At 41.2% G+C, this 288358-nt stretch overlaps 4 protein-coding genes across 14 annotated transcripts; 2 read left to right on the top strand and 2 right to left on the bottom strand.

Moving 5' to 3' along the window:
- Positions 1–49198: 49198 nt before the first annotated feature.
- On the bottom strand, positions 49199–66634 carry COPZ1 (COPI coat complex subunit zeta 1). Its single transcript, XM_032211038.1, has 9 exons — positions 66499–66634; positions 54950–55018; positions 53908–53989; positions 52365–52456; positions 51875–51930; positions 51104–51181; positions 50573–50624; positions 50189–50227; positions 49199–49579 (listed from the first exon to the last, which is right to left on the bottom strand). Exons 1-9 carry the CDS (start codon positions 66577–66579, stop codon positions 49532–49534), a joined length of 597 nt encoding a protein of 198 aa, XP_032066929.1. The 5' UTR covers positions 66580–66634; the 3' UTR covers positions 49199–49531.
- Positions 66635–87189: 20555 nt separating this feature from the next.
- NFE2 (nuclear factor, erythroid 2) lies at positions 87190–109163 on the top strand. Of its 2 annotated transcripts, XM_032211686.1 has the most exons (4): positions 87190–87425; positions 99118–99199; positions 101018–101230; positions 104516–109163. In XM_032211686.1, exons 2-4 carry the CDS (start codon positions 99149–99151, stop codon positions 105521–105523), a joined length of 1272 nt encoding a protein of 423 aa, XP_032067577.1. In that variant the 5' UTR covers positions 87190–87425; positions 99118–99148; the 3' UTR covers positions 105524–109163. The 2 variants fall into 2 exon arrangements, with proteins under 2 accessions (XP_032067577.1, XP_032067578.1); XM_032211687.1 differs by lacking the exon at positions 99118–99199 and having other exon boundaries at positions 87191–87425.
- A 656-nt stretch (positions 109164–109819) lies between these two features.
- On the bottom strand, positions 109820–119043 carry HNRNPA1 (heterogeneous nuclear ribonucleoprotein A1). Of its 6 annotated transcripts, XR_004254749.1 has the most exons (13): positions 118933–119043; positions 118804–118842; positions 116896–117012; positions 116469–116615; positions 115689–115899; positions 115496–115588; positions 115324–115416; positions 114954–115055; positions 114659–114769; positions 113826–113954; positions 113564–113626; positions 110560–113334; positions 109822–109939 (listed from the first exon to the last, which is right to left on the bottom strand). XR_004254749.1 is itself a non-coding variant. In XM_032210635.1 (11 exons), exons 1-11 carry the CDS (start codon positions 118945–118947, stop codon positions 110641–110643), a joined length of 1077 nt encoding a protein of 358 aa, XP_032066526.1. In that variant the 5' UTR covers positions 118948–119043; the 3' UTR covers positions 110537–110640. The 6 variants fall into 6 exon arrangements, 2 of the variants coding, with proteins under 2 accessions (XP_032066526.1, XP_032066525.1); XR_004254752.1 differs by lacking the exon at positions 113564–113626 and having other exon boundaries at positions 109820–109939; XR_004254750.1 differs by lacking the exon at positions 113564–113626 and having other exon boundaries at positions 109820–109939; positions 110560–110660.
- Positions 119044–119265: 222 nt separating this feature from the next.
- CBX5 (chromobox 5) lies at positions 119266–165369 on the top strand. Of its 5 annotated transcripts, none has more exons than XM_032210638.1 (5): positions 119266–119328; positions 139884–140061; positions 144808–144991; positions 160766–160863; positions 164307–165369. In XM_032210638.1, the coding sequence occupies exons 2-5, from the start codon at positions 139925–139927 to the stop codon at positions 164455–164457; spliced, it is 570 nt and encodes a 189-aa protein (XP_032066529.1). In that variant the 5' UTR covers positions 119266–119328; positions 139884–139924; the 3' UTR covers positions 164458–165369. The 5 variants fall into 5 exon arrangements, with proteins under 5 accessions (XP_032066529.1, XP_032066528.1, XP_032066531.1 ...); XM_032210637.1 differs by lacking the exon at positions 119266–119328 and adding an exon at positions 119395–119482; XM_032210640.1 differs by lacking the exon at positions 119266–119328 and adding an exon at positions 119421–119442.
- Positions 165370–288358: the final 122989 nt, after the last annotated feature.

The following is a 288358-nucleotide window of genomic DNA, read 5'->3' as shown; positions in this document are numbered from 1 at the left end:
ACTTAGCAGGAATGCCCCCTTCCCTTTGATAATTGGCCATTGCTCTCTATTGCCATTTTTTTAGCATTTCAGCAAGTAAAAAGATGGGGGGGGTTGTCTTATTAATAAGTTCACTGATGGGACAGTGAAATGGTCGGCCGGTCTCCCCCCCCAACTTTTCAAGTTCCTTCTCTATTGATCAAAAGTAGAAAGTCAGACCTTTTTTAAGCCAAATGAAATTGATAAGAGTTCTGCCACTTTTTTTTCTAGCCCAAGTGACTGGAAAAAATAATAAGGGGACTTTTCTTTCTTTTCTTGCTTGCCTGTTTGCAGATTTTCAGAAGGAAAAAAGAAACAGCAGAATCTGCCAATCAAGGGATTTCTTAATCAAGCTCTATTTCCAGCCAGTTTATGTATTGGGGAAGCTTAAAGCTGCAGAGCAAAAAACAAAAACAAAAAAAAAGCCCCTAGAATCTCCATCTAAAAGATTGTAATTTAGGCTGGAACATTTTTGTATTTTCTGGGAAGTCCAGATGAAACTTCAGCATAATGGTGTAATATTTTCTGTACGTATATAATTAAAAATAAGTTTCATTCTGCTCAGGAGCTTCTTCCTAGGCAATTGGGCATTCGTACATACCACAGATTGCAACTTAAGAAAAATACAAGTTTATCATCATTTTACTTATAAAAAGTAGTTGCCAGTGGCCCAGTTTCCCTGCTTCTCCCATAAAGCTATGAAGACAATTGTTCTTTTCTCACATACTTCTGGAAAACACGCAACTGTCTGAACATTTCCAGTATTTCCAATTTAACCTTTAAGCATAGAAGCACATGTGCAGTTTGGTGCCAAGTCAAAGGTAACTTTGACATACACATTCATCACCAATTGTCAAATTAGTTCATTAATTTGTGGAAGAAAAATAGTGCTTCCATTTTTTTAAAAAGAGAAAAACCTCTTTTGAGAGTTTAAAAATTGCCTATCGTGCTCAGCTGACATTTTGGGAGAAGTTTTGCAATTTGATAAGCATGAATTTAGCCTCAATTCAGATTTTTTAATTGTAACTTTTTTTTCAGGGCAATTAAACATCCCGTTGTAGCCTTGTGCAGTCTGTCTTGTAATTGCAGGCTAAGCTTTCAAACTTTCCTATGTGTCCAACAGCATCGATTGAATTGATTGACTGAAAGGAAGGCTATCTTAAAGGCGAATCTTTATGCCACTATAAATCGGATTATCAAACCCACATCGGATAATAGCAACAATGTCGCTGGGTTTTGCAGAAAAAAAAGGAAACGTTCTAGCCACCAAGAGACCCCTCTGTGCAAAAGTAGGTTTGTGTGGGCTCACATATCGGTGGTGAAACGAGCACCGCCAATATGTGGGGTTTGAAGTCCCAGCCCGAACCGAATCCACTTCACTTTTCCTAAATCTGGAGTACAGAAACTGAAGGACGACAGGGCAGCCTACACGAAGCAGGAACGCATCCCGAAGCCTCAGCCCTCTGGGAGACATTCCACACTGCAGCTGCAGCCCAACGCCACCCTCGCCAAGCCCCGGGGTCGTAAATTATTTCCCCCTCCTTTCCGCAAAACGTCCAGACCGGCCAATCGCGCAGCACCCATCAATAACTCTGTCAAAAGCAGCCAATCCGGGGCTCCCCTAAATCAAAGCTGTCAAGCCAATCAGCCAATCGCAAGGGCGAGCCGTAAATCTGCTAAAAAGAAGGGAAAAGGATGGTTGCGAAGAATCGATACGTGCAGAGGCGGCCGGGTGGGGGGGAGCGCACGCCAGCATGTGAGGCAGAAAGTGTTTGAAGGAAAAATACGGGGAAATAAGGGGAAATGGGTGCCAGGCACCTACACAGACGTATCCACTGGGTTACATGGTCTGGGCTGCAAATACCTACTGTACTAACTAATGGCCGGATTTTTTCATCTGTCGTGGTTTTTAGTCCAGAACCTAGGAGTCCTCTAGTAAATCTTTTAATTTTGAGTTGTTTCATTCCTGTTTAAGGGGCACGCTCCCTCCAACTTCATCTTTCTATTTAATTTATTGGGTGTTGTGTGTGGCATCATTATGAAAAAGATTTTCTGTGGCTTTCTTTTGGAAGTTTTTTTCAACTTCCCAATCTAGTTTACAGCCTATGGGATTTCCTCGTGGTCTCCCACCCAAATAATAATCGAGTCTGATGCTCCTTAAGTTTTTAAGATCTGCTGAGCTACCATCTGTCCCACAGCTGGGCATGGTAGGCGTATAAATCTAGCCATTTATCTTTCACAGCCCAGTACCAAACATTTCCCATGTGTTGCCTTCCTTTCTTAGCAAATCCCGCCATATACCAGAATAAATAGCTACAGGACTATAACTGAATGAGCATATTTGTTAATCTCCAAATGTTTCTCAGACACTGATCAACACTAATATAGGTGACTTCTCATATTCTCCACTATGCCATGGTTTATTTGGTGCTGCTTGAGCATGGTATGGGCAAAAGTATGTTGTCAGCATTCCTCCAAAGTAGTTACCATGGCAAGTACGGCAAATCAAAAAATGCCCACATTCTTAGGTATGCCATATTTGGGCTGGACAACCGCGACAGCTGGCATGTCTATGGGCTGCATGTAATATGGCCCACAAGTTAATAAATATATTTTTAAAGTTTGTTATCTATATACATTAACTTTATTAAAAATTTTATATGCAGGCTAAGATAATTCCACTTCACTCAATGTGGCCCAGGCAAGGCAAAAGGCTGGACATACTTATATTAGTGTATGGCAAAGAGACTTTGAGACCACTTAGTATTTGTCCAGATTTTTTTTCAGTCCAAATATTATTTATTAAATTTGTATGCTGTCAATCTTCCTGATAAGGCAACTCTGTATATAATAGTCCTGCATGTACCAGAAGACAAATGCTGCATTGAACTACAGCCACTCACCATTTAATTTTCTCAAAATATTTCTGGCATCTGTGTCTGACAAGAGACCTTCAACCATGAATACAGGGTTATGCTTAATTCCAGTGGTTTTTGTGCTATGAAAGTATTCTAGTTTCCCCTTCATTTTTCTAACCAAAGAATTTAAAAAATAAAATAAAGTGTGTAGGACAGGGAGTTTTTGAAGGCACTAAAGAACATGCTAACAAGTCCAATGTCACCACTGAGTACTTCACTCTGGATCTAGATATGGTGTGTTGTAGCAGAGATAGTGTATTCTGTTCAGTAATTAATGATTAAGCAAATCATAAAATTAGGTGTGCACTAGGTCAGTGTGTGTATGTGTGTGTGTCCTTGAAGAAGGAGCCCATTTTCAAAGGTAAGTGTGGATTAACATGGATCCCACATGATTTTCAAAAAAACGTTTCACTAAATTTTCCATGATCCAGCTACTGTAAAGAGAATCAATATGATCCAATACCATATTTTTCATCGTCCCAACTTTTAAGATGTGAATTACTGAGAGTGGGAAACATGGTGTAAATAGTTAAAGTGGCAGATTTAATTTAAAATACACACTTAGCTAAGGACTTTTGATATCTCTCAGTATAATGGGATAAAATGAGAAAAGATCCTTACTTAACCTTTTTGTGTTCTTGAAAAGAAGGAAGGATATACATAGGAAGGAAGGAAGGAAGGAAGGAAGGAAGGAAGATGTAGATTGTAATCTACATTCCTAAAATCATATTGAGCTCATTAGGATGTATTAGAGTTGTGCAAAGCATCGAATTCATACTTCATCTAGAAACAATACAAAATGGTTTAGTCCAGAATTCATCTAGACAAAATAAGAGCCTCATCAATCTGCAAGCTATACCTGGTCTTTGAAAACCTAACCACAGGATCACCAGTAGGCTATAGCCTTAATTTTTTACAATTTCCATAGGATTATTGGTTTGGTTTAGATTTGCTGTGAAATAAGAAGAGCTAGCCTATTATAAATTCAAGGGATTCTCAGATCAATAATTTTAAGTGCAACTGAAAATCTGGACTCCCTTTAGCTTTGATATTTAGGAAGGAATCCAGATTAATAGCTACAAGCAGAAAAACTCAGCCCAAGAAATGCCCAACTGAATTCATCGCTCTCCCAACCCAAACCAAACCCAGTTGGCTTACAAAAACCTAAAATAGCGACATATTTTTAAATGGCCACAAAAGTACTATAATTAATTAAAACAAGAAACAAAAGACAGCAGCAGCTCTCTAAATCCCCCAAAGGCAGCAATGCAGAACACCCTTTCCCGATTTGAATGTACTCTTTGGAGCAACAGATGTTTTCCAAAGGAAAGCTGGACACATTGTTTTGGAGAACATCTGTACTTTTATCAGAAATCAAGGGAGAGATAAGATTCTCCTCAACATGCAAGCATCTGATTTCCATTCTTCTTTCATTTAGGCCCACCAGGCAGGTCCTGATCAGATCCAGGTTTGGTTTGGCTGCAGTGAAATAGCTAACATCGAAGTTAAGAGGTTACAGATTGTCAAGTGCCCGATCCATTGTATAGGTTGCATCTGTGTGCCTTTGAATCAGTCTTGACTTGCTTGATAAATGGGAAAGTGGTCAGATGCACACACAAAATGCTATACCCTTCTGACTCCATCTCTTCTACATGAGTATCAGAGGTTGGAGCAAAATGGGTTCCTGTCGCTGTAAGAGACCTGGGAGTATGTCAAGAATAAGTCTCCCCCTCCTTTTCATCTTCCCTACACAATTGGAGTTTCTCCTCTTGCTCATATTAAATAGCAATGTTAATTTGTTGCAGGAGTAAAAAAAAAGCTGCAAAACCTTTGGGGTATGTAGCAGGAAGCAAATGTTATCTCTTTCCCGGTAGTTTCTTCTTACTGCGTTTCTGTACTACAGGTAGTCCTCAACTTACAACCACAATTGAGCCCAAAATTTCTGTTGTTAAGTGAGACATTTGTTCAGAGAATTTTGCTTCATTTTATGACCTTTTCTGCCACAGTTGTTAAGTGAATCACTTAACAGTTGTTAAGTTAGTAACAAGGTTGTTCAGTGAATTTGGTTTCCCCGTTGACTTTGCTCCACAGAAGGTCAGAAAAGGGGATCACATGATCCGGGGACATTGCAACTGTCATAAGTATGAGTCAGTTGTCAAGCGTCTGGATTTTGATGACGTGATGCTGCATTGGTCGTGTGAAAAAGTGTCATAACTCACTTTTTTCAGTGATGTTAAAACTTTGAACGGTCACTAAATGAACTGTTGTAAGTTGAGAACTATCTCTACTTATAAGTGGATTTACTCCGATCAAGGAATAGCATGAGGGAGTCTGCCTGAAGATGGTTTCAGAGATGCACCATTTGTCTGTCTGTCTGTCTGTCTGTCTGTCTGTCTGTCTGTCTGTCTGTCTGTCTGTCTGTCTATCTATCTATCTATCTATCTATCTATCTATCTATCTATCCATCTATCTATCTATATCTTCTTGATGTGTTGTTGTCTTTATCCCAGAACAGTTTGTTCTTGTTTTTAACCCAGTTTTTTCCAAGCAATGCAAAAACCTGTGTATGGAAGAGGAGGACCATGCTTGTGATAGGAAGCCATTGCTCTTTCCAAATGTTTTCTACTTTTTGCATTGCAAAGCAAAGGCCTCAAAAAAAAATGTAACACTCTGGTCCCTCTCAGTTTAAGCATGCTGGAGGGTTTCATCCATCCATCTTTCTCAGTTTGATTTCCCATTAAAATGCGGGTAATTATCTTACAGGGAATTCTGTCATTCTATTATTTAAACCACCAGCTTTAGGGCATGATAGCCAACCCTGGAATTTTAAAGCCAACTTGGCATATTGTATGGAAAATTGTTTTGTAGAATCTACAGAAAACATCCAAATTCTCCTCCAAACTTGATCGCTATTTACCAATATGGCTTACTTAGTCACAGAACTGTTCCAGCAGGAGGAGGGGGGGGGGAATGCTATTCGAGCTTTTCAATTCTATAGGCAACCCCCCCCCCCCACTTGCATTTGTCCCATTCCCAGATTAACTCCATGCCTACATGATCCGAGTCGCTGATTCTGTTGGGCAGCTGTGATTTATTTATGTGAACATTCTATAGAATGCAGATTTAAGGACAGAGGTGTCTTCAGGGTGTGGTCCGAAAAAAATCAACCCTGAATTGCCTGGTTCCCAAAAATGTTGCTTTATTTCACTGTGGATGTCCTTACATCATGTCTCCTTCTGCTGAGTATTACTAATCCATCTGTGGGTCCAGGGGTGGGTTTCTCGCCCTGTTCCAACCGGTTCAGTTGGAACGGGGCTGGCGGCGTCCTCATGCACGCACGCGGCACACGCATGTGTACTAGCGTCTGTGCGATGCTCCAGCTGCTCCTGGAGGATCGCACAGGGGCTGTATGCGTCCTGCGCATGCGTGGAAGCGCAGAACTCGTCAAAACCGGGTAAGGAGTGTGGGCGGGCGTGTGCGCCCTTCGCCGTTCCCGGAAGTTACTTACTTCCGGGTTCGCCGACCAACCGGTTTGCAGGGACCGCACGAACCGGTTGAAACCCACCCCTGTGTGGGTCCCTGAAATTGGTGCATTCGAACATTACAGGTAGTCCTTGACTTACAACCATTCACTTAGTGACCGCTTGAAGTTACAACAGCACAGAAAATGACTTATGACCATAAGTCCGGCAGGCCTGGGGCTGTTGACCTCTTGACCGAGGTCCAGCCCCGCTTAGCATGGGTGCATGATGTGTTTTTTATTTGCTCTCTTTTGTCTGTCTTTTTAACCTTTTTCTTAAAATTTATTTCTGTAAGCTGCCCGGAGTCCTTCAGGATTGGGCAGCCTATAAATTTAATAAATAGAAATAGAAATAGAATGTTTCACACAACCATTGCAGATCTCCATGCTCGTGTGATCAAAATTTGGTTGCTAGGCAATTCCTTAATATTTATGATGGTTGCAGTGTCCTGGGGTCACCTTTTGCAACCTTCTGACAAGCAACTCAATCAATCAATCAGAAAAGAGCTGGAAGGGATCTTAGAGGTCTTTCAAATCCAACCCCCTGTTTAAGCAGGAGAACCTATACGATTTCAGACAAATGGCTGTCCAATCTCTTATTTAAAACCTCCAGTGATGGAGCACCCACATTTTCTGGAGGCAAGCTGTTCCACTGTTTAATTGTCCCTCACTGTTAGGAAGTTTCTCCTTAATTCCAGGTTGCTTCTCTCCTTGATTAGTTTCCATCCATTGTTTCTTGTCTTGCCTTCTGCTGCTTTGGAAAATAAATTGTCCCTCTCTCCTTTGTGGCAGCTCCTTAAATACTGGAATACTGCTATCATGTCACCCCGTCACCCCCCCCCTTTTTTTTTAAGGAAAGCCAGCTTCACTTAACAATCATGTTCACTTATTTAACTGCAATGATTCACTTAACAACTGTGTCAAGAAAGATTGTAAAATGGGGAAAAAACCATAACTGTCTCGCTTAGTAACATAAATTCTGGGCTCAATTGTGGTGGTAAATCGAGTATTATCTGCAGTGACGTTGAAACCAGAGGCACTGGTAGCTATGTTTGAGTTTTATAGTAACCAATACTCTGTGGCATTTAAAGCCAACATTGCCTAGTCCTAGTCCACTTCTTCCAATGAATAGAATCTGATGGAGTAGGGAATTACCTGTGAAGTTTAGGTTGCCCCCAAAAAATGTATTTGTCTTTCAGATGTCATGGGATGCTTTGCTGCATTTCATGACAGAGAAATTCACAAGGGAAGATCTATAATTCAGTGGTGTCAGCTTGCTTGCTGAGAATTTACAGACTGGATTAGTCAAATGATCCTGCTTGAAATCCTAGGAGCCTTAAGCAGACAGAGTTAACCTGGGAAAGAAGCCCACAAAACATCTCTGACAAAATACCGGCACCAACTAGATTCAGAAACAATTGGACCATAAGCCAATCTTTGGTGAACCGTAGGTCTCTAATTCTGCTGTAAGCTTCTTGAAATCAGGCATATTATTGTTCTGATTCGACGTAAGGCAGCTTTTAGCTTTCCTTACTCACAGCTACCTCTAAGGCAGGGTTATCAAACTCGATTTCATTGAGTTTGTGTTTGACCTTGGGGGGGCAAGGGGGGCATGGCCATCTCGATGACATTCGTGTCAGGGGCATTCCTGTGGTGGCCCAAGCGCTCTGCCAGTGAAAACAGGCTTCCAAGCTCCGTTTCCAGCTTCGCCGATGGGATTCCCAATCTTCCAGTTCTATGAGAGAAAGCTTTGCCTGCGCGGACAGCACTCAAAGACCACCCTTTGTGTCAGCGCTGGTGAGCTCAGCTGTTTTTTAGCTCAGCTGATGCGCGGCAATCTGCTCTGCCACGCAAATCAGCTGAGCTAAAAAACATGGGGATATAGGACAGAGAACAACGGTTCTTTGAAATACTCATAATTTCCGCTACTGTTTCGGCTGAATACCACTTTTGAAGGCTACCTGTCACATTTCTGATGAATTACTGCTCTGGTTGGCTCTTCTGCTGTCAGAACTTAGGCTCTGATTAGTGAATCCATTCTTGTCCATTCCAAAACCAAGATGAACAATCTGCAGCCCTTCGGATGTGGCTGCAATGCACTTCCCCTTATTAGCTAGAATGGATGGGGATGCCTCTAACACACCATATCCGAAGGTGGGTGAAACAGGTGGTCTGATCTCCGATCAGTCCCAGTTAACTCATTCAGTGGATCCTTCTCACAAACTTTGTTCTGACCTGAGTTAATGAATTTTTTTTTCAGTTGCACCTGAACACCAGAGACAAAGGTGGGCAAACTTTGGTGACCCAAGGGTGCATTTGGAGGAATGTTGGACAAACCGGCAGGAAAATGATCGATAACATATATGCCAGTGCAGTGTTTCTATACTTTGGCAGCTATCAGGTATGTGGACTTCAACTCCCAGAATTCCTCTGCCAGCCATCTAAAAATTGCCAAGGTTGAGAAACGCTGCACTAGTCCGGACTGGGCCTGTGGCACACTATTGCATGTTTAACAGTGGTGGGTTGCTCTTACCTTCGCAACCGGTAAGCTGCTCACACTCCACCGTGCCTGCGACACCCAGCTGCTCATCGAAGGTCGCACAGGCGCCGCAAGCTGTGCGTCTGCGCAATTGGCCTGGTTGCCTTAAAACAGGTATGGAACGCGGGCGAGTGAGTGGGCCAAACGAGCCACCGTACCAGTATGATGGCTGCTGCTCCTGACTACTACTGGTACGGCTGTACTGGGCCGTACTGGCCAGAACCCACCACTGATGTTTAAGAAGTTTTTTTTTTAATATTATTAAAACAGGGGGAAAAAGCTCTGCAGCTTTTTAATGACACTTTTCCACTGAAAATAGAAACAAGACTCCACTTCCCAGTAATTTGCAGCCCAAACTTAGCACAAAAACGGTGAAGATGACATTTAATGCCCACAAACTTGCTCCTTCTGAGATGCCTTTTATCTTATCTCCACCAATTTTGTTGCTTTAATTCTAAAAATAAAGGAGCAGGAGGAGGAGGAAGGGCAGCACCAGCAACAAGTATAATAACAGTAGCAGCTGGAAGTCATCATGAAAAATGAGAGGATATACAGGTAGTCCTTGACTTACAACAGTTCCTTTAGTGACTGTTCAAAGTTACAACAGCATTGACAAAAGGGACCGCTTTTCACATTTACGACCATTGCAGCGTCCCCAGGGTCACGTGATTAAAATTCAGACATCTGTCAATTGACTCATGTTTATGACAGTTGCGGTATCCCAGGGTCATGTGATCTGCTTTTGTGACTTCTGATGAGCAAAATCAATGGGGAATCCAAATTCACTTAACTACTCAGTTACTAGCAGAGGTGGTATTCAGCCAGTTTGGACCAGTTCACCCAAACCAGTAGTGGAAATCATGGGTGGGCCTGCCCACCCTCGCCGGCTCTATGCCATCCTATTTAGGCACATGAGCAAAGTGCATGCATGGAAGGCCGTGGAAGTGGCAAAGTGAGCGGGTATGCACATGGCAAACCGGTGCTTACAAAATGTGTAACCCACCACTGGTTACTAGCTTTAAAAAAATGCAATGATTCACGTAACAACTGTGGCAAAAAAAGTCGTAAGATGGGACAAAACTCACTTAACAAATGTTTCACTTAGCTACATAAATATGGGGCTCAATTGTGGTCGCAGATCAAGGACTACCTAGATAGCATGGAAGATTCCAACCAATTTTTGCCTTTGGAGAAACTGCTCAGTGGTAGGCGGACAACCAGAAGGCAAGTTTTATGGGTAGGCCTCAATTTATGACAACTGGAACAAAAATTTCCATTGCTAAGCAAGGTGGTTGTTAAGTGAGTTATGCCCCACTTTACCATTTGTTTTGCAATGGATGTTAAGTGAATTGTTGCAATTATTAAGTGAATCACATGGTTGTTAAGCAAATCCAATTTCCCCCATTGATTTTGCTTCTTGGACGCTGGCTGGGAAGGTTGCAAAAAGTGATTGCGTCACACACACACACCAAATGCTGCAACTGACATAAATATATGTTGATTGTCAAGCACCTGAATTTTGATCTATGGGAATGCTGCAATAGTCATAAGTCTGAGAACTGATCATAAGTTACTTTTTTCATGCTGTTGTAACTTTGAATGGTTGCTCCATGAATGTTTGTAAGTCAAGGACAACATTTGTTCATCGCAGCTTAAGGAGTCCCAAAGTTGCTTTTTTCAGGAGGCAACTGGACTTTGTTGTTTTTTTTTCTCTGAAGATGTTTCGCTTCTCATCCAAGAAGCTTCTTCAACTCTGACTGGATGGGGGGAATGGAAAGATTTATGCTCCTTGCAGACAAGCTGGTCATTTGCATTCTTTCAGAGAGTCATTGAGGCCACTTGGAGGTTTATCTGTATCCTCAGGGTCAGTTGAGTAGTGCAAATGGGTGTGGAGCCTTCTTGGCTGCAGGATGTTTTCTGGCCTGTGCCCCTTCACTCTTGAAGACAGGCACAGCCTGTCGGGGACGAGTCAGGGCTGAAGAAGCCTCTTGGATGAGAAGCGAAACATCTTCAAAGAAAAAACAACAAAATCCAGTTGCCTTCTGAAAAAAAGCATCCTTGGGATAATCATGACCTGGATGACTGAGCATCTCCATAGAATCTCAGGTTAGGGGAAAACATACTTTATCTGATGAACTTCTGTCAATACTGGAGTAGCTGCCCAGAGGTGGTTATTCAGCAGGTTCTGACCAGTTCTGGAGAACCAGTAGCAGAAATTTTGAGTAGTTTGGAGAACCGTAAATACCACCTCTGACTGGCCCCACCTCCATTTATTCTCTGCCTCCTGAGTCTCAGCTGATTCGGGAGGAAATGGGGATTTTGCAGTAACCTTCCCTTGGAGTGGGGTTCCACGCCCACCAAGCCAGGCCATGCCTACCAAGCCACGCCCACAGAACCAGTAATAAAAAAAAATTAAATCCCACTACTGTAGCTGGCGTTTCCCCCACCCCCACCCCAGTCAGATTCCTTTTTACATGTTCTTCTTTGTGATTTGTACTGCAGAGATTTTTATGATAGTTTTATTGCACTCTTTTAATTTGTAAAACTGCCCTAAGTGGGCTTCTAAAAGGACAGCATAAAATCTTCAATAAATAATAAATCCATCAAAGCAAACTGTAATGGCATTTAGTCTCTGCAAGATCTTCCAGCCACTCTTTTCCCATTACAATAAGGCGCTGTCCCAGTTCGTCTAAAGATACAGAGCAGAGAGATTGTTCTGACTGAGCACTGGCTCACCCACCCACCCCCTTGTTATATTTAAATTTATTAATTTTTTTCTTCTCCAAAGCAGGAACAGGACTGGCCATTTTTCAGCTTGTCAGCTTCATATGCGGGAACTTACTAGGCAAGTTTTTAACAGCAAGGAGATAAACTTTATCAGCAGCAATTAGCCAATGCAAATGCATTTATGCAACAACCTTGTGGAAAAGCTGTAGAAAGGAATAGGATGCAGAGCTTTGGAATGCTAATGTAAGTGAAGATGAAATAATTTTAAAAGTTTTGAAAAATAGCCTGGGGGTATTTTGGATAGGGGCAGCATCCTACAGGTTCAACCCATGATTAGAAACAGCAATTGCACGATGCTTTTTTTTTTCTTTTAGCATCAGATTTTCCCAATCTGGGACTCTTTTAAGGTGTTACCCCTAAAATTTCCAAGGATTCCAAGTTGGACAAAGCTCCTCTAGCCAAAACACCATGAATGGGGAAAGGGGGACACAGCTTCCAGCTCCTTTCTCTCCCCTGCTATAAATTAATAAATAAAACATTGAATGGGCTTGAACCAGGCTGGATATTGGTGTTTGTTTTTGGTCTATGGTGCAAAACGGCAGGATACTATTTTTGAGCCTTCATTTAAATTTCCCACAATGTCCCAGAGTACTTGGGCATTCAGATGCATTGTGGGAAATTAAAGATAACAGAATGGTCCATAATCATAGTTGGGGCTTTTTTGGACCAGCCCATAAATATATTCAACAACCCATCCCAAAATATACTGGAGCAATCCCCTATGAAAAAAATCTGAGATTTTCCTTTGTAGCATACAGCTTGACTCACTCACATGAGTCACCTGAGTTGAGAAAGCAGCTCTGAGTGCTTGAGGATGTCATGAGTGATATAATAAGAAAAATGACTAACCTGGAGGATAGGAGGAAGAACCATAACCAAGACAATGGTCAAATAAAAGTAATCTGAGTCCTGGGCAGAAATGTAATCTGAGTAAGCTTCTCAGACCGACCCTCCCCAATTCTTGGGTAGATAAAGGTGGAAAACAAGAGAGGAACTTTGACTTAAACTATTATGTTACTATAAGGTTACAATAAAAGTAGAATTATAGCTATACGTCCTTGATTTATGCACCTGATGTTATGACCTTTTTGCAGTATACATTAAGCAAACACTGTGGACTTTAAGCGAGCCTTTTTCTTCAATTTATTTTCCCCAGAAACCTGAAGTACACGCTGGAAACTGGCAAAAAATGCTGAAAATTGTGATCAGCTGACCACAAGACCCTGCAGATGGCCATAAATGTGTTTACAAGAGTACATGTGCAACCATTGTAAATTCAAAATGGGTTATAGGTAGCTTTGGGGAGGTCTGCCATAAATTTGAATGGTTACTAAGCAAGCAGTTGTTAAGTGAGGACTACCCGCATTGGCGTATCTAACTTGGGTTTCTTAACCTGGTTTACCTTGAATGCCTAACACTAGTGGTGGCCACGTGCAATATGTGTTTGATGCTTGTTGTCTCCGTGTAGAACAGCAGAAATGTTTTCCCCCTTTGGGGGAAAAGGGCGGCATATAAATTTAATAAATTGAAATTGAATTGAATACATTCTCCGACATTCAGTGGGGGAATCTCTGGGTTGGGCTGTTGTGGAGGGAATTCCTCCACCTCTCTGTCCCTGGGAAGTCCTCAAACTGCGATCCTTAAACTCCCTCCCAGCAATTCCTCACAATGACTGGGTTCTTTTGTAACTCACCACAAAAATAAGCACCACCAAGTGAGGCTGAGGAGAAGGTGTTGAGAGTGTTGCTGGGTTTAGTTCTCCCTTGCAGGTCAGCTGCTAAAGCACCTGCTACCTCATGAGGAGGAGCACTCAGCATTGTCAGGGTGTTGTGATGATGCTATTCAAAGTGCAGGGCAAACATGTTTCTGGGACTTTGGGTGTGTGTGAAAACAGTTGTTTGAAACAGAGTTGATTAGCGATCTCAGAATGACCCCTGTTTATCCAGCAGCACACTGCCCCCTGCTGCTTGATGTTTGAAAATGCAAAAGGATTCTCCTTGGGGAGAATGGCTACATTGTCGTCGTCGTCGTCATCTTCATCATCATGGTTGGTCCCCGATGTCAGCCAGATGTTTAGACTGGCTTTGGCATTTATGTCCACCCATCGAGTCCTTCCCAAGTGGTGTTCGAGTGGTGCTCCAGATGTTTTGGGATTTCACAGAGGTGCTTATTATTGTTAGTCCTATGTTTTCTTTTGCCACAGTCGTTTAGCCAACCCTATTTATATATAAATCAAGGTAACAAACTTACTTAATAGTCCTGTCTCTTATTTCCCAACAACAACCTTGTAAGATGATTGGCTGGAGAAGGCGTGGGCCCAAAGTCACTCAGGTGGCTTTCAGTGCCAAGCAGGACTAGAACTCACCATCTCTTGATTTCTCGGCCATACCTGAACTACTAACCCAATTAGGGTCTATTCATTCCTGCACAACTGGCCAACAAGAATTAAATATTTTACTCCCAGGCCACATAGTGTCTTCATCCCCATTGCCCAAGAATAATCTAAATGCAGAACCAGAGCATGGAAAATAAAAGCAGATGTTAGAAAAAAGGAGCATCTCGGAGCCCTGGTGGTACAGTGATTAAAGTACAGTGTTGCAGGCTAACTCTGCCCACAGCCTGGAGTTCGATCCTGACAGGGCTCAAGGTTGACTCAGCCTTCCATACTTCTGAGGTCAGTAAAATGAGTCAGATTGTTGGGAGTGAATATACAAATAATGCATCTATGTTGTAAATCACCCAGAGAATACTGCAAAGCACAATGGGCAGTATATGTCTAAATTACTATTGCTATCCTATAGCACATTCATTAAATAAATGGGACTTTGAATTTAGATTTTAGAATATTTATAATCTTTATTATAAATTATTATGTTTATATTTTATTTTATCTTGTGCAGTTTTATATTCATAGTTATTCCTGATAAACAATCATTTATTATATAACCTTTTAAAATAGAAATAGGGATGGCTTTATTTTAGCTTCCTGTGCAGATTATAGCTTGGCTGGCTGGCTGAAATCACGTAGAGCTATTCAGTCACTGGCCCATAAAAAAGAATTTTGCTACCACAAAGACCAAATCAGCAGAAGATAAATCATGATGACCTGGTTAGTTCCTTGCCAGGGCCCTGGCAAGAGTTCTGAGTTCCAATAGTTTAGCAATCGCAATAACAGAAGATCTTTTCTCCTCCAGAAATGGCTGAAGTTATGAAGAAAGCTTGGAGGAAAACAGGAGGAGGTTTGTGCGCAAAAGGAATCTGTGTCCAACTTCAGATCTGATACGCAGAGTAATTTCTGCATTCAGCCTGTGCTCCGGAAATGCTGTCCGTAGTTTTGCATTGCCTGAGGAAGCCTCTGTTTTGTATCAGGCTCTAGGGAGGGGGGGGGAAATCATTTTCATAGACTTAACGCTAGTCTGATTCATTATTAAGATAGCTTCTCTCTTTCAGTGAGAATTAGCAAGAAAAGGTACAGCATTTTCCATTCCTGACACGTGATTTATTGTTTGTGTTTCAAGATGTCATCCCAGGAGGCTTGAAAGATATTTTGCAGGACTTGGAATTAATATCTTCTCCTGTTTTTATTATACTCTTCCTTCAAAGAATTTGGTACATATTGTTTTTCCATGCTTCCCCATTTTGTCCCCCCCAAACAACCCATGGTTTCGGCTAAGCTCACTAACTGCACCAGCTATGTTGTAAATAAAGAGATCTGTCCGGTTTAAACAGGGTGGGCATAAACTAGAGATATTTATTTTTACCTATCAACTGCGTGCATTTCTGAAGCAGCTATTGAAAATTGTAAGAGATCTTTTTTTATTATTATGCATTGATATTTTATACTAAAATAAACTGACTTTGCAAAATGCTTACGCTCCTTTTATGCTAACATATAAGGCAGCATCTGAAGCAGGGCTCAGGGTTTTATTTACTGCAAGTATTTGCAATTCCAACCAATGACAAACCTTGGCCAGGCTGAAGGAAGAGCGAAGAAATGGGCAAGAAATATTCAGTCACAGTTTCTTTGTACCCTGGTGAACCCACCCTCTGCTGGTAGAAAGTGGCACTGCATGTGCTAACCAAACCAACGACAAACGCATGGATTTTATTATGGAAGATAGATCTATCACCAGCCATTAGCTGGGACAGTTTTATTTATTTATTAGATTTATATCCCACCTTTAATTCAGGGAGCTCATTAAGGCTTCCTCCACACATCTGGAAGGCATTGGGTTGGAGAAGGCTGTTTAATTAGATATTCCCATGTCTCACACTTATTATTTTTTAATCCAACTCAAAAGAGTTTTTTTTAAAGCAAGGACTCATTAGTGTACCTCTGTAACCCAGGCACAATTAACCATTTTAACACTGGCACCTCTTATGCAGGATCTTCATACACATTATAAGTTTAGCATTTTGTCCTGTTCTTTAATCCTTTAACATGGATTCAACGTTCTTTTGAAAGAACAACCAATGTGTGTTTAAAATGCACAATTTTGCATACTCTTACTATTTTACACACTCCATGGGCTACCTCTGGATGCTGCCTTCTACAGCCTGTTAGAACCAGGATCACCTTCTTTTGTAGTGTTAGTCAAGGATGCAGCTGCTTGCTCATAAATCTTTTTATTCCTGTTTCCTCCTGTGCCATTTTTCTGTGCCTGTTAATCCAACTGATAGAGTACAGGAAGGGTGCAGGATAAACCAGGATCCAGGATGCTTCTCACAAGCACTCTGCACCTGTGACCTGTTAGTTTGGCTATTCTCACCAAAGCTCTAACTCTTTTCAGAAGAACACTAACCCATGTGCAGAAGTAGTCCAACAGACACGTTGTCCATGCAAAAGGCTTCTGTGCCTGAATCAGGTCACTCAGGCACTCAAAAAGGGCTATTTTCTCCTTCCTAAACACTTGCCACTTCTGTCACTTCCTTTTCCTGTTGAGAAGGGGGAGGTTGACATTAACAACTTTCCTTAAAATGTTATAATAAAAGTAAGAAAAGCACTACTGTGTTTCATTCCCAAAGCTTAGCAGTTGAAGCAGCCCAATTTACGCTAGTAATGTTTCTCTCAACTCAAGAAAACAGCAAACAATAACAGTTGGAAGGGATCTTGGAGGTCATCTAGTCCAACCCCCTGCTCACGCAGGAGACTTGTACTAGGATTCGAACCACCAAACTGCCGACTTTTCTGATTGACATGCTCAGTGTCTTAGCCACTGAGCCACCTAATCAGGAAGAATTGAAGGCCACTACTTAATACAATTATCTCACTGTACCCCCAAAATCATTCACACCCTTCCCTTAAACCTCTGCATTATCTTTCTGTTCCTAAATCCTGGATACGTTCATTGTCCCCTATCCTCAAAATGCTCCTATGAGGAGATCTGCATGGAAATGATCTAACAATTTGGGTAAATTTGCAAGGCTTTTTGTATGAATAACAGCCTGTAAGTAAGCTGTATGCCTTTGAATATACTAAGGTGCTACAGATAGGTCCTTGAGTTACGGTAATGGAGCTACTGTCATTAAGTGAGCACAGAGCTTGTAAGAGTGAATTCTGAGGTTGTTAAAGGAACCCACTGTTCACCCTGGCGTGGTTGGTGATAAACTGGAAGTAAGGAAAACACAGTCGCGTGAAGTGGGATGCTGCAAACAGCCAGAAACATGATGTCCAAGTGCTGTCATGTGACCATGGTGACCATCCAAACTTTGGATCCAGGTGATAAGTCCCCTTTTTCATGTAGCCACAACGGTCACTAAGAGACCAGTTGTAAGTCAAGGACTACGTGTACTCACTGGTGTTGTGGCCTGCCAGTAGCCAGCAGCAGGTTTGGACAGTGAGGAGGTTGGGGAGGAACATGGGCCAGTATTGGAGCCTGGGGAAGGCTCTGATGAGGGCGCTTTGTCGGAGGCAGAGAGGGGGCCAGAGCCGTATGCCAGTTATCAGCTGCCTTCAGAGTCAGACATCAGTCAGGCACACAAACAGCTGGAGCCTGTTCCCAGTGTACACATGCTCAGAGTTGCCAGACGAAGGAACAGCTAAAGGACAAGGGTCGACTTGGGAGTAAGGCCACAGGTGGAGGATGAATGAGCCCTCCCAGAGGAAATAAAAGAGGAGCAAAAGGGGAGTTTGCAGGAGACAATTAGTTCGCTTAATTGATTCGTGACTCTCCGAGACTCCTTGCCACGTTTTGCAGATATCGACCTGGCAGCTCTCCAAGCCAGACGACGTCTGTGACTGTAATCCTCCCTTGAAAGATTTTGCTGTATGTGAATGAGCAGAATTCACAGTAAATTAATAAAAGGAGCTTTGTTGGGACAAAGAGTTTGCTTCACGCTCTTGGAAGGCTAGGTGGCATGGCAACTGGCATGGTCAAGGACATCTTGAAATGCTCATTCGTCTTATAGAATATGACGTGTTATGATAGGCTCACCATGGCCACCATTTTATGAGAGTAAGTTTCCCATGGCAGGATGTTAAGAGGATGCTCATGAAAGGCTCTCAAAATTACCCCCGACCCCAAAAGGTTCTCTCTGCCCCTACCATAAGGAGCCTGTAAAGACGTTGGGTTGAAATATCTATTCTTGGGCTGAAATCAATTCCTTCACTGTGTAGATCAGTGTTTCTCAACCTTGGTAACTGAAGATGTCTGGACTTCAACTCCCAGAATTCCCCAGCCAGCAAATGCTGGCTGGGGAATTCTGGGAATTGAAGTCCGGACATCTTCAAGTTGCCAAGGTTGAGAAACACTGGTGTAGATCTTTTGCCTCCATATGTATCACTTTGGGTACATATGCAACTGGCCAAGAAACATGCATGGGAACATTTGGGATAGGAATAGGATTCCTGCTCATCTAATCAGTTTGGAAAATTATCCTAGCCACGGCCTATGTTGATGTTGGGCTAGATGTCAAGATGATAAACTTCTCAGGGCAAAGAGACCTGTTTTCTTGATCTGTATAAAGTTACACACATAATGATGATACAGAGTTGATATTATTGGTGAGTAATACACTCCAAACTAAAAAAAAAGCCAACCAATTCCTTGAAAACACGTAGCCTTTCCATCAATGTTAAACCATGTTGGCAACACAGCGCATCAGGCCTAGTGGGTGGTCTGAGCAATGGCGGACAGACTCAAGAGCTTCTGCCAATAGCTTGTTCAGCTCAGACCTCTCCATATTATCCTGCATTCCAACAACCCTCTTTTAAATTATGGATCCTGGCTAGGATAGTTGCTATTCCAGTCTAAAGCAATTAGAGTTAAGTGAATGGCTCTCACACCTGAAGATGAATTTGTTCCCCAAGCTGGGGTCACATAATCTTTTATTTGGCAGCTGATGTTTTAATACAGAATTGGCTGGGTGAATTTTATGTAGCAGATTTATATAATCAAGTCTAGTGTTTAATAAACCACATAAGTAGAATAAGATTTGCAAATGGAGGCAGAGTGATTGAGAAGTCCTAAGCATTTTTCACATACTGTATATATATATATACAGTACAGTGTGTGTGTGTGTGTGTGTGTGTGTGTGTGTGTGTGTGTGTGTTGTTGTTGTATTTGTGCTGATAAATAAATAAAGGTAGACTAGTATAGATCTATTTCAAGCTATTTAGCTCTCATCAGCTAGCCATACCCTTACTGGGATTTGAACCTATATATATATAGGTTTATGTAGCATAAAGTTCGTGCTAAATATCAATAATATGTGATAGTCATTGGAGCTGAAGTGATAGGACTTAGGAGCTTAGTTCTTCCAGCCCCTTGCTCAGGTTTCCTTTCATTCAATGATGGTTACACCTGACACCAAATGGAATGAGTGAATGAAGGAGTGAGTGACAGCCATTACTTTTGAGGATAAGTTATAGAACTATTCAAAGGGACGCGGTAGCTCAGTGGTCAGCAATTCAGCGGTTCGAATCCCTAGTGCCGCGTAACAGAGTGAGCTCCTGTTACTTGTCACAGCTTCTGCCAACCTAGCAATTCCAAAGCACGTAAAAATGCAAGTAGAAAAAATAGGGACCACCTTTGGTAGGAAGGTAACAGCGTTCCATGCGCCTTTGACATTTAGTCATGTGGCCATGTGATCATAGAGACATCTTCAGACAGCGCTGGCTCTTCAGCTTTCAAACAGAGATGAGCACCACCCACTAGACTTGGGAACAACTAGCAGATATGTGCAAGGGGAAACTTTACCTATAGTACAATGGAATGCTTCCCAAATATGTATATTTTGGGAATTGATTATTTAATGCTGAGAGACGGAGGTCCTGGGTATCTTGGACTGCAGTTCTCATCAGCCCTAGTAAATGCCAAGGAAATGGAAGCTGCTGTAGAAAACATCTGGAAGACAGCAGCAGCCGCTGACTGCTTCTGATATATCCAGTGCAAGCTAATGTAAAACACTAATAACTGAATTGCCAATACTAAGAACCGAGCATAAATAAGTCATAAATTAGGCAATCGTTTCAGAGTTTAGAAATGAGAACTAAAGATCAATTCCCATTCTGATAAGGACACTATTGCAAAGGCAGTAAGTGAGTCAGTGGTGGGTTCCTACTAGTTCGGACCGGTTCGCCCAACTGGTTGTAGTTTGGTAGCCTGGTCACTGGAACTGGCACCGACCCAGGCCGGCCACGCCCCCAAACTGGTTCTCCAGGTGGCACCGTAGGCACCGCCATCTTGTTTTTTGCTTCTGCACATGCGCAGAGCAATTTTTATTGCTCTGTGCACCAAGCACGCCCGGATACGCCCATGAGTGAACCGGCAGTAGTGACTGCCAGAACCCACCCCTGAAGTGAGTGCCACCTCAGTGCATGTGGAAAAAGTCTTCTGCTCAACAAAGTGAGTCCAGCTGCGAATTTCAATCAAAAGATAGAGGGAAAACTCCAGCCTAGAAGGCAAAAGGGACCGTAAGAGCAATGGCAAAGCCTCTACTTTCCAAGCAGATATTCAAGGTTCGATCCCCAATACTTCCAAGTTAAGTTGGAAAAATTCACCACAAGACTGGACCTTCTTATGCTCAAATACTGGACCAGGCTGATTCTGGAACATCTTAGTCTGGTCTGGATTGGATCTACTTGTACTTCCAGGCTGGCTCGAATTGTTTGCTGGTATGAATATGGAAAATGAGAGGCTGGCAACGGGCAGTGTGTTTCTTGCCTGTTTTCCATGGTTCCCGCAGTCAACATGATAGGCCCAATACATCCTTCTCCTGGCAATGAAGCTGGTACATAACGAGGCCAGATAATCCGCCAGCCAGGTGTGGGCATCTTCCCAAGCTTCAGCATCTTACGGCTTTGTGGAATTGCAGACTAGCTCAAAACCTACTGCCAGGAACCCATCGGGCACTTGCCAACCTCACAGGTAAGATGCAGCTGCAAGTGTGGCTGTTTGCATATGCCGCTGGCATCTCTCTCTTCCCAGATGAAGTGGGGCAGATCTGCGTAAGGGAAGAAAGACGTCTGGCCCGGCAGAACAAAGAAATGCCACGTTGTTGGAACCATCTTGCAGCCTTCAGATTGTCTGGAAAAGAGCAGGAATGCAGTGATCCTCTCCCAGTTCCCAACCATCTAAGGCCTCTACTCCCTTTCTCAAGTCATTCAACTGTCTGGCAGAGGAGCGAACATGCACTGCCAAATAAATGCTTCATTTTATTTACTAGACAAGATCATATATTCGCCAGCAAAGGGATTTTTCACCACCACCCCAGCACAGGGATACAAAATAATGAAGAAAAGATGTGTTATCGAAATCCCAAAAGAATAACACTTTTACGGGCCAAATCGAAGGTCAAAAAGAAGATATAGACTTTTGGAGAATACATCAGCAGGTATAGTACGTTTAACAGGTGGGGTGGTGGAAACCAGGTATAAATAAAACAATAATGATAGAAAAGAAGCGAAAGTTGATGGGGATAGTTTGATCAAAACATGGTTTGCTTAATTGGATTTTGTTTAAACAAGCCAGAATTGACTTGAGTTTATACAACATGTATGGTATAATTGTGGCTTGGCATGATAGGTAAATCAGATCCCTGAATCATTTATCAAACCAAACAGTTTCCTGAATGGTGATTTAGAGTGTGATCCAGTCACCCCCATAGCAATATAATGCCTGTCTTCATTACTGCGAAACTGACACAAAAATAGTTGTGTGGCGCTAGAGGATGATACAAATCACTTGTGAGGAAATAGCCCTGAGCCAGTTCCCACATCACACGGTAAGGGATGTGTTCATTAAGAAAGTTTGGTTGCATAAACTGTTTGTTTATTTGTTGGTAAATGTATAGCCTGCCATCTCATACATATGTGACTCTGAGCAACAGGCAAGTTAAAAACACAAAAACAATACAACAAAATAACCATGAACATAACAACAAAGATCATTGTAAAAATCTGTGAGAGAATCTGTTCAATTCCCTTAGCAATGCATCCACTTGTTAACAGTTCCCCAGATCAGAGGGCAAAGCCATGTTTTAAGGTATTTCCAGAAAGAGAAGCTGTCCTCCTGGGGCCTATATGTATTAGATGACAATACTTTGCGTATGGGACCTGCAACATACCTTCCCTGCAGATCTGATGGAGGGAAAGGCTAGATGTGATTGGAGAGAGGTTGTCCTTCAAATGACCTGGCTATTAGAATAACAGAATAAGACAGAAGGGACCTTGGAGGTTTTCTAGTCCAACCCCCTGCTTAAGCAGGAGACCCTATATATGATTCTGGACAAATGGCTGTCCAACCGCTTTTTAAAACCTTCAGTGTTAGAGCACCCACAATTTCTGAAGACAAGCTGTTCCACTGTTTAATTGTTCTCACTGATAGGAAATTTCTCCTTACTTCTAGGTTGGATCTCTTTTTGATAAGCTTCCATCCGTTATTTCTCATCCTGCCCTCGGGTGCTTTGGAGAATAGGATGACCCCCATGTCTCTATGTGACACCCTCAAATATTGGAGAACTGCTATCCTATCACTCCTCGTCTGTCACATACCCAGTTCCTGCAACCATTCATCATATGTTTAGCTTCCAGCCCCCTCATTCTCTTTATTGCTTTTCTCTGCACTCTTCCTATGTCTCAATATCTTTTTTTGTATCGTGGTGACTAAAACTGAACTCAGTATTTCAAGTCTGGCAGTATAAAGGGATACTAACATCTCACATGGCCTTGATATCACCCCTCTGTTGATGCAGCCTAGGATTGCATCGGTTGTTTTGGCAGCTGCAGCATACTGTGACCCAAAGTGTCTAATGGGTACACATATTAAGTTATGTTATGCTCCGAATAAACACACACGCTCCAGTGGTGGGATTCAGCCAGTTTGCACCAATTCGGGAGAACCAGCTATTAACTTTCTAAGCAGTTCAGAGAACCGATCGTTGGAAGAAATCTCCTTTTGTTTTTTCCCCACTTCACAGGGCTAATCCTGTAAGGAAGGCAGGAAGGAAACATTCTGGTGTTGTTTCTAGCCTAATCTTTATTGCCCTGCTTACAGAAACTGCCTCTCCGGTTAACCCTTCTTACATTGTAACAGCTAAGGCGAAGCGCCCATCAATATGAGTGACATTGAGTTGGCCACGCCACCCAGTCACATGACCACTGAACCACACCTACCCAGCTGGTCATTAGGGCAGAGAACTGGTTGTTAACCTATTTCAATCCCACCACTGACTATTACACCTTGACTTAGCTCAGTGTGTTGATCCTGCATACTTGGCTAAGGATATCAAGGTGGCATTGACCAGAGGTGGGTTTCTGCTAGTTTGCCCTGGATCAGGCAAACCAGTAGTTGGTAGTGGTGGCCGGGCAGTGAGTGGGCGGAGCCTCCAGACGAGCACAAGCGAACCTGTAGGAAAAATACGTTGAAACCCACCACTGGCATAGACATTCAGTGTAGGTTATATATGAGTGATGTAATGATTTCCGATTACATTAAGGTGGCCCGTGACCCGTCAAAACCGCGTTCCACAAAAGCGCGGTCGACGAAATCATGTATGTGACGTCATCACAACGCAATGAAAAAGATCAAAAAATTGAAATAAAAATTAAATTACAGCAAGCCGATTCACATAAAGGTAACGTTAGGTTAAGGGTTAGGGTTAGGGTTAGGTTAAGGGTTAGGGTTAGGTTTAGAGCGTTAGCATTACGTTTAGCGTTAGGTTAAGGGTTAGCGTTAGGTTTTTCCTTAGGTTAAGGGTTAGGTTTAGGGTTAGGTTAGGGTTAGGTTAAGGTTAGGTTTAAGGTTAGGGTTAGGGTTAGGGTTAGGTTTGGGGGGGTTAGGGTAAGGTTTTCGCTTTATTTTTACATTTTTCGATCTTTTTCGTCGCGCTGTGATGACGTCACATACGCGCTTTCGTCGACCGCGATTTTGTCGTCCGCGGTTTTGTGGTGGAACCAAGGTGGCCAACTGAAGAATAACAATGATTGGTCCCCAGTCTTAAAATATAAAATCCGTTTTCTACTTTATTTTTTTTAAATGGGTCAGTCTGAAACAGTCCGGTCTAATTTATAATGTCTGAGATGACCTAAATAATGCACTGTACTACAATAATTATAATTGGTGATCCAATGAACAGAAATCTGTTCCTCATACGTAAATGTTGCAGTCCTGCACTGGGGAATCTGCCTACTACAGTGATGGCTAACCTTTTCCCCATCGCATGCCAAAAGCGGGGGGAGCGCAGGGCAGTGTGTGTGAGCATGCCCACACCCATATTATGTGCGCAACCCCCCCCCTTTTTTTGGCACGTGATGGACCTGTTTTTCACCCTCCTCAGGCTCCAGAGGCTTTCTAGGAGCACGAAAAATGGCCCTATAAGCAAACCGGAAGTCCGTTCCTAAATTTCCAGTTTGCCCGTAGGGCCAGTTTTTCGCGCTCCGGAGGCTTCAAGGAAGCCTCCGGAGGGTGAAAAACAGCCTTAAAAGAAGGCCAAAGTCAGCTGGCCAGCATCACCTGCAGCACGCGTGCCATAGGTTCGCCATCATGGGCCTACTAGAATTCAAAAATGATGACGTTAAAGTCTCCATGAAAAAAAAAGTCTCAGGAACCATTATAGAGAGAAGCCGCAAAAAAAGTTTAACATACTTTTCGTCCATTTGATTCAGCACCAAATTTATATGCATTTTCTGGGTTTTTCATCTTCTCTATTGTGAATTATTGTGTGATTATCTTGGTTAACAATATATAGTTTCTTTTTATCTTGTTTTACTTATTCTGCAGTGCAACAAGCCAGACAGAAAAAGATGGTTTCCGCCCTCTGCTGATGAAAACTAGTACTACACCTACATTTGGATGACATTCCAAAACCTCTTAAACGTTGATATGCTATAAGGATGAGATTTGGATCATCCTCGTAGCATATAATTTTGGGAGTCCTGTGCAAGATTTATAACACAAAGTCCAAAACCGAGAGGGCAGGCTGGAAACAGACTTGTCTTTCCTGTTTAACGAAGCAATGACAATCATTACCAACTTTGACAGGGGAGGGCGCCCTCTTCTGGTAAGAGTTATTGTACCCATAAAATAAGGGCCACTCTTATTTCAATTTGGAGAGATGTGTACAGTATGAAACTTTACTCAGAAATAAATCTATAATAGCATTTAATAGTGGGCACAGAACTGAAGCTTAGATAATCAGTGTTGTGAACCTAACTAACCATTTAATTCAGCTGCTTTTATTTTGCAATAAATGTAGAAGGCTAGGCATAAAGACCACTCAATAGATGGGTCAGGTTATGTGAAACAATAGAGAAGCTGACATGGAAAGTTTTCTCTTCTCTTCTGTTGGAAGGAAAGTTTCCTCAGAAATTATAAACATGTCAGTCGACTATTAACCCAGAGCACAAGTGCTTTTTTAAAAAATTGCAAATTTAATTTAATTTACAGTTTCAGAGTCCCCAGAGTTGTAGTAACAACTAAGGGGCCTCCTGCTTGAGCAGGGGGCTGGACTAGAAGACCTCCAAGGTCCCTTCCAGCTCTATTCTGATTGATTGATTACACTGAAGAGGACAACCTCTGAATATGTAGACCAATGCATTCTAGATAAAGAACTCAGCAACATGTTTACAAATAAGATTGTAGCTATTTTCCTCCAAGAAATTTGAAGCATCACTTGCTTTAATTTCATAGTAATCTACACTCTTCAATTTTCTTTTATCTGGTGGGAAGGCCCAGATTTAGTCCAAAAGCACCCCAAAACCCTCCTTTCAATGTTTTGACATATTCATCCCAATAAAGAAATTTTAAATGAAGAAAGAAACAGAATCTGTGGTTCTCAAGTGGGATGTCCTAGCCTCAAAATATTTAAATGTTTCTGTGGACCTGATCTAGCCATCTCCAAAAGAGGCTGCCTACTGCCTCTCTAAGGGAGTTATTGTTATTGTTCTGGCCAGGTGTCCTTCCAATGTGGAACCAGATCTTTCTGCTGTGTCTCTACATCCGATATAGGTCTAGTATAAAGGTAAAGGTTCCTCTCGCACATATGTTCCTGACTCTAGGGGGCGGTGTTTAACTCAATTTCAAAGCTGAAGAGCCAGCGTTGACTGAAGACAAGACATCTCCGTGGTCATGTGGCCGGCATGACTCAACGCCAAAGGCGCACGGAATGCTGTTGCCTTCCCACCAAAGTGGATCCTATTTTTCTACTTGCATTTTTACGTGCTTTCGAACTGCTAGGTTGGCAGAAGCGCGGACAAGTAACAGGAGCTCACTCCATTTCGCGGCACTAGGGATTCGAACTGCCTAACTGCTGACCTTTCTGATCGAGAAGCTCAGCGTCTGAGGCACCGCGTCTTTTGGTCTAGTATAGCCATTCCTTAATTGGCAGAATGGTTCTCTCTTAGAAAAGTCACAAAAAGCTAGGCAGCAAACAAATTTAATAAATAAGAATCAAATAAGATTTTATGGAGATACAGAGTAGACTCCTGGACCAAAATATGAATTAACTCAGATACATTTTTTGAAAGAGCTACCCAAGAGAAGTCTTGGACTGTGTAACTATTTGTTTATTAGATTTTTATCCTATCTTTGATATAATTGAATAATGAATAATTCAAGATAACGAACCTACCTAATACTCCTTCCTCCTCCTATTTTCCCCCACGACAACAATCCTGTCAGGTGGGTTGGGCTGAAAGAGAATGACTGGCCCAGGGTCACCCAGCCAGCTTTCACACCTGAGGCCAGATTAGAACTCACAAACTCCTGGTTTCTAGGCCAATAGCTTCACCACAACACCAAACTGTCTCTCTATTAGTAGCCTTTCACGTATAGAAATGCTTATTTGGCAAGCATGCAAGTTGGGCTTGCATACAGAGCTCCTTTCCCTTGAACCAGCATAAAAAAATTTGCAAAAATTTCCCAGAAGGGACTTTTCCCTGACCATTAAACCAGTCTGTACTCCTGTCTCTCTTGATTTGATTGATTTGATTTATTGCATTTCTATGCCGCCCTATTCCCAGAGGGACTCAGGGCGGCTCACAAACCAAAGTAAGGGGGGGGGATACAAACAGGAGGAAAAAACAATGGACAAACAACTATAACAATTTAAAAACAATCAACAACCACACAATTCGAGCGGGGACGGGAACTCGTCATCCCCAGGCCTGTCGGAACAGCCAGGTTTTAAGGGCTTTGCGGAAAGCCTGAAGGGTGGTGAGGGTCTGGATCTCCACGGGGAGCTCGTTCCAGAGGGCCGGAGCAGCCACAGAGAAGGCCCTCCTCCGGGTGGTAGCCAATCAGCATTGGCCGGTAGATGGAATTCGGAGGAGGCCTACTCTGTGGGATCTAATAGGTCTGTTGGAGGTAATTGGCAGCAGGCGGTCTCTCAAGTACCCAGGTCCAATACCATGAAGGGCTTTATAAGTGACGACTAGCACCTTGAAGCGTATCCGAAGACCAATAGGCAGCCAGTGCAGCTCGCGGAGGATAGGTGTAACGTGGGTGTACCGGGGTGCACCCACAATCGCTTGTGCAGCTGCATTCTGGACAAGCTGAAGTCTCCGAATGCTCTTCAGGGGCTGCCCCATGTAGAGCGCATTGCAGTAGTCCAGTCTTGAGGTCACGAGGGCACGAGTGACTGTTGCGAGGGCCTCCCGGTTCAGGTAGGGATGCAATTAGTGCCTGCTTGTTTCTTAGGCAGCATTTTTTAATTTATTTATTTATTTATTTACTTATTTATTTATGTGTTTATTTGCTGCCCATCTCACAGCAAGGTTTCTATACCTAAGCAGGACAAGGACTCCGTGTTTCCTGGCCTCTAGCCTGGTATCTTAACCACTGCATCAGACTGGGTCTCATCACCTTGGTAGTTAGCCTGCAATTAACATTTTAATTACCGAAACTGCCTGGAAAAAGCCTGTATAAAGACATTTTAAATTTAAAAAGCATAACGTGTTCCACATTCAGGTATGCCATAACTTGAGTGGAAGAGAATGATCATTATCAGAATACCTGCTTATAACTCAAGAAGCCTTAGTCTTTATTCTTAAATATACGTACCATTCAGCAGAGGGACAAAGCTGATCTGTTGATTTATCCCCAACTTTCTAACTGTCCCAACTTGTTCCTTCCACATCTGATCTTCTAGCCACTTTCTTCCCTTCCAGATGACCCTTCTGCTTGTTCTGGCAGCCTTTAAATAGTGGGAAAATAGGGGCATACTAGTAATCCTCTAATTTTGTGCCAATGCTCCTTGTCAGAGTCTTAGCACACATGCATAAAACCTCTTAAATAATGTTGCCCACCCAGCACTGCCATATTTGCACAATCTGTCTCTCCCGTAATTTTGTTTTTCTGGTAAAGCTAAACTAGGAAACCACAATCCAATAAGTGGAGGCTTGTAGGGTTGTGAGGAAGCTTGCCAGAACAATAAGGCATTTTATTCCCTGTTTTGACACATGCCTTGAGAGAGAAATGGGGAACGTGGGCACCTGCAAGACTCTGAAGAATGAACATGACTAAAAGCTTTACACTAACCACATGTTCTCAAAGGGAGAAATGAGGACAGCGACTGGATTATAAAATTTGAGTAGCTGAAATTAGGGATCATGCTGAAATTGTAGGGAAAATTCAAGAATCGAAAGAAAGAAAGAAAGAAAGAAAGAAAGAAAGAAAGAAAGAAAGAAAGAAAGAAAGAAAGAAAGAAAGAAAGACCCAGAAACCACACTGATTTATTAGAAATGGTCCTGAAATCTGCAGTCAATTTTCTCCTAGAAATAAACTGCAGCTTAGTGGATAGGATGTGCTTAGCATATTTAATCATGGTTTGACTAAGCCACAAATGTCTGGATTCATACATCCAGTACTATGTAAGCTAAGAGCAAACCTACGGGTTAGTGCAATGGGGAAAAAACCATCTCTGGGGCTCTTCCCACCCTTGACTTGAAGTACCTTGAGTCAGAGAAATATGTCATACTAGCTGGATACCCATGCATCGCTATGCAACTATGTGATCGGACTTGATCAATTGACACTTAAAGCAGGGTAGGGCTCAAAGGGAGGGAGCTGGACTTTCCCTCCCCTTTGGTGAGGTACATTTTGTACTGTAAGGAGCCCCAGACTGCTCCAGAGTGAAGGAGTGGAACGTCTGCCAGTTTGAACTGAGTAACAGAATGTAAGGCAACTGGCAGATGGAACAGAGTTCTTTTTAGGTGGGGAGGGGGAGTAGAATCTCTAAACTCCCCGCCCGCAGGCCAGATGAGTCACGCACTGGCCACGCCCATGCATGGTTTAGCGAAGGGCTAGCATCAAAGCGTGTTTCTATAAGGCAACTGGCAGTTATAAGAAATACTGATGATGTGCTGGTCATTTTGAAAAATCCTTTCTTAGCGAGCACCTAGAAGCCAAGAGGAACATACGTGCCAAATTTCAGGTTTGTAGTCTTTGCAGTTCTGGATATTTTGTGATGAGTGAGTGGTATTTGGCTTTTATATATATAGATAGATGAGACATTTGGCTGATCCATATCCTCTCTTAATAAGTCACATTGACCTTCGTTCAGGATAACGGGGAAAGACCTAATTAATTACCTCACTTTGAGGCTGGTCTTAGGTGATGTGCAGCAAAAAGGAAAACACTCCTACAATTATATAGGACTGTTATGGCCTAGAGGTGGAGCTGTTGCCTCACAATCAGGAGGTTGTGAGTTTGGTCCTAGGTAGAGGCAGATGTAGGGTCTCCCGCTTGGGCAGGGGGTTGGACTAGATAACCTGCAAGGTCCCTTCTAATTCTGCTAATCTGTTAAAATTATTATGGACAACCTAGAGCTGAAAAGAAAGCAAAGTCACAGGAGCACATATTACCAAGGTTTGTTTGTTCTCCAGTTAGATGCAGGTGGAGATGAGATGGTTTTCTGTGTGAAAGAATGATAGTGGACCACCGGAATGGTTGGTGCTCCAGGTTAAAAAGCTGGATGCTTCGTTAGACCAAGATTGGCCATTGGCGAAACAGTGAAGGTATTGGACAAAGAGAGCCAAATGCAGATTCAGGCAAAGTAAAATTCAGTTCAGGCACACCTTCTCTCAGCCTAGCCTAACACTCACAATTGCTTCTTCAAGGAACTTTCCAGGGATTGAAATATTGCCTTGAGTTCCCAGATGAAAAGAATAGAAATTAATGAATAACATCCGATTTTGACTTAACAGCAGCTCTCCAAGGTTTCAAGCAAGAGACGGTTTGGGTGTTCCTGGGACTGATCCTGTTATGTTCTACACACAATGCATATATTGTACCATGAAGTTGTGATCCTTTTCTATAAGCTGGGCGGAGATGGAGAAGTTGGCATGCCTTACCGTCACAAGGACCACACAGCTGCCTCATTTTTCCCCCCACTGCTTGGCAATGGACAGATTCGACATAAAGTATTGCAGCGTCGAGTGCAGTGGCCTTTTGCAGCATCCAAAAAAGCATTTCCCCCAGTAACGAAAGGCCAGCGTGCTGCAAGCTGTACCCCTTTCCATCTGCATGTAACATCAAATTGCAATTTGCAAAGGGGCAGGGCCTGTGTCACTATGACGCAGTATTGCTTTCCTCTCTCCTGATAGACAGCTGGGGTAGAGAGTGCCTCTTCGCAGTTCCAGCCAATCAACCTTGCCATTTCCCATGATGCTCTGCTCCCACAGGTGGCCCTCAGCCTTCACCCCACCCCACCCCACCCCCTTCAACCTTTTACTCCTTAAAAAACGGGTTGTTCTTTTAGTAAGCCTTTGACTGAAGGTAATGACAACTCTTCTGAACGTAAGAAATGGAAGGAAATTGTATGCTACTGTATACACACCTCTCCTAGGAAAATGAGATATTTAGGAAATATTAAAAGGGAGGCAGAAACTCAGCCCCCCACCCCATCTTTGTCAATGAGCCATTAAGGCCTGAGCCAGTCTGTTCTACATAACAAAGATCTACTTCCTTCAGGAAGAGCCATAGTAGGAATTGCCCAAAGCCCTTTCATTACATCATCACCCAGCAAGAGCTAACCAAGCCTGGGACACAGACAACCTACAAAGTTACCCCTGAATGGCCCCATGGGAGTCTGACGACCAATCAGAATACAAGCTCAAATTCAAAAGCCCAGAGAGGGCATAAAACCCGGGCACTCTCAGCATCTCTTCCCTTTTTCCCCCAGCATCTCAAACCATGTGGGCCTGCCCACCACCATTAAACCATCTTTTCAAGCAGTCTCCATGTTTCCAATGTCTTTCTTCCCACTTGGAACTGAACCCAGATGGACATTCCAACTTCCAACACTACTACCTCTGGAGTAGACTTTCCCAGAATTATGCCCAATATCTTTACCTAGCTGGTTAGTTACATCAGGGTCCCCCAAACTCTTGTGCTCATTGACTTTTTCATGTTTTTCAAATTGTTCATCAATCTCCACAAACATTTATTATATGAAAATAATGGAAAAATATGACTTCGCGAGAACTACAAATAACAATGCTGTCCTCTTCGATAGTCCCTCCCCTCTACCCTCGGGAGTCAATATTCACCACTTTGAATGAACCTGTTCTACACAGCTAATGGGGTGTAGTAGTTACAATGCTGGACTAGGAACCAGGAGACACACAGTCTGCCTCCAGCTATGGAATCTCATAACGGGCTTCAGCCCAGCCACTGGTTTCTCAGCCAAATGTACCACAAGGTGATTAAAAATAATAATTGTTTTCAGCTCCTGAAGAGAGGGGTAGGGTGCAAATCATACACATATGTACATTTTTATATGCAATTATCAGAAAGCTATTACTGGGGAAAACATTTCTCCTGCATAGCAAAAGTAATAAATAGTAGCTAGGCATTTAATGCATTTAAAAGGCCATTGAAAAAAAACATTGAAATCAAGTTTGTACTAAGAACGTGGCACTTCATTATTTCAGAGAGCAGGAAGCCATTTTCTCTTCCACCTTCGAGGATTGCTGCTTAAAAGAACAAAGCAAAGGCTATTTCTTACCATTTAAAATACCCGGGCTTTCAATCTGTCCTCCTGAAGTGGTGGGAAAAGAAATAAAGAGGAAGAAAATCCTGCATACGCTATGATTTTAATCCTCAAGAATATTTGTATAAGGACTTGGATGCGGCTTGCAGTTATTATAGCAAACAGAAGGTGGTACTGTTGCTCCACCAATGCGGGCACCAAATCCCGTGGGCTTAGAAATAGCCAGCGGGAAAGAGAAGGATGCAGAATTCTTAATTTTATTGCTATGTATTTGTTGTTTCGTGACAGCAAGCGGAGCCATCCAGTAAATGCTTAAATTCAGCTTGTATGGCTAAGCAGTTGGGCAGAAAGCATCTCCTTTCACATTTTCTATGCATGAACTGCAGGTATTAATCTTCCCTGCCTCAATTTTACCCCACTGCAGCTTTAACCCATGCTGTCTGAAGAACAGGAATTGTAACCCAATCCATTTGGAGTGAATGTGGCTGACATGAGTCATAGGATTTTGGCAGTCCATGTCTGGTACCCTTATGGCTAACTACCTGATCTCTCAGCAATAGTCCTGTTGGACAGCAGCAGTGAAAACCAAATTGGATAATTAAAAAGTGAGGTTTTTTTTCTGTAAGCACAGAGCGAAAGATCAATTTATATTTGCTGCAAAGAATATTGGAACACTTTTCTTTTTATTTCTTTTATCCTTTCTTCATTTTTGTTTCTTTTTTCTTTTCTCCTTTTCTCTTTCTTTTCTTTATTTTGTATTAGTTTTTATGTTCCCCTTTGATTTTTTTAAATACAATTTATATTTTTTTAAAAGGACAGCAGCAGTGAGAACGATAGTCGTGTGATGCCTCTAAAGACAAGCACTATTACTGTGGAAAGATTATGCTAAACTAAATTAGCTTCATTTGTCCCTGTTGTCCTTGTTACTGCTGACTGCAGATTCATGCTAAAGGCCAAGAGTTAGTGTTCCTGAGTGTATAAAAAGTTAACCTTGGGTGCAGCTCTGTATTCAAATCAAGAAAAAATCATGCTGTGTGTGGTGCTTTTTCTTTTTCCCTTTAAAAATTGCATTCAGCCCATTTTTTGGAATTCATTATGCTTTTTGCAACTCCCTTGAAACCATGCAAGTGACTTTTGGCAGCCCTCTTTGGATGGAACTCCAAGGATGTTATGGAAGAGATTCAGGAGTCACCTGTAACTCAGTGTTGGGATTGATTTTTTTTTTACTACCAGTTCTGTGGGTGTGGCTTTGGTGGGTGTGGTGTGGCTTGGTGGGCATGGCAGGGGGAGGATACTATAGAATTTCCATGCCCACCCCACTCCAGGGGAAGGTTACTGAAAAATCCCCATTTGCGCCTGATCAGCTGGGACTCGGGAGGCAGAGAAAGATGGGGGCGGGGCCAGTCAGGGGTGGTATTTACTGGTTCTCCAAACTACTCAAAATTTTCACTACCGGTTCTCCAGAACTGGTTAGAACCTGCTGAATACCACCTCTGATGTAACTCAGGTCTCTATTTGTCCATTTGTTTCCCATACTTCCTTAAGAAAAAAATAGCACCTGCTCTCAAGAAGCATCTATGTTTAGGACCCAACATCTGGAGGGTAAACACTGAAATGACCACTAGGTAACAGCAAAGAGATACCAAAAATATATTTTTTGTTGTCATCTAGTGGTTGTCCACAAAACTGCAGTTCAGAGCTAATAGCAATAATAGACCAAAGGGAGATGAAAGGAGAAGGTTGTGAGGAATTGGTACTGTCAATAATGGAGTTCTATTCAAAGTAGGCTATGTCAAAAAAAACAGATACTGCCAGGATTCTAGGAATTCTTCTTTATTGTTACAGGGTGTCAAAACAGAATAGCAATAGCACTTAGATTTATATACTGTTTTACAGTGCTTTACAGATCTCTCTAAGCGGTTTACAGTGGTAAGCACATTGCCCCCAACAATCCTCATTTTACCCACCTGGGAAGGTTGGAAGGCTGAGTCAACCTTGAGCCTGGTAGGATTTGAGCTGCTAAATTGCAGTTAGCAGAAGTAGCCTGCAGTACTGCACTCTAACCACTGCGCCACCGAGGCTCTTGGAAATCTGTCCCAGATTATTATATCCACTCTTGGTACTAGACAAAAATAAAAAATGGGTTTCTTTCTCATGTTTCTTTTGATCTCTGGACTGCCACATCTCATCCAAATTTCTCTTTAATGGCTGCTCATGCCTAATTTCCTTATCATGAGTCCCAAAACAGGCCATTCTCAACTTACAACCACAATTGAGCCCAGGTTTCTGTTGTTAAGTGAGACATTTGTTAAGTCAGTTTTGCTATGACTTGCCACAGTTGTTAAGTGAATCACTGCAGTTGGTAGGTTAGCCAGATTCAATTAACTGTTTGTTAAGTGAATCTGGTTTCCCCCATTGACTTTGCTTGTCAGAAGGTTACAGAAGCAGATCACATGACACAAGGCATTACACCAGTCATAAATATGATTCAATTGCCAAGTGTCTGAATTTTGAACACCTGGCCACAGGAATGCTGCAACGGTTGTTAAGTGTGAAAAAAACAGTCATAATTCATTTTTTCAGGGCAGTTGCAACTTTGAGCGGTCACTAAATGAACTGTTGTAAGTCGAAGATTACCTGTCAGGGGTGAAATGCTACTCGTGCCAGCGGTTCACTCAAACCAGTAGTAAAAAAAATGCTTTTTTTGGTTTTTCCGATGATCAGCTGTGGCACAGTGGATTCCTCCTCCCCACCCACCCCAGCCATTCGTTTACCCGAACTCGGTAGCAGGCTCCGCCTACCCACTCTGATGTCATTTTGACACACTGCGCATGCATGGAAAGTCCTGCGCATGCGTCCACGCGCTCACATTGCTACAGAACCGGTAGCAAAGGTAAGTGGATTTCACCTCTAATACCTGTACACTATTCCACATACTTCAGCATTACAGGCATTATAATTCTGGATCAGTTATGAGGGTTTGACCCAATACATTCAGGGAAAGTCGCATAGGACATGGAATCTAGAAGCCATGAAATAAGTAGAGCATACAGAAAACTGAAAACAAAAGAAGGAACCAACTTGAATCTAATTTTCCAGCCTGTGATTGCAGTGCTGATAAGTACGGTTTAAAGAGCTGGATAAGACATTCAGTAGACAAGAATGAGAGATGAGAAATGTGATAAGTAGAAAAAAAACAGCTCCCAAAAACTGTGAGAAGGGCATAATTTGTGAATGGAGATGTGTGCATAAAGTTATAACTTTCCAGGTGGGTAGTTTTCCAATATTTGGTTTAGGAAAATTCTCCTTCTAGTAAAGTAGAAATATATTCTGAAGCAGTAGGCTGGGTTATGGGACCATCCCAGTTAATTCATGGGGCACTTTTGCCCTAGAGACCATATGCAAACTTGTCTGGGTGAGCCATCAGTTGGAGAACATAGGAATTTCTGGAAAATATATTGCAACGGATTGTGGTGCAAATGGGAATCAAGGATGTATATACGGGAAGAAGAGGCTCCTTTCACCCTATCAAAGTTGGTAGAGGATGATGTTTTACTTGGAGGATTTCCTGCTCGAAAGCCATTTTATTAATCTTATGCCCCAGCATTCTATAAATCAAGGTACAAACACAGATTTTACGATGTACTACAAATTTTCTTAAAAGTCTTGCTAGGAAATCTACTCTACTAAATATGTAATTATGATTATGTGATTATTAAGTGCACTATTGGCCAGCAATCAGTGGTGGGGTTCAAACATTTTTACTGCCTGTTCTGTAGGCATAGTGTGGCTTGGTGGCATGGCTTGGTGGGTATGGCAGGGCAAGGATACTGTAAAATCTCCATTCTCACCCCACTCCAGGAGAAGGATATTGTAAAATCTCCCTTTCCATCCCACTCTAGGGGAAGGATTCTGCAAAATCTCCCTTTCCACCCCACTCCAGGACAAGGATATGGTAAAATCTCTATTCCCACCCCACTCTAGGGAAGGATATTGTAAAATCTCCCTTTCCATCCCACTCTAGGGGAAGGATTCTGCAAAATCTCCCTTTCCACCCCACTCCAGGGCAAGGATATGGTAAAATCTCTATTCCCACCCCACTCTAGGGAAGGATATTGTAAAAATCTCCCTTTCCACCCCACTCCAGGGGAAGGTTACTGCAAAATCCCCATTCCCTCCCCACCCCACTAACCTGCTTTCCAACTCTGTTCTCCTGTGCAGGGCAACAGAAGAAGACCCAGCCAATCAGCTGGGAGGCAGCTAATCGATGGGGATGGAGTCAGCCAGAGGTGAGATTTGCTGGTTCTCCAAACTACTCAAAATTTCCGCTACTGGTTCGCTAGAACCGGTCAGAACTGGCTAAATGCCACGTCTGGTCAGCATCAAAACTGGGTAGTGTTAGGCTGACTCCAGGGACCCACTTTGAAGTCCCGTCACTAATAGTTGCTGTCTGTGCAATTTCTCACCTTATCTCAGCATAACCGTCTGCCCAGAGCTGTTATTGAAATATAAGAGTCGTGGTGGTGCAGTGGTTAGAATGCAGTACTGCAGGCCAATTCTGCTGACTGCCGGCTGCCAGTAGTTTGGCCGTTCAATTGTGACCGGCTCAAGCTTGACTCAGCCTTCCATCCTTCTGAGGTGGGTAAAATGAGAACCCAGATTGTTGGGGGCAATAGGCTGACTCTGTAAACCGCTTAGAGAAGGCTGTAAAGCACTGTGAAGTGGTATATAAGTCTAAGTGCTAGTGCTATTGTGAGAATAAAATGAGAACTTACACCTACTTAGAGAAAAGCCGTAATATACATGTAAGAAATTGTGGATGAATACATTAAATTCGGATACTCTGGGAATCAGAAAAATTAAATAAACTGGAGTGGGATACTGCCTCCAAGGAATGTCATATCATCAACTTTGGAAAAGTCTATAGAAAAAACGTGGAGTATTCATCAATATTAAGGAAAGAATACTGAAGATGCAACCCTAAAAATGAAAAGATGATTTCAACTTGAATCTAAGGAATCGTTTCAGTATTACAGACAGTCATTGACTTATGAACGGAATTAATACTGGAATTTCTGTGGCTAATTGTTCATTAACTCAGTTGTGTCACTTGTACGACTCTTTTTTCCCATGGTTGTTAAGAGAGTTGAGCAGTCACTAAAAGAATCCAGCTCCCCCCCCCCCTTGACTTTGTTGGAAGCCACGGGGAAGGTCACAAATGACAATCCCATGACTCCAGAATGCTTCAACAGTCGTAAATATATTCTGCTTGCCACACGCCCAAATTTTGATCATATGACTATTCTTCCTCTTGTGCCATATCCGTCATCAGATGTTGGCGATCATGTTGGCAATCCTATTTTTGTCAACAGCCGTATGAAAAAGTGGTGCTGTGTTTTGCCCAAACCAGTCCCTTAGGTTTTGAAGCCATGATGTCCTTCTTCTGCCTGGATCTCCTTTGCCTTCAATCTTTCCCTGGAGGATTAAGTGGAGGATGCCGTATTTTTCTGGGTGTCTCATCACATGACCAAAATATTCTAACGTTCGCTTTTTAATGGCTTTGATGATTTCCCTTGGCTTTCCCAGGTGGCTTTTCACCTCCTCATTTGTGATTTTGTCAACCCAGTTTATACGTCGCAGCCGTCTGTAAATCCACATTTCAAAGGCTTCTAGTTTCTTCATCTAGTTTTTTTGTCAAGAGACCAACTTTCTACTCCTTAGAGCAGGATAGAAAAGATGTAACATCCGAGAAGCCTGATTTTCAATCTTAGGCTTATGTCGTGACTGCAGAAGACTTTTCTTCATTTTGGAGAATGTGACCATTGGGACACTGCAATTGTCATAAGTGAAAGGACTGTCATAAGTCACTTTTTTTGGTGCCATCATAACTCTGAACAGTCGTTAAACAAATGACCATCAGTCAAGGACTATGTGTTTAATGATCCAGCTATCTGCCAAGTCCAAACACAGAGGTAGAGGAAGCTAATATTCAACAGTTGTCACCTAATTAGCAACACCTTGTTGATAGAGAACAAAAAATGACAGTGTAGTTATCAAAGTCTCCCCTATGGCTTTGTGCCTACAGCAGATCTAGAAGTCCATTTCTCAGAGTTCTAGCCTGATGCCTTAATCATACAGACTGTCCTTGTTTAGCGACTGCCTCATTTAGTGACCATTTGCAATTACAGTAGTGATGAAAGAGTATCTTTATTGCCAGTCATACATTTGCAACTTTCATAGATCTGTAAAGCAAAAGAAGACTGAAATAAGATTGCAAGCATGATTGTGGTTTCACTTAGCAACTGCTTCACTTAACACCTAAGTTGCCAGTCCCAATTATGGTCACCAAATGAGGACTGCCTGTGCACCAAACTGGGTCTTTTCCATATACAGTACAAATAAATAAGTGATTTGGTAGAGTGGTATTCCTGAAGAACTCTGAACCCTAAATATATGTTATCATTATGTAGGAAGTTAAAATCCACCCTTCTCCTAGAAAATGAAATATTTTAGGAAATATTAAAAAGGCAGAATATTTCCCCTAAAAAGAGAAGTAGAAACTCAGAGAGGCAGAAACTCTACCCCCCCCTCACCTTTGTCAATGGGCCATTAAGGCCTGGGCCAGAGAAACGTGTTTTTAGGCAGGAAACAGAGACTCACTCTTAATAGCTCCCCCCCACCTTTGTCAATGGGCAATTAAGGCCTGAGCCAGCCTATGCTACATAAACAAGATCTACTCCATCTGATTGCCCTTCATTGCACCACCCACCAAGTTTCAACCAAACTTAGCACACAATTTACAAAGCTACCTAAGTCACACACACACACAACTGCCCCTGGGAGTCTGACAACCAATCAGAATACATTTGTTACATAGGAACAGGAAACAGAGAGGTAGCTCCCCAGAGAGGGCATAAAACCCAGGGACTCTCAGGTTCTCTCCCCTTTTCTGCTCAGGAACTCAAGTCATGTGATCCTGTCTACCAGAGGTATGTTGCTATTTTTTTTTACTTCCGGTTTGGGCGCGCTTCCATGCGTGATGCTTCTGTGAATGCACAGAAGTGTCCAGGCTGGTGTGGGGAGCCTCCTGGTGCCCATACTACCGGTTCGCCCAATCCGGGCCAAAGCAGCAGCAACCCACCTCTGCTGTCCACCATTAAACCATCTTTCCAAGCAGCCTCCATGTTTCGTGTCTTTTTCCCCACTTGGAACTGAACCCAGATGGACATTTCTTCCAACGATTACGAACGAAGCAAATAAAAACATTCTGTTTTGTGAAAAGCAAGCGAAGATAAAATTGCTGATAACATGGAATGTGGCTAAGGAAGTGTGAAAAGCAAAAGCTTCAGCACAGCCCAAATTGGAGATACATCTTAGCCTTGCTTATTTGGAGACAACAATCAAATGTGAAGGACAAGACATTTACTGAAGAAAATTAAAGAAATGAAGGGAAACTTGTATAAAAGATGAACATAGTAAAAGTCAAAGAAGACAAAGCTCTAATGAAAAAGAAGATTATAAAAAGAGTTGGCTTGAATACGGAGGAGAGCTCTACACAAAAGCCCACAAAACAATCACTGCACAATGTGTACAAAGACAGACCACCAAGGCCTACTCAAAAGTGAAGTTTAATGGGCCCTAGAAAACATCACTAATCACAAAGCCTCCGGAGTTGAATTGTTTAAATCCTTGCCAGTTGATGTGGTTTACAGCAGCTTGCCCTTTATAAATGTTTGATGCCTGGGCCCTGAGCCTTATTATGCTGAGTCAGGGGACTATATGTATTAATTAAATGATAAATAAAAATATGAGCAGATATAGAAAATGCACCCGTGGAGAAAAGAGCAAAAGGCAGTGCTAAAGAATGCTCAACCCCTCCTCTCCCCACAATTATTGAACTTATTTCACATGCTGAACATTTTGCAATCCAGATTTCAACCATTCATGGAATGAGAGTTGCTCAGTGTGTAAAGAGACAAAGGCACCCAAGATCACATTGTTAATACCTGTCAAGTCATGTCACCCCAGTCCTTCTTTTCTCTAGACTGGCCATACCCAGTTCCTGCAACAGTTCTTCCTATGTTTTAGTCTCCAGGCCTTTAATCATCCTAGTTGCTTTTGTACTATTTTAAAATAATATGCAGTGTTCAGAAGCTTCTGCAGCAATTAGCAAACCTTGCTAAGGCAGCAAAATGAAGCCGTTTGCCTGGAGGCTGCCATTTTGTCGCCATCCATGCCCATACTGTTATGTATTTTGAAATATCTTTTTACAATAATAATCATGTTTCCAAGGAGCACAGAATGAAGCAGCTTGAAAATCTTACAAGTATTGTTTGCAAATGTATTTACTGTATATAAAAGTGGAAAATGTTTTTTGCTTACTTGGAAGTAAACTCCCTAGCTTATGGATCAATGTTCTTAGCAATGAACCATAGTATTCTCAATAGATGGAGATAGCATTCACTTATGGGTTAACCCTGTCCGTTCTCTGATTGGACTGAGTCTGATTACTAATTAATTAGCCACCTATATAACCTGTCCCTGTGAGTGACTCCACCCAGCTTTCCACTCAGTCTACGCTGGACAGTCTGTTATCCAACGTTTCCAGTATTTGAGCGAATCTCTCTTTATTGACTCTCAATTAGGCAGTGAGTAATTGCAGAAAAGAAGAGTGGGCTGGTGCCATCCTAAGTGACCAGCAGGAGCCTTGGGGCTCTCAGACAGAGGCTCACTGAGGCAATTCTACCCAGCCTCGAGCTGCAGGTGCGGGCGGGGGGGGGGGGGGGGAGTCAAGCACTGACAAGCCAGCCCTAAATCTTCATACCGTGTGCTGCTATCTCCGGGACAGTATCCCCCACCTGCTGTGTGGTACAGGGAAGCATATTACTAACTTTCTATGACACAATTGTGTGCATGCATAACATACTTGTGGTTTCTTTTTTCATTAAAAGATATCCTTGTCTCCAAGAACACACAGAGCAAGGGCAAACCTTCCAGCCCTTGAGTCATGGAAGATTAAAAAGAAAAAAAAAAAGAAACTTATACATTTTTTTCATCCCACTGGCAATGATTTCTTCTGCAACACTAGGTTTGGTTTGGTTTGGTTTGGTTTATTAGATGTATATGCCACCCTTCTCCCAAGGACTCAGGGCAGCGTACAACATTAAAAAAAACACATATTACAAAAGTTAAAAAGAATTAAATAGACTATCCCAAACAAACCCAATTAGAATTAACAATAACATTTTTAAAAAATCAATTAAAATTAACAATGATCAATAATTTATTTTGTTTTGTTCAGGCCAGGCCGGCTTGCTGGAAAAGCCAACTTTTTAGGGCGCGTCAGAAGGACCAGAGGTCGGGGATTATACGAAGCTCCGGGGGCAGCTCATTCCAGAGGGAAGGTGCTCCCCACAGAGAAGGCTCTCCCCCTGGGGGTTGCTAGCCGACACTGTCTGGCCGACGGCACCCTGAGGAGGCCAACTCTGTGGGATCGCACTGGACGGTGGGAGACTACCAGTGGCAGTAGGTGGTCTCGCAGGTATCCTGGGCCTAAGCCATGGAGCGCTTTAAAGGTCATAATTAGTACCTTGAATCGCACCCGGAAGACAACCGGCAACCAGTGCAGACCGCCTAAAAGGGTGTAACATGGGAGTACCTAGGTGCCCCCATGATAACCCGCGCAACCGCATTCTGGACCAGATGAAGCCTCCGAGTGCTCTTCAAGGGCAGCCCCATGTAGAAAGCGTTACAATAGTCCAGGCAAGAAAGGACGAGGGCATGAGTGACTGTGCACAGAGCATCCCGATCCAGGAAGGGGTGCAACTGATGTACCAGGCGAACCTGGTAAAAGGCCCCCCTGGTCACGGCCATCAGGTGTTCTTCTGTATCCAGGAGGACGCCCAGATTGCGGGCCTCTCTGAGGGGGCTAAAATTTCTCCCTCTATCATCAAAGATGGAATAAGATGCACAAATCGGGATCATGGAAACCACAGCCACTCAGTCTTGGAGGGATTGAGCTTGAGCCTGTTCCTCCCCAACCAGATCCACACAGTCTCCAGGCATCGGGACATCACATCGAGGGCATCGTTTGGGTGGTTTGGGGTAGAGATGAAAAGTTGGGTATCATCAGCATATTGATGATACCGTGCCCCAAAACCACAGATGATCTCACCCAGTGGTTTCATATATATGTTGAACAGGAGGGGTGAAAGAACCAACCCCTGGGGCACCTCACAAGTGACACACCTTGGGGTCGATCCCTGCCCTCCAGTCAACACAAACTGTGATCCATCCGACAGGTAGGAGGAGAACCACCGTAAAACGGTGCCCCCCACTCCCAACCCCCTGAGTTGGAGACCGGACAATAGTTAGCTAAAGAAGCTGGGTCCAGGGAAGGCTTCTTAAGGAGGGGCCTCACCACCGCCTCCTTCAAGGCGGTGGGAAATAACTCCTCTCTCAACGAAGCATTGGTAATCGCCTGGAGCCAGCCTCGTGTCACCTCCCGGGAAGCCGAGACTAACCAAGAGGGACACGGGTCCAGCACACAAGTGGCAGCCCTGAGTCTCCCCATAATCCTGTCCAGGCCCTTGGGGGTCACAGGGTCAAACTCATCCCAGATGGTCTCCACAAGATTCATCCCTGTCGACTCGCTCGAATTTACCCAGTTAGAGTCCAAGCCTGTCCGGATCTGAGCGATTTTATCCTGCAGATACTGAACAAATTCTTCAGCCCTACCCTGCAAGGGGTCTTTCCCAGTTCCTTGGTTAAGTAAGGAGCGGGTCACCCTAAACAGGGCGGCTGAGCAGTTACCTGCGGACGCAACAAGACTGGAAAAATGTTGCCGTTTTGCCTCTTTTATCGCCACTAAGTAGGATTTAATATGAATTCTTACTAGTGTTCGATCAGATTCAGACCGGCTGGCCCTCCAACCACTCTCTAGATGTCTTTTCCGGCATTTCATCTCCCGGAGCTCCACGGTAAACCAGGGAGCTACCTGGGATCGACAGCGGATGAGAGGCCACAAAGGCACAATACGATCCAAAGCCCCAGTGGCCGCCCTATCCCAGGCTTCCACTAGGGCTTCGGTCGAGTTGTGAGCAAGGGATTCAGGAAAAGTCCCAAGCTCCATCAGAAACCTTTCAGGGTCCATCAGGCGCCTGGGGCGGAACCATCTAGTCAGTTCCGCCTCCCTGCAGTGAGGGGTAGCAGTATGGAAGTCAAGCCTGATGAGGAAATGATCCGACCATGACAAGGGTTGGATAGAAATATCCCCTAAATCTAGATCATTCATCCACTGCCCAGAGACAAAAATTAACTGAGTTAACTGAGTTAGGTCCATAGCCATCATGGAAGCCATGAACTCCTGAACTGACTCGGATGTTTCGCCAATGGAAGGCAGATTGAAATCCCCCAAGATCATAAGCCTGGGGAAATCAATCCCCAATCCAGCTAATACATCCAACAGCTCCGGCAGGGCCAATGAAACGTAGCAGGAAGACAGGTACGTAACAAAAAGGCCCACCTGAACTCCAAGGCCCCATTTCACAAAAAGGGACTCATACCCATCTATCTGAGGCACAGTGACCTCCTGAGGTCTGAGACTTTCCCTAATAACCACTGCTACCCCCCCCCCCACCTGCCCTGGGCTCTCAGCTGGTGAAACTAGGATCAGAGGTGGTATTCAGCTGGTTCAGACCAGTTCGGGCAACCTGCGGGTGGGCCTGCTTTATGCCGTCCTATTTAGCCACATTTTTGAAGCCGCGTACATGCATGCAAGCGTGCAAGCATGCAAGCTGTGTGCATGAGAAAAGCGCATGCATGGAAGGCCACACACATGTGTGGAAGGTGCCAGCGCAGCAAACCAGTAGTAAACTTGTGTGAAAGCCACCTCTGATTAGGATCCAATAGAAGATAATATTTGTAGCTCAGGATTGAACTGAGCATCCTTGGTACTCTCTGAGCTTGCAGACTATCACATGTTTGTCACACAAGTTTCAAGATCTACTGCCCAGGTGGAAGGCAACCTTTTCTGCAGCATCCCCCTCCCCTCTTTGGATCTCTTTGCAAATGCAGCAGCCCCAGAATGTTCCCTTGCCCTCCCGCAGCACTGCAACCGCCGCTCCTCTTAGCCCCAGCGCAGTGTCTGCATTTCCACCAAGGGCCACTCACCCAACCACTGGCTGGGCCGGGCTGGATACCGACCTCAGAAGGCAAGCAGGCATGGGGGACTGCCAGTAAGGCCGCATAGAAGGCAAGCATGGCAGGGCTTCTTCCCTGCCGCAGCCCTGCCATGGTTCCCTGCCTTCCACGCCGCCTTCCGCTTGCCTGCCTTCATAAGCTGGCCACAAGGACGTTGGGAAGGCCGCGTGGAGGCAGGGAAGCATGACAGGGCTGTGGGGAAGGAGGCAGGGGCAGCTAGCTAAGCCGCGACTCACAGGCTTACCTGGCAGACAGATCAGGGGTGCAGTGCTTCAGGCAGGCAAGCTGCAGAACAGAGACTGGGCAGGGCAGGGCAAGCGGCAAGTGGGGGACTGGTTTGGGGGCATGGCCAGCAAGCGGTCAGTACTGGTTCTGCGACCCAGGCCTGCATACCACTACCAGTTTGGCCGAACCGGTAAGAACCCACTTCTGATATAGAGGGATGGGGCTTCAGTCATTTTGACAAATTCCCCATTGATGATATTTCATGCCACTATTTATCAAATGTGAACTGCAAATTTCAACTACTTGCTCCCTCATTCCTGCTGAAACTTCCATGTATGCTACTTTTTATTCTCCTTCAGATTTTTTTGAATGTTTGTTTATCTTTACTGCTGAACATATCAGAGCTTCTGATATACAAAAGAAATCTGGGTGAATAAATAACGCCAACATTTGGTCCTTCCTTTATTTCTTTAACAAAATCATCCAAAATACTCTTGTGAAAAAGTAATCACACAAGCCCTCCTCAGCAGGAGTGGTCTTCAAAAATTTTAGCAAGCAATTCTCTGCCCGGTTGCTGGGTGGCCATGGCCTAGTCGGCCTCCTGCACCATGGCGGGGGGGAGAGGGGGGACATTTTTGGCCTCCCGGGGCTCCAGAGACTTTCCTTGAGTCTCCGGATGAAAATGGCCTCCCCAGGCTCAGAGGCCCTCTGGAGGCCAGAAACGGGCCTATTTCCAGCCTTCCCGAACTTCCGGTAGACCCATTTTTCACCCTCCCTGAGCCTCCATGCACGCCTTGCACTTATCTGCATCCAAAATGAGCCACATGGGGACTCCTGGAAGGGGCGGGGCAGGATAGGTCGGGCCAGCCAGGAGTGGGATTTGGGGGTTCTCCAAACTGCACAGAATCTTAGCTAGAGGTTCTCCTGAACCCCTACAAACCCACCACCCACCCCTGCTCTCCCATTCTTTCACCAGCTTTTGCTGTAATAATTGGTACCAAAATGCTTCTTGTAAATGGCAATTAGCCTCATATCATTATGTAGTAATTTTGGGCAAATTCTCTTGACTCAAGTTATATTTGGGGCAGTTCTAGCATTTCAAGTTCTGCCGCATTTTTGTATGGTGACTCTAGCCATTCCAACACACTAAATTAATTCTTTTTCAGTTTTCTTGTAGACTTGCCAGGACTATGAACTTGCTGCACAACCTGGTTAGCTTCAGTTCCTCTTCTGCAGAATTCCAAGATGCATAGCAGAATTCATGTTTCCTTCAATGATGGGGAATCTTCCTGAAGTAGCAAAACAAAACTCATGACACCACCACCTTTGTGCTTGAAGTTCTTATTGTGGAGAGCAGGTTTTGGTTTTCACCAACTAATGCGATTATGTGGCCTAGAAATCTGAGATAAGCGATGTTTTTATTAAGCAATGGTTTCTGTTGCTACATTTCCATGAATCCAATTTTTATGCAGATGGTGAAGTCATGAATAATGACTAACTAAAGTTAAGACACATCTGCAAATAAATCTCTGGATTATTTATTGCAGAATAGGGATTATTTATGGTGCAGTCTTGGGAGTGATTTTTGTCAAGATAGGCACTTTTAGTAAGGTTTATTATTGATCCAAATCTTTTTCAAAACTATGTCTTTTACCAGGGAAGCCCGGAGTTTTAAAAATATTATTCATAAATTTCTTTTGAGGGGGAGATGATGTGCCTCTATAATCTTAGGTGGTGAGAATTTCATTGTGATGATAGCAAAACTGTGTGACACTTATAAACTTGTTTAAATTCTCAGATAACTAGCCCTGCTGAACTTGGAAAGAGCGGATTGCTTTTTCACATTGATAAATCATGCTTTGTGTCTGAAATAAATGAAAAAAGCAGCAATCTTTGGTACTCTTCACTCGGTTTGTCTTTATATATCAACAGGATCCACATGAAGCTCTGATAACATTTGCTAGCCAAGATATGCAAAACTTAAGAAAATTCAAGGATGAATACATTTTTACAGAACTATTTATGGTTAATATTATTCACATTTTGTAGATGGGGAGCTTGAGCAAGTAGGACTTAAGCAGGTTATTCCATGCAGAGTTAATATTAAAATCAGATAACTTTTTATATTAATTTATTAACCGTCATTCCACCAACTTTGTAGGGGAAACATACCAGGTTTCATTTTAAGCAGGATAACCCTTGTGGATTAATTTTAGTGTTGGCCCATGCTCTGTCATGAATCAGGCATAGTGCTTTAGGTTTTCTTGCAACTCATATAGTGCTGTTCTTCTTTGGCCTTCTGAGCCATCATTCTGCATGCTGAATGATGATCTTTTTCTACTAAAAAGAAGTAGAATCCCACCCGTCTTGATTTGATAGGTGAATCTATTATGTAGTACTTACTACATAATGTCTTAGGAATTTGAATGCTTAAGTTCATTTCATGCTTTGCTCATGTTTGTGTAGGACACACAACTCTGCTTGGAAGCCTTTATATCCGGATTCTATCGAAGAGATCGTAACACTACACTTTGCATGGTCCAGTTGCCAAAGGTTAACTGGATTAAAAATGGGGCAAGGGTGCGAAGAGGGGAAAGTTAGGGTTATATTTATCCAGGGGCGAAATTTGGCAGGTAACTGGTTCTGGAAAACCGGTAGCGCAAATTTTTAGTAGTTCGGAGAACCTGCAAATACCACCTCTGGCTGGCCCCCGAGTGGGGTGGGAATTGGGATTTTGCATTATTCTTCCCCAGCCACACCCACCAAGCCACGCCTATAGAACCGGTAGAAAAATTTGAATTTCACCACTGTATTTATCAGTATGAAATTGGTGCCTGGAATGGTTCCACCACAAAAGCGCGTAGGACAAAATCGCGCTCGACAAAAGCGCGCTGTGACGTCATCACAGCGCGACGAAAAAGTTCGAAAAATGTAAAAATAAAGCGAAAACCTTACCCTAAGCCCCCCAAACCTAACCCTAAACCTAACCCTAACCCTTAACCTAACCCTAAACCTAACCCTAAACCTAACCGTTAAAGTAACGAAAAATGTAACGCTAACCCTTACCCTAACGCTAATGCTAACGCTCTAAAGCTAACCCTAACCCTTAACCTAACCCTAACCCTAAACCTAACCCTTACCTTTATGTGAATCGGCTTGCTTTAATTTAATTTTTATTAATTTTTATTTGAATTTTTCGATCTTTTCGTCGCGCTGTGATGACGTCAAAGGCGCGATTTTGTCGATCGCGCTTTTGTCGTCCGCGCTTTTGACGGGTCACGCCTGGAATTTCCTGCTTCTATTGCAGTTAATAATACAGCAGGCCACATGACTACGCATGATGACATTGAATACCATAATTTCTGCATGATAGTGGAAGCAAGGATGGGAAAAATATGAAGTCAATGTTGTTGAGTTAGATGGATTTTTTTTCTTTTATTTTCCATACTATCTCTCTCCTTTTTTTCTGTACTTTGTAGAACCCTGCTTACCTAAAAATGAAATAGTGGGATGGGCATGTATAATATGTAGTAGAAGTATTGCTTCCAAGTCATAGGCTTTATTCTGCCCTGGCCAACTGAAGCTGAAAGAGTATCCAGAAGCTTTAGCTGGTACAGAATGTGGTGGCGCAGGCAGTTATGTGCACTTTTGGGGCAGTCTATGTTATACCAGAAGTTGTGAATCCTCCAACACTAGAAATTTTTAAGGAGATGTTGGATATACATTTGTCTGAAGTGGTGTATGGTTTCCTGCCTAAGCAGGAGGTTGGACTAGAAGACCTCTAAGGTCCCTTCCAACTCTGTTATTCTATTCTATTTTATTCTATTCTATTCCATTCCATTCTCTCTACTCTTCAATGTGCTGTTTTCCTGCAGCTTCAATTCAGTGCTGTTTTTATCCTTTAAAGCAGTGGTTCTCAACCTGTGGGTTGGGATCCTTTCACAGGGGTCGCCTAAGACCATAGGAAAACACATATTTTGGAAAAAATACAGAAAACAAATAGTTTTATGGTTGGGGGTCACCACAACATGAGGAACTGTATTAAAGGGTTGCAGCATTAGGAAGGTTGAGACTCACTGTTTTAAAACCTTTCTAGGCATCGGAATGGGCTGTGTAAGGAACCATCTCTCCTTGGTTACAACAGCATGCCTTGTTACATCTTGCACAGAACACACGTTTGGTTGGGGCGGGGAGACATTGTTGGCTAAGGATTTACATTTGATGGATTCTGGGAGATCTATCTTCTCTGCTGTTGTGCCTACCTTATTGAACATCCTTCTGCCTGGAATTAGATTAGTGCCATCTCTTTCGCCGTCTCCCAGAGAATCCAAGATCTGTTCTGATGACTCCATTGTTGGAGGGGGGGGGATTTTTATCCTCTCTTCATCCAAAGTATATTTGTTTTTATGTTTATTTATTACTGTGGCTTTTGGATTTTTAAAATCTGTTTTATATTGGATGTTTTATTTAATGTTGTGCACCAACCAGAGTCCTTTTGAGGGAGATGGGCAGCTATATAAATGTGATTAATAAATAAATTTAAACATTTGTTAGTATGCTTTTCTTCTATCCTAGTGGTAATACTGGGAAGAAACTGGACAAAATTTATTATAAATAACTGTATTTCTGGATTACAGAGGAAAAAGGAGGGCGGCTAACATCTAAAATGAACTGAGTTGGCTGTTCTTGACATATCATGTATCTGTGCAATAACCCTGATAAGTGTTCTGCCGTACAATAGCACTAATAATCAATAGGAGAGCAATGAAACTTGCAAATAGCTAGAAATCTGTCAAAAATGGTGGTCATGTTATAATTTGGTCAGTGCAAGACAAACACACAGGAGGTTCAGTTGAAGATAGCAGATCAATGGAGCAGATCCCACATGGTTCTTCATCGCAGAAGGGACCACTTAATCTGTTCCTTTGCTGACTGCAGTACCTGCAAAAAAAGGGAAGGTAAACATTGGTGGTGGCATGAATTTTTTACACAACTGTCCACCCACATAACTCTTTTACAGAAAAGTATCTCAGAAGAGGGGTTCATAACTAAAGAGACATAAACTAAAGTTGAGAAGGGCAAATCTAGTAATCTATGCACATTCAGTGCAAATGCAAATCCTAAGTCCTAATCAAATAAAATGGGAGTCTACTTTGTCAAAACCACAACTGCCTGATGAAAATCTTTTGTGGGGTTTCAAATTCTGTAATCATATTTCCAAGTTACAACAACTTCGCTCATCCCACAGTGGAGCAGCATCAGATGGAAGAGGGCTATTCAACAAGTCTAAAAATTCAAAGTTTGGGTCATTGAAATGAAAGCAAAGACTAGATGCGCATTTAGTTCTGCATCATGCTTCAAAGCTCACATTTGTGTGATGCAACAGCCCTCATGTCCCTAGGACGCTAGAGGCACACTATCTATCAATGTCTCCAAGAGTAAATTCAAGAAAGGTTCACTGGAAGGAAGAGTCAAGGGCAGCCAGGTACATGGAAAGAGGATATCACGCAAAATGTAAAATACTACAGAAAATCTGACCAGAAGACGTACCTGTGAGACTGTCTGTTCTGTGAGAGGGACATCCTCCCCCTAAAATAGGAAGAAGGAACTCTGTTTGGTGGGATGCAAAATATCTCATTGACTTTTCTAAAAAATAGATCTGATGGACTCCTACTTTTCTGTTCCCAAATCAGAGACTACAACTTGCCACTTAGGCCAATTGCTTATCAAGAGTGCATCCTTTCTTTTCCCCTGCCTCTACAACATTACGTCCCACTTACACACAATCACAGATTGTGGAATTGTGACATCCTTTCATCTGTTGCAAATACAAGCAAGTAACTGTTGCCTCTGCCTGTCAGCCAATTCGGTCAGAAAGCTCCTGCCTACTGGACAGGCTGTCAAGAAAAAAAAGATCAGATAAGGCTCACTTACACGTACGGCAACCCTATGTAGTACTTGCTGGGGATCACTTTCCAAAATCACCCTATAAGAGAGAAAGAAAGAAATGTTCACCAAATTAGCAATAGCAATAGCACTTAGACTTATATACCGCTTCACAGTGTTTTACAGCCCTCTCTAAGCAGTTTACAGAGTCAGCATATTGTCCCCAACAATCTGGATCTTCATTTTACCCACCTCGAAAGGATGGATGCGTCAACCTTGAGCCTGGTGAGAATTGAACTGCCAAACTGCAGGCAGCCAGCAGGCAGCAAAAGTAGCCCACAGTACTGCACTCTAACCCCTGCGCCATCGCAGCTCTTCAACTACAAATTGAACTACATTCTCTGATAGCTCTTGGAAGGGGAGGGGTAGCAAGAGTAACAAAGACTGATATTTCCTGAAACAACCCAAGGCATTTCTTACCATTGAGAATACATATTTCGTCCAGAAGTATGCACAAGATCCGTATACAGGTAAACCCAAATTTGAGCATGAACAGATTTCTCAAGACATTGGACTCACCCCCCATCCACAATTTCATCCGCTGCCAGGAAAAGGCCTTCCATGTTCTCTAGGAGAGCTCGCTTCTCCACATTCTTTCTGCAAGAGATGCCGAACACTAATGAGCTTGGAACTAGGGCACTGGGTACCACTTCAGCCTCTTAAAAGTTTCTAAGGATCAGGACTGGGTTCAAAACTCCTCCTTTATTTAACATGGTGTTTCTCAGCCAGCGATATGGTACCATCAGAAGCAAAAAATTATCTAGATGGAATGAAACTCCTCCCACCCCAGAATGTAAAAAAAGCTTATACGAGAGAGGAAAAGCAGAGTGGGAGGGCAGAACCGCCAGGGTCCAGCTGAGAATGCTGAGACAAATGGAACTAAGTGGCTCTAGGTGAAGCCACCAGTAGCATGAAGCCCCTGCTTTCCCGCCCCCTGAAAACCCTACAACACGGGTGTCGAACTCGATTGCATCATGTGACGTATCGTGACTTTTTTGCCTTTGTGGAGCAAGGATGGGCATGGCCTGCACGTGATGCATTTGGCCCATGGGCCGCCAGTTTAACACCCCTGACCCACATGATGGACCTACCAATTCTCAAACATGCAAATCCACAGATGTGACTCCAGATTATTAATGCAAGTAGCAAGAATACATCCTGAGAGGGTTATCTAATCAAAATCTGGTTATTTCTGAGAAAGAAAATGAGTCGTCTCTAATGAGTTCCCAGTAGACATCTTGCACCTCAGTTCCCATACACCTCAGCTATAGGCAATAAAGAGCTTCTTACCGCAACATCTGACTGAGAGAGTCAAAGAGGCAGTTGAGCACAGCCATTAGCATCAGCTGCAAAGTAAAAGCACATCCATATGATCAACATAAATGCATACACAATGACCCAAAGGCTACATTCATTCTGGAATGTTTGGAGGTTTTTCCCTAGAAAAGATTGGTGTTTTGCTACAAGTCACTAGGGACCAAAGTAGGCCATGGTGTGCCAGAATTGTGCATCTATGTTATGTGCCATTAGTCCTTTCTCTTAAATATATATGAGGTTCTCCGTTTAAAATGGAATAAGAAAGGATAATGATTCAATCTTGCCAAAAGTTCTGTCCAAGGTCAACAGTGTCAGTATTTTGCAGTCTGCAGTCAGTTTTCACACAACCTAAGTTGCCATCATATAACAATGATGGCAACAACATTTTCTTCATGTGGAAGTCAGCAGGGTTGAAATTAGTGGTTCTACTGCAAACAGCTGCTTTGCTCCTAGAACAACATACCTCATTTTCATAGGAGCTGCCAATAACATAAAAATACAGGTCAATGCTGCTCTTATAAACAACAGTCAGGCCTTCTAAGAGGGCAATCTCACCTGGAACAAGAGAGGGTGGGAGAGAGATAATACAACTAAGTTATATTTCCAATCCTGAGTAATGATAATATTCTGATCAGGGGTAAAATCCACTTATGTTTGCTACTGGTTCAGTAGCAATGTGAGTGTGTGTATGCACAGAGCGCGTACCTCTCACGCATGCACAGTGTCAAAAAGGTAAGGTAAGCGAACAGCAGGGGGGGGAGTCAGCTGTGCTGTGTGATTTATATTAGCTAGAAAGCAGGAAATCCTGCTTTCTAGCTAATATACATTGTGTATCACAGCTGCTCGTCGGAAAAATCGGTTTCATTTCTTTAACTACCGGTTCGGGCAAACCAGCAGCATTTTTACTACTGGTTTGGGCAAACTGGTCCGAACCAGTAGCATTTCACCCGATTCTGATACAGTACAGCCACCCTTAACTTTCAAAAGCTGCTTAAAATGTTGCCCCAGAGTTAATGCAGGCTTTTGGGAGAATCTACACTACTATAGTAACAATTGGCTCTTGCTTTAAAAAATTTTTTTAAACTGGACTGCTGTAATAACCTATCAATACTTATATTCATACCAATTTGCAATTAGTGTTATATAAAGAAATTATGTGTTACAGGGTGCAGCATGAATCCACATTCCTGCATCAGCTCACATGCACAAACATGTAGGATGCTTCTCAGGAAACAAGAAATTTGAAAAGAATATCTTATTACAGTCGTGTAATATGTGCTTTTGATTTTATGTAATTGGAGGGAGCAACAAAAAGAAATTTTGTTTCAAAACTGAACCTTGAACAAAATCCAGAGGGGGCTTTAGGGGATAGGTAGGACAATAGTGGTGGACTTCACTTCTCTCAAAGAATTTTCTTTTTCAAAGCAAACTTTAGACTCATGGAATTTAAAGGAGACATTTAAGCCTGAGTCCTAAATGCTCTATGCATGGACTATTATCCAACTGACTGTATCCAATAAAAAAGAACCCAACATCACTTTGAATAGGGTGGTTCTACTGTAAATCTGTTTTTACTCTATTTTCCTGACATTCAACCCAAATGTGCTTTCTGTAACAAGACCACTATTTTGTGTCTTGCACTCTAAGACAATGAAAAGCACATCTTCATTTTCTTCTAGGTCATCCACTTTCCAGAATTTAAAGAACACTGGAATCTTTTCCCTCATACTCAATTTTTCACAGCCAAACATTCCCAGTCTACTCAATCTCTTCTCATAAGAGAGCTACATGGATTGCTTACCCTTGATATAACAAATTTCTCCTAAAAATGAAGTGTAAATTAAAAATAACCTGGGAACTTTTAAAAATCAGCATTCTTAAAAATGTCCTTAAAACTTTATTGTACACATTAATTCTAGTTTTTCCCACTGGTATAGATCTGGCCTTTGGAAATATTAACATTTATTGAAAAATAATTGGTAAATCATGATCCATGGAAAACCTACTATCTGTCCGATGGGTCTTGCTGAAAATATTCTTCTCAAAAGCCTTCTGCTCCTTGACGGTGGGATATGTGTCATCATAATACTAGTACAGGAAAAGAAAGGCTGATTAGCTGAGAGGCAATGAAAGAAAACAAGTGGCCAGATTCAAATGAGACATACAATCATGCTAAAGGCAACTTCATATACTAAAATCAGGAGCAGGGGATCCTGTAAGTTATGGCCGGACCACCATCTCTAGGAAACATGGCAGTTGGGAGTTAATGTAAATTATGAACTCAAGAATATTGAGCGGGCCAATGGTTCCTCATATCTCATTTAACTGCACAGTCTGCCACATCTATTAGCTGTGGAAGGGTATTCTGTTTCTTTAGCATCATAATAAACCTGATAGGCACCTCCCTGTTTTCTACAAATGGGGAACTGAGGCAGATATAAGCAGTGGTGGGATTCAAATAATTTAACAACTATTCTCTGCCCTAATGACCAGCTGGGTAGGCAGGGCTCAGTGGTCATGTGACTGGGTGGGCGTGGCCAACTCAACGTCACTCACATCGATGGGCGCTTCTCCTTAGCTGTTACAATGTAAGAAGGGTTAACCGGAGAGGCAGTTTCTGTAAGCAGGGCAATAAAGATTAGGCTAGAAACAATACCAGAATGTTTCCTTCCTGCCTTCCTTACAGGATTAGCCCTGTGAAGTGGGGAAAAAAACAAAAGGAGATTTCTTCCAACAACCGATTCTCCCAAATAGGTGCGAACTGACTGAATCCCACCACTGGATATAAGGCATTTGAATCTGGGTAGGAGGAAATTGTGCCAAGATCTCATAAATTATCCACCCAAATCAAATGTAGCTGCAGAAACACATTTCCTTCACCCTTCAAGATAGTACACTAGGGCATAAAAAGACATGCTAGCTTCATTAAAAAAGAAAAAAGAAACTATTCTAAACCAGAAAATTTTTAATAGATATAGATTTGGGGAGCTACAGTTTGAGTTCTTAAAACTTTGAATTTTTTCACTCTTTACGGGCCCCATGACTTACCTTAGCAAAAAGTCGGTCTCCATCATTGTCTAAAATCAGAATGGCTTTCACTGTGTAGAGAGATGGTTCCTGGGGGGTGGGAAAAAGTACACATTCACTGTTCCATTCAATTCATGCCAAGTGCAACTCATTTTTTTAACCAGAGTGTGGTGTAGAGATGCACAGAATCACCATCGTAACTTGTTACACTGAACAAAACTACAGTATGTAGATGCTGAGGTGAAATGAAATCCATATTGTGTTGCAAATTTTATTCAGCTATTGTGATAGTAATGAGTTAAGCAAATTAAAACCATAGTAAGGGACCCTGAAACTTCCACACTAACCACTATGGGTCTGATTCCAACGTTTATAGTTCTATATATGTGTTTTCCAACTTCACATAGCGCCTCACAAGGACTAGAAACTTCATTTCTTTTTCTCTAAGATGATGAATTGTTGGAGATCAAATGACATTTTTGTCTGCTACCATTTTATAATGTGAAAAACACATACAGATCTACTGATGAAATAAATCTGTCAGAATATGTCACTCCAGGTCTGCATAACTTACAGTCATTTCAGTCTAATCCAGTCACTTGGTAAGTTATGGTAGCCCATTCAGTAAGTAAGAGTTGCTGGGAATTGGGCAAGTATAAATATAAATGCTGCTACAGTACTACTACTGCTGCTACTACTGCTACTACTGCTGCTGCTGCTGCTACTACTACCACTAATAAAATAGCTGCTGCAAGGAGATCCCAGAGTCTTATTACAAAAAACAAAGGCAAAACAAAATAGCAATAATGGTACATTGAAATATTTACAAGAAATACCATTTGCCAACACATAAGAACTGGTGGGATTATAAAATAGACAAATAGTAGAAAATGAAGATGTTAAAGTGCTCTGGGACTTTAGAATTCAGACAGACAAACACCTGCCATTCAACACCCTTAACAATTGTTGATAAGAAAGACAAAAAACCTCTGGACAGTGGATGCTGCAGTACCTGGAGATAGCAGAAGAGAAACAACTGGAGAAAAATCACAAAATATAAAGACCTGCAAATAGCACAACTGTGACAAAAGAAAGCAAAGGTAGTAGTCATAGGTGCCTTGGGTGTAATCTGAAAACATGAGCGCCCTTGGAATTGACAAAATCGCCATCAGTCAACTGCAAAAGGCAACTACGTTTGAAAGCACTTACATACATCCTGTGATGATACCTTTAACACTATCAAACAATAACATCTGCCTATGACAGGTCCTTGGGGAAAGGTTCAATAGGTGGGTAAAAACACCCTCCAGTCTCAATCTCTGGTTGTCTGTGTGACCAACCATAATGTAATAATTAGGGGACATGGAATGTTTCAACCGCACCAGACAGTTGAAGAAGAGAAAAGGGCACTGGAAGACTCTCTGAAGGACTGCGAAGAAGATGCACTGAAGTTAGTACATCATTAGAGCTTACTGAATATCAAAGAGGCCAAACAGGCCTGTAGGAAACTCCAAATGAAGAACAAAATAGAGACATGCATGGCAAGTATTACATAGTCAATGTACTCCTCCAGAATACAGACTGGTCTTACCTTAATGTACTATATTATGTATATGTCCTTCCCAGATCAACTTTTGGGGATTTTTGCTCACTAACCATCTATCTTGAACTGGAGATAGAAATACTGTCCCTCCCTCCTTTCTCTCTATTTCTCTCAAGCAGACAATCACCTAATAATTGCGAAGAAGAGAGGATTTCCGTTGTACCTGCAAAAATTTCACCTTTAAGAAGTTCTTGGAGCCTCTGCCTTTTTATGAGAGAAGTAGTAAGATAAGACCATAAATTTTGCAGATTGCTCCTTGACTAAAAACAAGCGAAGGTGCCGTTCTCAACTCAATAGCAGAACTAAATGTGGTTTAGTCGAATATCAGCTTGTCAGAGCTATGACCAGTTATAGCTTCCATCGTAAGTCAATATGCAACATAAAACTTTCCAGCTCAATCCTGACATACAGAGTCAAACATATGGGAAACATGGACCGCTTTCTTGCCATGTTTAGAGCTTAATGACACATCCTAACAGGATTCAGACAAGAGAGGCTGTAGCTGCATGGTGGATCACATCCTCTGCCTAAAGAAGAACTCAAGACAAAATTCCTGGTGAGCTTCAAGATAGGCTTAATAAAAATCCTATCAAACATCAACAGTTGGGCTTGGCATAAATCAGCTCCCCAAATTCCATTTTTCCCCCTGATGGATGCTAAAAAGCTCTCGAGACAAAGTTCTGTGATGCACTGACTTCCATGTAGCCACAGTCAAAGTGTATAACAGAACTTCACCTCAAGCGCTACAACAGGTCCTCTCTGGGGGCAGAAGACCATCTGTGGAACAGACCTGCATACACCAAGCTAAAGCCTGATTCCCCATTCTGAGCCACTGTGCTACTGATATGGTTAAAGGCCAAGAAAGCAGGGAGAATGCTTCTTCCTAAGTTTTATGAAACAAGGATTCCTGATGACTATAGAAGTGGGCAACACTATTCTTCTTAAGATTGAGCCTGAAGCCATCACAAAACAAAGTCTAGAATTTAAAACAAGTGAATTTAAAACAAATGATGGTCTTTTGCAGAGCAACCTACCAGCATTTCATGGTATTCGATAACAAGCTGAATATTATCTCTAGTCCTACAGTGTCCAGCAATTCTGCTTGTACAGGACCCATATTTGTTACTAGGCAACCCAAAGAACTAGAACTTAGAAATTGTTACAATACTCAACACTTCTCAATGCAGAGGCTTTTTATTTATCTAGGGAATTCTATGAATTGTGCAATTACTGAGAGGTCTTAGATCAGAAAACCAATAGATCAGCCATGTTGGATGACTTATTGCTATCATATCATATTGTTCCAAACTATATTTTCAAGTCACGCAAAGCAAGGTTGAGAACAAACCTGACAGGCTAACTTCTTTGTCGATTGAACACATACTCTCATACAAGATTTGCAAGAATAATTTGCTATAAACAAATGGGATGCAAGGACTGGGAATGCAAAGGTTTTCCATTTGAAGAGGGAAACATGAAAAAACTGCCAGTTTCCATAGGAAGGTAGAGAATTTTTCCCCCCAGGATTCCTCTTTGGCTGGCTCATCCATTCTCAGAGAGAAATGATCATCAACAGAGAAAATTCAAATATTTTTTTAATTCTCTTCATTCCTACTCACACATGCACAAATTCATCTCACAAACATAGGAGGCAGAAATGTTGTAGGAATTTTCCTCCCTTTCTATAATATTTCACTTTATGTGCACAGATCTCAATGTGAGAGATCTCTGTTTTGCAGCAAGATGGGGTATCTGAATTCTGCACTGAAGCTCTTAGAAACTGCAAGTACAACAGTACAAATACCTAAAGCTATGCAACCAATGACCAATGTAAATATATCAGAACTATTGAGTTACCTGATCTAATCCAGATTGAATGCTGCCACAAATATGGTCTGGAACTCACATTAGTTTTATTTCCAGGAAGAGAAAAACAGATGCTCACCATATATTATTAAAGTAGAATTTATACATCTCTTTAGCAAAGAGACTGGTTTATATTGGAGAGAAAACAATTAAACAAAGTTTAAATCTATAATGAGCATTAACTGGAAGGTCAGAAGTGGTGTATTTTTTTCACTGAAGCCTTCCTGTTCAAGCCAAAGGCTGCCTTGAGCAATCAACCATTTGAACAAGACATTAAGAGTTACTGCATAGTTTATTCTGATCATTTAATTCTGAAGTTTCAATAAATTAAAGTCCAGTCAATTAAACTAGGTGTGCAGTGGCCCAGATGGTCAGCACGATAGCAGCAGTACTGCCATAAAGATTTTACAGCTGCCAAGATCCCCGAGGAAGGAGTGTGTTTGGAAAGGGAGAGAAGGTAGGAAGAATTATATATGTGTTTGTTTTATTTGCAAAAGACATTTGGAAAGCTGCAGGGAGGAGGCAGAGCCATTTCCACTGAAGTTTACAGAAAGGCAATATAGCCCACATGCAAGGTAATGAAAAAATGAGAAAAGATATTGTTAGAATCAAATGGGCCCAACTCAGACCTTTTCCAAGTTAGGTAATCAATGTGAAGAAAGTGACACTTTTTCAAAAGAAAAATAAACTTACTTGCATTCTTTTCCTCAACACTATCAATGCTGCCATTCATAAGAGACAAAAGTTAAATCTCTTCTGCTATAGATGATGATGGTTGGGCATTTTTTTCTATCTAAACTATAGTTAGTTAGATTCAAGAAAAAACTAATCTTGTTCTGTAATCCCCACTGATATTCATAGCCCTAAAGCCATTCGGAGCCATTATAGAATCCATCAGATTAGGGAAAGTTGTTTTATAAACTTGAGAATGTGAACAATCTACTCTGATAAGCATTATGAAGGATTTTTGGAGTGGGTGTGGTTATGCAATATGCTTTATAATCCAACCTCATGTGACTGACACTCACAAATAACTCCTGCTGAGATCCATCTCAAATGCGTGGAATGTAGGTTTATAGCTTTATTATCTTTTGATAGCATACAATTGTTGCTTTGTGTGCTTCATATTTTGTCTTGCAAAACACCCTCATCTGTATTATTAGAAATGGAGAGTGGGGAGAAATGGCAACTTTTATTTTATTGATAAAATATATAGTCTATGTTCCTATTAGCAATATTGCTCAAGGCAGCTTACAATATGAAAATGGATGGTAAAATATAAAGAGTAACACATAAAAGTCAATCAGACACATATATTCTTTAAAAATGCAGCATGCATCCATTAATCCCTCTGTGAATAGCTTAAAAGCCCACTGCATGTCTCAATAAAAATCTACTTGCTTATCAAAATAGACAAGTGATTTAGTTAAACTGCCTTGTCTTGGCCAAGGGATTCAGATCTGTCACCCAGAAAGCCCCCTCTCACATTCGTAGTAAACATAGATCAGATGATGATGTAATGCAAAAAAGGACCGCTTCTGAATACATTAATACCCAGACATCCTCTCAAAGGCAAGAAGATGGTCTTCCAGCTACTCTGATCCCAAGGCATACTGAGTTTTATCGTTTATTTTAAAAAAACCACTGAACTGTGCCCTCAATGGTTGATGGAGCTTATTAAAAGCACCATAGTCAACAGTCCAGCACTGTGAACCACCTGAGGTTCCTGATCACTTTTTAAGTAGAAAATGTCAGAGCTCCCGAACAGGGATGCAAAACACTTGTGTCACCATGGCTAGTATGGATCTTGCCAAAAATGTATGTACGGTAGTTGATATATTATCTTTAGATGTGCCAACCAATTCTAGCCACCAAACTGCAAACCATATCTTCAGGAAGCAATATTATTTTATCCAAGAAAGTTGTTCTAACATGGTTAATGTAGTGATTCTCAAAAACTGTCCCCCTCAGTACATGTTAGAACAGTTCAGTCAGGATGTAATTGAAGAACATTTATCGATTTTATCTTCATGCACATAGCACAAAGATGTCTGAAAATAGCCTAAGAGATCTCTGAGGTGGCCATACCGTGGCCCCATTTTTATTCAGAAATTCAATCAGTTTCTAGGCTGTGACTTTGCATCTCAAGATATTTTTTTATAAGCAGCAGTTTCTTTTTCATCATAGTCTCAAGTAGATTATACCATCTCCAGACAGAGTATTAGCTTCCCACAGTTCCAAAATGAAGGATAAGAATCATCTGCTTTTTACAACCTAAATAAAACAAAATGGTATTTGAACATGAATATTTTATTTATTAGTTTTATTAAGTTTGCTTGTTGTCCACCTCGCTGCAAGGTGACTTACAATTTAATTTTTTTCTTTTGAAAAATTAAAAATCAACTCAATTCTGGATTATTTATGTAATTTTCTAAAGTGATATTAAACCATAGGTAATTAAATATAAAATGAGAATAACAAAACAACCTCCTGACAGATTTACTGTAATATTGGATGGACTAAGGTTTTCAGCATGTAATGGCTCTATATAAAACCACTGCTCACATGAATGTCAGTTACCATCATAATACAGTAGAAAAAGGCAGGTTCAAAATGGTCTACCCACAGGCAACTTCATTTTCTCTGTGCATAATTAAGAATGTTGGAACATTTTTTTCACCAAGAAGCATTGTTGACTATTTAAAACATATTTCCTATTTTAACCTCATAGCATTCCATGCGGTCAGATTATCTTGAAATGACAGGTTTAAGATCCCTGATACGGCATCATGTGCATCAGAAACAAATTAAAAAGTAAAAAATCCTCATGCTACTTAGATTTTGTTTTCAACCCTTTTGCAGCCTGCCAAGAGAAAAGGAGGACATACATTTAATAAAATGAGTCATTTAGTGAGCTACATAACTAAAAGGATTATACCCAATGGTGGGATTCAATTTTTTTTACTACCAGTTCTCTGGGCATGGCTTTTAGAGGGGAAGGATACTGCAAAATCCCCATTCCCTCCCCACTCTCAAAATTTCTGCTACCGGTTCTCCAGAAACTGTCAGAACTGGCTGATTACCACCTCTGATTATACCTCTCTAAACCATTCAGTTTAAACTGAATTAAACCGTTCAGGACTGTTTAGAACTAAATTGAAGCATAAATCTAGAATACTATTCAGTTAAACAAGCAGGAAAACTAAGTAGCTGAGCCATTTAGCCTTACCAAGTCTTGAAGTCACTGAAGTAATGCACATTAACATATATGCAGTGGATCCCAACTTTTTCTTGGATATATTACAAAAAGGAATAGATGGGGCTATACCAGAAACTTTCATTTCATTTATATTTAATTGAAATTAATTATACTTACCATGATTACTTTCTAATTATGTATTTAATCACTTATCCTACCACATTAAAAGTTATAATGTGATAGCAAGTTTGGGAATTTTCTGCAGGCACAAGTAACTCTGAGCCTCAGGCAGTACATCTCTAATTTAAAAGATGTGGGTATAACACCAGCAAGTCCAGAGTTTAAGATTACAGAAGGTAATGAAACCAAAATGGCTTATGTCCTTTATAAGTCAATAAATGAAGCTAGTTTATAAGAGACTGACCTCATGCATCCTTTTAATGCAGGTTCTCGAAACATTGCTGTGTAAAGTTTACAACCAAATCAGCCCACTTTCCCCCCCCCCAAAGAAAAGCTAGCATTATTGGGTACCAGCAAAATCGAAAACATTAATTTTCTGTCTCAAACACTAATCTTCCTTGCCATTATCTCCCAGGATAACCCAGGTGAGGAGTAAGAGAATCAGAGTTAGAAGGGGCCCGTTAAACCATCAAGTTGGATCTCCTGCTTGGTTCAGGAATTTAAATTACCGCATCCCAGACATGCAGCATGAACACAGTAAGGAGACCCCACCAGTTTCCTGGGTAACTGTTGTCAGTATCAACTATTCTTACTCACTGGAAGTTTTTTCTATCTTTCAAGTGAAATCTGACTTTCTCCATCTTAAAATTATTACTCCACTTTCGGTACTGTGGAATAAAAAATAAAAGTTCTTGTGCTGCTTCTATACATCAGCCTTTCAAGCTATTTCAGGAATGCTGTCATGCCCCTTATCACTTTTCAACATCTTTCAGTCTTTTCCCATAGCGGCCTATACTTTTTCATCCCCTGATTATGCCTTTCTCTGATCCTGTTGAATTTTTTTCCCTGGATCCTTTTTAAAGCATAGTACTTAGAATTAAGCATAATAGTTGAGGTGAGGTCGGACCAATGGAGATTAGAGTACAACAATTATTTATGTGATTTGCAAAGTGGGCTTCAGTTCACAGAGCTTTTAAAAAAGCATTTCCTTGGTTTGCAGACACAGCACTCATTTTAAGTTTGCAATCGACATTTTAAAACCATGCAACTTCTAAATGCACTCACTTCTTTTAAATTGCATCAGTATTTTCAGCTCCATTTCTTTGGCCTCTTGTGACTGTTTTGAATATTATTTCTATTTTCCAGGTCAGCCTAGATTCTCAACTAATTTTTTGCTCATGGAACCCTTCTGAACCACATTTACCACTGTGATCTCTCACAGTCAATTTGCTATCTGCGCCGTTTATTAATCTGTATCGTATACTGTACTACAAACTATAGCGATTTTCATTGATTATACTGCTGAAATTAGCAGAGATACTGAAATGTGAGGATCATGACAAATACTTTGCTGTTACATTTAAATAGTTCTCTCAGAAATTTTACGTGGCTCCCTAGAAATATGGCGTGACTTCATCAGGGACCATAGGGCTCATGTTGAGAATCACTGCTACAGAGTAGTATTATTTAACCTTTTTGCTCTCAGGACCCCATCCCATATTATGGACGACCCCAAACAGCTTTTGTTTATAAACTGACGCATTCACAGAACATTTATCGAGTCATGTAAAAATAACAGTATTAAATCCATCAGATTATTAATATAAATGTTTCAGGAAAAATATTATTTAGAAATAAAAATAGCGAGAAGCGTGACATTATCTTTCATTTTTCTTCAAATACCTTTCAATATAATATCTGGCAAATAATTGTTATTTTAGCTATGGCATTCAATTTTATGTTACAATATCCCACTAATGCTTCAATAGTTTGCTAGCTAGAATAGGTGCTCATAAGAAACACTAATTTCTGCACCTCATCCTATCTGTTTCTCAGAAAAAATCTCAATTGGACCCAAGTGCAAAGTTAAATGTTTGGCAATAATAAAGAGGAAAAGAATGTGAGATCATTAAAAACATCTTGGTTTCTCAAACAACTCAAATCATCCCTACCCAAAAGAACTCCACCAGGAAGTGTGGTTTTTTGCAAAACAATTTTTTTATTGATACTAGTTGTCATTGTTATTACTGTGTATTACTGTTCTCTTAAGCCAGAGCAAGGTAACCCACTATTTTAAAATTCTGCTAAGAGATCTGAAGTAGAATTTCTGACTCCCTGCTGTTCAACAAGAGCAGGTAGAGGCATCTGCCTACTTTTGGTTATTAAGGAGGATCAGGCTTGGCTGGTTCCTTGATGTGAGACCATTAGAGGAAATTGCATGCTATAATAGGAAGTCAGAAAAGTCTACCTCCACCTCAAAAATTATTTCCACCCCATTGCCAAGAATATTATATGGTCATATCCATGAAATCAACAGAAATCAAGCTTGACTTGAGGCATTTTACCTACACTTAAATGTATTGCCAAGACTTGCCAATCATGATCTCCAAGACAAATTCCTAGTCCTATCATTCTTTAATTCTATGTCCTTTGTATTACTTTGAGACATTATCTGATAGATACTTAGATTTTCATTATTATCTCACATATCTAACATCTACTAACCCTGCTTTATAAAACTGTAATTGTTGCCCCCTAAAAAACAGACCTTCCCAGCATTAATGTTATTAGGCCATGGGGATAAATTCTGGTATTTTTCATTTCACTATAAGCGTAGTAAATATTAAGAAAAAGAAGTTGGGATGTACAAGAGTCAACATTTGAAAATCATAAATAAAATTTAATGAGGTAGTTGGTCATATTAGAAGCAGATTCAAAATGTCTTCAAATGCTACAAATTATAAATTATTCCATCTATTATTACAACTGTATGCCATAATATTTTTCCCTTCAAACATGAAAATACATTCCAGCACCTACAAAATATCAAGCACCTTAAAAGAGCATCTTGTTGATTTTGTATTTGTATTAATGGCATGTTATGTATTTGAAATGTGGCTGACTGACAAAGAGGTGAATACATACTGGTTCTCCACTGTTCAGAATAAGGCCAACGCCACAGGGTTGGGGAACTTATTGAGCACCCCAAGATTTCGACCCAAGCCTGCAAAACAATTTATAAAGCATAGAGATTCCAACTGAAAGTTACTCTCAGCAGGATGTATTTTCAGAAGCTGTCAAGATTTCAACTAAGATTGTGCTCAACAGGATTCCAAAATTTCAAATGCAAACGTATGAGATGCATGTGATTTCATAATAACCCATGTTGTAGTACAATTGTAGATACTTAGTCAGCAGTCAGTTCCACATTTTACATGATATGTTATGCATACTCATGGAAAATCAAATTTCACTCCAACCCTTCTGAAAAGAACAAGAACGATACTGTTTTCAAATGAAACTTCACAAAGTATGTTGTTGTCAGGTTTCTCATTACCAATCTATCAATAAATGGTAGCAGAAGGTGGAACTCTTTGTAAAATTTGTGGTGTATCATAGGAATATGATTGATCATGATAATAAATAATTTGCTGGACTGGATTTGACTGGATTGAGCAAGGCTGCTATTTCTTATCTGTGAAAGATTAGATCACCATTTTCTAGTAGGTTCCAGTGTAGATGTATTATGGGAAGTTTAGCAGGAAATTTTTCCCATTGTTCATTTGTATTTTTATCTGTCCTGGAGCTGTTAGGTAGCTGACCTCTGCGAAGTGAGAGTTGGATATTTTACTTTGAATTGGAGACTTCAATTGTCTTCCTGTGATATCAAGATATTGTACTCACCAGATGCTCTCAAATGTTTGGGGCAGAGATACACATCCTTTCATGGGATAAAGAGTTGTTGGCTTTTGAAAGGGGCACACGCTCCATAATGGAAACTGGGTCAGATGAATAAAATACTGTGAAAATGCTTTGTACCTTATAAATTAAAAATTACAGTGTCTCCTTGATTGCAGTGTGTATAAATCAAAAAAAGTAAATTAATATAGCAGCGCTTTTTGAAAATGCTTTTGAGGGCTGGTTTAGAGTCTTGATTGTTTTCCATATGGAATGAACATAAACTTTTTTTTTGTATCGGGACAAACCTGCATAAAAGTTTTCTTTCAGTTTAATTTTACAAATACCGCAAAGACACTGACGAATCCTGTAAGACCTATTGTGGCCTTGTAGCAACACTGCAGATCATATTCAGAGCCAGCTGTTTTGCGGCTCATCTCAAAGAAGTTCCTTGGAAATATTATTTTCACAACCTTCCTGGTTTAAGAAGTAATTCTGTAATCAAATATATTTCTGTGAAAAGAAATGCTCCTTAAAGCCAGGTCAGCAGCAAACAGTTAAGAAATAGGAGTACAAGAGTGCTTTTCTTCAGTAGAAGTCCTACTTTATCCATCTGGAAATGGAAACGAAAGCTTTAACTCGGCTTTTTGTCCTTTCCTTGATTAAATTCATAGATGGAACAGCAACCACTGCATTTTTTTTCTATAAAAGAGAGAGCTGATTTGTCCCACGTTTCTGCGGCGTGGCCAGAGAAGACTAGACAGGGACTTTCCTTGCTCTGTCCCATCCTGACTGGTGTGTCAACCAGCACCTGGAGTTTCTCTCAGCCTGCCGTGCCCTCTCCGCCATATGGACCGGCCCAGCCTCCCTGCGTCTTCTCGGGTGGCCGGGCCCGGACTCCCTCCAGAGGAGCTCAAGCCCAGGCCCAAAAGCACCCCAGCAGCAACCGACTAGCTCCGCCCCGCCCACCTGCCCATCTCCATGGTAACAGGCGCGCACCCCAGCAATTCTCCCTCTCCCCTCTCTTGCCCCTCTGGCTCCTACCAGGATCAGCGCCTCCATCTTGGTCGCCCCGATGCCGACGTGGAGCACAAGCCGCGGCTGCCCAGCATTGGCTGGCTCCATGCCAATCTGTTCATTAGACCACGCCTCCACCTTTCTAAGTGACCGCTCATTGGCTAAGTCGCTTCTTCCTCGTCTAACCTGCGCATCCCATTTTCCTACCTCCTTTTTTAGCCAAGGCTACCTTTTGCGAATTTCTAACATGGGGCGTGACGCACCTTGAAGACCCTCCCACATCTGTGATTCGAAGATAAAGCTGCCGCTCACCTTGCCACGGATCGATGCCGAGGAAGGCGGGCACCGGAAGTGTGACTGTTTCCATGGTGAAGGAGAAAGCTGTTAGGCCGTAATTATTGGCCAGATGCGATCACATGATCGGAGAAAGATCTTCTTTTCTTGCAAATGGGGAAATAGAGTTTTATTCGTTTTCAAGGAAGGATTTCATTTCTTTTAACGCGGAGGTTGTATGAAGGGTTGTCACGGAAATTCAATGGAAGCCTTTGGCACGATCCCGTTATTAGGATTTCAACTATATTGGGAGTTTGGGGAAGAAGTCGCACGGACGAGCAAGCAAAGTGCAACTAGAGAAAATAGTGTTCGTCGGTGGTAACGAAAGCAGCGAAGAGACTTGTGGCATTTTAAAGGCGAAAGCATTTGTTATGACATCGGTTTTCATCAGCCAAAGCTTGCTCTTAAAATCCACGAAGTACCATCAGGATATTCCTTCTATCCTATTGATTTAAAGTTTACCAAACTTCAAGAAATGTATGAAAACAGTATATACTTTAATATTACTTAATACTTAATCAGTATACTTTAAGGAGGAGACTACAAAGCAGGGGTGAAATTCAGCAGGTTCTGGGGAACCGGTAGCGGAAATTTTGAGTAATTCGAGTAATTCGGAGAACCGGCAAATACCACCTCCAGCTGGCCCCAGAGTGGGGTGGAATGGAGATTTTGCAGTATCCTTCCCCTGCCACACCCACAGAACTGGTAGAAAAAAAATTGAATTTCACCACTGCTAGAAAGTCAAAGATACTCATGTTACATTTATCTCATATCCCGAATTATATATTATTGGCTTTTGCCCTATCTGCAAATATTGCAAATGTCCATGTTTCATTCTGATTTTTCTGACAAAACTAATGAAATGTAACCTCTGCCTGCAAGCTTGGTTGAAAGGCATTTCTCAGACCATGCCTGGACAGATCAAAACATTTCACCTGGGCTTTCATGTTCACACTTTTGTAACATTTTCTGTTCAAATTCTAAGAGAGATATATCAGATTTATTTGTGTTAGATTTCTGCCCTGCCTAGTCATAGGATTTCAATTCCTGCTCCCCATGACACTGAGCGGTAGTTTGTACTGGGAGAAAATGACTGACCCAAAGTCACTCTGTAATATTCTATGGCTCATGTGTAATTGCAACTGTGACCTCTTGGTTCATTTTAACCTCTATGCTTCATTGGCTCTCTTGCCTTCTATCAGTAACAGCAAAGCTTTGGCAGATGGCTGGCAGATGATTTCAAGGAGACATGTGAGAGCTCTATGGTAGAAATAACCACCAGAGGGCCAATTTTAATTTCAGAGGAAAGTCCCTCAGAAGCATGTCTTCTGTTAGACAATTATCTATTTATCATTGCTATAATTAATATGAAGGGGGGATAGTTCTATCTCAGCAATGTGATGAATTTCAGCTATCTGGTTTTTCCCCCTCTTTTATAAAAGAGTTTTTACTTTTCTTGGCTATGTATGCTAAGGGAATGAGAAAGCACAACACATTGACAAAAAATTGAACTGTTTTACTGTGACGGAATTGCCATTGAAAAAATCCCATAGAGATAAAAGGAGGTTGCTGAAGTAGACTAGGCTAAACAAGGTTTTGCCTATACACTGAAAATGGCAAACTTTCCTTTTGCTACCCTGCCAGGACAAGAATGGTAAACTGTCCGTTTTACTTTTTTCCTCTCTTAAAATTAAAAGCTTAGAATATTTTTGCTTCCAAGAACCCTACAGCAAAAGATTCTTCTAAAAATGCTGATAGTAGATCATGAGAGAAGTGAGGTTGTATATAATTAAATACCCAATTAGACACATTCTAAATGATATCTAGAGAAATAGATACAATAAATAGGCAATTGCATATTAAATAAAGCAAGACCCTTTAAAGATACCTATTGCATTAATTCTCATCTTTTTTGTGGTACAGTTGTTAAGGGATTCAAAATGGCTACAATTAGCATTAAAACAGAAGATACAAGAATGCACAAAGCCTGTTGAGGAAACAAAGTGTGATGGAATTAAAGCTGTGAGATCTGAGCTGAGCCCCAACAGTAGCAACGAGATGGAAACAACAATAACTCTTTGCAGCCATCTTATAGTCATTGGTAGTAGAAGTATTGTATTCATAATTCAACCATGAATTATTATTTAGAGTGCTATATGACCCTGATCAATTGTGGCTCACTTAATAGACCATACCATAACATGAGCTATAAAATTGTGTTTCAATGCTTGAAGTACTTGAGGAATTGACATTTTTCTACTGAATAGGGATGTTGCAAGAAAGGGAGGAGTTGGTGGGCAAATGCAAATAGCTTATGTTTTTACCAACTACCGTATATTGTATATTCCAGATTGCAAAATGCAAGAAGTTCAGAGAATTGAATTACACAAGATATTTTAAAAAGAGTGTTTGTCCTACTTTAAACAACTATGATTTTGTTGACGGTATTTCCCGTGCTTTCTACAGAAGGGAAAAACCAAGTGTTTGACATAACATCTCACTAAAATATTGATCTAGCCAAGGCTTCAAATGCATAGTCCTAACTGAAAATTCAGTTGTCTGCAAAATGTTAACTTTAACTAGCTATTAGAAGGCAGAGAGTGTTCTGGTGCTATTTGAGCATATTTTCAGAATGCATGTGAAGAGGGTACCATATAAAGAAGAACAGTGATGTCTCATTATTGGCAGCTGATGCAAACCAAAACTGGGCTAGTAAAAAAATCTCACTTCATAAGGTTTTTGCATGTCATAAAACAGTATTTAAAACTGAATATTAAAATAATATCAATTATTTTTTATGACCATGAAGAGAGTTTGCTGAATTTTCTGCTACTGGTACAAAATAACTTGGTTTGATTATGTTCAAATAATCAGGCCTTTGTTTCTGCTTTTCAGCTGGCTTCAAGAAACACCTGGCTGAGGAAATGGTGTTGAAAAATAACTGTGTTCAACTAGTGTTGAAAAAGTAATAGTAGCAATCTCACAACAGCTTCTTATGCATTGTTTTATAGGAAAGCCACTCCTATAGATTACCTCGAACTTATCTTTCCCACCATTTCTTCTGCCATTTTATTTACCAAGAAAAGAAGGCTACATCATGCCACTTGACCAATTATGCTAAGAACGCCCCATCGGGATGCAGAGAGACAAGACATAAGCTGCAGGTCAAGACACTCAGAGGAGATACACTGAGAATGCCTCCCTTTAACATCCTCAGGCCTCTCACTTTGGGAAGCATTTGTAATCACAATCATTTCACGATCTGAATTGGGATCTTTGCAGCACTCTTATCAAACAAATGTACTTAAGTTTTGCATTTTTCGGCTTACATGCAAGACAAAGCATTGGTTTATTAAAAACAATTAAAATCTTGTAATACAATAAAGATATAAATAAAAAATAAGATAGGAAATAAGAAAAAAGAAAAGTAACAAAAACACATTTTGACTTTGGTCATCTTTCTATTGAGTAATTGCTATTTTGCTGTTTCCCCCCTTTCTTTAATCCTTTTTAATCCCTAGTTATATAAATCATCAACTGTCCTTTCTTTTGCTGAGTCCATATAAAGTTTTTCATTTTTAAAAAAGTTCTTATTGTATTTTCCTGACCAGACTAGTCAGCTTCACCCTTTCTGCAAGTTCCATCAATTTTATAATCCAGTCCTTTACTGTGGGTATTTCGTTTTTTTTCCCAATTCATCTTTATGCATACAATAGCCTGGTAACATCATCAGTGCTAGTACGGTGAGATCTTAAGGGTTCTTAGTTGGGCTCTTTACTCTTAGCCTGTTTGACACTTCCTTGATTGAAATTAAAGGCAAAAAAACCACCAAGGTTACTCCCACCAACATTGTCAGGGCAAGCCATTATAATATAAATTGAGAGCGAACCCCACTCTTCACCAGCACTGCTGATGTTACCCACTGGGTAATGAAATGTCTGGAAGAAAACAATCAAGCTCAGGGAGCACCAGGGAGCCGTTATTTCAACCCTGAGCTACAAATATTCCCCTCTATTGATAGAATCATAATCTTGTTATTACCATATACAGTATTATTTTCCCACATGTTTTCCTAGCTCAGCATCCATAAAACCCAATCAAAAAGCACTGCCTATTTAATATATGTTTATTGGGATAGCGGGGATGGAGGTTTCCCCCTCTTTAAGAGTAGCTTCTCTGAGTGATATGCTGCCCTTGTTTCCATTCCAGTCAGGACCAGTTCAGATTCTGTGGTGGATAGGAAAGTATTAAAAACAACAGAATTCTTTCTTTTACTCTGCCCGTCCTTTTCTTTCCCTCCTTCTTCTATGAACTCTACAGGAGTAACTATAATTTACTTACTGTAAATCTGAAATGATCTTTTTAACATAAGCCTACCTTGCTATCTTGTGGAACTGGAGAAAAAACATGCTTTTGCAGTACTGCTGCCAAAATCTGAGTCCTTCAGAGGATTTGTAAACAGCATAGACATATTGTAAAGGAACCTATTTTCTCCGCAAAAGAGAAGATATGCACACATTCATAATATGTGCAGTACTCTGTATTCTGTACTGTACAATATTATGCATTTGTAGTACACAATATTATCTATTCCCCTTCTTAAGTACTCTATACACATTCATAATCTGTAAAATCTGTTTTACGCAACACATTTCAGAAGCAACCAACAAAAATGAAATTCAGATTGCTTTGATGAATCAGTCCAAGCGATGTTCATATAGTTTATGTACAGTACGTTGCATTTATATTACATAAAGTACAGGTAATTTATATATAAAATATGCAATTTTCATAAAATGTACGTTGTATAAATTCATTATCAGAGATTTGGCTTCAACAAATACACTCAATTAGTCCATAAAATCTAATTTCCACGGTATGTAGATGTCTATAATCCTATAATCCTACTATCCTTTGGAGTAAGGAGCTTTTTTGTAGCGCAAAGGAGTAAAAATTGCTCAAAAAAATTAAAGACATGGGATAAGAAAATATAGCTAAAATAGTTTATCAACCCCAAAACTTCTTCATACCTTTGCAGATGCATCTTATTCCAAACTGTTTATCACCATCTATTGGAACATAGCATGTCAGCAACCTATGGATTCATAGTCACCCACAGATGACATTAATCCATATTTTCAGCCACATATTTTAGATTTTTCCTTCATAAATGAAACTGTTAAAACTGCTGTACACCTTTAGTTTCTTTTATGAATTCTATGAATTTATCCATTCCACTCTACAAGAACAGATTATCTTTATTCAGAGGTATTACATTCTTAATCACACATACAACTTTTTTTTTTAATTCCGTTCATTAATTTGAATTTCTTTGCTGCATATTGTTTTTCTTAAATCCAATTCTTCATATTCCAAAGCGAATAGCAGATTGGTCCATATATATATTGACTTCCACCACCTATTATGGCTATAGACAATCAAGGTTTTCATTATATGTAAAATAAGGTGTAGCCTAGGTTACCAATTTTAGATGGGTCATGGTGCATGCAGTGTTCCCTATTAATGATAAGAATGGTGTCAATTCGTTTTAGCATATTTTGGGGTGAGTATGCCATAAGAACAGCCAAAGCCCAAGCATATGAGCCATGATGGTGCAGTACTGCAGACTACTTCTGCTGGCTGCCCGCTGACTGCAATTTTGCAGTTCAAATCTCACCAAGCTCCAGGCTGACTCAGCCTTCCATCCTTCCAACGTGGGTAAAATGAGAAACAAAATTGTTGGGGGCAATAGGCTGACTCTGTAAACCACATAGAGAGGGCTGTAAAGCACTGTAAAGTGGTATATAAGTCTAAATGCTATTGCTACCTTCACACTAATCTGTGCAAATTAAGATCCCCATAAAGGGACTATTTGCATGCTAAGTTATTGGGAGCTATATGGAATAGCCTGCTTTAGAGGGGGGGGGGATTCCAAATTTTTACAATATTTTTTGCCAAATCTATGAGTCAGGAATCTGTGAGTACAATGAAATCAATTTTAAAATGACCAGTTGTTTCTTGTTAAAGACTGCTTACTTAAAACCAAGAGCTTTGGCATGGTCTATATTAGAAAGAGCAGCTTAAAGAATATGAATCATAGTATGTATCATAGTTCCCTGTTGTGGCCCAGCAGGAGCCGTTGGAGCTGCCACCAGACTCCGACAGCGAGGGGTCCTATGAGTCGGCTCTGGAAGATGTGGAGGACCCTGGACCCTGTTCCGACTCCAAGCAGGGCGCAGAGAGGCTGGTTGGCCACCAGGAGGCGCCTGAGGCCTGGAGCAGCGGTGAGAGCCAAAGGGAGCATGCTCCCGAAGTCAAGCCTTGGAGCAGTGGGGAGGAGACAAGGGAGTGTGATCCTGACGTCATGCATTGGAGCAGTGGGGAGGAGACAAGGGAGTTGGTTCTAGATGCCCGGCAACGGAGAGCTAATAGGCGTAAAGAACAGTTACACAGTTACAGGAGATAATTGAACTCAGCTGGGTGGTAATTAGGCTCTTCTCAAGACTATAAAAGGAATGGCTTTCCACAAGCTTGTCGCAGGAATCAATGTATTTACTAGAGCTGGAGAAGCTATCGTGGCTATCTTGGCAAGCTGGATTGCTGCCAAGGTCTAGTCTGTGTATTAATAAATTATTGAAGTATCTTTGTCTCGGCGTGCTTTGGTGTATGAAGAGGGGGGTCAGAACAGTTCCCTTATCTGTTCTTCCACTGAGCAAGAAGTTATTATAGTTTGGTTTAACTATCAGTCAAACTTAAATTGTCTACTGTTGACCTCACCCCATTCCAGTGGTGGGTTTCCAATTTTTTTACTACCGATTCGCTCACACGTTCACGCGCAGAAGTGTCTGGGTGGGTGGGCGGAGCCTCCCACCACCCCACCACTACTACCGGTTCAGCCGATCCGGGCCGAACCAGGAACAACCCACCTCTGCCCCATTCCTAAGAGGTCAGTAGGGGCGTGATACATGCACCAGTGTGCCTAATGTCCCTATCCTACTGTCCCCATTTATTTGTACCCATTTCTTGTATTCTTATTCATGTTTATTCTTATTCCTGTTATCTTGTACATGATTGACAAACTAAATAAATAAAAATAAAACTTGTCCTTCTTTTATGCATTAACGACATCCGACATTGATTTACTGTAGAAACCAATTAACTTCTTGAATTTCAGTGGAAAACAGAGTAAGAAACAGAGAGGGAAAATCTCTTGATGTCATCAGATCAGTTTTATTACCAGTCAAAAGGTATAACCAAAATTTCCCAGCACATTAAAAAGCATGGGAGATTTAAAAAAAAAAACCCGAAGAATGGTTGAATTCAATTGCCATATTGTTGAATATGGTAAGTCTTTCAGAGCACTGTTTCAAGCTACTTTTCAAGAAGATATAGAAAGGATATATATCCTCCTTCCCTAGCTCTTGGAAAGTTATTTGTTATCATTCCCTTTCCATTCAAGGTACCATAGAATTGTACATTTTCTTGCTTTTATTTTTTTTTAAAAAAACAGGAAGTCCTAATTTAAGGACCACTTATCTATGCACAAGGGACATGGTGGCTCAGTGGCTAAGACACTGAGCTTATTGATCAGAAAGGTCAGCAGTTTGGCTGTTCGAATCCCTAGTGCTGCATAACGGAGTGAGCTCCCATTACTTGTCCCAGCTTCTGCCAACCTAGCAGTTCGAAAGTATGTAAAAATGCAAGTAGAAAAAATAGGAACCACTTTTGGTGGGAAGGTGATAGCATGCCATGTGCCTTCGGTGTTTAGTCATGCCGGCCACACTCTGCCCTCGCCCCCTTGGGCAAGTATTAATATTCTGTTGAATTTGGAATACCTTGCCCTTTAGATAGATAGATAGATAGATAGATAGATAGATAGATAGATAGATAGATAGATAGATAGATAGATAGATAGATGATAGATAGATAGATAGATAGATAGATAGATAGATAGATAATATGTATGTGTATATATACATATATGTGTGTCTGTGTGTGTGTATGTATGTATGTGTGTGTGTATAATCTATATACAATACAATATAATAGCAGAGTTGGAAGGGAACTTGGAGGTCTTCTAGTGCAACCCGCTGTCTAGGCAGGAAACCTTATACCATTTCATACAAATGGCTATCCAACATCTTAAAGACTTCCAGTGTTGGGGCATTCACAACTTCTGGAGGCAAGCTGTTCCACTGATTAATTGTTCTAACTGTCAGGAAATTTCACCTCAGTTCTAAGTTGCTTCTCTCCTTGATTAGTTTCCACCCATTGCTTCTTGTTCTGCCCTTAGGTGCTTTGGAGAATAGTTTGACTCCCTCTTCTTTGTGGCAACCCCTGAGATATTGGAACACTGCTATCATGTCTCCCCTAGTCCTTCTTTTCATTAAACTAGAAATACCCAGTTCCTGCAACTATTCCTCATATGTTTTAGCCTCCAGTCCCTTAATCATCTTTGTTGCTCTTCTCTGCACTCTTTCTAGAGTCACCACATCTTTTCTACATAGTGGCGACCAAAACTGAATGCAGTATTCCAAGTGTGGTCTTACCAAGGCATTATAAAGCGGTATTAACACTTCACATGATCTTGATTCTATCCCTCTGTTTAGGCAGCCTAGAACTGTGTTGGCTTTTATGGCAGCTGCTGTACACTGCTGGCTCATATTTAAATGGTTGTCCACTAGGACTCCAAGATCCCTCTCACAGTTACTACTATTGAGGAAGGTACTACCTATACTGTACCTGTGCATTTTGTTTTTCTTGCCTAAATGTAGAGCCTTACTTTTTTCACCATTGAATTTCATTTTATTAGATAGTGCCCAATGTTCAAGTTTGTTAAGATCTTTCTGTATCTTAAGCCTATCTTCTGTAGTGTTGGCTATTCCTGCCAGCTTGGTGTCATCTGCAAATTTGATGAGTTCCCCATTTATTCCCTCATCCAGATCATTGATGAAGATGTTGAAGAGTACTGGGCCTAAAACAGAGCCTTGAGGTACTCCACTGCATACTTCCCTCCATGTAGATGCAGTTCCATTGAGGACTACACGCTGAGTGCAGTTGGTCAGCCAGTTATGAATCCATCTAGTGATGATGCTGTCTAACCCACATTTTTCTACTTTGTCTATTAATAGGTTAGGGTGTACTTTGTATATATACCTACACACACACACACACACACACACACACACACACACACACGTGTATATATTTATATCAGTGGAGGGTTGTTTACTACCAGTTTGCTCGTATATATGCGTGCGCTCGTGCAACACTTTTGAACATGCACAGAAGTGTCTGGGCGGGTGGGCCAAGTCTCCCACCGCCACCACTACTTGTTTGGCCAAACTAGGCCGAACTGGCAGTGACCCACCGCTAATTTATATGTATGTATGTATGTATGTATGTATGTATGTATGTATGTATGTATGTATGTATGTTGGAGCATTGTAAAGATAAATGTATGGCCCCATTTACTCAATGAATTGAAGTTCTGATTGCACTTGACACTTAGGAGCAGATTGCCTATAGACGTAGACTTTGTGTGGACAAATATAATGAGATAGAATGATATTTATATAAGGGTACTAGAAATAAATATATATGTACTGTTTTGTTGCTTTTCTTTTTCTGTTAAAAGCAATAAAAGACATTTTAAAACAAGACATGGGCAAGTATGCTGTATGCCAAATGATTGTACATTCAAATCCCTGTATTATACAGTTCACAACTATTTATTTGGTGAGGTTATTTTTAATGTTTTGATTTAATTTTCTTGCAATCATTTTTTATCTGCCAAAGCTTGGAAAATCACTAGGAGGCAGCAGAGATGGGGTGGGGGGAGAGTTTGTTTGCTACCATCTGGTGGTAGTCCTATTTAGGGCAGAGCCCCTTAGCAGAACGTTGTACTGCATCACAGAGTCAAGACAAAATAAAATGTACACAAAGAAATTTTTAAGCTCTAAACTTGTAAAATTTGGATAGTCGGTTATTATTCCACTTATGAATTAAAGTGGAAAAACCATGACACTAGGAGGAGCCGTCTATCTGAAAACATGGTTGTTGTCTTCCTTAAAGGGAGAGGGGAAAACCTTTCCACTCTCAACATTTATTATGGCATAATAAATATATTAGAGTTTTAAATATGTCATAAAACTTGTTTCCATGCGAAAATAAACTTATTTGCTGCTTTCCTGGAATACTGTGGTATCCTGTGTTAGGGAGGGATCAGTTTCACCTTTCAGCCATTAAGGAAGGGATGGGAAACAGTCTGCAATCTGCATTCTGCAGTGGACACAGGTCATGGCTTGTGCCACATATGTACATACTGTACATACACCCATTTACACATATACTGCTTTCCCAGTTCAACATGGAGCTAGTTTCTGAGAGGTCTTTCTGCCTCCCCTTGCTAAGCAGAGGCATAGTGGTGAACATTTTAAATGTTTAAGCTGCCTCCAAAAGTCACCACCAGGTCATTGATTTTTCCAAAAAGAATTGTGGCCGTGATGATAATGAGGGCACCAGCAGCAGCATGGAGGAGGGAAAGGGCTAGCGGCCTTAAGGCAGAGCAAATGCAAGGCCTCCAAGGTTAAATGTTTGCTCAGATCTGCAATAAGGAACTGTTCAAATTTCAGCACATGAGGGACTTGGGAGTACTTCCCACACCACACCCAATCCACATAAAAAGGAGCAGGGCTTTGATTGTGTGGGGGCAACCAGAGCCTTGACTTATTTTATTCCTCCCACCTCACGGAGATGAGGGTTCTTGTGGTCTCTGAGCTTGGCTATTTGTTTATTTTCTTGAGGGCGTTTCATTATCCAAACTAGGTGGCATCATCAGTAATAGTTTGGGTAATGAAACATGAAGAAAATAGCCAAACTCAGAGACTACCAAGGGCCTCTCATTTCAACCCTGAGCTACAAACGTTGTCCTTTATCAACACCATGTATATGCCAGGGGTGGGTTCCGGCAGGCACTATTGCCAGTTTGCTGATGGGCGTGCTTTGGCCGTGTGCTTGATGTGTGCTGTGGGCACAAGCACAGTACAATAAAAATCGTTCTGCGCATGTGCAGAAGCAAAAAAACAAGATGGCAGCGTCTATGGCACTGCCCGGAGAACTGGTTCAGGGGCATGGCAGGCCTGGGTCATAGCTGGTTCCAGTTACCCAGGCCGCCAAACCACTATCGGTTCAGCTGAACTGGTAGGAATTCACCACTGGTATATGCCCTGATCTTACTGATAGCTTTACTTTGCTTTCTCTACTCTGCCTCCAGTTCACCTACTGCTATTGGTGCACTGAAGTGGTGGGTTTCAAATTTTTTTAGAACCTCTTCTGTAGGAGTGGCCTGCTTTGTGGGAGTGGCTTGCCGGCCATGTGACTGGGTAGGAGTGGCTTTCCAGCCATGTGACTGGGTGGGAGTGGCTTGCCAGCCACATGACCTGATGGGAGTGGCTTGGCAGTCATGTGACTGGGTGGGAGTGGCCAACTTGTAAAATGTGGTGAAACTCACTTCACAACACTCTTGCTTAGCAACCAAAATGTTGGCTCAGAAACTCTGGCATTGAAGTGTGCAAGTCTTAAATCTGTCAAGTTACAAGACCCTTGCACCCCTAACCCTTTAGAAAAAAAACCCAGGGGTCTTCAAACTTGACAGCTTTAAGACTTGTGAACTTCAACTCCCAGAATTCCTCCTCTCGCTCTTCATCTTGATGATGTGCAGATGGGAACCGGTTCTATAGAAGAGGTTAGAACTGGCAGGAACCCACCCCTGGTGCACTGTCTACTACAGGTAAGTCTCGAGTTAAAAACCACAACTGAGCCCAAAATTTATGTTGCTAAGTGAAACATTTGTTGAGAGTTTCCCCCATTTTACGACCTTTCTTGCCACTATTGTTAAGTGAATGATTGCATTTGTGTAAATTAGTAAGGTTGCCAAAGTTGATCCCATGACCCAGGATACTGCAACCGTCATAAATATGAGCCAGTTACCAAGCATCTCAATTTTGATCAAATGGCCATGGGGATGCTGCAATGGTCAAAGGTGTGGAAAACGGTCACAAGTCGCTTTTTTCCAGAGATGATGTAACTTTGAAAGGTCACTAAATGAACTGTTCTAACTTGGGGACTACCAGTATTATATTTCTCTTCAACTAATTAAGAGCTCTCCTCTTTTCTCCTTCTGTAGGTAGGGTTGATCTGAGCCCCATTACTCTGACCACATGTCAGGGGTGCTGAGGGAACTTTGCAGACAGGTGCAATGGTCTCCTGAACTCAGCCTTCCATGGATTGCCACAGGCACCAAAAGACAATGCCCATGAGCCCCCAGGCTTTTGGAAATTTCAGGTGTGGCCTTCCATGTTAACCCGCTTTAAATACAATGTCTTGTGAGGGTCCAGACTTCATTGCAAAGGTGGCGCAGTGGTTAGAGTGCAGTACTGCAGGCTACTTCTGCTGACTGCCAGCTGCCTTCAGTTTGGCAGTTCAAATCTCACCAGGCTCAAGGCTGACTCAGCCTTCCATCCTTCCGAGGTGGGTAAAATGAGGACCCAGATTATTGGAGACAATAGGCCGGCTCTGTAAACCGCTTAGAGAGGGCTGTAAAAGCACTGTGAAGCGGTATATAAGTCTAAGTGCTATTGTTATTGCCTTCCCTTTGTAACTACCTATACCTCTGATGGCAAACTTATGGCACACGTGCCCAAAGTGGCACATGGAGTCATGTAGCATGGCACACATGGCATCACCCATTCTTCTTGCAGGTTTCTGGCGCACATTCACACAACACCAATCAGCTGGCCATTGTGCACGCAGCAGTGGTGGAAATTGCAAGAGCTGGTCTTCCATTTTCCGGCAGGAGGAGGCACACTGGCCAGCTGATTGCATGCGCACTAGAAACCGGAAGTCTAGCTTGCCAGTGTGCATGTGTGCACCAGAAACCAGAAGTTCATTTTCCGGCACACACATGCCCACTGGGCAGCTCCCCTTCCAGGTTGCGGGCCAGATGAGCCCGCATGCACGCACCCTTTTAAGCACTCTGTGCCGAAAAGGTTCGCCATCACAGACCTGTACTGTCTCACCTCTTCTGTGGTTTTTCTTTATGCAGAAAAGTCATTAAGAAAGATGGGACACCTATAATAATAATTCCTTTGATTGGCAGGGCTAGACGCCATCTGTTTGAAAGCATCCTTTGTTTCTATCTTACCACTAGGGCTAAGTGGGGTTGCTGCTTATGAGGGCTGGAGAGCATCATGCAAGGGATTTTATTGAAGAACCTTCTTCTGTTTCCCTAGACAGAACACAGTACAGATACAGTACAGTACAGTACAGAATGGTCATTTAGTGACCATTCGAAGTTACAATGGCACTTTAAAAATTGACCTATTATCTGTTTTCACACTTAAGTGGTGTTGTTTCTATGTAACTATGTTACTATGTTACTACTACTATATTAGTTCCATATATATATTGATAAAATCAAGTATATATATAAAATATGTATGGCAGTTAGTCCTTGACTTATTACTATAGTTGGGACTGGAACTTCCATTGCTAAGCGAGGCAGTTGTTAAGTGAGTTGCATCCAATTTTATGCCTTTTTTTGCCATGTTCATTCAGTGAATCCAGCTTGCCACATTGACTTTGCTTGTTGGAAACCGGTTGAGAAGATTACAAATAGTGATCACATGATACTACATCCATTGTAAATACATGCCAAATACCCAAATTTTGATCATGTGATCTCAGGATGCTGTAACAGTCATAAGTGCAAGCACTGGTCGTAAGTCACTTTCGGCTGCAGTGTAACTTTGGTGGTTGCTAAGTAAATAGTCATGAATCGAGGACCACCTGTAATGTGTTAGGGCAGTCTACTTCAGTTTTGGTATTCTGCGGGCGGTGTGGACTTCAGCTTCCAGAATTTTCTTACCAGCATAGCCATTGTTAACAATTCTTCACATTGTAGTCCACATGTATGAAATGGGATAGGTTCAGGGGTGGGTTTCAGCTAGCATTACCGCTGCGTGCTCATGCGCAGTTCAATGGAAATTGTTCTGCGCATGGGCAGAACTAAAAAAAAAAATGATGGCAACAGCAGCAATCGGGGAACTGGTTTGGGGGTGTGGCCAGCCTGGGATGCTGCCGGTTCTGCAACCTAGGCCGGCATTCCACTACTGGTTCAGCGGAACCGGGCCAAACCAGTAGGAATCCACCTCTGGATAGGTTTTATAAGAGGATGAGGTGACAGAAATGGAGTCTGAATTGTTGTAGTACTCAAGAAGCTTAGGGCAAACACAATGCTCTGCCACAGAATTAGGCACAGGAAAAAGAATCTGGAAAGGGAAAATGGAAGAAATGCAAATTTTCCCTTACTAAAATAACCTTTGCTTTGGCAGGCTAGAAACATTGATGGCTCTGATGCTGAGGTGGCCATTCTTATCTTCTCTTTGCCTAGTGTTTGTATATTACTTTTCATAATATTTATTTTTAATATGGATTTTGGTATTTTTATAGCAATAGCAATAAATATAAATGTATATTTATATCTGATTGTTTTATATTTTCTGTTTTATTGATTGTTGTACATCGCCCAGAATTGCTTTTTGTGGGGGGAAAAAGGGGGGGTTTATAAATTATATAAATAAATGAATGGTCTAGGATTTTTTCTCCCCTCCTTATACTGTATGCATCATCTGCTTTTTGATCTGTACTTCTGTTTCTAAACATGACATTAAGCTAGGGGAGCTGACATTTAGATGTTGGAGTTTTAGACCATGATTTATATATTTTAGTTTTAGAAATATGTTGAAATTAAATTTCAACTTGTTTTAATTAGGTTTATTGGCCTTGTTTTATATTGTTATGTAGTGTTTAGTGTTATATTGTACATTGCTGTAATTTATTTTACTACTATTATTAGACAACTTGGGGGAAAGGCAGAGTATTCTAATAAAAGAAACCCAAACTAGAATAACTAGGAGTTTAGATTGGACAGTTTGAACATCCTTCTAGGGTCTTCCTTTGCCAGCAAAATCTTATCTTGAATATCTAACTACCAGCTAGCTCCATTTCTTCCTTTTTGGGTTTGCTTCCTTTTTCTTCCAAAAAAATCTGGAGGTGAAAGAAGACCAGCTTGCTCTTATTCGGACAAATGAAAAATATAGCAGAGTTACCCTTCTTTAATGATCATTTAAGGAAAGTATTTCAGCAATGAATCAGGTCAAGTTATATCTGCACTACATTTTAGAGTTTTCCAATAAGCTAGCCTGTTTTTTGTGCTTTTTAAATAGCAACTTAATCTGCAAAAATCAACAAACCACTTTTTTGTGACATGTACACAAAAACAGAATTGCTATTAAAGCACACAGGAACCAAATCTGTTGCTTGTATGTGTCGTGGCGAATCTCCCTAGAGTGACACTTTACCTTCTCAAGGCCTACAGAGGACAAGGCAATGAAGCCAAGTGGTTTTTAAAAATTAAGGTACCAACTATAAATAGATTTGAGATCCGTGCTGCCAAACTCCAGCCAACCACTAGATGGCAGCAAAACTTCCCACATTTTGCTCCCATCTGCTGGGTATTTGATTTTTTGCAGCACATCCATTAATCCTATCCTGCATTTTTCATTCCAAGGAAATATTCATGGATGTGCAAACTACCATGACCACCTTTTTTTCTTACTTAAAGGGCATAAGATCCAAGAGTTCTCCGTAGGATCTAGATAGTGAATGCTGGGTTTTGCCATCTACCCTTCTTTACATCAACTCAAAAGTATAGCAATCTAGATTTATGAACACGCTCCCTGGTAAATATGAAGAGGGGGGAATAAGATGCCGCAAGCTCATACAGAAACCCATGTGCCCGTTTCTGCCACATAGCATATGTTACTGGACGGTCGGGGTCCCTCCCCTGAACTCTGCAGGACGGTCTTGTGAGGCTCTTCAGATGAGTCTCTGGGGGACCTGACTGTTGGAGTGGAGGGAAGCGCCTGGGTTAGGAATAACTGCCACCCAAGCCTGTCAGCTTGTTGTACAGGAAGTTAGGAAGGCGGATGCATTGTGAGGAGCTGATAACTCAATACAACGCTCCTTCCTGGCCTTGCCAGCTGCCTCCCCTCCCCTCCTCCTTCGCTGGTTTCATAATATCCCACAGGCCCAGGGGAGGGCCTGGAGGGGAGAGGGTTCAACGGGGCCTCTTCCAGGCATCATTTTGGCTTGGCGTGTTTCTTGTACCGCAAAGTTCAGTTCTTCCAGTGAAAACAATAGTGTAACTTTCATGAATAAGACTGCCTCGGGGCAAGCTGACCATCTTTCTCCTTTTTCCACCAAATCACCAAGTACCCCTTGAAGGGAAGGAAGCCTGGATGCTCTCATTCTAGAAGACCGATTGTCTACCAGGCAGCAGCAATGGATGGAGCCACTGAGGAATAAGGAGAGCAACTACACTCGAATGGCAATAACCTTCTAAATGCCCATCCCTCCCCACTTCTGCAAATTTTAGAGTTATTTGTTGTCAGGGTGATTCTACCTGTTGCATTTCTCTTTGGCCTGCTCCAAAAGTGTCCTTGAGAGCCCTACAGTTCCCCTTCCTGAGCCCTTTTCATTTTCTGGATAACATAGGGCAGAATTCCTTTCTTTTATGCTCACAGGGCCTTCAGGGAATATCCAGAAATAGGCCTCACCCTTGAGGGTTTTGAGGGGTCCATATGGCAGAAGGAGACAGGAGGCACCACAAAAACCACAGTAACTGCCTTCCTGTGGTGGGCAGTCTTGAAAGATGCAACCGTGAGGCAGAGCAAGGTAGGAAAAGGATGGGGACTTAGAAAGGGAGAAACATAGACACAGCAATGTGCCCTCCCGGCTGATGAGATTGTTATATAGTTTGTAAAAGGGACTGTGTGTGTCACTCCATATTCTGTCCTGGACTATTAAGAGCTACAAATCTTTTTCTTTGACTCAGTTGCATGAGCCTAATAAATAGTCGAACAGTGATCAATTAACGCTAGCTTCAGTCCACAGTCTGGTGTATTCTTCTCTGTGAAAAAGCTCGTTGTAATTTGTGTGGTATATTTCAGAAAATAATTACAGTGGATTGAATTCTGAGGCTGAATTGGTATCTGATATTCTTCTGCATGCATAACAACTATGCATGATATAAGGTTTCTGCCTTCGCTTTTCAATTATGCTACATGGAGTTTTCATTTTCAGTCTTTTTTTCCTTATAATTCCAACCCCAGTTTTGGTTTTGTCATAACTGCAGCCACATTGACCCAACATTTCTATTGGGGGGGATTTTTTCCTCTGTGATTTCATAAGTAACCATAGTGTGTGCAAAATTTCAGATGTGCCCTTTGAATATTATTTTGCACCTTCTTTAGCCCAGTTGTTAAATAACACTAGTTTCCATGAGAACATTTGGAAATCCCACTGCTCATTTATTTATAAGTACAGTAAGTACATCATTACGTAAGAATATTTTTTTCCCTGGACTTCCTGTTTTAACTTGCAACTTAGAGTAGAGTAGAATAACAGAGTTGGAAGGGACCTTGGAGGTCTTCTAGTCCAACCCCCTGCTCAGGCAAGAAAACTCTACCATTTCAGACAAATGGTTGTTCAATCGCTTCTTTAAAACTTCCAGTGTTGGAGAATTCACAACTTCTGGAGGGAAGTTGTTCCACTGGTTAATTGTTCTAACTGCCAGGAAATTTCTCCTTTGTTCTAAGTTGCTTCTCTCCTTGATTAGTTTCCACCCATTGCTTCTTGTCCAGCCCTCAGGTACTTTGGAGAATAGCTTGACCCCCTCTTCTTTGTGGCAACCTCTGAGATATTGGAACATTGCTATCATGTCTCCCTAGTCCTTCTGTTCATTAAACTAGACATACTCAATTCCAGCAATCATTCTTTATATGTTTTAGCCTCCAGTTCCCTAATCAACTTTGTTGCTCTTCTTTGCACTCTTTCTAGAATCTAAACATCTTTTTTACATTGTAGTGATTTTGTGATTTGTTTTTTCAAAAACACATTTAACAGTACTAATATATGTTAAATTGTGTACGTCTACTTTTTCTTGCTACTCAAAATTTGCTGAAATGTTGGTTACTTTTTCATTAGAGAGACTTATTTTGCTACATGTCTCGCAATGCAAAGTTTAAGTACACTTTATCCTATTGGCATATTTTGACAGATCTATAGATTTTGGATTTTCTCTCTCTTTAAATTTGCTTTTGAAATTGCTATTCTTAAATCAGAGAACAGGTTTGGTTGTTGTTGTGATTGTTGGAAAGCAAAGCACAACTGAATGTTGCCTAATCTATTTTTAAAATTGGAGTATTCTCCATTGCAGGTTTCATTTGTGCATATAGGAAGGGGCTGGAGGGATATAGGAAGCAAAAAGTACTCTTTTCCTCAATTAGACATTACTCAAATTATATTTAGTTTGTAAACTTCTTTTTAATAAATGCAAATTAAACCAACTTTCTTAGCTTATTGGATGAATGCATTTCCACTGCCATCTTATTGTTATAGTAAGTCACAGTATTAATGCTGGGGATGGAGGCTGAGTAATAAATCCTTCTAATGTATAACATCTAGCATATATAGCATAGCTTATGAAAAACATTTCTTCATGTTAAACAAGCCTAAAAGGTTGTCATTTTTCTGAACTTTTCTGGTGAAATTCTAATGATTATCTCATGTCTTATACTTCTAATGTCTAACCCATATTAGTCTACTCTCCAATGATTACTTTACCTTATTGGAACAGTAACATGCCTCAAACAATACTGATTCCTAGTAATTCTTACTAGTAACTCTCTGCTCCTTAATTACTTTGGTTAATTACAATGTACATAGAACGTGGGTAATAGTTGAAGGGAGGATAATGAAAGTTGAAGCAAGCAGTCTGATATCCAAGCATCTCCCCCGCCACTTTTTTCCCCACCTGCTACAGAAGGCCATCCTTCCCAAAGAGGCCATGCCTCTCAAGGAAGAAAACAAAGACCTCTTTATCACTCCAACCCCTCCCCCCCTACACATTTGGGAAATTTGCAAGCACAAGAACCTGTCTTAAAGGCACAGGTAGGTTCTCTGTCCATTCCTGGGCTATATTGAAAAGAAGCTTCAACACAATAAACTCTATTCTAGAATTAGGAACTACAGTACATATATTTAAAGGGTCATAGTTCGTTCATTGTCCCCCATCTATATAGATCAGACATCTAAAATTCAACAATATTAGCTATCAGGAAAAAAAAAACATACCTGAACTAAGCTTCAAATATGAAACTTGAGAGCAGATTTATAAACTTCCTTTTTATAAATAAGATATCCAAGTATTCTACGTTAAGCAGAATTTCTATACAGATATATACTTTCCCAATGGTGCAAGCTAGTAGACAGGAAAAGTGTTTTTATTAAATATTAAAGGATAATGATTAAGTTTGTTCACTTACCATCAGATTGAGAAGATGACTTTCAGTATCATAAAATATAAAAACCAATGAAAACACAAAATTACTATAGTGGTGACATGGACACCTAGGTCTTAAGTGAAAAGAAATTACAAATTAAGAAATCAGGTATCACGCTAGTACTACCCAGCAGGTTTTAAAGAACTCAAGTGTGAAGTCACTAATCATTTGACATAAACAACTATTGACAAAACCTTGTATAACTGCTACAGCTTATCTCAGGCAACTTGACAATTGGATTCTAATGTGACAATTACCGGCAAGTGTTTTAAGGATTTTGAAAATGTCCCAAAGTCATAATTCCAAAAAGTCTTTGAGATATGCCTTGCAAGCAGTCAATCAATCCTGTTTTTAAATATTGGGTTTGACAAATGGGTACAATTTTTTGTTTCTTTCATTTGGGAGAAGGAATGGGCATTTCATTTTAAAGATAAATTATGTATGCCAAACATCTCTTTAGTCCAGTCATTACAGGATTCTCTTTGCTGTGTACCTCTGCAAACAATATAAAACAATGCATAGTGTCTTTCTTGAATGCCTTTCTGGATGCCGACACACCGTGGGTGTATCCCATTCATGCCTGTGTTGTAATTAAGTGTGGTCTTGATTTTTCTTCCTTGTTCTTACTATATAGCCAGTTCTCTGGTTTGGTTGACTGTGTGGTAACCTCAGAGTAGCTTAGATCATTTCTGTAGTTTTCTTCCTTTTGCTACATGTGTGCATTACTGTATTGTAGTGATCTGCTTATTTTCTTTTCCTGAGCACTGAAAATGTAGATAGGAAGCTATTCTGTGGAGCGTGTTTCTTGGAAAGAATGCAATACAGGGTTTCTTGGGAGGGAAAAGTACAGTTCTAGGGCCATCTCCACTGTGGTTTCCCTGCCCCTTGCACAGGGGCGGCTCCTGTTATGTAATATCAGCAGCCCCCAGCGAGGCGAGGCGGGGCTCGCACTGTACAGCTCTGGCCACCTGGAGTCTGGAACAGCAGCAGCGATGGTGGCACCCTGAAACCCCATAGCAACTGGGCCTGGAGAAGTGGAAGGCGCTTACATGTGGGGAAAATTGGGGGTCCTTTCTGCTGCACATCCTGGAGGAAAGCCTTTTCTTCCCCACCCCCAAGCTGCACACCTGGCTAGACGGCTAGGAATTTCAGCAGGTAAGGGACCATATCACAGCCTCAAAGGATATCATTGTTTCCACTCCGGTTAGGGAAGGAGGGAGGGTGGATGCTATTTCTGTACTGAATGCCTAACCAGGCAAACTTTTTTTTGGGGGGGGGGCAAGTAATGGGACCTCTAACCAAATGTGTGTTTGAAACTCCAAGACCAGTCAGTTCCTTAACCCATGGAGCTATGCATCACCTTCAAAAGGTTCCCCAGGGAGCAAATTCTGCTGGACTGTAGTTCCTGTCTCCAGGCATTAGGATTTTGCTTGATTTTAAATCCTTCATCAGTGGAAATGAATGTTATAAGTTCTGTAGAACATGACCCAAGGGATTAGCTGGGAAATATGTGAGAATGGAGAATGGGAAGCGAATGAAGGGTTTTTTTGGCTCACCCATCCATTCTGATGTGGAAATTGCAGGTGTGTCAATGTGATATTTTGTTCAGGAACTTTGAGATAATACCCATTGAGTTACTCTTTTTAGGCAACATAGCTTTGGCTGGAAAAAATATAACTTTCTAGTGAGGTCTGAACTTCTAGGGGAGCAGGAGATCAATGCAAATGTAAATGAAGGTGAAGCACACAAAACTGTACATAAGCAATGATCTCCTGCAGGCATAGAGGAACATATAACTGTAAAAAAGAAAGTTGTGATCTCTGCATGCCTAACAAATTCATTATGGCATAAACTTTCCTGGACTACTGAGGAACATATAACTGTAAAAATAAAAAAAGAAATTTGTGGTCTCTGCATGCCTAACAAATTTATTATGGCATACACTTTCCTGGACTACAATCCTCTTACTCAGATGTTGATAAATTTCCTGTAATAAATTTGTTGGCTTGTAAGACGCCACAAGACTGTCTGTTGAACATGATTATAACCACTAGAAAGTATAACTGTAGAGGTTCACTTACAAACAGTGCAGCATGCAGTCAATTGAGTGCACAAATGCCACTCCATGATACAAAGATGCACGGAAATAATTTTATATATCATCAGGCCTTTTGAATGTTCTTGTAAGCTCATACCAGGAAAACATAAACAAAACTCTACACAGATCACGAGTAAACACTGTCTGCCTTATCCATTTCATAGTATTGTTGTTATGGGATTCAAATTAGGTAACTCTCATTATCTATTAGATCTCTAGCTAAATGTAGTAAGCAAATAAAATATGAAGCATTCATTGGAAATATCAGATAGATCAAATACTTGGGTATTGGCAGCCATCTCCTAAGTTGGATTAATAATATTTTTTACAGTATACATGCTTGGGCAATTTGCTTCCATAATATGAGAGTTATGCTTATGTAGTCTAATATAAAATGTGATGTAAAAATAAAATATTTTTTCAGGTTCCATAATATTCAATAATGGAAGTTGTTAGCACTGAATAGAACTGGGAAATTTTGTCTAGTGAAAAGCACCCAGTTTAATTTGTTTCATAACTTAAAGCTAGGAACAAGGTTTGGATGTTATGGCTGGTGTAGTAATATGTGAAGCATGTGAACCAGTGTAGTGCAATGGGGATAAGCTCAAATTCTCATTTAGCTCTTTCATTAACTTGGACCTAATCATTCTGCATAAAATGCCAATAGGTAAGCCGAGAGCTGTACATGCAGCCACAGGATTTGATAATCATCAGAGGCTAAAGCGAAGTTATTGGTTGTAAATATTCTTGGATGTTTTGCAGAATACTAAAAGTGGCCAAGAACTTTTAATGTTTGTAGTGCATATACTCTCATTGCATTTATAGCCTCCAGTAAAGAGGAGGTTTTTTGGGTTGTGGTATTATTTCAGATACCTGAAAAACTATTTGACAGGGGATGAATATCTACTAGCTAGCTAGCATATCTACCAGAAAAACTGAAAAGACTACCGTATTTGAGCTGGAGAACAATTGTATCTTATTGATTTATCCTCTATGCTTTGTGGTACATTAATTGTAGATTGCATTTCTTGTACAATCTTAATGAAGAGGTTACTATGTAGCAAGAATCAGAAACCCAGTTCATATATATGCTTAGCCATTATGTGAGTGTTTGGTTCTGGCTTAGCAAGTTGTATATACTATGATATGAAGAAGATGGTAAGATGGAAGTTTTGACTATGTCTGGTTTATTTTCCCCTCTACTGAATTGAACAGTTCTCTCTACTCTTTGAGTATTCTATAGATTCTTTCACTAATGCTATTTCCTGCTATATGATATGCAGTATACAAGAACTATTGATCCAACCTATGTTGTCTATGATTTATAAGGATGCAATTGCAAACTCACATTTTAAATTCACTGTAATATGGGATGTTGTGAGCATGTAGAACTATGTGTTCTGTATGTACTGATATATATTTAATTATCTACATGCGTGTACATACATGTGCATATGTTTTCAGTCTACTGCCCTCTTCTGGGTGTATATAGGTGACACTGCTTTATTTTTTTCTTAAGTGGAATCAAGAGAGGAGTCTGGAAAAAACTTCAGATGCTGTTCTAGGGATAGAAGCAGAGATCTTCTACCAAACGTACTATGGGTCAATATACATGAATGGGTATGCTCCACTATACATGGATAAGGGATTCAAAACTCACATACTTGCACGTCCTCATTCCTGTGTCGCATTTAGGGAGCATGTCAATAAATGTTATATGTGGGAATATAACAGTGCAGACATAAACGGATTATGGGCTGAGAAGCAAAACTGTGATTACTTTATAGGCCCCTCTGTGCATGTGCTTTTTGCAGTAACACAATCAAAGAAGCACATCTTCTTCAATGGCCATATTTGATTATGAATATATGCATTTTTGCCAAGTGAATTTCAAGGTCATTTCGAGCACAATTGAATGGGAGGATGAGAAGCAAGCAACTGCTTGGTAGACCAACTGCAAAGACTCAGGATAGGAAGTTACTTTCCTTCAGGTCTGTCTAGCTCAGGATTACTGATTTTAACTGACAAGAACAACTGCTTTCCAAATTTTGACTAGAGGTCTTCCCTATCACCAGTTAATGATAGTTCAAACTAGAGATGTCTATCATATATATATATGCTTTATCATCAGACTGTGGTTTTAAGGGTGTGGGATGAATTGATTATTGTCCATTCAGAAGAAGTATGAGACATTATTTGGGTCTGTGTGTAAATGCCACATTCTAGCCAGATTGATTACCTACTTATTTATTGCCTAGCGAAAAATGCCCCCCTACCCCCATAGTACATGCATACAATATTCTCCTCTTGCTTACCACAACCCTTTCTTTGAACATGGAGATTATATTTAGTAGACCATGGGTGTCAAACTCAATTTCATTGAGGGCCAAATCAGGGTTGTGTTTGACCTTGGGAGGGCGGGGGGGATAACCAGCTCAACATCACTCATGTCAGGGGTGCCTGTGGTGGCCGCTCTTCCAGCCAAAACGGGCTCCCAAGCTCCATTTTCAGCTGCCACAGCTTCCTGCAACCCTCTGCCAGCGAAAATGTGCATGGCCCTCTTGAGCTCTGTTTTCATTGGCATCGGCACCGTGGGCCAGTCCTTCGCTGTTTCCAGGTTGGCCCCGCGGGCCAGATCTAAGCACCTCGCAGGCGGTATCAGGCGCGGGCCTTGTGTTTGACACCCCTGTAGTAGACACTGGCCATCTGTAAACCATGTTTTCAGATCATGAATCTGATGAAATAACTTCTGTCAGTTGCTGGATATTATTCAACTACAGTTCCCATCTCTTCGAATTAATGTGATTAATGAGCAGAAATAACGGGAGTCACAGTTCAACAAGCTTAGAAAAAGATGAACAATGCCTTATTCTATATTTATCCCCACTCCGCTACAATCCTCTAGGCCCACTTTCCAAATTCCCTCTCAAGTGGCTTAACTTTCGGGGGGGGGGGGGACTGTTGATAGACTTATTTTCATTCATCTAAAACTCTTACGTCATTTACCTGATTATTGCTTTTGAGGGTGGGAGAAATGAGCATGAGAATGTAGCATTTTGGAGCTCTGCTAAAGCCTTCATGCATTTTCTTCCCCTGTCCCTGGAGCTCTGACAGATGTTCTCTCTTGTGCAACATCCCAACAGAGAGGCTGAGGAAATTGCAGGACCGGTCTCTGTTGAAATATACACAAGAAAAGCAAAGAGTGAGTGGCGATAACGGACCACAAAGAGAATGGAGGAAGAAGATCATGGAACAATTACTTTCAGATATTTAGTGCTTTCCACAGTAACTCCCTCCCCTCCCTCACAACTAAGCAGCATGCCTCATCTTCGCCCTAAGCTATGGTAGTTAAGGGTGATGGCATTCAAAGTTATGGTAGCTAAGGGTGAGGGCATGAGAACTTATTTATCCATCCTTGAGAATCAAACAAGAAACATCTCACAGTTATACCAGAAACCTGTGCCAATAATATTTCAAAAGAGATGTGTTGAATCGGAAGTGTAAAGTAATCAATATAATTCACCCAGCTATCCAAATATTATCTGCTCTGGCAATTAGGGATTTTTGCAAGTTCTCCAACAGAGAGAAGACTTTCTGTCACTGATATACGATTCTCCTTTCTCACAATTGGAGATGGCAGTGACTGAAAGCAAAGAAGGCGTATGAGGAATATGACCTGAGTGCTACTATTGAGCTTTTGTCTATCGATAACTCCTTTTTCTTGTAGCTTCTCAGCACAGGTCTAATTTAATCATTGCTATTTTCCCTTAGCACTTTGGCAATTCTGTTTATATGAGGAGGTTTTAGCAATTTCTTAAGAGGAAACTCTATAGCTCTCAAGGTTCTTTGGGAAGCCATGCTTGCTTGAACAAGAAAGAGCCATCTGAAAATTGTAAGAGATTTATTGTACTTTAACAAGGGGTGGCTGAAGAAGAGTTGGACTCAATTCCTTGTCCTGAAGCAAGTGAATTTGTAGCTGAATTTTATCTCAGTTGCATTGATGACATTAGCTATTTTAAAGAAGTGGAGAAACAGCCTTGTGGCATACTGTTAGTTTTTTTTTTTCAACAGAAAGAAATGATCAGAAGGTTTACAAATAATGGCAGGAAGATGGCGGACTGCTCCAGATCCCAAAAACTGCCACCTGCAGCTGTGGTGATGCAGTAGTTAGAACACAGTACTGTAGGCTATTTCTGTTGAGTGCCAGCTGCCTGCAATTTGGCAGTTCAGTTCTTACCAGCTCAAGGTTGACTCAGCCTTCCATCCTTCCAAGGTCGGTAAAATTAGAACCCAGATTGTTGGGGGCAATAGACTGACTCTATAAACCACTTAGGGCTATAAAGCACTGTGCAGCATTATATAAATCTAAATGCTATTTCTAGTCTTTCCTCATTCTTGCCAACAGCAACAGATCATCCTAAGAAGGGCCAGGAGTCCAGAATCTTTAACAGCAACTAACAAAGCGGACTTTGGCCAAGATAATTTTTATACCTTGCTCTAGTTGAAATATTTAAGATCTTCTCTATATACTCTTTGGTAGATTTGTTTCCATAAATTAATTTGGCTACTACTTGTCTGGAATTTGTCATGAATATTAAACTGACATAAGGGGTATGAGAGAAAACAGAAAATGCATAGGATAAATGAATCTGGATCTGTGCAGACCTAAAGTAATAATATTTTTCAAATGCCTAAGTAATTGCAGTAGGACGTCTAGCTGTTTGATCTTCTGAGATTTTAAACAGTTCTCCTCTGTGCATAGTTGTGTAATTGCTTCAAGCAATTTACTAAAAGTTATCATTTCTCCCTCGCATTCCATTACTCTGATGCAGTCCTTTGCAGTTTGTTCCATCCTGCCAGCCAGTTAAATAGTGTCCAATGTTTTCCTCAATTCAGATACCTCAGTCAGTAGCAGAAGTGAGCAAAAAGGTGAGGTTTAGAGGACATTTCTGCCATTGGTGTTGCAGATAGATAGTTTTAGACTTTAATTGTGTAATATGAGTGAGGTAGGTATCTTTTTAGATGATAATGTTTTATTGCAACAACCCATTTCTATTACCATCAGCTGAATGATGGCTTAGGCTTCTGTCCACAATGTTCCATGATGTTACGTTTCCATGCTTCTGCCATGTATGTCACGAGGAAATTTGGAATCCTTAGAAGAGCAGGAACTTCCAGAGGTAGCAGGAATTACCCATTATATTTTTAATTCTCTTGGCATATACTTCCCCTATCAGCCACAAATGACATAAAATATATATTTTAACCCACTTCACTCTACATGGGTCTGGAATAAGTAATAAATAATGCTTTGAAACAATAAGAACAATCTAAGAGGAAGAAAGTCAACAGATATTAGTAGTGACTAAAGCACACAACTCAAATACTTTGGCCACCTAATGAGAAGGAAGGACTCACTGGAGAAGAGCCTAATGCTGGGAAAGATTGAGGGCGAAAGAAGAAGGGGACGACAGAGAATGAGGTGGCTGGATGGAGTCCCAAAGCAGTAGGCGGGAGCTTAAATGGACTCCAGAGGATAGTAAAGGACAGGAAGCCCTGGAGGAATGTTGTCCATGGGATCGCGATGGTCGGACATGACTTCGCAACTAACAACAAAAAGCACAAAAAAATACTTCACAACTGCACTAGATCACACATCAGATATATTTTAATTGCATTGTGTGTTTCAGATAAAACGTGTTACGTGTTTCAGGTAAATATTTGTGAAAACACTTCTGAAAGTGAGACTTTCTTAATCACCAACAGACAGGTTTGTGACTTTAAAAGGATTTGTACACCGGTCTAATACATTTGTGTAGTACTAGATATTTCCAAATAGCTGAGGTTCTTAGTTCTGAGATACTGAGAAATATCCGCTTTTCACAGAACTTGACTAAAGAGAGAACAGGAATGGAAAAATTATTTGGCCTGTGATTGTCGTCACAAAAGTCTGTTCTATTTCTGAGCATTCCCCCCCCCCCTCAAAAAAACCCTCCTCCCTTCCAAAATTTTGGGATGTCATTAAATTTGGGCAATCTTGCTCCCTTTTTTTGCAAGTTCTGTATAAGAACACTGAAAACAGGTAATCTGGAAATTTGGTGAGATTGTGGATTATTTTATGAATTTGTTTTGTAATTATTTTTAGATGAAGCTTGGGGTCAGATTGGATACCATGATATTCATGGGTAAATTTTTTGGCTGTCATAATAGATTTTTTTTTAAAATGTAAACATTTTATACCTGACCTTTTTGATAAATTCTCATAGTTTGCAACACATTGCAATAATATATGCAAGGAAGTAAAAATATCAGGTAAGAGGCAGGTGAAACACATCATTCTGCTTCTTTGTAGGAGTTGGTTGCATGGATCAACAAAAAAGGCTACATAAACTAAATGAATCAAAATTAAATTGTGAAATAAGAGATCACGGAAAGAATCCTTATAATCCCTCAAATTAGAGGCTCCTGGATATAGCAGAACAGTTAGAGATCATTGTGTGGATCTTTTGACAGTAAAAAACAAGTATCAATAAGAGGCAATTTAGAATTCATAAACCAGCCAGACACAATCAGACACCTACAGTGCAGCCATCCTCAGTACGTACAGTTTATAATTGCCTTGATTAATCATACATTGTAGGCAAGTTTTCTGCTAATCTCCACTATCAACTTAATTCAATCATTAATTGAAATGTAACTGTATTAATGAAACTGTATGTCTGTCAGTTGAAAAATAGTAAAAATATTGAAACAGATACCCTAATAATGAACATACCTTGATGGAAAACACAAATGAATCTCTGTATAACATATTGTTTTGAATGGTGTAGAAAGGACATTATTCCTCTTGCCCGCCATATTTTTATCTGACCATAATGATAATTTGCAGGGTTGCTGACTTTTACAAGTTAGAGTTTTTTTAAATGGTTCCATAAAAATGAAATGATTTCACTAGTTTCAGATCCCTAGTTTAGATGTGCCTACTGTACTCTGGAGTACTCCTGTTTTGTCCTTGAGCTGAGCTTCTCCACTGCTGCCCACTTCTTGGTACATGAGCATCATTGTTTGTTCAAGAGTTAAGAATATTGGTGAGCTTGCTGCTCCCGGCATAGAGGAGACATTTTTGAAGTCTAGCCAATGAAAGGAATAAAGAATGCTTAAAATACATGTGCATCTAGAAGCCTTCTCTCTGTCAGTGCATCATCAGCCCAAGATATTTTATTGCCTGGAATGGAACTAGGACCAGCATATTACATTTTTTTCCAGTTCAGACACCAGTTCCTGTATTCAGTGCCATATTTTGCCCTCCCTCCATGCTGCCATTGAAAGTCAGTTACTCATCTTGCTGTGAGGAACAGGATTGGCTCTATAAATTGAGAGATAAACAAGGGCTGTAAGTCATCCCCAGCAGACCAAGCCTCTGTATATTTATTTATTGATATCCCACTTTTATTATTTTTATAAATTACTCAAGGCAGTGAACATAATTAAGACTCCTGCCTTCTCATATTTTCCCAATGACAACCCTATGAGGTGAGTTAGGCTGCAAGAGAGATGACTAACCCAAAATCACCCAGTTACCTTTCATGCCTAAGGCAGAACTAGAACTCAGAATCTCCTGCTTTTTAGCCTGGTGCCTTAACCACTAGACCAAGCTGATTCTAGATTCACGTTTTTAGGATAAACAGCAAGATATCAAGAGAAAGGTAAACATGTACTACTATTCTGTACCTAAAGGAGGATAGGCATAGGACTGTGATAGCAAATCTATGGCATGTGTGCCACAGGCTGGTACTCCATCTCGGCTCCATCGAGCATGCACACATGCCTCCCGCCAGCCAGCTGATTTTCGGGTCTTTGTCACGCATGCAGGAGATATGCACACATGTGCGGGGTGGTGTCGTGCGTGCATGCATGGGGGTGGGGGGAGTGGGGGATGTAGCATACCCCCCATGACCCGCTTTTGCTCGCAGGAGGCTTCTGCTAGGCCCAAAATGGGGTCCAGGGGGTTGTGCATACATGCGCAGGGTGGATGGGCAGGGAGAGTAGAACATGCATGCGCAGGGAGTGGGGTGGGGGTGCATGCATAGGGGGGCATTGCATTATGGGTGTGGGCCTGCACTGTCGCGCGCATGCATGTGCTTTCAGTACACAAGGACAAAAAGGTTAGCTATCACTGGCATAGGATATCAAGCTAGGTATGTCAATTCTCTTCTTCCTCTCACTTGTCACTCACAACTTGTGATTAAGCCTGTGTTTCCTATTTACTGTGTGTAAACTGTCCAAGCTTTCCCTCTGCAAGCACATTGTAGCTGCGATTGTGGATTAAAGTATCAGAATACGCTTTTGTGTTTTAATATCAGAGCAGGGTTATGTGTTCATACACAAACACACACCCATTTAAACAAAAGTGCACGGTTTCTCTCCTGTTGCATAATTTATTCTGGTTTTGGTAATAAGGGGAGTAATTTGTTCTCCACCCTTAACCACAGGAAATCTTATTCAACAACTCTTCTGCCTTCTGAAATTTCTCCAAGCTTTCCCCATCTAATTAAACCTTAAGTGCTAATAATTTGCTGTTCCAAGAGTTGTAAACTAAGATTCTTAAACAGCTATATTCTGCTACCATCACTGTTTTCTGAGACTTTTCTTCTTCTGTTATAGAATGTTGAGAAACAATAATCAAGAATAGGCTTTAGCTTAGAAACCTTGGTTCATTTTCTCTTCTCTCTTGAAAGTATTCTTCAAGACCTTCTTGCTGGCTCTTCTTGGGCATTGGAATTTCCTGGAATATCCTCCTCTACATTTAAAATAAAATAATCTGATTTCAAAAATGTTCAACTGGTTTTCCTAGTAAGTTCGCCTTCCTATAACTCTGTTGCGGTTCTTTTTTTTTTTTTTTTAAAGCACTACAATAACTTGTGCTGGCTCCAAAATTTATAGTTGGGCAATACATTTGTTCAAGTCAACTATAGTGTCACAAAATGTTTCTCTTAAAGGTCCATATAGATACGAGCAACAAAAAGATATATCTTTTCCCTTCAGAGTTAGCTATTTGAACCATCTTCTTCTTTTTCTTTAACTAAGGTTAAAAATAGAATTGGAGGAGAATTAAAGCATAGAAAGTTGATAAGAAGCATTCGGCTGAAGCCCTCCACTTAGAAGAACATTCTTGTTCAGTTGAGCAGAATTCAAGTAATCATACCAACTCCAGCATTCCTCTTAAGAAAAAGTTTTTTGCACATATACGTATCTTTTCTAACAAAATGACATAAAACTTATTTGTTTGCTCAAAGCAAGCAAACAAGTAAGCAGCTAGGCAGTAGAAATCAAAAAGAAGAGGAATAGTTAGCAACTATGACCATGAGGGAGTAGGCTCAGTGAATGAGGAAAAAAACCAGAGAACTGTTTTTCTTAGTGAATTAAAATGTTAATCAGTTAATAATCCATTAATTAAGAGCACTTAAGACTTATATAATACTTCATAGTGCTTTATAGTCCTCTCTAAGCGGTTTACAGAGTCAGCTTAATGCCCCAACAATCTGGGTCCTCATTCTACCCATCTCGGAAGGATGGAAGGCTGAGTCAACCTTGAGCCAGTCAGGATCGAACCCCTGGCATTCAGCAGAATTAGCCTGCAATGGTGCATTCTAACCACTGTGCCACCAGGGCTCTTCTAATATCTTCTAGTGAAGACCCCTTGCCCAAACATCTCCCAAAACATGGAACTCATTCTCATTATGTTTATATCTTCAACTCTTTCACAATTGCTCAGGATTGTAACTTGGAAGGAGTGGGGAATCATTTGTATTCTCATGATAACCTTACAGGTTAAGTTAACATAGAAACAGGGGCCACATAGCACACTACTGTAAGCATACCGTAGTCTGTTTGGAGCTAGTTGTGTAAAACCTGTCAATTGGTTAACTAGCTTAAATAAGTCAGTTTAGGTTGGTTAAATAAGTTGTGGCTGAGTTGCATTGAGGAATGAAACTGGTGACCTATCATGTCCCTTTCTGAGTTTTTGAGGTCCTATTTGAACATGAATTCTGAAAATAAGGCTTGATTTCATGCTGTTTTGAAGTGGGAAACTAATGAAAAAAAATGATGTGACCTATGCCATAGCTAAAAAACAAAGAACATTTCCAAAACAGAACTGGCCTCATCTGTTCTGCAGCCTTACTACACCAAACATATGCCATGGAATATCATATAGGCACCATGTGAAGTCTCGTAATTTCACAAACACTTCCACTATTCAAAAGGCACTCGACAGCCTTCTTGCACTCAGCAGCCTTATCAATTTGAAAAAAAAACTTGTAGATGACAGCTTTTCCTTTAACCTCTGGAACAAGCTTCAATAAATAAAAATACAGGTGCTATGGAATCAATTCATTATGTTTTAAAAATTATGACCAGCGCATAAAGTTCCAGAAATCTCAGCTTCATGGAATTTAGCCTGACTTGACAAAAAAGGAAGACGATGTGAAGGATTGGGCTACTATAATTCCAGCTCTTTTTGTTGCATTCTGTCACATTCTCCCTCAAACTGTTCTTGTCCTCTAGCGATGTCCTCAGCCCGTACTTTACATGATTTTTTAAAATAATGAATAAAATTGTGAATCCAGAGCTCTTGATTGATGAACAGTTAATAAAACACACAACACATATTTAAATAAAAACACCTCTCCAATTCTTCTCTGGACAAACCCTAGGACTGATGCGAAGGTTGTTATCTGTCTCTTGCAGGAAGAAACTTGGCATCCTTGTGGCTTCATGAATGTCTGATCCAGGCAGCTGCACGCTGCAGATTCACAGGGCTGCTGCAGAGGTAAGGGGAAGAAACATAGCAGCTTATCAGGGACCAGATGGACAATCCCACCCTTGCCAAATTGGGACTAAGAAATGAAGGCAGGGAAAAAGGAAAAAAAAGTTTCTGAAAATCATCCAGAAAGAGAAAGTGGTAAACTGTTCCATTCTACTGCCCCCTAGAGAAATCTCCCTTGCCATTATTTAGACTACGAGATAAGACTAGTAAAGTGAGAATGAAGAAAGTATAGAAAATCCACAGAGTAGAGCTTCCGCAATTTTTTCCAATCTCTTTAGCACTAGTGGCCATAAAAAGCTTCTGTATTCTATTTGTGTAATAAATTAATGTGCTTTTGTGTGTTTCTGTTTTGCTTTCTTGTGCTGCATCTGTGTATCCAGTAAAAGAAAATATTTGTAGTTCAGGATTGAAATGAGGGCTCCTTGGTGCTCTACGAGCTTGACTGCTTTCTTGCAGATGCTTCATTACCAAAATTAGGTAACATCATCAGTGGGAGAAAGGAATGGGATTTGCTCTCAGTTTATATTCTAATGTCTTGCCCTGTCGGTGTTGGCAAGCATGGTCTTTGAGGTCCTTTGGTAGGCTGTTAGCTTATTTGGCAGTTCCTTGATGGGGGAACTTCTTGATTGTTGGTCTGATGATAATCTTGGAGACAATCTATGTTCATCTAGGTCAATGGTATCAAACTCACATCATCATGGTGGCACCACGTGACTTATTGGGACTTTTTACCCCTTTGCTGAACCGGGCATGGGCGTGGCCAACACATGATGAATCTGGCCCACGGATGACAACTCTGATCTAGGTGCTGATAGCAGGTGGAGAGGTCCTTGTTCCTTTTTTGGGCTTGTTGACTCTTTTGCATAGTGTGTAGATATTGTTTCTGTCTATGTGTCTATTGATGGCTTAATTTGCCAGAGTGCTAGGCTTCTAGAAATTCCCTAGCGTTTTTGGACTTGGCTTGGTCTAGGATGGTCACAGTTTCCCAGTTGAAATTATGGTTAAGTCTGTCCATTAAGTCTGAACTTACCCCAACAAACTCCCACTCCTTATTAGCACTGATGATATTACCTAGTTTGTGTAATGAAATGTCTGCCAGAAAACGAACCAAACTCAGAGAGCACAAAGCACCTCATATCTGTGTGTTTTTGTGCACATGCCCCACTCTAGAGAATATGAACAAGAGGGAGAAGGACTTTAGACCAGAGAGTAGTCAGCAGCATTCTGAGTCACTGCCCAGTGGCTTTGATTGTGTAGTAGTTTGTTTAATTGGTTAACACTCCTCAAAGACCTTATAACTAATCCAAATGATACAAAAAAAGAATGCATGTGTGTGCATGGGCACATGTGGGGAAATATATCACTGAATTAATCAAAGCCCAGTCTAGTTGATTTTGGTTTTTTCTCATACATCTCATACATTTTTGACAATTGTGTTTTTAAAAAAAGTTTGAGTTCTTGTATTGCAGAGGTGGCCATTCCCACTCACCAGTTTAGTGAGGGGGGGGGAGTCACAATATGTCATGTGACAACGGCATGATGACCTGAGTTTGACATCCTTGTTGTATTGTAAATTTAACTTCAGCCTCAGGAAGATTACAAAAATCATAATCAAATAGTAAGAAGAGATACAAACAGTAGATATTAGAATGTATGTATTTGATTTCATGACTAACCCTAATCTGCAATCAGCCAATAGTTTTTAAAACAGCTGATTGAGGCTGAACTCAGCTTAATGTAATGTAAGCAAGAGAGAAAACTGACTAGATTGAACTATTCAAGACAGTCAAATCTAATTGTTTATCCTTTTTTCTATAACAGAACTTTGCTGCCACGGCTGATTTTGGAGGCACCTTGCTGGAGCAGACACTGGGCCGAAGTCGACCTGATAAGATGTCCCCCTGCCCACCCCAGCAGGGATGGACTCGGAGTACCTTCCTCCCTTTGTACAACCCCCTGGCAGGGGGGGAATCGTGCTCACAGGGGGAAATGGAGCTAACCTGGCAAGAGATTCTCTCAATCTCAGAATTGCAGGTAAGCATGGGACTGACAGAATACGCTATTATTTGAACAGCTTTGAGGAAGACAGGTTGGCCATATTGACAATAGTCAACACAGTAGCTAAAATAAGAACTTGCTCCATAGAGCAAGGCAAAGGGGAAAAAAGGAGCAAAGTGAATAGGATTTGTTCTGAATGGATAGTCCTTGATTAACAATCAAAACTGGAACCTGCAACTCCATCTCCATTAAGCAAGACATCATGTGACTGTAACTTGCAATTTTACTGCTGGCTTCTCTATTGATTTTGCTTGTCACTAACTGTCTAACGAGTGGCTTGGTCCATGTATTGTCCTTTGTCAAGTGGCAAAAACATGATGGCTAATATGATCTCTGAACCCAGTTGTAATAGTTGTGATGGGATTTGGACAGCCCATAAATGTAATAATAAACAAAACAGACAAATAGTGTCTCTTGCAGGAAGTGAATTTTTATTTCTTCTTCTTCCTTTGCCTTTTCCACCTGGTATCAATTTGTAACCCTTGGCCTGGTATAAAGTGATTCATTCAGTTCTTTGGCAGGAATTCTTTTCCTTTTCCCTGGCAGCCAGCTCTGTAAAGCTAAAGAAAAGGGGAGAAAAACCAAGAGCAAAATCTGCCATACAGAGATTCTGCAACAGGCAAGATAAAAAGAGTGATTTACCAACTGTAAAGCCCTTGGTTTTCTGATTGAACATATCTTTATTAGGAAAAAAAACCCCACTTCTCTAGTCTTAAATCCCGAACACAATGCTATAGCTGCCTATTGCTTGCTTTGGTCTTCCTGTCACACCATTTTTTTCCTTCAGAAGAAATGGTGTATTTCATTTGGTACTTTTGCAAACTTTTACAGGCTTAAATGCTAATATTTATTTTAATCAAAGTTCACTAATAGTTCAAATTATTTGGATCAGTCTCAATCTAGAATTTGTTTTGTTAAAGACAACTCTCAACCACCATTCACTAACAGCTACACCTTTCCTAAAAGGTGCCGGGATTTAAAATTCAGCAAAATTAGGCAGCTATTCTTCTTTTCAGTGTAAGATTTATAGTTTCAATTTTCAGATGAGCCTTTTGTTTCATCCAGGCATGTACAGTCTACATTTTGTAGACATGATGACAGCATTAAGATCCAGATGGTTTTAAACTATACTTGCCCACATTTTCTTGGGACTTACTTAAGTCAGTGGCCTTCATTTCCAAGTTGATATTCCTTTATTCCTTCCTTCAATTTAACTTAACCAAGTGACTCTGGGCAGTTTACAATTCTAAATTTATAAAACAATTAAAACAAAAGAGTAAAAAATCCAGAAAATAAATATCATGGTAGTAGCAACAGCGGGAGGCTCCACCCACCTGACTGGATGCTTCTGTGCATGCACAGAAGTGTTGTGCGCACGAGCAAACCGGTAGTAAAAAATTGGAAACCTACGACTGAATGTAACATTACAATATTGTACTGTCTTTTAAAAAATCTTTATTTTTCTTAGTAAATAAAGCAAATCACAGTTACAGGGTAAAGAACAGAGGTGGTATTCAGCAGGTTCTGACCAGTTATGAAGAACCGGTAGCGGAGATTTTGAGTAGTTCGGAGAACTGGTAAATACCACCTCTGACTGGCCTCTGACTGGCCCTCATCTATTCTCTGCCTCTCGAGTCCCAGCTGATCGAGAGGGAATGGGGATTTTGCAGGAACCTTCCCCTGGAGTGGGGAGGGAATGGAGATTTTACAGTATCCTTCCCCTGCCATGCCCACAGAACCGGTAGTAAAAATTTTGAATCCCACCACTGGTAAGCAATGTATGACTTGACAACAGATAATAAAACATTATTAAACATTATTAAAATAGTATTTAAAATATTTAAAACAATAACCTAAAATAAAAACAGCAATTAAAATGTAAAAATATCACAGGGGAATGAACAAATATTTTAAATGATGTTAGAGAACAAATCAAAATTCCAACTTTTGTATATCCTGTTTGTTTTCCTTCCATTCATTCATGTCCAATTCTTGGATATTGCCTGCAGCTTTTTTGCTAATGTTTTTCAGAAGTGGTTTGCTACTGCCTCCTTCCCAGGGCAGAGAGTGAGTGAGTGGTAGGTCCAAGATCATCCAGCTGCGGTTGTGCCTAAGGCAGGACTAGAACTCACAGTCTCTTGCTTTCTAGCTGATGCCTTAACCACAAACAAATTGGCTGTCTTGTAACTAGGGCAAACAATTTTTGGTTGATTTGATCTCTGATGTTTTGCAAAAAGGATAAGTGTTCCCCAGGCTGAATCAAAAGTAACTTTTCTAGTGTAGCCCAACATTTCTCTTTCTTTATGCTTCAATTTTTCCATAACAACAATCTTCCATATTTCTTTTTCATAGCAGAGATCTAATGATGGAGGCTCTGAATGTTTCCAGTATGGTACTTCATTATTCAGTTACAGTCCCAAGATATGTTTACAGTAATTATTTCTTGAGACAACTCAAAGAACTGAAAACATAACTGTTTAGTTCATGATAGTTGCTGCCAGGTTGGCTGAAAAATATACTGTTGAAGTACCGTACTCAATGGAATGGGTGGAGCCCATCCCACAGCTACAAAATATGCATTTGTGAGGGTTAGTCCTACTACAGAGGAGTGTACTGAATCTAAGTTGCAGGGTGGCAGGTATCCATTACATCCATCTGCCTTTTAAATCTTGAATCTCCCAACACTGCCCCCATTCAACAGCAAACCCCGGGGAGAAGTGAGGTGGGGGAAACCATGTACAATGGGGGATCTGTCCGATGGGATGAATCATTCTTTTGTTCTTGGGGGGAATGTTATCAACCCATCTTAAGGGGCTCGGCACCTGCACAGTCCTTTTGAGTGCCCCTTTTCTTTGCTCCCCCCCATCTTTCTGTGATAAGAACATTACATAGGAAGAAGTAGATGCTCAATTTGGGTAGCTACATTTATGTTACAATGATATAGTTAAGTCAATAGGTAAACAGACAAAGCAAAATTTGTAGAACAGCCTGAAAATTTTTTAATATTTCTGTTGGAAAACGGTATTGGGAACACTTGCAATTTAGTGAAGGTGGGGGGGGGGGGAAGAAGCATTTTGAGACTGGACTAGGATATACAAGATTGACTGTCAGAAAGAGCCTGGGCAAGCCATCAGAAATTCCTTACGTTTGACTGCAATCCTCTTGAGCCCCACTTGGGCATTTTCCGCATTCTTTGCTTGAGGGGTGAGGGGGAAGGAAGAGAGGAACTCTCATCTTTTATTTTTTCTCCCCTTCCTGCAGGGTCTTGATATGCCAGCCGAGAGTTGCTATGATCCAGCTTTATGTGGCCATTCCCAACAGATGGCACCATCCTCTAACTATGGGCCATGTGCAGGATTGGGCGAGGGTTCTGCTTCCAATTACAATCACCCTACTGCTGCAGCCTATGACCATTCCTACCCAGAGAACCTGCCTACTTCTTGTACACTTTACAGTTACACCGGCATGCTGATCTCTTCCTCCCTGGAGTCTCCAGGACCTGCTATGCTGGGTGGATATAAAGGGATGCCAGGGATGATGTTGGGGAGGGAGCTAACGAATGGCTATGGACCACAGGGACCTTGCAAGCTCCAAGAAGATCTGGAATCAGACTCTGGGTTATCCCTTAATTACAGTGATGCAGAGTCCCTGGAAGCTGAGGGACTGGAGCGAGCAGAATATCCATCTTTGTATCCCTTGGACCACGTTCCAGCATACCCTCCATTGGCTCCTGTCCCAGAGATGCCCTTCCCTGAGCATCACCCGGAGCATTCTTTGGAAAAAGGGCAGAGCCCACGGGGAGAATTAGTTGGCAACAGAGATGAACGTCGGGCTCTAGCCATGAAAATCCCCTTCCCTGTGGAAAAGATCATCAACCTGCCAGTGGATGACTTCAATGAGCTGCTGTCACGTTTCCCGCTGAGTGAGCCTCAGATGGCACTAATCCGGGACATCCGCCGCCGTGGCAAGAATAAAGTGGCAGCTCAAAATTGTCGCAAGCGCAAACTGGAGACATTGGTACATCTGGAGCAGGAGCTGGATGAATTAAGCCGGGAGCGACAACGCTTGCTACAGGATCGCGGAGAGTTTAACAGGAGTCTGACACTGACCAAGCAGAAGCTGGGAGCCCTCTATCACCAAGTCTTTTGCATGTTGCGGGATGAAGCTGGCAACGCCTATTCCCCTGACGAGTACATGCTGCAGCTCACTATCGATGGCGGTGTCTTCCTTGTTCCACGCAACAAGCAGCCAGAAAGTGCCAACAGCTGAACTGAACAAGTTGTGGTAGAAACTGGGGGGCATGGAATGCAGCCAGTTGACCCCCACAAAAGCGTCTCTCTAGGGGCTCGAGACCATTCAAATGTTGAAGAATTCAGATTCCATATCGTACAGCTGAACTGAACACCATTCAAATCAACCAGAATTAATTTTCACTTCATTAGGAGAAAAATAGGGTTTGATTAAAACGGTACCTAGAATTTGTTCCTTATCCAAGCATCCATCTTTCTAAAACGTAACAGTCCCATCAGACTTCGCCGATGTGGCCAATTGCGATGGATGAATTATAATCCCAACAGTATTTGTAAGGACTATTTGTACTCCTCAACCCTTTGCTTACTTCGGCATTTTGAGCCAAATTACCTTGCATATAATATATAAGGCACTTGCTCACCTTACGGCTTTAAAATGTTCCCAAATTGGGCTACAATTTCCACTGTCCAGAGCAAATATGAAGAAGCCTATTGTAAATTAGTTGTACATCCCTTTCTACACATTTCCAGAATGTTGAATAAAAAAATAAAAAAAATGAATTCTACTACATCCTAGTTAAGACTATATTGCTGGGAGGTGTAAAAAATAAATGTTGCTTGCATTCAAAATTATAAGCTCAAAATGGCTTTCCCATTTTCTTTTGATTTTGTCATGTTTTCGAATGTATGCTATTCCTTTTCAAAGCACTTGTGAGGGTCATTACCACTATATGCCAGCTATAAAAGAATTGGTGACAAAGGGTTTAAAAGATTTGTTTTTAAAGGCTACAGAAAAGGTAGAACGCACCTGTGTTGTTTTGGGACCTCACTGTATAATCTCAGCAGTTAGCATGGTCTTTGAAAAGCCAAAACATTCTCTAAGATTAGCAAATTGCCTTAAATCAGATGTCTAGTAGCATCTTTTCAAACTAAATTTTATTTTAAAAGGCACCTTTCATGAGTTGCAACTCACAACAGTATATGCCTTTTTAAATGTTAGCCCTGAAAAAGTGCTATCATACTTCGAGTTTTGGCTATCGTAGACCTATATGATTTTCTTCCTCAAAGTTGCTTCAGTACATGATTTTGGAATTTATTAATGAGCAAGTGGAAGTTGTCCTAAGGTTCATCCCACAAAATCCAATTTTCAATTCATATCCTGATTTCTTTGCATTATAAACATGGATGCCAAAACAAGACGTTTCAGAATGATGTGCACATAATCTATACGTTATGGAGTCCTCTACCGTAGAAGCAAGGTTGATAAATGAGTTGTGTGATTTTCACTTTTGCCAGTTGTTAAGCAAATCACTGCAATTAAGTGAATCGTGCAGTCTTTAAAAGTGAATCCAGGCTCTCCCATTGACTTTGCTCCTTGAAAGCCAGCAAAAGTAGCAAATGGTGATCGCATGACCTCAAGACACTGCACCCATAAATACATGGCACTGCTGAGTGCCTGAACTTTGGTCACTTGGCTGTGAGAATGCTGCAGTAGTTGCAAATGCAAAGACCAGACATGACACTTTTTTCATTGCTATTGTTAACTGGTTACTAAACAAATGGTAGGTCAAAAACTATCTGTAGTGGTTTAAATGTGACTCAGGCAGATCCTAGTTATCTAGGAGTATGCATTTACGAAGTGTTTTATGTCTGTTAATGAAATGGACCAAAAAATACCTCAAAGATACATTCCTAGGTGTCCTTTTCCCTCTCTGAGCCAAACCTGCCCTTTGATTTACAAAAAGTTTAGTCTGCTATGGAAAAGATGGGGTGGCAGTTCCAAGCGGAGGGAAGAACTACCTTGGCAAATACGAAAAAAGAGAAAAATGAGTTGAGAAAAGTTGTTATTGTAAAGACAAAGAAAGATACCTTCCTTTTAGCTGCAGAGGGAACGTAAATTATGTTCTGTAACATAAAATTACTCGAGTAAATACCATTACAAAAGGTAACTGTACATAAAATGCTCAAATTAATTCAAGAGTGTTAAATGGCCTCTAATACTCCATAATTGAAAGTCATGTGATGGAAAGATCTGTATTTTTTGTGTGTGTGATGGTGATCCAGGAACACAGCATGAAAAAAAGTGATTTTAAAATGTCAGAAAATTTGCTGCTCTCGTGTCAGAAGCAAAAGCAATGAAGAAATAAGCCTGCCTTGCTACATCCTCTGCTGCAGGTCTGCAAATGGGCTTTAGTCTCTTGGTTTTTTTAGATTTTAATGGATTTAAGATTTCAAGTAACTGAGGAAGATGAAGCTATAATATTGCTTTTATCAATCCTCATCTCTCCTGTTAAATGGGATATCCTCAAGGTTTTGAAACCTATTTACCTCCCCTTTGATGGGATGGACTCCTAGTTTAAGAGAAACAGTTTTAAGATTGCCATCATACAAGCTCTCCTCTGTAGGTAAATCCATGTAATTATATACCAAATATTGGAACTTCTGCAAAAGATTGTTTCAAACTCCAGATGCACATAGATGTTGCTTTGGCTAGCCATTTGGACCAGTTTCCCCCAGAAAACCTAGGTGGCTGGCCAAGTCATCACTCCCCCCTAGCCACCCCTACTCAGGTTTTGTGTGTTTATTTTCTGTGAGGTCTATCTCTTCTGTGTCCATTTCTTTCTCTCACTCTCTTCCTGTCTCTTCCCCCTTTCTAGGTCTCTATTGTTCTATTCCCCCCCCCCCCCAGGGGAGGGTATGAACCCCTGAACTGGTGCTGGGTGGTGGGAATCTGACGTGAATGTAGAGCAGCCCCCTTCCCAGCCATTCTACATTCATATGCAAGAGCAGGTTGCTGCAAGAATACGTGTTTGGGTATAAAAGAAAGCTCTTCCCCATTGAATCTGTGTGTGTTTTTTTGCACAAGAACAGACAGAATAATGTAACTTGCCCATACCGGTGCAAAACCACTTATTTGGGACAAATAAGGCACATGAACAATTCTTGTGTGGCTGGCAAGGTCCGCCAGGCAGTTAGACAGATTATTACATCCATCCAGTAATCGGTCTCCAGGATGAGCCAATGAGCAAATGGAGTGATTGGACCCACAGCATCTCCAAAGCAGATCAGGTTCAGGGCAACCAAGGAGCATGCTGGCAACTGCGGAGCCTCCCCATTCCATCTAAGTTGCAACCCCTGCCCTTGATGGCCACAGGCCTGTTGCCTCCACCACCAGAGGCTGGGAGAAACGTGCACATCTTGAACCCGTGTACATTGGCGCTGCCACTTCTGAGCCCACCGAGGATGGCAGACTAGCAACATCGATGATCAGCTGGGAGGTGGGACATCAAAGCAACTGACATCAGGGAGGCAAGAGCGAATCGCCGGAAGAAGCGCCCATGAGACCCAGCAAGTAGAGGGGTGCTTCGCTTCCACTCTGGAATATGGAGCAAGTATCCATCTCCCGCTTAAATAATTTTTAGATGTGGAGAAAACCAGTGTTTACAACAGGTATGCCCAGTTAGCCATCTAGCATCCCTGTGTGTTTTGCTAAGGGTAAGGTTCTTTCCCCAAAAAATGTGTGGTTTGGGGAAAAGGGAAGTTAAAATGGGTACAAGGATTAAGGCACTCATTCCAATTCCTCAACTCCATTTTCCAGATAACATAGCCCCTTGCGCCTATTTTTGGACTATGCCTCTTGGCATGCCATGCAAAGCCTGGATAACACTTGATCCAATAGAAGTTGAGCACCCTATCTATAAAATATTCTGCCAAAAAGGACAAGAATCTCTCATGTTTCCGGGGCCGCCACCAGGTAGCTCTGTGCAGCACAGCATTTAATAAATGTCATGCTTCTTTTTAATTAGTTTATAATGTAGCATACAAATAAAATGCAAAAACAGCAAATAATGGGAAAAATGGGGATGGGGAAAGGGGAGGAAACAGAGTGTGGGGGAAAAGAAAAGGCATTGATTTCTGACTCTTTGGTGCAGTAGAGTAAGGCATTAACATCAAACCTCAACTTTTTACTTTTATGTAATAGTTTAAACTAGCCATTTCTATAACAAATCTATCTAATCGGTAAATCCCAAAGTAATTATTTTTAATACTGGTTCAAGAAACAAAATGGCTTCATGAGCTGCAAGTTTGCATTTCTGCATCATTTTAGGAAAGCTAATTTATAAGAACATATACTGTTAAGTAAAATGACCAGGAGGATTTCACACTGCAGAGAAAATGTTTCTGAAAATATCTATTAGTGTGTCCTTCAGACCAATACTGATTTGCTATTATAGAAGCTTGTTCATTCTTAAACACATTCTAACATCTTTTTGGAAGAGATGTTAACAAAGTCACAAAAAAGGTAGACAAGAAATTTATATCAAAAACTGTTTTATTAAATAAATCTATTCATAATAATAGATTATACGTACAGCTACCTAGTAGCCAAGGTATCTTTCTTTGAAAGGTTTATGGTAGATCAAGCTGAGGAGTCCTGCAAGACAAATAGCAATAATACATTTTAAGATCAGATAAATTATAGTAGGGAGGGAGGGTGCACTTTCGGACACAAAAATTTCCATTTTTAATAGTTATGTTAATTTTCACCACTATGTTAAATAAGTATAGGTAGTCCTTGACATACAAGTTTGTTTAGTGACTGTTCAAAGTTACAACGGCACTGAAAAATGTGACTTATCATTTTTCAGAGTTATGACCTTTACAGCATCCCCATGATCACGTGATCAAGTCAGATGCTTAGCAACTGGTACATATTTATGATTGTTGCTGTGTCCTCCAAGGTTATGGTCACCTTTTGCAATGTTCTCACAAACAAATCAATGGGGGAGCCAGATTCACTTAACAACTGGGTTACTAACTTATCAACTGCAGTGATTCACTTAATTGTGGCAAGAAAGGTCACAAAATTGGGGGGGGGGTTCCTTAACAAATGTCACTTAACAATAGAAATGTTGGGCTCTAGCTGTAAACATTCAAAGTTCACCACTCTTTTATCATCTGCCTCTCAAGTTAAATTACAGCACAAACTCATTTACTGTGTGTTAGCTTATTTGTTTTGGAAGCCTTATTCCCACAATATAGCATTGTTTTTACCTTTAGAAAGAAAAAGGAAATCCAAAGACAGTCCATCTGTCAGGAACAAAGGCATTTTAGCACCGGACCGTTCCTCTTTTCCTATAAAAGTTCCTCTTTTCCTATAAAAAGGAAGAAAAATTAAATACCACCCAATTTTATTGAATCCCTATTCACACTTTATATAAGCATTCCCAACCCCCATAAATTCCTCTGCCTTTATAGCAGCACAGCCAGTGCACTGTGTTATGCTAAAATTGTTTAAGTCAACAAGGCCACACAAAGAGGAATGAAAAGGCATTGCTTTTTATTAAAGTACATTTCATTAATGATGTTGTCAGGCCTGTGACAGTAAAATATTAATTAGTAATGTTCTATCCATCTACTGCTTGCATATTACAGCACTGGGTGAATTAAAAGATAGCTAGACTGGTATTTACAAAGTAAACTCAGTCTTGGAGAAAATTTAGTAGGATAACAAAACTGTATAGGACGTAAGTAAAATCTGTTCTTACCTACCAGTACAGTAATATAACCTTTCTTTCCTTCCTTCTGCTAGTCCTAAGAGCAAGGATCCTTACTCTCGTCTGCCTCCTTCCGATGGTCACTGAGTACTCCCTTCTAGTCAGCAGAAGCCTGCACCTGGCTTATCTGTCCACTTGACTCAAAACACGTGTCTACTCTCAGCTGTAGTAGCGTCTGATCTGGAAGCCATTCGGAGCTATGCTTGCTAGCCGTTCCTAGTAGCTCAAACATCTGCATGCCTCCCGGTTTTGTAATGCTACTTAGTTTTCGGGTCCTGGTGTGCTCTCCTTTGTTGTGGTTATGCTACCATGCCAAAAACGAGTATTATTTCATAAATCCTGAGGTCTTGTCAGGATCCACCTGCTACTGCAAACTCAGCCATGGAAAAACCCATCAGGACTATTAATTTTGCATTCTAAATTAAGCCAGTCACCAATCAGAAGTTTTATATATAAATACACTTGTACACACACCATATACAAGCACCATTGCATTCATAAACATATTTAGGCACACATTTGTCTTATTTCATGACACTAAGATATAAATGTGTATTCAGATCTGACAGAAGATTGATTGACCGAAGTATAATGCAATTCCGTGACATTATCTATACCCCTTCAGTTTTTAAGTGCATTTCTACTTCCATCTTGTGGAACAGAAACATACTACCATGTTTAATGGAACCAGAAAATAGGAGCCAGTGTACCCATTTTGTATGGTAAGAGTTGCATTAAGTGGGGAAATATATGAAATGTTATTTCATAAAATGGAAACAATGAATTTCTGGAATTTCAAAATGCAACTGAGCTTTAAGAGAGATGAGAACTTTTTTGGCTCCCTCACAGGAATGAACCAATTTGGGGATAATTAGATTACTAAGTGCCTCAAGTAAAAACAATACCACAAAATTAACTTAAGAGTGCCTAATAAGATTCACACTATTTTTCTCATGCTAGAACTTCTCAGTATAAAATCTAGTCTACTTTTGAGAAGAGAGCACTGTCAAATTTTAATTTAGACCAATGGATTTTTATAAAACTTTTACCTAACAGATATCAATTATATGAGCTACCCTGCACAACTTCATGACCCCCTCCCCATTAGTTGGGATACTTTTATCATTTAATAAATTTGTTTGCTGCCCATCTACAAACAAGCAATGTGCTCTTACCAATTTTAGCAAATGTTACCATTTGAAGTATTTATATATTCAGCTAGTAATGGATTAAAAGTCATGTATTTTGCTAGTCTCTTCAGTGGAAAATCTGTTTGCTTTTATTACAAAAATGAGACTGCAAGGGAGTCAAAGCAACCTGGTATCAACATCCCAATTATTGGAAGTTTCACAGCTTTTGACAGCTGACTAATTCTCTTGCTGTAAAGCCCAAGAAATTGAAATTTCTACAGTACAGAAAAAAATGACACTGTATTGGGGTGACTTAGGTCCAACTGGATAACTGCATAGAGATATCGTAAACATAGCAGGCTCTAGCAGGTGACTTATTCGCCAAATGTCCCATTTCAAGCTCGTTAAGTTGAGCTGCTATACCTATATGCTGATGTGGCCAATCTTTTTTATTTGCCTTTAATTCAGCATATAAAATCTCCTGCCTCAGTCACTGGCACTCTTTAAACTCAACCAGAAAAAAGGGAGGACATGAGCTGAAAAAGCAAACAGGAAAGAATAATGGTCAAGCTACCAAGAAGATGTCCTTATTTAAATAAGGAATACATTTTGGGAGTGGTCCTTCATTTGAGGAAATTTCTGCAAAATTTGTTTTTCATGAAGTTATACAAGACACAAAATCAATATATTTGGCTTTGAATATAAAGATTTCTTGGCATTCTGAGAATCATTCTCTGCTATTTGACTCTTCACTAATCTTTTCCATGTAGTGAAAATCAATGTACATTAACTTATAGTAAACTAACTTTACACAGCACGTTTAAAAAAAGACACATTTATTCAGCGTCATGATCAGTCTATTACAGTTTGCAGTCAACAGCATGGGTGTGGAAAAAAAAAATCTACATAAAAACCCTGGTTGGAATGCTTTGCACTTTCCACAAACACAAAAACTAAAATATCCTGTTATACAGTTAGTCGCAAATACAGTCCTGATGTTTGCAAACAAGCGCTTGTCTAACACATGTCTTCATGAGGCAGTTCTACCCTGCCACAACTCTGTTTGGCTGAGTTCACAACTGTGGTAACCTGTAGCTTCCCTGTCACTTCTCTGGCTCTCCTCTCCTGCTAAGCTTTGTTTCCTGTTGAATAATATGGAATAAAGTTGTTAATCTAAACATATTGAGACTCAAGGCTATAATCCAATATCAAGTTGTTCCCCCGATTGCCAATCCATTTATTAGCTTTAACATCTGCATTTTATTCCAAATATGCTTAAACTACAATAACTTGCTCAGCCATATTATGAGTTACTGTTACAATTCATTTAGTACTCCATATCTATCCATGCGCAAATGGAGGAAGTCTTACCTAGGAATTAAAAGCGCCTTCCACCACCATAGCTACTGCTACTACCAGAGCCCCCATAGCCACCTAAAAAGAATAAGTAAGTTATCTTAAACGGGAATGGGTAAAAAAAAAGAAACTATTTAGAAAAAAAGACTGTCTTTTTATGAGAAAGAATGAGGAAACTGTGAGGACTGACCTCAGTTTTTCATGTCAATCATTCAGGAATTCCACTAGAAATTAATGTGATCCATTTTCCTCCTAGTCAATTAGATAATACACTTACCACCACTTCCACCATAAGGGCCAGAGCTCCTCCCTCCAAAGTTTCCTCCTTTCATGGGCCCAAAATTTGAAGACTGGTTGTTGTAACTGCCAAAATCATTGTAGCTTCCTCCACCTCCAAAGTTGCTTCCTGAACAGAATAAAAATCATCCACAAAATTACAAGACCACAAATATTTCAGCTATGAAATTCTTTCATATCTGTTTAGATATTTTCCCAAATATACTGAGCATAGTTAATGAAGTCTAATACAGTAAACTGCAAAAATTCAAACTACAACTAGATGGCAGCAAATATTTGGTTTTTTTCTTTTTACAATTCTCTAGACCTGAAAGCAAATCTTTTAGGTTGGGCATTCAAAAATTTCCTAACTTGACTGTGCTAGTAAGATCACTCGTCCCAAACAAACAAGAAACTATTTTCTCCTCCTCCCCATTTAGGTCACCCTGAATAGTGGCACCCAGCAGCTTGAGACTGAATCTGGGCCTGGGCCTCCATTTCAGCCCTACCACTACTGCCACTCAAAAAGGCCACTTTGTGTTGCTCCTCAAGGAGCGTAACCCTTGGGGAAGGGTGCAATTGCTCTCAGAGCTCATCTGGAAGTTGTGCAAGAGGGCCATGGTCTTCTTTTCTGGAGCCTCTGTAAATTGCACAACAGAGGGTCTTACTATTTTTAAAAGAACCTTTTTTAAAAGGTGGCTATGAGGAACCAGTCTGGTACTCCTGAAGAACCCAGGCCATTTTTATGCAGCCTCTGCAAATCCAAGTTGCACTAGATAAAATTGTACTAGATAAAATAACAATCTTAGTGCTCAAAATCAAATTGACATTTACCCCCACTGCCACCACCAAAGCCGCCCCCGCCGTTGTTGTATCCATCGTAGCTTCCACTGCCACCATAACCCCGGCTTCCACCAGAATATCCAGGGCCACTGCCTCCATAACCTACAAAGCAAGTAAAATACTGAAGGGACGAACATTGCCAATTGTACATTTTACAAATCTCTAAAATGAAACTATTTTTAAATTTTATGTATGCGTTGAAGATATATACCCTAAAAATAAATCAACATGTAGCGATACAATAGCTTATAAAAAACAGCAACTTTCAAAAGTTGAATAAACTTGCCATCATTGCCAAATCCATTATAGCCATCTCCGCTGCTCCCATATCCTCCTCCTCCGCCTCCTCCTCCTCCACCACCACCACCACTGCGGCTGCCAAAACCACCTGAGGAAAAAATAAAATATTAGCATAGTGATCTTACTTCAGATTTATGGTGAACTTCTGATAAAATCATTCACACAAACATGTTTGTCATTTGTGTAAAAAAAAAAAAAAAGTAGAAGTGTCTAGAAAAGATACATAGATCCAAACTACTGCTTAATCTCAGAAAGAAGCCCAGCAATGTTAGTAAAATGCAACAATGTATTCCTTTAAGTCCTTATTGTGATTAAGATCTTAAAATGAATTTTAAATCTTCAGAAACCTTACTTACCACGGCCTCCAAAATTGCTACCACGGTTGAAATTGTCACCACCGCCAAATCCACCTCCACGCCCACTGCCAAAACTTCCAGAACTACTGCGACCTATGAACAAGAACAACAACATGTAGCATTCCTGGAAAATTTCACTACAGTTCTATCTGTTCAAATACTGCATACTTACCTCTCTGACTGGAAGAGGCACTGGCCATTTCCTGTTTTGACAAAGCCTTTCGGACTTCACAATTATGTCCATTTACAGTATGGTATTTCTGAACTAGACATGAAAAGATAAAATAGTATCAAAATCTCTGTAGAAGCTACATATAACGAAAACAAGTTAGGGCATAGCTGAAAGGATGAAATAAGATACTTACTGACAATTTTGTCCACAGAGTCATGATCATCAAAAGTAACGAAGGCAAACCCCCTCTTTTTGCCGCTGCCACGATCGGTCATTATTTCTATAACTTCAATTTTGCCATACTGTTCAAAGTAGTCCCGCAAATGGTGTTCCTCTGTATCTTCCTTAATCCCCCCAACAAAGATTTTCTTCACTGTCAAATGTGCTCCAGGTCTCTGGGAGTCCTACGAGACAGGACAAACACATTTTAAACTCTTAGTGATATTGCCAGAGAACGCATGATGTATCTTAATGACATGGGTATTTAAAATTTCAAGCCTATCAATTTCAAATTTTAACATATTATAACCCTAAATTTCTCCAACCTGGCAGTGCAAAAAAAAAAAAAAAAACCAACAACGAACTATTTCAATCTCAGCCAACATATTGATAGAGTAGAAGAAAGGGGAGGAGGAATTAAAACTAAATTTTGTGTTTTGTTCCAAATGCAATTCATGGATGATTTTTTAAAAATGAGAACTTATTTAAGAAAACTTATATGAACACCCGTCTTATATTCTCTAACTTTGCACAGCTCATAGCAAAAATTATAAAAATGAAACAATTTACTAAAAGCTAATAAAATTTACAAATAAATAAATTTAAATTAAAGATGCCTAATGCAACAGTAATTATTAAACCAACTATATTATCAATGTTCTATGTAGGATACATGACTAATATTTTGGGCTTCCAGCATTTTCGCAAAGACTTTGAACCTGTTGACTATGCATTCAATAGTAGTTTTTCTTACCTCTCTAGATACTGCTCTCTTTGGTTCAACAACCCTGCCATCAACCTTGTGTGGTCTGGCATTCATGGCAGCATCAACCTCTTCCACTGTTGAGTAAGTGACAAATCCAAATCCCCTGGAGCGCTTAGTATTTGGGTCTCTCATTACCTAATTAGAAATAATATACATTTTTGCTCTAAAATACACAACTGCAAGCAATGCACCTGGTTCAAGCAATGTTCAATTTTAAAAAATTGAATTTCTCTGTTTTCTTAGAAACAGGGTAGTGATATACTAAAGGCAACATTAGTACTTAATATAGTAGTTGGGAGATTCCCCCTCTCACTATTCTATACTTCATATATCTTAATTCAGGAAAAGTACACATATTTATTTATTTATTACATTTGTTTGCTGTCAAACTTGACATAAGCTGACATATACTTACCACACAATCTGTTAGTGTGCCCCATTGCTCAAAATGAATGCGAAGGCTCTCATCTGTTGTCTCAAAACTCAGGCCACCAATAAAGAGTTTTCGCAGCTGTTCAGGTTCCTTGGGGGACTGAAACAGAAAAGTAGGCAACACTAGGAAGGATATGATCACAGCGTATAACGGTGGGGCCCCCGTAATGAAAATAAGCATGATTTATTCAGTGTATAATATCAGGTACCATCAGCCAGAACCCGATAAAAAGTACAGAAATTAGCTATTTAAGGAATAGAAATGCTTTTAGCACATGCACAAGCAATATAGCTGTTGTGACAATTTCTGACTTTGTTGTGACTTTTTTGGTTAGGTTTTTATCTAACTGCAAAACCTAAGTACAAATAATCCTTGACCTATGACCAAATTTGTGCAGCTAAGCAAGACAATTAAGTGAATTTTCCCCATTTTACAACCTTTCTTGCCACAATTATTAAGTAGGTCACTACAGTTAAGTTAGTAATATGGTTAAGCGAATATGGCTTCCCCCTTGGCTTTGCTTGTCAGGTCAAAAAAGGTGGTCACATGACCTCAGGACAATCTTAAATACATTCCAGTTACTACACTTCCAAATTTTGAGCATATCACATGGGGATGCTGCAATGGTAGTTAAGTATGGAAACCCAGTTTTTCAGTGGCCTTTACAACTTCAAACTGTCACTACAAAAATGGTTGTAAATCATGGCTACCTGTAATTTAGGGATAACTCAGAAAATGTAGCCTTATTTTTTCTTTGACGCATTCTGTGATGTCATAAAATGCAAACTTTCACCCTACATTAATTAACTGCTTTGCTTGTTAATGTACACAGAATTCCAAGACAATAAGTAGAACATTAACATTAGCATGCACCTCAAAATGCAATTAAGGTGTCTAAAGCATTTACAGTACAGTGTTGGCTGCATTGTTGTTACACACTATAAGGAATTATGTTTTAGGAACAAAGCCACTGTTCTGATATGCCCCCAAAAGGAGAAAAATACAACAGACCGTCCTTTTAAGGCAATTCAGGAATATACTTATTAGGACTACCACAACATTATTAGTACTGTCTTAATAACTCTACCCCCATTTCTCCAAATTATATGTATTTTAGTGCTTCCATCAAATTACTCACTCTGATACTAAGGAGTGAACGTATGATTTAAGGGGGAAAGGCGAGATTACGTTCCATTTCCAACATTGTAGCAACCTCGAAACTTATAATAAAATACATACAAGGACTGATGGAACGCACTTTCTCAGCCACCTATTTGCCAATGTAAATTTCAAAATTTTAAAACTTTTAACTAGAACTTCCTCGGGGGCAAGCCTTGGTTCAAAATTGACATGCATTCTCTTCCCGCCCTCACATAAAAAAATCACCCGAAGGAAAAGGAAGAGAAGTTACCCGGCCGCCTCTTTCCATTTGCACAGAGAAGTTGGAGCAGAGAAAAGTGAAATTAAAAGGCCGAGATACCAGCTACCAGAGACAAAGCAAGGGAGCACGTGGCCTTCGCATCTTCCCATCCCCCCCCCACGCAAACTCCAAAGTGCTCCGTGGAAGCGCGCAGGCGCGCGCTTCCATTGCACGGCCCGCCGCACGGCGCAAGCGCAGCCATGACGAGCACAGAAGATGGCCGCTGCGAACGCCACGCACTGGAAAAGATGGCGCCTAAGCTAGCAACACAACGCGCATGCGCAGTTTTGAAGCCACCGTGGGAGAGGGGAGGGGAAGTAGGCCCAACGGGAGAAAAAGGAAGACCCTACGACAAAGGAGACTCAGAAAAAGCCAAACGTGGACAAGCGGCGGAAAAAGACGAGCGCAAAAGGAAAACAATGCATTTGAGTAGCGGAAATGAGGAGAGGAACGGTATTTGTAACACTTACTGCGTTAGGCGACAGATCGCACCCATAATCAGACGATCCCTAAAGGCAAAGGAAACATAATTCCACAAAAACAAGCCACTGGTATAGAGTCGTAAAAACAAAATAAAAATGCCCGTCATAGGCTCTTACCTCAGATTTGGACATCTTGGCGGTAGCAAATGAGTAAGGCCAGCCTTCTCGGACGACGCTACCTCTCACTGCACCCGACACCGAAAGGGGCAGAGTCACCCGTGCGTCGTCGCCTCACTATCAACACCCACCCATGCCCACTGTCATTGGATGGTTGTGTAGCTTTTGTCGATGCCTATTGGTCAATAGGAAAATAGTCGGCTCCTTAGTGGACGAATACGTGAAGTTACGCCTGTTTCCTCTTCAGTATCCCACCTCCTTTGTCTTTCTATTGGTTGGATTTCTGTCACTCCTTTGATTTGGCGAATTTTCCCGTCCTGTACTCTTAAGAGCTCCAGCTGCAAGGCAACACCCTTCTCTTTCACATTGTTTCCTTCTCATTGGAGCATTAAGAGCGTAAGTTGTTCTGATTGGCTTTTACGGCCGGCCATCTTTATAGAGATTGGTCTATCTTCTCTTCATTCATTATCATAGAGGCGGGAATTAAGTTCGTGTTCTACACGGGTTTAGGTCGGTGGTTAGAACTATATTCATCCCTGTGGTGGTGAAGGTACATGCCAGGGTAGAAGGGGAAAAAAAGATCGTTTATGTATAAAACTTGCTTCCAGGCAGGCGTACACGGTGAGGCGTATTGTACATATGCGCATGCGTTTTGAAATATATCCGTCGAAGGGAGGAACGGTTGAGGAAGATAGTAAGGAGGTGCGCGCGCCTCACGCCAGCGCGGTGAAGCTGGGAAGGGGGCGGAGGGGCTAGCGCGTGCGCATTAGAAAGCTGTTTTGGCGGGCGTTGCGCAGAAGCGGTGGCCGTGAGGGGGTACAAACCAGGGAGGGGGAAGTTGGTTTCGTACCGAGCCGTTACTTTCCCCAGGTGAGCGACCACGGGAAACAGTCTTGGCGGGGAGCGTGTTACCGAGAGCCAGTGATTCTTCGGAAGAGGGTGTGGTTTTGGTGTGATTGGGAACCTGATTGACTGAGCCGTGAGGCACCGTTGGGAAGAGGGCGGGGCTTGCATCTTGGGCGGAGCCCTCAAAAGTGAGTGACAGCCGAATGAATGAAAGCTTGAGGCAGTTAACAGCGTCAGAACGTTGAGATCCAGTGTGTGAAGTAACAGGCGTTTTAACCAACGGGGGTGCTGCGTTTGTCTTCGGAGGGTTGGCCCGATGCCGTTTAATTGATGTGCAGTCTGGCCAATGAACGGCTACAAAGAGCCTTCCTTATGGAAGTGGGGGGATCTAGGAGTGAAAAACGACCCCGCTGTGACTCCACCGCTCAGTGGATTGGCGCTCATTTGCCTTGCGTCTTATTCTGTTTCCCATGCAGAATTTGTCGCCAAGCCTTCCCCCCCCCCCAATCCACAGAAAGTGGGAGTCGTTTTCTATGAAAGTGGGGGTCGGGTGTCTGCACTTTCACTTAACATGGTTTCTGTATCTATGGAGAATTTTACAAACATTTTTCAACAATAAAAATAATCGTATCTAGTTACTCGACGCCCTAGTCTTGACCGTTCTCCCCTGCGCATCCATACTACTTTAGGCGATCCCGTAATTGTCTGCGAGCCTGTATCAGGAATGTGATGGTTGCAACTCTGGTTTCCAAAGATTTTAAACCTGAGAATCCCAATAATTGCGTGATACGAACTATTTTATATGCGTACATTCTATCTAGAGCATTATTATTTAATGTGATAAATATTTGTACTTCTATAATACCTGTTTTATTATTTTGGTTGGTTTATACATTGCTTTAAGAAAAATAGACCTCATTTTTTATCCAGTCTGGCAGCATTGGAGATCTATTAAGTCCCTAAGAAATGACTGGAGAATTTTGTTGATATACTATAAATCTTTGAGAAGATAAATGTATACAAATATTTATAATAATATAGCCATATGCAGGCATTTATATTTTTTAATTGAAAGAACCTTGTGAAACTAATAACATCTGGATGTTATTAGTAAATTTCATTGACTCTTAAAATTATGAAAGCAATATTTTCATGCAACAGTTTCTTCCCCTCTGTTCATCCTGGACTGTCTGAAAAGTGCTTTTTCAAGAAGCAACTGGACTTTCTTGCTTTTCTTGACATTTTTCTTCTTCAGTTCTGACTGGATGGTGGAGAATGGAAAGATTTATACTCCTTGCAGACAGCTGGTCATTTGCATTCTTTTAGAGACTCATGAAGGCCACCTGGAGGTTTATCTGTGTCATCAGGTTCACCTAAGTAGTACAAATGGATGTGGAGCCTTCTTGGAACTGTTGAAAGAACAGTGTTGTAGACTGGAGTCAGATGATGTGATATCCCTCCTCCCTCTGTTTAATTTTGACGTGGATGGCCTCTTTCACCCCTCTTTCAAACCAGCAGTCCCCTCTGTCCAAAATGTGGACTTTGTGGTCTTCAAAAGAATAGGCTTTGTCTTTTAAATAAAGATGGGATTGCTGAATTTTGTCCATATGGGTTTGTTCTCCTACGTCAGAGTTGGCGAACCTTTTCGGCACCAAGTGCTGAAACAGGAGAACGCATGTGCACGTGGGAGAGCACCAAAAAATGGAAGACCAGGTGACCAGTGCACATGTGCATGCCGGAAACCGGAAGCCCTGCTTCCTGGCACGCATATGTGTGCCAGGGAGCTGCTGTTCCAGTTTCCTGTGCTCCCGCATGTGCACACTGGAACCCAGAAGAGCAATGGGTGATGGCTGGTGTGCCCAGAGAGATGGCTCTGTGTGCCACTTCTGGCACGCATGCCATAGGTTTGTTGTCACTCTCCTACATTATGCCATGTGTTTATGATGTGGTTGCTTTGTTTCCCCAATGTATAGATCTGCACATGGCTCATTGCTTTGTACTGCATATACCACATCGCTCAGTTTCTGTCTGGGAGTTTTATCCTTGAGGTGCACAAGCTTCTGCCTTAATGTAATCTTGGGTTTGGAGTGTCCACATATATTGTATTGGCTGAAGATCCTCTTAAGCGTTTTTGATATTTATTCCTTCAATATTCCTTCCTTTGCTTATTGTTCTCTTCTTTGTCTGTTAAGAAGGGGCTCCTGTTGGGTCTTTTTTGAGATTTGATGAACACCCACTTGGGATAGCCACACGTTCTTAGGGCTTCCTTGATGTGCTTTAGTTCTTTTTCTTTCCCATCTTTGCTGGTAGTCAGGCCTTCAGCTCAGTGTTGCAGGGATCTGATAATTCCCATTTTGTGCTCCAGTGGGTGTGAGAATGAAAAAGTAAATATTGATCTCTGTGTGTGAGTTTTCTGTAAACTTCAGTCTTAAGGCTTAATGTGTACTGCACAATCCAGGAAGGCTAGATTATTTTCCTTAACATCTTCCCATGTGAATTTGATGTATCTGTTCACAGAGTTGATAAGTTTGGTGAACAGTTCCAATTCCTGTGTTTTGATATTGACCCAAATATCGTCCACATACCTATACCAGTGAGTGGGTGGAATTCCTGTGAAGGAATTTAGTGCTCTTTGGTTTCTACCTCTTCCATGTAGCAATTGGCCACAATGGGGGACACAGGTAAACCAATGGCGTAGCTGTGTTTTTGTCTGTAGAAACCTTCACTGTATTTAAAATAGGTAGTGGTCAGCCACAGATCCACAGCATGGCACATATGTGGTCTGGGTGAGGTTGGTTCTGTCACCTAAAGTGCTGTCTTGTAGGAATCGTTGAAATGCAGGTGAAGAGGAAAGCTACGTCATAGGAAACTATGTTCTCATCTGGGTCAATTTTAGTTTCCAAACCTTGCTGATGAAGTCCTGTGAATTGTTGATGTGATGAGTGGTGTTGACAACTAGAGGAGTTAATAAGGTGGTTAGATGTTTTGTAATATTGTAGGTGACAGAATTGATACTGCTGACAATTGGCCTATGTGGAGTTTTGGAGAGTCCAAGGTAGATATATTAGTATTGTGGCTTGTCGATGGCTTTCTCCTTCATTAATTGTTGCAAGAAATCAATGGCTTTTTTCTTGCAACTACTGGGATCTCTTCAAGTCTCATACGTAGCAGTGTCCTTCAGAAAACTATTCACCTTGGCCTTGTCATCTATGTTCAGGATGACTGTGCATCTCCCTTTATCAGGTGGCAGTAATATAGGAAGATACACATCATCTACAACATTGCAAACTATCTAACCACCTTATTAGCTCCTTGGGTTGGCAACACCACCCATCACATCAACAATTCACAGGCTTCATCAGCAAGGTTGGGAAACTAAAACTGGATCCGGACGACACCATGGTTTCTTATGATACATCAGATACATCAAATTCACACAGGAAGACATTAAGGAAAAAAAATCTAGCCTTCCTGGATTGTGCGGTACACATTAAGGAAGACAGAAGCCTTAACACTGAAGTTTACCACATACAGAGATCAATATTTGCTTTTTCATTCTCACACCCACTAGAGCACAAAATGGGAGTTATCAGACCCCTGCAACACTGAGCTGAAGGCCTACCTACCAGCAAAGATGGGAAAGAAAAAGCACATCAAGGAAGCCCTAAGAACGTGTGGCTATCCCAAGTGGGTGTTCATCAAATCTCAAAAAAGACCCAACAGGAGCCCCTCCATAACAGACAAGAGAACAATAAACAAAGCACCATCATCATTCCATTCTGATATTTATTGAAGGAATAAATATCAGAAATGCTTAAGAGGATCTTCAGCCAACACAATATATGTGGACACTTCAAACCCAAGATTACATTAAGGCAGAAGCTTGTGCACCTAAAGGATAAAACTCCCAGACACAAACTGAGCGATGTGGTATATGCAGTACAAAGCAATGAGCCATGTGCAGATCTATACATTGGGGAAACAAAACAACCACATCATAAACACATGTCATAATGTAGGAGAGTGACAACAAACCTATGGCATGCGTGCCAGAAGTGGCACACAGAGCCATCTCTCTGGGCACACCAGCCGTCACCCATTGCTCTTCTGGGTTCCAGTGTGCACATGTGGGAGCACCGGAAACTGGAACAGCAGCTCCCTGGCACACATGCGTGCCAGGAAGCAGGGCTTCCGGTTTCCGGCATGCACATGTGCACTGGTCACCTGGTCTTCCATTTTTTGGTGCTCTCCCACGTGCACATGTGTTCTCCTGTTTCGGCACTTGGTGCCGAAAAGATTCGCCAACTCTGACGTAGGAGAACAAACCCATCTGGATAACATTCAGCAATCCCATCTTAATTTAAAAGACAAAGGGTACCGTATATACTCGAGTATAGGCCGACCCGAATATAAGCCGAGGCACCTAATTTTACCACAAAAAAACTGGAAAAGTTATTGACTCGAGTATAAGCCTAGGGTGGGAAATGCAGCAGCTACCGGTAAATTTCAAAAATAAAAATAGATACCAATAATGTTTTTGAATATTTATTTCAAAGAAAAACAGTAAACTAGCGGTGTATTCAATGAAATACTTCACTCACCTCATGATGCTGATGTCCCGCTGTGATGATGATGTCCCGTGCAGCCGCGGGAGCGATGTCCCGCCTCCTATGACACACGGCACAGTGATTCCTATCATTGGATCACTGTACCAGAGGAGGTGGGACATCGCTATGTGGCTGCTTGCCATAACAAGGAGGAGGTGGGACATCGTTGCAGAGCGGCAGGAGGGGGAGGAAGGGGAATCGTAAGACAGCCCTGCATTACATTAGAACGTGAGGAGGGGGGATGGTGCGGTGCGCGCTGCGCGGCAAACTGACATAGAGGGAGGGGAAACTCACAGGGGCACTGGGCCATTCACGAGTGTCACCCAGCGGCATGGCCCCGCCCCTTTTTCTCCTCCATTTCGGGCAAATTTTTCACTGACTCGAGTATAAGCCGAGGCGGCTTTTTTCAGCCCAAAAAGTGGGCTGAAAAACTAGGCTTATACTCGAGTATATACAGTACTCTTTTGAAGAGCACAAAGTCCACATTTTGGACAGAGGGGACTGCTGGTTTGAAAGAGGAGTGAAAGAGGCCATCTACGTCAAAATTAAACAGAGGAGAGGAGGGATACCACATCATCTGACTCCAATCTACAACACTGTTCTTTCAACAGTTCCAAGAAGGCTCCACACCCATTTGTACTACTCAGGTGACCCTGATGACACAGATAAACCTCCAGGTGGCCTTCATGAGTCTCTAAAAGAATGCAAATGGCCAGCTGTCTGCAAGACGTATAAAAATCTCCATTTCCCACCATCCACTCAGAGCTGAAGAAGCTTTTGGGATGAGAAGCAAAATGTCAAGAAAAAGAAGAAAGTCCATTTGCCTCTTGAAAAAGCACCTTTGTGACAGCTATGAGCTGGATGACAGAATCTCCATAAAAATCATGTCTGGATTGTTTTACAGTAAGGTATGAATATACAGGTAGTTCTTGACAGTTTATTTAGTGATTGTTCAAAGTTACAAATGCACTGAAAAATGTGACTTATGACCATTTTTCACAGTTACAACCTTAGCAGCATCCCCATAATCATATGATCAAAATTCAGATATTTGGCAACTGGTTCATATTTATGACTGTTGCTGTGTCCTAGGGTCATGTGATCATCTTTTGCAAAGTGACCACAAAGTCTATGGGGAAGCCAGATTCCCACTTAACTGGGTCCCTAACTTATCAACTGCAGTGATTCACTTAAGTGTTGCAAGAATGGTTGTAAAATGGGGCAAAATTCACTTAACAAATGTCTCATTTAACAATATAAATTTTGGGCTGAATTGTGGTCGTAAGTTGAGGACTACCTCTTATAGTAGTTGTTTTGCGTAGCTATTGTGCAAAATGGCAACAAAGTGAGGACAATAACAGGGCTAAAAAATCATGCAGTTTTCTGAGATATACTTTATCAAACCCTACTTTGATACTTAAAGCACCTGGAGATCTATGAAAGCATGGCATTTGGGTATGATGTTGATGAGAAATTTACTATTTACCTATAGTATTTACTATTTACCTCTAAAATTGTAGAAAGTATTTGCCTCCATGAGGAATGAAATTTCTTTGCTCATAATGTACCATGTTGTTATGGCATGAAGATCAACTTGAAGAAAACACCTTTATTTTAGGGACAAATAGGAATTACTAATGAAATGGGCTGCAGGGTCACTTAACGACAGCAGTGGGAAGAGCAGGAATTGTGGTCATTAAGCATGGTGATCACTTGAGGTCCTCAGTTAATGATCGCCTTAACTTACAATTGTAATGAGCAGGCTCCATTATAGTTGTAAAGTCAAGGACTCCCTATGTATATAGTTACCTTCTCACTAGTACCTAGTCTGCCCAAGGACACTTAATGCCTGATAACATGAGTGTGTATGTAAACATCACACATGCGCACAAGCACTTGTCGGAACCGCACTCCAGAAAAGCCAAATTTCCGGATTCTAGCATACCATAGGTTCGCCATCACGGGTTTAGTAGTTGAGGTACCAGGCTACAAAGCAGGACACTTAGTTGCAAGCCACTCCTTAGCCATAAAAGCCAGCTAGATGACTTTGGCCAAGTCACTCTCTCTTAGCCCAACCCACTTCACAGGGTTGTTGTGGGTAAGTTTGTAAAAACAATAAAGGAGGGATACAAATTAAATATACAGTTCTAAACTGATGGGAAACCTTAAATTGTTTTCTGGAATGGTGGTAAAATTGTGGTTGCTTCTCAGTAATAATTAAGAACTACATGTAAGTATGGTGTAGCATGTTTGCGGTGGGGGGGAGCCTTAAGTCAGTGCATTTCTGGGATATTAGATTCAAAATGTTCTTAATTGTTCTATTAAGTCCCCCACACTTGCAGTGTTTTTCATGTTGGCCATATATAGCCATAATGTCCTATTAATAGTGCATTTAAGCATGAGCCTGGCTTACATGGAACTCTATACGTTGTAAAGTTTACAGGTAAGTGCTTTTTGCACCCTAACTTTTTGTTTAGTATTTAGCATGGAAAAGATACTTGTTGCCTATTTACAGTAATCTGCATAAACAGTATCCTGATTATCATAAACTTGATGACTTGAGAAAGAACAGAAGAAAACTGAAGAGTAATTACAAGGATTCAGCTTGGAATATGGTAGCATTCAGGAGATTTCAAGAAAGATTCCTCTTGAAATGTAAAGAAGTTGATTTCTTAATCTCAACATGAATTATGTTGGTACATTTCAGGTTATGTTCTAGTAAAAATAAAATTGGTTTTCTATTAAGTAAAATATTTACTCAGAATTAGAACAGAATCTAATCTTCTGGCTGTTTATTATATATACCATTTACACAGCTTTTTTTGCTTAAAGATATAACATTTTTCTATTATGTACACAAAATAAGTAACATGGTTTTGGTTAATGATACCATATTTGTAAAAACTAGTGAACAAAGCAGGAATAACTTGTAAAAAAACCATACATGATTGAGGTACACATGAACATATTTTACATGAACAAAAGGTAAAATATTTATTAAGGAGAGAAAAAGTAGTTGTTTTCTATGCAGAGCTTGAAACTCAGCACATTAAGATGCTTATGCAGTGGTGGGAGCCCTGAAATGACAATGTACTCATTGATGTTTTTTGGTGCTCATTTGTTTGTAGGTAGTTTTCAACTCTTTTCTAATTAAAACTATCATGCTGCAAAACAAACCACCAGTCTCAAAACAAACTTGCATTTTAACTGTTTCATAAAGTACTCCTGAGATGGAATTAGAAAATAGGAATAGGTGGATGCAATAATAATGCCCACATCACTCCCAAAATTCTAAGTGAGCCAATTGACCCAAACAATGTTAGAAATCCTTGCAAAAGGGAAAAAATGTTCCTTATAGAATTAAGAGGATGATCAGATTGTTTGTATCTATGTAACATTTCTAATGATTTTCTAGTTCTTACATATAGTAGACTACATATGGTAGTGTTAAATGCAAAGTGTAATTTTTAGCAAATCAGAACTTCTGACTGCAAAATGAAGTAGTGGCAGACACAATTCATTGTTATCTGTTTCATTGTCCCTTCATTAAGAAAAGTAAACTAGGCATGGGGGAGATTTCTGTACATAGTGTGAATCAAATCCAAGAATTTAAAGCACATTTCCCTACACTAGATTTAATAAGTCAAAAAAGTATCTAAAGTTATGGCTTAGCCACTTTGAAAAATGTACACTTTTTTTTTTTTTTTTTTTTTGCTCTCTGGGAGGAATGTAATCTCTAAATTATCCAGACGTTTTGGTGCACCAGATAGTATCCCAAAAGTTAATTTCTCAAAGTGCATTGATGCAAACAATATACTCATTCTCTGAATATTAAATTAATGGTGTCCTCCAGAAAATTCAGTACAACTCTTTTTTTTTCTAACTGTCTTTATGTTAGTGTTTGTACATAGACATCACTTCCATTGAAACTACTGGTACTAGTAAAACATGTTTGCAGAGGCATGCAGAAACAACCAGGGAAAACCTTCAAAGCAGCTAGCTGTATTGCTTCTTCCAGAAGACATTACTACTTTAGCACTTTAAGAATGGTTTCTTTGTTTATGGCTGCTTTACTAACCTGCTTCAATAAAATTTTTGTTTCAATGTAAATTTTATTTCTATCAACTATTTTTCATGCACATTAAAAAAGAACTAATTACATTAATACAGGTAAATTGGCAATTTATTTTTAAGTTTTCTTTTTTAATGTAACTCTGATTTAGCTACTCTATATTGTCTTTAGCATGCTGGCTGAACACTTTTCTGAACGAACAACAGATGTGTTTACAAAATTAAGCTAGCTTAAGATATGAAGTAAAATGTATTTCTAATTTGCCATAATAATAAACCCTTTTCATATACAAAAAGTAAACATATTTAAATACTTTAAATGTCTAAAGTGCAGTGACTACCAATATTTTTATTTAAAGTGCAGTGACTGTCAAACAATGAGAATTTTAGAACTTGTTCTGTTTTCAACAAGCTCTTTTTTTTTGCTTTAAAATTGATTTATAAGATCTCTATTTCCTTTTGCTTTTTGGATAAAATTTTTATTACTGGTTTCAGGATCAGGAATAGTTAAATATGATTTGAAGTACAGAATGAATGTTTGATACAAGTTGTGAGAAGATCGATATATTGAAATTAAGCTGTATTATTTTGAAATGTATAATTGTAGTTTTGTAAAAAGTTTAAAACTTTCCATAGTGAGTAAATTTAAAAAAGCAATATTTGGAAACCAACTTTATAGAGCTATGTGAGTAACTTAAGAAGACTGCAAAATACCAGTATATACAAGAAATTAACCAATATAAACCCAGTACCTTATATTTGTTTGTTTGTTTTTTAAAAAAAATCAGTGCTATTCCATATAGCAGTGCATATTTGTAGTTGTATTTGCATTGTATAAATGATGTTCATTTTAATTAAAGATTAAAGAGGATATTGAAATTTGCTAATCTTATCAGGAAGCTGGTGTAATAGGCCAGTGTTTTTCAACCACTGTGCCGCGGCACACTAGTGTGCCGTGACATAGTGTAAGGTGTGCCGTGGGAAAAACACCTTATATATAGTCAATATAGGCACAGAGTTAATTTTTTTAAACATTTTCTAATGGTGGTGTGCCTCATGATTTTTTTCATGAAAAAAGTGTGCCTTTGCACAAAAAAGGTTGAAAAACACTGTAATAGGCTATTCTAATGTTAGGGTAGTTTTAAAGCTACATTTAAAAACTAGAATAAGTTCTAAGAATACAGCATTTGAGCTGCTGCCTCCCATATTTATACAAGTATTGGAATAATTTCTGGGGAGTAAAAAGATTAAAGTTAGTTGCAGGGACAATTTTGAGTGGAAAACACTTTATTTTGTAAAAGATGCACTGATTCCCTTCCCTCCTGTTCCAGCATTTAACATTGTTACAGTTTGCTACTGCAGATCCATTTTGGTTATAAGCATAGTCATAAAAGTCCTGAAAATTATTATATTCCTATTATTACTCTAAGAGCAAATTTTTATCATGTATTTTATTACATATGTGTGTCTCCCTTATTTCAAAGATCTCAAATTGGTATCTTCAAAAAATTGGCGTGGCTGAGAAATATCACACTAGCTTATCAATGTTTAACCTCTTGAACCATGTAATAATTCCTTCTGTGATCTAGAAAACGTAAGTGTGTTCTTATGGGAACTGTCAGGTTTTATCATTAGATTAACTGATATCTGGCAATCTTGAACAAATGTTAACTATGGTATATTCAGGGAGGAGAGTCATATGTTATTAATCAGATAAGCTACATGGATGATCTTTTAGAGTGATTCCTGAAATGGGAACAAGCATATTTTAGATAGAAGGAGTTATCTAATTTTATATAGCAGAAGAATGGAAATATTTAAAGCACAATGCATTCTTTGTAAATAAAAGTTGATTTAGTCCAAATCGTATTTGAAAGTGAGTATTTTCCATTATCACCTATCCTGATACAGGTAGTCTTTATCTTATAACCACAACTGGGACCAGAATTTCCACTACTGCTGTCATAAAGTGCTATGTCACATGAGCATATTGCTTAATGATGACATTACTATCCCCTTTACTATCATTAAGCAAACTCCATTAGTTGTTAGCCAAGGACCCACACAAGCCAAGGCAAACCATTTGGGGCTTTGTCCCTCCCAGCTCAAGCCAGAGTAAGGTAAAGGAGTGACAGTAACTCCCCTGCTTGCTCCATTGCAACTCGGGCTTCTTGACATCTTGCAGCTCTGGAACTGCAAAAAGGCCCTGAACTACAGTGTGAAGCCCAGATCAAACCTGGCCCAGCAGTGCAGTGTAAAGGGGCTTCTTGGTGTGCTACAGCTCTGGGGCTCCAAGATGGCCACAGCACAAAGTTTGGCCGTAGCATGGTGCAAAGTAACAGCTGCCCTAATTGTCCTTCTCATCTTTTCACTCCAAGGCCCCTGTTGCCCTGCCACCCTGATCTTTGCAAGGCAGCTGCTGGCCATGTGGCCATCTTCCCCAGGTCTTGCAAAGAAACCATTGTGCACGACATGAAGAAGAGAGCCTCATGCAGCCAGCAGCTATCTCACAAAGGGTCAGGCCAGACACACCTCATCAACAGTGCTGGGAGCAAGAAGATGGTGAATGTCAGTTGGGACAGCAGCATGCAGGGTGGCAGGAGATTAAAAGGACATAGGGAAGATGGGTGGGAGAGTTGAAGCTCCCTTGCAGACAATTGAGCAGGCTGCCAAGTGCCTTAATTTTGATCATGTGACCACAGAGGCGGTGCAATCACTAACTTCAGAGACCGATCATAAATCCCTTTTTTCAGTCCCACCAGAACTTTGAACTATCACTTATTTAAAAGGCAGATGAAGCCATTTATGTTCAAAAATAATAAATAATATATGTATGTGTCTTTGTAAGGTTTTTTTTAAACACAACATAGGGAATTATTTTTATTCCCTTCAATGATTTGACCGTTAAATTAGGTTATAGGGGTTCCTTGTTAATAAAAATATTAGAAAGATAAAATTATAAAGCAGTATGATACACAGCTGAATTACAAAACAATCAGGCAATCAGAAACTCTTATAAAGTGAGTTTCATTTGCTGCCAGAGTAAATGTAGAGTATTCATTAATATAGAGGTGGTATTCAGACGGTTCTCTCCGGTTCGGGTGAACTCCACCCACCCATGCTGACGTAATGCACAAGCACTGGACAGAACGTGAGTGTGCTCACATTTGCGAACCAGTAGGAAAGGTAAGTGAATCTCACCTCTACTCTAGAAGGAAATCCATTATCATGAAACTGGAACAAGAACCATGTACACAGGTGGTTTGAAAATCAGTTTCATCAGACAATTGATGATAGCCTAGGTTATTGCTATTACAATAAATGTAGATAAGGACTAAGAAATTTATTAGATCCTATTTTGACACTAATTTTAAGGGTTTGTTTTGATGTTCAACATTTTAATTGTTTTAAATTAGATGTTATCCATAGATAATTATAAGGCAGGTGTCCCAAAAATGACTAATTTGTAATGAATAGCAATTTAAAGATGTATTTTTAAGAAAGTATATTTATTTTAAAATAGATGATCCAGGAGACAGTAGATGGTCATTCTTGTCTGGGCTTAAGCTAAGCAAGGCTTGTATTTGGTTGATACTTGGCTGAAGTATCAGGGAGTATCATGGATATACCTAGAATGGAAAGTTTAAAAAAAACATGGGAAGAAGGCAATAGCAAACCAAAAAACTACATGGACACATCCATAAAATCAGTAGGAATCAGGCTTGTCTCAAAGGAAGCTTTGCTTTTTACAACTAGTTCTGGAGAACTGGGTAATATGCTCTTTAATGATAATAAGTATGGATGGATTTTAATTAAATATTTCCACAAAGTTTCTATTATGAAATAAAAATTATTCTTCCTTCAACAAATCTTTGTGAATGCCTTCAAAATCTGCTCTAGAATTGTCCTGAGCAAGGAGTGAGAAATGATTTTATAGAAAAGGCATGTGTATTGGATCCTGCCTTATATACTTAAAATATATAAATATTAGACATCAATTGCATAGCATGATACTAGTATTTACATTTTTGTGCTGATTGGTATTGTATATTAGTTTTGTTCTAAAGGCCTCATTCATCTGATAAAATTGTACCTATTGGTAAGTTAATATTAAACAAACATGGGCTTCTGCCTTAGAAGATATTAGTTGTGCTTGGAAATGATTTTGAAGGAGGATAAATATTCACATCAGTATTGCTAAGGGCGGTACTGATAGTTTAGTATATTAATATGACCATAAATGTTGGAAATGGTAATTTCTCTTAACTATACTATAGACTGAGAGCTAAAATGAGATTGGGAGCACTCACCAAGCTATTTGAAGAAATGGGGACATTTCAGCAATGAATATCAAAAATCATCTGATATGGACATTTCATTTGGACATCATAGAAACTGACAAGCAACTAACAAAATGGTGGCTATATATTGCCATCTCTTTAATTCTCCAGATTTCAGTGGCTTGTAGCTATATTTGCAATTAATATTAAAATGATTTTAAATTAAAGCAATGTTTTTATTGTCTGAATAAACTGAAACATTGTGTTTTATACATCAATCATACTTAAAATCGCAAATGAACGTATATATGATTCATTTTATAATGTCATGGTGATTTTACCTATTAAAAATAATGTTGCTTCCCCCCCCCCCCCAATTACCTTTTATTTGTTGCAGCTACCCCCCTCCACTCCCAGTTGCTTCAAAATTATCAGAAGAATTGAGTACCAGCTGAGTATCAGGAGTGGAAAAATAAAAGTGATTGTATGGAGCCAATTGATTTTTTCTACCTGTTGAAGCATCTTAACAGCCACAAATACAGTGCTCTCTTGTTAGAAATCAGCATTGTGAGATGTGTAAAGGCTACTTGAACAAGCTTTGATCAAAGAACATGAAGTGGATAGGTAGCAAAATACTGTACTATGGGGAAACCAATAGGTTTTCCCTGTATTCTTCATCATATAAGAGATGTTTCTATTATACTTTTCTTTATCTTGTGGTCAGATGAATATCCAGTACAAGGATGGGCAATGCAGGGATCCATCCAGACTTTCAATATCCTGTTTATACCTTCCTCATCATCAGAAAATCATGCTACTAAAAATTCAATAGCAAAATGGCTGAGACTTGACAGTTGAGTATTTCTCTTTTTTAAATTGAGGGAATGGAGTGAGAAACCTTGTAGAGTATTCCCACTCCCTTTTAATGATTTGCATCATTAAAACAGCTTAGATTCCAAAGATGGCTCCTCTGTTCTGATGAGGCCACTATAGATTGTCCTTCCTTGACCTGTCACCACAGTTGGGACTGAAATCTTGATTGTTGAGTGAAGCAGTCACTAGGTGAGATGTCATGTGACCTCTTCATTCAACAATCACAGCCCTGGCATTTGCAATTGTGTTTGTTTAGTGAGAATCACAGGTTGTTAAGTGGACAGAGTCTCGGGTATGGGGTACCTCAGAGTGGGGAAGGCCCTGGGAGGCCTGGAGTAGGCTGTGTATGAATTGAGGGTTGATGTAGTGTAGCGCAAAGCAGGCCTGGCCCAACAGCATGTGTAAAGCTGTCATGCCCCCAGAAACAGGTGCATACTCAGAGTACTTACAACTGTAGGAATGCTGCAGCTCCCATCTGCCCCCCTCCCCATCTATGCCCAATTGGCCACTCAATAGAGAGATGGGGGGAGTGAAGTAGAGGTCTGGGGACAAGTTCTCATTGCTACCATGCTTCTACTTCAACCTCAGCATTGTCACTGCCAGAAAAAAATGCCACTTTAAGTCCTACACTGTATACTTCACAGGATTTGCTATGGCCCATTTTGATATTTTCTCCTGCTGCTCCTAACCTATGTGAGAATGGCATGAGACAGTCTCGGTAAGAAGGCCTAGCATGACTAGCAGCTGCCTTGCATAGACAATCAGAGAAAAACATTGAAGGTAAGAGAGGTGTGGCAGATCCAGTGAAGCACAAGGCAATGGGGGCAATTGAGGCCTTGAGGCTTAGTGGCACTGGAGGCATTTGGCCTGAAGTAGAAGCCATGGGGTGTGGCAGTTGGCTGAGACTGAATCCCCAGCCTCTTCTGTCCCAAACTCAGATCAGCTCTTGTAGTAACTGCAAGCTATTCTTCAAAATCAGTTACAGAAGGCTAGGGATTTTATAAACACTTTGCTGATCATTGTTGCCAGGCAGATCCTCCAATAGTTGTGAGGACCCAGTAAAGAACTTGGATCACTGCTTCCTAGGGCCATTCCCAATGGAAGCTATTATCAACCCAATGGTTTCTGGCTCAAATTACTTTTCAATTTCCATGTTCATCCTGTATTTCATCATTCCTTGCTGATCCTGCTGCCTCTCAATCTCATTGCTCCTCCACACTAGTCCCACCATCTATTGTGTTTGAAGGGGAACCTGAATAATATAGGTAACCCACATTCTGGATTCTTGGCTTCATCAGAGCTGCCTCTAGCATCTGGTGGATTGGAAAGGTTATGGACCAGAGGAGCATTCCTAGGACAATATCAGTGATGTTCTTCCTCCCTGCTTCGCATGCCTATTTTCATTGATGGTATCCAAAGAAACCCATGGCTTAATCTGCAGGGAAGGGGGATAATGTCAGGATCAGCTTAGATTTGGAAAATGAAGAGGCTTATCAGCCTGAAGCTCTTTAACTGGAAGAGTTGCAAGCAGAAAAAGCAGTGTTGTATAGCAACCAAGAGAGGCAGTTATCACTGGCCTCAGAAGCCAACCCCCCTCCCCCCTTGCAAAGGCCTGCTGGGAGGAGAGGTGGCCTGAACAAAGTACTAAGTCCTGCCTGGTCAAAGGAATAAATGGAGGTCATGCCACCATTATATAAAGTGAGCCATGTACCTCACAGATCTGTTAGTGACAACTCTTCATTTGTCTCATATTCCTCAACTCTTTAACTCCCTTCTTGTTCAAACTGTTGGCCATTAGAATTCTGTTTGAAAACTTTTTAAATAAAAATATAAAACTTTCCTGTCTCTAATTTCTGTGAGTCGGGACAGGATGGCTTCTTCTAAAGACCATCTGAAAGCTGCAGTTGGTCCAAAATGAATGAGTGTGGGTAGTTATGGGCATACCTTGGGTTATCCATGTAACAGCACTACTTTGTGAGTTTCAGTGGCCCTCTAATAGCTTCCAGGTGCAATTTAAGGTGTTGGTTATACTTACAATCCTATTGGGCAAAGGATTAAGTTATTTTTGTTGCTATCTCCTCCTAAAAACATCTGCTTCTCTCATTTTAATAGAGTGGGCATGCTTTGGATTTGTTCACTGAAACAGTGCCACATGATAGGAACCAAATAGCTGCCTTTTCAGCAGTGTTGTTTGCCCCCTGGGACAATCTCCTTTCCATTTTTCAGTTGGCCCTGTTTAGAAAGAGCTTAAAAATATGACTACCCTGAGTATTGGGGCCTGAGTAAGTTCCCTTCAGGAAATTTATTTATTAAATTATTTGCTGCCCATCTTGTAACAAAACGAATTTGAAATAGTATGAATGCGAATCAGGTTGCCTTTCATTAATTTTATTGTTTATTGTTGTTAGGGTGTATTGTAAGCCATTTTGAGTCATATTGTTAAAGTTTAGCCAGCAGCCATATAAATTCTGCAAATAAATATTGAGTTCTTGTCATTTTTACATTGTCTAAAGCAGGGCTGTCAAATTTGCGGCCTGGAGGCCAGATGCATCATGCACTGGACACGCTCATGCCCGGTTTAGCGAAGGGGAAAAAAAGTCCTGATATGTCACATGATGCTGCCATGACGCCACGAGTTTGACACCTCTGGTCTAAAGCTATTTGTTAGGATAAATCACAAGTACATTCATTTAAATATTAGCAGTCGATAATATGCAGTTTACCACTGATTTAATACAATCTTGTTACATTTTTTCTACATTTATGTTTTCACGTTGCTCAAACTGACCTCTGAAATCTAGATCCTGTTAATATTTATATAAATTCAGTATTTATATATGTGTGTGTGTATTGGTTTATTGTACCTTGAGACATTTATCAGATACTGGTTGTAAACAGATTTCAACAAGCAGAGAAATATTTCTTTTAGCCTTATTACAAAGAACCAAAATGTTTTAGACAATTTGTGAGCAAATAAACATGTTTCATGTCAAAGTTTATTTGTCATTGTTTCTCTTTAATTATGTTTGCCAAAGAGAATGTCATTCAGTGCTGCTTGGTCACCATAAGGAGATAGCTTTTTAAATTTCTTATGTCTCTAGGTTAATGGTATTTTGCAGAGTAGATTGGGTTAAGATAATTTAAATGCAATCTATTAAATCTGAAAATATTTAACTCTTATTCAGAAATAAATAAAGGTTTAGCACCATACTCTTATAGATTGCAAAAGCATGAAGACTTCCAATTGAGAGGTCTTTGGTGCTCTCTGAACTCGCTTGTTCCATTACCCAAACTAGGTAACATCATCAGTGCTTTGAGTTGGAACTCATACTCAGGATCAAATAATCATTTAAATATAGATGTCCTTACCCTGTGCTATTATTAAATTAATATTTAATGGTTTTAGTTTTCTGCAAGTATAGTAAAATAGAGACTTCCAGAACTCAGTTTATAGGACTTTGGAAACAATAAACAGAACTTCATTTTAGTCTTAGACAATGGACAAAATCTATTTAGAGATAAAATGCAAAATAAAATTATCATTATTAATAAAACAGTTTAAGACATTGAAATTTTATTTCAGTATTGTGTAATTAATGAAAATGATGTAATTAAGAAAAAAATTAAAATCTCTCTGCACCAAGCACAGCTGAGTAGTGTTTATGAACTAATCGTCTACTACATTCAAATTATTTAAAACTGGGAATGTAATTTATAATTGCCCAAGCAAAGTATAATTACTCCCCTTCCCCCTTGCAGCCTAGTAACTCATATGGTACAGGTAATTGATTTTTTTATTCTTGGAAGACCTGAAGAGCCAGATTGGAGACAGATCATCTTGGAATACATGTTCACTAAGAGCATATAATTGATCAAATTCACATGTTTCTTTGAAGGGAGGAATATTAGCATTCACTCAGAACTGAGTCCTCCTAAGCCAATATTTCAAACTGTGGTGAATGTTTATAGGCAAGTTATAAATTGCTGGAAAAATAATGCCTTTGTATAAGTAGCTGTGACAGTACTTTTAACTACTGATCCATGAACACAACATCACTGCATTCCAGGTTATTGTAGCTGTAGCAGTGGGACTCTGGGTCATAAGAAGAATCAATCATTTCAGTTATTTAGTGTTTCAACCCCACTTTTGAATGAACTTTCACTTATATGTATGGCATTTTTTAAAATTTAATTTTGTCTATCAATACCTCCACTAAATTACCTAATTAACAAATGAATTCTCTAACTGCTATGAATATAAATAACTTATTATGTATGTCTGTGTCTTGTTTTTACTATGGAAAGATGAGGATTTAAGATAATGTGTTTATCTTTTAACTGTAGAAGTGGAGCAATATTTGAAGGTTTTTTTTTAAACAAAGTAAAGTAATTACTGTTGCAGCAAAGATTTAAATATTTCATATTAAATATTTCTTGCTGTCAAGAGCATCATTTCTGTCTCTCCCTCCCTTTTTTATTTCTAGATCTTTCTTTTTGAAATCCACTCTCCATTCACATTCCTAATATTCCCAGAACGAACGACTCCTTTGCTGTTTCCCTAGTCACTATACCAAGTGTTAAAATGTTTATATGCTTCTATAACATGAGTAATAAGGGCAATCTAGCAATATAAGCAAATATATACTTTCTGAGCATTGTGTTATAGTATAATGGTTAAGGTGTTGGATTTTGATCAAGGAGACCCAGCTTCAAATCCACTTTTATCCATGGAAAATTACTGGGTAACTTTGGGCCAGTCACTCTCTTTCAGACTAATCCATCTCACAAAAGTGTTGTGAAGATGAAATGAAGTGCAATGTCCATGGAAACCCTCTTGAGCTTTTGAAAAACAGGATGTAGACTATCAAGTAAATACAATTCCTGTTCTAATAACTTTTTGTAAATCCAACTTGACATACTTTTCTTTCCTCAACTAAGTTACTTAGAGTGCAAGTTTATCTTTGTACTGTGTTCTAAAGTAAGTACAAATGAGTTCATTAGTTCTTACTTCCAGAAAGCGAAGGACCTTAGTATCTGGAAACCTTTATACTGAATATATATGCAGTGATTACTAGAAAGTACAAAATGCATGCTTTTTTCAACATTATTCTAACATCATAACTTTAGTAATCCCAATCAGAGATTATATATTGGATTTGTGGAACCTGGATCCTGAGGCAAAGTAAGCTAAATTGGAAAACTTTAATTCTGCTCCAAAGTGGAGTAGAAAAGTGTGAAAAATTCAAATCAGTGACTTAACAAAGTTTCGTTTTGATTTGTTTGCAAGAAGACCTGTAAAAAGTGCTAAAGGTGAAAAAAGTGGGAGGTACATTTCTTCATGCACTTAAGTAAACATTAAGGTAGTGAAAATGTGTGAGAAACATAATTGGGATGCTTTCTCTGCTTGAGAAGATTTTTAAACTTCTCAAACTTTTAAATGTTTAAAGTTGAGAATATTTTGAAACAGTCTTACAGGCCCTGTGTACATAGCAATGACAATGACAAATCATTCCGTTTTTTGGAAGCTGTATATGAATTATTTATTTAAAATGTGTCTGAAATTACCATTCATTTTAAGAATAAGATACTGCATGAATAAATATCTGTGGACAGATGCAAGGACAAGACTTTTTCTTGGTTTCAGTCATTCATTTTAAATGATATCTATGTTAAAACACTTTTTAGAGGAAAGATAGAATTTAAATAAACAGTGCTTAGGAATATACTAATAAATGTAGGAGATTGGGCCTTGATTTGGATATTCTCATTCTTTATCTACAAAGAATTTTGAATTTTGAAATTGAATGAACAGCCAAACAATGCTCAATTTGTTGAATTCCAATCAGATCTGCAATAAATAAAACATTGGTATTTAATAATTTGTGGGCTAATTTTAACTGTGGATTTTTATGAGAATAGTTTTTTTTCTGGATGTTATATCAATTAATTCAGCTGCACAGTCCTTAGCAACTAGTATCAAAATGGTTGATATTTCAGCTGAATTGTAGGTAGCTTTAAAATTGTATATGGTTTTGTGCTGTATCAACCATCTTAAAGGAGAACATGGAAGAAAAATATTAACTGTATTTCTCTTTGGTATCGAAGTTCTCCTCTAAAATATGCTTCCAGATTTCCCTGTAAGCAATGAATGTTAGTAATCAGACATGAGACCTTTGAGATGTGTATTATATAGATGGATGTTTAGCATGAGATTTATGGAAACAGAAACCGGTTTGCAGTTACCACCAATTAACATTTCACTTCCGATTTGCAGGAATTGGGTAGCCTTGGTGCATTAGGTACAACTTCTGCGCTATGGGAAAAAGAAACAAGAGGACAGCAGATAGTTCGTCCTCTGAAGAAGAGGAGGAATATGTTGTGGAGAAGGTTCTAGACAGGCGTGTTGTGAAGGGTCAAGTGGAGTATCTTCTCAAGTGGAAAGGATTCTCTGAGTAAGTCCAACTTTCCTTCTGACATGGGCTTTGATCTTTCTTGGTAGCAGAGCTCCAGGCAGTGTTTCAAATTAAAATCCATTGCCGTTATTCAAGCTTTCCCTTAAAGGAGGAAGGTAAATCCCACAGGTGGGAGCTTGCTTTGCTCACTCCAAATAAGAGTGGCGTGCATCCATTTAAATAAGTGGGTCATGAGGCAAAGCCTGGGACCTTAAAATGTGTTTTGGAAATACTGGCATCTGCGTTCCCTCTCTCACTTCACAGAGTTGGTAGTTCCACTTGAGTTATTCACCAGCACTATTGCTTCATGAAGAAAAAAAAAGTTAATTCCCTGCACTCCACACTATAATATATTCTACAAAAATTCTGTGATCTTAGCTTCCCCATTTTGAATTGGACTTTTGTCCCACTTGGCTAATAAAAGCAGTCAAGCAGGGGACTAGAAGTAGATCCAGGCTATAATCAATCATTTTTTGAGAGAGAAGGGGAATTCCTAGAAGCCCCTAAAGAAGAACTTCCTTAAAAGACAGGACTAGATACAACAAACATCCTCTTCCTTTTTTGATTAAGTGGTGGTGCTGCAATTGCAAAAGGCTCTGGAGGGGGGATTATCTTAGCCCTTGGTAGTTTGGGTTCAGACCTGAGCATGGGATGGAAGCATATTGGTCACTCTTCTGACTGTTCTACAGTGAGACTTGGATGTGACCATCCTTGTTTTTCTGAATCTCTTTGATACTATCAAACAGTCCTTCTGGATTGCCTGCAAGGGGTGAGAGTTGGAGGCATGATGCTGTAATGGTTCCACTCCTATCTCAGGTATCCAGATGTTGACTGTGGAGGGAAAGAGGCCAGACTCCTAGACAATTCTATATGAGGTCCCTAGTTTAGTCTTTTCCCCTATCCTCTTCAACATCTATATAAAATCACTGGGAGAAGTTACCTGTTGGTTTGGATCCAAGTATCATCTATAAGTGATTGCACTTCTCTACCCTAGGCCTACTAGGGAGAAAGAGAGAAATCATGACCTGATGTCTGGAGGCAGTCACAGTCTGAGTGGGGAAAAGCAGGTTCAAACTCAACCCAAGCAAGACAGAGTAGTTATTGTTTCAGAGAATGTCTGATTCCAGGATTGCACCAGCTTTGTGCACCTTTGGGGAAAGCACACAATTGCAATCAGTTTGTGTTTGTGAATGGCTACTGGTCAAAGACCGGGTGGAGACCATGGCCAGAAGGGCTTTTGCACAGCTTCAACTGGTTCACCAGTGCAGTTTCCTTGGAACACAGTGCACTGAAGATGACTTCACGCCTTTCTCATCTTCAAATAAGATTACTATAACCTGCTGTTCTTGGAGCTGCCCTTGAGGACTGCGTGGAAGCTTCACACAATATGCATGCTCAGCTAAGAATTACAAAACTGCCTCTATGGCAGGAGCTGCACTGGTTATCAGTAAGTTTCCAAGTGCAATTCAAGATTCTGATAATTATCTACAAAGTCCTACAATGGCTCAAAACCTGGGCATCTTAGGTAGTGTTTTTCCCAGCTGTTTCTGTCCTCCTACCCAAACAACTAAGAGTTGCCAACCTATCAGGAAGTACTACAGGGAGGGGAGACGCTAGTGATGGGTGTTCTCTGTAGCAGCTCCCTCCTTTAGAAAACCTTGTCCTCAAGGCAAGGATCCTCAGGACCTTTCAAAAGCAGGCAGATGCATGGTTCTTTTGGAAGGCCTTGAGGATTAATTTTTACCATGGCATCATATTCAATAAATTTAACATTGTTTTTAACATCAAATCAGATTGAGATTTAATTGAATTACCATTTTAATTAATGTCATCTCTCTATTGCATCATAGGGAAATTTTGTAAGCGCCTTGAAGGCTATAAATCCAAGCACAGAATTTTGGTATTGGATGTTAAACAGGATCCTAGATATTTTTGTTTTTACTTTTTAAAAACTTTTCTAGCTGCTATAGCGATTAAAGTAAGTTGAAAACTGCAAGATAATGCCTGAAAATCTGTGAAGCCAAGATAGGCCAAGCAGAATTTCCAGGATTATGTAATGGAACTCAAGTGAATAGATAACTGCACAGTTGAATGTATCAGAGCAAGATATGCAGAAGAGTGGGGGCGTTTTAAGCACCCAAGATGAACATTCTTTCTCACTTAACTTACTACAAAATAATTGCTCTCAAAAAGATGTTTGTGAATATGTGTATTCATATGTATTTGTATCCTGGTTTATCAACCTGGTTATGCCAGATAGCTTTACAGTTCCAAAAGATCAAAGTAGGTTATCTGTTTATAGAATCATTATCTACAAGATTCAGATTTGAGGATGTGATATTTAAATGGATGCACACTACTTGATTGTAGGAAGGCAAATCCATCAAGCCAATATTGAGGTGTTGACCTATTGTGTAGCAACTGAAACAGCAAGTCCCTCTGCTATCACAGCAAAAAATGAGAAACTTTCTATATTTGGCAATATTTCAGTTAATCAGACATCCTGAGGTCTTACTCTGTCTTACTCTGTTACCGAGGTAAAATAACTGTTGATTATTAATCTCTCAGACTTGCTAGGAGTTGGGTGGCATATAAGCTTAATTCTTTTTATTATTTCCAAGATGCTTTGATATATATGGTATTTTGCTGTGATCTTATTTATTTAGCATATGCGATCGATATATTGGATACAAATTAGCCTAATTAACCTGTGGGATTTTTGCCCATTCATCTCATCATGTCTTTTTTCCTTGAGTGGATTTCTTTAATTTCTTCTTCTAACCTGGATAAAGTGTTTCTTTGAGAGTCAGACATTAGTTTGCTGCCATGAGATTTTAATTGGCTTTAATAAAGGGTTATCATATTATTTATTAGCATTTATTTAACATCTTAATTACTATTTTAAGAAACTGGATGTTTTTACGATAAGGGTGTCTTCTGACAAATACTTTGCATTTTAAATGTCATGCTGATTTGGCATACAGGAAACCCACCTAATAGTTGGGAAAATGCCCTTTGCCTGGATATGTTCCATTTGTGAAAGTGATTCTTAGAATATGCATTTTTATAATAAGATGTACATCTAATGTTTTATACAGATAGTCCTTGCCTTACAACCACAATTGAGCCCACAATTTATGTTGCTACGTGAGTTTTGTTCCATTTTACAATTTTTCTTGCCACATTTAAGTAAATCACTGCAGTTGTTAAATTAGTAACATGGTTACAACTACACCGTTGTTAAGTGATTCTGGCTTCCCCATTGACTTTGCTTGTCAGAAGATTGCAAAAGGGGATCACATTACTTCAGGGCACAGCAACCGTCATAAATGTGAGTTAGTTGTCACACATTCAAATGTAAATCATGTGATCATGGGCTTGCTGCAACAGTCTTAAGTGTGAAAAAGTCACAAGTCACTTCCCAGGAAAAAACCCAAATACAACAAGACCAGCATACTTACACCTGTGAAAATCTACGAAAATATTAATAATAATAATTTTCTTTGCAGCAAATATAAGTACAATGGCAAAATTAAGTCTTACTCTATTACAAATGACAAAAAAAAGCTCATTCTTTGCTGTTATCCAGGTTTTTTTTTTTGCTAATCATCAAAACCACAAACCATAAGTACATTTTTTCTATTTTGTGCAAAAAAATTTTAACCGATTGCCAACCAATAAAATATTGTTTTTTCTCTATGCAAAGAAGTTAATTTGTTCATCTCTGGATAAATCATGCTCACCAGCCATTTCTCTAATGTGGGTATTACAAAACGTTTCCACTTATGAGCATATAGTAGTCTTGCTGCAATTATCACAAGTAAAAACAAAGTTCCATAGCTTTTTTCTAGTTGTTTATCTATTAGTCCCCAAAGAAAGTGTCTGGTTTCAATTGCATGTTAACTTTTAAAATATTCTGAATTAGTGTATAAGTAGTCTTTGACTTACAACCATTTGCTTAACAACCATTTAAAGTTACAACAGCATTGCAAAAAGTGACTTAGAGTTCTCACACTTAGGCCTGTTGTAGCATCCCAATAGTTACTGGTATATGACCATAATTCAGATGCTTGTCAACCAGCATGTATTTAGAATGGTTGCGGCGCCTGGGGTCATGTGATCAGCATCTGCAACCTTCCCAGCTGGCTTCTGATAGGTAAAGTCAATGGGGGAAGCTGGATTCATTTAATGACCATATGATTCACTTAACTACAGTCATTTACTTAACAATCATGTAAAAATGGTCGTAAAATCAGGTGTGAGTCATTTTGCTTAGCAATGGAAATTCTGGACCAATTGTGATTTTAACTCGAGGACTACCTGTATTATTAATATCCAAGATCTTTTTTTCAGCTTTTTTACGTGTCCATCACGCATGATAAAATGTTTCTTCATGTTATTAACATTTCCAACAGAGATTTGAAGTATATGTATACACTCAAGACAATTTCTCTGGTGACAAGTACCAATGATACATTATTTTATAAAAATTCTCTTTAAAATTAGAACATAATGCAAAAAGTAATCTATAAGCTTGAGTTTAAAGCAAATCTAGTTTTCAGTAAACTTGAGAAATAATTATATTGTTTGGGGAAATGGAACTGTTCTTTCATACGTTGATTATGAATTAAGACTTCTCTCACTTCTCAGTTGATGTTTGTGATCACTGAGTGGGAATGTCTTCATTTTTTCTTCTGTTTGTTACTCTCCTTTCCCCCCACTGTTGCCCATCTCTTGTTGTGTCAGGGAGCATAATACTTGGGAACCTGAAAAGAACCTTGATTGCCCTGAACTGATTGCTGAGTTTATGAAAAAATACAAAAAAATGAAGGAAGGTGAAAACAAGCCTCGGGAGAAATCAGAGGGCACCAAGCGAAAGTCTAGCCTTGCCAACAACACTGAAGAGATCAAAGCCAAAAAGAAGAGAGAGGTGAGTATCCTGCTTGAAGATCTTTCCTCTTTTTATGACAATTCTGTTTGGCATTCTTATGTAGACAGTTGTTTTTAAAATTGGACAGAAAACTTCAGTTTAGATTTTCAAATAAGGTTTAAGGTTTTATTTAAGGTTTAAGGTTTTATTTGGTTTGTATGCCGCCCTATTCCCAGAAGACTCAGGGCGGCTAACAATCAGAAGGGGAAGGGGTACAAAAATAAAAATAAAAGACAACAATTTAAAATACAACAACACTCATAACCTCGGATGGGGCTGGAAAATTCAACAGCCCCAGGCCTGCCGGAACAGCCAGGTCTTAGTTGCTTTGCGGAAGGCTTGAAGGGTGGTAAGGGTCCGGATCTCAACGGGGGAGACCATTCCAGAGGGCATGAAATAATATCAGGAGTGAAAAACCTCTTTTCAAAATAAAGCTCCTACTTCATTTGTGTTAATTTTTACATGCCTCTTGTGGAAAACTATCTTGTAAAACAGGATGAACTAATTGCCACTACTATATTCTAAAGTAATTGTATTCTAAAGGCTGTATTTTAAACTAATTGCCAGCACTATTTTCTTTACCATTGTAAAGAAAAGAAACACTAAAGTAATTACAACCTTTAAAATATAATAAAGATTAACAATCAAACAGGGCACTATGTAGAGTAGATTAAGAGTTGAAGAAATGCAATTTATCATTTGAAAGGCTGGCTGAAGCAAGATTCTTAATTGTGACAATAAACAAAGAATGCAAGAGGCTGAAGACTTCTCTGCCTAGATAAATTCTTCCCTTTTAATATCTTTAGTTTGCTTCAACTTTTTCCAACTTTTGTCTCTAGAAAAAAGAGCTTTGAAAGTCTGTAGTTTAAGAATGTCTTAGAAAAAAATGTGCAGCCAAATGTGCTGAAACCTTTGGTGCCGAAACTATAGAATGTTCAGAGCAACTGCGATTCATCAGGAAACGAGGGAAAAGAACCTTTCCGGGGGCTTTGGTGCTCACTGAATTCAGCGTACTGGATATTTGTCCTTTGCTTTGTTTTGGGAAGTGTGCCTTTCCTGTCATACTACTTGAGGTTTGGAATAGATCCTTCTGGAAGTTTGGACTGCCTGACCTTGCAATATTCTTTAAATATATGGCTTTTTTTCACAAGCTATGGGACAGATTAATGATGTGTCCTTGTGATGCTTACTGTTGATTTTGGTTGTTATCTTTCCACTAATTACATGTTTTCTCATGGTGTTTTTAAGCATTATACTGGTTTTAATTGTACAATATGCTGCACGGAATCTGCTTTCAGTTGATTTGGCCTTAAAAATTGTAGTTATAACCTAATATACATTATGCTTATACATTCATTCAAGTTATATGGTATTAAAACACATTTTTATTGGGCACTGTGAACCTGTGAAATCTGTATAAATGAGGATCTTATGAGAGGCATTTTATGTCTTGCCACTCCTCTCTGGAAGAAAAAAATCTGTAATTCCATGTGGTTGGTTTTTTTTTTTAAGTCTTACTTGAAAAAAAATGCCCTGCCCTTTATATCTGTGCCTATATAAAATTATGATCAAGTCATTAGAGATTCAAATCTGCACTCTTAACCCTTAATGAAATCATGAGGGGTAATAAGGTCACACATTTCATATCCAGCGGATTATTATTAGGGTATTTGGATTACAGTTTTATAAAACCATTATGATTTTTTCTTAAAATGTGGGAAGTAAATCTATCAGTTGGGAAATGGATGATTTGTTTCCTGCTACTTCAGTTCTCTTAACATTTTAGGTTGCCATGGTTCCCTGTTCAACATGGTACCTCCGTTTTTTAGAGCAAGTCGATTAGAACTATGCATAGCAGGGATTCAGAGGCCTAATTTCCTGTTAAGTACAGGAATCCAAATTAAAATAAGTGCCTTTTTAGCTTCTGCTTCAACACATCCAATGAATGGAAGTCCATAATATCTCTGGAAAGTTGCTTCCATTATCATTTTTGCCATTAAAATGTTTTTCCTAACATTCCCGTGGTTCGTCCATGAGGCCAATGTGGAGAAAAGACAGGACACAATCTTTCTCAGGATGGAGCGACCCAGATTGGGGGTCTGAGAGCCCCTTTTATTGAGATAGGACAAAGGCAGGAGGAGCAATAGCATGTGATTAAAAACAGCCTGTAAAAGTACAATTTCTAATCTACTACTCAGGGAAGTTCTTTCTATATATGGTCAAATCCTGGACATCTCAGGATGTTATGTTATGAACTATCAGGATGTTATGGGGTTTTAGGAGTTTGTTTTCTCCTGTGTGGTTCAGCGTGGCTCTGCATGCCCTGGTATGAACTGGACCATGGGTGACCCACACCTAGACAAGGAGCTATATTACAACAATTGAATATTCCATTCAGTGGACTTTAACTTTAGTGTCTTAAGAAGACTCTTGTATGATATCACAGAATCATGTAGGTGAGATGGATGATGTAAAAATTTGATGAATTTGCACTATTTGATATATGGTATTTCTGTAAAAAATGTTCATACAGTTGACCTCAATTTGCTGTGATAATTATTACATGGCAATTTTTCTCCCTTTCTGTGAGTTAGAAATTTAATTAATGTTATTCTTATGTAGGCATCTTCTCTAGTACTTAGGTGTGATAAACTCAAACATGAGACTAGTCAGCAAAACACCTTTTTAGTAGCACATTCCTTGCTGTGTTATATATCTTGTTGCAGTGTCTGTATAAAAAGTACAATGTCCTATCACCCCTTTGATGTTCCCCTTTGTACCTGAGTAGTTACTTCTGGCTCACTTTTTGATCTTAAGAGAGTATTGTTGGAAGAAATTTTCCTGGTCCGTTCCCATTTGGGAAGCAGTGACCGATGCTGAGAAGAAATAGACATGAAAGCCAGGTGCCAGAAAATGGGTCCTTTAATTCAAGAAGCAAGCTCAAGCAGTTCTGGGTTGCAAGCAAACTTGAATGTGTGACTCCGAGCCTTTTATGCTTAATTCCCCATAGAAGCTCCTGCAGCTTGATGGGTTTTGATATGTTTCTGATTGTCCTGGGTTTTGTTTTCCTTTTTCCCTGAGTTAACCTTGGTCTCAGGTTTTTTTGTTTTTCCTGTCCTAGGAGTTAATCCTGTCAGGGAGGCAGGAAAAGGGGAGTTTCTGTTTACCTTAGAGAGTTTATTTTTAGCCTGATTCCCCTTATCTTAATGGCAATACTTAAGTGTTCCTTTCAGCAGGTGCTTTTGCCTGGGGTTTGCTTAAAGGGGGAAAGGCTGGCTTGAGTCTCTTGGCACTTTTCTGAGGTTTCTGGTATTGTCCTTTTGGGGTATACTTCCCACAGAAATGATGAAAGAAATGTCCTTCTGGGTTTGGCTCCAAGTGGGGAAAAAGACACTGGAGACATGGAGGCTGCTTGTGTTTGTAGAATTTTAAAAGAATTCTAGAGACGAGGTTCGGGGTAGAAGAATAAAATTCCTTTTTATTATCCAAAAATCAGAGTTAATTTGAAAACGGTTTGCAAAGCGTTGGTGGGTCTCACCCTGACTTCACCTGAGTCACAAAGGAGAGCCACACCAAATTCGAAAGTGAAACAATAGTTATACCCTCCCTAACTCCTCCTACTCCTGGTCAGCTAGCCTGACGAGGGTGGTTACAGACCAATCAGAGACAATAATTGCCCTATCTTTTACCTTATTTGGGAATACAATTTTTAACCAATTAGCCCTTGGCATCCTTCTGGCCAATCAAGCAATCACATTTTTCCCGCTCAATTCATAGCCACTCCTCTTACAGTTCATTGTTCTCCTCTCAAGCATTTACATATTCCTTCCCTCCGCCATTACCACATGGTATAGCTCCCCCTAGGGGACTATTTCAGTAAAATATAAACACTTTATATTATTTTATTACTCCAATTCCCCCATTTCTTATTTGGTGATTTGTTTAATATTTTCTTTTATTTCTTTCAATCTTTCTTTCTCAGTTTCAGTATTTTTCATAGGGTGTAGAGTGTCCATACTTTCCAACAGGTGTATTTGGTTACCAATTTCTTTTAGTACCATCATTGTTTTCTCTGTTTGTTGGGCCTGCATAATACTTTTCACAGTTGTGATTACTAAGTTTCTTATTACCGGGATTAGACATGGCAACAACTTTAATCCAATAAAAATTACACTAACCATAAATAAGGCTTGCTTCCAGTTTCTGAAAATGTCCCCTAGGAACCCTCCTTCATCTAACAGGCCAGTCCAGGTTTGTGAACCACATTTTCGGAAGGCTATCATATCCATTGCTCTACATACATCTAATGAAAGCTCCCATTTTTCTTCTTTGGTGACCACCATATGATTAAGATATTTTAGTAATGCTGCCCCAGGTTGTCCACTAATAATTCCCAGTCCAACCCACAGGGTCACATTATACCTTGTGAGTAGGCCTGGGTTATGGTAAGTAATGCTCTGTTCTTTCTTTTTCCATGGGGGTTTAAGGGATAGGCTGGTTGATGACTCCGAGCAGGTTCTCACAATACTTTACACAACCCCTTCCTGGTTGTAAATACTGACTCCTAGTATTATCACATAGAAAGTGGAGATTCTCAGTGCCTTCCCCTTCCGTGCCACAACCACTGAACCACAAGGCCTTCCCTATCCAATAGCACCTTGAGTCTCCCCTGGTTGCATTTTCACACATCTGGGTGATTCCACTCATCCACTCTCTACTTTGATTTTTACAAGTCCAAGCTGGATCTCTCTGAGTTTGCCTTGGTGTTACCTCCAGAGTCAGATTACATCCATATTGGGCAGTTTTCCAGTATTGGAACTCTCCCTTTCGATGTCCCCCACTTTTCAAACAGATCACCATACCAACGGCTCTATTCTTTCTCTGCAGTCTCCTAATAGCCGAAGCAGTCAGCATCCACGAGGGGATAGGAGGAAATTCGAAAGAACTTGGGGAGACCACTAAAGAGCTTGTGTTTAAATAGTCTTTCTCCTCCCACATTGTACAAGTATATCTTCCTATAGTCTCTAGGTTTATTTGCAAATATAGAGTGGTTTGACACTTACCCCCTCTCTTTTGTGTTACCACTATCCAACTTTCCTCCTGACCTACTTGTTGCCAGTTTGGTTGTAACTTAGATTCATACCACCAAATTTTGGGTTCAAAGATCCAATTCATGGGAAAACACTCACTCTCCTTGTCATTATAACACCGAATTTGTGTCCAAGTTCCATCAGGTTCAAAGATTCTAGGCGGTTCAATCCATAACTTTCCCCCAACCGCCACTAGGGTTATATTCAAAAGGATATAAGTCACTGTTTTTTTTTTTTTTTTTTTTTTTTTTTTAACACCAGTTTCAAGGGTTCTTTTTGAAGGGCTTTCCATGTTTCCGACTCCTCCAAGTTGGCTCTCTTCGCTCTGGTGTAGTGGGTCCAGACTTCTTTCGTCCGGATGGCAGTGTCTGTGGTCAGCAACACCAGGAATGGTCCATCCCACTTTGGCTTTAGGGAATCGTCCTTCCAAGTCTTTATCCACACCTGGTCTCCCACTTCAATGGAATGTACTTTGAAGCTCAATGGAGGAGTCTGTATTAAATAGCCTGCTTTTCTGAAAGAATCAAAAGTCTGGGACAGTATTTGCAAGTATTGTATCAACCCTTGGTCTTTACTAGGTAAATTCCCCATTCGTATCCCAGCATTCCTTAGTGGCATTCCATTCTCCACCTTTCCACTAGAGGGCGGATGCCACGGGCTATGCAGGTCCCACTTAATTCCCAATACATTAGCAATTCCTTGAGTAATCTTCCCCGTGAAATGTCTTCCCTGATCACTATCGATTCTCTGAACCACTCCATATCTTGGTATAATATGCTCTAAGATTAATCTGACAACAGTTCTAGCAGTTTCATCAAAACATGGGTAGGCTTCCACCCACCCCGTTAAATGATCTATAATAACCAACAAATATTTATATCTTCCCACCTGTGGCATTTCAGTAAAGTCTATTTGTATATTTTGAAAAGGATAAAGCGCTAAAGGCCTCCATCCTCTTTGTTTTTCCCTTAATTGGTTTTGATTTACCCTCTGACAAATTATACATTTTTGGGTCACTTGTTGCGCGGCAGTATAAACTTTTATTCCTGCATATTTCTTTAGTACTTCATCAATCAAAGCCTGAGTTCCCCAATGGCTCCCCTCATGTAATCTCTCAAAGATTTGTCTCATTAGGGAGTAATTGAGGATTTGTCTCCCATCTGGTAACCACCATTTCCCCTCTTCATCCTTCTTTCCCCCCATTTGTTTAATTTTATTCTCCTCCTTCTCATTAAAAATTGGTACTTCTTTCACTTCATACACATGGGGAATCATAACTTTGATCTGTTCAATGACTTCATTCATGCCTGCTTCTTTAGCCTCCTGGTCTGCCAGCCTATTTCCCTGTTTCTCTATTTCATCCCCTCTTTGATGTGCCCTTAAATGCACCACTGCAACTCTATTCCTTCCCCCTTTCCTTCCAGATTTTCCCAAAGGTTTGCACCACTCCAAAGGCGTACTTAGAGTCGGTGTAAATCGTTAAATTTGATTTTCCCCCCAATATGAGAGCTCTTTTCAAGGCATATAATTCAGCTGCCTGTGCAGACCAATGGTTTGGCAACCTCCTCCCTTCCAAAAGAGCCCACGTGCCCTCCTGAATTATAGCGTACCCATTTTGCCTTTTCCCCTCCACCACTCGTGAAGAACCATCAATGTACCATCTTTCTCCCTTTTCCAAAGGGATATCCTGTAAATCCGGCCTAATTTTTGTTTCTAAATCCACTATTTCACTACACCAATGTTCAATTTCTTCACCTCCTGATGAATTAGTTTTATTGAGGAACTATGCTGGATTCAATGTCGAGTCCGTTGTTAGAACTAGGTCAGCATGATCCAGCAACATACCCTCATATTTCAACAACCTTGAATCAGTCAACCACCTCCCAGCTTTCTGTCTCAACTGTGTTCTCACTTGGTGTGGGCTGCTTACAATTAGCGCCCCTCCCATTGTGATTTTCTCACTCTTTTTCTTTCTTTTCCATTCTTCTCTCTCATCTAGGCTGTGATGAGTTCTCAGATGCCTTGTGGTCAGTTGAGTAATATCCCTTCCCCCTACAGTTGCAGTGAGGAGAAGTCTTTATTATGTAAAGTGAGCTAGCCGGGCCATCTTAATGGCCCATTAGCTGGGGGTGGGCAGAAAGCTATAGGCAACAATTCTGTCCTCTGTCTCTTTCTGTCTCTTTCACTCTTTTTCTTTCTCCCTCTCTCCCACTCTTTTATCACTTTCTCGTTACTCTCTACTGTCCAACCTGTCCCCATACTTATCTTTGATTAATCATGTTTGCAATAACTCACCTACTTCCCTAAATAGGCGCAATTCCCTCACCGGAGAGCTTTCGTTCACTCAAACACATACATACACTCTCTCCCCACCTCTCCTATTTTCCTCCAAAGAATGACTCAGGGGGAAAAGAGGGGGGGGTTCACGCAGGCGATCACAGGTCTTTGGATCTCTTCAGTTATCACTTTCGGGGACATATACATTCATACTGCAATCATGCTTGCTCAAGCCAACCAATCATTATAATTATTTCAGGAAGCTTTTTCACAAGCCACCAAGCTTCATTTTATTTATTAGAGGATCTCACCCTCCTTTCAGGTTTGGAAATGATAACACACAAGCATACATGCACATACCATTAAACAATCTTGCAGCTTACTGTTTCTTTATAGTGCATTCATATCAACTTTTACCATGACATACATTTGCACTGCAATCAGACTGCTTGTTTAGATTAATTTCACATACAAATATCCCATTTCATTCTTCTTTCATACAAAGCAATTATTATAATTATTTCAGGGAGCTGTACATAAGCCAATGAGCTCCTTTTTCTATTATTAAGAAATCTCAACTTCCCTCCAGGTCTGAAAATGATTACACACACACATGCACACATACCATGAAACAACACTTTCAGGCCTGGGGGAGGTCCTGTCACTTTAAATCTTCAAATTTCTTTCCTTGGAGAACTTATGGCTCATTCTCCAAGCAGCTGAGAAACTCAGAGAGAGCAGTTTAAATCCTAACTACTCTCCCCTCCCCCATAGCTTCAAGCCCAAGCTGATAAGCTTATTTATTCTGCTAGCTTGGTTAAACATATCACAATCAATTCAACGCCATTCAATTCTACATGTTATTAGTATAGATGCACGCCTAATAATTTTTTTATTTTTTTTTTTAAACAGACATTATATCAAATTAATCAAGTCCAATTACCTAGGTCTTCCCATTCAGTCAGGCTTTACCTTATTATCTGCTAACTTTCTTACTTTTGCTCGAAGTTACACCCATTGTTCTATCTCTTTAAGCACTAAATTGTTAATACCTGTCTCTGCCCTGGGGTGTTCCATTTCTATCTTGATCTCCCAGCAACGCTGGCATAATTTTAAAGGTCAAGATTTATAGAGACAATGTATAGGGATGTTTGTCCACACATTGCTTGGCCAGGGTTCTAGATTGGACCTCCCAGCTGAGCGCTGGCATAGTTTTAAAGGTCCAAACTCTTAGCTCTCCCAGCAGAACGCTGGCATAGTTTTAAAGAGCAAGATATATATAGATATTTTATTAACACATCATTTGCATCTGGGTGGGGCTCGAGCTCTACTTTTCTTTTAAAAGACAACTATTAACAGCTTTCTAACATGTCCCTGTGGACTTCTTAATCGCTTTGGGGAAGAAACTCAGGTAGAACTTCTCTTCAGTTCACCTGATGGTGGCCAGTTCCTGAGTTTGTTACAACTTGATGGACTAAGCTTATAACCCTAGGATCCAGAGTTCCCTCTGGGGGCCATCCTACACCAAAAGTGGGCCATTCTGACTCACAAAATATTTTTAAATTAGCCTGGGTTGATGGGGGGTCCCCATGATCCCCATTATATGCCTTCTTAAAATTCTTCAACATACACTGGAGGGGTGTTCTCAGAACACTACCTCCTCCTCCCTGTTTACATAAACCTTTTGTGCTTCTCTTAACAGAACCTTCATAGCTTCTGTGGTCCAATTTTCTCTCTTTTGTAACTTCTTAGCAATATCCGGCCAGGCTTTGGTAACAAACTGGATTTTCACCAATTGGATATTTAGAGCATTGTCCGGATCTACCCCAGCGTATTTCCGCATTCCGTCTTTAAGACGCTGCAAATCTATCACCGGGTCCTCATCTTTCCCTTGATTTATATTTACTGCTTTGGTCATGTTTTGTGCTTGTGGAATAGCTTCTTTCATTCCTTTTATGATTATTGATCTCAAATCCATCATATTCTGTCTTCCCTCTGCATCATTATTATTCCAATTTGGCCTTACTAATGGGTATTTAATGTCCCCTCTGATTTGATTTCCTTGTACTCCCGGATTCTCCCTTTCCCAAATTGCCATTGCAGCTGTCCTAATTAAATTTCTTTCCTCTGGGCTAAACAAAGTTCTCATTATATTTTGCATTTCATCCCAGGTATAAACGTTAGGTCCTAATAGGGCATCCAACTGATCACTTACGGTCAGGGGATCTTCAACAAAACTTTTCATTTCTTTCTTAAATGCCCGTACTTCGGACGATCGCAAGGGTTCATGTACATATGTTATGATCGGAATCCCATTGGGATCATTTCTGTTCGGGGTTTCCCTTAAGGGGAATTGCTTAATTTGTTCTCCTTCTTGTGTGGAATCCAAAGGAGGCTGTCTAATTAGTTCCTCTTCCTCCATCTGCCTTGTTAAATCTTTCCTCACGTTTGCTAGCTCATTTCCCCTACAAACCTCCCTTTTGTTTCACGTAATCATACAGATTACGGCATTGAAAGTAATTTTACAGCGCCATCTCGTGGCCACTCAACATTATCATTTTTCCACTATATAAAACAACATAAATTAACCATATCTTCTTTGTTCAACCTCAAACTCAAAATCTCCCGGTTATAGGGCGGGGATCCCCATCCAGCCAATATTCTGCCCAAAGGGCCATTCGGGTTGATTTTCAGTTTGGGGTTTTTCTGGATCCTTTTAACACACTTTTTCCCTGACTCAGTCGACTTTGTATTACCCCCCATCTCTCTTATGGGTAGGTAGCCTTCCCTTGAGTATGTGCTCCTGTGTCCCTCCCAGCAATTCCTTTCAATTCCACACGTCACCGTCTCCGGATATTCACAATATCCCCATCACTCATTCCGTCCTGCGAATCTCCCCTGAGATTCCTCAAAAGGACTTCCACCCGGCCCCTTTGCTAGTTCTCACATCCACACACTCCCTGACCGCCCTGGGTCTTGTGTTCTGGTGTCTTTACCAGGTACTCACCAGGGTTCTGTGCACAGATGTTTCCCGGTCGATCTCCAAGCCGGCTTTTCCTCTTTATTCAACCTCTTTCCCTTTATTCAACCCCCCCTACTGCTCGTCTATCGCACAATTTTTACGGGCTTCCAAGAGCTGCGCAGTCCTCTGGGTGATTCTTCTCCTTTCAAAAAGGAAAGGGGTGCACCTGAGGAGAATCCCTCAGAGTTCCAGCGCAGATTGGATCCCGGACACGAGCCCCCAATTTGTTTGTAGAATTTTAAAAGAATTCTAGAGACGAGGTTCGGGGTAGAAGAATAAAATTCCTTTTTATTATCCAAAAATCAGAGTTAATTTGAAAACGGTTTGCAAAGCGTTGGTGGGTCTCACCCTGACTTCACCTGAGTCACAAAGGAGAGCCACACCAAATTCGAAAGTGAAACAATAGTTATACCCTCCCTAACTCCTCCTACTCCTGGTCAGCTAGCCTGACGAGGGTGGTTACAGACCAATCAGAGACAATAATTGCCCTATCTTTTACCTTATTTGGGAATACAATTTTTAACCAATTAGCCCTTGGCATCCTTCTGGCCAATCAAGCAATCACATTTTTCCCGCTCAATTCATAGCCACTCCTCTTACAGTTCATTGTTCTCCTCTCAAGCATTTACATATTCCTTCCCTCCGCCATTACCACATGGTATAGCTCCCCCTAGGGGACTATTTCAGTAAAATATAAACACTTTATATTATTTTATTACTCCACTTGGAAAGATGGTTTTAATAGTGGACAGGACCACATGGCTTGAGCCCTGAACAGAAAAGGTGATCACATGCTTCAATGTTGGTGGAGAAGAGAAGGGCTGAGGAAGGGGCTTGCTAGGCTTTTTATAACCTGTTCAGTCCCACCTGTGTTTCCTGTTCCCATGTAAGAAATGTATTCTGATTGATTGTCAGACTCCCATGGGGCCATGCAGGGGCAACTCTCTAGGCTGTGTTTTGAATCCAGGTTTGGTTGAGTTCTCAGATGCCATGTGGTCAGTTGGGTAAGGGGCCATTATCATGCTTTAATCCCATCCCCTCTGCAGCTGAAGTGGAGAAGTCTTTATTATGTAAAGGGACTAGCTTGGCCTTCTTAATTGCCCATTGACAAAGGGGGTGGCCAGGAAGCTACAGGCAGCTATTCTGTCTTTTAAAACATGTTTCTTTCTTTTCACATCCAGAGAAATATTCTGCCTTTTCAATATTTCCTAGGATATTTCATTTTTCTGGGAGAGGGCTGGATGATAACTTCCCAAAGAAGGAAAAGAGGCCACCATCAAATGAGCCTATCTAAAATGGACTTGTACAGCATCACTTTCCAGCTTTCAGTTATCTGCTATTTTTTAGTAGAAAGACAGGTTTGACCTATCTGCTGTTAGGGGATTGAGATTGTAACATCAGCATTGAAAGGAAAAATAAGTGGTGCAATAATATACAAATTTCACTTATTTGCCTTTTTTGAGAAGTTCAATAGACATGTGTGAGCTATCCGCTATTATTTTAGTGCCCTGGGATTGCAGAGTTGAGAGGTACAGTAACGGCTTGCCACAGTTTCTGTTTCTCAAGTTCTCTTATCCCCATCTCCTATCCCCTCTTATGCCTGGTTGGCATGCAGATAGCAGTGTCTGATACTATTTGTAGCTCAAGACTCTTCTCAGTCACCAGACTCTTCCTTTAAGATCTGTTTCCTAGAACAGAAGGCTATCTCCATTTTTGTACAGCAACATTAGATTAATGTAAGATGTAATTTTCTGGAAAATTCTTCCCACACATTACCATATCCCCCAAAATACACTAATCATTGAAGTATCTAAAAAAGCAATTATGACATTTATGGAATTAGAAACTTAGCAGAAGAAACAAGAGCGCAAGACAATATTAACTTACAAGAAAAATCTTAAGTTTTGCCTAGATGGATGCTTATATTCAATTCTCTTTATCTATTTTGTCTAATCTATTTTGCAAGAAGATACGTTTTTGCTTGGATGAATAGGAACCCAAAACGAATTCAATATCCAGATCCATCCCTGAAAAACAAATCTTTTAAGTTATTGTCTTGTGTTAGTTTGATCCAGCCATTGAATCTGTATTACAAGATGTCAGTTTAGTGTTTTGAGAAACACTCTAGTGATGGAGGAGTGATCAGTTCGGATTGTGCACATTTGGTAGTTTGCTAAATTTTGTGTATGCATTGTATAGGCTTGTAAATTGTACCAGCCTCCTGTATTCTCTAGGGGATATGAATACAATGAAGCATGTTAAAGGTAGGTCTCTTTTATAAAAGTGCATTGGTATCTCAAGATTCTGCTGTGCTATTGGCATGTAGAAAGTCAGGGCCTACCCTCTCTTGGAAGAATGAAATATTTTGAGGAATATTCAAAAGGACAGAATATTATATTTTCCCAAAGGGAGAAATGGTGAAACATGGTTTTTTAGAGGCAGGAAGCAGACTCACACTTTCTTAATAGCACCCCCCCCCCCAATCCCTCATATTTTGTACCCATTAAGAAAGACTGAGAACAGGACATGATGAACCTTCAGGACATAAGCAGAAGATTACAGATTAACAGAGTTGGAAGGGACCTTGTAGGTTATCTAGTCCAACCCCTTGCCCAAGCAGGAGACCTTACACCATTTCTGACAAATGGCAATCCAATCTCTTCCTGAAAACCTCCAGTGATGAAGCTCCCACAATTTCGGAAAGGAAAGCTCTTCCATTGGTTGATTATTCTCACTGTCAGAAAGTCCCTCCTTATTTCTGGTTTAATCTCTTCTTGATCAGTTTTCATCTATTATTCCTTGTCTAGCCTTTGAGTACCTTGGAAAATAGCTTGACCCTTTCTTCTCTGGTACATTGCACCATCCCTAGAGCAGTCGAAACTCCTAGGATTTGCATTTCATCTTTTGCCTAGAGAGCCAGCTATGACCCCTACATAACTCCATAGGAATCTGACAACACCCAATGGAATATTAAAGGACAGGAACAGGAAGCAACAAAGCCCAAAGAAGGTATAAAAACCACCCACTCAATTCCATTTGGTCAGCTGCATCAGAACCACAAATGTAGTTTTGTTCATCAATAAATAGAGCCTCTTTCCAATCAGCCTTTATTTTCTTTCCAGTGCTTTCCTCCCTGCGTGGAACTGAACCAGATGGATATTTCTTCCAACAGGCACTATACTCAAAGAAAAGTATTTATTTGGATTTTTTTTTAAAAAAAATTGGTGGTGGTTTTCACTGTTTATTTCTCTACCTGGCTGATTGCAAGCTTTTTGAGGAGCCCTAAGGAAAGGCTCTCTCTATCTTCTAGCATAGAGGTATGGGGCATGTCATTTAAAGCACAGGAGAATGTAGGCAAAGGTGTGAAATCTTTAATTTACTAAATTTATGTTCAGTAATGGAATTTGTCTGGGAATATTTACTGGAGAGAATATCGGCATTCCCTTCTGCACTGGTGTTTTAAATTAAAAGTTGTATAATCTGTTTTTTGGACATCCAAAAATGGTATTAATAAACTGTACACATACAGATACAAAACCCAAACATATCAAACTAACTTCAAAACCTTCAAATGTGATCAGAGGGGAAAAGGAGTTGTCTGTGTGTTGTGAGTAAAATAGGCAGTCTCTAAATTTGCTAAATATGTTTTACAAGCTTGCTTAGACAAAACTCGGTCTGCAATCACAGATAAGTGGCTACAATCTCAGTGCAGGACCAAATCTTAATGATAGTTACAAATCCTGCTGAAAATACAGAATTTTATAAGGTAATATATTTTAGTCAGCCTATTATCCTGTTACTGTTCTGGCTAATTTGTATGTAACAAGATCTTTGGTTTGAAGAATTTTTTCTACCAAGTTGCTGAGTGATATTAGTATCTATCTTTAAGGCTACACTAATTTTAATGGTTGCTGGTACTTTTAAGGAATTGGGATATTTTTAAAATGTTCAGAAACTCATTTCATATGCCTATTTACCGGTATCTAAATTGAATGAGGATGTTATAGCACTCCAGTTAAATGCTGAATGACAATTCCAAAAAACCCTCAACTCTCTTGGCTGGTAATAAGGCATTCTGGGAGTTGTGGTTTAGCAGTATCTTGGAGATATTGGAGGATTGTAGGTACCCATTTCTGCTGAATGTAGATATATAATTGTTTGGGGTTTTTTCATTTTAATTCTGCATCATTCTCCATTTTTCCTATCATAACCATGCATGTCCTGGGAGGCTAAGACCAAATCATATCTTAAAATTTCCCACACTAAATGAACTTTTTTTTAGGTTTAAAAAAATTCCTGTCCATAATATTAAACATTTTTTGAAAAATTAAAAGGCTAGTGCGCTTAAGTATTTTTTGATGGCTTTCTTTTGCAATAGATGGCACAATTTGTAAATGCCTTCCTTCCTTCCTCTGGGTTGTACCAATCATTAAGTGAGATGGTTCGATCTTGTTACCTTTCTTTTCTTTCACTTAACTATCACAGCTTATTGTAATGCATTTCTTTTCTTTTCCTTCTTTCTCACTTTGCAACTGGCTTTAGTACTTGCACACACACGAAAAAAGCCAGGCAGTCTGCCTCTGACATGCTTGGTCTGCATAGCTGCATCTGGTAGACAGTATGTGTGAGCAACAAATGTGTGGATCTCTAGCAGAATAGCGTGCGGTGGTGGTGGTGCTGCTGCTGCTGCTGCAAAGCAGGGAGAACGCTCCTCGCTCCAGGCTTGCAGTGACTGAAAGCTGTTACCAGCCTTCAGATGGTATGTGCAGAGGGAGCTGATTGACCCTTGTCTGGGGGCCCCGGAGGCTTAAGCTCTCGGTTGCAGCAACAACAACCAACCAAAAATTCCCCCCCTTCTGCATGAATGGGACACACCCATCGACGGCACCACCGGCACAAAGACCTCAAGGACTGTGAGAGCCCGTAGAGGTGGTGCGCTCTGGAGCGGGGGAGGCGTAGCAGGGATGGGGAGCTTTGGAAATCGCGAATGGCTGCTGCTGCAGCAGCTGCTGCAAAGGCAAGATGACTTAATTCCCTCAATCTGCCCCCATCGCTTTCTTAGTTCATTTTCATGGCGACTTCGGGTCCTTCCCCCCCTCCTCCCTCCTACCTTTTAGGCATCTTTCCTTCACCTCCACAATCTCTCTCTCTTCCAACATGTAGCGAGAGAGAGAGAGAGTGTGTGTGTGTAAAGATTAATAATACAGCCAGGAAAGATATTAAGGCCTCCTCCGCTGCTAATTACAATCACGCCACGTATGGCATCTGTTTATCACCTGCTTCTGAGTGGCCCTGGAAGCCTTTGCTTCATGGTTGAGGAAACTAACAAATGGCTAAGGAATAGGAATAATTTAACTCTTTTTCTTCTCACTTTCTCTCCATCAGAGCACCGATATTGCCAGGGGCTTTGAAAGAGGATTGGAGCCAGAAAAAATCATCGGAGCCACAGACTCCTGCGGAGATTTAATGTTCCTAATGAAATGGTGAGTGTGCTTCTTTATTTTTAATTTTTTTAAAAAAAAACCCCATCCTGTGGTCTGATAACTGCATATTTTCTCCTTTGTGAAATAATCCCAGTAAATTAACTACTCTTGGGTGAGGCGCCATGGTTTAATGGCAGTTCCTTGGCTGGGCTTTGTTCTCCTTGGAGTGGATGTTAAGCTTCTGCTATACAGATGCAAGTCCACAGTTGTATGGATTTTGCTTAAAGGAAGGCAAATTTACTGCCTCTCTCCTTGTCTCCCCAAACCAGAGAGAGCACAGGAAATCCTTCTGGAAAGGTTTTGACTTGCCTCTTGTTTTTGTTCCTGAGCTTATCTCTGCGGGAAGCCTCTCTGCAGACAGGCAGGGCAGCATAGAGACAGACAGAGAGTTGGCTAGGCTGCATATGCAGCAGCTGCCCCTCCCCCAGCAGAAGCGGAGACAAAGAGCAGAGCCTCTCTTATCAGCCAGCCAGAGGTTACAGCATAGCTGCCTTTAAGAAAATTGCCTTTTGCTGCTCCCCCCAATGCCCCCCCCTTCCTCCTCCCAAATTCCATCAGGATTCCATCTTGGGAGAGCAGGTCTTCCCCCACAACAAGGCACTGAAGAAAATAAGCCCTTGTCCTCCTTTCCTGTCTCTAAAGCTGCCTGGGCTGAGATAGATGCGGCTGCTGCTCCTCCTCGCAGTGGGGGCTGGGATCCAGCTGCAGGCCACTCTTTAGAAAAGGAAAGGGGGGGGGGGAAGGAAGGAAGAGCAAGGACTAAAGGGCTTGGTAGTTTTCCACCATCATGTTTTCTTTGTTATGTGACCGAACGCTGGGGGCAGTGAGTGAATGCAAACGGGTCTCTGAATTATCCTGTAATGGTTGCAATCCCTAATTTGGGCATTCCTGTAGCATCACCTGAATTGCAGTTGTAATTTAGGAGTGATTGTATACTTTGAGGCTCTAATTTTCAAATCCCAGATTATTTATCAAAGTAAGATCTAAAATGCTTACTGTTTGAATGTTTGAAGGGCTATCACTGTCAGCTGATTCTGAAGGACAAGAAATGTATTCAGTAAAGCTAATAGAGTAATATTTAGACATTATCCTGAATATATATAGTTTATTGCTGTATTTACTGTATATAAAAATTACAGTAAATACTATAGAAAAGTTTGCACATTCTAGTTAGATTGCTTTTACTGATTTATAAAAGAACTGAATTAAAAGAATTAGACTTGACTCAGGTTTAGATTCAAACCCAGGCTTGTAGGCCAAGATCAAATTATTCCTTAGAGTGCATTTGCACTCAGACCAGTAAATTACCTAGTTTGAAAGAGCCTAATCTTTTAAACAGTGGAATTAATCAGAACATTCTTAGAACAGATTGGAAAGTTCAGCTACACTAATTGTAATTAACTCTGTGCTGTGTTTTAGATTTTTTTAAATCTTACCTTTGAAATTGATGGGCTCTATGTTCATTAATAGCACATATTAGCTATGTTAGCTCTTTAACTCAGTTATTGCAAGTTGCAGTCCTATTACATTTGCTCTAGAGGAAAGCCCATTGAAAATCAGATTTTCTAATGAGATTTTTATCAAATAGCAATTCTTTGCAAAGTTAATAAACAGTAACCTTTATAGCCATAAGAAAAGCTATATTTTCACCTCTGCTGGAACATGAAATATTGTACTTATTGCTTTTTTTTTTTAAAGGAAAATTAAGGCTACAATTGTAAAACCTTGGCTTAAGCATATTTATTTGTATCAATTGTTATTGAATATTATCAATCTTAGTTACTGATTATTGTAAATGCTTTTGCATTACAGACTATAAGTACTAATGTTGGGGAACATATTTAAAAGAAAAGTCATCCTCTAATTTCTTTTATCAGAATTGCTGGCATAGTTATAGGGCAGGAATGTCAAACTCGCATCATCCCTTGATTATTGCAACTTCCCCCTCCTTTGCTAAACCAGGAATCGGCAGCGCGTCTGTCCCACAAGTTTGACACCCCTGTAATAGGGCATCCTGATAGACAAGTGTTCTGTCTCAGAATGTGTGTTTATCATTTGTGCCCCTTTAGTTAAATGGGTGAAGATTAATTCTGATGAAATCTTTAGCAGAGTGCCATTAATTAATTAAAGTTTACTGCCTTAATCAGTACTACTGTTCCTTGAATGATAGTTAAATAGGTAGGCCAGGGGTAGAACTGAACAACAGACAAAGCTAATAAAGCAACGGATGCTTTTTTTATTAGAAATCCTCATCCAGGTGTTACCCAGATGTTCCCTCCAGTACATAGGTGTCAAACTCAATTGTGTCATGTACATTTTCTGTTTGCTTAATGTTTTTACAATTTTTCATTTGGCTATAGGACCTTTTCATCTTAAATGACTTTGTATTAAGATTTTAAAATAGAAAATAAGTCTTGAAAATATCTGTAGAGAGTAGAAAAATACAAATTTGCATAAATACAAGTTCAAGGCCAAATGATATATCAAGAAAATGAAATTTAGGAATCTGAGGAACAGGTTTTTTTTTGGGGTGGGGGTGCATTGTAAACATGTGGAGTACTTTTCTGCCCCTGACTATCTTTATGCAGATCTCTTATGAAACTGGGCAAAATTGAATAAAAGATTCCAAAGATGGATGTACATTTCTACAATTTACCTCTAAGATAATACCTCTTAAAATTTTCAGTTTAGTTAATCAGGGGCAAAATGTTAGTGAACATATTTTTTAAAAACAGATTTGACAGATTTTTATTTTGGCATTTTACTTGAAAATACAAAGCTCTTGTAAACAATTAAAGAGGAGATATCTCCCTATGTTCTCTTCCCTTTTGCAATTCAGTCATTTTGTTGATGGAGAGAATTGTGGAAAAATACATTCTGTCCCCTTTATCTATTATAGCAGTTAAGGATGTGATGAGATTTCTTTTTGAATGTTAATAGCAGTTACAACACCAGTAAACTTTCTGCAGCATTAGGCTCATCAGTTTCAAAGGATTGGATCCATTGGACCAGCAGTGTCCTCTCACTAAGCCACTAGCACTCCGGAGTAGCTGGGACAAAAGAAACTGCTGGTAGTATCCATCCATAAATAAATTGTCTGGAAGGAGCAATTGCTGATTAAAGCAGCAGCATATTCACATTGAAACATACAATATTATATGATATGCAGTAAACGTAACTAAAATTCATAAAAACAATGGGTATCAAACACTTTGCAATACCTGCCTCCCTTCATAAGCCCAAATTAATTGGCAGTTCAGACAGGCACTTCCTGGTAGTGCTGTTGGTGGTTTCCTAGTGATTCTGTTTTGTTATTTTTTCTATTATAAAATAGGTATGGAAAAACTTGTTTATTTTTATGGGGCCACCTGTTGGATGGAATGTTTTTGCTTAACCAGTTAGTGACCAGTGCTCCTTTTGTTGCTTTTTGTTTATCTCTTTAGGAAAGACACTGATGAGGCTGATCTGGTTCTAGCAAAAGAAGCCAATGTGAAGTGCCCTCAAATTGTGATAGCATTTTATGAAGAAAGACTGACCTGGCATGCATACCCAGAAGATGCTGAAAACAAAGAACGGGAAGCAGTGAAAAGCTAAAGTGGCTGGGGTTCTCTGTCCATCCATAATTGTACATATCCACCCCCCCCTTTCCCTCTGCCCAAATGCATCCATGGAAATGTGCTTATTACTGTGCTCGACAGGAGAAATGTTGATATTGGTTGGTTTAGTCATAACATAAATGGTGTGAGTCACGTTTGGTTTCCCTCCAGGAGATTGACATGCAGTGTGGAGTTCTATCACCCCATCATTAATAACAATAATGGTTCTTGTTTTTAAAGCGTCCTCAGAGCCTCTAGGCCTTTTCTTCCTGCCTGGCTGTTTAGTTCTGCCCAATCATGTTCTGTGTAGAGAATTGTTAAGCATCATAGTTACTGATTTAAAAATGGCAGGAGCTCCCTGAATTCAGGACAGACTCGACTGACCTAGCCCAGGCTTTGGATTCTCAGATCACCAAAATAACAACCAAGCTTGTTAACAAGATCTTAGGGAAGGGGGAAGGGCTTTTTCTAGTTTCTTTTAAAATTGCTAACATGTTCCTTGAATTGCATTCAAAATGTTAGGTAGCCATTTTCACCCAAATTTTCTAACTTCAGGTCAGAATAGGAACCTTTCAAACAAATAAAAATTAGTTGGCAAGGGTAACATCCCTCTTTTGACCCTGTATTTCTCATCTTATTCCTTTCATTCCTGCGTATCTCTTTCTTATTACTGGTGCTATTTGGATGACATGTTTAGTTAGATTATAAGGGTATCTAATTAATCGTGTGTACTCCAAAAATTGAGTTAATCAGCCCATTGCCTATCCTGGCAACAAGTCCTTCCTCCTCCCCCCCTCCCCCGCCACGACTGTTACTTACTAGACAATTAACTCCCTCTTTTAACAGCTGTGATCAAAATGTACTCCTAGAGAAGCCCTATAAAATGCTCCTTCTGTGGGCATTCCATTTCTATAGTCCTTTTGATTTTTCATTCATTGCACTCCAGGTGTGTATGTTGGGATGTTTAACTCTGTGAATCTGCAGTGACACCAACCTTAATTGCATTGTGCCAACTCTCTTTTAAATTTACTTTCCCAAGGGGTGGAGGGTACAGCATGAAGTAAGAAAGTAAGTGATGCCTCCTGTGAGGACTAAATACAATATCACTGAATGGCCATCTCTGTCACTTGGGATCATGTGCCCTGAGTGTGCCAATGTGAATTAATTGGCTTAAAGAGAACTGGAACATTCATGTTGCACAAATAGGGCCTTTGTGTTATGTAGGTAAGTAGATCAGCCAAACATCGTGTCATACTTGGAATCTTTAAATAATTCCTTTTTCCTTTAAAAAAATTGATTTGTTTATGGGCTCTCAGTTGTATCTTTAGAGACTTCCCCACCATATTCTCTGTGCTCTTTCATCCTAGTATGTCAATTCATAACATTCGTATCTGTAAAATAGATTTTACAGATAAAATACTTTAGCAATTTAGCCAAAATACCATGTTATAGAATAAGTATATATTGGACTACAAATCCAATTATCCTTCACTGGCTATGCTGGATGGAAATTGCAGTTCATGAACAGCTGGAGGGTCATACATTGCCTGTCCCTTGTTTGGCATGTTGACCATTAATAAATGCTATTTCAGTAGAGGCTTTCTATCTTGTTCTTCAGCTCCAGGACAGGGTAACAGAAAGCAAAGGCCCTTGGCAGAGCCCTTTCTCGTGACAAAGCCCATGCGTATTTTATTTCATGTGTAATGCCTGCATTGTGTAGCATGGTTGGGATTTCATTTTCATATTCCACTCCTGCAGACTCACTTGGCTGCATCAGCTTTGAAAAGTGCCAGTCTCCTACTACAGTATCTGAATTTCTGGATACCTCACAATGGACTGATACTAGTAAGATTTGATAGGAGCTTGGCTCATTACTAAAATGGTACAGACTATTTTAAAATGGACAGTAGTCATTAACATGAATTCAGAATCTGAATTCATGCGCTTTGGTCTCTGCTGCTTTATCAGTACTTTTTTTTTTAAATAGTGAGGAGAGATGCTGTTACCCATGCTTGATCAGAAAATCCCACCACAACTTACTTCATTTCTGCATTGTTGAATTTCTTTCCTTTTGTTTAGCAAGCAGATGAAGTAGATTGCCCTCTTCCATTTACATCTTTTGTACCCTGATAATCCATCAGGAATTGCAACTGGGCATGGTGTGATGTAGCATGACATGAATTACATCTGTGACACAACTAATGATTCATATGATTGATTAAGCCCATGGGGTTGTGGGTCATACATGACTTCACAAGTAACAATAACAATTTTGGTAAATGCCCAGCATCAGAAAATTGGTGGCATTTTTATTTTGGTGAATTTCCCTAGATTCAGTTGATAGGTGTACTTCTGTCAACCACATCAAGATAAAACATTTATGAAACATGTATTCTAATTTGTTTGGATTCCATGTATGTAGTTTAAGAATCTATTTTGCAACCAGTCCATCTTTCAGTGGTTTTGAGGCAGGTTTGCCTTTAAAATATGCAGCCCCCATGATTTTGCTCAGCATATTCTGTTGGAACTGAATAGATTTTTACTGTTTGCTTTCTGAGTGGGGATGGGTGACACTTTTAAGAATTTACTTTGAAAGAGATTTTTTTGAAAGAAACGCCCTGCTGCTAAATTAATAGAAATACCTTTCTTTTCTAGAATCCTTATTTGGTGCAGTCTTTTTCAACAATGTTAAACACGGTATGTGTGAAAGTTCAGACTAGATTGGACATTAGCTTTGCATTTTTTATTCCACTTGAAAGCTGCCACATATAGACAGAAGCATAGCTGCCTGCATTTGGCTAATGGCCAGCTATTGCTCTTGAATCCCACTGAACTTCTTAATTTTTGACTATTCGTTCTTCAATGTGGGGGTGTTTTCATTCATTCCTCAACCACATGAGCTGGAAGAGGACAGCAGTTGCAAAACAGGATTTGGGAAGCTATATGGATTTAACTGTTTGCATGTGATTTGTACCACATACTGAATAAATGATTACTTGAGGGGTTTTTTTTTTAGTCAAGAAGAGTCTCGGGTTCTGATTTTTGCATGTGACTCTCAAATGAGAAGAATATCCCTTTCATCCATTATGCTTCACAGAATACTAGTTACCCTGTCTCACTCCCTTGGAATTCTGTAATTTCTGTATGACAGCTGGAGAGGTCAAATTATTATGTATTGTATGGCTACTATCAAGGATAAAAGACAATTTACTAATAGCCATCTGCCTGAAATGAAGCAACACATAAAGATCCCTGGGTGTTCCACATCTTCCTGAAAGGGAGACTATTCTGATTTCTAACTCCTTCAAGAACAGAACAGAGAAAAACAAATAAAAAATCCAAGTTTCCACAGCTTACTACCACCCTACCTAAAAATTGCTAATTCCAGCAGAAAGCAATTCTGGAGGTTTTCCCTATTGCACATACATGTGCTTGTGTGACACATTCATTGATTTGAACCCACCCCCTAACAAGGACAAGGCCATGACAAAAAAATAAATTGAATAATTAATGACCAAAAATAATTGCCTATAAAACAAGGTACCTATTTGTAAAATTCAATGTTTTCTGTGTAATGCAAGTCCATCATTCTTGAGAGACCGCCTCCTGCCGATTACCTCCCTTCGACCGATTAGATCGCACAGATTAGGCCTCCTCCAAGTTCCATCCGCCAGTCAGTGCCGAATGGCGACTACGCGGAGGAGAGCCTTCTCAGTAGCAGCTCCGACCCTTTGGAACGACCTCCCCGTGGAGATTCGCACCCTCACCACCGTCCAGACCTTCCGCACAGCCCTTAGGATCTGGCTATCCCGTCAGGCCTGGGGATAAGATTTTAATTTGCCCCACCCGAATGTTGAATGAAAGTTGCGTTTTATTGTTTTATTTTTATTTATGCATTGTCTTATGTTTTTGTCTTGCACCCCCCTTCCCATGTATTGTAAACCGCCCTGAGTCCCCTCAGGGAAAAGGGCGGCCTATAAATCATAAATAAAATCCATTAAAAAAATCCATAAAAATTCTGCAAACAAAAGGATACATGCATTTACAAGAGGCCATTTTCTTCCAACAAACTGCAAGAACAATGGCCATGGGGTAAAGGGGAATTATACTGGAAAGAAGAACAATGGTAAACCAAACTGGGTGGAGATGGAAGAATGAGGAAATGACAAGTATCTGGAAGGAGTCAGGAGGAGAGGGACAAAACACCACCTTTGTGTTAGAATGAAGACTAAAATGCGTTGGCAATAATTTCAGCTCCCTTCTACACGCCTCTTCTGTGAAATAAAAAAAACAACACATGGTTACATACAGTATTTACCCTTGATGGTTTCATTTGTTAGGCCTATTAGCTTTGGTGGGGAGCTGAGTCCCTTAGTTTATATTGGGGGGGGGGGAATAGTGTCCAGCTATTTGGTAGAAGGTGGCTTAGGGAAAAAATGCACAACATCTGAAGAGTCAATTCTGAGAGCAAGAGTGGCAGGTAGTCCTTGACCTATGACATTACAAGACTGCCCCATAGTACTTACAACCTGGTTTCAAAGTTACAATAGCCATCTTCCCCTTCCCACCATGTGACCACATTTCAGACACTTGGCAACTGACCTATATTTATGCTTACAGTTCTATGATTGCATTTACTTCAGATTTTTGGCCCATAGCAATTGATTGGTTCCTTAAAGACCATTGCATTTAGAAAAATATCTTAAAATTGGGTTAGTCATGTGGGTGGCTTGCTTTACAGTCATCATGTAATGAGCAGACTCCATTAAGTTGAAGACTATATTTGCCTCAGAACCTTGCCTCCCCTTTAAAGGCTATATATACCTTTAATAATGGTTTGTTTTCTTCCCCTCAAGCACTGGCCCTCATGATTTACAGCATCATATAACAAATTTCAGCCATCACTGAGGTGCTATAATTTGTCCTCATTATTACATTGCCATGATGATGCTCTAAATCACTCCTGGAGATTTCACCCATGCCTCAGTATTTATCTCTGCATTGTCTGTATTTTGTGAAAGTGGGCAAAGTGGTGTTGGAGGAGTATTGAACCTGGAGCAAGTGCTGTGGATGATTGATAGTCTTCCATTCCTTTCTGTGCTGCAATCCTGTAGTCAAGTCTAAGATGGAGAAAGTCTCTGCTGTTACTAACTAGGTTATTGGCTTTCCAGCCCATATCTTTTTCAGGTATTTTGGCTGGCATTGCCTCTTACCAGCTAAGTTCATTGGGTGAGCCAGAATCAAGTTGAATTGCAGGCTAAATAAGAGACATTTCATAAAGTGTTGAGGAATCAACTCTGATAACATTTAGGTATTAAAGTCCTGCTACCTCACCGATTTTGCCCTTATTTTTATTCTCAAATGTATTGGAGGGGAAGCTTAAGACAGCCTTGAGTACACCTTTCTTTCCTACCAGCCTAAAAGTTACCTTTTTCACCAGCAGCTGCTAATAGAAATTTTTACAGAGTTAATAAGGAAGACTTATTACAAGGACTTGTGTGTCAGGCTAAAAAGAAAAAGGCATTTTAGGATGTTGGTAGCAATGCCATTAGTGAAAGAAAAAAAAAGACATTTCTCTTTCCAAGTATTTGCTGGGATTTTGAGATGGACTTTTGCAAGTATGTTATAAATGCCAACTCTCGTACAGCCTGTTGCATGCAGGCATGTAACTGATTTGTTGCCATGAGGGGAGAATTGAATAAAGTATACATTCTTGGCCTTCCTCCACTTCCACAAACTACACAATTTTAAATTTTATTTTGGATGCACCATTAATTTAAAATAGCACACACAGGACCCTTTCATCATTTGGCAAATTTGATGAATATCTGAAAGGTTCTTAGAGTTCTTTGTCAAACTTAAATGAAGCAAAAATAGGGCAACTTGACACTTGAAGTATTGCTTTAGCTACTGCAGTTTGAAATGCTAAAACATTAGTTTTCTCTACTGGCAGAAATGTACCCTAAGTACAGCAACAGCTTTAGTAAGTTCCACAATGTGACCCTTGATGGTGTAACCCTATTCAACAGCTCTTTTTTAAAGGCAAGAGTTCCTTTTAAACCATGAAGAAAGAATGCCCAAATTTTTTTAAAGGAAAAAAAAGTTTCAACTTTACCTGAAGATCATGTTAAGTTTGTCTTTCTTAGTGTAGTAGAACTAGCCAGCTAGTTCTGAATTTCCAGGATTTCTAAGCCATTCATGCTGCATTTAGGTGGCTTCTAAACTGATTCCACCTCCTCACTTTTTGGCTCCTGGTGTAAATGTTTCAATGGCACACACAAAAAAAATGCTTTTTGGTGTCAGCTTTTTTGTGTCTTCTTGTATTTGGAAGTTGTGGGGATGGGCCATATGTGTATGATACATTGGGAGGTTTGAATCTTAGTTTTCTGTGTATCTGTTTAAATTGCACATTTTCAACTGATGACCACTCTCTGAATTTATCAGAATTTAAATTTATGGTAAGACTTCAATTATGTAGGTACAGTTTTCTGATACAACACTTTCTTAAGAGGCTATCAAACATGAATTGTTATCCTCGGTCACCTAAGCGTGGATTAAAATACAAAGACAATTAATTTTGTGTTAATTAAACTCATTAATTTTTGATTAACTATTTAATTTTTACCCAGGTGGCATTTAAATCTTCTCGGCTGTATGGGCTCTAATGATTTTTGTCTCCTCCCATCAGCAGGAAGAGGAAGAGGGGAGAAATCACCCCGCCAGCACAATTTGAATTATCTCAGAATCTCTATACCACTGCTGCCTTTTCTTTGTTTCACATGACCTACTACCTATCATTTTTGCCAGAACTATAGTTTTATGCAATTTGGCATTTAGCCCTATGACAAAATTGGTTCACTTTTGGCTCATAGATCTTTTTCTTTGGTTTTCTGTCTCTTTCGCTTTCTTTTCTTTTCTCTGCAAGTTTTCTAGTGGACAAGGGACATCTGAGATAAGAGCCAAGGTGGCGCAGTGGTTAAATGCAGCACTGCAGGCTACTGCTAGATCAGCAGGTCAGCGGTTCAAATCTCACCGGCTCAGGGTTGACTCAGCCTTCCATCCTTCCGAGGTGGGTAAAATGAGGACCCAGATTGTTGGGGGCAATATGCTGACTCTCTGTAAACCGCTTAGAGAGGCCTGAAAGGCCTATGAAGCGGTATATAAGTCTACTGCTATTGCTATTGCTATAATACCTCATTCCACTGCTTCAAAAGCAAACATTCAGATTTCTTCCCTTCTGAGAAATGAAAGAGAATTGGCTTAAGGAACTGCTCTGCTTTTGACTGAGCTTTTTGATTGCTTGAATCCAACTGTGTCTCTGACAGATAAGATTGCATGAATTGTTCACTGTGGGTCAATGCCACAATTCTTCATGCAACGCTTTGAATCATTTGCAAAAGTATATCAAGTTGCAGCTTTTGCTTGCAACAAACAGTCTGGAAGATTCATAGATTTGGATCCAGGTGAAAACACAAGCCCAATCATGCACAGAATGTGCGAAAAGGCCTTGGAGGTTTAATGCCCCTGGTGCTGTTTACAGAAATGAAATATATCCAGATTCCCCATGATCAGTATTAAACTCCTGATGAAAAAGAGAAAGATGGTGTGTAACTTTTCCCCTCCCCGCCCAGCAATATATGCTGCTCTCCACAACAGAATGTCGAACTTTTGGCTAATGGGTGTGTCTGTGCATTTGTGTTAGACTTCCTTGGGGGTAACATTTTAGCCAAGCCTTTTGATTCTAAAGTAGGTTATGCTGATTTTTAAAGTGTGAAAATAATTTTTAAAATGAGCTCTTTGTTGTACAACTTGACATGTTACAAACAACCCCATATTCCTCATCTCCACTCTTTCATATTTCTTGTATCGGTTCTAATAAATGGTTACTTTTCAGTACAGGATCTATTGTCTTTTATTCACTCTCCCACCCCCTTCTTTTTTTTAAACCCCTCAATACTGTCTGGATATGGTTATATCTCATATACTTTGTTGCTGTTTAGATATGGAAGGTAGCCTTGACCTAGAGAATTTGACCAACTGATAAAGCGTAGTTGTTATGAAAATTTAGCTGTTTGCTTTACTGAATGTGCCCTTGTGCAATTGACATTGTACAGTTGCCGGTGATCTTTCGCTTTTCTGGAACTGAAACTTAGTTTAATCCCATTGTTCATTTTTTAAAATTCTCCTTTCCCTTCCTTCTGTGATTGCTTTTAGCCAAATATTGTGGCCTCTAACATCCATCTAAACTCACTTTCCATCATGCTGGCTGGGAATAACTGATAGATTTGCAGGTCAGTAGCATAGCATTGATAGCTATTAGCTAATAGCATCTGGGGGATAATAGCTGATGACTGCAGTTCTATGGAAGCAGTTTTCTGAGTGGACTGCCCTACTCCCATTTTAGAGTCATCCTTTCCTGATTGTTGGGTAGTAACAAGATCAATATATAACCTTCAAATTAAACAGAACTTGAAACACCAGTCTGTGTATCTCTGGCTGTGAGTCAGGGAAATTCCGAGCTTGGCTTCCCTTTCTCGCACTTGCTTAGGGTCAAGTGCTCTTTGTGCTTTCTCTCAGTAGTTCCTGTGAGTGCAGCAGCCAGAAATGGGAACAGATTGCAATTTTTTTATACTGAAGGGAAAAAAATAAACTTATCAAAAGCAGAGAGAGCAAGAGAGCACCAGAGGTGGTATTCAGCCAGTTCTGACAGATTCTGGTGAACTGGTAGCCGAAATTTGGAGTACTAAGAACCGGCAAGTACCATCTCTGGGTGGCCCCGCCCCCATCTATTCTCTGCCTCCCGAGTCCCAGCTGATTGGAGCCCCAGCTGATCAGCTGGGTCTTCTGTTACCTTGCACTGGAGAACGGCGCTAGAATCAGGTTAGTGGGGTGGGGAGGGAATGGGGATTTTACAGTATCTTTACCCTGGAGTGGGGTGGAAATGGAGATTTTACAGTATTCTTCCCCCAGGAATGAGGAGGGAATGGGGATTTTGCAGTATCCTACCGCTGCCATGTCCAAGCCACGCCATGCCCACCAAGCTATGCCCACATAACTGGTCGTAAAAGTTTTTGAATCCCACCACTGGAGAGCACTCTCAAATCAAAGTAGCAGCTTTGGTATCCCTGTATAGTATGTGCTACTCAGGGATGTCAAACTGGCGGCCCGCAGGCCAGATGCACCATCACCTCAGCACCATGAAGGGGAAAAAGGATGAGAAAAGGCAATTTGACGGCAACATGCCATAAGTTTGACGCCCATGTGCTAGATTGTGGGGTCTTTATTGCTCTCTGTTTGCAGACATTTCATTACCTAAAATTGATTACATCATCAGTGCAGTTGGTACATGCTACATTTCCACACTGATCACAATTCCTTCTCTGTATGGTCTGGTTTGATTTCTGAGGTGGGATAGGTTGTTATGAATTCTCTTCAGGGAAGAAACATTGCATGGATTTCCCCCATAGAGTGATGGAAGAGGGGAAAAACCCTGCTTCCTTATATGTAAAATACCAATAAGAAAAGGTAAGGGAGGACACCAAAGATGAACTTTGGGCCTAATTTGCATCACAACTTTTCCCCAACAATTCCAGGATGATGATATGTAAGGATAGGGAGTTCTGCAAGGTAGGAGCCATTGCTGCAAAGGCTTTGTCCCTATTTAACCTATTTTAAAGTAGTTCAAAGTAATAAAGTCTCTGGCCTAGGAACCCCTACTTATAACTCCTCACTAGGTAAACCAAAACCAACCCTTTCAACTACCGTACACCTGGAAATGCAGTTGGCACCAAATTATTGTTGGATGTTCTTGCTGCCTAGAATGACAGGAGCCAAATTATTGCACATGGCACCAGTGGAATTCCAGATTTTCAAAGATTATTCTGCTCCAAAATCCTTATATCGATATACTAGGAATACAATGACATAGAATGGATAAGGAATATGACACTCAGATGATAGCTGCCCTGGCCTCCATATTTTTTTAAAATGCAAAATCATCTGAAGATTTCAGTGACTTTATAAGATTGCAGAAAAAAAGCCAATGATCTTTCTTAAAAATCTCATAAAAATGTTGTGATATGTGGGAGAATGCTTAAAGCCAGGAAGTGTATACTTGCATGCATGTGTATCATTAAATTTCATTATATGAAATGTGCTTTTCTACAAATAATCTCTTCCAAACATGATAATTTATTTTTTTTAAAGGATTCTCATAATGCCAGTGAGCATATATATGTATAAAATGTCTGGGATATTACATATACACACACCTCAAATTTCCCTAGAGAGGACATGACCTTCATTGGAAGGCGGAATACTCCCTATTCATGGCAGAAATAATCTCTGGGAGGCTAATAAAAAACTATGCAAGCTGAAACAAAGAGCATGGCCCTTTATCATTAGTCTGTGCTTTTTTGCAAGCACAGCAAAAAGAAGGAATTTCAGCAAAGAATCTGGGTATGTAGCATACTTCCCCATTTACTTCCCCATTGTACAATTCCTTTTCAGGGTAAGAAGCATTCTACCCCAACAGGGACAAAATACGGTGTTTCCCTAAAAATACGATCTATCCCAAAAATAAGCCCTAGTTAAGATCCTGCCCATTCTGTCTCACTCTCTGGTTCGGAGGTGGTATTCTGCCAGTTCACACCAGTTTGGGCAAACTGGTAGTGGCGGCAGTGCGAGGCTCCGCCCACCCACCCAGATGTCATGCGCAGAAGGTTCTGCACATGCCCAGACAGGCATGTGGGTGCACACTTCCACTACCGAACCGGTAGTGAAGAAAGTAGGATACAATTACTGCTCTGGTTGTACGAGGTGGGGTGAAGTGCATGCGTAAAAATCAAGCTAGAGTAGGGGTGGGGGGTAGAACTGTCACATGCACCTCATACCCATTTACCTTAGGACCGCCACAGCCAGGCATCCTACACCCTGATGCTTGTGGCGCTGCTGCCTGACTTCTGCGGCCACTTGGAGCTGCTCATGGCCAGATGCCACGAGGTGCATCGTGCTGGTGCCACTGCTCACAGCAGCACTTGCACACACAATAGCACACCACACCACAGAGCCTCCTGCTGCAAGTGGCGGCACCGCTGAGATGTGCTGTGTGGCCTCCTGCTGTAAGCGGCACTGGCATGATGAGCCATGCAGCATCCTTCCAATAGCGGTGGCACTGGGACAATGTGCCACATGGCATCTGGCTGCGAGCAGCTGCAGAAGAAGTTGGGCAGCGGCGTGAGAGGTGTCGGGGCATGGGAGGCCTGGCTCTGGTGGTCCTAAGGTAAGCGGGTAAGACATCCCCTGAAAATAAGACCTGGTGCTTATTTTGGGGCCCAACAGAAAATAAGACTTATTATTTTGGGGAAAACATGGGTAGTTGAGGAAATGAAGGTAATTGATACATGAGGAAAAAGTCAACATGTTTTCCTTGAATGGGTAACATCCAGGGGAGGAAGAAGTGAGAAGAACCAGATTCACATAATGATCTTCAAAAGAGAGGATTTTGATTATCTCCAAGAAAAAATGAGGTTGGGTCCAAGAGACTGAAGCCCAGCATCTCAGGAATATTCTAGTGGCTTTTACACTAAAGTCAAAAGCCACATAAAAGCAAATGTTTAACTTTATGATTATAGGAAAAAATACAAATGATTAATTATTTGGTTATCATTACGTATTTACTGCCAGAGTAGGGGTGCACTGCAGGATTTATTTTTCCTCAAATAGCCAAATAACCCAGCTCACTTAGTGTCTTCCTGAGAGCAAAATAACTGGGCCCAGCCCCATTTACTGGTTTACAGGGGCTCCCCCTGGATTTCAGTCAAAGGTCTGGCTCTGTCTGGAGGCTCTATGGTTTTGGATGGGGAGAAATACTGTGTTTCTCCAAAAAGACAACCCACTTTGAAAAGAAGCCCTATCACGTTTTTTGAGCTCATGTGATCAAATTAAGGCCCACCCACAACATTAACCCTAATGAAGACCCTGCCCACCCAGGGGTTGGGGTGGAGCGAGGCACACAGGTATAAAATTAGCTAGAGTGGGGATGGTGGGTGGAGCTGCCTTACTTACCAGTCCTTGCACATCCCGTCTTCTGCGGCCACTTCTTCTGCAGCCGTTTGCCACCACTCCACGCATCACCCCGACCTCTGTTTCATCTTCAGGTGCCTGACCGAAGGCATCTGCAGATAATAACAGAGCTCTGGATCGATGCGTGAGAGTGGCGGCAAGAGGTCACAGAAGAAGTGGGCCAGCAGCGGGCTCCTTCTGGGCAGGGCTGTTGGCGCCACCATTGCGAAGTGAGTCCCTAATCAGAACCTTCCAAAAAGGAGGCATTGCTGTTTTTTCAGGGGTGAAAAGAAAATAAGACCTGGCCTTCTTTTTGGAGAAACATGGTAGACGCATCCTAAAGTGTTTTTTTTTTTTCTCCAAAAGCCAACTGGGCTTTTTCCCTCCACTTTGAAAACATTTCACTTCTCATCCAGAAACCTTCTTCAGTTCAGATAAGAAAGACATGAAATGTTTTTTTTTAAAAGGCAAGAAAGTCCAGTTGCCTTTGGGGAAAAAAACACCTGTTGGAAGAAAAATCTATCTGGTTCAGTTCCAAGCTGGGAGGAAAATGCTGGAAACAACATGGAGGCTGATTGGAAAGATGATTTAATGATGAACAGAACCAACAGTCGTCCTGGGTCAGCTGGCGAATTGGTTTGATGAGGACATGGCTTGTTATAAGTTTCAGGGGAGGTGGGGTTGTGCAATGTCTGAAATGCACTTAGGAGATTGTGCAATGTAGTGAGCTATGTGTGCTAAATAGGTAGTGGGTTAATCCAATTATGTCCAGAAGGGTCATGTCCTGTTCTTCTTAATCCCATCACCCTGAAGCTGAAGGTCTTTTGTTTTGTAGATAATCTGGCCCAATCTTTCTTAATGAGCACAAAATATCTGCTGGGCAGGAAGACTGAGAGAAAGACTGAGTATGTCTCTCCATTTCTCCCTTTGGGGAAATATAATATTTTGTCTTTTTAATATTTCCCAAAATATTATTCTTCTAGGAGGGGAGACACCTTTGGGACAACCATGATTTTAGCTGTTTCAGAATCTCCAGATTTGAGAAATAGACTGAAAATTATCTCTAGTAAGATCCAGTGGCTGTGGATTTTAAGGCCTCCTGGATCTACAGATTTTCCCATCTCTAGTTCTAGATGGGGTTATACTCCCCCAAGCAGACCCAGTATCACAATAACAAGTGATTATAATAACAAAACAACAAAAATCAAGGCACAACAGTTGCACAATCTGAGGTTCTTCCCTAAATTCACTTCTACTTGAAGAGTAGGTGACATCTGTAGCTCAGAAGGCCTCTGCATACTATGTGCTGAGCTTTTCCTGTAGTGCCATCTGGTGGCCAAAACGTTTCTCTGTAATGCAACATAACACACAAGTACAGGTGGTTGTGTCACATTCATCAATGCAAATATAGTACAACTAAGCAAATCCCCTACTAAAGCGGTTTGCAGGGGGTGGAAATGCCTCATGCATCTTAATCTGCATTTAGTACTCTAGCCTTAAAAATTGGTTTCTACTTGTGTTTTTCCCCCTTTCACTCTCATACATGTGTGAATACCTCCAAATAATGCTAAGCTTAAAAAAGTCACTGAGATTTTTTTTTCACTAAAGCTTCCAAAGATTTATTAAAAGCAAAAGTCAGATGACAATAATTGGCAGAAATACACACACACAGTTGTCTAAAATAAATTATTGCAAGATTCTACACATAACAATTCTATAACTGTAAAGCTTATGGGCACTAGATACTACGTTAGCTTTAAATAGTTATATATTACCTAATGCATTTATAGATTTGCTGACAGTTAGGGATAGGAATCAAGGCTAAAATAGTTAATTATGGTATATTAGTCACCATGATCTTGATAGTTTACAACACAACACAGGTAGAACAATAATAAAACAAAACTCAAGAGACAATAGTTGTAAAACAAAATTAGAGTAGAAATGAATTAAAGTACTTAAAAACACATAAAGGCTTCCCTAAATAAGTAGGACACTATATGCTTAAAATATTTTGGCAGAAGTCCTTCAAAGATCATGGGAGGCTTGGGAGCATAAGTACAGCAACTCTTTTAAGCAGCCACATCTGTCCTCAGGTCGCCATCCAAACCTGAAAAATAAGTTGTAAGGTTTTTAAACAGGAACTATGCTTATGCCTTCTGAAGCCCTTCTTCTGAACCATTTTTAAGTATATTTTTAAGTATGTGCAACCCTAAAAATAAGCACCAATTGAAAAGGTTGTTTCCCCCAGAACCCAGTTCCCATAGCCTGATTTCAGGAAACTCTTAAGATCCAGGTATATCTAGGCAAATCTGTCATTCTCTAATCTCCTGGCCCTGATTTGGGTTAGGGTCCAGAAATAGACTAAAACGGAGCACTGAAGGTGGCCAAAGAGCCTTGCAGCTCTTCCAAAATTTCTGAGTTGGATTGTTTGTCTCATGTTAACCCCTGGCAAACAGACCCACAATTGTCCTAAACATTCATCCCTCCCCAATGTTATTTCCATTTTTGTAAATACAGAATAGTACATAATGGCTGTGTATGTTGAAGAGTCTTTCATTTTATTTCTTTCTCTATCGCTTATTCTCACTTTGCATCTTGATCTTCACTTCTTTACACGTGCTACTAGTCTAAACTAGTAGATATGATAAAGGACACCGTTTGGTCATGGTCCTTCCCTATGAAACAATCAATCTTTAACGAAAGTAATTGAAATCCCCAAATAAGCAAATAACCATTTTACAGAGGCAACTATGGGCATTTAAAAATAAAACTTGTAGATTAAAAAGCAGTCTGAACGATCCTTTGGGGAACTGCCTTAAGAGAGCAACAGCTGGAGGCATGACAGAACTCACTGTACTTGTTCACATTCAAAATCAATTTCAAAGGATCCAATTTCCAGAGTTCCACTAATTAACTTGTTGGCCTTCAATGCTGAGTCAGGATTCTGGGTTTTGCAGCCTCACCAGTGATCATCTCTGTTTACCATTGTGAATATCTGCAGGGAAATGTTGGAAGAAATGTCCATCTGGATTCAGTTCCAAGTGGGGAGAGACACTGGAAACATGGACACATGCTTGGAAAGATGGTTTAATGGTGCTGGGCAGGACCACATGCTTTGAGATGCTGGGAAAAATGGGAAGAGATGCTGAGAGTGTCTGAGTTTTATGCCCTCTCTGGCCTTTTGGATTTGAGTTTGTATTCTGATTGGTTGTCAGACTCCCATGGGGCCATGCAGGAGCAACTTTGTAGGTTGCGTTTTGACTCCCAAGTTTGGCTGAGCCTTGCTGGGTGATGATGTAATGAAAGGGCTTTGGGCAATTCCTACTATGGCTCTGCTTGAAGGAGGTAGATCTTTATTATGTAGAATAGACTGACCCAAGCCTTAATGGCCCATTAATAAAAGTGGGAACTGAGTTTCTGCCTCCCTTTTAATATTTCCTAAAATATCTCATTTTCCTGTTTTTATTTCTGAGAATGCTTTGGAATTGGCATAAGTGGTTGATCTACTCCTAAAAAGAAAAAGAGCTTAGGAGGGCTCTGTAGTTGGGCCACAAAGAGTCAGATACTCACCAGATGGCAGCAAAGACTTTGAGTAAAGGTTTTTGTATCTCTTTGCTGTCATCTAGCAGTCAGGCTCTGCTTTGCTTTCTGCCACACCTGCTAGACGTTTAATTTTAACCCCCCCCCCCTTAGAGAATTTTCCCAAGGAATAAAGTCAGTTGAGCTCCACAGTCTTCACAGGCCGTGATAACTTTCCAAGTGTAAAAATTGGGACACATTAGTAATCATCCTTACTGGGAGCCCATAATTCAGTTTTTCAAAAATTACAGGCAAGTACTGCAAGTCCAGACCCTGAGTAAAATGTTGGAAAGGCATCTTTCCCACAAAGCAGCTGCCTGTACTTCCTAGGTCCTAGGACTTCTCTTTCCCCTTTGTGCTCTTTCTTGTATGCAAAATGATCTCCGGGTTAATGGAAGTTAACAAATTAATGGATGACTAACAAGCAAAAGAGCAGAGGAGATCTTCTCTTCTAGCCCCTTTTTCTCATTTCACCAGGAGGTACCAGCAGGAAAGCTGTATGAGGCATCATCAAGAGAACACTGTGGGCATTTTTATGACTGCATTGGTCACATGGCCTGCTGAACTGCAGGTGCAGAAATCAGTGAATTTCTGATTGATTGATGGTGTGCTATCAGTTTAGGACTGGAGTGTCAAACTCGTGTTGTCATGTCATCGTCACATGACGTATCATGACTCCCTCCCCCTTGCTGAACCGGGGTGGGTGTGGCCACCGCGTGATGCATCCGGGCCAGGAGTTTGACAGCTCTGGTTTAGGGCTACAATGTTTAGGTTGTAAAAAAATTCCAATGACTGCTAGATGGCATCAAGAAGCTGTTTTGATAGCCTTATTAAGCCTATGTCCAGGTGTAATCCCTAGCTGCATCATAAGACCTTTTACCTGTCATGTTAAATTGACCAAGTGTCCTATTTTACAAGAGGATCTGTACCAAACTATAATCATGTCAAATATGTGTAAATATGTTATTAACTAGATGTTCTGCTTATAACCTTGCATCCAAACATCTGACACTGGTATATAATCTTTGGTGTTTGCGATGACATCACCTCACATGTGTTGTCATATTAATTTATTAGATTTTTATCTCACCTTTATTACTTTGTAAGTAACTCAGGGTGGAAAATAGATCTAATATTCCTTCCTTCTCTTGTTTTCCTCACTACAACAACCCTGTGGAGTTGCTTCCCTCTGCAGACTCCAAGGCTGCTGCAAAGCAGTTCCCAATCTGCTTACCAAAATATTCTATTTTGTCCCCCAGGCAGAAAAGGCTGTCTTCTACATATTGCAGATTTGCTATAACTCTGCTCTGTGTATACCTTTTAAAAGCAGTAGACTATAAAAGGCAACTGAGATAAGTGTCTTCTCTCCCCACCCCCCTCTTTCTGATCCTGCTTGCATTAGCCTCAGTTTCCCATCTCTTTTGATAATGTGGTGTTACTATTATTTAAGAAAATGAGAAAGAGGTTTTGGGATTGCCGCTGGAAAGTAGCAAGGGTCCCAACCTTGGCAACCCTTTTGCGCCATAACCAAGCCTAAACTCACCGTGGATAGACAGGATTCCCAACTATTTCCCCAGTTCCCCAGTGAGGACTGAATCTCAGACCTTTTGCATGCAAACCATGTGCTCTCTCATTAAGTTATGGCCTATCAAGTAGATACTGTGAGCTTTAGCATTAATTACAGAAAATAAATACAAAAGATTGTCTCCTAGAATGGCTCCAATTTCTTGAAAACGGGACATATATTTTACACCATATTCATTCGCATCCTGCAACAACAGAATAATATATACATGTGATGAAAAAAGAAAGTAGGGAGCATAATTAGAATTTAACAAACTCTTTTACAACTGGTGATATTTTATACTCTAGGTATTTACACATTGTTAATCTACACTATAGGTGCCTGGGATTTATTGCTACTTTATCCTACATGGAAACTTTATGAATTTACTGTGCATGCTTACTAATTGTCAAGTATTAATCAATTTGATGTGACTTGGTCAATAAATAGCAGTTACTGGTTGTTAGCGGCCACCAGGTGGCGCATGGATAGGAAGATAGTAAGAAAGCAGGGGATTGCCAGGCTGGGTAGCTGATCACATTATGCCTTTCCACTAAAAAGGCTGATACTTCTAGACACTGTCATTTGAAGCTGTCAATCAATACTGCACACAGTACAACTAATCTTGTTACTTCAGCATACCTGAATGAACTGCCTGAATAGCAGCAGGCCTAGAATTTGGCTGCAGCTCATCCATTGCTATTACCCTCTTATGATAACAATGGATCTTCTAAGGAATAAAGAACACAATCTGCAGCCCCTGGAAAAAGTGCAGTGCTTTCCTACGAGGTGTCATCCCACAGTTGCAGGTAAATTATATAAACGCCTTTGAACTACAACTCCCAACATCCCTCACTGTTAAGCTGGTTGGGTTTGCCTTGATTCAACTGCAACTTCCTGGTATAAGCCGAAATCCTAGTGGACACAAGGAGGGGGACAACTGAGAACCACTGCAGCAATGCAGAGAGACTGCATTACTTTGCTTTAAGTACGATTTCTAACGAAAAGGATTTGTCCTGGCCAAAGGAGATCTCCCTGCTTGAGATCCTCTCCCCCACCCCCTGCATTAGATGAGCAAATCTGACCTCATTTGTTTAAAAAAGAGAGAGGCTGTAGACTGGTAATTAGAGAGCTTCTGCTGCAGATACTGTCTCAGCCAGGGTTCACTGAATGATGTATGGATGGGAGCAAAATTTGGGATTGCATGGAAGCAATCCCAAATGAAACAGTGGGCTGTGTTGAAGCAATAGACCACTATTCAGAAATGTCCCTTAATAGCCCAATGCAATTTGGCTTGCACTGAAAGCTGGACGAAGAGGCAGATATCCAGGAACACTTTTAGCGAGATGAATAGACGGGTCCTCAGTGAATCCACCCTATTTTATCACCATTTGAAATAAGAGAAGTAATAAATGGGGCTAGCTATAAGAGCAGCTTTCTCCCCTGAATTATTACTGTCAAGGTCTAAATTTATCTATCGGTACTACTGACTAGTCCAATCAGAGGCATAATAAATTTAGCTGCATGGGATATCAGAATTCAAAAAGAGCTGGGCTATATTGGGAAATTGTCAGGTTAGCAGAAGTGGGGGGGGGGGCGCATTTCTCTTCCCTCCATCTCCTGCCAAACTTTCTCAATTTTTCTCTTATCTTTGAGGAAAAAGGATTGGACTCACATAGCCTTTTTTTCTTCTTCCCCAGCCAAGGAAAATTGTCAAATTGTCTTATTGTATAGAGAAGCTAAGAAGGTTTGACTTATAGCAGAAATTTATCAAGGAGAGCAAGAAGCTACACTTGGAATGTTTCTGTTTTGAATGAAATATACGATATTTAACTTTTCTGTTTATTAGCTTGAGCATAATCAATCACACACACAGACACACTCTCCAAGGTTGAAAACGGATAATCAAAACACACACACACACATGAATTCATGATCATCTACAGCTGGGTCCAATAATGTTGACCTTCATCATCCATTGTGGTTTGGTTAACCTAGCTTTTCACATAATGCTCACTAAAGAAAGGTGGCAATGCCAGCTTTAAGGTAAAGGTTCCCGTCGCACATATGGGCTAGTCATTCCCGACTCTAGGGGGCGGTAGTCATCTCCGTTTCAAAGCCGAAGACGTCTCCGTGGTTATATGGCCGGCATGACTAAACGTCAAAGGTGCATGGAACGCTGTTACCTTCCCACCAAAGGTGGTTCCTATTTTTCTACTTGCATTTTTACATGCTTTCAAACTGCTAGGTTGGCAGAAGCTGGGACAAATAATGAGAGTTCACTCTGTTACGCAGCGCTAGGGATTCAAACTGCCGAATTGCCGACCTTCTGATCAACAAGCTCGGCATCTTAGCCACTGAGCCACTTGCCAGCTTTAGACATGCCTATATTCCCTGATAAGGGCACAATAGGGTTAAGGGTTATAACTGGCACATTTTAGCCAGTAGACCATAAGCACAACTGAAACCCAGATTTACCCCAACTATGCTCAGACCTATAGGGAAGTGAGGACATGCAGTGTGATATGAGAAAAACCTTGGGAGACAGGAGGAAGGGAAACTACAGCCTAACAATAGCAATAGTACTTATATACCGCTTCACAGTGCTTTACAGTCTTCTCTAAGAGGTTTACAGAGTCAGCATATTACAACCTGGCCCCTCATTTTACTGAGCTCAGAAGGATGGAAGGCCGAGCCCCATCAGGATCAAACTCCAGACTGAGGGCAGAGTTTGCCTACAATATTGCACTGTAACTACAGTGCACCAGAGTCGTAGAATGAGGCACAGGTGGCAACCATTGCAGAGACTAAGTTGAACAACACAGGTTTACACACACACACACACACACACACACACACACACACACACACAATCTGGCTATGGAAAACTGCGCCTGTCTAGTTTGGTCTTGAGAATTGACCAGGATATGTCAAGATGAAGGAACAGAAGCAAACCTGAGAAAAAGATATGACATAGCTGGAAGCAGATTCGGATAGCCATTATTCTTTCTTGCCATGCCTCCTTACCCCAATTTTCTTCCAGTTTTCCCTTTACCATGCAGATTTCTCTTCTGCACCTGCAAACTTGGGATCTTTCGTGGTCTGCTTTCTTTCCACTCTCTAAAGACACCTTGTTGAATTACGAGTAACACTGCTCTCTGCCTTGTAAAATATTAGGAAAACATCTGTAGCACTGCTTGAGTTTATGATTTGTCACCCTTGGCTGCTCACTTTGAAAGCACCAGCCCTGGTGGGCTGGCACCTGAGAGGTGTCAGCTGTGGAGCTTCAGGCAAAATTCCTCAGGTGTGAGATGGTGAGGAAGAGAAAAGAGGCAAAAGGTAGAGAAAGGGATTTCCCCATATTTTGATGGCTCTGGAGCAAGGGACGGGGCAGCAGCGGCTTCAGACTATCTTAGTCACATGTCTGTCATTTACTTTGGGGATTGCTTCAGCTACAATAATTACAATAACTTGACACCTCTGAGGGAAAGTTGACCATCCAGGTTTCTATAAGCACAGCCATCCTGGGGAACAATGCACACGCCATGTGTGTTTAGGTGTGATGTCAAAGCATGTGTGCAACATTTGCAATGGAAAGTTGTGGCACATACAATACACAACCAACCTTAATGGATTAGAACTCCATGAGGGAGGCATACATTGCTTATTTTCTGTGAATTTCAATACAAGAAAGCATGAACATTTCTGAACACGTACAGAGTGTTTTTAGTCTACAAATACATACTCACAACCAGCAAGGGAGGCCCTAGCTTAACTATAACCACAAGCTTTGCATGTAGATTTCAACATCAATCTCTGGCATGACTGACTAAAGTGGTAGATGCTTTACTGATCCATGTTGAACTGAGGAAGGTTTTTTTGAGTGGACCTCACTATCAATTCACAAGGTTGTTCTTGGGTTATTGAGAGGGGCATCCACTAACCCAGAGGGACTTCTTTCCTATAATTTATTTGCCTGGTATCAAAAGCAACTTCTAAAAAGAGATCAGTTTGTCTTTCCTCCACCCACTACTTGGAAATGAACTATATTCTAAAAATCCAACATAGCTTGCTTGCTGATGGGCCAATGTCTGAAATCCGAGCGCTTTGCACTACAACAGTTTGTGGCCGGGAGGTGGTGGGTTTTATGGATCTTATCTTATGGATTTTTAAGGCTGTAAGCTGCCTGAAGTTACTGTATATGAGTTGGGTGGCCCTATGCATTTCTTTAATAAATAATATAAGACAATTCAGCTATGTTTTTTTTAAACTTCAGGAAAGTTTAATTTTGCGACCTTTTTTTGTCGATATCCATTCCATGCGGAAAGCTGGATTTACTTAATGGTTAGTGTAACATTGTTGTAAAACCGGTTTGACTTATGACCGCAACAACTTATAATGTAAAATCCTGTCCCAATTGTGGTCATAAGTAGAGGACTTCCTGCAGTGGCGGATGAAGGCTCACTGGTGCCCTAAACCCTGACAAATCTTGGTGCCCCCCTCCTTTATATATACTGTACAAATCTTCATTGGTGTTTTTTTTCTTTCTCAACTTTGTAGTGCCCCCTTTGGGCCTGGTGCGTCTGCTTCAGAGGTGGGTTCCTACCAGTTTGCACCTATTCGGTAGAACCGGTTCGTCAAATCTACCGGACCGGTTAGAAGAGGTTCCACCAGTGGACCCAGAAAGCAGGCCACACCTACAGAAGAGGTTCCAAAATTTTTTGAAACCCACCGCTGCTAAAGGGTTAGGGGTGCAAGGATCTTGTAACTTGACAGCTTTAAGACTTGCATGCTTCAATGCCAGACTTCCTGAGTCAACGTGACTGGAGGAGTTGAAGTCCACAAGTCTTAAAGCTGTCAGGTTTGAAGACCCCTAGTTTTTTTTTCTAAAGGGTTAGGATCTTGTAACTTGACAGCTTTAAGACTTGCATGCTTCAATGCCAGAGTTTCTGAATAGCTACTTCGACCTAAGTACTAATTCATAATTTCATATCCGGTCACATGGGTGGCAAGCCACTCCCACAAAGGAGGCCACACCCACAGAGTAGGTTCGAACAATTTTTGAAACCCACCACTGGTTTGCTTAATGGTTAATACACCAATGACTCCCTGTAATTATCTTCAAAAACCTGGCAGGAGGCAGCAGCAGAAGAGATTAATGGCAACAATTCAAGACTGGCCACACTAGCTAGGAATTCTGGGAGTTGAAATCCCAGCCCGATGGGTGGGATTTCGGAAACAAGCTGGAGAAAAGACCAAATTTCAGACACAACTACTGTACAGCTTCTGCAGTCATTTGGGGCAGGTTTTAATTATTCCCAGAGTTTTATGATTCCTATTGGGGAAACTACTTCATTCACAGCAGGAGTATTGTCAACAGGCTCATGATGATGGAAGAACCTAGATGAATTCTCTCCCTCCACATAATGCCCACTGCATTCAGCTTGTCTCACTCCAACATACTTCACAGTAGTCGGAGTTGTTGTTTGTGAGGGAAAATGGGGACAAGGCAGCCCTATTCTGAACAAAAAGCAGAATGTAAATTTAATACATAAAACAATAATTACTCAGGATTTTAGCTAGGACCACTTTTATTATTTATTGTTGCTCTGGTCATGATTCACTCTGAGTAGCATACATGCCCCAAAACAGTAATGAGAGAGAGGGAAAAGGTATAACTAACGTATCTATTTATATCCTTTTTTCTGTAAAATTTACCCACCCTCCACCCCGAAATTATAGCTTTTATACATTTCTCTTGCTGCTACTTGATTTGGGGGCCTCAATGTTGAGGTCCTACTCTAATATGGCATCATTGTTCATCAGTGAAGGAAGAGATTGCCAGTCTCTGTGATGGCATCTCCAGAGAATTGTGAGCAATTTTGTGTATGTGTGTGTCTTGTCCAAGCAAAGCAGAATCACCATCAATACTTCTGCTCTGTGAGGATAAGGTGGCAGCCAGCTTGCCATGAAATACCCTGAGCGAATTCGGAAAATTTCACCTTTATGCAAAGCAGCAGCATTGTCAAAACTTGTTACTCTCTGCCTGGGCAAGTTGATGGCAAAGTGAGGATTGTCTATAGTTGCTGCTGTAAGTTCAGAATAAAATGACAGTGGCTGTTTCAAACATTAAATCCAGATTCTGGGAATGATGCCAAACTAAACAAGCTGATCCTTCCTGTTAACTAAAATGGTTTTGAATTAGATTGTTTCATTATTTCTTCCCCAGTGGAAATATTTTATTTTATAAAGTTCTAAAATACGATCATCATTTTATTAGATACGTAGATAAAAGTGCAGCTTCTTGACTGATTTGATATAATTTGATTCCGGCACTGCCCAACTCCAAACTAGGTGACTTTCAATCTAAACAGAACAAGGTAAAACACACAAAAAAGGTAAATAAAAATACACTAATGGAAATGAACCAGATGCAAACTTAGGACAATCAATACCAAAATGGATGCAGCATACTGTTATGTCAAGCATATCCAAGAGAGACTTCATCCAGTCTATCACTAGATAGGTCTTTAAGCCCCTCTTGAATGCTATCAGGGTGGAAGCCACACAAATTCCACAGTGCAGCTTATTACAGGCCTCATTCTGTCTTAATTTCAATGTAATCATGAATTCCCTTCATGGAGGAGGGACATACAAATTCATTTCTCAATTTAAAGCAACGTTTTTTTCAAACCTGGCAACTTTTATAAGATGTGTGGACTTCAACTCCCAGAAGAAGGGTTGAAGCTGAAGTTGGAAATTGAAGTCCATAAGTTGTCAAGTTTGGAAAAATGTTTTACAGTGTTGTGGCCTACCGAGTGCAAGAACCCAGATGAAAAAGCCAAAGGAAGCCCCCAGCCCTATTCAGCATTCCACTGGATGCACTTTGCTATGATCCCATCACCATTCATTTTCAGGATTTTCTTTGCAGCTCCTTTTTTTCTTATCTTTAAAGATAAGAAAAAATAGATCCCTCTGCAGCTGCAAAAAAAAAAAAAAAAGGAGAACATTGCTTCTCTGGAGGCTGACACTGACCTTTTCATTCTGAATGTCTTGCTTGCTGAATTGAAAGTACAAGCCTGGAATATACTGGCAGCGTTGCTTAAAAGATGCAGAAAACTGCATTGCAGAACTTCTGTAGTTCCCTTGATGTCCAATTCAAGAAACTTCAATATTCCCCTGGTGCCTCTCCTTGCTCTTTCTGGCCTGCCTGCCTTGTCTCTCTTCAGACATGAAGGTCTTTAGGTTCTGATTCTACAAGCATCAGATACCTCTCAATTCCTGGCAAAAGAACAATTTCCAAATCCACAAGACATACATTGTAAAAAAAAATCAACAACCAAAACCTAGCCCTGATCCTGACCCGGTCTTAAAATTATGTGGATGTAGAATACCTCAAGGCCAGGCCTGCAGCCCCACTCCATAAATTTGTTGCTGAGTGCGTTCAGACAATACAAGCAACATCCCCAACAATCCCAGTAGAATAAAATATATTTATTAGTTAACACTGGGGATATTCATCAAAGGATATTTATTAGGTATCAAGGAGGGCATTAATTTCACTGAGTGCAGAGAGATGCCTGAACCAGATTGCACTTTAGTGTCTCCACGTTGAGAGTTGGTTTCAGGCAAAATGATTTCATATGCAGGCACCGTTCTATCTAGTGAACATTGCAAAACAGGGAAGAACCAGATCTCATCATCAAAATGCTGCTTTCCATGCAAAAGGTCGCTGGCATTTACAGTTAAAAGGGGAACTGCAGATAATGAGAGAGAAATCTCTTTTACCAGAGAGCACTTTACTCTTTAACCTATATTGGAGCGACAGAGAGAGGGCCAAATTCAGGAGCTTAGGTAGCAACAGTGGTACTGGAATGTGAAATGGTTCCACTTGCAGTCTCTCCCCCACACATCAGATATCTCATAGGAAAAAAAAAATCCCAGAAAGGCTTTTATCTCTGCTTATGTTTCCCATATCCTGCCATCCCTGGTTGCTGATTAACTCCTTCTCTCCTGAATTTATTTAACTATTGAGAGTAGGATTGTTTTACAGATCGGAGCTGTCCTCAGACACAGCTTCTGGATTTTTATGTGGGACAGCCTAGAGCAGTGGCCCCCAACCTTTTGGGCACCAGGGACCGATTTTCTGCAGAACGGAGCAGGCATGGTTTCGTATGCTGCCTGTATTCTGCAGATGGAGCTTCGCTTTTTTCACGACCCAGTTTCTGGCATGCCACAGACTGAGAGGGATCCCTGGCTTACAACAGAGGTTCTCAAAGTGTATTCTGAGGTTCTCCTGGGGATATCCGCAAGACCCATTCAAGGGGCCCACAAAGTCAAATAAATAATTTATAACATGCCATTTTTGTTTCTAATACAGTTAATATCGATCGATTTTTACAAGTGAAAATTATTTTTAAAGATAGATATTTTAAAATATTTACAAGAGGAGAGGTAATTTGACACAGTGCTTAAGGTGGTAGCCTAGAAACCAGGAGATTTTGAGTTCTGGTCCCCGGCATAGGCATGGAAAACCAGCATGGCTGGCTCAGGAATTCTGGGAGTTGAAGTCCACAAGTCATAAAAGGGCCATACGTCCCCATTTCTGGTTTAGACTATTGGGGTGTGGTGGGGAGAAAGGGGGAGGAGTAATCATTTCAATGTGTAAATAGTAACCTGCTCAATTATCTTATTTTGTATTATTTGTGAAAGTTATTAGAGAAAGTGGCAAAGACAGTGGAGAGGAGCATGTAAAAGGCCCAGTAGCAATGTGAGTAAATTAAAACAAGCCCTCTACAGAATTAACATTGGCTACCTCAGCAAACTGATTTTGGTCTCCATTGGATACAGTTTGGTCACTGGTAGAAAGATGGTCATTGAGTGGTTTGGAGGTCAGGTGCCATCATTTTGTTTAATATTACTCACAGATTGTTATGAGGGCAAAATGGAGCTGAGAGGAAAGACACATATTGCAATTTGAGCCATTACACAGCGGCTCTGTTTGTTACAGAAGTTCTGGGCCTTCAAAACTAACTGAAAACTGAGTTGGGGGTGTGTGTTTGGGGGTTGAAGTTTTGGGCTCTGCATGTATTGTATTTTTTTATTATTTGTGATCGTGTTATTCTTAATTATGACCTGCCAAGAGTATTTAGGACTGTGGCAGTAGAATATAAACTCTATTAATATAAATGAATGAATGAATGAATGAATGAATGAATGAATGAATGAATGAATGAATGAATGAATGAAAGAAACAAACTTGTGAAAAGAAAATTAGAATTTTTGGACAAGTAAAAAGTCGGCACAGTACTGGCAAAATTAGCAACTTTAAGATCAAACTTTCAACTGATAGAATGAAGCCACATTCTTGGCTTTGTCATAGGCCAAAAATAAGTCATCACCAGTAGATGTTTCTGATAGTAGCTGACATACCAGTAGATGGGCCGGACTGTGAGTCTTTCCACATTCATGTAGCGTGTTGTTATTCTTTAAGAGCCTCCACTCAAGCATATTGGTTTTACATTTAGGCACTCCAACTCTCAACCTATTCAGGTCATCCAAGTAGTATAAGGGAGGCCAGATCCTTCAGTCACATCCTCCTTTAATGTTATTCCTAGCTGAACGATCTCCTTCTTTTAATTCAATTTTGTTCTTGGGTACCCTCAAGAATGTTTGTTCTTGCACATAAAACTGTTCCTAGACCCAAGTCAGTGGGCTTGGGGCATATGTCCGTTCAGAGGATGTCAAGAACCATTCTCTTGCTTAGTTCTCCCGGCATCTGCTGCTACTTCTCTCCTGGTCTTAGATGGGGCAATGCCAAGGAGAGGATATATTTCCTCAATTGGTGTAGGTTTGAGGCAACCTGTCACTAAGTGTGCTGCTTCATTGACGGCGATATCAACTTGTTTCACGTGTGCAGATCATGTTCCCCACACTGGAGCAGCATAGTCTGCTGCAGAGATGCTCAAGGGCAGAGCTGAAATGCGCAGCATAGATGGTTGAGCTCCGCATGTGTAGTTCATCAATTTCCTGAGTCACGGGGAAGTGTCATGAGCTGCTTAAAGCAGTTTTCCCTCCTCTTATGTTGCCAACCCAATAAGAGAGAAAAAGGGGAAGATGCTGTTTCTCAGCAGGAGCCCAGAGAAACGCCAGCTTCCTCAAATGATATGCATATATTTTATGGATGAAAGCAGGAGAAGGCTGTATGAGTGTCAGATAGTGTATTTAATAGGCATTTCCACTCACAGCTGAACGCATATTACACGTTTGTTTTACTTGGTGTATGGCAAGAGATCAGTGCATCTTTCCTGGCTATTGCTCGTCTAATTGCCCCCCTCAGGCAGTTTTTTATGGCTGGGTACAACCATTTTATCCTTTTAGGCCAGTTGCCAGAGTAGGATAACTTGTCTACTTCCTGCCAGGGTTTTGAAAGTTTTGGGAGAGAGACTCCCTTCAGCCCCATCAACATCTGAAATGTATTTAGGCAAGACTCAGTTTAGAGAACTCTTTTTGGAAACGGTGCAAACTCTGAAACATCTTTCTTTGGAAGGTCTGTTTAATAGCATTTTGTAAAAAAAACCCAGTCTTTGAGCTGAATTTGGGGTGTGCAAGATGTGGGAGAGCTTTCTAGCATTCCCATTATTCTCTGTGATGGAAAACACAAGTCATTTGGAATTGGACAGTTTGTTCCAAAGGTGGAACAAAAACATGCTTTGCTGTTTGAGCCAATAGGCCTGCTCTGGGCATGTCTGCATTTTTTGCTGGGTGCAAAAAGTCAAAAGTCAAATACGGTGGTTGTGAATGTGTTTTGAGATCTCATAGCATTATTCCTTTGGCTTTTTCAAGCCTTCCTTATTTACTTCCTGGCAGTATTATTTTAAGCAATGTATCTTTCCAGTTGCTTCTTTATTTATCAAACTTGTATGTTACCGAAATTGCTAGAGGCCATTCTAGGCGGCTTACAGACATTGAATAAAATACACCCGTGATGGTGAACCTATGGCATATGTATTACCGGTAGCATGCAGCACCCTCTCTTTGGGCACGTGAGCCATCGCCCCAGTTCAGCTCCGCCGTGCTTGCATGTGCGCCTCCCGCTGGCTAGCTGATGGTCTGGTCTGTGCTGTACATGCGTGGTTGGCGCATACGGTGTGTGTGTGGCATGATGCACAGGGGCGTGGGGTGTGTGGGGAATGCGTGCGCATGCACAGGGGGTGGGGTACATGCATGGGGTCGCACTCACATTGTATTTTGGGGTTCGGGTGCATGTATGTGCATTCATGCATGCATGTGCGGGCTTTGGGCACTCAGTCAGGAAAAGGTTAGCGATCACTGAAACGTACTATGAAACATTAGAATGAAGAAATAAGGATCGTACATTTACTGTTTTGCTGTTACTTTGTAAACTTGATTAATCATTGGAATGGCTTGCCTCCAGAAGTTGTGGATGCTCCAACTTTGGAGATTTTTAAGAAGTGATTTGATAGCTATTTCTCTGGAATGGTATAGGGCAGTAATGGTTAACCTTTTCAGCACCAAGTGCTGAAACTGGAGCGTGCACCAGAGAGCCGAAACCCGGAAGAGAGCAGCTGGCCTGTGTGCGGCCCTTCCATCGTGCACATGAATGCCAGTCAGCTGATCCAGTGTGCATGTGCACTGGCCAGCTGCTTTCTTCCGGGTTCCGGTGCATGCGTTTCATAGGTTCACCATCACGGGTATAGGGTTTATATAAGTTAGTTATGTTGGACTAGAAGACTTCCAAGGTTCCTTCCAACTCTTGTTATTCTGTGATTTTGTTTTGTTAAAAGAACCACCGGCAGCAAGATATCAATAGCACTTAAACTTATATATTGCTTCTCAGTGCTTTACAGCCACCTCTAAGCTGTTTACAGAGTCAGCATATTGCCCTCAACAATCTGGGTCCTCATTCTACCCACCTCGGAAGGATGGAAGGCTGAGTCAACCTTGAGCTAGTCAGGATTGAGGGAATCGAACTCCTGGCAACGTGAACAGAGTTAGCCTGCAGTACTGCATTCTAACCACTATGCTACCACAGCTCAGATGCCTCCAAACTCCCCCAAATTATATTTTTAAAAAAATTTATCTCAGTGATTGTTTTAACTTTCAGTTCTAAGGAACTGAAAATAAAAATGGATTGCTAACATGGCACATTAAGCTGCATTATCATTTCTCTTTTTGACATAGATTATGCAGCATCTGCTCAGGCTCTTCAGATGAATCATAGCAATTGTACATCACCGTTCCCACTCGAAGCCCCAGTTATATTAGACTACATAATTCCCATAATATTTTGACACACTGAGTACAACCCAATACATTTGGAAGGCAACAGGTGAAGGAAGACTGCTGATACAAGTCATCCTTGATCTACGACCGCAACTGGGACCAGAATTTCCATTGCTAAGCACGGTAGTTGTTAAGTGAGTGGCTCCCAATTTTGCACAGATGTTAAGAGAATCACTGAAATTATTAAATGAATCCGGTGAGTCCAGTTTCCCCCATTGAACTTTACTTGTCGGAAGACCACAAATGGGGATCACATAATCTGGGATGCTGCAACTGTCAAGTGTCCAAGCTTTGATGAGGATGCTGCAACTGTCATAAGTCACAACCAATTTAATTGTATTTATTTTGTACAATGACAATAAAGATACCATAAGTGAGAGGACCAGTTGTACTGTTTAACATCGGATGATCATTAAACTATTGGTTGTTAAGTCAAGAACTACCTGTACATCAAGACTGTGGGTCCATGGGCTCTAAATCAGTGTCTCTTACCCCCCCCCCTCCCCAAATACACACATATTCACATAGGTTCTGGCAAACTTCTGATTGACATTTTCTACCTTTATAGGCTGAATGTGACTTTGCCAATGTGCATTACAACTGAGAAGAGGGAATCTTCTTTTGCAGTCCAATGGCATTTCTTCTCTATCTCTCCCTGGCCCTATGCCCTGGCCTCTTTCATACTAAATTAGATGGTTTGGGGTTTTGCCAGGCAGTTGTCAACAATTAAATTGGGCAAAGACAAGGTTGAAAGCTGTGGTTTTTGGTTTATCTATTTATTTTAAGCGAGCAAGAACTATGGATCATATACCCCATTTCTCTCCCCCCTCTTTGTGTGTGTTTGTGTGTGTGCTTACACTAATCCCTGTGCTTTCAGGATAGCCAGCATGGTTGTTATGCTAATACTTTGAAAATAGGACTTTGGAGTTTTGCCCACAAATCCTCCTGCTGCCTCATTAACTCAAAGTCTGCACCTAGTGGGCTTGATGAATTAGAAATAACTTCTGAAGAGACTGTTCTTGCTTATATCACTCCTGAGGCTTGTAAGCATCTTCTTAACAATGGTAGAAAGTTAGTTTAGAGGAATTATGGAGCACCCATCCTCATTACCTCCACCATTAACCACGATGATGCAGCAGTAAAAACTGGGAAACTATGAAACACGTGTCTACAATATGTAAATGTCAATCTGGAACATCCCAATCTAACATTTCTTTAAAATGATGACATTAAAAAAAACCCAAAACAACCCACCCCAGCTCTCAAATCTCAGAAGTATAAACTCCTGTGTTCAAAACAGGGAGAAGAGTTAGTGGCCATGTGGATTTTCCTTTCATCAGTGCAAGGCAGATTAGTCAGCTGCCAAAGGTGATGGAAACGGTTTGGTACAGTGGTTAAGACACTAGGCTAGTAAACAGGAGACCTGGGAGTTCTAGTGCCACCTTAGACACAAAGCCAGCTGAGTGACCTTGAGCAAGTCCCTTCCTCCCTTCCTCCCTCACAACTCACCCCACCTCAGAGGGTTGTTGTTGTAGGGATAATAGGAGAAGGAAAGAATATTAAATATGTTTTTGAGTTGGTCATAAAAATAAGGTAGGGTATAAGTACAGGTAAATAATCCAGCTACATCTGGAAAGTCACAAATGTCTCTTCCCTCCACAGTTATTTCCCTTCACTGAGCTTCTGCAGTTGTGCAGTTTTCCTAACAACAACAGGACTATTATGGCTATTTTCCAACTCAGAAATGTGTAATGTGTAATATAATTTTAAGTATGCTCCCCATGCATATGATTTCTTGGGATTCATTCAGCACCCTCAGAGATAAGAAGTGATAGAAAATGGAAGGAAGAGTACATTTACAGCTGTGTAGGAGAGATTTTTTTTAAAAAAAGAATTCCCTTTCTCCAGTAGAGTCAGAATAGGAACAAAAATAAAGATAAAAGTAGATAGCTGAAAATAGGGCCATTAGACATACCAGAGAAGGAGTGGTTCCTTTCCTTCCTTCAACCTATACCTATTTGTTATTATTTATTTATTAGACTTATTTATTAGACTTATATACCGCTTCATAGGGCTTTCAGCCCTCTCTAAGCGGTTTACAATGTTTTGTTTTTTTTTAGCAAATTGAGTCAGCAACTTGCCCCCACAGTCCAGGTCCTCATTTCACCCACCTCGGAAGGATGGAAGGCTGAGTCGACCTTGAGCCGGTGAGATTTGAACCGCTGAACTGCAGATCACAGTCAGCTAAAGTGGCCTGCAGTACTGCACCCTAACCACTGCGCCACCTCGGCTCTCTTATGGAAAGGATTTGGATATGCAATGATGTTGTGAGGGCAGACATCCAGCAGTCGTAAGTATTCTAGATCGGGGTTCCCAAACCTGTCCACTTAGGCCACTTATGGACTTCAACTCCCAGAATTCCTCAGGCAGCCATGCTGGCTAGGGAATTTTGGGAGTTGAAGTCCCTAAGTTTTAAAGTTGCCAAGTTTGGAGAGCCCTGTTCTAGCTACGGCAGGGCTCGGCAATCTTAAACACTCAGAGCCACAAAGGTCCTAACTGGAAGCCCCCCCCATTCAATTCTGGAGCTGACTGGAAGTCTGGTTCCCCCACCATAGAACCTCCTCCTAGTGTGGCATTCTTTTTCCTCTATCTGTCCTAATTGAAAGCTCTATCAATTGTGGAGCCAACCAGTGACAGGGAGCCTCAGCAGAGGGATGAAAGAGCCACGGCTTGCTGAACCCTGAGTAGGGAAGCATTCAGAGGAAGGATTACTAAATTATCCTTCAAAGCCCCTTTCCTTTTTACTCTGCTCAATCCTCTCCAGAGAGGATTTCACAAAACCAACCCTAACTTAATCCATAATCCTGGAACTTTCTGGTGAATTTCCCACCTGAGGATAAATCTGACCCTGCTGAGATTTGGAGGATCAGGCCAAGTAGGTGCTGCCACCTAGCTGACCTCAGAAGCTAAACACAAGGTCAATATAGCCAAACAAATTCTTTATTCCCAAATATTTCCCCTCAACCAGGAGAAAAGTGTACCTTCTTTCTTAAGTCTCCACTATATATATATATATACACACACACACATACACAAAGTACATTATGCTGAGCATGGAACAAAATGCTCCAGGCTGGCACGTCCCCAGTCTGTCTGAGTAGATGGTGCCCACTTGCCTCTCCTTGCCAGCTATTCATTGCAGAAAGCACTAACCATCAGTGAGCAGTTTTTAATAAGCAATTGGTATTTAACTGGCTAAAAGGTACTAAATGTCAGATCGGGGAACTCCAAATCCATTGCAGGTTTAATGGACTAGGAATGCAATCCATTAATTGCTTCTGTTTTATGTTAATTACACTCCGCCAGGGATTGATGGCCTAGCTGCCCTGCCAGCACCCGCCATGCTGGCAAACTCTGCTGTGCTGGGAAGATGAAACAGAGTCTGGTAGCCTGAGAAAAATCTCCAGGGTTTGTGGAAATTGTTAGGGGTCCTTACAATTTAGGGGGAGGGAGGGAGGGAGGGAGGGAGGGAGGGAGAGAGAGAGAGAGAGAGTTGGGAAAGTACTTTCAGAATCAGTTTCCATTTGAAGAGACAGGAGCATTCTGGGACACTTTAATACTTGGTGACAAATCAGAAGCAGAACAAGAGCAGAAGATCATGATTAAAGACACGTAACACCAGTCTTCAAAACTGCATCAAGCCTTGCCAAAGCGAACTTGCACAGGAGATCTGTGTAGCCCTTCAGGCCTGCCAATTCCAACCAACTGTGAAGTGCATTTTTCTGTCTTCAAGTTACCGTTTCTTCCCTAGAGTCCAGCAGAGATCTATGCGGGCAGGATGCTAATAGGCTACAGTTCTCTTAAGGCCTGATGTCATTCAGGTTGCCTTCTGACATCCCTCACCAACTTGGACATCCCTCAGCCAACTTTGCTAATCAAACTATTACCTCCTTTTGCCGTCTCTCATACTGGACAATCAAGACTGTCTGAATTACATGCCAAACCATCCTCCTTCACAGTAGTGGGATTCAAAATAATTTAACAACCGGTTCTCTGCCCTAATGATTTCTTCCAACAAGCAGTTCACCAAACTGCTCAGAAAGTTAACAACCGGTTCTCCTGAAGTGGTGCAAACTGGTGGAATCCCACCACTGATCCTTCAGAAGAAGGATGCTATGCAAAGATCTACTATTACTTGTTGTGCTGGAGTGATAAAAGGAAAGGCAAGCTCTGTGGGAGCAATTTAGGAGAAACTACGGCATGTCTGTTTTGTGTGTTTAGGGAAGAGAATGCTGTCTCCTTGCCAATACTTAGGTCAGGCTGTGGAGACATACTGTTCCTGGATGCATTTGATACTTGGACAAGCCATTCCAGGAAAGCATGATTGGTTGTTTCACATGTCACTGGAAGCTGTAGGTTGTTTAGCCATAGTGTGCTGAATGAACCAACCTTGGCTTCACACACTATGCAAAGCCATACACAATTGGTTTAAAGACCACAGGGGCTAGTCACACACAGCATGTTAAGCTAGAAAGCAGCTACACTTTGGCCTAGCGCTTTGGTATGTAGGAGTCAAGCTATATGTCACAGGTAGGATTGGCAACAGATAACTGGCTATTCTCTGCCTTTAACTGTTTTGGGTCAAGCAGAATTCAGGTCCTGAAATTGTCATAGCGCAGCTTGTCACATTGGGAAATTTCCTGATGATGCAACCTCTAGTCTATATGTGTACTCGATGTCCTGAACTGCAGCTTTTTAAATTATTATTTTTCAAACTAGTCTTGATTCCTGGCAATTGCAGAAGTCCCTGCAGTTTTCTTGCCAACATTTTCAGAAGTTTCCCTTGCTTTCTTCCTAGGGTTGAGAGTGTGACTGGCTAGATGGCTTCCGTTCTGTCCCCAAGGATTTGAACTCAATCTCTCCATTCCTAGCCAGTTACCTATAACCTCTGCACCAGACTGGCCCTTGAACCAGAGCTGAGCCAATCCTATTTTAACCTGGAACATTAGCTAAACCCAGGTCAAGGGTTGTGCAAACTAAAAAGCTGTGGTTAATTCAAGAAATCATGGTTAAATTAACCCCACATGAAGGAAACACAGCTCACTGGTACTCTTGTTTGTTTTTGTTTTTCAATTAAAATAAGTAGGGTAAAAAACTGAACAGCTTTTAATATATGGCGTATCACACATGGACTAGCAATATAAATTAACACTTCTATTAGGTTAGTGGAACCCAATAAAATATAAAGGTCAAAAATATCTTATTTCCAGACATCAATATCTAGCAATGTTTGCACTTTGGGGTGCATGTCCGTTAACTAACACATAAGATCCCAGCCAGGCCTGAGCGTGGCACCTGTTATTTTAGAAACGGGGTCCATCTATTCTCTCCCCCCACCCTCGCCCCTTTCCTGTTTCTCGAGGGCTTCTCTTTGTTCTCCTCGTCCGGTTTCTGCCAGCTGGGGCCGCCGCTGCCTCTTTGCCTTCAATCGTCGCGCAATCAACCTCTACTTATATTTAACTCTCACGATCTGCTTTCGTAACTCATTCCCACCAGCCTCTTCCATCACTTTTGTAGCTCCTTCCCCCTCCGCTTCCAGTTTGTCAATATCTTTCAGGGAATGAGCCGCTTTTGCAGAGAGGAAAAAGGGGACGACGAGGCGGCCGCCCGCTGTGGCGGCGGAAGGATGGAGAGATAGCGGCGGAGCGGGTGGGGGCGTTTGCGAGTGAAAGTGAAGGGTCTGTCTCTTGGATTGCTTTTGCCGTAATGTGTTTAATGTGGAGCAGTGACCTCCGCCTTCCCATGCCTGGGTGTGCATACGCACGACTTTATTTGCGTCAAAAGATATTTAATCGGGGCTGTTTCGGGTAAGGAACAGCTTGAGGAAGAAGTAGGACCGTCTTGAAAGTGCCTCAGGGAGAGTGCAGAATGCATTTCCCAGGGGACTGATTCAGGAGAGAAAACTCTTGCAAAACGAGGACTTTAGGAGAGCCTGCCAGGTTCTAAGATGGGGACTGCTAGCCAAATGCATTTCTGTTCTGATAACCACATTTTAAGGGAATGCATTCGATTTTGGTGCAACTTTTTGCCAAGGTTAGGCTAGTTGATGTGTGAGGCATGGCATTCCCCTCAATTTCTCAACTCCTTACACATCCTATTGTAGTAAGAGAATCATAAATACGTGTGGTTCTTGTGATCATAAGTATTTTGGACACTTTTTGGTCTCTTATGGGGTGACAGTTTGGAACTGTTGAGCCCCTCTCTGTGTTAAGATAGCAAAAGCAATGGCACTTAGACTTATATACCGCTTCACAGTGCTTTACAGCCTTCTCTAAGTGGTTTACAGAGTCAGCCTCTTGCCCCCAACAATCTGAGTCCTCATTCTACCCACCTCGGAAGGATGGAAAGCTGAGTCAACCTGGAGCCTGGTGACATTTGAACTGCCAAATTGCAGTCAGCCGGCAGTCAGCAGAATTAGCCTGCAGTACTGCACTCTAACCACTGCACCACTGTGGCTCATGGAAGGATGGAACTTTTTCAAAAAGAAATGTAGTTCCCTTTCTGTTAGCATTCTTTTCATCACTGAATTCTGCTTCATTGCTTGTGATGTTTGCATGAGTGTGTGAGAGAGACAAAAGCTAAGATGATGTTTGCACATTACATTTTGTCAACCACAGTTCCCTTGTTTCTCTCTGGGTCGAAGTAGAGGCATTTTCCATTGTTGAGGACAGTAGTCTTAAGTGACTCATATGCAGCAAGGTCTCTGCCCAAAAAACAGATATCTCATTGAGAGTTGGTATACACGTTCAGTCCATCATTCCATATCTTAAATATATATATTTTCCCCCAAGAAGCCTGGGTATCACCTAGTGTATGCTGGCTATATTGTATCTAATGCCAGTTTGGTTTGAGAGCCAGTTTAATGTAATATTTATAATGCTAGCCGAGAAACCAGGAGACTGAATTCTAATCCCACCTTAGCTGCGAAAGCCAGCTGGGTGAGTTTAGGCCAGTCTCTCTCTCTCAGCCCAAACTCACTTCATGGAGGAGTTGTTGTGGGGAAAATAGAGGATGGGGTATTAGGCATGTTCACTGCCTTGAGTTATTGATAATGAAATAAAGGTGAGATAAAAATATAATCAATAAAATAATATTTCTCCTGTGATCTTGCATTAATTTGTTTTTATCCAAGTTTATTGTTTAACTGATTTTACTGAATGTTTTAATCTCTAGTTTTTATTGCACACCGGGCAATGTCACTTTACATGAGGTGGGCAGCCGTACACATTGGATAAATAAATAAAGGAATAATATCTGATAACCTAGAAGTGTGAAAAGTACCCCTGAAAATATTGCAACACAGCAGCAGCCATGAGGTGACCACGCTCGCCACCTCCTGCACCTCAAAAATAATAAGACCTCCCTGAAAATAAGGCCAAAGCACTTAATTCGGAGGTCAAAAGAAAATAAGACCCTGTCTTATTTTCAGGGAGACACGTAATGTATAAAGCAAGGCTGGGCTGCAAGGGTAGAAAGGAATGGAGAAATACTGAAGGCTATTTGTAAACAATGGTCTCAAAAGTTAATTTGAAAAGTGTTTACCTTTATTCATAGACTGTTTAAAAGATCTTATGGAAGAGGAACAAGTTTTACTGGACTAAACTAAGATTGATTTAAAAGCGGTGGATTAAAAATCACAGCCTACAAGAATGATATAGAAAAACTTGCTGCACTGGACATATAAAACACACTGCCTGATTCCTTAATAATTAAAAGGGATATACAAATACCAAACCAAGACAGTGTCCTGGATAATTTTCTATATTGAATTTATAAAAGAGGGTTGTTAAAGCTTTGAAGAATTTTGTTAAAAGCTACAAGGAAAAAATGAAACCAGATTAAACCTTAGGACATTATTTGAAGGGACTAAAGATCAAAATTGTTAAAAAATAAAAAGAAATAATATAAAGTTGATTTATTTGATCTAAGTTAAAATAAACATTATTATCTCTGGTAACACTTGATGGACTTTTCCTGGTCAGGAGGATTTAAGGATTTGATTATAGATAGATGGAAGAAGAGATCACTTGTTGCATTATAAGACAAGTCGTTAAAATTGTTTATATTTCTGATGAAGGGGAAAGTCATTATGTATTTCTTTTTCTTTATTAAATTCATATTTTTCTTTTCTTTTTTTTCTTTTCTGCATTGTCTATTTTTCTTTTTATTCTCTTTTTTATTAATTTTCACTTTTATAATTAATAAAACTACTATTGGAAAAAAATATTCCTGGTCTAGACTATTTAAGATTGCAAGTTTGAATGTTTTCCTGTGGATGAAGATAGGGAAGACTCTCTTCCTTTCATTAATACATGCACATGGATGTGTCCATTAATTTCATTCATTCATTCGATGTATGTAGCTAATTAATGTGCAGAGACTATTCAGGCATGAAAACTCTGATCTGCAATTTGAGGTGGTACAGTCAAGGAACAATTTACTAGATTTTGGGTTGTTATTTTTTTTATGCCAGAATTGTTAAGGATTAAGTGTTTTCTAAATACCTGTGTTTTGTTGACTCATTTTGTATAATGTGTAAAAATTCTTGATGTAATCATATAGAGATTATACATTGAAATACAACTTATCCTGGTTCTCAACTTATAACAGTTCCTTTTGTGACCTTTCAAGGTTACAACGGCACTAAAAAAACTGACATGTGACCATTTTTCACACTTACGACCTTTGCAGCATCCCCACGGTCATGTGATCAAAATTCAGCTGCTTGGCAACTGGTTCATATTTATGACGGTCGCAGTGTCCTAGGGCCATGTGATCCCCTTTTGCGTCCTTCTGACAAGCAAAATCAATGGGGGAGACAGAGTCACTTAATAACCGTGTTACTAATGGCTGCAGTGATTCGCTTAACAACTATGACAAGAAAGGTCATAAAATGGGGCAAAATCACAACGTCTATCTCACTTCACAAAACTTTGGGACTCAATTGTGGTCCTAAGTTGAGGACTATCTGTATTTGTTAAAACAATTTGTGTTGCTGTTGTTGTCATCATCATTATCACCAGGCTCAAGGTTGATTCATCCTTCCAAGGTGGGTAAAATGAAGACCCAGATTGTTGGGGACAATATGCTGACTCTGTAAACTGCTTGGACAGAGCTGTAAAGCACTGTGAAGTGGTATATAAGTCTAAGTGCTATTGCTATTATGTGTGCACTCCAGTGGTGGGATACGACCGGTACACCCTGGTACGGGCATGCCAGTGCCTGCTGGGAGCATCAGGTACCGTTCCAGTACGGTGCTCTGGAGGGCCCACCCGCCCGCCAGTCCTTCTTACCGGTGTTTGAGCAGTTCGGGGCTTCCACGCATGCACATGGAGCCTACAGCACCTGCGTGACACTCGGCTGAAAAGCTGGAGCGTTGTGCAGACGTCGCAGAGTGTCGTGGCCAGTAAGTATGCATGCGCGTGCTACACATGTTCATGTGGTGGACATCCAGCCCTGTTGCACCATACCAGTTGCACCGGGATCCGGAACCCACCACTGGTGAGCTCTGACCTCTTCCCACCCTAATGCCTTTTAGATGTATTAAAAAGCAGTTCCTTTCATCTCCAACCAGCCTTTCTGAAAAAAAAAAAAAAACGAAATTCTAGTAGAGGTGGGCATCAAAATTTTCAGCAAGGAGTTCTCTGCCAGGTTGCTGGGTGGGCGTGGCCATGATGGGCGTGGCCTCCTGCACCTCCACCTCCTTAGACTTTCCTTGAGCCTCTGGGATGGCAAAAACGGCCTTCCCAGGCTCGGGAGGCCCTCTGAAGGCCAGAAACGGGCCCTTCCTGAACTTCCGGTAGGCCCGTTTTTTTGCTCTCCCCAACCCTCCATGCGCGCCCTGCACTTACCTGCATCCAAAACGGACCGTGTGGAGACTCCTGGGAGGGGTGAGGTGGGATGGGCGGGGCTAGCCAGGAGTCGAATTTCTCCAAACTGCACAGAATCTTACCTAGATGTTGTCCCGAACCCCTGCAAATCCCCAGCAGCCCACCCCCGACAGGCATTTGTATCTCTTTGACTCCCAGGCCAGAGGTAACCCTCAAAGTAGGGAACCAGAGTTGCAATACCAGCACATTTTTCAGCTTTGTGGGCTCAAGACTCCATTTCCTTCTCTCCAAACTTCTTTTTCATTTTTCATATTCTCTCGTGGCATTTGCTGAACCCCATCCATTTCCATTCTGCAGGAAATGGACTTCAATGTAGATAATGGAAACAGCATGGAAATATTGGAGGTGCAAAGAAAGGGCGAGAAGAAAAAAAATTAGATATGCATTCCACAACTGGAATGTGTTTTGAGGGAGCGGGTGGAGCGATCCATATGAAACGGACTTGCATGGACAGCCAGTCCTCGACTTAACAACAGTTCACTTAGTGGCTGTTCGAAGTTATAACGGCACTGAAAAAAGTGACTTGTGACCGCTTTTCACACAACCATTGCAGCATCTCCGTGGTCACCTGACCAGAATTCAGGTGCTTGGCAACTGACTCATATTTATGACGGTTGCAGTTTCCTCTTTTGTGACCATCTGAGGAGCAAAGTCAATGGGGAAACTAGATTCAAATAACTGTGTTCCTAACTTAACAACTGCAGTGATTCACTTAACAACTGTGGCAAATAGGTTGTAAAATGGGGCAAAACTCAAAACAGCTGTCTCAAATGTTGGGCTTAATTGTGGTTGTAACTTTATAGGAGCAAGATAATGTGGCAATCTTGCTGTTGAAGAAGGTCAAATTGGAAAAAGATCAAAAACCCTCTGTCACTTCCCGTCTGTCACTACCAATGAATCATTAGGTCCTCTATTTTTATGTTAATTTTTTAAAACATAAGATGGACATTACAAAGTAAACCTTCCCAATCATTTTTACATAACTACCTTGGTTTTCAAAATACTTTGCCTGCCCACTCCTCGCTGTAGCCAAGGTTGGCTATTTTATGTCTCACAAACCAGAAAAGTTTGTTTAATCTCAAGGAAGAGATTAACACAGTACCACTTTTAACAGAATACTTTCAGAGAAAAAAAGAATCTTGCAATAGAGGTAAAAATTCCCCTCGCACATATGTGCTAGTCGTTCCCGACTCTAGGGGGTGGTACTCATCTCCATTTCAAAGCTGAAGAGCCAGCACTGTCTGAAGACGTCTCCATGGTCATGTGGCCGGCATGACTAATCGCCAAAGGCACACTGAACGCTGTTACCTTCCCACTAAACGTGGTTCCTATATTTCTACTTGCATTTTTACGTGCTTTCGAACTGCTAGAAGTTGGGACAAGTAATGGGAACTCGCTCTGTTATGTGGCGCTAGGGATTTGAACCGCTGAACTGCCAACCTTTCTGATGGACAAGCTCAGCGCCTTAGCCACAACCACCGCATCCTTGCAATAACAATCTTGCAAGAACAACTGGCTAAAGTAATAGAAGGGTAGGCAATTTGTGGTGATGGGGGAATAGCTGTCATTTTGGAATTTGGGGAGTCTTTCAATAAGTGGCTGATTGTGTTTGTGTGTGTGCACGATTTAAGTTAGCATATTAACTCCTGGTGACTGCCTGACCCTGCAGTTTTCGTGGAAAGTTTTTTTTTTTCAGAAGTGGCTTATCCTTGCCTCCTTCTTAGGGCTGAGCGAGAACGACTGACCCAAAGTCACCCAGCAAAGCAGGATTAGAACTCTTAATGCTCCTGGTGCCTTAACCACTACAGTTAAGGTGACCAGATCTCCTGCTTTTGGTGGGACATTCACGGTTTTTAATAATTTGTCCCTTGTCCCACAGCGTGTTCAAAATGTCCCGATTTTCCAAAAGAAAGAAAACAATTTTAAAAAGGACCCCGTTAAAAAAAAAGTTTTTATTTCTCTGAAGTGTCGTTCCCGATGTGGCCTTTAGAGGGCAGTGGTTTCCCTCTCTCCGCTCGGCTCGCTTGCAGCGCCCGACAAGAGGCGAAGCTCCCTCCCCTCCTGTGCATGTGCGCGCCGACGTGCACCGTTTTTCTGCAGGGAGAGCGACAGCTTTCAGGCGGCAGCAGCGCGGCGAGGAGGAGGCTTGGTCCCGGGCCAAGCGGCTCAGCCGTCGGAAGGTGGTTTTTTTTTGCCCGCTTCTCTCGGGCGCCACTCTCCCTGCAGCCATTTCGCCCTCTTTCTCCTTTTTGTCCTTTCTCCTCCTTCCCCCAAAAAGAGAACGAGAGGGAGAAAGAGGAGGTGTGGGGGAGATAGTGGGATCGCTGCTTTCTGAGCTTGGTGCAGCAAGGATCCCACTATCGTACTATTTTATTTTTCTTTATGTACACTGAGAGCATATTCACCAAAGACAAATTCCTTGTGTGTCCAATCACACTTGGCTAATAAACTATTCTATTCTACTTTACTCTACTTTACTCTATTCATTTCTATTTCAATTCTAACAAGGAGTTTAGCTTCTGTCTCTTGAAAATGTAAACTAGCATAAGGCATTATAATGCAAGCTAGCCTTAACTATCAAACAGTTCATTTAGTGACCAAAGTTACAATGGCATTGAAAAAAGTGACTGATGACCATTTTTCACATTTAGCGACCATTTTTACACTTAGCGACCGTTGCAGCATCCTCATGGTCACGTGAGCAACAGATTTGTATTTATGATGGTTTCAGTGTCCTGGGGTCATGTTTGACAAAATATAAAAATTTTAATCAACACCCCCCCCCCCCTGGGTCAATGGTGTCCCTCTTTACCAATCTGAAAATCTGGTCACCTTAACTACAGTGGCTCCCATACCGTAAAGAGTTTCAAAATTACCTTTTGGCAGATGAAGTTGCTCTCTGCTGTGCCTTCCCCCCACCATCTCTATTATCTTAGCTCTCCTTCCTTACCCTCTCCCTACCCTTCCCCCCCCCGCCCCCACCAGACACTTTCCAGCAAAGCCCTGAATTCCAGACATTCAACACTGTTATTTTCTAAGCATGCTTGCTCGGATGTAAGATTTACAGCCATTCTTAGAAATAAAATTAATGCCGAAGACAAATGTTTTTCAGCATCAAACTTTTTTTAAAAAAAAATTAAAAACATCTTTTAGAAGATTCAGGTGGGACAGGAAGCCTGGAAGGAAGGGGCATATTAGCAACAGGCTGCTACCCCTGGGGCATTGTCACTTCTGGATAGTTAGACATTTGGAAGAAAAGGCACCTAAAGCACAGGAAATGGGCTCTTAACTAATGCAGTTCATTCCTGCCGATAGTATCTCTATCCTGGTCATTCAGCAAATACTTGAGGCCTTTATATTTTTTTTAAACCCTGCCTGCAGTTGGATTTTAGGGTTTGATCAATGATAATACTTGATAGCTGAGGTGCTGTGGTGCAGGATATTTGAAAAGTTGAAGCTCCTGGTATTTTTTATTTGTCGCCTGCCACAAATATTAAGATGTATCAAACTCAGTTTAAAACATTGAAGCTGAATTATGGACTAATACCAGCATGGCAGAATTGGAGAATGTCAATGAATTTGACGTATGTTTTTTCATTTTCAATAATTGAGGGACATTTTTATATGGTCAAATAATCTAATCTCAGACCTCCTGGCACATTAATCTAATTTGGTCCCTCTCAAACCTTCTGTTTTTATTTCATTTTTTCCCCTGAACTTGGTTGTCTACCAGTTCCAGAAGTATTTTTTTCCCTTTGTAGCTAACAGACAAGCACATCTTTCTTGCAACTAAAGGCACATCTGTGGCACAATACTAAGTATACTGACTACATCATAGCTTTGGTATACTACACCTTCCTCCAACAAGCATAAACAACTACTTTCTTCAGATGTTTCTGGGCATTTTATAAGCTGGGCTAGGGGTGACAGGATAGCATTTTCTAGTTTTTGAGGGACTGCCACAAAGAAGAGGGGGCTTTCCCAAAGCACCAGAAGGCAGGACAGGAAACAATGGATGGAAACTAATCAAGGAGAGAAGCAAGCTGGAATTAAGGAGAAACTTCCTAACAGTAAGAACAATTAACCAATGGAATAGCTTTGCCTTCAGAAGTTATGGGTGATCCATCACTGGAGGTTTTTAAGACTGGACAGCCATTTGTCTCAAATTGTATAGGGTCTCCTGCTTGAGCAGGGGGTTGGACTAGAAGACCACTAAGGTCCCTTCCAGCTCTATTCTGAATATCAGCACAGCCAAGTAACTTCCTTTTTTTGTGAGGCAGCCTGGAATCTGCATGTCAAAATTCTATGAGATTCCTCCAAATAAAAATTGTGCTGTGGGCCAACAGTGCAGTAAGGTACATATTTTATGTGAAAGGATATTTGAAGTTCTTTGTTCACTTATTAAGAGGACTGGACAACACATTAACTTGTTACGTTTTATAACTTCATTGGAAGTAGTTCTCAAGAAGATGTTATCCCATTTCGTCCAGCAGAGGGTGCACAAGCCCATTTTTTTCCCCTGCCGGGATGTTCTTGTCAGCATCTAGAATACAGAGCACTGCTTTCCCGCCACAGGATGGTCACGGCCGCTCGTCCCCATGCAGCATGTTCAGCTGAAGTCTGCCTTGCATCCTGTGACAACATTGAAGCGACATTGGTCACAGTGGAGGAAAACTCTGCATCCCATCCCTTGCTGTGAACCGTGTTGTTATTGCACTCCCAAGAATGCTGGATCCATGGCTTCTCTGTCTGCCTTTGGCTGGATTTACTTGGAAGTGGGCCCTAAACTAAGTGCCAGCCAAGCTCTTACAAGGTGAAGGGCCATCAGATCCCAAGGCAGGATATCCAAGTGACATCAAGATCCACATCACTTCTCTTTGTCAGCTAATACGAAGCCTTATATGCCCCACCCAAAGAGGGAGAACAGCTCATTTTCGCAATCTGGTCATCTGTCCCCTCTTCCTTGAATATGTTCCAGTTGTGCTGCTCCACAAGTAAAGAAGGAAGCAGATGATCAGATCTGAGAAGAGTTATGGAAGCGGTTTGCCAGCTGTTGGGATCTGGTGTGAAGAAGATTTGCCCTGGGAGGTTACACAACAGCATCTTGAGAGACCGCCTCCTGCCAATTACCTCCTCACGACCCATTAGATCGCATAGATTGGGCCTCCTCCAAGTTCCATCTGCCAGTCAGTGTCGACTGGCAACCACACGGAGGAGAGCCTTTTCAGTAGTAGCTCCAACCCTTTGGAATGATCTCCCCGTGGAGATTCGTACCCTCACCACCCTCCAGACCTTCCGCACAGCCCTCAAGACCTGGCTATCCCGTCAGGCCTGGGGTTAAAGATTATATTCCATCCCCACCCGAATGTTGAATGAATGTTGCTTTACTCTTTTAATTATGTATTGTCCTATATGTCTTTGTATGTTTCCCCTTCCTATATAAGTTGTAAGCCACCCTGAGTCCCCTCAGGGAAAAGGGCGGCCTATAAATAAACTTAACTAACTAACTATCTGGCTTTTCTTTATTTGGGGAGGGTCTTACAGGTTGTGTTTCTGCACAGTGGCGAGAAACCACTTGGTTCATTTTCAGCAGTAACTGATAAAGAAGGGATGTCTGGTAGGTGAGGCGCACATATACAATGGGCCATAGTCCACTCACTTTGGTTTTCACTGGAAATGTTTTGAAATGGACTTCCTGCATCCCGAGACCCTTGCCCATTTACACTAACCACAACCACTTTGTCTGATGACTCTAGGAAGCTGCTAAAGCTGGCCTCAACTCTGAGTCAGGAATGTCATATTCCTGGATGATGGATGTAATATTGATCTTATTTAAAAGACTGTGGTACAGGTGATTGACACAATGTCATGGGGTACTCTGAACTTTCTGCAAACACCGTCAAAAGGGCCCAGTGATGATTGGATTTCTTCATTACATGTCTTCCAGAATGCATCCCTTTTGCATGGAAAGGATTTTGGTCCTGAACTTTAATTTGATTGGAGGAAATGGAATCCATTGGGAATCCGTTTCCCCCGTTGGGGAAAATCTGCCCCTTTCAGGCCACTTGCCTACCTTTGTGTGAATAGGAAAAAGTCATTGACATCCTGGTACTGAAGCAGCTGCTTCCGGTTCTGGATTAAGACTGCAATGCAAAGTAACACTTCAAACGTAATCTCATCCCGATCCCCGGACGTGATAGGAGCTGGTGCTTCCACACCTGTGAACAGAGAACAGGATGTGTTTGACAAGACCTTCTGAACTTGGCCTGATCTAAGATCAGTTTTGGAAGGCATCTGGAAGGAAGAGACGTGGTAGCAATCATGGGAGATGTTGGCAACCAGAATGGGAAAGAGTGGGACCACAGTTTTCCTTTCTTGGTCACACTTCCTTTGAGGAAACCAGCAACATTCCATCTGCTTCTGGAGCTAAACCAAAAGTTCTACAACATTTAGTAGGAACCAACATCCTGCTCCCCATATCTCTATACAGTATATATGGATTCAAATGCAATTTTTACTTACCAAGGTAGCTAGCTGAAGGCAGAAAATCAAAATGTCATCAAAATGATAGTGGTTGGTGTGTATTTTTAATAACTAAGAATATTATGTGTTATATTTATGTTTAAGGTAAATGTATTATGTGTTATGTTCAATGTAAAATCTATCACCAATCCTTTGGATCATCAGTCATAATACACAATCCAATTACAAAGATGGGAATAAAATTTCTATGTGTATTTGTGGCACATGATTTATCCATACAAAAATCTAAAAACTTGAATATCACAGAGTTCCTGTTACTAACTAAGACCTGAATATAGTATAACATACGTACTATATTCAGGACATGCCCTGAAAAGAAGGTCAAACTGTCTTTTAAATAAAGTCCCAAAGGTGCTTTTTCAAAAAGGCAAATGGGCTTTCTTTTTCCTTGAAGATGTTTCGCTTCTCATCCAAGAAGCTTCTTCAGTTCTCTTGGATGAGAAGTGAAATGTCTTCAAGGAAAAACAAAGGAAGGCCAGTTGCCTTTTGAAAACACACCTTTGGTACAACCATGGCCTGAATGACTGAGAATCCCCATAGACCTTTAAATAAAGATACAGTTAAATGTTTTAAGCCCAGTTAATAGGACTAGCACTGATGATGTTACTAGTTAGGATAATGAAATGTCTGCAAGAAAACAAGCAAGCTCAGAGAGAACCAAGGACCCCTCATTAATAGGAGTTGCCTATTGATGATATACTCAAACTTCCTGCTGTAAGTTAGCTGCCTTGTCCTATCTAGTGAGAAGGAGTTCTCCCACTTAGCTCTAGCTTCAGAAGAATAACAGAGTTGGAAGGGACCTTGAAGCAGTGGTGAAATTCAATTTTTTTTACTACAGGTTCTGTGGGCGTGGCTTGGTGGGTGTGGCAGGGGAAGGATACTGCAAAATCCCCATTTCCTCCCCAATCCTGGGAGAAGGATACGGTAAAATCCCCATTCTCTCCCGATCAGCTGGGACTCGGGAGGCAGAGAATAGATGGGGCCAGGGCCAGCCAGAGGTTGTATTTGCCGGTTCTCCGAACTACTCAAAATTTCCACTACTGGCTCTCCCGAACCTGTCAGAACCTGCTGAATTTCACCCCTAGGAGGTGAACCTTCAAACAGGAGAGACACTTTGATATAGAATAACAGAATATGATGTGGATCCCTCTTCCGCAGGGAGAAGTGCTCACCTTCCCTGCGTGTCCGCCATATCCAGGCACCAAAGTTCATCTTCCCAGCCTCCAAAGCGCTGATTTCCAAGACTCTCACGGCATCTGAGTGTTCCAGGTCCTTCTGGAAAAGCAGCAGCAGCCACCTGAGGCGGAGGCAGGAGGAGAGCTGTGGCAGAAGCTGAGAAAAAGAGCTCGCCACTCTAACCACTCCCTTGACCAGGACCCTCCCCAACCCACTTTCCCATCGATCTATGCTTTCTCAGCCAATTACGTCTGCTGCAAAAAGCTTGCTGGGGTTTGACCCGAGCATTTATTTTGAGTATTATGCTCCGGAAAAGGAAAGAAGTCTCTCAGGATGGGCAGACTCTGTGTGAAGGGGTTCCAAGTAACACCCCCAATGAAAGAAGACTCCGAGGGTTGAGTTTCCTCAAAGTTCCATTTTATTACAGATGTCATACTGGAACATCTGGGAAAACCCGAATCTCAAAGCTTCTAGGTTTTCCCCACCCAAGTGAAAGTCCAAGCCCCTGCCCAGCACCCACACGCCCATCACATGGCCCAATCAGGCACTGTCCCAACTGGAGATGCCTCCCAGTCCGCTCATCCCAGCTGCAGGGCAAGGTGGCCTTGACTCTCTGAGAAAGGAAGCAGAAAATGTGGCAGGCCTGAAGGCCCAATGCAAAAGACACTCTGCTTCTTTCACTGTTTAATCATCAACAGAAGGGTTTTCAAGTCTAGGACCTCATTGTGATCCTCTCTCCATGATTTAGTTAAAGTCCTCTCTGTTCCTTCTCTGAACCCCCTAAAAAAGTAGAATAGTACAGCAGGGCTATGTCTGCTCCTCTTCCCAGGGGCCTATGTTCTGGTTTGCTTCTTGGCGGTGATCAGAGGTGGGTTCCTTCCAGTTTGGCTTGGATTGGGTGAACCGGTATTAGCAGCAGCAGGAGGCTCTGCCCACCCGCCCAGATGCTTCTGCGCATGCGCAGAAGTGTCACCTGTGCACATGAGTGCGGGAGCAAACCGGTAGTAAAAAATTTGGAAACCCACCACTAGTGGTGATATTTTGATTTTGCATTTGCAGAGTGTGATTGTTGGTTCATATGCTGGCCTGTTTCCCCCCTCCTTTTTTGGGGTGAGCAATACCCAGTCAGCTCTCAACCCTGCTTAACAGTTAGCAATAGCAATAGCCTTTAGACTTATATACCACCTCATATGCCTCTATAAGGGGTTTAAGCAGGGTGGGCTGCTGGGGTTCACACGGGTTCGAGCGATCATCTAGCTAGGATTCTGCCCAGTTTGATGAACCACCAAATGCCACCCCTGGCTGCCCATGCCCACCCCATCCCTCCTGCCCTTCCCTGCCCCTCCCAGGAGTCTCCACGTGGGCCCGTTCATCATGCCAGGTAAGTGCAGGGCCTGCACGGAGGCTCAGGGAGGGGGGAAAACAGGACTACCGGAGGTTCCAGAAGTCCGGAATCGGGCCTGTTTCCAGCCTCTGAGAGGCCTTAGGAGCCCAGGGGAAGCAGTTTTTGCCCTCCCAGAGGCTCAAGGAAAGCTGCCGACTGGGGAGGGTGAAAAATGACCCCCCACAACCGTGGTGCAGGAGGCCAACTAGGCCACGCCCACGTCCACCCAGCAACAGGGCAGCGAACCTGTTGCTGCAATTTTTGAAGCCCACCCCTGGTTTACAGAGTCAGCCTATTGCCCCCGACAATCTGGGTCCTCATTTTACCCACCTTGGAAGGATGGAAGGCTGAGTCAACCTTGAGCTGCACAGAATCAGTTGAGAGTTTGGTGGAAAGTTTTGAGAGATGATCAGGAAAGGGACTAGCTACTGAACTGGCCAGATAGCTCCCAATTTTTGATCTGAAATATCCAGACTCTCCTATGGCCAAGTGGCCCTGCAGGATGATGGCCAGAGAGTAGAAGTTGTGGCCACCACCACTAAAAGGATCAGGAGCCACCTTGCAAACCCAGTTGAAACCAGAATTACCATTATTAAGCCAGGCGGTTATTAAGTCCAATTTTACAGTCTTTTTACAGCCATGATCATTAAGCAAATCACTGCAGTTGTTAAGTGAATCATGCAGTCATTAATCAAATCCAGCTTCCCCATTGACTATGCTTGTCAGAAGCCAGCTGGGAAGGTTAAAAACGGCAATCATGTGAACCTGGGACACTACTAAATGAATGCCGGTGGCTTTGGAAGAAATGTCCATCTGGGTTCAGTTCCAAGTGGGGAAAAAGGACACTGGATTCATGGAAGTTGCTTGGAAAGAATGTTTTAATGGTGGACAGGATCTCATGCCTTGAAGATGTTGGGTGAAGAAGAAAAAAGGGGAAGAGATGCTGAGAGTGCCTGGGTTTTATGCCCTCTCTGGGCTTCTGAATTTGAGCTTGTACTCTGATTGGTGGTCAGACTCCCATGGGGCCATGCAGGGGCAACTCTGTAGGATGTCCTGAGTCCCAGGCTTGGTTGAGCCTTGCTGTGTGATGTAATCTTCCCAGGTGCCATGTGGTGAGATGGGTGGAGAGCTAATCCTGGGGTGAAATTCAGCAGATTCTGACAGGTTCTGGAGAACCGGTAGGGGAAATTTTGAGTAGTTCCGAGAACCGGCAAATGCCACCTCTAGCTGGCCCCAGAGTGGGTGGAATGGGGATTTTGCAGTATCCTTCCCCTGGAATGGGGAGGAAATGGGGATTTTGCAGTATCCTTCCCCTGCCATGCCCACCAAGCCACACCCACCAAGCCACACCCACAGAACCTGTAGTAAAAATAATTGAATTTCACCACTGGGCTTATCCTACCATGTCCTGAGGGCCATATCTTAATCCCATCACCCTGGAGCTGAAGGGGGAAGGGGCAGAGAGCTGCAGGAAGCTGCTTTGTCTTTAAAACATATTTCACATCCAGGGAAATATAATTTTTAATATGGCCTAAAAATTTCATTTTTCTAGGAGAGGGGTGGGTGCAAACTTTCTACATTGCCAAGCATCCAAATTCTGATCCCCTGGCAGGTGCTGCAACACTTGTGAGTGCGAAGAAAATTGTAAGTCACTTTCTCTCCCCCCCCTTCCCCCCCCCAGTGCTGTTGTAACTTTGAACGGTGACTAAACAAAGGGTTGTAAGTCGAAGAGTTACCCTTATTGGACCAGTAAAGGCAATTTAAAGGCTGGGATAGGTTGGGGATGAAATGAAGCGATGTCATGGGGCTACAGCAGTAAACCAGATGTTCCCGGGATATGCCATTCTTATGTGCGAATGGAGTCAAGACCTCTGTTTTCAAACGAGGGTAGTTCTGCCAGATTAAAGAAGACTTTAGGCCAGGTGCCCATTAGGGGTCTTTACACCCAACTGTCGGTATTTTAAGATGCTTCTCCCCACCTAAGTTTCTTTTTCTACCCAGCCTGTTCCCCTCGCCTTCCCCCCATCATGCTCCTTTTGATCATCCTGCTTTGCCAGGAAGCAGCAGAGACAAGTCCTCCCCCCCCACACCCCCACCCACCACCCCTGCTTTCTTTTCTGATATCTTCCATGTGAAAAAATCAAGATATTGGGCTACACAGTTGCTTATTATCTCTGTGGTTCTTAAAACTCTTTTTAAAAAACAAATTACTTTTTTTAAATTAAAAGTTTTTTTTAAAGCTTTTTAAATAGGTGAAAGGACTGGCCAAAAGAGCATTCCTCCCATTGTATCACTCAGGATGGGAAAGAAAGAGAGTGAGAAAGCACCCATAAACATATGTGTGGAAGCCAGGAGGCTATTTGTGGGAGAAACAAGCACATAGGACAGGACTTCTACATTTATTTAGAAGAAACCTGCATGCTGGATTTTATTTTATTGTAAACCACCCCAAGTTACCTTGTGGTAAGACAGGCGGTCAATAAATTCAATAAAATAAAAATAAATAGATTTATGAGTGTAGGAACCCTGGGAACCCGTACTTAGTGGTCTAGTCCCAATAGTATCTCTATTCCTGCTCAGTTGCTGGCATCTGCATTTTAGGGCGTTAAGAAAGGCAGATGAGCAGTCTTACAGCAGATGGTGGCATCTGGGTGACCACGTCTAATATTAGGAAGCTAACCTAAGCCTGGTTTAATATTTGGAAAGGAGACCACCAGAAAATCCAGGGCTGTTAGCTAGACGGGAGTTAAAAAACATCTTGTCAAGCCCCCAAGGAAATTGGAAAGTCCAGGCAGTTCAAATGAGTATAAAGATTTATTGTAAACTTAAGCTCTCTACAAATTCTCTACAAGAATTTGAACTACTAACAGGTCCAAACAAATTGGTGTTAGATAAGACTCACAGAAATTGGAGGGAGGTGGGGGGCTGGACCTGGATCTCTTGTGTGTGCCAAGGGACTCAAGACTGATGAAGCGTTTGACTCCTCCCTCCAACTCAGCCTGGTCATCTCCTATATATCCCAGAATGAGGCAGTGGCAAACCACTTTTCTAACTGTAAAGGAGAGAGGGAATGCTTTGAAGGACAGGAAGAATAGCTGCTCAACGGTGAGATAAAAAGGATCTGAACCCAGGTCCAAAAAGTAACTTGAGAACACAAGTTGACAAGCCCCTCCCTCACTCATATGGGTGGGAGGGAGATGCAAATTCAGACTTGCACAATTCTGGTTTCTATACTTTTACAATAAAAGCATTCCTTGACCTACATGGCATTGGTTTCCTAGCCAGGGGTACCTTGTTAGTATCACTGACAGTATCACTGCTAAGCAAACAATATAATCCTTGACTTATGACTACAATTGAGCCCAAAATTTATGTTGTTATGTGAGACATTTGTTAAGTGAGTTTTGTCCTATTTTCCGACATTCCTTGCCACAGTTGTTAAGTGAACCACTGCAATTAATAAGTTAGTAACTCGGTTGTTAAGTGAATCTGGCTTCCCCCTTGACTTTGCTTGTCAGAAGGTCGCAAAAGGGCATCCCATGACCTTGGAGGACACAGCAACGGTCATAAATATGAGCCAGTTGCCAAGCATCTGCATTTTTATCACATGATCGTGGGGATGTTTCAAAGATTATATAACTGTGAAAAATGGTCATGGGTCACTTTTTTCAGGGGTGTTGTAACTTTGAACGGTCACTAAACAAACTGTTGTAAATCGAGGACTACCTGTAGATGACTTTTTGCAGGGATGCTTTTCCTTCCAAATAAAAAAGACTGAAAGGTGCCTTCTTAGAGAGATGTAAATCTTTCCCCTCCAGAAGTACCGGTATCTACAGTATCTGAGTATTTTGTTACTTAATATTTTTTATATATATCTTAGTGCTGTAGTGGTACAAAAGCATTGTTCAAATGAGGCAAATGCCTAACCGCATTTAGGCAAGTTGCAGATAATGACTTCTCTGCAGAATCTGGTGACCTCTAGCTGCAACCTTCTGCATCCTGCAACCTTTAGATGCTGCTAGCATGGGCAGCCCCAGAGAATGATGAGAATGGTAGATATGTCTTCTGGAGAAGGAAGATTTTTTTTGGGGGGGGATGCTACTGTAAGTAGTTAGCACCCACCCCTCTCCTAGAAAAATGAAATATTTTAGGAAATATGAAAAGGACAGAATATTTCCCCTAAAAGGGAGGCAGAAACTCAGTCCCCCACCCCACCTTTGTCAATGGGCCATTAAGGCCTGAGCCAGTCTATTCTACATAATAAAGATCTCCCTCCTTCAGGCAGATCCATAATAGGAATCCCAAACCTCTTTCATTACATCATCACCCAGCAACAGCACAACCAAGCTTGGGACTCAAAAGACAACCTACAAAGTTAGCTAAGACCCCCCTGCCCTCTGGGAGTCTGACCACCAATCAGAATACATTTCTTACACAGGAACAGGATGCTCCAAGGGGGGCCCAAGAGAGGGCATAAAACCAGGCCCCTCTCAGCATCACCCCCCTTTTCTGCTCAGGAACTCAAGCCACGTGATCCTGCCCACCATTAAAACCATCTTTCCAAACAGCCTCCATTGTACCAAGTGTCTTTTTCCTCACTTGGAACTGAACCCAGATGGACATTTCTTCCAACACGACCCTACAAGCAGGTGGAGGGCAATTGGTCCCGTTATACCCGAAGGAAGGAAATGGGTGTTTACCTGAGGCAGAAGAGCAGCTTTTCCTTGGAGACGCTCTCAATATGGTCATAGAGTTCGGGGTCCACGTGCTTCAGAAGCTCCTCACAGATTTCTGTATGGACATGACAAGAGAAGATCATCCTTCTTTTCAGTATGCCTTGATGTCATCTCTGTCAGAGAAGGATCAGAACTGGAGTGGTGTTGTTCACAAAGGCCCCAATGGGCCTACATGTTTCACACTTCAGGTAAAGAAGGTTTGTTCGCCCAGTTGTGCCAAGCCTGAATCTCCACTGATACAGGAATGGTCAAGGAAGCATTGTCCTGGCAGCCTGTAGAGATTTTCGGTCCTCCAGGTCATGGTTGTCCCAAGGGTGCTTTTTCAGGAGGCAACTGGACTGTCTTGTTTTTTCTTTTGAAGACGTTTCGCTTCTCATCCAAGAAGCTTATTCAGCTCTGTCAGAGCTGAAGAAGCTTCTTGGATGAGAAGCGAAACGTCTTCAAAAGAAAAAACAAGAAAGTCCAGTTGCCTCCTGAAAAAGCACCTTTGGGCCAACCATGACTGCCGGGACAATACTCCCTGACCATTCCTGTATCAATTGAGACCCAGGCTTGGCAGATGGCGCACATTAACAAACATTAGCCCTTTGGCATGTTTCTTCACTTAGACAAATGGCAACGCTCGCATTTTCTTGACGCAGATTATTATTTTTTAAATCATTGAATCCACACAACCTTGCTTAAGATGCCCATTTATCTTTCCGAAGCTGAATATACACTGCAAGTCAATGCCTGCAGCCACTGCCTCAACATCTAATAATCTTTCCTAGTCCCTCTTCTAATCTCCCTTCCACCTGTTCAGAAACTACCTGCTGCATTTTCTCTCAAAGGTAGCTATAATTAAAACAATGCTAGGGCAGGGTTTTTTTTTTCATCTGTGCTGCCATTGTGAAAATTATCTTTCTATTCATTTTGATGATACAGATAGCTACCTATTGGTTGGCTAGTATACATGGCCAGTGGTGTATTAACCATTAAGCAGACTAAGCAGGTGATTAGGGCACCAGGCCCAAAGGGGGCACCACAAAGTTGAGAAAGGAAAAAAAAAGATGAAGATTTGGACAGTATATACAAAGGATGGGGGGACCAAGATTTGTCAGTGCTTAGGGCACCAGTGAGCCTTAATCAGCCATTGTACATGGCTGCACATATTTTTCCCCCAGGGCCATAACACATAGATGTTGATTTCTTTATGTGTTGGCTTTTGGTCTTTAAAAAAGAAAGTTGCTTTGAGACTAGCAGTGACAAGTTTTAGGGCCTCCCCCCGCCTTAATCACAGCACAGGCAACACCCTTTATCTCATGTCCCCATGATATTGCTGTCAATGAGACCTTCTTAAATCACCCTTAGTCATACAGTATAGAAGTTGCATTTCCCCCTTAATTTTGACACTGTCTCAGGGCAGTCTCAGGGTGAATTAAATCTGTTAGGCTAGGGGTCCAGCTCTCTGGCTGGAGAATTCTGGGAGTTGAAGTCCACAAATCTTAAAGTTGCCAAGTTTGAAGACATCTGTGTTAGGCGTTTCCACTCATGACCCTGGAAAGAAGTCTTGTGAATGCAATGACTGGACAGGATAGAGAATGGCAAGAGGAACAACGTTTCACACCGTTGCCATCTTCGACCAGCTCCAGGATAGTTGAAGGACACTTTAACTCTCCAGTGGGGAAGGTCCCTGGATGGCGTTGCAGCCAAAATACCTGCCAACAGCCATTTTTCACAATCCCCTTTTGCAGCAAACTTGCAGGAAGCATCCTATTCTTCCCTTGAAGCTTTCGCTGAACAGAAGGCACAATGTTTGCGTCAAACAGAATGCTTCTAGTCAGTGGTGGGATTCAAATTTTTTTACTACCAGTTCTGTGGGCAAGGCTTTGTGGGCGTGGCAGGGAAAGGATACTGCAAAATCCCTATTCCCTCCCCACCCCACTAACCTGCTTTCCAGTTCCATTCTCCTGTTCAGGGCAACAAAAGAAGATCATCTGGGAGGCAGCGGGGCGGGGCCAGCCTATTTGCTGGTTCTCTGAACTACTCAAAAATTCCATTACCGGTTCTCCAGAACCTGTCAGAACTGGCTGAATACCACTTCTGCTTCTAGTCAACAGAGCCTCTTTGCAAAGTTTGCATTGTTTTTACCCCTCCATTTTCCCTTCACTCACGTATCTTCCGACGGACACCCGTGGTGGTGAAGCCCCATGCAGACCGCCGCATGTATCCTACAAAGCACCAAAAAGCCTCTGTCTCATTGTCCAGGGTCTCTAAGAAGCGACTGGCGAAGTAATGCATCCCCCGACAATATCCAATCTCTATAGAATAGGAGAGAACAAAGCAGAAGCAGGAAGAAAAGGGAGGACTATCCAACAACCACTCATTCAGAATTTAAATTCAGAACACTTGGTATGGGTTGGGAAGCTAAGCAGGCTCAACTCTGGTTAGCACTTGAATGGGAGTCACTGTGGAATTCCATCATTGGCTAGATTGGGAAAATGGAACAACAGCTGGGAAGAGGTTGGCGGCAAACCAATTTCATAAGGCAGCCATGAAATGTGCACAAAGGCAGTCTCCAAGAGTTGAACTGGATTCCAGAGTCTCTTTACCTGTGGTGGAATGTAGTCTGGATTCCCGGGGTGGGGCAGGGCTGCATTTCAGAGAGCAAAGAGGCAGGGAAGTTTAGATAGTTTGGTTGGGAGAAAGAAAGTGAAGGCAACTCCACCCTGTCAGTTCTCATTAATGGTGCAAGTAGTTGCTTTAGTTTGGCAAGTTTTCTGTCTACAGGGGAGGAATAATAAAGGAAACTGCTCAGAATTAATTCTGTGTTACTTCCTTGGGGCCTGAATTCCCGGCCAGTATGGTTGAACTGTTCAAAACTAGATAGGGGAGGTTAGCTCAATAATACACTCAGAAATTGAATTGCATAATAATAATGAGAACAGAGAAGTTCAATGCTGTCATTTCTCAAACAAAGGCTCGCTGAGTTCTACACGCTGTTATATATATTACTTTTGCACATTATAGTTTTTTGGGAGGTTTGGTCACTTGCCCAGCAAAATAAAAACAGGAAATAGGTAATAAATATCCTGTTTTCCATGAATTTTCTCTATGCTGCCTAGGGAATTCTGGGAGTTGAAGTCCACAGGTCTTAAAATTGCCAAGGTTGGACACTCTTGATCTAAGAGGGAAGAACAGAAATGAAGTGACTGCTTCAGATGTTTATAGGTGGGGAATAGAGCTAGCCTAAGACAATTTGCTGCTTGAGGCTTGCCCACCTACCTATCCAAATTTAATCAGTACATTAACTGATTAGCTGATTAGATTGGTGTCCTCCCAGCCCCTGAGAGCAATAGCAACTATATCTTAGAAAGCATGCATAGATGCTTATTCTATGAGCAGTTTAGCCTAAGGCACCTGCCCAGTGATGGAGCCAGCTGCATGGGGAGAGACGGAGGTAGGGTTTTACACATTCTGCATTATGCAACATCTACCCGACTCTGTGTGAAATATGAGAATGTTTAGCACAACATTCAGTAGGTACCTCTGGAGGACAAATCTGTTCCTTCCTTAGAACCTCCTTAAGAAAAGCCCTGCCTGCATCTGTTTGAAAAATACTTTGAACTAGAAAGTATTTGGCACATTGAGAGGCCCATATAAATGATGAACGGTGGAACTGTTAAGTGTCAGGAATAGAGAGGTGGAGAGAATAGGGGAAAAAATAGACAGCAGACTCCTACTGCCAGCTGCAGTTCCTGGAAGTACATTGTGTGGCGGTTTCCTCACCTTGGTGAAAGGCCGCAAACGTGATGAGAATATCCCGGAGGTAAAGCAGCTTCACCAGCCCTTCCCGTCTGTAAAGAGAGAGGAAAGTCACCAGTGCGAGCCACAGTGGCAGGGACAGATCACTCATCTCCAAATAAGAGAAGACATGGTCTTGAACAGAGTTTGCAGATTATACAGTGATCAGTGTGTTTCTGCATTCATGTATAAATAATACTTAGAATCTAAGTAGAAATATAAATCAAAGTTTGCTCAATCTGCTGCCGGAAGGTAACTAAGCAACCTCAAGGTTGTCCCTATTTTGTTGTTGTGGTTCTTGGCACAGATAAACTGAGGCTGTCCTTAAAAAAGCAATAAAGCATTTTGAAGGTGGGGGGAACCAATTTGATTAGAGCAGTGGTTAAAGACGGGGATGTTTAACTCCTTTAAGCGGCTTCTATCCAGAGAGCTAGTAACTATATTAGGAGGTAGAGGAGTGGGAAAGTTAAGCATCTGTTTGTCTAGATACCCCGCCATGAGCAAGACTGGATCACACTATAACTGCTTTTAATTAAAAGAAAACATGGTCAGGTAATATGACTTTAGATCACCGAATCTCTCTTGGCTGTAAGAGTTCACTTTTGAGTAATTTTGTTTTCTCCAAAGTAGAATGCAGAGTAAATGTCAGCAAATAAAAGCACGGTAAAAGGATTCTGCATTTTCCAAGAGGGATGAGTAATCAAATCAGTTTGTAGTAAAAATGCAAACATTCCTCAAGGTAATGCTTTTGTGTTTCTGATATGCCCATATTTTAATCCAATTGGATTTGATAGATATTCCCATTTAGCCCTGCCACAATTTTTGATCTGTCAAGCCCAATGAAACCTGTCGGTTGTTCAGTTCACTAGCTGTTTATAAATGTTCTTCTTCCTGAGTCTGGCAAAACAGAAGAAGCTAGGCTGGGTATTTTCAAAAGAGAGACCCCAGCCTGAAAATGGAGCGTTTGCAAAATGGGCTTGGCAATCAGCTTTTTTTGTTTCGGCTTAGTTGTGGCTGGGGAAGAAGATGTTCTCACTGGAAAAAGGTCCGGTGTCGGTCAGTCCGGGGAATGTCAGCATCAATATCTCTCAGTGCCTTTTGGAACTGTTGTTCATTAACATATTGGAAGGACGGACTATTCTGGTGAAAGACAAAATATTAGTTTAGGCTTAGTGATTGAGCACATACAATGCACACGTTAGGTTCAGTCCTAGCATCACCGGTAGGTAACATCCTGATCAGAGGTGGATTTCACATAATTTTACCACTGGTTCGCCGTGCACCAAAAATGTGAGTATGCATGTGTGAGCATTTGCTTCCCTCGGGCGTGTGCTTTCCGCGCTTGCGCTTTGCTCACATTCACAGCTTGCATGCATGTGCGTGGCTTAGAAAACGTGGCTAAATAAGACAGCATAGCATAAGTGGCCACTACCGGTTCACCCGAACCGGTCTGAATCGGCTGAACACCACCACTGATCCTGATTGGTATCTGGGAGACCAACAACAATGGATAAAATGAATCAAACTTAGGTTAGGTGCAAATGGAATTGGTTTCAGGCATATTCTCTTACTCTCTACATCCTGGACATAAACTGTTTCAACTTCTTCCCTAAGATGACACTATAGGGCATTGCATGCCGAAACAACTAGACGCAAGGACCGCCCCCCCCCCCACATGCCATCATTCTGCTAAACAATTAATTCCCACATCACTGTCAAACTACCAAGTAGGACTGTGTTACTATTGTTCTACTCATCTTTCCTATTACCTATTTCCTTATCCTCTTACGATTATCTTTGTTGCTTGTATCTTATGATTTATATTAATTGTTTTGTTTAGTATACTAGTATGATTTATGTTGGTTACTTAGTTAGCACCCTATGACTATCACTAAGGGTTCTATCTTATGATTTATGATTAATGTATTTTAGGATATGATCATGATTTATCACTTGTTGCCTGTATGCACACTAAGAGCTTATACACCAGTGACAAATTCCTTGTGTGTTCAATCACAATTGGCCAATAAAGTATTCTGTTTCTGTTTCTGTTTCTATTTCTGTTCTCTTCCCTTCCCCTCCATTTCTTAACCTTTGCAAGATTGCAAAAGTTTTGCCCTTTGACCATCACATATTCTTGCTGCCAAAGTTCAATCTTATTCTTATACCCTCTTTCTCGTAAAATAAGCCCCCTGAAAATATTGCAACACAGCAGCAGCTGTGAGGTGACCACATTCACCGCCTCCTGCACCTCAAAAATAATAAGACCTCCCCGAAAATAAGGCCAAGCACTTATTTCGGGGGTCAAAAGAAAATAAGATCCTGTCTTATTTTCAGGGAAATATGGTACATCCACTCAAACATTAAAAAATGAATAAAGGTTGCAGATGCATCTACAGATAGTTCTCGACTAACAACAGTTCGTTTAGTGATTGTTTCAAGTTACAACAGAACTTGAAAAAAGGGACTTATGGCCATTTTTCACATATGAACCATTGCACAGTCACAGTGATCAAAATTCAGATGCTTGGCAATTGGTTCATATTTATGACGGTTGCAGTGTCCTGGGATCAAGTGATCACCTTTTGTGAGCTTCTGACAAGCACAGTCAATAGAGAACCCAGATTCACTTAACAACCATGTTACTAACTTTACAACTGTAGTGATTCACTTAAGAACTGTGGCAAGAAAGATCGTAAAATGGGGCAAAATACACTTAACAAATTTCTCACTTAGCAACATAAACTTTATGAGGACTACATATATCTCCATTCATTCTCACACATAAAACATATACATAGTGAAGACTTGATTATATCCAGCCCCACTTAGACTGAATGGATGTTGTATTATTTTAATAATTGTATCTTTTCTTAAAATTTTTAAATGCTTTTATCTTGCTTGTGAGCCACCCAGAGTCCCAATGGGAGTGGGCGGCATACAAATTTTATTAAACTGAAACTGAAACTTGCCTGGCTGGGATTTTGAAAAGATTTAACACAAGACATGCATTTTTTTTGGTTATCATAATTAATAATGAGGGGACAAGTGCCATATTAACCTCTTTGTATTTTAAGAATTCCTTATTATTACATAAACATTTCTTAGGCAGTTGGCTCACTAATGCAATGGATGCAACCTTCGTCAGTTTCCCCAAGTTGGTCATTCTGACTAGGGATTATGGAAGCCTTAGCCAATATAACTAAAGTATTTGTCTGAGAAAGACTGCTAGGTGATCTTATAATGAGGTAACACCACATAGCAAATCTGATGAGGGGTTTTGGGGGGAGGGGGGGGTCTAGGGACAGAAAGTGAGCTCTTATATGCTGAATTGAGCCGCTAATGGATCTTAACATCAAAACATTTGTCTTCTGTGAACATTTTTAAAACTGACCCTGGGGGATTCACGTGACATTCTTGGGTCAGTGGTCTAAATCTGGGACCACTGTCCTTGGAAGAAGCAAGTTTTTCTTTCTTTCTTTCTTTCTTTCTTTCTTTCTTTCTTTCTTTCTTTCTTTCCTTTTTTCTCTTTCTTTCTTTTTCTTTCCTTCCTTCCTCTTTCCTTCCAATTTATATTGATTTTTTTCCTAGTATGATTTGATTGCTTATTTGTACCCTATGACTATCATTAAGTGTTGTGCCTTATGATTCGTGACAAATGTATCTTTTATTTTATGTACACTGAGTGCATATGCACCAGAGACAAATTCCTTGTGTGTCCACACTTGGCTAATAAAGAAATCTATTGTATTGTATTGTATTGTATTATATTGTATTGTATTGTATTGTATTGTATTGTATTGTATTGCATAGCATTGCATTGCATTGCATTGCATTGCATTGCATTGCATTCTATTGTATTGTATTGTATTCTATTCTATTCCTTCTTTCTCTTTCTTTCTTTTTCCCTTTCTACTAGTACTAATTTCCTAACCACAAAATCCATCCTGATTCACACCTCCCAAAGCTGAATTTTTAAAAGTCTATGAAAAGTTTCTGAGATTTTATTCCCCTCCCCACCCCCAAAAATGCTAACTTTGACTATTCTGAGACTATTTGGCCTTGACTGACAAGTTCATCAATACCTGGCATGGAAACCTCTAATTTTATAGGAGTGCTGACTGCCTATGGACATTCAGTGGTAAGTGGAAAATATGCACATATCTAAGTAAAAAAAACAAACAGCAATGCTGAGCCATGCACCAAACCAACAGACAACATTATAAAGGGCAGCGCACAGCAAGTTTTCTAGTTGCTCTGGATTATCTTATTTTCAAGAAGCATGCTTTCTGCTTTATTCCTCACCTCACTGTAGGTATCTGTAGGTGGATTGGCTGCTTCCATTTCCCTCTGATCTTCATTGTGTTTCTGGATGGCCAAGGAAAGCTCAACTGCAGGCAAAATGGAACAGTTAGGATCACCTTATTGTCCAGGGCAGCAGCCCTTTAAAAGGCGGAGCTCTGTTTCTCCACCCAGTGGGAGGAGCTTAGGAAGTTATAAAACCAACTGGAGAAGCAGCACTTACAGTCGCACTGGGTCCTCATGGTTGCAGCCCAGGGGAAGCGCTGTTTCCATGAATGCTTCATCCATTGGTACTGGGAAGCCATTTGCCGATCCAGCTCCTTCCTCTCTTCAGTTGTGGATTTCTCAGGGTACACACCAAATAGGAACTTCCAGGTGATTTTTCTTTCAATGGGATGTGTGCCTTGATAGAATGATGATAGCCAGATGACAGATTGATGATAAATCAATGATAGCTCAATAATAGCAGTTAGCAGTTAGCAATAGCAGTTAGACTTACATACTGCTTCATAGGGCTTTCAGCCCTCTCTAAGCGGTTTACAGAGTCAGCATATCTCCCCCACAATCTCGGTCCTCATTTTACCCACCTCGGAAGGATGGAAGGCTGAGTCAACCCTGAGCCGATGAGATTTGAACCGCTGAACTAGCAGTCAGCTGAAGTGGCCTGCAGTACTGCACTCTACCCACTGCGCCACCTCGGCTCTAGCCAGCTAGATATATTCCCATGCAGCTTCATGAAACCTTGGTTGGGAAATGTACATGTAGTCTTTGACTTACAACCACAATTGAGCCCGAAATTTCTGTTGTTAAGTGAGACATTTGTTAAGTAAGCTTTGCTCCCTTTTACAACCTTTAAGTGAACCACTGCAGTGATAAGTTAGTAACTCGATTGTTAAGTGAATTTGGCTTCCCCCTTGATTTTGCTTGTCAAAGGGCTGCAACAGATGATCACACGACCATGGGATACAGCAATGGTCATAAATATGAACCACTTGATCCTGGGGATGCTACAAAGGTTGTAACTGTGAAAAATAGTCATAAGTCACTTTTTTCAATGCCGTTGTAACTTTGAACAGACATCAAATGAACTGTTGTAATTATGCCTCACATCCTATTGAAGATCTTGAAAAATACTGATTGGGTGGGGGGAGGGGAACCAAGGGGAACAGAGTCCCCCCCCCCCCCAATTTCCCTCTTCCTAGGTAGCTGCTGGAGGATGTGGTGAAATATCCAATACTTTGAAAGCTGGTTTTAAAGTGTTCGCTTCAGCTGATGAAATGGCAAAATCCTGTTTACACAGCTTGTACTGAGATTTTCTGCCAAATAGATTACCCTGGCACAGAATTTCATCGTTAATACCAAACCTGTGCCCCATCCTCAATCCATGGTTCCCAAACTATAGTTAAAATCTTTCTGTTTTGCTGCTTCTTCTGCTTGGAAAATAAATCTGTTTTCTGCAGAAATGAATACCATTTGGTTTCCAACAAGCTTGGCTTCATTTCTACCATCTATGAAGTTAATTCATCATGCTGGTAGATTGATCTTAGTTCTCTCCTCCACCTAGTGGTCTAGACCAAAGAAATCAAATCACACATCAGGATAGGGTGATTATAGATTGATCATCACCCAAATGAGGTGAGTTGCTACGGGTTTACCCGGGTTCAGGAGAACCTGTAGCTAACGTTATGGCCGGTCCGGAGAACCTCCAAATCCCACCGCTGGATGGCCTGGCCCCATAAATTATGGATCACAAGACCAAGCTGATTTTAGACTTTGCACAATCGTGCTTTCCTATCTGAATCCCTGTAGTCTGTGAATATATTTTAAATTACAAAGCAAAACTGCTTATTCAGGGGCAGCTTAGCATTCAAGGAATAATCATACAAGGTATGCTTAGCATGGCTTCTCACTTGAGAATAGGAAACACCTTGCCAGCTCATACTGTTTCCCCCCCCCCCCAACTAAACTTAGCATAGCCTGCGACAATTTAAGCAACCAGCAAGCATCTCACCAGGTGTTTTATCTGCCCAGGTCTAGACTCTAATGCTTTAGTTGGCTTCTTCCAGGGATCCTCTCTGGATGCATAAGGGCTATAACTCTCCAAACACCTAGGCCACACTGGCTAAGAATTTGGGTGACTCCAGTCCCTGCACATCTAGAAAGCAGCTAATTGGGTAATATTCCTCTATGGGAACTGAGGTTGTCGCTGTTACAGACGCTGTGAGTTTGCCTCATTTTGTGACCTTTCTTGTCACAGTTGTTAAGTGAATCACTACAGTTGCTAAGTTAGTAACATGGTTGTTAAATGAATCTGTCTTCCCCATTGACTTTGCCTATCAGAAGGTCACAAAAGATGATTGCGTGACACCTCCCCCCCCCGACACTGCAACCATCATAAATACGAACCATTTGCCAAGCTTCTGAATTTTGATCCTGTGACCATCGCGATGCTGCAACAGTTGTTTGTGTGAAACATGGTCATAAGTCACTTTTTTCAGTGCTGTTGCAACTTTGAATGGTCACTTAATGAATGGCTATAAGTCAAAGACTATCTCTACAACTGGGATGTTTGATGCACCTACTGCCTGTTGTTTTAGTCTCAAGCAAGGCCTTCTTTTGAGAAGGTGTTAAACTTCCATCCCCACAATGCTTGGCAAAGCTGAAAACTCCTATTTTAAAAAGGCCAAGAAAGACTGCTCTAGTTTCCCCTCTCCATAACAACAACAACAACAACAACAACATCCCTTATTTCAACAAATTGATGTAAATTATTCCAACATCTATCAGACTGAGAGCCAACCTGATGCCCTCAAGATGGTTTGGATTGAAATTTCCATAACACAAGGCCATCATGCTAATTAGAACTAATAAGGATTTGTGGTTTGATATATTTCTGAGGCACCCACTTGCCAGAGTTTAATCTGCTGTATAAGATCTGTGGTCATCTGTGGGATTCGTTAGATAATTCCTTCCCTATCTCTCATACTAAAGAAAGATGAAAAAAGCTTTCTGCTTGCATTGGTCAGAACCAGCTCTGCTTTTTTGGGGTGTCTACTGGGATCTTCTCACCACAGAACTGACAAATGTAAGACCAGGTTTCACTCTTTGCCCTGACATATCCCGTCTTTACCTCTCTCGTAGACCAGCTTCCGCATACTAAAGACATCTAACCGGCCATCATTGTCAAACAGGCTGTAGATAGATTTAGAAGGCAGTGTTGTTCTCCTTCTGCCATCTTCCCTTGGCTTATTTGTAGCGCGATTCTTCTGATTAGCATCTGCTGTCTCTCTTTCATCCTTTCCTTGGAGTGCTGTGGGCTGAGCTTTCATTCTTCATGTGATCAAATAGGAAAACATGCCAAAACAGTTAAGACTATAAAATCAAACCACGACTTGGAAAGTTTGTTTCACACATCATTTTGGAGGCATCCTGAAAATGACTAGGAGCAGAAAAACTGCGGCTAAAAACCAAGTTTCACTTCAGTGCAAATGATACGTGTTTGAAAACCTTATTGCGGTTTTTAATTTATAGATTTACCCAAACAGCTGTATTTAAAGGCAGTTCACTTCCAAAAAAAGGGCAGTTTCAGTGATGGAGTCCCCCACAACTGGTTTTATTTTTGTGCAAGGGCTTTCGAAATTTATCATGTTGCCCATATTAATGGTATGCAAAAATCTTCTATCCGGGGTTTTTTTTTTTAAAGGCTTTGTTTTGTCTGTTGCTTATCAGTGTTTGGCTGTTTATCCGTATAAAAAATTAAAAGCATTTTAACTGTTTGAATGGTACATTAATCTGAGTGCTTTTTAATGGAATGCAAGGAGAACTTTTAAAAATAACAGATTTAATAACTGGCGGTAAAATTTGCAACAATTCAGTGAGCAATGAATATCTTTGGCAAAGTGAGTCCTTTTTAGATACAGCTATATATTCTTTCCCTTCTGCACCTATTATCTTCCCTGCTCTAGATGTTTAGCTTGTTCCTAGAGGTTCCCACCTGAAAAAGCATCTCCAACATGGAATCAATTGCAGTAAGCGGTTATTGGAAAGTTGCTGGAATAACCTCTGGGCCTGGTAGTCTGCAAACCGCAACAGGAGCGCAATGGTTTCTCTGTGGAGAATAAGGATTAGATTAGTTGTGGTTTGGTGCAGACATGACATACTGCAGTGATGAGCAGACCTCAAGCGTCTGAGATCAAGTGGTCCATTATTGTAAGTTCAGCATTCACCAATCAAAACCAAAAGCAAAATAAGGTGCTGGTTTTTTTTTTTTGATCCATGGCAAAAATTGCAAATTGCATGGTCATTCCCAATCATATTAAAATACACACTTTATCAGTAGGTGAGTTGGTGGGAATTCTGGTTTTATAACTTACCGGGTTGTTTGAAACCAGCTCCATAAGAGCTGATTCACCAGATCTGTAGTGTGTATAACCTTCATCCCCTGCCTCCTGGTGCTGTAGGCATGGGAACTATGGCTGGATAGACATGATTTTCATGGTCCCAGATTCCTATCTTAGTTATCCACCTGCTTGTCTTAACATCTCTACCTAACAACGTTACCAACATTGTGGAATTTTCAATCCCCATGATGTCATAATGGCCCTTTCTGTTATAAGAAACTCCTCAAAGCACCAATTGTTTAGCTTTACAGTATATTTACTGATTTCTCTCTCTCTTCATTCTAAGCACTGGTCCATGAAGGCCTGCTTCCCATTCCATATGTGGAAAAGGGAGTAATTTAAAAGCACAGATTCATTGTTTAGGATTAAAGACTGAGAAAATTAATGGAGGAGAAAGAGTAGTTCGGAATGTGGGATAAATTGCTATTTCATAATGTAAAGAGCGCAGCTCGGGAGGAAAAGGGGCATGGAAGAAAAAGAAAAAAGTGAGAGAAATTAGAGTGGAAGTAGGAAGAGTGAGAGAAGAAAAACTATGACTTATTTATGGAAATAGGACAGGAGGACAAATTATCTCCCCGGACAGTCAATGGAATGTGCAAATAAGAAAAGAAGTTACGATGGCTGTTTCGAAGAGATTCAAAATAAGTAGATTATAGGGTGCCATGGAAGTGAGTGGAATTGTGCTAATGGAAGATATGAAAATGGATGGTAGGCAGTGGTGCAGTGGTGGGTTGCACGCGGTATGCCCCAGTACGGGCGTACCGGAGACTGCCCAGAGGAGATGATGATTAGAAGTATGCTAATATTGCCCCACTCTAAAAGGGAATGGTGGCAAGAGTGAATGCCTAAACTACAGGGGGATTAGTTTAACAGCACCTGGAAAAACATTTGCTAGAACTCTGATTAAAAAGATGCAAGTGATGATAGTGAACAAAAACTGGGAAGTACAATTTAAGTTTAAGCCACACAGAATATGCAGCCCATATTTTACTGTTCAGAAGGTACCAGAAAAATGTTTGCATCTGAGAAAGCCAGCACTGGATATGTTTTGATTTTTGAACATTTTGCACAAGTATACAATTGAATGTTTCTTGTGGAATGCAATAAAAGTGATATGCAATAGAGATAAAGCATGTGGCCATCAATGGAATGGTTAGCAAAATGTTCAGTTCTAAGTAGGGAATAATTAAAAATAAACAATAACGGTACAAAGACTGTGATGATGAAGATGATGATGAAGAAGAAGCGTATTGGCTAGAGACACACAGGTACATGTCATTTTACATGGAGGTGATGCCGTGTTGCTGGTTGAGGATCCCAATGAATTGCAGTAAGTGTTGGACAGGCTGCATAATGCTGCAAAGATAAGTCTAGATCGGCAAATTAGTGCATCAGAGCTAAAGGGAAATGCATCAATCACAAGGAAATGGAAGAATTCAAATTATACTTCAAGGATGCAAACTAAAGTAAATCAATTAATGTATGCATCTTGGTGGAATATTTACTAAAGACGGGGAAATTGTCTGACATTGAAATGCTGGTAGAAGAGAAGGGACAGTATGTGACATATTGCCAAGAGCAAAAAGTGAAAATAGCTGCCTATAAGACAGTGTTTCCAACCTGTTTATTATGTGCACATGAGACTTGGGTATGCCAGGAGAAACATAAAATTGAACACAGTGGGAATGGATTGCCTAAGAAATGTTAACGGTAAAATGAGGGGTCCTTGGTGCTCTCTGAGCTTGCTTGTTTTCTTGCAGACATTTCATTACCCTAACTAGGTCACATCATCAATGCTAGTAAGGAGTGCTATTTGCTGTCAGTTTATATTCTGGCAGCAAACAGCACTCCTTACGACTGTGTTTCCCCAAAAATAAGACATGGTCTTATTTTCTTTTGACCCCTGAAATAAGCACTTGACCTTATTTTCAGGGAGGTCTTATAATTTTGAGGTGCAGGAGGTGGTGGGCCTCATGGCTGCTGCTGTGTTGCAATATTTTTGGGGTGGCTTATTTTTGGGGGAGGGCTTATTTTAGCGCATGTGCTCAAAAGCCCGATTGGGCTTATTATCCAGGGAGGTCTTGTTTTCAGGGAAACAGGTGACGATGTCACCTAGTTAGGGTAATGAAACGTCTGCAAGCTCAGAGAGCATCAAGGACCCCTCATGTCAACCCTGAACTGCAAATATTCTCCTTTATTAATGGTAAAACACAAAGCGATAGCATCAAGAATGAACCGGACCTGAATGAATGTGGATTTCTCTGCACCTCCAGGTCAGGATTCAGGTGGAAGGTGATGGGAAGGTTTTCTTTCTACCTGAGAATACATACAGGTGCTGCTAGTACGGGGAATTCTTTACTGACAACCATTTGTTCAGTGACCGTTTGAAATTATAACGGCACTGAAAAAAATGACATTTGGCTGTTTTCCACACATACGACTGTTGCAGCATCCCCATGGCCATGTTCTCAAAATCTCAACACTTGGCAACTGACATGTACTTGCGACGGTGCCAATGTCCCAAGATCATGTGATCATCTTTTGTGACCTTCTGACAAGCAAAGTCAACGGGGGAAACCAGAATCACTGAACAACTGTGCTACTAACTAATTTTAGAACCACAAAAGGTGATCTGTGGCAAAAGGTCGTAAAATGGAACAGAACTTTCTTAACAATTCTCTTGCACAGCAATGGAAATTTGGGGCTCAATTATAGTCATATGCCAAGGACTACCTGTGGTAGGTACAGCTGGACTAGTCTGGCCGGATAGTCTGCCTCTATGTGAAGCAGCTGGTAAAGAATGAGTTATGGCAGAAATGGGGAGCTCTAGGAAATCTCTTGTTATCTTTTCTTTGAGGCTGCAGGGAAGATTTTTTCCGTTCCTCTCTTTGATTGTATCACTTTTCTTACTAACTTTCTGAATTAAATTTTTCCACTTGGTTTTTTTTTTTTTGGTGTTCGTTCGTGGTCACTTGCTTGTTATTTAGAGAGATAATGTCTTAGTTAATTTGGCCTTAATCTTCAATGTGGTGTTCATTAGTGCTCATATTGCCCGGGGCAGAGAAATAACATTTCAGCGAAACGTTTTCCAGATAGCTCATTGCTTCTTCTTTAAAATTAAATTAAATTAAAGAAAGGTAGGGTCTTTGCAGAATGTGCGAGAGAACAATTAAAGTAAAAGGAGAATCTATGAATATGGGAGGAGTACGGGTCAAGCATAAACTCTAAATAAACTCTTTAGCTTTAAGATGTCCACGGGAAACTTATTTTATGGTTGTACATCCATGCAAGTATGCAGAGGAGATGAACACAAGCAATGAAAAGTCTGTGGCTCAATGGAAGAGGACCAGAGCTAGTATTCAGCAAGTTCTGCACAGTTCTGGAGAACCGTTAGCGGAAAGTTTGTGTAGTTCAGAGAACCTGTAAATACCACCTCTGACTGGCCCCGCCCTCATCTATTCTCTGCTTCCCGTAAACACTCTGTGCTTGTCGATCAGAAGGTTGGCAGTTCAGCGGTTCGAATTCCTAGCATCGCGTAATGGAGTCAGCTCCAGTAACTTGTCCCAGCTTCTGCCCACCTAGCAGTTCGACAGCACGTAAAAAATGCAAGTAGAAAAATAGGAACCCCTTTGGTGGGAAGGTAACAGTGTTTGGTGCGCTTTCAGCGTTTAGTCATGCTGGCCACATGACCACGGAGACGTCTTCAGACAGCACTGGTTCTTCAACTTTGAAATGGAGATGAGCACCACGCCCTAGAGTTGGGAACGACTAGCACATATGTGCGAGGGGAACCTTTACCTTTAATAAGGCAAAATGAAGAGTGCTGTGCTTATGAAGGCAAGTTAAGTGTAAACCAATTGGTGGATTCCCTGGGCTTAATTTCTCTTTCCATCAAACCTTAACAGGAAAACCAACATTAATGTGGAACGGGGAGAATTTAGATGGATGCACAGAGTGCTAGATTTAGTCACTGCCAAGTTGCCCAACTAATAGATGGCAGGTACAGGGGAGAGCATGGAGTGAAATGGAGGAAACCCACCTTCTTCATCCCACACTCCTGTTCTGCACCTGTTATCTGCCAGTCTGGTTATTTCCAACCTGTGTTTAAAATCAGGCCAAGTAACAGGTAACAGATGGAGGAAAGGCATGAAACAAAGAAAAAGGATGCATCAATAATAATGACTGAGCTCCATCCTCAGCTAGTGTTGAAGAGAATGTCCATGCTGGTGGCACATGTCCCAGATCTGACACCAGCCCCTGGAAATAGCTGGGGGGCTCATGGAGAAGGAGAAAGAATGCAGAGCAAATCACCATTAGAAGGGAGAAATTCTACCCCCTCCTCAAGCTTCACACTCTTCCAAAGGGAGAGTTGGTTATGAAACTGCTATACACCTCACCTAGGATTGTGTCAGCCCCAACAGGTAGGGCAGGCCAGAAATCCACTCCACAGGAATGTTCAGAATACTTCAACTGAAACTGTCTGTATTAACAAAACCTTGCAAGTCTGATTACGCTGTGCCTCCCCCTCTACTTCCTATACTTAGGTGAATTAGGGAAGGGTCTGTCTAGGCCACTTTCACCTACTTTCTGCATGTTTTGGCTTAAGATAAATTGCTCCCCTTGTTGCTTTGATAAGGAATCTTGTCTATTTCTGTTCTTTACTCTCTGCAGATTGACACATGAAAAATCTATTTCACACACACAAACACGATTCCTCTATTCTGTCCATCCATCCATCCACCCACCCATCCATCCATCCATCCATCCATCCCTGTCTGTCTGTCTGTCATCCATCCATCCAATCTATGTCTGTCTGTCTACCTTCTCTCTCTCTCTCTCTAGCTAGCTAGCTAGCTAGCTATGTCTGTCTGTTTGTCTGCCTACCTACCTATCTACCTGCCTGCCTGCCTGCCTGCCTGCCTGCCTGCCTGCCTGCCTGCCTGCCTGCCTACCTACCTACCTACCTACCTACCTACCTACCTACCTACCTATCTATCTATCTATCTATCTATCTACATAACTCTAAGGCCACTGCCTGGCAGGTTCAGGTGCACAAAGAAATCTCTAACAGGTTCAGTTAAATGGGTGCATATGTCTGTGTTCATGCATGCATGCACACACATGCATACATACACCTCTTTTCAGGAAGGGGGGTGGGCAGCCCAGAACAATGCTAATTACCCTAATTAGTATGAATTAAATGCAACGGGCAAAGGAAAGAGGTGCTAGGGGAATATGTCAGCAGACCGAGTCAGCAGGATTTATATGTGGAAGATATACAGTAATTCGCAACCTCTTTTGCTGTGCAGCTTGCAGGTAAAAGAGAATAATTTGAAGCGGCTTTTCTGAGGGTGTGGGAGGAGGATTTTGCATAAAGGATTTTTAAAAAATTACTGCAAGAAGAAATTCTGAGGCTTCTTGATTAAAAAGTGGGTGATGAAGGAAAGCCTGGTTGCCCAATGTTTGCAATCTCTAACAGGGAATATTGGGTGAGTCTTAGGTTGCGCATGCTGGACAATGGGTGAGTTTGACCTAGCAGGCCTAGCCATTGTCCAGTGGTGGGATTCAATTTTTTTTACTACCGGTTCAGTGGACATGGCTTGGTGGGCGTGGCAGGGGAAGGATACTGTAAAATCCCCATTCCCTCCCAATCAGCTGGGACTCAGGAGGCAGAGAATAGATGTGGGCGGGGCCAGTCAGTGGTATTCTCCAAACTACTCAAAATTTCCGCTACCGGTTCTCCAGAACTGGTCAGAACCTGCTGAATACTACCTCTGCCATTGTCCTGTCTGAATAATAGACATCATTATGCACAAAGACTGGTTTTCAATATTATTTTCCTCTTCATTGTCTGTAAAATGTAACACTAGAACCTAAGTGTGATTGTGGGTAATGCAGTGTTTTTCAACCTTGGCAAATTTTAAGAGGTTTGGATTTCATAACCTAGAATTCTCCAGTCAGCATGTTGGTTGGGGGAATTCTGGGAAACACCTTAAAGTTGCCAAAGTTAAAAAATACTGAAGTATGGGAATTTCTTTCCACAAATGCATGCTATAAAAGTGTATGTACATCAATGGTGGGTTGCAGGCGGTACGGGCGTACCGGAGCCTGCCCGGAGCACTGGATACTGTTCTGATATGGTGCTCCAGAGGGCCCACCCGCCCGCCCAAGCCCCAGCCCCTTACCGGTCTTTTACATCTTCGGTGCTTCCGCACACGTGCACGATGCTCTGCTGACCAGCTGGAGCGTTGCAGAGGCTCACGGAGGCACTAAGATGCATGCATGCGCCCAGTCATCCAGCCAGCTTTCATGCCTACAGTAGGACTAGAACTCACATTATCCTGGTTTCTAGCCTGGTGCTTTAACCACTAGACCATACTGGCTGTGTTAGAGCAATCAGATGCACTGGCTTACTGTACTTTTGTCCTACCTGCAAGTAATGGTGTTAAACTAGGATTATGCCTGTTGTGTTTTCTTCTCATGATGCTGCATTCAGTTTTGGTCACCACAATGTAAAAGAGATGTGGAGACTTTAGAAAGAGTGCAAAGAAGAGTAACAAAGATGATTAGGGGACTGGAGGCTAAAACATATAAAGAATGTTGCTGGAACTGGGTATATATAGTCTTATGAAAAGAAGGATTCGGCGTGACATGATAACAGTATTCCAATATCTCAGGGGCTGCAACAAAGTAGAGGGAGTCAAGCTATTCTCCAAAGCACCTGAGGGCAGGACAAGAAGCAATGGGTGGAAACTAATCAAGGAGAGAAGCAACTTAGAACTAGAGCCTCGGTGGAGGAGTGGTTAGAGTGTAGTATTGCAAACTACGTCTGCTGCCTGCTGTCTGTCTGCAATTTGTCAGTTCAGATCCCACCAGGCTGAAGGTTGACTCAGCCTTCCATCCTTCCGAGGTAGGTAAAGTGAGGACCCAGATTGTTGGGGGCAATAGGCTGACTCTGTAAACCACTTAGAGAATGCTGTAAAGCACTGTGAAGCGGTATAAGTGCTATTGCTAGTGCTAGAACTAAGGAGAAATTTCCTGATTCTTAGAACAATTAGCCAATGGAACAATTGTTCTCCAGAAGTTGTAGATGCTGCAACACTGGAAGTTTTAAAGAAGAGTTTGGAAAACCATTTGTCTGAAGTAGTGTAGTGTTTCCTGCCTAAGCAGGGGGTTGGATTAGAAGGCCTCCAAGGTCCCTTCCAACTCTGATATTCTATAGTCTATATCATGATGTTCTTTACTCTAGTTTTCAGCTGTGCATTTCTCAGGCATGCATAATGCTTCTCTTTACAGGTTAGGTAAGTGGAACAGAATCCAGAAAAGCTTGTCCTACAATAAAACTGTTAGTTTGTAAGAAGCCAGAAGTCTGTTATTTCTCCTTGTTATTTTGAATTTTATAAGACATGTGTATATTGCAGCATGAATAAAAACATGTGTCTGCTGAGTTCATGCTGAATTATAACTCCAAGCACCTTTCAGCATATGGGGTTCAACATCTTAAAAATAAGAACAACGTGAGGCCTTTGAACCTTTCTCAGTTCGGCTGCAAAGACTTAGTTTTCCTCAGTTTGATGCTAAAATATCAAGAAATCTAAGACTTGGGATCTCAACACATTCAGGAGGCGCCACATTGAGGAAGACAATTCTGTGTTAAATCACTTTTCCGTCCCTCCAGTTCCATACCCGGAACTGTAGCTGCTTTTTGCCTTTGCCAATAGTGGATGCAATCTCAAAGACCCCAGCTCCCCCTGCAAACTTTGACTAACTCCACATTTGAGCAAGAGCTTTTCCTGACTTTCAGAAACATCAAAGGACAGTTTTCATCTGTGAAACCTGGACTGCACTAATAGATGGCAATATGCCTTTGTCGGAATATGAAAAGAATGATTTTCCAACACCACTTGATGATATCCATCTGTGGGGATTGTTTTAATTTGGAATCATACTGAGCAGGGGCATAATGACCTGAATGGCCCTTCCCAATTCTTCCCCCTCCCCCCTCCAATCCTCATGAAACAGATTTTCTTTTTGCCTGCTTTTTTGCAAAACGTTTTGTGCAGAATCAGTTGACCAACTGGGCAATTAACTTTCTAACAGACGCACTGTCTTTATCCTTTGCATGTGGTCCTTGGTTAACGGCCACTCATTCAGTGACCATTCCAACTTGCAATGGAGCTGAATGAGTGCTCCTTAAAGTTCTGCCTATTGCAGCTTCCTTGCGATCATGTGACCCACTTGGTGGGATTCAAATAATTTAACAACCGATTCTCTGCCCTAATGACCAGCTGGGTAGGCGGGGCTCGGTAGCCATGTGACTGGCTGGGCGTGGCCAACTCAACGTCACTCATGTGGATGGGCACTTCACCTTAGCTGTTACAATGTAAGAAGGGTTAACCGGAGAGGCAGTTTCTATAAGCAGGGCAATAAAGATTAGGGTAGAAACAACACCAGAATGTTTCCTTCCTGCCTTCCTTACAGGATTAGCCCTGTAAAGTGGGGAAAAAACAAAAGGAGATTTATTCCAACAATCGGTTCTCCGAACTGCTTAGAAAGTTAACAAACGGTTCTCCCGAATAGGTGCAAACTGGCTGAATCCCACCACTGATGTGACCACAGTATGGCTCCTCAGCAACCCACTTGGAGTTTTGACTGTTGCTGTGTCCCATGGTTATGTGGTCACAATTTGTGACCGTCCCTGCCAGCTTGCCACAAACATAGTCAATAGCAGGGGTGTCAAACCCGCGGCATCACAGCGGCTTCACATGACGTATCATGTCTTTTTCCCCCTTCGCTAAACTGGGCGCGGGTATGGCCAGCGCATGACGTGTCTGGCCTGTGGGCTGCGAGTTGACAGCCCTGGTCAATAGGGAAGGCTTGAGGTTCTCATTTAATGATCCATAGTGATTTGCTTAATGACAGTAACCTGGGACTGCCAGAACTGCTGCTGCAGTTATGTGATATCACATTTTATGATTGCATTGTTTAGCAATCCCAATCCCAATTGTTTAAGCAAGGACAACCTGCAGTTCATTTTAATCAGTCCACTATCATAGAAAATATTTTAACAAGAGAACTGAGAAAATATCTACAGACCGCTCACATCCTGAACATAAACCATTTCAACTCCTCCGCTTGGGATGCAGCTACAGAGCATTGCATGCCAAAACAATTAGACACAGTTCCCCGCCTCCCTTGTGGAATCAATCTGCTGAGCACCTAATCCCCAGAGTTTTGTCTTATGTCTAAAGATATTTAGACATTTAGATCTGATAGTATGGCTGTATTACTATTCTTCTTATCTTTTCTACTACCTTATTGCTGTCTTATGATTATATTACTTTGTTTGCATGTACACTGAGAGCTTATGCACTGAAGAAAAATTCCTTGGATGTCCAATCACAGTTGGCCAATAAAGTATTCTATCTATCTATTTCAAAGTCTGGATTTTTCACTACTAACAAAGACTTGCCATCTTTTAGTTGGCCACAGGAGGGCTCCTGTGTGTTGTCTCATTTCTAAAACCTTGTCCATCGTTTGCTACTTACCTGGTATTAGATTCCCAGGTGATTGTGAAGACAGTGTGAATAAATGTAGAGAGAAGCCAAGTTTGCTGTTCATTTTTGTAGTGATACGAAATCCCAGTCCATAAAAATGACTCACTCCTCTCCTTATCTGTAAACATACAATAATTTTTCTGTTCTAAATGAGGAAAGTAATTAAAGCGCATATGGAATCTAGATTAGGATGTTAGTTTAAACATGTAAAAATGTTAATTTTTCCACTTCTGTGCATGTATATCCATGATTGAGACTTCCCCATACAAATGTAGGGCTACCAGATCTAGGCTGCAAAAGCCTGAGTGACCACTGGATGGCAATGAAGAGATGACATTTTCTGTACTTCGTAGCAATAGTAATGACAATGATGTTGATCATAATACCACCTTTGCTTGTAGGTTTCTTCCTAATTTCCTGAACCACGGTGGCGCAGTAGTTAAAATGCAGTACTGCAGGCTAGTTCTGCTGACTGCTGGCTGACTGCAATTTGGCAGTTCGAATCTCACCAGGCTCAAGGTTGACTCAGCCTTCCATCCTTCCGTGGTGGGTAAAATGAGGACCCAGATTGTTGGGGGCAATAGGCTGACTCTGTAAACCGCTTAGAGAGGGCTGTAAAGCACTGTGAAGCGGTATATAAATCTGCTGTTGCTATTGCTAATTCCCAAGCTATAGAAATTGCATAATATTTCTCCCTCCCTATAAACATTTAGGAGACCCAGTTGAATGTAGTACTTAAAGGCACCAGGCTAAAAACTGGGAGACCCTGACTTCTTGTTCCAACTTAGGCACAAAGCCAGCTGGGCGATCTTGGGCTAATCTTTTTCTTTCAACATTAGGAAAGAGGCAAGAGTACTTGCCGAGAAAACTGCAAGGATTCATCTATTCAGTTGCTACGTGTCAAAAACTGACTCAAAGTGAGCCAGTTTGGTGTAGTGGTTAAGACATCGGCTTAGACTCTTGGGAGGCCATGAATTCTAGTCCTGCCTTAGGCACAAAGCCAGCTGGTGACCTTGGGCCAGTCATTCTTTCTTAGTCCTACAAAGGAGGCAAGCAGAAACCTTCTCTGAAATTTGTCAAGAAAACAGCAGAGACCTGTCCAGGCAATTTCCAGGAGTCAACAATGACTCAAAGGCACCAAAATATGTAAGTGAAATAAAACACTTAACTACACCTTAATGGAACACTTTAAACTGCCATTGAAGTCAGATGCACTTTTTCTGAGTAACATATAATAGTGGCATTATTAACTTCTAAATAAACAAAGCCTAAAATTTTGTTGCTGCCTGACTGAGTTTCTTGTCATCCATCTAGTGCCAGAGGGCTGTGCTTCTTCTGATTGCTCCTTCAGTATGAAATTTCTTTTACATTTGTCGTTTCCATTTTCTCCCATTTTTGAGCCGTGGTGGCGCAGTGGCTAGAATGCAGTATTGCAAGCTAATTCTGCTGACTGCCAGCAGTTTGGCAGTTCGAACCTGACCGGCTCAAGGTTGACTCAGCCTTTCATCTATAAATGACAATAAAATCTCAAATCTCAAATCTGTCCAAGGTCAGTAAAATGAGGACTCAGATTGTTGGGGGCAATAGGCTGAATCTGTAAATTGCTTAGAGAAGGCTGTAAAGCTTTGTGAAGGGGTATATACTCCCAGTGGTGGGATTCAAATAATTTAACAATTGGTTCTCTGCCCTAATGAACAGCTGAGTAAGCGGGGCTCAGTGGTCATGTGACCATGTGGGCGTGGCCAACTCTGGTCACTCTGGTCAATGGGCGCTTCTCCTTAGCTGTTACAATGTAATAAGGGCTAACCAAAGAGGCAGTTTCTGTAAGCAGGGCAATAAAGATTAGGCTAGAAACAATACCAGAATGTTTCCTTCCTGCCTTCCTTACAGGATTAGCTCTGTAAAGTGGAAAAAAACAAAATGAGATTTCCTCCAACATCTGGTTCTCCTGACTGCTTAGAAAGTTCACTACCGGTTCTCCCGAATAGGTGCGAATCCCACCACTGTATACATCTAAATGCTGTTGCTATTATCGCTTGCAGAACTTAACCTGAATTGTTAAATTGTTTAACAATTAAATGGATTGCATTTTTCTGCAAATAAATCTGCTCCATTTACCCATACCAAAGGTAGATTGAGATGAGTTGCTACCTAGGAGCAACTTGCTTTATTTTGTTGTTGATGTTTTGAATCAGTTCAAAATTAGCTGTGAATCACAGAATCTGAATCACGGAATTGCTCCATTGCTGTTTATAACCTGGTTCGGCCAGCTTATCTAAAAAACAGAGCAAAACAGTCTTTTTCCTGTGCTGCGAATGCACACAACGTGTGTTTGAAAGAAGTGGGAAGGATGGAGCTGCTAGAAATTTACGTTATTCCCCTTTTGTGTGGCAAGGCTTAGATGAAGGGATTTCTGTTGCTTCGGGATTCCGGGATAGATCTCGGGGGACATGAAGTTGGGTAATTTGTCGGATTCTTCTATTGGTCAGCTGGAAATGAGCACTGATTGGTTCATGGTGGTTTCCCATCTGTTGGTGTTGGGAGGTTTGCAGAAGTGATGACTGCAACTTGGCTTCAAGCAGCTTTGTTAAAGATTGGGGAGTGGAACTAGCCTCATAGAGTGTGGAAATACATTAAATCACTTTTCCCTTTCATCTGCCAGCCATTCATCCCTCTGAACACAGTAATAATTGTAAGCAAGTGCACAGGAGGCTCTTAACGCCTGTGCTGTGTGCACATTTTTTGTGTACAGATTTTGTAAAAATAGCCATTTCTGAATTTCCAAATGCCCCTAAATGTTAATTTCTGAGTCTTCCTATTGGTAGTTCTATGTTGAAAATAATGAGGAAATGGATACGTGCAGCACAACGTTCAACAACTGGACTTATTGGGTCAAACAAGGGACTTCATGTGGTCAAAAATTGCATCAAAGATGTATAATTTGAACAGTATCTGAAAAAGGTTGTATCTTCACACACCCCTGTCTCCCTCTTTCAGCATTACAGTACTATTTTGGGTCTGTGTATTAGAATAGTCTAATATTAGAATATAAAAATATCCTTTTTACTCAGAATCTAAAACAGGGCTGTCAAACTCAAGGCCTGTGGGCCGCATCCAGCCCACGGGTGCTTAGTTCTGGCCGGTGAGGCTGCCCTGGAAACAGTGAAGGCCCTCCTGAGCTCTGTTTTTGCTGGCAGAAGGTTGTAGGAGGCGAAAACGGAGCTCGGGAGTCCATTTTCACTGGCAGAGCACTTGAGCCACCCCAGGCAGCCGCGACACAAGTGACATCGAGATGACCACGCCCTCCCCGACCACACCCCCTGCCCTCCCGAGGTCAAACGCAACCCTGATACGGCCCTCAATGAAATTGAGTCTGACACCCCTGATCTAAAAGATAGAGATAAAGCAGCACAATCTAAAAAAAAAAAAAGTGGAGATGTAAATTCCAGAATTAGAAAAAACAAACCATGCATGTTCAAAATTTGCTGGGGGTGGAGTAGGGCTGAAGAGATGCACAAGGGAAATGTGAAAAGGAAGAATATCACTGCAGATGACAAACCCATTGCAGTTCCAAAACACAACAGGGTCAAAGTACTGTTTGAACAAACCACAGTTTCTGAGATTTCTGCCTTTAATGCCAGACCCGTCTTGCTAAGCATATGATCCTCATTAAGAGGAAAAATGATTTAAAAGAATATAACATATGGTCTAATGAATAAAAGTTGAAGATAAAATTATTGTAACAAGTGATACAGCTTGATTGGTCTCATTAAACAGGTTCTTCTGGGTGTCAGGCCTGCAGCCATCATTTCTTTTGGATCTTTGGCCTGCCACACTTTCTATTACTCTACTATGCATTTTCTATTGGGGGCAAATGGGAGGGGGGGATTGTAGGAGATGCGTTGTAGCCATAACAAAATTCTTTCTAGAAAGCCAAGGTCATCCTTTGTCTTTGCACCTCTGCACCTGACCGGAACTGGATGGGTGGAACTGCCAGCATGGCAGTGGAAGATTGGACCATGTGATGGATTTGTGGGTGTGGGGGCGAGATTTTGAACTTTCAACTAGGTGGGGAAAACTGGGAAGCTTTCAGATTCAGGCTTTCCCAGTTGTGCCAACATGGCTCTCTTAATAAATTGGAACTTTGAGCAATACTTTGCCTTGGACTCTGATTTACTGTTGGATGCTATTTGCAACCCTGACACTAGGAGCAGCCCAAGTCTCCCAGATAACTACAAAATTCTGCATGCAATTTGTGTGTGAGAGAATTTGTTCATAATATGTATTATGGGGAAAGACCTTAGTGCATAACATTCACTTTTTCAAACAGCCTGAGGAGGTGTGAGGAAGGAAGAACCATACCTGACTAAGATTTGGCAATCCAGGTGCATCTTTCGGCAGAGGTCATGTTGAAGTGAACTTCAGGATGACCTCATAGTCCAGGGAACAACTATCTGCCAGATGCAGGGAGCCTATGGCCCGCCAGATGTTGTTGAACTATAATTCCCAGCATTTCCCATAATTTACCAAGCTGCCTAGGGCTGTTGGGAGTTGTATTTCATCAACATCTAGAAGACTCCAGGTTTCTTGCTTAACTTAGCTAAGTGATGAAGAATACCACAGTGATTTAATGCTAAGTCCACAATTATAGATCTAATATGTGAACACACAGAGGTTTTGGAAGAAAGCTAGACTATAATTTGGGGAAGGGCTGAAGCTCTGGGGAATAACATTTCCAGCAGGTTCAATAATTGGACACGTGACCCAGAGGACAGTAATATGGATGGATGAAAAGGCATTGCTGCTAATAGGAGCCAATGATCCTAGGAAAATTACCCGGGCAGTAAGCAAAGCCATTGACAGTAAATTATAATTTAGACAGAAGATGCCTAAAAGTCTCCAGTTTCATGAAGGGTCCAAAATCAATGCTTGCTTTGGGGCTTAGACTTATGAATTACTTTAGCTGTCCAGGGCATCTTCTGAAATCTTCTTTCAGTACCAGAACTTGGGGTCAAATGGGAGACATAAAGGATTATACAGGGAATCCCCAGAGATTGCCATTCCCAAGGACTGTCTTTAAGTCGAATTTGTATGTAAACTGTACAAAATAAATAGCAAGGTACAATGAACTTAAACCATTGTGTATATAACTTGAATTATTACATGTTTATCTCAGATTTTTGTTACAATAGACTCCATTCTTAACTATGGGTCATCCTTAAATCACATTCTTAATCTGCGGGCTTGAATCTTAAGGTCACATTTCTCTTTGTATAGCCAATATGGGGAGCAAGAGTTTTAAACTCTGGAAACTGGCACATGTTGGGCCCCATCATGTATACATTTCTTGAAACCGCCTAACCCCATGATGGTGAATCTATGGCATGTGTGCCAAAGCCCTCTCTGCTGGCATGCGCGCTGTCACCCCAAGTCAGAGCTCTGTGGCATTTCTTTTGTGAGCTTCTGTTTCCCTATAAACGATGAAACAAAAGCTCACAAAAGAAAAAGATCTTACCTCTTACCATGCTGTCAGTGTTGGGATGCCTGGCCTCCCGCCAGCCAGCTGGTCTTCAGGTCTCTGCTGCACATGCGCCCGCACATGCATGTGTTTGCCTGCATCTTTCTGTGTGGGCATGTGTGCACAGTTTGGGCACTCAGTGTCTAAAAGGTTTGCCATCCCTGGCCTAACCTATTTACATTATCTATCTATCTATCTATCTATCTATCTATCTATCTATCTATCTATCTATCTATCTATCTATCTATCTAAATATGTTTGTGTCTCTGTGTGTGTGTGTGTGTGTGTGTGTGTGTGTTCCAGCATAACACTGGAACGCCTTGAGCAATTTCAACCAAGCTTGGTACACAGGTTACTTACTCTCTGGAAACAAATACTGCGGCGGTAAGACATCCCTAATACCCTTCAGGGTATGTGTTCTGTTAAGATACAGCCTGTTGTGCCTTAAAATAGCTTCTACTGTACAGCGCTGTGGAGTTGATATGTTAATGGCTTCACATTACTCCACAAGGGGACTCCCTCTGGTAATGGGAAAAATCCAATATTAGAAATTGTGGTGACGTTCATGGAAGGAGGGTTGGGATAAATAAATACCCGGGCAGCACCTAGTTATAAGCTAGTTATAATTAAAAACAAATAATCCTCTTTTTTTTCTGTTTCTCTGCAGCTGAAGCTTTTAGTGGCGGGAAAACCTCAATATTTGATTTCCTCTGGTTAATTTCATGGAATTTCATGAATATGGCATGACAATGGGCGCAGTTCCTCCATTGGGCAGTGATTTCTATCTGACTTCTAATGAACCACTTTCATTCACTGGAAAATTTGTCGAAAAGAGAAGGAAATGGTTGTGGGGAACCAGCAAATGTGCTGAGGACACCCTTTTTGCAATTGTCCCCAACTGGACGCTGTTTGCCAGCAGGCTTATGCTGTGACTGTGGTTCCTTAGTACCCACAGGAGCGAGTAGCAGAAGACGGTCGATGGGATAAACCCTTTTGTGTTTAGCCTGGAAAATGAACAGAGGAATGGAATGGAAGAAAAAAAAGAACAAAAGAAATGCCACAGAGCTCTGACTTGGAGTGACAGCGCGCATGGAACAAGCTTGTACTCAATCCAGACAAGACCGAGTGGCTGTTGTGTTTCCCTCCCAAAAACTTGGTCAATATTCCATCACTCAGGCTGGGGGGTGAAAATCTACGCCCCTCAGACAGGGCTCGCAACTTGGGGGTCCTCCTGGATCCACAGCTGACTTTAGAACACCATTTGTCGGCTGTGACCAGGGGGGCATTTGCCCAGGTTCGCCTGGTGCACCAGTTGCTTCCCTACCTGGACCGGGAGGCGCTTGCAACAGTCACTCACGCCCTCGTGACCTCAAGACTGGACTACTGCAATGCGCTCTACATGGGGCAGCCCTTGAAGAGTATTCGGAGACTTCAACTCGTCCAGAACGCAGCCGCGCGAGTGATTGTGGGTGCACCTCGGTACACCCACGTTATACCTATCCTCCGCGAGCTGCACTGGTTACCGATCAGTCTCCGGATACGCTTCAAGGTGCTAGTCGTAACTTATAAAGCCCTTCATGGTATTGGATCTGGGTACTTGAGAGACCGCCTGCTGCCAATTACCTCCCACAGACCCATTAGATCTCACAGGGTTGGCCTCCTCCGGATGCCATCTACCAGCCAATGCCACCTGGCTATTACCCGGGGGAGGGCCTTCTCTGTGGCAGCTCCGGCCCTCTGGAATGAACTCCCTGCAGGGATTTGGACCCTCACCTCTCTCCAGGCCTTCCGAAAAGCCGTCAAAACCTGGCATTGCCGGCAGGCCTGGGGGTGATGAGTTCCCTCCCCTCTCAACATGTATGGTTGTGCAACTGTTGTCTACTTTTATTATTTGTATTTTGTTTTTTTATGTTCCCCTTTTTCCCCCTTGAATTGTTCGCCGCCCTGAGTCCTCCCGGAGAAGGGCGGCATACAAATAATAAAATTCTATTCTATTCTATTCTATTCTATTCTATTCTATTCTATTCTATTCTATTCTAGAATTCTTTATTGGCCAAATGTGACTGAATTTGTCTTTGGTGCATATGCTCTCAGTGTACATAAGGAGAATAAAATACATTCATCAAGAATAAAAAGACACAACACTTAGTGATAGTCAAGGTTACTAATAAGCTATCAAATTGTATTAGGAAACAATTAAAAACAATATAAATTGAAAGATACAAGCAACATGGAAGGAAGTGAGGTTGCAAAAGCCTGTTGTAGGAGGGGATTATTTTTGATACGGGATTATTTTTGATACAGGCAGCCACAAGAGCTTGACATAACTGGCATAAAAAAAGAGTGGCATTTGTTTTAAAGCCGCCTTTGGGCTACCTTCTTCCCAAATGGCTTATAGAAAAGGGATTCAAAAGTAGTCCTACTCAACTCATTCTTTGTGAATAGACGTATTATTTTAGCCATGAAGTTAGGAAGGGGCTCTCAGAGGGAACGTATTATATACCTCTACCTTCCAGGAACGGGGAAGGAGCAGAGAATGGAGTCCTGCAGGATCTTTGTGCTCTGCCTGTGGGCTTTGCAGGGTCATTTCCTGCTAACAGTAATAGGAGGACTGGGATAAATGAAGCCTTTCTTTAATCCAGGGGGGGCATTCTGCATCATAAGCCTTTCTCAAAAATACATAGGAGACCTGACTGGGAGGCCAGAATGAATTCTAGCCGCATGGTTAGCATTGGCATGCAAATACTCATATTATAATTAAGGCTTGTGTTTAAAACTGCCAGGATGAAATCTTGCCTCAATTATACCCTGCAAAACCTTTATTTAAAGTACCACATCCTTTAAGGAACGTATGTCTTGAGCTAAGTCAGTGGGGCATTTCTTTCATCTTAAAAGCCAGTATAATTTTCTTTCTTTCTTTTTTTGTTTAAAGAAAGCTATAGAATGCAAACATGCAATCTTAATGCAACCTCCTGCGTATACATGGGTCTGTCTTCATCTGTGTCTCTTCTCTTAACCAGAGGTGGTATTCAGCAGGTTCTGACCAGTTCTGGAGAACCAGTAGCGGAAATTTTGAGTAGTTCAGAGAAGTGGTAAATACCACCTCTGACTGACCCTGACCCCATCTATTCTCTGCCTCCCGAGTCCTAGCTGATTGGGAGGAAATAGGGATTTTGCAGTAACCTCCCCTGGAGTGTGGTGGGAATGGAGATTTTACAGTACCCTTCCCCTGCCAACCCCACCAAGCCATGCCGATAGAACTGGTAGTAAAACTTTTTGAATCCCACCACTGCTCTTAACGTATATATGAGCCAGGTTCTATTTTAAGTTCCACCGATGAAGGCTAGGAGATGGTTCCATGACCTTGTCTTCCTGTTCTCTTTCTTATGGCTCAAAGTGGGCCAGGTAACACGTGTGCCACTTCAAAATGCACCTGGCTGGGAAAGGGGAAGTCTGAAGAATACAAGCAGGGAATCATAACAATGATATCATCATCAAATCCTATCGGTCTATGCAGATTTTCATAGAAAATTTGTGGTCTTTCAGAAAATACAGTACTGCTTTATTACTACTAGCATAGCTCAAGGTCACAGATTCTCCATCCTTTTAGGTGGAACGTGGATGCACATGCATAAAAGCGGTGTCTGGTAAATTTTTTGTCTGGGATCCATCTTTTAAAGACCTGGGGAAATGGGATAATAACCCCAGATCTCTTCCTCTTCATCATGTTTTCTTTGACCCTCTTCAGTTTGTGACATTCATCTCTTTCAGTATGTCTGAGCTCAAATAATATGGAATCATGGAATAAAAGAAGAGACTGTGAAACTCAAGCAAAGATTAAGCGAATCCACTGCCTTTTAAAAATCTGTATTTTAGTATAGCTGTATAGCTGCTCCTGAAGAGCAGCCTTATAAGTGGTCCAGGGTTTGCAGTATTTGAGAGGGAAAGAGTGCCTTATCTTTGTAACATAGTTGTTCCTGGTGATTTGCTATGGCATTGAGACTCGGTCATTTGGAATGAGGATAATACAAAGCTTCCTGATTGCCCACCACTGGCCTTCAGGTATGTTTTTGGGAAGCTTCCTAGTCATGATCTGAAACATACAGCACCTGGAATTAGGCAGACAACGCAACTTGTTTCAACTACAGCTTCAGATGGTGTGTGTACAATTGAGATTGAGATTGAGATTGAGAAGTTTATTTATATGCCGCCCTTTTCCCTGGGGGGACTCAGCGCGGCTTACAACTCGAAAAAAAGGGGGGGGAAACAAACATTTAACACGTAGGACAATACGTCATTAAAAACACAACATTCATACCATTCGGGTGGGTTATAGTCTTTAACCCCAGGCCTGACGGGATAGCCAGATTTTGAGGGCTGTGCGGAAGGTCTGGAGGGTGGTGAGGGTGCGAATCTCCACGGGGAGATCGTTCCATAGGGTCGGAGCTACCACCGAGAAGGCTCTCCTCCGCGTGGTTGCCAGTCGACATTGACCAGCAGATGGGACTCGGAGGAGGCCTAATCTATGGGATCTAATAGGTCGAGTGGAGGTAATTGGCAGTAGGCGGTCTCTCAAGTACCCAGATCCACTACCATGAAGGGCTTTATGGGTGACAAGTAGCACCTTGAAGCGTACCCGGGATTGACAGTTCCAGCAATTTCCCCAGCAGGCCATATATCCAGTCGGATATTGCAAAGTTCTCTGCATGTGTTTATAGATGCTATTGTACCTGTTTCCCCACCAGGTGCAGCCTCAGCATCCATACATCTCCAAGAAGCACAATAATTGAGGAATATGCTACTATTCGTCTCCAGATTATACAATATATTCAAGTGGAATAGTGTCACAGGGAATATTTAATCCTCTCAAGGAGTTGAAAAACTACAATATTGGCTTGCAATATATAAAAGTGATGGTGAAACCTATCCACACATCTTCCTATTTCACCCATTCAAAAGGAAAGTATCTCTTTTCTCAAGGTTGGTTTCATAATTTCTCATGGCAGCGGGGTATATTTTTGGTTTGGCCCCACTACTAGCTGGCCGTAAGCCTTCGCATATTGCTTTGTGTGGATGGTGGGTTGAAAAAGGGCAGGGGTGGATTATTTAAAAACTCACTAGTGGACTCCTCTTTCAAAATTTCCCATTAAGTATTATTATGATTGGCTGCCATTTCTTGGGCTGAATTTCCTGACACACCCTTGTTTGTCTCATTGGGGAGTTTTTAACTTTTCTGTCCAAGATTTCAAAGTCTTGGAAAAATAGAAAGGAAGATGTTTTGGGGCCACTTTCTAAAATCTAAAAGAAGGAGTTAAATAACTCTGGTGCCAAGCTTAAGAGGTAGCTGTACAGTTGTGTAGTCTTGCACATATGGAAGGTTTCATGAGATTTTTTTTCTTTCTAAACCAATGGAGCCAAAATTCTACTTATAAAAAGTTTAGGGGGTGAAAAGAGGAATATAGCCTAACTCTAATTCCAACCCTAAAATCAATACAGTCAGAATCAGATTCCCTGTTTGCATAAATTCTTAGATTTCAGCACGCTAAAAATTTGTTGCAGAGAAAATGACTGGACCTCCTTCTTGGATGTTTTTATGTAAACCTTCTTCCCAAGCATTCATTTTTACAGAGGGTGGAAGACAACTGAAAGGTAATGTTTCTGGGGGGAACTGATTCTTGTTTTGCTCAATTTGGGTATTAATTAGGAGTTTACCTAGCAAATCAGAAAATCATATACCTATAGCTGTTGAACTCACCCTTCTAACAACTGTGCAATTGAATGCTAAGTGGGCTAACTTTTTTCCATTCTTACATTATGTGGGAGTGGCTTTTTATAACTATTATGTTTATTCAATTTACCAATGCTTTACTTGGCACTGTTGCACTGTATCAAAAACTAGATATTTCTTCAAGGTGCAACCAGGAATTTTCTGATTCTTTCCTCTGTTGAATGTGTCCCTGGTTCTGTTTCTTCTCAGTTCCTCACTGGTGACGCTAATTGTAATCCATCATATTTGGAAAATAACAGGATAAGCAAAGATGCAGATAGAGGAGTGATGGCGAGCCTATGATATACATGTCAAAGATGGTATGCCATGAAGTTTTGGGTGGCATGCCAGCATTCACTAAACAGTCGACAACAACTATTCTGCAAAGCACGCCCCACTCTCAAATGATTTTTGGAGGGTGTGAAGGCATTGTGAGAAGGAGGTATGCTTGTGTGCGGCCTCTGCAGCTCCGAAAATTGCATAGGAACAGGATGTGTTTTTGCATTGTTTTGGAGGCTGCAGAAGTGCATTCTCTGAAGCCACTTCAAGAATGAAGGCCTGATGGGATCCAGATCAGTCTTGAGTGGGCCGCAGAGGCCTGTCAAAAGAAAGGAAACATGGCCTTAAGGTAAACAGCACATCCTGGGGCTACAAGGTGGCCTTTCTGAGTGGCAGTGGTGGCACTGGGGCTGAAGTTAAGGCCTGGGCCTCTATTCCAGGCCCATCCTTGGCACTGCTGCTGAGTGCCACTGTTCACGGTGGCATAGATTGGCGGGGAGAAGAGATAGAGAATTGCTTCTCTTTTGTTCGGTGTATGTATGTGTGAGACCTGCCAACACAGTCACAATAGCGTTTTTCGAATTTTTGAATTGCTGAGCTCAAAAAGATTCACCATCATTGAAATGATGCCAATGATGGGAGAGAGTCTACAATCCCTCATGGCAAAAATTCTGCTTCTGCCCAGTGGAAAACAAGAAATAAGCCCTAGATTTGCAGAAAAAGCGTGGCTGAATATGTGTGGCTAGCTGGTGACTCAGCATGTTATACGGTATTAGTTTATAGGTTAGTGTATCCTGCAGATCGAGAAAATTAATTCAGGTTAATTCAGTAAATTATAGTTCAGTTAATCATGGATGGCTCTGTTATTACACACACAGCTCAGACATAATCCCAGAACTGGCTGAGTGAACATCTCAATAGACAGAAATGCCTGATTTGCATAAATACTCTTTAAGTGGTATTTTCATGATTACATATAATGATGATGTTTTTATTTATTTATTTATTTATTTATTTATTTATTTATTTATTTATTTATTATTTATTTATTTATTTATTTAATATTTTTGAAAATATCCTGTGCGTATAGTCCGCAATCCGCATGCACATTTTTTTAAAAACCCAATTTAATTGTAAATAATTACTCAGAGGTGATTTGAGTAAGGGCGCCTACACAAGGTGCATTTGTATAAGCAAAACCATATTACCTCATTTCGGGAGTCCAAAATTATTTCTCTGCCTCAGTACTGCTTAAGGATATTGCTTGGCTTTTACTCATTCGACTGAATGGGGATCACTGACCTCTGTGCATTAATTCTGCCTTTGATAAATTTCATTAAGCTTAAACATTTTATAATCTAATCCAGGAATAGGCCCTCCAGATAGGGCTGAACTACAGTTTCCAGCAGCTCCAGCCAATTTGGTTAATGGTAAGGGATGCTGGAAGTTGCAGTTCAGCAATATCTATGGAGCCACCCATTGCCTAGCCCTGGGGTTACTTTCATTCACCTTCATAATTCCACATTAGCCAACAGTTTTTCCATGCTAGAGCTAGAAGTGTTGTGTAAGCCCAATCTATATGAGAACCTATAGAAATTAGTGGATGAATTCAATAAACCATGGTTAACCATGTATAAATGTCTTGTGGAAACATTCCCATGTTGTCCTATTGCAAGTAGATTCGGTGTGTGTGTGTCAGGGGTGGGTTTCAACCGGTTCGCGGCAGTCCCCGCGAACCGGTTGGTCGGCGAACCCGGAAGTAAGTAACTTCCGGGAACGGTGAAGGGCCCACCCGCCCGCCCGCGTTCCTTACCCGGTTTTGATGAGTTCTGCACTTCCACACATGCGCAGGACACATACAGCGCCTGCGTGATCCTCCAGGAGCAGCTGGAGCATCGCACAGACTCTAGTATGCATGCATGCGCTGCGCGCGTGCACGAGGACGCCGCCGGCCTCGTTCCAACCGAACCGGTTGGAACGGGGCGAGAAACCCACCCCTGGTGTGTGTGTATGTGTCAGGGTGGGAGAAGTCTACTGACAGGACGAACAGAGGCATTTTTAAATATAATAATTCCATTGCCTCCATTAGTAAACAATAACATTTGCTACCCAACTACAATTAGTTCTTGTTTAGCTATTGTCTTGTTTAAATGACCACTTGCAGTTATGGCAAATGATATAAAAGTAACTGTGACTAAACCTCATATTTACAGACTTTGCAGGTCTGTAAAACAAAGGAAAATTGAAGTAAGATTGTAAGCACAGTTGTAGTTTTAGTAGTTTTATTTAGAGGCAATTTCACTTAATAACCAAGTTGCCAGTTTCAATTGTGGTTGCTAAATGAGGATTACCTGTATCTATATTTCTCCTGGAAGTAGGTAATTATCTACATATATGTACTGTGAATGTTTTTTTTAAAAAACCCATTTCCTTCTGAGCAAACTTTATTGAAAATAATGGGATTTACCTATACAATCTGAGTAAATAGTATAATATTGCAGAATAGGAAGGTTCATTTATGGAGTTCATCATGTATTTAATAAGAGTCGCTGAATTTTTAAGATGGACCACATAGAAATTTAATAAATAAATAAATGAATAAATAATATCTCAAAAAGAGGGGGAAACCTTTGAAAGAACGGAATTTAACCATTTTAAATATAAAAAAAGAATGAATTTATTCTTTCTCTACACATTGTTCTTTTTAAGCTGCTTTTATTCATATTCTCACAGAATTATCAAATAAGCACCTTTCTTTAGATGATGTAATGTAATCAGTTATGCAGTTAAAAGCCAGACTGATTAAAAGATCTTGGATCTTGACATTCTTGGTTTCAGCATAAAAATTATTTGAGAGAGATTTGACCTTATAGTTAAATGTTCCAAACTGAGGCAATGCAGCCATGCGATCTGGACACTAGAGGGCATGAAAGTGCTTTATCTAAGGAACCCTTGGCTTTTTTACTATGGCAGACTCCAAAATGGCTAATAAATAAGCAAAGAATGGGACTTTACGTATAATGTGTTCATTAATGGGGATAATTGGCATAGTTTAGAGCTGTCTGTTTGCTCCCACCCCCTCTCATTCTCTATATGTCGTAGGCCAAGGCTGGAGCGTTCACTATCGTGTCGTCTAGAATTTTTTCTAATGTTATTTTAACAATTGAATTTAACAATTGCTCCAAAGATAGATATTTAACAGGTTTAGAAGAGGTGAATGCAATCAGGGAAAAGACAAAGAGTGTATGCTTCCTCTGTGAATGCAACCATACAGGGCATTCTTTCATAGCCTGAAATATTAATTGTGGTTTGAGGTAGAGATGTTGCAAGTGGGGATTAATAACCTACAAGCTGTACAAAGGAGATTTCTGATTTCTACACATCAGGCACAAGAAAGGTCCTGCCAAATAGGTCATTTGGCAAGCGTTGCTTCTTAATAGTCATTCATATCTTTTAAAGAACAGAAATAAAAGTTTGTGGATAATTTATAAATGTCTACTGATTGATTGACTTCCTAGCCATGCATATCAGAATGGAATTGTATTGCTAAAACTGCCTCGCATTCAAATGAATGGATCTTGTAATAAATCAATACAAAGAGCATTGTAATCTATTCCTAGCTGTAATGATAATGTGTGAAAAGAATCTAAATTAAGAAGCATAGAAAAGGTAGAAATCACCAGAAAAACAGAAATATGTGGCTCGAAACTAGGTTATTGGACAGTCAATCTTTTATTTATGAGGTTCATCCATAAACATGGCCATCCTTTAGCAGGGGTGTCAAACTGGCGGCCCATGGGCCGGATGCGTCACATGCAGGCCACACCCACCCCGCCTCTGCAAAGGCAAAAAAACATCATGATAGGTCACATGATACAATAGAGTTTGACACCGGTGCTTTAGAGAAAAGGCCATATTTTGTACAGGAGAAGTACTCACACCTGAAGATTCTTGACAATCATATGGAAACAATTTTGGAATTGTTTGTTCCAGGAACCTACATTGGCTGTGTTGGTTTATTTATTTATTTTTATTTATTTGATTTTTGTCCTGCCTTTATTATTTTTTATAGGTAACTCAAGGCAGCAAACATACCTAATATTCTTTCCCCCTCCTATTTTCTCCACAAAACAGCCTATAAGGTGCATTGGGTGATAGATTTCCAAAGTCACCCAGCTGGTTTTTTATACTGAGAACTGACCATCTCCAGGTTCCCAGGCTATCACCTTAACCACTAGACAAAACTGGCTCTCAAGACTAGAGTAGATCAAACTGGTTTGAGAGCTGAGCCTGTTCTTTTTCAACAAACAAACATTAGGACTCCATGGAATTATGATTTCATTGCCCTTTGTAAGGACAGGATTTCAGTCTAATTTTACCTTATAGTATCTAGACTTCAGGGCAAAAGTAGCTTAGCTGCTTAGTAACTCCTTCTCAAAGGAAGGAGGTGTTTTGGCATAGGACTAGATAAATACAACAACTTGAAATAAGGATCGGGACAAGGAAACATGAGCAAGCAACTTAATTGTCTTTTTGTGTAGCTACAAAATCTGACAGTAGGGTTGGTGATTCTTTGCTCTTCATTCTCAGCAGTTCAAGGTCAGCGGAATAGAATGTGATTGCAGATCATCTTCAAATCACCATTGAAAGATTGGGAAATGTGAAAATGCCCACATATCTGCAATTTCTCCCCCCCCAAAATGACCAATCTATGCTCATCCCTTTGTTGACTGCCATTATAGACAGACTGTGGAAATGATATTATGAAAGGGGAACACGTTTTATCTGTTAGGACTGAAATTGACTTGAACATGGATTTAAAAATGACAGGCTATAATGAAACAAAAAAAATGTTAAAAATTTATGATATTTATGTAGTTAATTACCAAATATATTAAATTATATGAAAGTAACCAAAATATCTTTACAGTCCCCAAGGCATGTCACAACTTTAAGCACCCCTAATGTTGGAAATTGAACGTTGAAAAATTTGACACACCCTATAAATTACTGTAAAAGATGATATATTTGATATATAAATGAAACCAGCTGATGTCTTAATAATTAAAATGGACCTACAAATGACAAATCAGAAGATGACTTGGATATTTTCCATATTGTACTAGACTTAAAAAAGAGAAACTATTGAAGTTTTAAAAGATTAAGTGAGCAGAGAGAAAGAAAAAAGAAAACCAAATCAAGTTCATGTTCATTATTTGAAGGGATTAAAGACCAAGCCTGTTAAAAGTAAAGGCAAGGAATATAAATAGGGGTTATTTGGTCAAGGTTAAACTAGATATGTTGTTATCTCTGGTAAACCTTAATAGACTTTTGCTGACAAGAAGGTTTTAAGGATTTGTTTATAGATAAGAAAGGAGATATGGGAAGAAGAGATCATTCATTGTATTTTAGAAGATGATACATTATTAAAATTGTTTATACATGTGACAATGAAGGAAGTTACTTCTTTATATATTTTCTTTTTCTTTGCTATATTCCTTTACTCTCTTTTCTTCTTTTTTTATTTTTTTCTTTTTATTCTTACTTTTGATAGTACTTAGCTTTTATCTTTTTAATGCAACGTTTAATAAAATTATTGCAAAAAAAATATTTGTTCAAATTGATGGTTGATGGTTGATCATAGTATAAAGCAGGTTTAGGTATTTGATATTCATCCTGTGACTTCTCATAACTGAATCATGTTTAGATAAACTGTCAAAGAGAATGAAAGAGAAGCTAGAATGAATGCTACATGTGTAAGTCAAGTGAGGATATACCCTAATACAAGCTGTGTAAACATAGACTCACCCTTCTGCGCTAATGAAACAGCTGAATAGATTCTTTCAGTACAGGTTGAATGAATACTCAGAAGTTAGTGGCTAAATCCAATGTACAATAATAGGAGTGAGGTTCTACTTTCAAAGGGGACTTCTCTTCATAATCCCTCTAGGATTCTACCCATGGACTCAAATCTGCTATTTCCCAAATTAAGTGGCTGTTTCGAGACAGGTAGGAGGAAGGATCCAATTTGATATCATTGTTCCTTCTATTAGCGGAAGAACCCTGCTGGATCCAATTCTTAACCTCTTTTCGATGTCTCCCATCCAGTGGTGGGATTCAAATAATTTAACAACCGGTTCTCTGCTCTAATGATTTCTTCCAACAACCAGTTCACCAAACTGCTCAGGAACTTAACAACCGGTTCTCCCAAAATGGTGTGAACTGGCTGAATCCCACCACTGCTCCCTTCTCTCTGGCAGGGCATTTATCACTTGACACTTGTGAAGTCACTTATGAATATGTGAACTTTCTTAATTAAAAAAACCCCACACACAATGTGAAATGAACTGAGGAGTTGCTATGAAATGTGGCATTTCATGGTTCGTTCGCTTGATGTTGCTGGTTTGATAAACATGCATGTGTGAATGAGCCCTTCAAGACTAACATAATCTCTCCTAGACTTTTAGGGATTGCATCTCCACACAAAACATCTCGGAGAAATGGAGTAGGGAGTTGGAGAGTCTTGAATTTAGGCTTGCCCTGTCTTTGTTCTTAAATCAAAACCTCTAGAAGAGAAGCTTTGAACTAAGAGAAAACATTTACATTTGCACAAAAAAGGCACTCATATTGCTCTAGACAATTCTGTAAATTTCAGCAACAACTTTTTCGGGAGAGGACATTTGTTTGTGTGTGTGTGGGGAAATTTTGTATGTACATTTAGTTGGTAACATGCGATGCCACTCCTTTTACAAATAGAAGGCAAAGCATCAGGGGTGAAATCAACTTACCTTCACTACTGGTTTGCAAATGTGAGTGCACGCACCACCTCTGTGCATGCACAGGACCTTCCGTGCATGTGCAGAGTGTGAAAAACAGGATGTGATGACATCCGGGTGGGTGGGCAGAGCCTCCCACCACCACCGCTAATGGTTCATCCAAACCGAATAGAACTGGCTGAATTGCACCACTGCAAAGCATCCTTGGATATAGCCCATTGTGCTTAATATTTACAAAGCATCCATAGGATTGAAAACCAACTTTTAAGAACTCTGAGCACTGGCTCTGGGATAAAAATTCCCTTGTTGAATTAGAACAAGCTTGGCTTGGTCTAGAACCTTTGATAGGAATCTCAGCTAGACGCCACTGCATGGTCCACTAGAAACATGCCAGTGGACTCTATGACATTTATCTACCTAGCCATCTTTGCTGAATTAAGGGTTAGTTTGTATGCATCCCACTAACTTTAGGAGAATGGGAGATGGTGGGGGGGGGGCTTGTCCTCCTCCTAACCCTCCATGGAAGGGATAATAGAATATGTTTATCTTACAGGGGGAACCAACTTGTCTGTCTTTGGTGATCTTGCCACATTCCAATGTCATTTTCTCCTTTCCCATTCTCTGCCAGTTCTTCCTTCTATCCAGCTTAATCCATATATTTAGTCTCTCTTCCCCCCACCTGCCCCCCCCAAAAGGCAGTTTTGCACATTCCCTCCAATTGTAAATCAAAGTAAAGCAAGATTAGGGAGGCCAGTACAGGATGCTGTACAAGTTGAGAGCTCAACCTTTGCCTCCGCTCCATAGACCTTGGATTGGGCCTTTTGGGCTTAGGCTCTTCTCCCCTTCTGTCCTCTTCTCTGATTTCAAATATTCATTTTAATATCTCTGTCCTGGTTTTTTTTTCTGTCTGGGTTCTAAAACTAGCTTTTAATAAGACCGTAAAACAAAATAGGGAATCAAAACAATTTCCATGAAAATAAATCAGAAGACCGGCAGAAAGTCTGCTCCTTTACAGTCAGGAACCACGGTTTAGTAGCCCGGCTCAAGGATTGTGCTCAGAAGACCTTATGTTTGGCCCCTGTTCAGTTGAAAAATAAAATCAGATGGCCAAATGATGGGAACCTGACAACCTGAAGTCCAGTCACAATGGACCAGATTTGGGTACTCTTTGGGCATCCACACTGACTTCCTTTAAACCAGTGGTGGGTTTGCAATTTTTTTACTACTGCTTGCTCACACGTGCAGAGGTGCCTGGGCAGGTGGGCGGAGCCTCCCACCGCCACTACCGCTTTGCCCGATCTGATAGAAACCCACTTCTGCTTTAAACATAAAACAATACGTCCTTTTTTGATTGATAAAACTATTGTCAGATAGTTTCCGTCCCTGAAGTTTCAAACTGCTGGAGTCCAGCTAGCATAATATAGAGTCTCCATTCATAGCTGGGATCATGTATCATTCAGTAGGGCTAACAAGTTGGGCTGTTAATGCTGCTACCGCCATCTTGAAATTGGACAGAAGTGGTTTTTATTTTATTTTTTATTTAATTTTTATCCCATCTTTATAACTTTATAAATAACTCAAGGCTTTTGTTGTTGTTCAGTCATAAAGTTGTGCCTGTCTCTTCACGACCCTGTGGATTATAGAACACCAGGCCCCTCATCAGAGGTGGTATTCAGCAGGTTCTGATCAGTTCTGGAGAACTACATGGTATCGGACCTGGGTACTTGAGAGACTGCCTCCTGCCAGTTACCTCCCAAAGACCTATTAGATCCCACAGACTAGGCCTCCTCCGAATTCCATCTGCTGGCCAATGTCGGCTGGCGACTCCTTGGGGGAGGGCCTTCTCTGTGGCTGCTCCAGCCCTCTGGAACAATCTCCCCGTGGAGATCCGGACCCTTACTACCCTTCCGGCCTTCCGCAAAGCAGTTAAGACCTGGCTGTTCCAGCAGGCCTGGGGCTGTTGAACTATCCATCCCCATTCGAAGTTATGGCTGTTGTAGAATTTTAAATTGTTGTTTTTTATTTTATTTTTTGTATCCCCTCCCTTTTTTATTGTGAGCCGCCCTGAGTCTCTCGGGAATAGGGCGGCATACAAACTCAATAAAATGAAATGAAATGAAATGGTAGCAGAAATTTTGAGTAGTTCAGAGAACCGGTAAATACCACCTCTGACTGGCTCTGCCCCCATCTCTTCTCTGCCTCCCGAGTCCCAGCTGATTAGGAGGGAATGGGGATTTTGCAGTATCCTTCCCCTGCCATGCCCACCATGCCATGCCCACCAAGTCACACCCACAAAACCGGTAGTAAAATTTTTTGAATCCCACCACTGCCCCTTATCCTCCACTGTCTTCCCCTGTCTGACCAAATTCCTGCCCACTGCATCAATGACACTATCTAACTATCTCATCCTCTGCCATTCGCTTTTCCTTTTGCCTTCAATCTTTCCCAACATGAGGGACCTCTGGCGATGAGAACTCAACATGGCGAACATACCTAATATTCCTTCCTCCTCTTCTTATTTTCCTCACAGCAATAACCCTGTGAGGAAAGTGAGTTGAGAGAGGGGGGCTGGCCCAAAGTCGCCCTGCCTAAGATAGTATTAGAACTCATGATCTCCCAATTTCCAGCCTGGTGTCTTAACATTAAGCTGTATCTATACAAACACTGCGTACGCATGTCCAAGCACCCAGACACAGAACAGCAAAAGCCGCAGATGAAAGATGAATGTATATATGTTGATCCAGCTACTCTTGCATGGCAGGATTAGTGGGGGGCTGGGGGGAGATTGTGGGGGGGGGGGACTGGAACTCAGAAACAAATCCTCAGGTTTTTGTATTTTCCCCATCCTGCTCCTCTCCTAACTTTCCTTTCCCAATCTGGCTGGTGAGGGGGAGGATGGCTGGAGTCATAGATAATACCCAAAGAGTAGCTGTGATACATCTCAGGTGTGACAGGAAGCCTTTATCATTTCATAAACTTGAGCCATAAGGAAGAGGTTATCTGCGTGTGACCAGGGACACGCCATTCTTTAAAATTACTTGGATGAAAAATGTGGATCCAAGAACTCGCAGCCTCTGTTTCACCTTCCTCCTTCTAAACAGCATGGTCCTGGTGTCCACCTTGATCTTGGTGTCTGGGCATGAGCCTTGCCTCTGCCAGGCATGGATCAGGGATGCCCATGGGGCTGCAATGACCCTTTTCCCATGGCTCTTCCTGCCTCTTTTGCTCTTCTGTCTGTCTGCCCGCCTGCCTGTTTGTTGAGCATTTGGAATCCAAGGAGGTCAGAGGTCAGCTGGTGAAGGCCATCTGTATGGGATCAGTGACTGTGTTTACACAGGAGGCTTTGCCAGGAAGGTGTCTGGCCCAACAGAGATGGGCAACAGCAGACTCCCCCAGACCAGCAATCTGGTTGAGGTGGGAATGGGCTGTCACGTCAATCAGTCTGCCTGTCTCTCTGTCTGTCTGCATTTGGTCAGGCCATAAATTGCAAGTGAGACGGTGGGAGGAATAGCAGCCGTACCGAGGCTGATTTTATGGTCAGTCTTGCCTTGCTGAAGAGCTCAATGGTACCCCCCCCTTCCCAAAATAGCCTTGCATCCATCTTTGATCTCTTGTCAAGACTGGCTGGGCAGTTTCCTCATTAGCACCTTGTCCTTCATACCTTCCATTTTCTCCATTGCTATATGTCTGCTGTGATCAAGAAAGGATGGTATGTCCCACCCATGTTTCCAGGCAGAGCAATCCTATACGCACAATCTTAGTTAGTAGAACTGCCAGGTAGCCTGCCTTGATACATTCTCCAAGCCATATCAAATGAACATTGAAAAACATGTGAATTGCTGGCTTTTTCCGGCAATCAGTCTAAATTTCTCATCTAAACCACTCTAACTTCTAAATTTGGATATAACAGGAAGCATTTGCAACAGTTTTATCTGCCAGAGGACTCAAGCATTTATTTTCATTCATTTATCAAACATATACTCCCCACCCCCAAATCTCAATAACTCTGGGCTGCTCACAACTAAAACAAATAAATACAATCCACACCAAGTATAAATAAATAAGGTGAGAATGACAAACTGGATAGGGAGGAAGCAGAGAGCTTCCCTTCTCCTTCATCAAAGAACTGGGCGATCATCCAACTTTGCTAGACTATTGCAGCAAAAACATTAGAGAGTTTTAAAGAAAATTAAAAATATTCGAGCACAAGCATTTGTAAGTCACATTCTACCATTTCAGATATATGGAGTCTCACTACTGAGTAAAGAGTAACAGTTACATAAACCTATGATCTGGTAGCGGTGATGATAGAGATGTTTTAAAAGAAGAGGTTAAAAGGTAAATAACACATTGGTTACAGAATATAGTCTCCTAAATAGAGTGCCCATCACAAAATAAGTGTTGATGTGATACAGACATTCCTGCATTATACCTTAATACGCCCGCTAAATTTATGAAATCGACTGGATAAGAAATCAAATCAGTCAACAGAATAAACATGACTATTTATATATAAAAAGAAGAGGGATGGGATGGAAATGACTGCTAGCCAGTGCTTTAATCAATTAAACCCAACAATCCACATTTCAACAATGAGCTTTTTACAACCCGGTTTTCTTTGGTTAGATAATTTGAACACGCTAAAATAATTTATCCAGCATAAGCTTCTTGGAATTGAGGAGAAAAGGAAAAACATTAAAAAAAATAAAGATTTTTTTAAAAATCTACATATCTAAATTTGTAAGATGCATATCAGGAAAGCAGACTTTTGTATTTCATATTTTTGTTTTTATAATTTGTGAATATGTTTCTGTTTGAAGTGTATCCACAACTTAATGAAGGCACACATATGAAGCACTTAGCTAAAACTACCCACCATTTTTAATTTCTAAAGAAGTTTATAAGTCCCATTTGGGTTACATTACTCAAGGTGGAAACATATACTTGATATACTCTCTAAGTATCTCCCCCCACAACTTTGGCAACTAACAATAACAAATGCAAATGAAGCCCACTTTGCATTAATTAACTTTGCATAATTCCATTTTCTTCTAGAATTCAAATTTTAAAAGCTTTTTTTAAAACATCTTTTTCAAAACTGGAGGCTAAGGCATGAAAACAGCAGGAAATGGAAAGACATTATCAGAGAGTTTGGGAAAACAGACTAGGCTAATGTACAGATTGGCAAGTTCATGAGTTCTGCAAGCGCCAACATGTAAATCTCAAAGCAAGTAAAATATTTCTTACATTTCTAGATTATTCCACTACAAAACACAGTAGTATGTCTCCCGATATATGGAAGGGTAAAGCATCAATGTCAAAATGTTATGCATGATATGTTTGATTCAAGAGGTGGTCTACATATCCAATTGAATGTTGCAGAAGTTAACTGTTCACATGAAATACTACATTCTCCATAAGAGCTGTTCTCCTTCCATGTTAACACTTCTTCCATTAACACTTGGTAGACATGCTGTGGAAATGCCTACAATAAATGCAAAGAGGCTGGCATGTAATAGAAAGACCACTTAATTTGAAGAGACATGCATGGAGAAGTTTCTGGGGTTCCCACACTATACAGGTCACATCTTTCAGAGTTGTCCAGAAATATATATTTTAATTCACATCTGTTAATATTGCTTTCTTACACAGTATGGTAGACATATTATCACTTGGAATAATTTTCAACTGATATATGCCTCAAGGCCGCTCTCTCATTTTTATTTTGGATGCTCCCTTGAGGTTGGATTTTTACCTCATAAACCAAAGATGTTTATCTAGCATGATTAGAAAACCCCTAACATGAGGAGTCTTCTCAGTCCTTAATTGCCTTGTTTTCTCCCCCCCTCCCCAGTCCTGCCCTTTAAGTCTATCTTGCCGATTCTAAATCTTTTCTCACTGGACATAAACAAGCGAAGGAGGCCTTTCCATTTTCCTTCTTTCTGGATCTTTCTCCCTCCTGAAACCTTTTATCACCTTCCAATGCTGCCCTTTGATCCCTGTCCCATGTTTCTTCATTGTTTTTAAAAGGCTAAGAACCCAAATGGATGTCCAGTTACTCCCACTGAGGTCTTGCCAATGCTAATTAGGGCAAAATTAGGACAGTAAATCTCTTCTGAAAATAATGAGCACTGGAGAAGCTTTCAATACCAAGCATCCAAGATTGCACTAGACAATTTCGGAAATGTGGGGATACCCAAGTTTTATGCTTGGGTGATCTATGTAAATGGGGAAAGAGATTTTTACCTTCAATAATTTAATCTCAATTGTAATCAGGCATAGTTTAAGTAATGTAAAAAAAAAAAACACCATATAAATCCCACTGTGTTCACTAGTAGTTGTTTTTGTGCAGGTTTAGGATAGTATCATCTAAAGAGATGTGTAACCAACATGCTATGCCAGAGTGCATATATCCATAAAAGTAGAACAAGAGTGACAATTCTTTTTGTTACGCCAGAATTTTCCTTAAGTATAATTTGTTAATAACCATTTGAATTCTCTAATAGCCGCCAGGCAACTGTAAAATGCATATGTTACAATAACAAGTAGTTTCATGTCACCCTTCCCCATCCTGGTGTCCTGCAGATGTGTTATAACTTCAGTTTTCAGAATAGTGGGAGATTGAGGGTAGGAAATAGATATGCATGTGTGTAAGTATATAAAACTATACAGCTACAATCTCCAAAGTTATTGTCAATCCAACTTTGTCTTCTTGTAATATTAGAAGTGGGTAAAATTGGTCTGACTGGTTTATTTTTGAGGGATGGGAACAAACTGGAGTTTTGTGGTTAGGTAGCAGACACACTCACAAAATGGCTTCTGCAGAAGATGTATATATTCATAGAATGGTTGCCTTAGTAGGCATGGCCACTCACAAACACTGCATTAGACCATTCAAATTTCATCTGCACAATGTACCTGATCCCACAAAATTGCAATTGTAGTCCAAAATTCCTTGAGACTGTGCTGACCTAGGCTTCCCCAGAGCATGAAGCCAGAGACAAGGAGTTTAATAAAACCCTTTTTATTAAGTTACTGTGAATTCTGCTCATTAACATCCAGCAAAGTCTTTCAAGGGAGGATTTAGTCACAGATTTTATCTGGCTTGGAGAGCTGCCAGGCTGATATCTGCAAAGGCGATATTGACAAGGAATCTCAGAGTGTCACGAACCAATTAAGTGAACTAATTTTCTCCTGCAAACTCCACTCCCCTTTCACTCGTCTTTTATTTCCTTTGGGAGAGGCCATTCATCCTCCACCTGGGGCCTTACTCCCAAGTCGACCCCTCTTCTTTAGCTGTTCCCTTCTCCTGGCAACTCTGCACATGCACACACTGGGAACAGGGTCCAGCACTGCTGTTCGTCTGCCTCACTGATGTCTGACTCTGAAGGCAGCTGATAACTGGCGTGTGGCTCTAGCCCCTGCCTCTGACACAGAGCCCTCATCAGAGCCTTCCCCAGACTCCAGGACTGGCCCATGTTCCTCCCAACCTCCTCACTGTCCAAATCTGCTTCCAGCTCCGTTGGTGGGCCGCAACAGAGGCTACTTAGTTGCTTCACTAGTCCTCCTGCTTTTGCCCTATCCTACAACAGAGTAGGAACAAGAGTAAAAGGGCCTTCCAAGGTGAGGAAGCTGCTAGCATAGTTATGCATGCAGAGTTTACTTCTCTGAGCTCATTCAGTTTCCTTGTCCCATCCAGTTAAGAGAGAAAGTGAAAATGGCCACTGCTCAGTCTTTATTGACAGGTACAATCAGAGATGGGTTCCTACCAGTTTGGACCGGTAGTAACTTAGTGGTCTGGGTCGCTGGAACCGGCAGCGACCCAGGCCTGCCATGCCCCCGAACCAGTTCTCTCAGCTGTGCCGTAGGCGCCGCCATCATGTTTTTGCCTTCTGTGCATGCGCAGAGCATTTTTTGTTGCACTGCGCGTGTGCATGTGGCGCGTCCCTGAGCAAACCAGCAGTAGCGGCAGCCAGAATCCACCCCTGGGTACACCGTAGGGACTGATCACAGTTAGTGTAGTCAGTTTACCCTGACTGGCTCACTTGAGTAGCATGATGGAAAGGGATGTTGGATCCAGTCAGCCTGACCATTGCCATCCACAACACTTAGCAAGAGTGGAGGAGTGAGTAAGGGTAACAACTGCTTCTCTTAGAGGCAACCACCGTTGACCCTTCCTCTTGCTTACTCATTCCTCTCCTCCAGTCCACTCTTTACAAAGGATGAGTAAAAAGGCCACTTTCTTTTACTCTCTACTGGGAATCACTGTTCTGCTGCCTTCCTTGCCAGCTAACATGAGCAAACAGGAGAGGCACAAAAAAGTAACAACTGGGAAACATCATTAATCAAATCCTTATCAAAAGAACAAAAGTCTGAGCATCTAGTAATACAGGTAGTCCTCGACTTACGACAGTTCATTTAGTGACCGTTTGAAGTTACCACAGCAGTGAAAAAAGTGGCTTATGACCATTTTTCACAGCTACAACCTTTACAGCATCCCCATGGTCACATAATCAAAATTCAGATGCTTGCCAACTGTTTCATACTTATGACCATTGCAGTATCCCGAGGACATGTAATCCCCTTTTGCGACCTTCTGACAAGCCAAGTCAATGTGTTCACTTAACAACCAGGCTACTAACTTATCAACTGCAGTGGTTCACTTAACAACGTGGGCATGAAATGTCGTAAAATGGGGCACTTAACAGACATCTCACTTAACAACAGAAATTTGGGGCTCAATTGTGGTCTTAAGTCGAGGACTGCCTGTACAGCTGCTCATTTCTCTGGCAGACTTTCCTCTGAGTGGCACGCCTAGGGAGAGACCGTTCCTGAGCAGAATAGCTGCCACTCTATAAGATCCAGAGGGAGAATTCATGTGATTAAAGGAGAGAATGAGATCGAGATGGTTGCTTCCACGAGCAGCTTTTCATTTTTCATCGCCAGATGCCAGAGGGATAAAGTGACAACACAGCAGAGATAGCAGCTTCATTGAGCCAACACCATTGTTCCAATTCTCCCTTGCCCGGATCCTTTTCCTGGGGAAGGAAAGTCAAGCTGTGCCAAGAAGGGATAAAGGAAGGAAAGGGTTTTTTTTTTTTAAGGCAGATGATGACTTTGCTTGTTTTCCTATGCTCTAAATCTGGCAGTGCTCAAAAGAGGAGGAGAAGGAGTGGAAGGGGGAGAAGGATGAAAGATCATGGGGCTTCTTCATCGCCACCCTTTCTTCCCATCTTCTGCTGAAAGGACAAGGGAGGAGAAGTGGCTATTTATCATTCACTGTTTGTTTTTACTCAGTCTGCTTCCCCCACATTAAAAAAAAACTCTCATCGCACCGAAGTACCCTTTCCCAAATATGCAACTAATCTGTCCAGTTAGGCTCAGATAACAGAGATGCAAGGAGTAGCAAAGGTCTCAAGCAAGGACATCCCTCAGTAACACAGAAACTGCTCCAAAGCAGAACCTGAATTCTACGTGACCCAGGAGCCAATAGGCTGAATTTAGAAGATTTGGCCCATGCAGATGTTGGAAGAAATGTCCTTCTGGGTTTGGCTCCAAGTGGGGAAAAAGACACTGGAGGCATGGAGGCTGCTTAGAAAGATGGTTTAATGTTTTAATGGTGGATAGGACCACATGGCTTGAGGTCCTGGGAAAAAAGGTGATCACATACTTCCAGGTGTTGGGTGAAGAAGAAGAAAGGGTCGAGGGAGGGGCTTGCAGGGCTTTTTATAATCTGTTTGACCCCACCTATCTGTTTCCTGTTCCTGTGCAAGAAATGTATTCTGATTGGTTGTCAGACTCACATGGGGCCATGCAGGGGCAACTAGGCTGAGTTTTGAATCCAGGTTTGATTGAATTCTCAGATGCCATGTGGTCAGTTGGGTAAAAGGCCAATATTATCATGCCTTAATCTCATCTCCCTGGAGCTGAAGGGGAGAACTCTTTATTATGTAAAGGGACTAGTTCAGGCTTTACTGGCTCATGGACAAAGTGGGTGAGGGCAGGAAGCTGCAGGGAGAATTACTTTGTCTTTTTGAAACATGTTTCTTCCTTTTCACATCCAGAGGAATATTCTGCCTTTTCAATATTTCCTAGGGTATTTCATTTTTCTGGGAGAGGGCTAGGTGATAACTTCCTATAAAGAAGTCAACCTGACACTGTCTTCGCCTGCTCCAGTTTCAATTTGGTTCTTTCTGACTTCTTCCAGCACAGGCCGTGCCATGCCCTCCGCCTGAAGCTCACAACCTCAGGGCTGGTAAAATAGCTCCCTTCCCCCTCTGCTTGGTGGTCATGATTTTCAGAGCCCCATTTTTTGGTAGTTGTGAAAGTCAAGTGTCCAACAGCTATCTATCTATTTGGTTTGCCTAGCTATCCCCACAGTGACAGGAAAAGCAGAGAAAGGAAAGAAAAAGTGGTTTTAGTGTACAGGTACTCTTGGCTCCACAGTGGCTGAAGAGGCAAATGGAAATGGGTGGAAAAGGCTCTTTAGCCAGCACTCTCCATAAAGTCCCTCTTTACTATAGGCCTGGTGGCTCAGTGGTTAAAATGCTAGGCTTGTCAGCTGAAACGCCAGCAGCCTGGGTTCAATCACCCGAGTGCCATGTGATGGGGTGAGTTCCCATCCTCCTCACCCCAGCTCCTACCAACCTAGCAGTTCAAAAGCATGCAAACGCAAGTAGATAAATAGGTACCACTTCGGTGGGAAGGTAACAACACTCTGTGATGTCATGCGGGCCACATGATCACGGAAATATCTTCGGACAGCACTGGCTCAATGGCCTTGAAACGGAAATGTGCACCACGCCCTAAAGTCGGCAATGACTAACAGAGTAAAATCTGCAGGGATTCCTTTATCTTTTACTTTATTATAGGCGTGCTGGCTGCAAAGGCTCTTTGCAGCCAGCACGCCTATAATATGTTTATATGAGCCGAGGTGGCGCAGTGGTTATGGTGCAGTACTGCAGGCCACTTCAGCTGACTGTTATCTGCAGTTCAGCGGTTCTAATCTCACCGGCTCAAGGTTGACTCAGCCTTCCATCCTTCCGAGGTGGGTAAAATGAGGACCCAGACTGTGGGGGCGATATGCTGACTCTGTAAACCGCTTAGAGAGGGCTGAAAGCCCTATGAAGCGGTATATAAGTCTAACTGCTATTGCTATTGCTATATGTGCAGCCAGCACGCCTAGAATATGTTTCCATTGCTCAGCTGCAAGGGATTTATATTCGTATCAGATTTGCCTGCTTGAGCAGTGGGTTGGAGTAGAAGACTTCCAAGGTACTTTCAACTCGGTTAATCTGTATTTTGCATGCCCCGTGTGCTGCAGAGCTGCTTTGAAACTAGAGGACTTCACTGGCAGTCCACCTTTACTTGCAGTCCACCTCGATTTGCCTTTGATGCCAGGGCTCCAGAAGGGAAAGGGGACTGTCAGGTGCCACTTCCATGGATAATGAGAGAAGAGAGGAGATGGAGTCTTTTTGCTGCCAGGTCTCCAATAACACCATCATTCTGTAGCAAATTGACAGATCTACTTAGGCCCTTCTTCACCTCTCCTTGCCTTTCAAGTAGTTGTTATTACTAATATATTTCTTTTTTAAAAAAAACCACAGTTAATATGGGGGAGAAGAGGGAGAGAGAGTGCATGCGAGAGCTTTTAATCAGTGGATTGTCAAGTGATTTATCTAACAAATATATGGTTACGAATGAATACTAGCCTGATAGCTTGACATCCTCCCAATTGCCCAAATTTCTGATACTTCAGAGAATTTACAAACAGTCAGTGATAGAGAGAAGGAGGATATTTATTATAAAGGTGGAAAAATAGTATTTCTATTGTGCAGAAAGTGACAGGTTAGTTTTGTTTACATGTTACTCATAATTTATCAAGAGGAGAAACCTTGGAAATAGGCTAAGGAACTTGAAGACGTCAGAAACATTGGAAGAAAGTTTAACCCCAAAGTATGTAGATAAGACATGGGAGGCACCATCCTGCAACTTTTACATGTGTGGAGGAAGGATAACAAATCACTTATGGAGTGGCTACGTCACAAATATCACTGCTTGACGCTGTAACTACCGTAGTTAGGCCTCGTGAGATGGTATTCCTCACTTGCCCCACTAGAGGGCCCTGCCTGGAGTACCACAGGGAAAATTTCGGTAAGGATGCATGGGTGCGAATAAACAAACAAACAAATAAGGTAATTTACCTGGGAACTGATCGGCTTAAAAAAATGTACACCTTCAGTGTTACATATTCTCTGGTTTATACGATTCTTGTTTTATTTGAGACACCCCATTTGATCCCCAGGTGTGCCTCTTTGCCACTCATTTCATCTCAAATTATAATTTTGCATATTCATGCCTTCCAGAAGAGGCCATCCTCATCTGTCAGCCTTGAAGCTGGATATTTCCCTCAGAAGACAGACATGAAGGAGGGGAGTGGGGGAAACCACAAGAAGAAAACAAATCACTAGGGAAAGCAGATGTGATAATTGCCTTGGTTCAAAGGGATTGAGGGCTGGTCATCCCTTCCATTGAGGCCTGGGAGGGACAATTTCTGCTCTGTGTGAAGAGTGCTCCTGCAGATGGAGGGAGCACAAGGAGACAAGACAACAGGCTCACAACCAAGTGCAATAAAAGGCCAGCAGCGGCTGGCCATAAATACCTTGGCTTGAGGCCTGGTGATGGAATGCCTCTCCAGAGCAGGATGTGTCTCGCTGCAGGGCCCGGATGGACACCCTGGCAGTCTGCCGCCCCCCTCCATATCCTGGGCCTCTTTGCAGCCTTCGCCTGGGCAAGATGTGGGAGGGAGAAGTGTGTGCAGGGGGCAGATGGGGGAGAGAACAGAGACCCGGGCCAGACACTTTGTGGCTCTCCCCTCTTCAACAACAAAGCGCAGGCCGGGGGCCGGGAGATGCTTATCTGCTGTGCCTGGGCTGGGGAGGCCTCTGGGGAGCTCAGAGAAGGAGGCAATTATGCAGCAGCCTGTGATGGCTTTATGGCTTAAGAGGAGGGTGGCAGCTAAACTGCTTCTCTCCCGGGAGAAAAATTGGCTGTGGGAGCAATTCAGCATTTGGAGTCCAATTTCCGGGAGTTGTCTTTGCTACTTCCAGACAGCAAGGCTCTTCCGGCTAAGAGGGCTGGCTTTTGTCTAGGGCCGTGGATGGACTATATGAAAGATGGGCCAATTTGATATTAGGCACAGATCTAGGCAGGAAGGAAATCCCTAGTTAAAGGCATGTGGTATTTTCCCTTTCAACCTACCAAGTAGCCTTAACCTGGCTGGGAGAATATAGTTACAAAAAGAACCCAAGCCATGATACTACCATATCTTGATAAACCAAATGCCTGATAAAATACACAGGCCCTATCTGAGTTTAGTTTATCTGTTAATCTGGCAATTCAACTTTCCCCCCATCCTGCTAATTTCACATCTGGACTCAGCAGCTGGGTGTTTATGCTAGCAGTGGATAGACAGACTGATTCTCCCCATGGATAAGGGAGCAAGTTCCTCTAAAAATGGCCTATCCAGAGACTTCCTTCACCCTCAATCAACTTCCATAGCGTCATAGAAAGCAGAGATTTTCTTCTCGGTTATCAGCAGGGAATGATACCATATGGGGCTGTACAAGTACTGCACCATTTGCATCACCCCTTATCAGAAGAGAGCCAAGATGGACAATAATAAGATAATTCTGCATGCAAGAGAAATCAGAATTAATGAGCCTTTCCAGACTTTGCTCTCTCCAGTCAGTGTGTGTGTGTGTGTGTGTGTGTCTGTGTATGCCTGTGTGCAGGTGTGTGATCTTAGTTCCTATTCAGGATAGCTAATAGCTAATACAAAAAACCCTCAAATATCATTTAAAATAAAAAGGAAGAAAGAAAAAAAGTTGCAAATACATCTGGTAAATCAGATAAAAGTTGTAATTAGTACTTTAACAAAAAAACAAAACAATGGCCATCTAGGTACCAACCTGACAGCCAATATGGTCTAGTGCAGGGGTCTCCAACCTTGACAACTTTAAGACTTGTGGACTTCAACTCCCAGAGCCAGTTTGGCTGGCTGAGGAATTCTGGGAGTTGAAGTCCACAAGTCTTAAAGTTGCCAAGGTTGGAGACCCCTGGTCTAGTGGTTAAGGTGTTTGCTGTGTCCAGTCTTCCCTCTGGTCCGTGCCTGACACAGAAGCTGCTGAGCCCTGACTGGCTGAGGAGAAACTGGTGCCACTATACAAAGAGCTGTCAAAAGCCTGGTAGCTCCTGCTCCTGTTAGCTGAGCAGCCACACTAGCTATCAAACTAGTGTTTACTGTTAGCCTCCAATGTTAGCAATAAAGATTGTTAGCTTTTACCAATTGTCTCGCCTCAGTATGTAAGTCCCCTTGCACTGGGGCGTAACAGTGTTGCCCTAGAAACTAGGAGACTATGAGTTCTAGTTCTGCCTCAGACATGAAACCTGTCTTCATGATCCTGGGCGTGATCCTCTCCCTCAGCTCAACTCACTTCACAGGGTTGTTATTGTGGAGAAATTGGAGGAGGAAGGAGTATTAGGTAAGTATGTCACTTTGAGTTGTTTACAAAAATAATGTGAGATAAAAAGAATCCAATAAATGCATATATTCTGGCTGTCAATGTTTCATTATACACATTTAAGCTTGCTGTGCAAGAATAAGGAAGCCACACCTGCTTAAATGTATGTCTGCCTTTGAATTAGGTAAGAATGACTGAAAGTTTAGAGACGGTGGGGTATGTTAAAATGTGCCTACACCCTGCACCATAATGTATTCAATCCCTGAAATTAATAGAGCTGCTTTCCAACAATTCTATAGTTTGGATTTTGATAAAAGAAGGATATAAATACCTATGTACATAAAGTAAAATAACCCAGCTTCCCCAGGTAAGTGTCCTTTGTCCAATACACTACAGTTTACCATCACCATAACTAAAACATAGGGAACAGTCTCGACATTAAACATTAGGATGTAGGTGGTAAAGATGGCATTTTGCCATCCCTAAGGGGTCTGGGCATGGCCAACTCCTGAATTTTCTGCCGAACATCAGTGCAGGATCAGTATTATGTCCAACATAACCAGTAGTGGGATTCAATTTTTTTTACTACTGGTTCTGTGGGTGTGGTTTGGTGGGCATGGCAGAGGAAGGATACTACAAAATCCTCATTCCCTCCCGACCCCACCAACCTGCTTTCTAGCTCTGTTCAGGGCAACAAAAGAAGATCAGCTGGGAGGCTGCGGGAGCAGGGCCAGCCTATTTACCGGTTCTCCGAACTACTCAAAATTTCCGCTACCGGTTCTCCAGAACCTGTCAGAACTGGCTGAATACCACCTCTAAACATAACTTATTTGAAGAGTGCCGGTTTGGAAAAAGCATCAGAATTGTTTTATTGCTTTCGCGCTGTCTTAGATTGATAGGAGTGATATCTGAAGGTTACCAAATTGGGGAGGGCTGCTATGATAGCTATGATAGAAAAACCATATGCTATTTTTTAAAATTAAATTATTTATTAAATTTCTATGCCGCCCATTTCCCCTACAAGGTGACTCTGGGTTATACTACAGAAAGGCTGGATTTCACTCTATATTAAAATCAGACAGTGGCAACCACACATCACTTCTGTACTGTGGCCAAGTGTCGACTGGACATGCCCACAAAATTACCAAGAGATTAGCTCCATTTCAGGGAGACTTTGCTTTGAATATAAAGTAGTGGGAGACTATCTAGAGACTTGGGTCAGCAGTTGCTAGGCAGAGTAGCATATAGAAGAGCACATAGTACCATAAGGACCAGTTTGGTCTAGTGCAGCGGTCCACAACCTTCCCAGCTTCACAGCCTGGTGCACATGGCTGGGTGTGTGAGTGGCAGGTGCACGTGCACTCACAGCTCCATTTATGTGAGTGGTGCATGTGGAGTTTCACATGTGAGCGGAGGGTGCTTGCGCTCATCCATGAAGCTCCACTCACAGGAATGGCAAGCCCTTGTGCTTACATGCAAAGGTCCATTCATGCCAATGGAGCTTAGCGTGCAAGCACAAGTGCCCTCCACTCACACAAGTACAGCTTCACGCAACCTTGCACATTTCTCCTGCGACCTGGTTTTGAACAGACTGCCGCTCGGTAGTGGGCCACGGCATGGGGACCATTGGTCTAGTGGTTAAGTCACTAGGCTAGAAAGAGGGACACTATGAGTTCTAGTCCTGCTTTAGCCACAAAAGCCACTTTGTGATCTTGGGCCGGTCACTCTCTCTTAGCCCAACTCACTTTACAGGGTTGTTGTTTTTTTTGTGGGGGGGGGGAAGGAGGAGGAAGGAGCATTAACTATCTCCACCGCATTGATTTATTTATAAAGTTTAAATAAAAATCTAATAAATAAATACATATATTCTGGCCCGCAATGACTTCCAATGTTTTATATACACAACAATAAGGAAGCTGCTTGCAAAAAGTTCAGGGTGGGAGGGGTTCGTTGAAGTGTCCTTTTGCATTGAATCCTTGAAATTAATAGAGATTATTAAATTCTACAGTTTGCCCCATAGTCAGTCTCACTGATGAACCAACTTCGGATAGAAGGAACTAACGTAACTAGTATATCACTACAAAGACCCTTCCTGATGAGGCAATGCTTGATTAAGCTCACAATAGGAAGTAAACAGGGTTACGTTATAAACTTTTAAATTTTGTTGTATTAGGCTAATATGACATAAAAATGACATAAATTCTCTCCAGATTGGCCAGGCAAAGTGTGCTGCCTGTTTACTCTGGCTCTTCCTTTGCCTTCAGTAAAGTTGTTGAAAGTACTTTGTGCTCTGTATTTTACAATGATGTTCCAAAAAATAACCTCCATGGAACAATTAAAGTAAAAAGCAATAGAAGTGTTTATATTATTTAAAGGCTACTCTTTTTTGGGGGGTACTTCTCAATATTTTCTTATTTCATCGATCTTTAGTAGAAAAATGATAACAATACTGTCATAACTGACTACGCTCTGTATATAAATAGGATTAGACAAATTTGGAGAGCTTGATGAATGCAAGAGAGTCTCTCTTTCCTCATAAGGACAAATCTGGATACTGATTTTTTTTCTCTCCCTCACCCGGACATCTGGGGAGTCTATTCAAAAAACATCTGGACTTTCTCTGGGATGCAGTAAAGAAAGAAATTGTGCTACAATTGGCAGCACTATTACAAAAGGGGGAAAAGCTTGTTCTTTCCGACCCATTAGTCTTCACTTTTACTGTATTATGGAACGTATAATTAGGTCTCCCTGAAATGAATATCATTAATGATAACTGCATGGTAATTCATGACATCTTATGGGAAAATATGACTTGGGATTTTTAGTCCCAGTGTGTAGCCCAGAGAGCATACAACTATCCAGTCCACAGATGATAATGGTGAGACACGCTTGTTTTAGGAAGCCAGCCAGTCAGTGCCTTTCTAATATTGTTTGAGGAATTCCTAATAAATTTTGATTTTCAGGAATCAAAATGTTTCTATGCCCTCCTGTAAAAAAATTCTTGACCTTTCCCCTCTTATATCTCTGTTATCTGAACCATGCAGGAATCTCCAGATGATGAGCTTAACTGGAAGGGGATATTTTTTTTGCCTGCCACCAATAGCTAGCAATCTAAATCCTAGTTATCTTCAACAGCCTTTCTCTCCCACCTATGATATTTTAAAGCAAGTGAAGTGTGAACTACTCCCCAAATTACACTTCGATTCTTCATTGCATATGTGGCAAAAACAAACTTCTGGAAATTGGGAGGACCTTCACAACATCTCCATTTCCCTCCAATTTGCAAATAATCATATTCGGATATCTGTCATGAAACCTAATAATATCCTTTCTACAAAATTTTCAAAAAGTTAGGGTAAGGTAAAAAAAAAAATACTCAGCTTGCACAATACAATTAGTAAAAATAAGTAAAAGTAAAAATAGTTTTAAGGCCAGAAGTGAATGTTAAATATTGTTTGCAAGTCGAAAGAATATTGCTGTATTCTTTAGTAACGCTGGTTAAATGATATGCTAAATCAGTGGTCCCCAACCTTTGTGACTTGGTGGCCTGGCTGGGGTGGGGGTAGGGAGAGGGGAACTGGGCTGCGCAAGGGCAGGCCAGTCCACACGTGCATGCAACTTGGCTCGTGCCAATAGCAGGGCAGTGTGCATGCACATGCAGCTCAATCGTGCAAGTTGAGCTGTGTATGCAAGTGTGTGCGAGCCAGCCCGCTGTTCGTGCAAGTCACGTTGTGTTGCACACTTGTGTGCTGGCTTGCAGCCCAGTTGCAAATAGGCCATGGTAGTGGGTTGTGGCTCAGGGGTTGGGGACCCCTGTGCTAAATGACATACAACTGACCTTGTGATTTTTGTGACACCACTGTAGCATGGAGGGCTGTATTTTGATCAAATCACTACACAAATGGGAGAAACTACACCGCTCACCCAATCCCCCTTTGCTTTACGATATTACAGGTAGTCCTTGACTTACAACAATTCACTGAGCGAACATTCCGAGTTACAACAAAGGGACTTACTTACAACCATTCTCACACTTATGACTGTCACAGCATTCCCAGTCACATGATGAAAATTTGGGTGCTTGGCAACCAGTATATATTTACAATTGCTGCAGTGTCTCAGGATCAGTGTGACCTTCCCAACTGGCTTCTGAGAAGCAATGGAGGAAGCCAGATTCACTTAACAACTGCAGTGACTTGCTTAACAGCCATGGCAAAGATAGTTTGTAAAATTGGGCACAACTCACCTTGCTTAGCAATGGAAATTCTAGTTCCAATTGCAGTTGTAAGTTGACGACTACTTATGCCCTCTTTTCTACTAAAAAGTTTTTAAAACAAAAATTGAATCAAGTGCTCGGTGGCTTAACATAATACTTTGTTTCATTATGGTTTGCTAAACAAATACCAAGTCCTTCTCATTCAGCGAAAGGATATTATGATTTATTGTGGGAACCCAGCTCCGGATGTAGTTACCTCAAGCTTGCACCGCTTACTTGGAAAACCCACTGCATACAATGGAAAGTGTTTGTTTGTTAAGTTGCTTGGTTAAGGCACTTCCTGATGAAGCCCAGCCTATTAAAAAGCACCCCTTCTCCTTCCTGCTCTAAATTTAACACAAAGATGGAAGAAGTGATGGGAAAGCATGGGACCCCCTACAAAATCTTGTTTCCTTGGTTATACATTAACCGCTTACAGTAGTTTGAATGCACTTTTAGGACCCATTTTTTTTGTAATGTCCTCCCCCCTTTCCAAAAAATCTGTCTGTAAAGATGAGCCCTATTTGTGGCACAGCTGGATCCTCCCCCTCTTCCCCATCTCAACAGATGATCCATCCTGAAGTAGAATTGACTTTGGGCAGGTGTGATCCGCTTTTTTCCCCCTTTATTTTTTTGCACCCGCTCCCTTGATGTAGTTAGAGCCAAGATCGGTCTAATGGGAGCCGCTTGGATTTTTATAGACCCATAAACCATAATGGAAGAGATGCTAAGCCACTGTTTGCGGATTGGGAGCGAAGCCGGACCGGGGGGGGGGGGGGGCGATCTCGGTCTTTCCGCCAATGTGTGCGGAGCTCCCCCCCCCCTCCGCCGCGAAAATTCCCAGGCTGCATGGGAATCAAAAGCTCCGCCTAAGCAATTCACTGCAATCTCGTATTTTCCGGGACAGATAAAAATACATCTTGGTGTCTACAGTGCAATGCAGCCGGCTGGCCACGTGACCACTGCTTCCCCCCCCCCCCCCTCGAGAGGGACTTCCTTTGCCACCCTTACACAATCAGGTTGTGGTTTTATAGAGAGAGAGAGAGAGAGAGAGCGCGCGCGCGCGCGCAAGCGACCGCCGTCCTGTCTGTTGTTCCTAGGATTGGACCAGCAGGGGGCAGCAAATGCCTGGAGTGGAAGAAAACCTAACTGGGACGGGAAAAGGAATGTTGCTGCAAGGCAAAGCCGGAAGGGTCACCTGGGCTTGCAGGCGTGGGCGTGTCTGCGCATGAGCATTGCTTTCCTTAATATTTTTCTTAAATCGGGCGGGTGGCAATTGCTACGCAACATTCGTGGGTGGGAGGGGATAAGATGCATTTTTCTTTCCAGCAGAAAAAGACACCTAAGGACGAAGAATGGGAGGAGACTGAAGGGTTTTTGATTTGTTTTCTAGGGAGCACAATTGCGATGTATGTTTTCTCCGCAGACTCTTAATCTGTTCAGAGGTGATTCAGGCTTGTTTCAAACGTGGTTAGGAATTCTCTGCAAAGCCACCTTGTTTGATGGTTAGAAAGGGAGGATGCTGTTAAAGGGCAGAATTCGAGGAGTTCAATGGGAAAGTTGGGTTGACATAATCACAAATGAGGTGATAAGCCGCCTGGGAAAGCCAAGGGAAATAATCAAAGCCATTAAAAAGCGAAAGTTAGAATATTTTGGACATGTGATGCAACACCCTGAAAAATACGGCATCCTTCATTTAATCCTCCAGGAAAAAGATTGAAGGCAAAGGAGGTCCAGGCAGAAGAAGGACATCATGGCTTCAAAACCTAAGGGACTGGTTTGGACAAAACTCAGCAGCACTTTTTCATGCGGCTGTTGACAGGATCGCCAACGTCCGATGAAAGATATGGCACAAGAAGAAGAAGACCCTTATTTTATTATCAAATTTATAAACCACCCAGCTCCCTAGCAGAGGGATGGATAATCAGTGAATGATAAAAGTGACAAGCAAAACTATGACCCATCTGCTGAATTTCTCCTCTTTGCAGAACTATAGATGAAGGAAGCCTATTCTCCTAGCTATTCTTAAGGAAAACCCTTAATGGGAGAATGGGGAGGAGGAGGAGAGCTTTTTAGTTGGTCTCTCTGTTGGAAAAGCTGTAGTCAACAAAAGCCATCGATAATCTTCTCTTCCCTAGAAAATGCTCACCTTGTTAACTACTGTTAGGAAAAATGTTCTCAGGCGTTTCAGCAATTTTACAAGGTGTGTTGGTGGGCTCCCACTACAGGTAGTCCTTGACTTACAACAGTTCCTTTAGTGACTGTTCAAAGTTACAACAGCACTGAAAAAGGTGACATGACCATTGTTCACACTTATGACCATTGCAGCATCCCTGGGGTCACATGATCAAAATTCAGATGCTTGGCAACTGGTTCATATTCATGACCTTCGGTGTGACTTTTAGACTTTCTGACAAAGTCAACAGGGAAGCCAGATTCACTTAACAACTGAGCTATTAACAACAGCAATGATTCACTTAACAACTGTTGCAAGAAAGGTCGTAAAACATTTGGTCTTTCCCTGTTGGGGGCAAAGCAGCCCAGGCATTCATTGTTTCTTCCCAGAACATTTCAGACAAGGAGTAATTCTGTTTCTGAAGCTTCCAATGGACCTGCTTAACTTGAATAGGGGGGAGGAAGCTCCTTTGGTGTCCCAGACGCTGCTAAATCTCAGCTCACTCATTCATTTTCACTATTTGCTTGGAATCTCGGAATGATAGTGCAGCAACCTTGCGAAGGCCACAGGTTTGCTGTCAGAAGTGGATGAGCTCAATGGCAAGCAAGGACCTTCATGCAATCCCATTGTACAGGGTCATTGCAGGAAGCGGCTACATAAAATTGCTTTGTCAAAATAAATCTGCATTGTGCAAAAAAAAAAATTGCTTTGTCAAAACAGATTATTGGCAACCCAAACTGAAAGTGTAATTACTCCCAAGAAGTCCTCCCTGCAAAGCACCTCACAGGGTTGTTGTGGGAAAAATAGAAGGAAGAAAGTGTATTGGATATACGATTTGCATTCAATGTGAATATATGAAATCTTGTTTAGTGCCCTGATGAGCACTAGGAGTCTGTGTCTCCTAGTTCATTGACCAGAGAGGCAATGTGAATTTTGGCGATTTTGGGATGGAAATGCAAGTGCATCTAGATCAGGGCTGTCAAACTCCTGCCCTTTGGGCTGGATGCATCACAGGCTGGCCATCCCATGCCCGGTTTAGCAGAGGAAAAAAGTCCTGATACGTCAAGTGACACCGCCGTGACGACGTGACTTTGAAACCCCTGAACTAGATCCTCCCCTCCCCCAAGGTTAAATTTATTTTTAAACACTTTGCCTCTGCTGTGTGTTACAGCTCACCTTTTGTGAATTTCCAGCTCTGCAGAGTCCCAAGACAAAAGGAACAGAACGATGATTGTGTGATGTTGATGATCAATTGCCCCATCTGCCTCTTTGAGGGAAAAGGCCTGAGGCCTAAAACATGAACAGAGTTCATTGTTGAGTCAAGGAAGAACAGAGACTCCAGGTCATGGTGGGCTAAGCAGCTAATGTGACTGCAGGCAGGGCAATGTGGAGTGCTCCCACTCTGCCAGGACTTGCCAAGGGAGAAGATCGCTGAGGGGTGGGAAACTTCCAGACATTTCTCTGGCTCCCGTGAATGATTGGGCTTTTGGGAGTGAACTGTGAAAAGCAGGGACACCTGCTAGCTCCCGACACAGCTGCCGAGGAATGGGCTGGACTGTCTGCGGCTCCTACTGTAGTACTTTGACCAGAGAAGGAATGTGGCTTGTCCCAGTTTTACATCTTTCCCCTCCTGTTCTGCTCCGGGTGGCTGTGCTAACCACAATTAGGCCAATTTTAAGGACAAATTCTGCACTGTCCAGCACAAGAAGGCTCTCAAGGAAAGTTGTAACAGCAACATGAAGTAGTCGACAAGATTTTCTGCAAGCGGCTGAGAAATACCATTAGTGACCAAGGACAGAAGCCACAAGACTGAGTGGTTTCTTGCAGTGCATGGTCTCTGCCGAACCAAGGAAACAAAAAGGTGCAGTAGACCAAAGGAGGCATGGAGAATAGATGCCTCAGACGAGAAAACTTCTGGTTTGGTACCTTCATTGAAAAGGTAGTAGTGGTCTAGAGGTGAAGACACTCGCCTCCCACTGGGAAGGTTGAGAGTTCAATCCTAGGCAGTGACAGAAGTTTATCAGGGCACAAAGAAAATGTTTGCTGAGAACTCCATAGAGGCATCAGGAAGGGCATCTGGCCAGTCAATGCTAAGTTACATTCAGTTGCCCTTATTCTGCCGCAAATCAAGGGATTACAGGATCGTAAAAAGAAGAAAAAAAGATAACAGGTGGAGAGAAGGCCCAGGAAGTCCAAGATCCTCTGAATGTAAGCACATGGTTTTGAAGTAAAAATGAACCAATTTACTAAAGCTGCTTCCTAACCATGCAAGGAGCTTCTATTTGCTCATCTGAGCATTCGTTTCACTGTTGAAAACATTGTCTTCATGGAGCACTCCCATCCAGAAGATGCTAACTTAAATCAATGTCTGGTTGTCCACTAACTATCAGGCACACATCACATGCTGGAGAGGGGCTGGAGATAAAGGATAACCTGTTTTTTATGCAAAAGGCAAATTCTGCCTTTGGCCACTCAATCCACATCTTGTTCTGAGTAAGAACTGCATCTGGCTTTTGAATGCCAAGTTGGGAGAGAGGTAAAATCCCCCCAAATAGTGGACAGGACAAAAATTCCTGTTAAATGTCATGGCAGGTAGTCCTTGACTTACAACCATTCATTGGTAGTAACCGTTGAAGTTACAAAGGCACTGGGGGAAAAATGACTTAATGATCGTTTTTCACACGACAGTTGCAGCATCCCCAGGGTCGTGAGCAAATCTCACACACTTGGTAATTGGCATGTATTTGTGATGGTTGCATTATCCTGGGGTCATGTGATCCGCTTTTGAGACCTGACAAGTAAAGTCAAGAGGGAAGCCAGGTTCACTTAACAACAGTGTTACTAACTTAAAAACTGCAGAGATTCACTTAACAGCCATGGCAAGAAAGGTTATAAAACGGGGAGGCAAAACTCACTGTCTTGCTTGACAGTGGAAATTTTGGGTTCAATTTTCAATTGTCATACACCAAGGACTTATTTGTAATGTGATTGTTATCCCTTTGTCTATTAAATAATTTCCTCTTTCTGCTATAATAAGCTTTAGAACTTCCTAAGTATTTCTGGAGCTCTCTGATGGCCATGGCCAAGGTGGGCCTGAGACCTTCAGTATTTAGAGCCATGGTGGCGCAGTGGTTAGAGTGCAGTACTGCAGGCTACTTCTGCTGACCGCTGGCTGACAGCAGTTTGGCAGTTTGAATCTCAAGAAGCTCAAGGTTGACTCAGCCTTCCATCCTTCCGAGGTGGGTAAAACAAGGACCCTGATTGTTGGGGGCAAGAGACTGACTCTCTAAACTGCTTAGAGAGGGCTGTAAAAGCACTATGAAACAGTATATAAGTCTAAGTGCTATTGCTATTTATCCATGCAGATTTTTATGCCATTTCAATATGACTCATTGTGCATCTTTAAAGCCATGCCTTGCGGACCTGCAAAACTTTGAAGGGCTGCTTTGCTTTTGACATTGCTTCCAGCAAAGCATCTTTTAAAAGTGATTTGTAAAAGTGAGTCACAGCTCCTTACAGTATTGGTAAAGAGGAATGCACACATGTCACGTAACTTCAGTTTGCATTGTTTCTGAAACCACCAGCATGTGCAACAGTGGTGGGATTCAATTTTTTTTAGTACCAGTTCTGTGGGCGTGGCTTTGTGGGTGTGGCAGGTGAAGGATACTGCAAAATCCCCATTCCCTCCCCACCCCACTAACCTGCTTTCCAGCTCCATTCTCCTGTTCAGGGCAACAAAAGAAGATCAGGTGGCAGGCTGGGAGGCAGCGGTGGCGGGGCCAACCTATTTGCTAGTTCTCCAAACTATGCAACATTTCCACTACCGATTCTCCCGAACTAGTCAGAATTGGCTGAATACCACCTCTGATGTCCAATGGCTGTAAGCGGTTCAGCCCCCTGGATGTGTGCTTTGCAGAAAACTTTCCTAATGGCCCCTGTAACTCACTGGAAGAGGCTTTTTAGCTGCTGGATGTGCTGGCATGGCAGGTCTCAGAAGCGACCCAAAATGCCTTGATATATGGCAACTCTTGTCTTCACTGCACCTTGACAAGGTGACGACCTGTTTTTTATATTTGCAACGTTCAAGAACATGGAGTCCTGCGAAGTCAAGGAAACCCGTTTTAGCAAAAAAGAAGTGAAAAGAAGTAAGGTAAAGAGGTAAGAAAAATAAAACAAACGCACCTAAGACTGGTTTATACCCAGGGGTCGGCTTCAAAATTTTTAGCAAGGGGTTCTCTGCTCGGTTGCCGGGTGGGCATGGTCATGGTGGGCGTGCCCTAGTCAGACTCCTGCACCATGGTGGTGGGGGGGGGGGTTGCCCTCCCTGGGCTCCGGAGATTTTCTTTGAGCCTCCAGGAGGGCGGAAACGGCCTCCCCAGGTTCCAGAGGCCCTCTGGAGGCCAGAAACAGGTCCATTTCCTGCCCTCCCAAAATTCAGGCCCGTTTTTCACCTCCCTGAGCCTCCACGTGCACCATGCATTTACCTGCATCCAAAACAGGCCACGTGGGGACTTCTGGGAGGGTAGGGGCAGGGTGGGTGGGGCCAGCCAGGAGTGGGATTTGGGGGTTCTCCAAACTGCACAGAATCTTAGCTAGAGGTTCTCCTGAACCCCTGCAAACCCCCAGCAGCTCACCCCTGGTTTATACCAAACCATTCACTATATCTTTCCATTTTTCCTTTCGTTTTTTTTCTTTAGAAACCACTCTTGCTTCTTCTCTCCTCCATGATTCATCCACTGCCTTCTGTTCTTCAAACTTCTCACTTCCCCCTTTTTTATCATGCTCATTACTTCCATCCAGCCTCAGCTTTCTTGTTCTTCCCCTTCTCAATCCATTCACTCTTTGCCATTTGATTCTCATTCATTCTATCCACAGGGTGCCCCTTCTCAATATCCTTATTTCCAACTGGTCACTCGCTATTTAATTGAATCTACATTAATTTAACTTCCACTTGTGCTTGACCATATCTCTTTTAAGTACCCCATTCCCATTGAATCTGTTTTAGTTTTATAGATTTCTTGGCCTATGCAACTCACACCTACATGTAACAAAATGAGTAACCGCATACTCTTATTCACTGCCATTTTTGCTTCTTTCAACAACATTCTTCACAATAGATGACATACATTTCTAGCAACATTTATACGTCTGGAAAATTGCTCATTCATTTCTCAGGTAGCAAATACAACATCATCTGCATTTAAAAGTTCACATAGATCCATGTCCCCAACCAACAATTTCTCTGACATTGCCACTATCATTCCTTATATATTTGTCAATAAATACAGTAAACAAACAAGGAAGTGTAACATATTCTTGCTCGCTTCCTGATCTATGCTGAACCATTTCTAAGTGTTCTATTTATTTCTGCCTAGAACATACACTGATCTTAATCGCATTCAGGCACCAACCTTCAGTAGTTGTGCAAATCCTGCCCATATTCACATTATCACATGAGTTCTCTACATCAACAGAAGTGCAATTATCTTTCTTTCTGACATGCACAGAGGCCCATTTTTTATTATATTGGAAAACATTCCTATATTATAAGCATGGTCTAAAAATACCCATACTCTCTCCTTAAAGGAACTAGTATTGCCCAAAGCATTTCTTGTATGTCTCACAATGCAAAGGGCAGAATAATTTAAAAGTTTTTTAAAAATAATCCTGTGGTAGAATAGCAAATAATTATTGAAGAAAAGGTATGTCAAATTCACCAGAATAATTTTTGGCTCTTCTGCTGTGAGTTGCAGTTTTCTGCCCAAACCTAGAATGAAGCTGGGATAGAGAGATTAATAATCAATTTTGTCTCTTTCTTCAGTTCAGTGGAGAAGTTGTTGTTGTTGTTGTTGTTGTTGTTGTTATTATTATTATTATTATTATACAATTGTATCACAGCGGCCAGTTGTTTCGCCGGATTTGGCATTGGTTACTAGTCGGGCCCCACCCAGGGGCCTAGGACGTCATAAGGTATTTTCGTAATATGCGTGCAGATCCAAGCAGTGCGGCTTTTTGCATTTGACTGATGGTGATTTTGTCAATTTTTAACTGTTTTAAATGTAATTCCAGTGCTTTTGGAATAGCACCCAGTGTGCCAATTACCACTGGAATTACCACTGCTGGTTTGTGCCATAGTCGTTGAATTTCGATTTTTAAGTCCTGGTATTTTGCTATTTTTTCATGTTCTTTCTCGGCAACCCTGCTATCACCTGGTATTGTATTATTATTATTATTATTATTATTATTATTGTTATTATTATTATTATTATTATTATTATTATTATTATTATTATTATTATTATTATTTGATTCCCCAATGCTGTCCAAAGCCTCCTTTCTCTTTGTGGCATTTTCAAACTATGGTCAGTTTTTGATATATTTATCAATTATAAGCCACGTCAAACACAAAAGCAGCTTACACAGTAAGATTAAAACATCCAGGTAAAATAACAACTAAAAATAACACACGGCAGAAGAATAAATGGAACACATTGGATGGATAATGAATATATTCCCTACCACAGCTCGACCTTTCTGCAAGGCCTGTTGAAAAAGGCAGTTTTTTATGGATATATGAAGGTTCACCAGGTATGGGGGTCCACTTAACATTTGTTTCCTTTGTGATATCCTCTAAGATCAGCTAAGAAATTCTTCTGTATACATAACAATAAAAAGAGAACTTGTGACCGTTTATTTTTCCCTGATTCTGGAAATCCTATCCTGTGTAAATTGCCAAATATTGTGCTCTGGCATTTTTGGAATCTGTTTGGGGGGGAAAAACCCACCTCATTTTTCAGCTATTACAACATTCAGCCAACTACAACAGAGTTTCAAGTAAAACAATTACTATGGAATTACCTAATTAAGGCAGTGGCATAAGTTAAGACTTGAAAGTTAATTACATTTTTTAAAAAAAACAACAACTTATAATAGTAATGTTCCAAACCTGCACACAGTGGCTTTGGAGATAAATCCTTTTGGACAGATATTTGAGTAAATAGGCACTGGAGCCTGTTGTAAATTGGGTCTCATTTCTAACAGCTGGACAGAAACCAAAATACTGGAGCTGGAAGCTTAGGAAACATAGAAAGCATTAGATTAGAAGGTTTAAAAGCTTTAAATCCTGGTGCTCTTTCAAATGTGTTTTCTTAGATTGACGTGAACAGATTTTAAAATTACCATTAAAAAGTATTAAATAAGGACTTCTTTTCCCAATGTCTAAGAGTAACCATGCTTGGCACCCTCTGGATGTCTTGAGCTACAAGACCTATAGTTCACAGCCAAAATTGCCCTATCGCCTGAGAATTACAGAAGTAGCAAATGAGCGTATCTGGAGAACAGCAAGCTGAAGAAAGCTGACTTGGAAGTAGATTCTCATTTGTACTTGGCGCTCTACACATTGGCATATCAGACCACACTTATTAAATACTCTGGTGTCGGTGCATACGCACACAGATACGGAGCTCCCCTCACCGTGTTGGTTAGTGTTGGTGGGAATTGGAGATCCACATGCAAAAGTCCAGAGGTTGCCTTTTCTAATTTAGAGTAGAAGAGGAGAATTTCCTGAGCTTCTGGGGATAACAATGTACTCATTGCATTCTGGACATTTTTGGCATTTTTATGCTGCTACAGAAACCTCAAAAATTCTGCCCCAGTTCAGACTCATTAAAAAAAACAGAATTCTTTCCCCAAGCAGAACACAAACATTCAATTCTGTAGTCAACTGTGAGCATAGCCATGGACAACTGCCAAAATTATATAAAGCAAGGGGAAAACAGGAGATGCAAAAGTGGTTGCACCGGCGGCATCCTGAGGGGGCAGGAGTGGGGGGGGATGGACGGACACACAAGATGGTGTCTTTGTATTCATGTACTAAAGATGAAGGAGAGGCTTTTTCAGCTCTGGCAGTGGGACAAATCTGCATCAGGAGGAATTCGGCTCCTAATTTAGTTGAGGGGCTTGGGAGTAGCTATAAGACAGACAATCCCCCTTCTCTAACTGCCACCTTACATCATTTCTGCCTGAGGCCTACCAGGCCTACCAGTCATTCTTCTGACTGGTAGGCCTGGCCCTGCCTAGGCTTTTAAATGAGAAGTCCCACCAAGACTTCTCATTTAAGAGACTGGGACCCGGTGGCTCAGTGGCTAGGATGGTGAGCTTGCTGATCAGAAAGGGTGGCCGTTCGGCAGTTCGAATCCCTAGCACCCGCTTAATGGAGTGAGCTCCTGTTTCTTTGTCCCAGCATCTGCCAACCTAGCAGTTTGAAAGCACGTAAAAAGTGCAAGTAGAAAAATAGGAACCACCTTTAGTGGGAAGGTAACAGTGTTCCTTGCGCCTTCGGCATTTAGTCATGCCGGCCACATGACCACGGAGACAGCGCTGGCTCTTCAGCTTTGAAACAGAGATGACCACTGCCCTCTAGAGTCGGGAATGACTAGCACATATGTGCAAGGGGAACTTTTACCTTTACCCACCAAGAGATAGAGATAGGAGCACTAAAACATGTATGGCTCCCAGGGATGGGAATAAGTTGGAGGGCCTTAAAAACCTAAAGCATGAATGAATGAATTGCATTTTTAAAAATCAACATTGCTGTAGTTTGAATCTGTGACCTTAAAGAAAGGACTGTCACTGGGCATTTGCAGATAAAGTTCTCTTTTTCAACTGGGCGACCTTGGGCCAGTCATTTTCTCTCAGTTCTAGGAAGGAGGCTATGGCAAACCACTTCTGAAAAATCTTGCTAAGAAAACGGAAGGGAATTATCCAGGCGGTCTCTGAGAATCCAATACAATTGAACAGAAGAAAGAAAGAAAGAAACCTGCCTTTTTAATGCAATGTGATATTTCAACCATCTCCACTAGATGGCACTTTGGACCATTATCCCAAATAGCACAGGCTACTGCTGAGTAATAAAAGCTGGATGATGGTCAGTTATTTAAGCTGGGGAAGAGATTCTGACGCTAGTAACCATCAAGAAATGCTTGGAAAACAGAGACATTCAAACCTCACTGCTGCAGAAACCTTAACTTTACATGGAAAGCAACACATTATTCTTTTTCATAAAAGCCAAGGCAAAGATTTTGATCAGCAACCTTTTTTCTCCTAATAGGTCCTGAGAAGAATGTATACAGACCATAGGGCTAATTAGATTACAATTTGATTAATACATAAATAAAACAATTAGATCTCACTGTAGCCAAAGCTAGGAGATTGGGGTGAAAGTTTGACTTTCTAGACAGACCTGTGTGCAGTCATGAAAA

This window comes from Thamnophis elegans, chromosome 2 (genome assembly GCF_009769535.1).
Source record: "Thamnophis elegans isolate rThaEle1 chromosome 2, rThaEle1.pri, whole genome shotgun sequence".
Lineage (NCBI taxonomy): Eukaryota > Metazoa > Chordata > Lepidosauria > Squamata > Colubridae > Thamnophis > Thamnophis elegans.
Note: the sequence above shows the minus strand (reverse complement) of the source record. Positions and strands in the feature narration are given on the sequence as shown.

Bases quoted from the DNA above. Each gene is read 5' to 3' on its own strand.
- HNRNPA1 (XM_032210634.1), bottom strand. The intron at 113,955-114,658 runs GTAAATGTCAAT...TATTCTGTTCAG, and splicing joins CTTTGGTGGTGGCAGTGGGG to GAAGCAACTTTGGAGGTGGA. The intron at 113,627-113,825 runs GTAAGTGTATTA...TATTCTTTTTAG, and splicing joins CCCTTATGGTGGAAGTGGTG to GTGGCTATGGGGGCTCTGGT.
- COPZ1 (XM_032211038.1), bottom strand. From the start codon at position 66,579: ATGGAGCCAGCCAATGCTGGGCAGCCGCGGCTTGTGCTCCACGTCGGC. The intron at 51,931-52,364 runs GTATGTTGTTCT...TTTACTTTGCAG, and splicing joins GCAGCTCCTATGAAAATGAG to CTGATGCTAATGGCTGTGCT. The intron at 50,228-50,572 runs GTAAGTGAGCCT...TTCCTATTTTAG, and splicing joins TACATAGGGTTGCCGTACGT to GGGGAGGATGTCCCTCTCAC.
- NFE2 (XM_032211686.1), top strand. From the start codon at position 99,149: ATGTCTGATCCAGGCAGCTGCACGCTGCAGATTCACAGGGCTGCTGCA. The intron at 99,200-101,017 runs GTAAGGGGAAGA...TTTCTATAACAG, and splicing joins TTCACAGGGCTGCTGCAGAG to AACTTTGCTGCCACGGCTGA. The intron at 101,231-104,515 runs GTAAGCATGGGA...CCCTTCCTGCAG, and splicing joins TCTCAATCTCAGAATTGCAG to GGTCTTGATATGCCAGCCGA.
- CBX5 (XM_032210638.1), top strand. From the start codon at position 139,925: ATGGGAAAAAGAAACAAGAGGACAGCAGATAGTTCGTCCTCTGAAGAA. The intron at 140,062-144,807 runs GTAAGTCCAACT...TTGTTGTGTCAG, and splicing joins AAGTGGAAAGGATTCTCTGA to GGAGCATAATACTTGGGAAC. The intron at 160,864-164,306 runs GTGAGTGTGCTT...TTATCTCTTTAG, and splicing joins TTAATGTTCCTAATGAAATG to GAAAGACACTGATGAGGCTG.